The sequence below is a fragment of the Temnothorax americanus genome, unplaced genomic scaffold, assembly GCF_048541705.1.
Source record: "Temnothorax americanus isolate GAGA-0224 unplaced genomic scaffold, ASM4854170v1 Scaffold7, whole genome shotgun sequence".
NCBI lineage: Eukaryota > Metazoa > Arthropoda > Insecta > Hymenoptera > Formicidae > Temnothorax > Temnothorax americanus.
This window is the reverse complement of record NW_027509792.1, coordinates 5,127,113-5,347,949: the sequence shown is the minus strand read 5'-3', so window position 1 is coordinate 5,347,949 and position 220,837 is coordinate 5,127,113. Positions and strand designations below refer to the sequence as shown.

The 220,837-nt window shown below is 40.3% G+C and overlaps 10 protein-coding genes and 8 non-coding genes across 32 annotated transcripts; 10 read left to right on the top strand and 8 right to left on the bottom strand.

The window, feature by feature from the left end:
* The first annotated feature begins 27,770 nt into the window (after window positions 1–27,770).
* Trnal-uaa (transfer RNA leucine (anticodon UAA)) lies at window positions 27,771–27,854 on the top strand. Its single transcript has one exon. It is a non-coding gene; the product is annotated as a tRNA-Leu (tRNA).
* Window positions 27,855–33,729: 5,875 nt separating this feature from the next.
* Window positions 33,730–33,801, bottom strand: Trnaa-ugc (transfer RNA alanine (anticodon UGC)). Its single transcript has one exon. It is a non-coding gene; the product is annotated as a tRNA-Ala (tRNA).
* A 311-nt stretch (window positions 33,802–34,112) lies between these two features.
* Trnaq-cug (transfer RNA glutamine (anticodon CUG)) lies at window positions 34,113–34,184 on the top strand. Its single transcript has one exon. It is a non-coding gene; the product is annotated as a tRNA-Gln (tRNA).
* A 1,479-nt stretch (window positions 34,185–35,663) lies between these two features.
* On the bottom strand, window positions 35,664–35,743 carry Trnal-uag (transfer RNA leucine (anticodon UAG)). Its single transcript has one exon. It is a non-coding gene; the product is annotated as a tRNA-Leu (tRNA).
* An 8,280-nt stretch (window positions 35,744–44,023) lies between these two features.
* On the bottom strand, window positions 44,024–44,095 carry Trnaa-ugc (transfer RNA alanine (anticodon UGC)). Its single transcript has one exon. It is a non-coding gene; the product is annotated as a tRNA-Ala (tRNA).
* Window positions 44,096–82,290: 38,195 nt separating this feature from the next.
* On the top strand, window positions 82,291–84,491 carry LOC143906108 (uncharacterized). Its single transcript, XM_077421909.1, has 6 exons — window positions 82,291–82,302; window positions 82,568–82,688; window positions 82,766–82,839; window positions 82,924–83,007; window positions 83,081–83,424; window positions 83,513–84,491. The coding sequence occupies exons 1-6, from the start codon at window positions 82,291–82,293 to the stop codon at window positions 83,541–83,543; spliced, it is 666 nt and encodes a 221-aa protein (XP_077278035.1). The 3' UTR covers window positions 83,544–84,491.
* A 533-nt stretch (window positions 84,492–85,024) lies between these two features.
* LOC143906135 (uncharacterized) lies at window positions 85,025–99,130 on the top strand. 7 transcript variants are annotated; one of them, XM_077421951.1, is made up of 15 exons: window positions 85,025–85,043; window positions 87,327–88,095; window positions 90,300–90,553; window positions 90,764–90,947; window positions 91,570–91,707; window positions 91,799–92,110; window positions 92,208–92,443; window positions 92,519–92,648; window positions 92,737–93,831; window positions 93,978–94,027; window positions 94,112–94,595; window positions 94,686–94,756; window positions 94,855–95,182; window positions 95,631–96,044; window positions 96,120–99,130. In XM_077421951.1, exons 3-15 carry the CDS (start codon window positions 90,366–90,368, stop codon window positions 96,687–96,689), a joined length of 4,200 nt encoding a protein of 1,399 aa, XP_077278077.1. In that variant the 5' UTR covers window positions 85,025–85,043; window positions 87,327–88,095; window positions 90,300–90,365; the 3' UTR covers window positions 96,690–99,130. The 7 variants fall into 7 exon arrangements, with proteins under 7 accessions (XP_077278077.1, XP_077278079.1, XP_077278078.1 ...); XM_077421952.1 differs by lacking the exon at window positions 85,025–85,043 and adding an exon at window positions 88,911–89,078 and having other exon boundaries at window positions 87,261–88,095; XM_077421953.1 differs by lacking the exon at window positions 85,025–85,043 and having other exon boundaries at window positions 87,260–88,095; window positions 91,579–91,707.
* Trnag-ucc (transfer RNA glycine (anticodon UCC)) lies at window positions 86,267–86,338 on the top strand. The gene has a single exon. It is a non-coding gene; the product is annotated as a tRNA-Gly (tRNA).
* Window positions 86,611–86,682, top strand: Trnag-ucc (transfer RNA glycine (anticodon UCC)). Its single transcript has one exon. It is a non-coding gene; the product is annotated as a tRNA-Gly (tRNA).
* Window positions 86,825–86,896, bottom strand: Trnae-cuc (transfer RNA glutamic acid (anticodon CUC)). Its single transcript has one exon. It is a non-coding gene; the product is annotated as a tRNA-Glu (tRNA).
* A 1,375-nt stretch (window positions 99,131–100,505) lies between the features above and the next one.
* On the top strand, window positions 100,506–104,976 carry LOC143906143 (uncharacterized). Its single transcript, XM_077421973.1, has 4 exons — window positions 100,506–100,783; window positions 102,691–102,731; window positions 103,592–103,788; window positions 104,127–104,976. The coding sequence occupies exons 1-4, from the start codon at window positions 100,699–100,701 to the stop codon at window positions 104,188–104,190; spliced, it is 387 nt and encodes a 128-aa protein (XP_077278099.1). The 5' UTR covers window positions 100,506–100,698; the 3' UTR covers window positions 104,191–104,976.
* Window positions 104,977–106,431: 1,455 nt separating this feature from the next.
* On the top strand, window positions 106,432–183,015 carry Sap47 (Synapse-associated protein 47kD). Of its 4 annotated transcripts, none has more exons than XM_077421966.1 (9): window positions 106,432–106,825; window positions 111,231–111,443; window positions 112,251–112,336; window positions 124,284–124,405; window positions 167,440–167,580; window positions 168,935–169,074; window positions 170,018–170,169; window positions 172,543–172,716; window positions 178,623–183,015. In XM_077421966.1, the coding sequence occupies exons 1-9, from the start codon at window positions 106,683–106,685 to the stop codon at window positions 178,817–178,819; spliced, it is 1,368 nt and encodes a 455-aa protein (XP_077278092.1). In that variant the 5' UTR covers window positions 106,432–106,682; the 3' UTR covers window positions 178,820–183,015. The 4 variants fall into 4 exon arrangements, with proteins under 4 accessions (XP_077278092.1, XP_077278095.1, XP_077278094.1 ...); XM_077421969.1 differs by lacking the exon at window positions 178,623–183,015 and adding an exon at window positions 173,896–176,718; XM_077421967.1 differs by having other exon boundaries at window positions 106,433–106,825; window positions 111,231–111,431.
* A 148-nt stretch (window positions 183,016–183,163) lies between these two features.
* Window positions 183,164–187,616, bottom strand: LOC143906139 (protein DENND6A). Of its 2 annotated transcripts, none has more exons than XM_077421963.1 (10): window positions 187,477–187,616; window positions 187,071–187,373; window positions 186,678–186,999; window positions 186,277–186,549; window positions 185,986–186,171; window positions 185,656–185,903; window positions 185,394–185,584; window positions 185,068–185,336; window positions 184,779–184,991; window positions 183,164–184,698 (listed from the first exon to the last, which is right to left on the bottom strand). In XM_077421963.1, the coding sequence occupies exons 3-10, from the start codon at window positions 186,825–186,827 to the stop codon at window positions 184,498–184,500; spliced, it is 1,731 nt and encodes a 576-aa protein (XP_077278089.1). In that variant the 5' UTR covers window positions 186,828–186,999; window positions 187,071–187,373; window positions 187,477–187,616; the 3' UTR covers window positions 183,164–184,497. The 2 variants fall into 2 exon arrangements, with proteins under 2 accessions (XP_077278089.1, XP_077278090.1); XM_077421964.1 differs by having other exon boundaries at window positions 185,068–185,333.
* Window positions 187,617–187,867: 251 nt separating this feature from the next.
* Window positions 187,868–189,563, top strand: LOC143906141 (uncharacterized). Its single transcript, XM_077421970.1, has 2 exons — window positions 187,868–188,071; window positions 188,274–189,563. The coding sequence occupies exon 2, from the start codon at window positions 188,338–188,340 to the stop codon at window positions 189,475–189,477; it is 1,140 nt and encodes a 379-aa protein (XP_077278096.1). The 5' UTR covers window positions 187,868–188,071; window positions 188,274–188,337; the 3' UTR covers window positions 189,478–189,563.
* Window positions 188,969–195,863, bottom strand: LOC143906138 (oxysterol-binding protein-related protein 9). Its single transcript, XM_077421962.1, has 13 exons — window positions 195,472–195,863; window positions 195,101–195,316; window positions 194,583–194,807; window positions 194,418–194,493; window positions 193,988–194,077; window positions 193,769–193,886; window positions 193,497–193,606; window positions 192,124–192,153; window positions 191,877–192,039; window positions 191,494–191,768; window positions 191,007–191,401; window positions 190,584–190,811; window positions 188,969–190,497 (listed from the first exon to the last, which is right to left on the bottom strand). The coding sequence occupies exons 1-13, from the start codon at window positions 195,577–195,579 to the stop codon at window positions 190,405–190,407; spliced, it is 2,127 nt and encodes a 708-aa protein (XP_077278088.1). The 5' UTR covers window positions 195,580–195,863; the 3' UTR covers window positions 188,969–190,404.
* LOC143906137 (WD repeat-containing protein CG11141) lies at window positions 195,349–200,838 on the top strand. 4 transcript variants are annotated; one of them, XM_077421961.1, is made up of 10 exons: window positions 195,349–195,460; window positions 197,096–197,325; window positions 197,429–197,584; window positions 197,668–197,799; window positions 197,879–198,039; window positions 198,113–198,248; window positions 198,324–198,624; window positions 198,709–198,871; window positions 198,962–199,821; window positions 199,901–200,838. In XM_077421961.1, the coding sequence occupies exons 2-10, from the start codon at window positions 197,101–197,103 to the stop codon at window positions 199,996–199,998; spliced, it is 2,232 nt and encodes a 743-aa protein (XP_077278087.1). In that variant the 5' UTR covers window positions 195,349–195,460; window positions 197,096–197,100; the 3' UTR covers window positions 199,999–200,838. The 4 variants fall into 4 exon arrangements, with proteins under 4 accessions (XP_077278087.1, XP_077278085.1, XP_077278084.1 ...); XM_077421959.1 differs by lacking the exon at window positions 195,349–195,460 and adding an exon at window positions 196,340–196,780; XM_077421958.1 differs by lacking the exon at window positions 195,349–195,460 and adding an exon at window positions 196,341–196,757.
* A 72-nt stretch (window positions 200,839–200,910) lies between these two features.
* Window positions 200,911–202,255, bottom strand: Atpsyno (ATP synthase subunit O, mitochondrial). 2 transcript variants are annotated; one of them, XM_077421972.1, is made up of 4 exons: window positions 202,103–202,255; window positions 201,843–201,887; window positions 201,526–201,636; window positions 200,911–201,443 (listed from the first exon to the last, which is right to left on the bottom strand). In XM_077421972.1, exons 1-4 carry the CDS (start codon window positions 202,121–202,123, stop codon window positions 201,000–201,002), a joined length of 621 nt encoding a protein of 206 aa, XP_077278098.1. In that variant the 5' UTR covers window positions 202,124–202,255; the 3' UTR covers window positions 200,911–200,999. The 2 variants fall into 2 exon arrangements, with proteins under 2 accessions (XP_077278098.1, XP_077278097.1); XM_077421971.1 differs by lacking the exon at window positions 202,103–202,255 and having other exon boundaries at window positions 201,843–201,935.
* Window positions 202,256–203,347: 1,092 nt separating this feature from the next.
* Dcma (decima) lies at window positions 203,348–219,441 on the bottom strand. Its single transcript, XM_077421643.1, has 5 exons — window positions 218,204–219,441; window positions 217,314–217,480; window positions 211,555–211,691; window positions 210,261–210,437; window positions 203,348–206,626 (listed from the first exon to the last, which is right to left on the bottom strand). The coding sequence occupies exons 1-5, from the start codon at window positions 218,288–218,290 to the stop codon at window positions 206,469–206,471; spliced, it is 726 nt and encodes a 241-aa protein (XP_077277769.1). The 5' UTR covers window positions 218,291–219,441; the 3' UTR covers window positions 203,348–206,468.
* Between the last annotated feature and the right edge of the window lie 1,396 nt (window positions 219,442–220,837).

Sequence of the window (220,837 nt, the reverse complement as noted above, 5' to 3'; positions counted from 1 at the left end):
AAAGACTGCTATGCAAGCGGGGGCGAAACGTAATAAAGCGGAGTTTTCAAATGGCCACTAAAGCACGAGCAGCCTGAATCATAAACGGACGTATCTTAAGCAAGGACTTCTTTTATCTCTTCCTATTATTCGACCCCCCGCATTTTTTTTCTTTGCCGACTGCGCGTTTCCTCGTTTTAACGATAACAATTAAAAGGACTGCCACTCCCGACCAGAGGGCTAATTATCACGCGGACACTTTTATTAGCTCTTTTTCGCTTATAGGACGGCACGGGTTCTGCGAGTCTGGCACGGATTTCCTCTACGGATTCTATCCGGAACATCTCCAAGATTTTAAGTTTTAAAACTCTGCAGAAATTAGAACAAGTAAAAACTAACTAAGAAATTACCTTTCTCAAATAAATTAAATTATAAAAAAATATATATATATTTATATTTACAGTAATTAATTTTAATATTTAATTAAAACCAATTACTATTTTTCTCGGACAATTTAATGTTAACAAGAATAAGAATGATTGTATTAAAATGTATAATGTAGATGGACGATTCCTAAAATTTTGGGGAAACCACGTCAACAATCGCATGTTTATAATCTCTTCTTTTTTCCCCTTTCTCTCCTCTTCACCCTCTTTCTCTCGACATGCGTTAGTCACACATCGCGAGAACGTGTGTACAATGAGATTCACACATATCATTAAACGCGCTTACCTCGTTAGCATATTATCTCTGACGATGGTGCAATTACGCGCGGCACACGACTGCATCCGATTAGAACGAGGAGCGTTTATATTGAGAGCCTTTCGTGCTTCGCGCTAGAAAAGTCGCGTTGACGACCGCGGCTACAAATGCTAATACAATTAGCTTATTAGATAATTACATCGCGTCGTGAGTATTCATCTTCTGCCTGATTGCGAAAACGCACTTGCGATCGTGTCACGTGTAGCGATTACGGGAGTCAGCGTTTCGCGAGTCGCGGATACGTGGATAATTGCGACTATGGTTGATGGAGATGCAATTATTTTTGCATTCGATTATTGTACCTTCTGTGAGATGCAAAATTAATTTTAATCCCGTTCACTTTTCCCTCCATTCTAACTGTATTATAGAAATTTACACTAAATTATATTAAGTCTTACAATACATACTAAAATAAATGATGTATAATAAAGCCTTGAAAAGGATTTTAATTATCATGTAATTTTAGATAGCTTATACACGTTAGAATAAAAAGCTTTGTATAATAAAAAACTATATTCCTAATTAAAGAAGTTATTTAATACTCAAAATGCCAAGAGAAAAACTAACACAGTGCAGATGGCTGCATGTTTTCATTATAACGTACCGGATATCGGACTTTAAACGGGGGTTCCACAACTTCTCTCCCGGGGTACGAAGAAACACTTTAAAGAGCAGAATTGTTTTCGCCGGTATATCCACGGCCAAAAGTGCGATAGTCACATGCGAATAGCCGGCGAAGATTAAATTCCTTCCAATAACGTGACGTTCCGTTCTCGGATCCACTCTGGCATCGATATACCGGAGAGCGGCCGTTACGCGAAGTCGAAATGAAACGGCGGGAATGTGGCGGCCGGGTACTTCGGAGCGTTATCGCGAAACGAGTATCGCAACGGCGGTACAAATTCAACGCTTTTTCTCTTTCTCCCGGCGAGGCCGAGAGGGAGAAGGGCGCTTCGCAGCACCCTAATATCCCCCGACACGTAACGGTTTCATTTCTTCTCCTCCCTCCATTCCCACCCACCCTCCCGTGCGTGCCCCGTCCCTCCCGGAGGATAAACGATCAGTCACACCCTGCGACTTTTATTTCTCGCAATCGTCCTCGCGCGTCTCGCAGGCCTAGACTCGCCATCTCTCTCTTTTCCTTTTCCTTTCGCCTCGTCGCGCGTCGCTTCCTTGCGATGCTTCCTCGCCGGGGAGACGAGGCGGTTTATTGCGCGACGTAAACTTCGCTTCGTAAGGATTCGACTGCTGATTGAAAGGAAATTGTATTCTCGGTTGTTTAAGTTAGGCGCGATTCCCTGGCGATTGTTCGCAAACGTCGCTGGCGCGATAGAACGGCGATCAATGATTGATTATACGATACGATTAAGCCAAAAATAGATCGAGTCAATTTCTCTTCAAATTAAGAGTTTCTAAGTCGTATTAACAGTAATAAAAAATACTCTTGTTAATGTCACTCAGTTTTTTTAATTAAGTTTTAGTTAAGCACAGTACAGAAAAAAATTTAAAATCAATTTAAAATAAATCATGAACGAAAATTATAAATTTAAAATAAAAATAAGAAAAAATTATCAGTTTTAAAAACAAAATTTGTGTATCTATAGCTGTTAAAATATTCTTAATCAATTTTTGCCTTAAATACATCATAATTTAGGAAATAACCCGTCTATTGTAATAAAGCAAGTTCGCTTAACCGTGCACTAATACATCATCCGAAATATATTCTTTTGTGCGAAAAGATTCATTCATTTTTTCATTTGATCGATCATTGCAACTTTTTCCCTCTATAGCAAATGTCGTTCGATTTTGTTCGCATCGCTCTTTCTGCATTCCTTGCAGAGAGACCGGAATCGTAGAAAAAAATCGTGAATAAATGTCGCCGGACCTTTCTGCGCGATCGGACGCAAGCCGGATGAAAAAGATTGAGCGATCATCCCCCTGCCCTCACCCGCGCGGGGTGACCCGCAGGAAGAGCGGACAGAAACAATTTTTTAAGCCTTTGTGTGTCTCCATCCACGTAGGAAAATGAAACCGGTAATACATCGGCATTGATAGATTCGCCACCATTTGCAGAATGGTCGGATTATGCGCGGCATAAATACGCAATTTCGCCCCGAATGCCGACGGTTTTCCCCCTTTGCGAATGGGCGCGCTCATCCGCTTCGAATTAACAAATTACTCTGACCATCTATAGCGACAGACACAGGAAACTGCAGCGATCCCGTATACCGCTGTTTCGGCAAAAAATAAATATAAAAAGGATCATGAAAAACATTATACAGCACTCTTATATAGTGACCCTAATATCGCAAAAAAAGAAGTAAAGAGAGAGTTCGCCCGCAGGTCGTACATAACATTGATTCATCATTTTCTGATTTCTTTGTGTTCGCGCATAATCGACGGTTTGGTCAAGTCCGAAGAATACTATTTTTTTTCTCAAACGTGCCTCCATTTTCTAATTATCCCAGTGCGCCCAGTGGAGAGCCATCCTGCTCTTGTGGAACCCCAAGAAATCGCGAGCCGCCGGTGCTCCCTGCGAGCATTGTGCTGCATTATGTTGTTAGCGTTCTTTTATCTGGCCCCATGTACACATCGTACATGTGCAGTCGCGCACCCTCGACACGATGGTAGTACATTCCGGCCATCGCGTGTCCCACCGTGTTACCGGTAACCCTCAAACCAATTCCTCGCTTTCGATTTTCAAACAAGGCCGATGTAATTTTTGTTGTTGATTTATTAAAACTTTGCTTTTTATTTCCTTCTATATAGCTAAACAATGAGAGAGTTTTTTCTCTCAATAAATATTGCTATCTCGCAAGTTTGTTAAATTTTATTAATAACTGCAAACTTGCAGTATATATACATAATTACTAGGAAGGGTGGTGCTATGAGCAATGCTACAACCTAACATCAATTGCTGACACACAATATTTGTTAAAACAGTATAAATACGTTCACGATAACTTATACTATAGAGAATAAATTTTTTTGCAATAATCTCAGTCTCTCTCTTCCTCATTATCTCCCTATATTTTTTCTGAATTTTTTTGTTTCCAAAGGTTCGGACAAATACATATGTGTCTAACGCCATGAAAATATCAGCGTGTATTAGGTATACTCACTGCACCCTGCGCGATGATTCCCCATTATCTCGTCCGCGTTCCGCGCGCCGCACGTTCCTTCCTTTTTTTTCCCCCCCGAGCACACTTTGCTTGTCCCCCTCGTATCTCCCCCTGACATGACATGGACGCAACACTCGGTGGTTTGACCTCATTTCCATAGCGCTTAGTCGGGGACGCTCCTCGAGATATCCGAGTTCCGTTTCCGGCGGCACGACCACCTGGCAACCGATGCTCACCGGACCGTGCTGTTACACGAGGGCGTACTCGTCATCGTGCCACCCTTCGCGCGCGTCCGACCGCCGGCCGCGTGCGAAACTTCCGCGTCGCGCCTGCTTACACGCGCTCATCCGTCTGATCCGTCTGTTTTGATCGCGCGCGCCGCGGAACGCGCGTCGCGCGCTTATTTAATTACTTCGTACTGATAACATCGCGAGTATAACGGGGAATCTTCCATCGCACGTGGCGACTCATTCGTGCACCGTGGAAAACTGAACGTACGTATTTTCATTAAATATTTATGAAATATATATATAACACGCGCGTATATAAAACCGTAACACGCGCTATTGTACAGTTCATTAGTATATGAAGCACGTCAGTCTCGCGAGGTGGAAAAATAAAATCATGTTGCGTTTCAGCTATTACTTATATTATTGGAACAGCCATCGAACTTCATAACTTTATTCCTTGATATAACGGTCGACTTATCGCATCGGATGATTTATGCGGCGAACCGTAAACTCGTAAATTCATAGTCGAATCACGGGTTTCGATTAAACGAGGTGGCATAGCATCCAGCAAATTGGTTAGCGGGGTTGAAGGTAAATGTCTCTATGTCGTGCTCTATTCTTCGGTCGAACTACCGTTTATGGGGAATATCCGCGAGGAGAGATCCGGGTGAAGTAAACGGGATATCTCTCGCCTGGATTTATGTGAGGCGTTATGGTCGCCGGATCTAACCCACTAGAGCTAGTCCCCGGTCATAAAGCCGAGATAATTAAATTATGGGAATAAAAAGTGGGTAGGGAAGCGCAGGGCGCGGCGGAGTTGGGTGGTTAGGTTGGCTGGCGTTTTTCGACGGCACGAAGAAAAATCGTAAAAGCAGCCCGACCGACAAATCTGTATAATGTTTCGCGATTTTTATCGCCTCGCACCCCCTGCGACACTAAAAAATCTCTTTCTGCCCCCCTCCTCCCCCGATAAAGAAACCAGCCGCGTGTCTGCATGCACACGCCCGCTTACGCATGTCGAATTTCAAAATGGAAATGAAAGATTTTATATCCACGCGAAAGATCGGCAGTGGCAACGGCAGCGGCGTCTCTCGACGGCGAGACGGTAGTGTTTCGTATAGGGCCGTCGCGACGACGGGAAAGCTCCTTCCCGATTCATCGATGCTTGCGTAACAGCAGATTGAGCTATACGTTATTTATAGTATGAGCTTTATGGACGTAGAAACAGCGTTTTTATTACTTTTATTACCACTCGGTTATTGCGTGCATACCGTCGCCCTGAATTTATTTCCGTAACCGATTACGTTAGATTCTCCGCCTAGGTCGGTGTCGCGCGAATTATTCGCGTCTGCGTAACTTTTCGTAATATTTGCATCGCAGTCGCGACCAGAGGAATAAATAACGCATACGATAATAATAAAAAACACGAGATGCGTTTCGATTTTTCAATTCGAATTTCAAATGCGACAACTCAATAATTAACACCTGTCTAAATTGTATTTTCGGGAAAAAAATGATTTGTAAAATATGAACGGGGGACGCGCTATATCTGACAACGACGAGCGTGTTTCGTGACGATTCTAACTAATCCCCCGTCACGTAGTGCCATAATCGTCCGGGACGGCGGCGTTAATCAAGTTCCGAAAATACAGGAATGGCCGGAGGTGTAATTTCACCCTTATATATACGGGTGTTAAAGCGCGCCGGAACGGCACCCCATGCATAACGCCCGCCGCGCCGCCTCGGCTGGGACGCACGCGTATATATGCGCCATGCATCCAGTCTACTCGTCTTCTCCCACTCGTAACTTCGGGTGGCGCAGGTACTATACATGTATCTGTATATCGTAAACTACGTAGTGGAAGTGTTAAATCTTCCGCGCTAAATGGGACAGGACAAACTTACGCGGGAACTTGGGAAATCGCGGCGCGCGCTTTATGTACTTACCCAAGTAGGCGAAAAACATATAAGACGCCGACGGCGGCGGCCATAACTCGCGATAGTCTTCCTCGTTTGTTGCAATTTATGGTAAGATTAACAGGCACAAAAACGATAAGACCGACAATCAATTTTTTCTAACAAATGTTAACGGTGTCAGTGCGATATGTTATACATATATATTTCTTTATTATACCTTTCTTTTAATGCCAGAGAATAACAAAATGTTCGGAATGTCTGAAATAAAAATAGTTGCAGCTCGTTCAATAATTGGCTATTGACGGAGTTTACGTTCTAATAGATACGCAGAGTCGATACGCAGCGAGGCCATTAACACTCTTCGTCCCTACCGCGTCGGACGAACCCCTTTCGCCGGAGACTAACAATATCTGTTACGACCGATCGGCTTGTAATAATTGTGACTGCGCGCGCGACGCTGCATCGAGGAAAAAAAAGGGGGAAATGTTTTGTGTCGCCAGAAACCTTTAAATCCCGACTTTAAATTCATTTCGCACCGACGATCGACTCGCCATTGTCCCCGCATCTGTTCGTCGGTCTGTGCGCGGGGTTTGACTTAGGAATTAGAAGTGGCGTGGGGGCCACGATTTCATTATCGGTGTAATTTTAAAGTGGCTGTCGAGGGATGGTCGCAGCGCTTTTGACGCTTCCTTGACTGACAGAAGGGTGTCCGCTCGTCTCTTGCAGTCTCAAGCTGAATCATCGCTTAAAACGCTCCATTCCGTTTGGATGGCTGAGAGAGGACAGGCGTCATCGCGCGGAATACTCTTAATTGCGATCCACCGACAGAAGCTTTCAGATTAATAAGCGCATCGTAATCGTAGCTCGTAAATCTCGCACTGAAATGCACAGGAGGGGAGAGGGGTAAACGAATTGTAATAACGGATGCTTACTATTTGGACTTACGATGTTTTAACAAATTTTATGACAACACAATAAACTGAATAAACCATTCCAGCAGTGACTATAGGTGTAACGCGAATATATATACGTGTGCATTCACGCGTACATTTGCATCGCGTCAAGATAGCGTAGTTGACAGTGATACTCCGTAAGCGTCTAATAATACATCGAGCCAAATACACGAGTAAACAAGCAAACAACAACGGGGCCCTAAATCCGCTCATGAATAAGTCCGTCGTTCGCCGGTACGTGCCGCATAGCTATACATAGCGTTGTGTCTTCGGTACACAATGCGCACGCCGTTCCGCCTCGCGCGTCGTCCATAAATAAATTTGCGGAAGATATTCTCGGATGTTGGGAGCTTGTTACTCTCACACTCGGCAAATCTGGTCGACGCCCGCAGATCGGAAGGAGAAAAAAATCCATTGAACGCGACGCAGGGGGATAAAAGCGCGGGCAACCCCTCGGTGCTGACATAACAAGCGGACTGAGAAGGGGAATCGCCCACTAGCAATCCCCGCCTTTGAGGTTTACGAGGAAAATCAGAGATCCACCGGCGCGACACGTGGGATAGGCACAAAAGTGGCCGTCGTTCTTTGGTAATCGATAGCGAGGCGGAAAAAACGTCCTTTCTCGTTGATAGCGTGGTTTAAGTCATTTCTAGTCGTCGGCGTCGTTTCGATCCGGAAAGCGTCTCGCTTGAGATAACACTCGCTTGAGTGATCCGCACAAAGTCTGTGCGGACGCTATATAGACAATATTTGTCCGGATTCTGACAAGAAAATAATAAGCGGCGAGATAGGGAGAGAGAGAGAGAGTGCAGAAGATATGTATACGTGTCGCGGGTCATAACGGGGTTATGAGCTGTGAGGTACTTAAAGTTTTCTACTACCGTATATATACGTATATAGTACTTTCCTTCCCCCGTCCCTCTTCAGCCCGTTGCCCCGGAACTCGTTCGTTACGTGTTTCGCGCTAAATTTGTTCGATATCCTCGAGGAGCCCCGTAAATCCGGATATTCCTCAGGAAATTGCTGTTCCTCGCCATCGGTTGGTTGGCGTCGGCGGCAGCGTCCGTTGCGAAAAAAAAAACACGTCGCGACTCGACCCGGGGATGAAAATTTTGCAGCGGCAATTCAACGGGGGGTTCCCGTTAACTTTAAATGGACCGAAAGGTAATTACGACGGTCGACGGTTGCCCCGACGTGTAATTGGCATCGTTTACGTGATTGCGGAAACCCGCGGAAACTTTATTTCGATATTCATTAAAATTAAACGTGATATTTTTTGATATTTTGAAGACTGCGCAATCGTTTCACACGTTCCGAATCACGTGGGAAATACAGCGATAACAAATAACAAACGTTTAATTGCGGAATTTATGCCGAAAGCGTCATGGGTTAATAATATTAAGCGACGAATAAATAAAAAAATCTTGCTCGATCACTATTTTGGACAATCGGCGATTAAGAAAACTGATTGTACAAACACTCGCGGATTAAATAATACGAAAAATAATGTATATATACACAAAAATATCCAAAAAGTTTCAAAGGACTTCGCCGAAGTGCGTGGCGAAAGTTTGAAGATTCGAGACTCGGTGAGATCCGTCACGTTGTCGCCCTCCCCGCCCGCCACTAATGACAACACCGGGATGCTTCGAGGCCCCTATCATAATTCGCAGCTTCTGGTTTTCTCTCGAGGGTTGTTGACACAATGCGGGCGCCTTACCGCAGCCCTATTCGTGCCTAAGACCGTCGAATATCAATAACGATAGAGAGGGTCGTAAAGAGAGCGAGAACGAGCGTTCGTGTAGGATCGACGATCCTTGGACACATCGTTTTAAGGATGTTCTTGCGGGACGCGACGATCGTGACGGGATCAAAGGAAACGTTTTGTCCTAATGACCACCCCGTATTGTGTGTACCCGTAGCACCCGCGGGGATCTTGCTCCCGCGGCGACTGCAATCAAATCGAAGATCCCTGATACCCTGTGGCCAGACATTAGGAAATCGTGCTCGAGCACGTCATCGGAAATGTAGAGTGAAATCCTTTCGAATAATTGAGTCAAATCCAGAAATTTCATGTAAACACTTTCTCTAAGCAATAGAATAAAAAACTCGAATATAACGTACATATATTTATTAATTTGTTCGTAATAAATATTTTCCTCTTCTAATTTTTTGTATACTGCACTTCATACACATTTATCGTTTCTCTTTATTTTATATAAATATCCAATTTTTCATTCACAAATCGGAAGTTACTACGTGTTTACCTTCGTCAAATACTGATATATTATTTACATATGTTTCGTAAAAGTGTTCTGCTCGAATATACGACCACAAGGCAGGCACAGGGGATCAGTTGGAATAATGATCGCGATTTCTTACCCTAAAAAGCATACCCCAGGCGACGCGCACGCGGAACAATTAATCTAAATGTCACCAGGAGTTAATTTATACGGCTGCGCGATCGTATATCAAGCGCTATCTTCTTCGGATATTCTCCAGGGAATAGGATATATAAAGCGTTTTCCGTTAACTAGCGCCACGGCTTTTATCAACCCTTCAACGGCTGTTTCCTATCGTTACCTTCTCCTAACTTTACTCCGCGCCACAACCATTTCACGGTTTAATTACTTCCAAACGAAAATGGCACTTCAACGTACAATAAATAAATAATGAGCACAGGTTCGCGTCACGATCAAATAGTAATTCACAGGTGCTTTTATCCACACAAATATTTATCCTTGAAAACGTATTCAAACTTAAAAATCATGAAATTCTAATTGAAATAAAAATTGACTTAACGTGTGTCAAGCTTTCGCTTCTGCTTTTAAAAATAAGGTTAAAGAATCTTAATTCGCAAAAAAATGGAAAATATTTTTGTTTTTTCTTCATTTTCATCATAATATATTTTGTGGATTCTAACTGTGCCACCGATAAGTAAAACGTTCCGCCTCGTTAGTACCTTCCTGTTTCCTTATTGTATCGTCTTGTATCGGCGTCCCCGTAACTGTAAATCGACCTCTACGCTTCCTACATCGCGACTCGCGACACCGCCGCGACTGTTGTCCAATGGTGCACACCGCAGATGTATACCCAAGTATCGCGCAGCTTTCTCTGCGGTCGAAAGCAAAAACCGGCAGAAACGTTTTACCATTAATCACGGACAATGAAAGTAACATCGACGTGATCCTCAATCGTTTAACATCCATCTCCAATCCCGTCGCTGTCGCCGTGTCGCCGTGGCTTGGACCGCGGCGAGCTGTCGTCACCGCAACATTAATATTTATCATAAAATCACATTTCTTGCCACCGCGTATTTTATTACCCATATCGCTGCCATCTTTACGCAAGGCACCCGCATGAATTATTACGTGTACCTCGAACGAGCGCCAATAAAACGCGACAGACCGTCAAGTCGGAGATATTGACCGTATGTGTCGTCAAGTCTCGTTGAAGCGCTTCTGCAATATCTCGAGGTAAACAGGAAATATCTAGTTTTTTTACAAGAGCATTATATATAGTCGGTATACACGCGTATTAGCAAATAAATTATGTTTAAAAAATCAGAATACATTATATATATATATATATATTTTCCCTCATAAAACAGGCATACTTTATGTCAGTTAAAATCTTAAGTAATTGCGACGCGCAGGGGAGAAATAGTGAAAGCAATTAATGCCAAACTTCGCGATAATAATCGGCAATAAACCGGCGAGTTCGTCTTCGATAGCCCACCTTTCCGCGCCAGTGGAAGAGCAGTCCGCCGAGCGGACAGCCAACGACGACGACGACGACGACGAGCGAGCGTTCGCCATTTCGCGTCGCTATTAGCAATAAAGCCCCGCGCCGGCGTAATTGTAAACAGAAGGTACTTCGCGCGACGATAAATCCCATTCGCGAGCCCCGCTACGCGAGTCATTCTCGTTATTTTATTCCGTTTGATTAATTCCACGTAGTAAAACTATCGTAAAAGCGCGGGGGCCCGGACTGACGATCGGCGGTGAAGCGAGCTTCGGACCCGCGGGAACATCCGACATCCGACTGCATTTTCGTGGCGCAGTTTCCTGCGCGATTCCCCTCGAGAATCCCCGGAACAAAAGCGCTTTCCGAGTCGAGGTCACATTTCGACGTACATTGTAACGGCGCGGAAGCACGTCGCGACCCCGTAGCTTCCTTTTCTTCTCGTTCGAAGATAAGATCGTAATTTTAACGAGGTGGCGTGGCTCGCATTCCGAGAGCGGTTGTGCAGTCGAGTTCCGCGACCATCGACTTCCCTATTCGGCCTCTCGGCCTTCCCTCACCTCTCTCGGCGCGCGTTTCTCCTTCTTCCGTCCGCGTCGATAAAATTTTTCTCTCGCTCGTCCAGGTCAAATGAAGATATTAACTTGTCTTCGTGGCGAAATATTTCTAATTGCCAGAACGCCCTCCTGCGCGGCTGCGAAGCTCCTTTCATAAAATGTTTATCACCCTGGTATATTTAGAGTTCGGCTGCCAATGGAACGCTCGCGCGGTCGTAACGCACGGGATTTCATGCTACGGGAGAAGAGCACGTATGTATCTGCGGAGAGGATCATTCGCATTTTGTTTTCTTTTGCGGAGCGAGGATATTGTTAATTGCGACGGGTTCCGCGCGTGTGCCTTATCGCATCTTGCTCCTTTATTAATCCTCGAAGGGTTTATTATACGCGGCGAGGAAGTCGGGTGTAATGAGGTGCGATGCGTTTAACATCGTGCGTGACGTGAGCGGTAAGTGGTAAATGCTATTTTGCAAGTGATTATACGATTATACGACGAAATGTATGTACTCTCTCTTAGATTGCTTTACACTCTGTCACCAATCGCAATCGAATCGTGTAATATAAGGAATCGCATATCGCGAAAATAATTCTGAATATGTTGAATATATTAAAGACAGATTTTTTATTTTTATTTTTTTTTTTTTTTTTTTTTTCAATAAATCGAAAATTAAATCAAGAATTAAATATCTATAAGTATAACATAAAGTTCTTTCGAAAGTCATGCATGCATGAAAATACAAGCCGCACTGTATTGAACACTCGCTCCTTCAAACTCCTGTTTTCTATGTCTGTTTTTTTAAATTCGTCGAGCATCGCGCGACGCTCATACCGAGTGCGCGCAAAACGTTTTGTCGAGAATGCGCCGCTACCGGCTTAATTAAATTACGACCACGGGGAGAGGTGCAGCTCCGAGGATCGCTCGGAACAACGCGCGGAAGGCACAAAGAGCTCTCCGGGCACAAAGCGAACGATTGTTCGGATCGCGCGCGCGAGACTCGTTACCATGTCGCTCGTCACTCATAAATCGCCTCGTTCCGCGTGTGCACCCGCCAAGCCTTCGGAACGCACACGACGACGACGACGACGAAAGGCTGAGAAGGAAGAAGCGTGTCCGCGCATTCGGCATATCGCAGTCGCCGCAGAGAGAAGAGAAGTGTCAGCTGTAACTTTTATTGGTTATAAAAGCTCGCGATATTATGCTGAGCCCGAGTAAATACGTTTATGCTTCCCTCCATCCCTCGCCCCTTTTACCAGTAACGGATTTTTCAATAGGCGCAAAAACGCGCCTTTATGCTCGATACGTAAAATGAACAGGTCTCTCCTATAAGGAATATTTCTTCATAAAAATTATACGGAACATAATTTTTATGCAAATATCGTCTTTACATCATTTTCCGTAATATGTGACTCCGTAGTATTCGTTATTTTGCAAGAATATATTATTCGTTTTCCATCATAATAATTATATTGCAAAAATTATTTTGCCGTATATGCGTGTACATGTGATTACACAAACGATTCTTTCACTTGATAATCGATATTATCTTTACCTCAGAACTTTTATCAATTTTTGCTTGAGACTCTCCATATAATCCGTCACTGTTTTGTGCTCCCTCCCCCCTTTCCCAACTCACACCCTCCGAGGATGATCCCGACGCTTTTTCTCTTCCGCGACCTTATCAATCTAATACATTTCATATTTTATGGTTCCATCCGAGGAGAGAGAAAGCACGCTTGCCGTCTTTACGGACGCGCGCGTTCTACTGCACCTTGTGTCTTGTATTAATCTTGCGGAGGGAAGAAGGGGAACAGAGAGGCGACGGGAGGAAAATTGGATGCCTTTTGACACAGAAGCGGATGAATCATCCGCGAGAGTCTTGGGGATTCGTCCCGCCCGACAGGTCGACGCACTCCGACCCGTGAGCGATAAGCAACACTTTGTAGCGTCCGTGAAATGAGTCCCGCTCGATTCGAGCAGAGAGAACGAAAATCCAACGGCGGCTTTTTCGAGATTGCGATTGCGCGCGTAATCGCGATTGACACGACTCTCGTAACGACAAAGTGAGATATTACAATGCGGTGGATGTCGTTTACATGTCGTTGGGCGATATAGCGCGATTGTGAAAGAAATGCGAAAAACGCCATTATCGCCGTCACTTATCTTTTTCGCGTGGTCTTCCAATCGATAATTGCAAAAACCTAACGATATTCTTACGATCAGCCTGTCTACTTTAAGCGTTCGCATATGTCACAACTTTTTCTCGAATACGCTGCAATTTGCAAAGCAGCCACGAGTGAAATTCGTTATTACTTGATATACTTAAAGAGATATCTTCTTATCTTATATTTGCAAATGCAGCTCGAGTGCACTTGCAATACGCCAAGTTACGGTTCGCGCTTCGATTTCGATATCTTTTGTATTTTTCAGCATAACGCGTTGAACAGAATAACCCTTTTAAATGCTTATTACTCTGTCAACGCACTAAAAGCTTCGATAACGCGATAAAAGATATACGGCACGCGGCGGCATAGAATGCAATTGTGCACTCGCGCAGCGAATAAAAGAGTTATACGTGCACGCACGAATTTCTCGTTGACAAACTTACTCATTCGAGTTCTCGCGTGCAAAATCCTGTCTGTAAGAATTATATTTAAAATAATTTTCAGAATTCTCAATATTTCTCGGTAAATGTCTAATTTCGTCTTCGTTACATTTCCGTATTATTGCCGTATTCATTCAATAAACTAGATACTATACTTGCGTAAATAAATCCACGAAGAGAAAACGATTGCGTGATTGAAATCCTTCGGTATTACGTAACGCGCCATTACGTCCCAGCAATATCGGACATATAGCTCTGGCTACGGTGCCTGATGCATCCACGTCGGGCGATCAACTAAAAGCGGAATCAAATAGGACGCGACGCGACGCGACGCGACGTTGTTTAGTATTCCGGCGTGCCTATGAAACGTCCGAAACACGTGCATTATACCGTCCGAGATACGGCCGACGGACGACCGGTCGCCGGATTGCGCGGATATCCGGTCTAATCCGCGTCTGGCTGGCTAGGTGTACGATCGCAGACGGCGGGTAATAAATAGGACGGCAGGTTTCGTTGTCCGCATCGGCACCACCGGCGATTGCTTCCAGGTGGCCATGCTGTTATGACGTAATAACCCAGAGCAAGCTAACGTTAATTCACAGGCGAGTAGCCCCGGTATCGTGACCGGTGGTATTAGGTATAGGGTCCCGACGTGGCGTGCAGGTCGATGGCATCGCGCGACGTGCATCGGTCGTAGATGCTACCGGAGGATGGTCCATCCCGATCCACCTGACGCCCATTAACGTCACTGAACGCGTGTAGGTATCCGATCCTGCCTGATTCCTGCTTGATTTCTGCCTAATAGGATCGACCCGTTCGTACTCCGAAGGTACGTGTCGCCTAAGAGATCGAGATTAAGTAACGAATCCCATTAGCCACAAAGGCGGAAATTCAGTTAGCGCTGATATCCCAACGACAGATGATAGAGATCAAAATTCTTATTTCATAAATCCTTCAAAAAACTAATGCGACAATAAATAATGCGTTTAATTAACATTTTACCTGCTATTTACACATATCAGATATTATTGCAAAATAATAAGTCTTGCTGTCCGTTATTTATTGGAATTATTAAATTTCTGTAAGAAATATTTGTCGAAAAACCAATAGCCAGCATGCTCGAAAAAATATTGGAATTCAACGTTTCGGAGCAAATAGATACACAGTAATAAATCTCTCGGCGACCTATAGCTGCAGGGGGTACTCTCCGTTACGAGCGAGAAGGAAAGAGAGAAAGAGAGAGGGAGTCGGCAATCATAGTGCATCGGATCGTTTTTCTCGCGTTAGGTACACGCTTTAAAACGCAATCAGCGGCACTCGTGCGCAACTGTGCCGAACGCAATCACGATCAAATCTATCGATTTCCTGGCCGATCATATCAGCGCGGGCGCGCGCAAAAACCCTTGTACGTGGACAATCAATATTGTCATTTAACAGTTCGCGGAGCGCGTACCCACTTTCCATTTTCTTAACGAATAGACTTTGCTAGACACACCTGCGCGCCGATACGTTCATTCGCCTGCCGGCGGCGTTTACAGTTATTCCCTCGCGTTTGTGTTTTACGGCATTTTAGCCGCGTAATATATCTGCCAATAAGAGAAGCTAATAAATCCGGGTGCGCTATGTTTCTTAATAACGCAATAAAAGTCTAATATCTCGTCTAATATCTACGCTGCTCCGATACAACGCAAATGGAAAAGGGTCATCTCAAATTGCTGCGATCGAGAGCTCGTGCGCGTTTTAAAAAAAAAGGAAGATATCCAAAGCGATTCATGAAATATGTTTCAAGAAATAATTCGACTAAATCCAAGCAAGTTTTTTCAGCGTCGTGACTATGCAACTTCCGCGGAACGGAGCCGCGGGCTGCCGTCAGATGAGCCGACGCGATGGTACCCCGCGTCTATCAAGGCCACTGAACTTGCTACTTGAACCTAGAGCGCCGCAACGGTGCGGTTTTTGCGGTCGCGTAGATTTTATAACGTTTCTCCCGGTTTTAGCCCGCCTCCTCCGAGGAGCCCTCCCTGCCGCTTGCCGACCACCGTCCCTTATTTTACAGTGCTCTTATTAGCGCCGGGGTTGTGTACGCACTTCTCCGCCGCGGCAATCTGCCGAGATGGTAATGATAACTCGCTCCTTGATTTCCTGGTGCGGCTTGCTGCACGGCACGAGCCCCGACCTGCTCCGCGCGCGAGCGCGCGGTTAATGGATGATACGAAACAAAGAGACGAAGAAAGACGAGAAGACGACGGCGCGGCCGACACGCCCTGGCCACGGGGCGAAATCTTCCGAGAAGCGGTGATTACCGCGCGCGAAACTCGGAAGCTGCTCCAGAGCCAGGGCACCGTTTTCATAATACGCCAGCTCGATGAGTAAACAGAGAGAGAAAGAGAGAGGGAGGAAAAGAGAGAAAGAGACAGAGAGAAGGAGAGACCAGTTCGCAATAATTATCAATGGCAGTGAGTAATAACTGGAGGGAATTCGAGCAAGAAAATATCGAGCGCAACGTATATACGCAAGAGCGATTAGAGAGTTTTTCGTTATCGCGCCTCGCGAGATCTCCTCGCGCGCTCTCAATCTCACGTGCGATTTCGCGCGCGACGCAGTAACACGCGCGAAAGAAGACGAGCGATCGTGCGTGCCGTGTTTTTGGAAAATTGGTACGGCACGTCTTGTCGCACACAATTGAGCATCTCCTTCTCGCGAAAACTTTCATCGGGATCGCATAACGGAAAGGCTATAATAAAACAGAAACTCTTATACTCGCAGCGGGATTGAGCACTTGGGATTTGCTCGAGCATTCGAATGTTTAGCAGCGGCTTTTCTTCTCGGTCGGGCGATTCGTTTTCAGCCCGCTTCATTTACCGAAACGTTTCGCTCCCTCATAAAGAAAAAAAGAAAGAAAAAAAGAACTTCTCACAGTGAGGGCTCGGGAGAAATTCTCGCGAAATCTTTCGCCGCCTCATTTGAGCCTGCCTACGAAATACGACCTACCCGAAGTCTGTCAAAGCCTGACAGATCCAACGATTTGAATATTGCCGAGGAACTCGGTCGTTGCCTGCAGAATCACCCCCGGCTCTCCTCCCGAGAGATCATTGCTTCCGCTCAATTGTCAGAGATTATCGAGCCGTTACGCACGAGTCTTCTTGTGCCGAGCACCTCTCGAATATTTTTAGCTATATTTTGTTCTTTCGCATTATCTTGCATTCAAAAATAACAGTAAAGTAGCACAATAAAAAATTTTTTTTAACAATTAGTATGAGAGAGAGAGAAGAAAACTGAGATAATAAATTATAAAAACAAACGTGATTAAAATAAATATTAATCTGATGTTACATATTTAATGAAATTTTAGAATTGCTTGTATAAAGTTATAATCAGTGACATTTTATTAAAGCAATGAAAATAATTCCAAGCATGTCGACGATTTCTCTGGGATAGCGAGTACATATTACAGAGAGTATATACTCGGTTTATGAGAAATATTCTGCGATAACCGTCGGTATGAAAAACTTAAGTAATGGATAAGGGCTTGCCCGGCTGTTGCGTTCTATTTTACGCACTTTATATCCTTGTTGTTCACCGAATGTTAAACAAGGATAAGTGATGCATTAGGCGCATCATGCGTCAAACGGAACGCACCCTGTAATGGACCGGAACGAGCGGAGGATTCCACCGCGATCCAAAGTGCGCGTATTTGTACTCTACTTTGTGGCAGAGCCGAACGCAAAAGTCTCCTCCTCTCCTCCGCTCTTTCCCGTCTCCCCCAATGGCGCTTGATCCCATCCTCGAAAAACCGTGGATGCGCCGTAATTAACGATTACAAAGTATTTCGTACAGATGATTATCAGTCTGCGCCGGATGCACCGGCGGTCCCACTCCATAACTTCCGAGACTTTGATGTGCACGCCAGCTCTTGTTTCCTACCCCATTGTGCTGGCTCTTACAATCGCCCGCGACGTCTATATATAGGGTGTTAAGAAAAGAGTTTGAAAATTTAAAAGAGCTTAGCAATCGGTTGAAAAATTAAGGGGATTCGTCGGTATTCCTTTTAATATACATATATTCTCTTATAGATTTTGTATCTCGTAATAATAATTTAAATAATTCTACCAATTGTTTTTTGTTATCTAACACTTTTTAAAGTATGATCAATTGTTTCTTTTTTGTTACATACGCGCATAAATTCTAGAATTCTAATTCTAAAGTTTCAGAATGTATAAATATTTATATTTCTTATCAATAATAAAAACCAAAGAATCTGAATTAGTCAACGTAGGATGATTATTAGAATGTTAGTGCTAAGTAAAAATATCAGTCTTATTGACATATTAAATATATATTCGAAAATACTTTTTCACTTTGCACTAATTTCCTATGTATGTATATGTATACGTTTGATACATTTGTTGATAACATTGACATCTTTTTATTTTCATATTTTGTACTGGTTTTATTTAATTAATTAATTAATCAAGACTTCTTGAATTATTATTTTGAAAATAATATACGATCTTGAATTATAAAATTCTTTTTTCCAACACCCCGTAGATATCGATGTGCGAGCGATCGTAGCTGATGCTTGTGCGCACAGCTGGCATAAAAAAAAACCCGCGATGTCAATGAAGCGCGAAATCGCGTGCGCATCATTCTATGCGCGACTTGTTCGTCGAGGGTACGGTGTTTTAATTGGCGACTCGCCGACGCAGCGCTCTTTTACGCGCGCGCAAAAAAAAAGAGCCGAGTGAGTATCATCTCACGATACGTATATGCAATTCCATCGCGTTCCTGCGCGCCGATGCACTCCGATATCTTCCGTGAAATTACACTCGGCACTCGCGCATTCAGCGAGACGTGATTGCCGAGAATCGGGGTGGACACTGTAAGACCACAGTCATGGACAGTGCTTTTAAGCTACGATAAGAGCGTAACAACGTTTGACAAAGTATCGGTGGCACTTTGGACTCTGTGGAAATGTGAGATGACATACGGCTTGAGAGGTGATTATAAAATAACATCTCAGATAGAGCGCGCCTCTTCGTTCGGATATGGATTCGAACGAAAGCGCCTATCAGCCGGACGCGACTAATTAGGCGAAATTAAGACATGTTTCCGAGTCCGATTCGCGAATCAATTAATGACTGTCCTGGCGCGGCGCGATAGCGCGCAATTTGCGAACGCGCGTTTGTGCGAGCAAACGATGGGATATATATATATTTTACCGTGCGGGCACAGAGAGATAGCGGATGACGAAGAAAGGAAAAAATTTTGATGATTCCGCGTATCGCGACAGGAAGTATCACTGCACGCTTCTCTCCTAGCGGCTCGGTAAAAATCATTTATTTACCGCCGTCCGGTGACTCGCTATTAGCGCCAAATGCATAGATAAAGACTAAAACTATACATTATGTTACATTTCAAGCTGTACCATTTAAAATAGTTCATTAAAATATCATTCGTTCCATTACGCTGATTGTAAAAACATATTCGCACAAATGCAGAACTAAGTGATCCTCTTTAAAACGGAAGATTCGCAATGCAAGAAATTCGTATTTTTACAAGATTTAGATATACGCTTCCATATGTAAAATCAAATGACAAATTGTAAATTTAGTTTTTACTTGTATCGAATTCTTCTAATGTGCCGTAGTGATCGACGAAAATCGAGTTTAACCGTCGCAACGAATTATCGTCAAAGAAAGGGACCCAGCAGCAAGTATTACCGCATACGGGGGACATTTTATCGCAAGCGGATTCTACCGTTTCGATTTAGAGGATCCGTGCGAGAGCTTGATTACGCAGCACGGTAGCGGCCATAAGCACTGACGAAATTAATGACGTGTCAGGATAATAATGGCGCATCATCATTCCGAGGCGAGGTGTATAAAGCATATGTTTTAAAGCTTCGAGTAATCGCGCCATTAAAGTAGGACCAGGGAGATGCACAATGGGCGGCGGCGCGGGGCCGTTAAAGGGGCGCGATTAAATTTAATTATCAAATTTTACGATTATTCGGGGCGCGAGCACGTAGCGCTCACTTGCATGCGCGTAACGGCAAAGGGTTGCGGCGCAAAAAAGCGTACTAGAATTAGCCAGGACCAAGCTTTAAGGACCCAAATAAAACCATAAAAGTGGAAGGACAAAACGTATAACGGGTTCTCACGATTGCTATGCCAGCGACCGCTCGTTCGCCTAAACGTTTCTTATAAACCTCCGTAAACTTCTTTGGCGAAGTGCCCGGCTAATATATCACAACGTGTATTCTATCTCACGAGTGACAGTCAGAGTTACGAGGTAAATGCGCAGTATCGATCGAGAAAAGGTCGTTTTCTTTATTCACTGCGAGAAAAATGTCTATTTTCGCTCGTTGAAAGAAAGAGAACGGCTAAATAAAAACATTGAAGTTAATGAATGTAATCTAAAAGTCTCCGTTAACTGCACCATTCCGCAAACGAACGACGAAGAATCATGATGATGTTACTTTTAATTTAGTTCAGTAAGATATCACACATTAACTATTGTTAATATTTGTTACTTTATTTCGCTTTTTGCATTAAAAAAAAAAAAACAGTATTTTACGTTAATCGCGCATGACGGAAGAAGGGACGAGTCGATTGGAAACAGTTAGAGCGACGTATCTCGTTAAACGGAACGCTATGATTAAATGGCAGTCCGTAACGCTTTTTTACAGCGGCCGATCGCCTTCGCTCTTTTACGCGGCTCATCAAAACGAAGTCAAACTGTCGGATCGGGCCGGATCTTTGTTTCCGATACCACACGCACGGGTCTCGGGCGCTCGAAATGTCTCGCGTAAACCGAGGCGAGGGCTTAATAAAGCCAGGAATCCATACTATTTCGTTCGTTATCCGGCATTTCGTATCGGAGATGGGCGACTGTTTACAGCCTCTCGGTGATCCTGCGCGAGGACAAAGGGACAAGGAAAAGGGAACGAAGAGAAAGCCGACAGGGCGAAATAAAAAAAAAAAGAGAGATGCGCGTTTAACGTACGCGTTTAATGACAGGTTAGAAACAAGCGGGCCCTGGTCGGTCTGTCTATCGGGGGACGAGTCTCTTTTGGCAGTAATGCGAGTTCGACTTTATTGCCCGGAAGACTTCCACGCCGCGCCGGCCGCCGAACGATTTGGACAGTCGGAGTTCGGACGTTTGGCGACCGGTGAATTTCCGGTTTATAAGCGTGTCGTAAGAGGGCCGCGTAATACTGCGCCGTTAACGATTAACGATTCATTTAGGAACGTTTAGTACAGCGAACGGTACTGCTACGGGAGTGCTATTTCGGACGGTTCCTCTCTAACGCGCTGCGATATAACCTGACCTCAACCTCTCTCTGTTAGGCGAGATCGAAAAAATGTTATTTCAGAAATTGCTCTCTACACTGTGTTAGATATTCATAAATCTGAATTAAATAAATGGAATAAATCCAATAATCAATGAGTTGAGAAACTAAGGAAACTTAGAATGACGTTATTTACAAAAAAGTACACAACGCTTATTTTAGGACGATTAAAAATTATTTGCAGAGATGACAAAATTCGAAGTAAACATACGGAAGCATGTTAATGCTATAATTTCGCAAGTTCTTCCGCCTGGCCATTAGTATCGCGTTAAACCTACTAAAATACATCTAGAGAGCAGACGACGATTCGACGACTCGTTAACGTCGTTCATTGCGCTCGTATAACGTGTCCATTTCTATCAGCATGGTAAACAGAAAATCGATCCGAAGAGCTAGTTCCTCTGCTCATTTATAAAATAAAGAAGAAATTCGACATCACGATGAGGCACTTTGACAACGAGAATGGCACCGTTCGCCTGTAATTAATAAATACATATTTAGAACTCAATTATTATCTCATGACCATTAAATCTTTCTAATTTAATTCACTTCGCTCTCCATAATTCCTATCACTCGTCAATTTCCACTCGACTCTCGTCATTTCTCTGTAATTATATACTCGTCAAACAACAAATGAAGATTTCAGATATTTCGCAATTAATTCGATTATTCCCTATTGTACAGTGCCGGCACGGAGATCCAATTAGCGCATCGCCAATTGCGCGCGATACAGCCGCACGCAGTGACATAAAGGCCCGCTGGAAATAAACTACAGGTTGTTCACACCAGTAATAATCGGGTTCTTGTTCGGCTGCGCCGCAATTCTTCACTTACCGAGACAGCGAATGACGAAGCAAGAGATATGGAGATAAATGATGTGCGCACGGTGGACACCGCGTCCGTCGCGGCAGATTACCGTAACCTCGATCGCTCAAGCTCGCAATCACAATAAAGAAAAAAGGAAAAAAAAAGAGAGATGTCTCCGCTCGCAAAGCTTCGTCATTAAAAGCGGCGCACGAGAGCGGCGCGTAGCCGAGTGCCCTTACGCTTAAGTACATATGAGAATATATTCCGGCGTTCTCTCGCTCTCCCGCAATCAATCTTATCGACTGCATTCTCCCGGGTCATTCTACCGGAGTAATCCCGGCGGGACAAAACGACGCGGAGCCGTCAGAGCGTCGATGAAAGAACGCGACTTCTCGGAAGCTGGCCGCCGTCATCGCGGCCGAAGGGAGACGCAGAGAGAGAGGGAGAGCAATCGGCTAAAACCGTTCGCTAGTAGCATAAATCGCGTGCATTTAGCATCCGCGATTTTTCGCATTTACGTGTAAACGCCATTAATGCGTCACGCGGATCATATCTTGTGCCCATAATAACCGCGTGCCCGCGCGGTTCTTTTAAAAGCGCGACCGTACGAGGAACGATGTCGTCGTCGGTCACACAAACCTTTTTCTTTCTCTTTTATCTGTTTCCTTTTTCTTCCCCCTATCGTCTTCCTCGCCGTTAATCCGTGGCCGCGTACGCGCGACGATGACGGTTTTACACGTGAGCTTTATCGCGGCTAGAGCGCTCGCGCAAGCATCTCTTAACGCCTTTCATAGTTGGGACGCTCTCGCTCTTAAAGCGATTGCGAGCAGGTACTTTGTCTAAGTACATTCGCATAAGACGACGTAAGTGCAAGAGATATCGTTACGCTCTCGTCCTCCCTCCTTCCGCTCGTTCGTCGTTGACCCTTTCGCGACAGTCCATTTACCAGTTTTGTACCGACGTACACATGTGTCACGTTCCCACTCCACGCGGCGTTTCTTTTCTCGACGTTCTGGAGCGAGGAAAGACGGATATAATGCCGGATAAGACGGATTTCCCAGAGATCCGCCACTGTTGCCGGGTGGTCTTCGGAGTATTCTCGCGATTTTGATATAGCTAAAATTCCAGCATAATGGATAATGACGCGCGCTATCGTCCCACATATAAGAGAATATAATACTTTGCATATATTCCGAAAGAAACTAAAACTGCGAAGTCATTTAAATTTAAGAGATATATCAAAAGCCTTTGTCTCGATCTTGTATGTATTAGATGTTAGGTACTTATATTTTTTTAATCTCTGAAGGTATTAAAAAAATAATAAAAAATAAAAATAGTTAAAAGACAATGTGATGGCGATATAATGTTGTGGAAAACGCTGAGCCGACTGTTCATCAATTTGAATGTCACTTGTCGATCAAGAGCGGCTCGAAACTTAATTCTCACAATGCTTCGCAAACAGAAAGCCTCTTTTTTTTGCGGGGTATCTCGATGGCGGTACCTCGTCCCCGGTTGATGCTCGTTCTTTATTCGCGTCTGCTCCCTGGCGAGCCAGGAAAGCGCAACGCTCAGCCATAAGCAGTCGGTAGGATAATTAACCCTTTGAGGAGTCTGTTGCTTTGACGATTTTAATAATCTTAAAAGACAGCGGCTTCTTTGATTAATACTTTAGCCCACGCGGATGCAATTGACAATGCTTCTCCTCGTCGTGTGCATCATCGCGACGCGACGCGATAGGTACGCTGTTCGGTATTATCGTTTCACGATCCTTCGTGGTACATTATCATGAGAAACTTATACGCGTTCATCTAGTCGATTGTATCAGTCCTCTGATGGTACGGTTTTTTTTTGTACTACTTCCTTTTTATTTTATAAAAAAATTATACTTATTATTATTATAATTTTATATGCTACATCTTTTCATTCAATCAAGGAGTAATTGTGATAAATTATGTACGTGAAACCATAAAATTATATCAACATTTTTCGTAAGTTCTAAAATAATATAATTTATTATATAATTCTACTTCAAAATATCTCAACAAATAACATAATTCAAAAATACTCTTACGATCAAAATATAAACTGAATTTCTGTCCGTACAGCGACAGAATAAATTTTAAAAATTCCGAATAAGGCTGCAGCGACAGATAATGCGTATAATTATGTTGATAAATCTCAGCGGTGAGGAATGCGATAACAATATTAAGCCGGAAGCGTACGTTCAACTTTTGTAGCGTACGATACCTTTATGTAGGTATACTCATATGCCACTTTGAAGCATTGACATAAAAGCACTCCCATGCGGCATGACGTAAAGGACGAGCCGCGACGTGAAACGACCCTTAGTAGCCGATAACACACGTGAATTATTTTCAAAAGCTAATTTTTGCTACGTCGGGTTGTATATACGTACTCAAAGTCAAAGGACGTTGTTACATCACCTTTCCGGTTCAGCGATATCACATTCAGCTTTTTTAACAAGCAAAAATGTCACTACCTTTTCTACTATATGTCGCATACATATATACATATAAAAGAGAACAATAGAGTGAACAAAAATATTATAAAGAAATTAAAATATATCGAGAAAGAAATACTATATTTTTTTGCAATCTACTAAATAATATTGTTTTATTTGGAATTGAATCCATTTGCGCTCGATCGAGTTCAGAAGATTAATTATGACAAACAAACGCGATAACGTAAATTCTAATTTAAATTTTTCATTCCGCTCTATATCTCGACGGATACTAGAGGAGTAATTTAAAGTGTGTTAAGGATTGCATAATAGCGTTGCGTTCATAAAGCACGCAGTGGTCACATAATGTTTATGTATAGTGATAAGATGAAAACTCCGAGTGAATAAAAATCACACAACGGGAGACTGTTCGGTGAGTGCGATAACCCGCCGAGTCGAAGACGATTACACAAATCACAGTCGTCGATAGACACAATCAACGTTTACAAACAAATTACTTGATTAATCACGCCCGTACAAAGCCCTTCGTTCACTCTTCGAGCGTGCATTCGCAGTTTCTAGCGTTATTTCTCGTCAGTATTATCTATCAATTATACTGAATATTTGTAGCCGAATAAATAGCATTCGTTTCTATGAAGCATAAACTAGCTTGTTGCACGTGCTCTATTTCTGACACAAATAGCTTGTCGAACAAACAAATAAAATATTTTAAATGCCACATTCTTAAACTTATTTCAGACGATTTGTAATTTGCCATATATAGTTCGATTTCAGAATTCTACTTATTATTTTGTGTCCTATAATACATAAAATATAAACTACCGTTTAAAAGTTTGGAAGCACTATTTTTTTAAGAAAAACAAAACAGTGGTGCTAATATTTTTGTACGTACTTTTATAATTTACTTTTTCTCAAAAAAGTAGTGCTTTCAAACTTTTGAAAACTGTAGTATATATATATATATATATATATATTAGAATACATATGTATGTGTATATCAAAATACACACACAACATATAAGATTAATAGAAGAAATAGAATTTTATCCTGAGATCTGGCGCAAATTACAAATCGTTTAAAATCAGTTTTATTTGTTTTAATTTATTGCAAATAATGCGAAAAAAATGAAACATCATGTAGTGTCGGCTAAAAATAGCAGAAATACCTACAATGGTTATTTATAGCTAACTAATTTGGAGATAAATTGCTCTCGTCACTCTTGGCTCCAAGTCTTCAAAAGAAAGATAAAGTTTGGCATATGGCAGCCTAAATAGAGAAAGTCGAAGCGCGGTTAACAGCTGGGGCCTGCATTCTGAGACACACGTGCTCGCTCGAGAAATGTCTGTTTCGTCTAATTATTTTTCTGCTACGGCTCGAACGACGCGGACGTGCTTTTGACAAGTAAACCCTCGCCATGACAAATGTACATATTGAGATATTGCAACGGCTATTTCACGCGAGATAAATCGCCGTGGAAGTAATTGAAATATACATATATGATGTAATGTGTCTCTGAATTAAGACTTTCTTTAATTGCATTCGTTAAGTTCGCATTTTTCTACGCATAAAATCGAACAAGATGTCACGTATATATAATACACAAAAGACGGAAGCGTTTTTATTCCTTTCGAATGCGTAGCTCGCGAGACGAATCGTTATCGGCGATCATTACGATTCCCCGCGGTGCACAATAAGGAAGCCCCCAAAGCGTGCGTCGGAAGTGGAAGCGAACTCGGAGCGATTTAAATATGAAGTGGTTCGGGATCCCGGCGCTCGACGCTCTCGAGGAATCGTCCAAGTGACGGAGAATGATTACGCTAATGACATGACACGGCCGCGGGGCGGTCGACGAGGGCGGGGGTGGCGGAAGGGGATAGGGACGCCTTAACAACGGGATAGGTGCAGACTGGTACGACATTCCGCGCGGCACGCGATCCTAACATCAACAACATCGACTGCGCCTCGCGAGGCCGCGCCGGCAACGGCGGCGGGGTCCGCGATATGCTCCGGCCACTTTTATCGGGGTCTCCCTTTTTTATTACGTCGCCACGGAACGTCGCCACGGACGTACGATTTCGCTTTTATTGCGTATACATGCCTGCCTCCTGGACGTCGTGCCCGTCTCGCGCTGACTTATCGTCCCCGCCACGCCCGCACAGGTGCGCCGCGCAAGACGGAGGGGAAGGGGGGAGTGCCCCGTGTATGCATTGGCGAGAAACGATGAAGAGCGTGGATGATACGCGTGCAAATCCGCGGTGCACGGTGTTAAGTGTTAAACCGACGGGGGTCATTGGACTCTCTCGTGTGTATGCAAAGGGCGAGGAGAAGCGTTTCAGACGGCGACGGGTATACCGCACGATGACACGCAGATATGATCGTTCACGGAATGAGCTATTCCTCTCTTACGAACCGTGAAGATCGTACTTATATTTGGCATTCCTACGTGAGAAATCAACAAGATTTTCATTTCTTATTATCTTCGGATATCATAATATTCCGTTATATTCTACTGTCGTAATGTTGATAAATACCAAAAAAAAAAAAAAAAAAAGAGTAACGATGCCGTTTCGAGAAGAAAGGTCATCTGACACGCGCCAGGAGCCCTTCTTGTGAGGAACGGCAGATTAGTCGATTACGATCAAATTTCACAAGTACCAGCTACTCCCCCTCCCCTCGACTCGTCGTTAGTCACACCGTGGAACAAGCGCAGTGAATAATGACGGTATTATTCAAATAGTCGCGTCGTGCTTCACAACTTCCGTGATTTTTTGCAGAAGCACAAAGACAGAGCGGCGCATTAGCGGTCACGGGCAAATTACCGTGTGCTCGCGTGTGCTCGCGCGGAGAATTCATGCGTGCATTTACCCATGCCACGCGGCTTTCCTATTCCGTCGGACTCGTCGAGACATTAGGCACAATTTGCGGGAGACGACTGAGCAAAGTAGAAAATAATAGTGATAACAGAATTAAATATCCTATTTGATTTTGCTAAAAGTAACAGAAATTAAACAGAATTTAAAAAAATGTATTTGCATTCGTTGTCATATTCTCAAAATATTCGATGCCACGTGACGTCCTAATTACAACGAAACGAAGAAATAAGATCATTCTCAGATGTCAAATTTACATAAAATAGTGCAAACAGTTATAAAATGTTATTTTACCGATTGTGAAATAAGAATCATAATAATTGCACGGCACAAACATTACAAACGTAGTAGGTAGGATTATCTATTGACATTTTCACTCGGAACTCATCGAAGCTAGGTTGGCCGAGCGGTCTAAGGCGCCAGACTTAAGATCTGGTTCCCATCTGGGAGCGTGGGTTCGAACCCCACACTTAGCAAATTTTTTTTCTTTTGAAGTTATCGGTAATTTATAAAACAAGCAACAATGAAAGAATTGCTTGTCTGACTTAATTTTTTTAATGGTATACTCTATTTATATTTTCCCAGACGCATGAGTAAGATTGAAATGCAGTAAATATAGCTGTATAAATAATTTATTCTTGTTTATTTTTTCTCCAAAGCGTCATAAAATATTCGTTACGCTCAAGTTTACAATTTGTCATTAATTAAATCTCGAGCGGGCATAACGCGATTTCAAGACATTTTCGCGAGAAGATTAATGACGGTGGCTTTTGACGTAATCGGATTCGGAATGACTTCGGTCTGAAGACTGATGATGGCGATAATTGCGCCGAGTACAAATGACTCGATGAATAGTCATAGGCAATTAGAAAACGCGAAATAAACCGATGCGATCTCGTGCAGTATCAACTCCAAGTGACTAATCTCACAATAGACCTAATAATAGCAATTTTATACAGATTCAATTATGTACGTATGCCAGCATAAAAATTACCGACAGCATGTATCACATGTACGTATATCGTATGTGTGTGAAATAAAGTTAATTTAAAAAAAATAAAAATGTAAAAAAAAATTAATTAAAATATATACAATCTAAAGAGTTAAACAGAATTTTACAAGCATATGAGAGTTAGACAACAAACGTCTCACTTTAGGGACGCAAAATCCGGCGTTTTTATCGATCATTCTCAAGCGCTATTTTTAGACTGATCGGCGTATCGGAAAGGAAAATCGGCCGATTAAATGGGATTAGCTAAACGACAGACGACGTGGACCCTTTTCCCAAAAGACCCGGACTTGACACCGTAAAAGTATCCACCCTATGCCACAGGGGAGTTTTCGAAAGAAGAGAGAAAAAGAGAGCCGGATGGCGGGAAGAAAGAAAAGGAGCGAGAATCGCGCATTGAGATGACTGTCACAACAATTTCGCTGAAAAAGCACAATACGCTGACATAATGTCGAGACACCTTGTAATTTCATTCCGCCGCATCTGTTGTCATTCTCACGTTACCCCCGCGAACTTCTCGACTTCGTTCGAGAGTGCGACACGAGAGGCATCTCGTAATGTGAAAAAGAGAATGGAGAAAAAAAAACGGAAAAAGATGAAGGCAACCCTTACACGCGGGGTACACAATGGAGCTTGCCAGAGTCCCCTGCAGTTTAGTACTCGCTGCCAATACCGCGGTCGGATTTCGAGATCCAGGTACCACAAAAGAAAAGAAGGCTAAGCTAAAAAAACGGAGTGCGTTGCGTACCTGACATTCAAAAAATGTTGTTTTTCCTTCTTTCCTGTATCTCGCTCAATAATATTTTACTAAATTTATTATTTTCTCAGATATTTGACGATCTTGACAAACGTTACTAAATAAACATTTTTTATCTATTTTTTATCTACGCAGTCATGTGTGTGTGTGTGCAATTGTATAATTCCTAAAGGGATATACCTCGGGATATACATTGAACTTAATACAATGTTGAAAAAAATATAAATAAATGTTTTACTTATATGTAATATTAATATCGTTAATAAAGAGTACGTTTAATCGTGCCTGTTAATCGCAGGCTTGAAAAGAACGATATGTCAAATCTTGCTTGCTACATATGTATCTATTTATCTGTGAATTCGAACATTCTTATTCTTTTTTCTACACTTTTGATCTTATACTGTTACGTGACTTTAAATTCATATCATATAGTGATTCGACTCGAAAGAGAACGAAGCATGCAGATAAAAATTCGGAAAGTTAGGTTCGAGAAAAATGCTTCTCGAACCATCCCTTGCGATCGCGAAAGGAAAATCGTATTTCTAACGCTCGGGCGTCGCGTGCCCGGTACTCCGTGAAATCGCATTACCGGAATAAAGAATATTAAATTATTCTCCGTTCAATCGGACTATCACCCCTTCATCTTAAATCACAGCTTTAAAAATGTAATTTCCATCGTAAGCTGGATGAGCTGGATGTTTAGATTCGATCGTTCTGCCACGTACCCAATAACGGAAAATTATTTCGCGTTAATTACGAAGAATTAGAAAAACTTTTTTTGCGGAGCTTCGAAACCGAGCCAACGATTTTCGGACATTAGGAGGACGGGACAAAAATTAATCAAGCGCCTTCTCGAAACCATAAATAACGATTGGAGGTGGCCGGGGCAGCGAGTGTACCGTGCGCTCAGACAATGGATGACAAATTGTGTGAAAGCAAAACAAACGGTGGACTAGATTGAGCCGGCTAGTCGGTTCGGCGGCTTTGCCATTGTCATCAATATAACTGCGCGGGACATAATCTGGCGATAGCGACGTCGGCCAAGAAAAATGGACTTTTTCGCCAGCGTCCACCGTCCTTTCGCCCGAATTGCCCGTGTTCTACTGCAAATTATATTCCACCCCGAATCGTCCGTTGCAATAATCTCGAGTCCAGATCTATCTCCATCGGTATATTGCCATAGATTTGTCTTCCTGAAGTTTATTCCGACATGTTTAACTGTATTATTTCTATCTCAGGTAAAAACATGTCTCAAAGTATATCTAAGCACGTTAACGCGATACTAAATAAAAAGCGAAAGACCATGTAGCCTATATTAGGGATGGTATAATAATAAATTGTATTTATTGCATAATAATGTACAAATATGTATATGTTCACGCTTAATAAACTTTATCAACTTTCCTGTGTTTACATCTCGTTCATGACGAGCTAAAGCGTATTCCAGACTAGACGCTTGTTCAAAATATCCTGAGGCGAGGTAAGATCATCGTGTAAGGTTATCAGCGACTAGACGTAAACAAGGGACGTAGGAGGGTTACAGCGAAAGTCGCTTTGTACTATAGGGGGAAAGATCGGATCGAGGCCGCGCGAGAAAAGGAGCGCGGCAATCTTAGCGTAGCAGGACACCGCCAGCCGTGGCGATCGTAAATGTTTAATATCGTGATTAAAGGCGCTGGCGCCTCTCATTATTATTTCAGTCTAGAGGACATTTCGCTCGGTCGCCTCTCTCTCCGATCTCGTCGCGCGTCGTCGAGTTTCTTTTCAATTCTCACTTTCCAACCGTCGGCTTAAAAATCCTCGCGAAAATTAGCCGGCTAAATATTTAAAGCGCCCCACCGTCGTCTCCAGGAAGCGCAGGCGACGAAGGAAGAATGAAGAAAGCCGAGGACACAAAAACCGTCTGTGCCAGCAGCATTATTATCTCCGGACTCCGGCACGGAGACGAGCGCGATCTCTGACGGATTTTCGCTCAGCGGATATTTTCATTCATCGCGCCCCGTCACTTCCCGCTGCACTTCGTGTCATCGAACACCCGCCACGACTTATTGTTCTAAATATTCTCTCTATGAGTTCACCCTCGCGTATCTCCGATTCGTCGCGGGATTGAGAGAACCGTGAAATTATTTCGGTATAAATTAAAGTTGCTACTATATTCGGTTGAAGATTGAAATGCGAGATACCGTTTTCGCATAGCATAAGCAAGATAAGCTCTTTAAACACTTCCTGTGTTTGTACGAATCTAAACCTTCTACGCAAGTCTCTGGCGATAATTAATCGACGGTATATGTCCTTGATATGCGTATACGTGTGATTACAACATAGTAAACATCGTAAATTACATTTTACAAACGTGAGTCATGTTTCTGTAAAAGTTTCACGAGAAACAGGTTGATTCAATGCTGCCCTAAATGTAAAATCGCTTCCGTTCGTGAAATAATTCCGCAAATACGTATCGCTCGACCGATCGCAGTAACGCTCGAAGATAGCTCTTATAACGCGGAATCAAAATTCACATCCATGACGTCATAACGCGTTCTATAGCTGGACGGAAAAAGTTGCGGAACAAGTTATTCCTTCGTCGTCGATTGCCCGTAAAACGTTCGTCGAAGGGCTCGGAGCGCGGCGCCGCTGACAATTGGACATTTAAATTCAGCCGGAAGTTTCGTCGCTTGTAACTCGGAAAGAATCCGCGACTGCACCGGCGGGGGTGCCGGCACTTTTATGTCGCGTCACGCATTCGGACAGCGCGAATACTCTGTCTTTCTGTCTCTTTCTCGTGCGCGCGCGCGCGCGCGCGCACGTACACGACGCGAAAGGATATTCGTAAATAAAATTTTTGGCGAGGGTGACAAAATGGTCACACGCTCCAGTGCTGACCCCAGCCCGGGGGGGTCAAAACTCGATATCTATGCGCGGCGAGATTTTTTTTTATGTTGTTTTCACATAGTTACGCTCTTCCTCGGGGACAAAATAGATACCCAGAATTGCCGGACAGGATATTATAACGGTTCAGTGACAGGGGATCCTCTCTCTGACGGACTCTCTCTTATTTTCCCCTTCGGGAGAATACTTCGAATACCGCAGGTTTAAGGCGACTCTATTAGATCTCGCCGAATCGCGACATACATATCCGATTTATACGTTTCGTATGTACAAGGCATCGCTTTCTACGAATTCCGCAATTTAGCGGTATAAACATCACGTAGGGATTCAATTAATTTTCAATTCTCGCAGATAACGCTATAACGAAACCTCGTTATCTTAAATACTTTGAAGATATCTCCCAAATATTTCGTGCTAAATGAATACGTGACTTTTTACATAGTTTAATAAATAAAAAAATAATTTATAACACTAACTTTTAATATACACTTTTTTATTTATTCTAAACTTATATACAATATATAATTTATTAAACGCATATTATATAAAGTACATCTTTAATAATGTAAATCTCAACTTGGCGCGAGACACTACCGTGTCTCTTGATATATAAATTCAGAATAAATGAAAAAATGACAATATATTACTTAATCCATTCCTTGTTGTAAATATGAATACATTTTAAACGGAATAAGCAAAGGAAAATACATCGTATTTAACAAAGCTACATGTATACCGTACCATCGATAGAGCACGGACTACTACGTACGCTTACGATCAATCAAGGCCGTTATCTGGCGTTTCTTGCCGCTCGTACGACTCATCGACGTGCGATTACGTTAGAGAACGAGCGATTCGCGCTAACGTTCTGCCTTATTGCGTCGTTTTTTTCAACGATGATTAATTCCCACGTGCACAGCGCTTGCATTCACCCCACGGAGAAAGAGAGAGAGAGAGAGAGAGGGGGGGGGGAAGAAAGAGAAAAAAAGGAGAGCCTGTCGCAGTATATTTCGCACGATTATTCCCGGGTATATTCGATGGAGATAGGCATAACGTATCTCTACCCGTATGATGACGGCAATTCAAATGATAGCATCTTTCTTTCGCGTCGACAAGCGAGGGGCGGAAGGGGAGCCCCGGCTCCACGCTCGCGGATACACGCGGAACTTTTGCATATGACGAATCGAAGACTATTACCATTCAATCTCTTTGCGCGGCTTCATTTGCATGCCATCGTCTCCCCTGTCACGCTTTACATACGGCCACGGCCGTCAGTTGACGTTCTAAATAAGCGCGATTTTTTCACCGCACGACGGACGAGTCGGCGCGCAAAACCGAGTCGACAAAATGATGATCGATCCAAGTTGACAAGTTTGCGAATGTGGCTTTCAAGAAAAACTGGAAACGATACGCATACCTATGTTGTATGAGTTGATTCCTTCTTAGGATATATGAAAATTCTAACGACAAGAAATAATCACTTTATAATTTCCAGTAATATTGGATTTGAGTCAATACTTAAAAAATAAGCAAAAATTGTACCTCTTTCTATCCAGAAATTTATATTAAAACTCGAATAAAAAATATATAAAAATATATGTAAAGACATTTGTGTGTATATGTGTGCAACAATAAATTATTTTTTCTATGAAAAACAAAAAATAAATAGTTTACATATAAATGACTGGAACAAAAAGATTGGAGATGCCAGGGATCGAACCCGGGGCCTTTCACATGCAAAGCGAACGCTCTACCACTGAGCTACATCCCCGTTTTTTGATAAGCTCCGACTAACGCGAGAGTAGCAGTCTGTCTTATATAGTGTCGTCTATTATTTTAATTAATGTAACAAAAATTTATTCGAAGACAAATTAAGTAGTTAAACGTTAAAAACGAGCATTTTATTGCGCGAATATCGCCGAGTACACTGGTGAATGATATACAAATGTACGCTTCGAACGCGAAAGATTAAATTGTTATCGCCATCTCACGAGATATTTGCCATTATATAGTACCATTATATTACAAAATGACCTAGGATAACGTGCTATTTTAGCTCTTTTGTCAGCGAGGAATTTTGAAGGTCCCATGGTGTAATGGTTAGCACTCTGGACTCTGAATCCAGCGATCCGAGTTCAAATCTCGGTGGGACCTTTAACTTTTGAATTTCCGCTCTTTATTTCACGCGTTGCATTTCGCCAAATAAATTAATCCAAGTTTTTAAACGTTAATTTTAGCATCGCGAAACAAAATTATATAAATTTCATACTGTATATTAATAACTCTATAAACACGTGTCTACGTAATTAACAAGCTTGTGTGTATTTTTATCTGTGGTCATTACATGGAAAAAAAGGATTAACTACTATAGCAAATTTAGTTGCAAAATAGGGATAGCTAACATTTTTTGCAGCAAGAGCTATAATTTAGCAATAGTAGCAAAGCTTAACAAAAGGTTTTGCTATTGCTAAATTGTAGCTCTGTGTGTAGTTACTACATAGCTAGTGACTACATTACTGTAAAGCTAGCTATGTAAATTATTGCATAACTGTCTTTGAAATTCCCTCTTGCTATATCATAGAGTTATAAAAAATCGATAACATTAATATTTAAGATGTTAAAAAGAAACTTAAAATGTTAAAAGATAATTGTCTGGACGTATTTCTGTATCACGATTGTTGATCCCGTTAAACAAATCCCAATATAAATATAGCCTAGCTAGGCTAATTGGATTGATTCATGCGTACTATTTTCATGATCTACATAACTTCGAATCGTCTCTAATAAAGATCATCAAAAGATAGATTTAAGGTAGGCGTCTCGCTACGTGCTAGTCATGTGACTGTTTGTAGGCTTTCACGTTCAGAAATATATTTCAGGCAATTTTTGCTAAGGGAAGAATAATTTTATGACGTATGGTGTAAAATTTCATACGTGACAAAGTATGTTACTTTTTCCAAATTATGTAATTTTTCTCATTTGACTCCGTTTTGATCAGCTGATCATGCGAGTCGTCGAGAAAGGTTACAAGTGAGGTTACATCTACTTTTCGATTGATATTTGACAATTACTGAGAAAGGGTTTCAAAACGCATGACAGGGGTGTCAATCACTATCCACGTCGGCTAAGAAAGACGAGCCTCATAACCTGCAACTACAGTGATTAGCCAGTGGCGTTGCCAAGTCAAAGATTTCTATTAATCTGTGGCCAAGTCTTCCCAACTTCATGTCGACCAAAAAATGTCTGCTCGATTATCGCATTTTCACTAAAATAAACTAAAAAATTAGCAGCGAAATCTCCGGTAAACTATATATTTTATGGTTGCATCGGATTCTTCGAAATCTAATGTACAAAAACAATATGTTTTTTCTCACTTCATCTAATCGAAAAATGCGAAAATATGTGATTGAAACCGTGATAGAGCCTTCTTTTTCGTGCCGTCTGTATGAAGTAATGCGAACGTTGTGATTTTTGAAATCGATTTTCTAGAGTAAATAGTCGGTAAGGAGCCACAGAGAAAAAATCGACTGCAAAGCTGATCATATAATTTGATATAAAATCCAAAATCGAAAACTTTATCTAATACATGCCCTGACGAGACGACTACCTTAAAAAAGATTGAAAAAAAAAATTTGACAGCGGTGGGATTCGAACCCACGCCCTTACGGACTGGTGCCTAAAACCAGCGCCTTAGACCGCTCGGCCACGCTGCCTTCGGTAAACGCCTTCCATAACTGCGTATAAGTATAGGCCTCACCTCACACTACATTGTATTGATTTATAATTGGTCGAAGTATGATTGTAAAAGATTAAAAATCAATATAAAAGCAGCATGCTTATTTAACTATACATAATAAATATGTCTTACCAATAAATATATTCAAATATTAATACATAGCTCAATTCACGCTACTTTTTATTAAAAATATTTAGAAAATTACGTATTCAGTGGAAAAATGTATTTTACATTTTTTTAAATTCAATTTTGGAAGGAAAGATTTTGCACTATATTACAATTATACTCCGATATATTGAACAATCGGTATAATAGTATTAAGCGAAATAACGTGTTTAATACAATCTGCAATCGTACCGTAGATGTAAGAGTCGTGTATCTATAATATATTGTTTCGTATATTCTCTCAGCACGTGCTATCGTTCTGGCCTTGATTACGTCACACGTTACAAGCATATCTCACGTCGTGTTGCTTGGCGGCTTATTCTCATAGTCGATATCGTACGTATAATCGTACATAGCTAAGATATCGTTCCGTTACGTGTATTCTCGCGTGATAACGATGAATCAAGCAGCAATTAATCAACTGTCTTCAGAATTATTACTATAAAGTAAATACTTTGTTGAATAAAACATTTTAAGTTTCGTAACAAGACACGGAAAATCTATAAATTTTTGTAACTATAGAGATAAAACACAGATATTTTATAACTCGCGTTGGCGAATTCTAAAGTCAAATTATTTTCAAATTAGATTAAATAAAATCAGAGAAAGAGAAACAGAGAAGATATTAGAAAGTGCTGAGCGCCTTAAAAAGAAAATCGATTTTGAAAGAGACAAAATGAACAAATAAATTGGCCATCCCGCGCGTTGCAGTAGCGAACATCATTATGGCGCCGCAAATCTCCTCTTTTATTTTCCCTTCCCGGTAGCGCCGGGTACCCTAGGCGATAAGATCTCAATATAAAAATTCATGCTCATAACGTGACTCCGCCGGTGGTTTCTTATTTTTTTTCCCCTTTCCTTATCTCGTCCCCGAGGGACCGCGGCATAAAGCTGACGCTCGAGAGCCAAAACGAAGCGCTTCGGTTATGTCGAAACGGCTGTAGACAGATCGATAAATTTGCGTGAATACTCGTACAGCGTAGATAAGCCGGCATGATAAGCCGAGATCGGTCTTGAAAGTCCCGAGTCTCTCTCCCCCCTCGTTACCGTCGCGAGAGATACGACGTTGCCGGAAAATGGAAGGAAGATAAATTCGTCTCCCGTTGATGTTCCACGCGCCGATACTTCATAACCGACGCGCGGAATCCTCTTTTCTTTCTACTGTAACAGAGCGATTAATTATATCCCGCCAAAATGCCACGTTCTAAAAAAATTTTGATTCCGAAGTATGATATGTCGGATTGATTTAAATATATCGAAACACAATCCGCTCTGCCTGAACAACTTGGAAATATTTCGGAAAAAAAGTACACATTACGCGTAATAAACTCCATTATGAAGGTTCGTCTAATTTTCTGATGTCAATTACTTTCACCGTCACTTTCGCCGCGATATAATGAAAATCAGTATAGATTTATCTCGTGATAAAATGAAGCACACAAACGCATCATTTCCATTTTCTCTTCACATCACTCGACCGATATCCCATTATTGTTTTATGAGAGCCATTCGATAGAGCTCATAATATCCATAAGCGGCACCTGCATTTCCTAATAATCTCCATTACTCTCCCCCACGAGTTGCATGATTCGCCGAAAATAAAATAGATTTATCATCCTCAATTGGCTTCCAGCAGTTTATTCGTAAGGATCGATGGCGCCTACCTTCCCCCTCTCTATATACGGTATACAACGATACATGCTCATGAGGGATTTTCTCTATACGATATGCAACATGCGAGACGTAATTCAGAGGGTGCGAGTCATCGAGATCATCCTCCGTCCCGACTACGCATGGACGGACGATATAATCGATCATTCGCGACGACAGCCACGAGTATTGAACCAAAGTGGCGGCGTGATTCTGCTAAACGCGATGCTAAACAGGTACTCTTCTTCGCCGTCAGATCGTCGACGTATCGCACAACGTACTGTAATATATACCAACGATATTATAAGCAACTCGCTCGATGGGTTTTCATCGTTCAACGTGAAAGTTTTCGTTCTTTGTAAAGCACACACAGTGCACCACCGATATCCGCCGTTAATTGGTTAAATGGCTAGAATTACACGATCAACAGGTAGCTGTTTCGATTTTCTACTTTCCTTTCCCTTTTCTGTGAAAGGGCCAACGTGAAAAGCCACGCTACCGTAACGCTCCTGTATTATGTAAAAATGAAAAGTCTGAACTAACACGTTCAAAAAATATCGTACATAAACACGAACTAGACGTCCGTCGCGTTTAAAACATTTTTTGAAAGTTTAAAAAAGAAATATGTGCAAACAATACTTAAACATCGCAAGTAAACTTCCATTACCAAGTAAGAAGTTTAAAGAGGAAACTTATTTAAGTAATTTGTATGTGACTGTATATAACAAGACGTCGTTGTTTGGCAAGCATTTATAATTTTTTAGAATTTAAAAAAGTTGATAAGTTTTTATTTTCATGGCAGTTGGCTGTAAATTTCGGAATGTAAAATATAAATCCTCGTATTAAAATCTCCATTATTTTAATTCACCGTACATTTTCATTTGCCTATCGTATCTATCATGCCCAATGTTTCGCGTATAAACCGCCGGAGACAACGACACTTCGGTTAACAGCGATTCTCGAAACGCTTCGTTAACGAAACGTCGCAATTTTCGCGAGACCGTGCGCTACTATAGCTGGCACAATGTGCCATTAACGAAATGCCCGATGAATATATATCGACTATCGATCATTATGAGGCCGCGGCTCGCACGGATATTCCAGTAATGGTCTATCGCAGCAATAATCGTCAACATGCGCAATAATCATGTCGTTTAATGACAATTGATGCGAGCCAGGAAATGCGCGCTCGCTTTAATATCCGCGCGCCTATGTTTACCCCGTTATAGCCGCGCGTGTACGGCACTCACGCACGTTAATTTACACGCGCGCACGGAACGAGAGATAGCGGATAGATCCAAGGGGCGGTACTATTGTTAATATCGGATGCGCCATTACGCGCGATCAGTCAATATTTTCTCGTAACTGACCTATTCGGGGTGCGCTTGAGTGCATACAGACCCTCCACCGTAGCGAGCGGCAAGTTGCGCCGCAATTGCGCGCATCCGATCCGGCACGCATGGGAAGCAGGGCCCGTTACTATCAAGAAACGAGGCTACGTGGCTGATACGTTGTGTAATCGCATTGGGATCGAGATAGCTCCGACCCGATATGCTGCGCATTAATAAATAAACGTCCGTACGTTATTTCAGTTATAGTTTATTCTTACTTTGTATAATTTCACGCGAAATCTTCATAAATTCTTTTTCATTACATCTTGATATTTTTTGTTATTTTATTTCATTCATCTTATTTTATCAGTCAGGAAGCATCGTAGCAGTATTGCTAACACACGTCTCGCCTATTGCATATTTTTTTGCTCCAATACTTGGCAATCTTGTTAAATATCAAACTTTTACGTATGTAGTAAAGATATTATTATTATTAACTTTTAGGATGAGAGAATGTATAAAATATATTTAGCTTATAAAATATATTAGCTCTCGATTAAGCTTAAAATGCAAATCAAATACGCAACATACGTTTATAATTCACGTTACCGCCGAAATTTCAATCACTTTACGATTAAATGTTACGGTATATTATACACACTCTATAATCGTTAAGAGTAATTACAACATTTACCACAATTACACATTGCATTGCCTTCGAGCGCAATATTATATAGTGATGTTTTATTTCGGAAACGTTGCATACACGCCGATTTTGCAGCCTTATTATTTTTCCACATGGGATTAATTGTACAATGGGGAAATAACTGACAATTGACGCCATTGCTTCGCCCACGAGTGATGGATTAATTCGTCCCTGCCTGACATAATCCTTCTTGCATAACTGCACAATGCCGTACTTACAGCGAGATCTCGGCCCTATCTGTCGAAACACGATGTATGGCATCGAGCCGCGAAGCCATTTTCACGTAACTGACCCGCAGCGGTTCCGGATACGCTGCGGCTGAGTCAACCCCGCGCCCGCGCGCGCGCGTATACACGCAGGGTTACGCAGTTCCGGTAACGTAACCCGTTGACTCGGGTCGCGTAACAGCGTGGCACGTTACGCGGCCACAAATATTTGTGCCAGGCGAATCGAATTACATCGCCTCTGTTTACGTTCATCGCTTTTGGCGAGGCCGGCTCTCGGTAATTAAAGTGCGCGTACTAAAATATGCGCGACGATAGGTCGCTTCCTCGCTCGCTCAGGGGGATTCATTTTTAATGGGGGATCTCGCGCGAAATATCGCGATGAATAATTCCTCTCCTCGTGCGGCGCGCGCGGAAATACCAAGTTTTCGGTGCGCTTCCCCTCCCGTCGAAGTTTACGCGCGGTTAACGAACGCGTTGCACACAGTCGCTGCAACGTTTCATCGCGGACGGAAGTTTAATTAAAAACGGCTATGACTACGTCCGCCCCCGAAAGCTATTCGTATATACACGGCAACGAGTTTCATTCGCCAAGAAATATTTGTACGCCGTGCAGACATATGATAATAAACTGCTGTGTCTCGGGCCGTGAAAGTTTAATAAAAATGTTCGACATATCATTCAAAAATTGTCGAAAATTATTCTTAAGCAGCGGACATTTCACGTTTCAGCAAACGTTTTCACGCGTAGAAAATATATGTTCAGATTTAGAGCATTTATTTTTCCAATTGAACAAAACGAATATTAGTTCCAAGATATGGAAATGTTAATGAAAACTTTTCGACTCATCATCGTTAAATTATCCTAGGACGATTCCCGACCTAGCGTCGCTCGCGCGTTATGAGTCGCAGGCTTAATTAAAAACAATTTCATTACGAATGGAGCTATTCGCGGAATCCGAGGTTCTCATATATTTCATTCTCGTCCGCCACGAGCGCGCATATTTCCACGCGCGATATTTCGGCGCGCGATGCGGCACGGCGTTCCGAGACAGCGTTCCGGAAAACTACTCGATTATACCGGGTTGGATTATCGATCGATTTTTGCCGAGCAATTTGCGTGTACGCGATACACGCGCGACCCTCGTTCCTGCACGCCCGAAAAGCCCGAGTGCCCACGCGGCGAAATAGGATATTTTCCAGTAGAGTCGCGAGCTCGGGGCCGTACAGAGAGCTCTCGCATTGAGGTAGCCCTCGCGACACGGTAATTGAGGGTAATTTCGCAAGGCCAATTTGCGCGGAAATGCAAAACCGAAAAATTTGTCCACGCAAAGCCGTCGGCTAGCTAGCTAGGCCCACCCGCACGTGCAGATACTTCCTCTGGCTCCGTCTCCCTGCCCCCTCCGTCACCACCCCCGATCTCCGACCATCTCCCCTGAAACTGGCGTTCACCTGCATCATCGGACAAACCTCGTTTTCTCCTGTAATTTCATTTTCGCGCAGGCCCCGGCGATCGCATGACTCGATTTTTCCACAATTTCACAGAGGGGAATTTCAATTAAATTACTCACCCCTCCGCACGTCGCGGTATCTCTCCTCCTCATGCGTACGGTTGTGCCCGAGTGGCGAGAGACGGAAAGAGAGTGGAGAAGCGAACGGAAGAGAGGGAGAAAAAAATAACGCGTTTTCCGAGCACAGCATGGATACACCCGGTGACGGAGTTTTCGTCATTTGCCGCTAATGGCAACGTCCTTTCGCCATTCTCCTCGCGCGAGATTGCCGATGATTAATCAGTCGTGGCAGTCTCATTTTTAGGCACGCGACGGCAATTACCCCCAAAGCGAGATGCGCCACGCGTTCTCGATTGCTTCTTTTTTTTTTTAATTCGCCCGCCGACGAATTTCAACCCCGGCAATGACGCGCGTTGAAATTGCTTTTTTGATTGTCCGCTCCGGAAGTTAAATTCAATCAAATCATTCTCAGTTATATACGGTACTTCCATCGCGCTGATATTATGGAGCGCATATGTGGCGTAAAACAACAGTGCAACAGTGTTAAATCGAACGCGTGCGAGAGTGTTAACATTGTTAGTTTTTTATTATTATTTCATCCTGTATGCCTTACACATATCGCTGATTTGCGTAAATAGAACGAAAATTTAGCAATTCTTTCATTAAATAATAGATCATAAATTGGTGGTTAAATTATTGGTGGATAAATAATAAATCTAATTCGACGCTAGAAAATATGAAGTATTGCTAGTAATCTATATCACCCATTTTTATTTTAAACACACAGCGTTGATTATTATTTTAAACTTTTATTCCTTCCTAAATATAAATTTGAATAATGGAATAAATAAAAAATGGATCAAAGAGTAATGTGTTTCTAAAGATATATGTATGTTTTGCGAAAAACGTACGTGCGCGTTACACGCGCACACACGTAAAATTATGGAATATGCACCAACTACGCAACGTACTGCACTGCGCAGTTACCTGCAGTAGCGCAGTGGCGGTGGATGCTATACGAGCTCCCCAGTGGCGAGTTGACTCCGTGGGAATCCCCGAGAGAATCGATGTATGACGTAATGCTGTAGGAATGGCGCGGCCTCCCTTTGCCTCCCGTCAGTCCCGTCTGAGCCGGTCAATCCCTTGGCTCGGCCACCAGCAGCTCGCGACGTCGTACGGCGACAATGCGGGCGCGCCGCGCCGACGTCAATTTCCTCCCTTGGTGCATCAGCAATAAATGCATCAGCGATAAATGTGTCCTACGGCCAGAAGTGCATAGCTTGCGCTTGCGACGAGTGGTGCGGGGCGGCGCGCGGCGTCGCCCGGATGCAAGTCCCCGGCATATCCCTGCATGAGTGGATTATGAACGCGAGCGCGATCTCGAAACCGCGTTACTTCGCTGCAGTCAATGCAATCCCGCAGTCATGTGCATCTCTTCCCCTTTTTTTTTCTTCCTCGTAATACATCTCCCTCGCCGTCCACCGACTCGGACGCGGCGGCCGGGAAGGCGCGCAGCAGCCCGCTACAAGCCCATCGGGGCGAGTTACGCACGCTCAATCGGCGATCCAAACTCACCCTTTCTCCACGCTCCTTCTTTTATTCTATAGTTACCCTTTTTTACTCTGTCGCGGCCTCGATATTCCGGCTATTTCTCTTCCTCCTCTCTCTCTCTCTCTCTCTCTCATCCTGCTCTTCCTCTTCCTCCTTTCCCTCCTCCACCTCCTTCTATATACTCTTGCTCGTTTGCCTCGTTTTCGAATGTACATGCGAGACAAAAGGCTTTTCATCGCGGTACACCGAACCGCTCGAGTTATTAAATCCGCCGCTCGCGGCATTTAGCTCTTTTCGCGAATAGGTATTCGAGAAAATAAAAGTCCGTTTATTGCCGCTCTCGAAGTCTCGCTCGTTTACTCATTTGCGTTTATCTTACGGTACGGTATACTTGCTACAATACATCGTCCTACGATACTTTTAACGTTTCCTATTTTCGCCCAACGCCACGTGTGCTCTTTTTTAACGTGGAAAACGTAGAAACGCACGTTCCAATTTACTCAAGGCGTGCGTTCTTGCGCTCCGCTACGCACAAAAAAAAAACGGAAAGCCTCCGTTGTGGACGGACTGGCATTGTGGGGAAATTAAACGCCGAAACCTCAACTAACGTTCGTCGCGAACTTGGCGATTTTCCGGCTTCGCGAAACGTAAAACAGCCGGACGGTAGATAGATATTAGATTTAACGGACCTCAATTGTACGGTTTCTTAAAAAAAAGGTTTGATTGACCACAGGCTACGAGAATACTGGAGAGAAATATATTCCGTCTTTCACGCACGGTTATTCGTGACGCAACACAATGATATTTTTTTGTGTCCACGCACACGCACACATGTGTTTGAAGCTCGATTAAATAATTTTTATATTTTGAGTAAAGAGAAGGAAGTTCAGATGCTTATTCTTATATCACATATGTATAATAAAAAAGAGAAACGTAAGATGTATTTATAAATATCCTTTTTATAGTCTTTATAAAGCTGATTATCTAATATTAAAATGCTAAAAATGAAAAAGATGATATATAATAAATCGAAAATGTAATGAGCAAATGCAAAAATGGAGTTTATCTTTTACATATTAAGCACAAAAAAAAAAGAAAAAAGCAAGTAACGACAAAAGAATGGAGATGCCGGGGATCGAACCCGGGACCTTTCACATGCAAAGCGAACGCTCTACCACTGAGCTACATCCCCGATTTACCGATGTCATCTTTCTCAACAGAGATATACGGTCGATGAATAATACCTGTACTTATGTAAATCTGAATTGAAGAAAAAGGTATTTGATTTAAATGTTTGATTAAATAATTAAGCATCTGTCTGAAGGTCAACATTTTTAATACATTTTTATATATATGTATAAACGCTTTTGCAACTGTCTCCACTTTACTCTATAGCAGGTTCAATTTCAAATATTTCATCCGCAATAAATATGAATATTATAAATATTACAAAGAATAATAAATTAGAAATATTTTGTAATACATAACACATAACATAACGAACGATTGGATTGTGCAACGTGTGATGGCGAAATAGTTATCCATGCCGATGCGGTCATTATCATGTACCCGTACGGTAGGCGTGCTTATATACGTGCCGGAGAATTACAAGGGTGGCTAAAAGTCGTGCCCCCCCGTCGCGTGACTTATGCACCGTCGCAGTCTAATGAAGATCTATCGTCCATCGCACTTTTATCCTCGGCGCGCGTCGTCCGCTCGCGCTCATTCCCGCACTCGCGTCTCTTCCGTTCCGTTCAGCGACTTCTGTCGCGCGATAATGTCTCGTCGTGTTTTCCTTGTCCCGTTTAATTTGCATTTCTAAACCTCGCGAATCAGCTCGGCGCGAATTGAATGATGACGCGATAGACGCGCTGATAAATGGAGCGAAGGGAAATAACTCGAGAGAAAGTAATCCTCAATTGAGCGCGCGTATGTTTAATATACGAATGTACAATTATTACGTAATCAGATTTTATGCAACGAGAACGAAAATTGTTGAATTAAGGCAATTCAAAGTTCGATCTTATATATTTAAACACGATTTCGAGATGGCCATTTTTCATTTAGATTCTAGATAGAATTTTAGGATCACCTATAAGATTAAACTTAAGATGATCTTCAATATAAGACTCTGAATACTGTCCTATGACCGGTATTCACAGTCAGATCTTATATTTAAGATCGTCTTAAGTCTGGTCAAAGGCAGTCTTAAAATTCCAGAGCCAGCCAATGAAATGACTATATTAGCATCTTAAGACATTCATACTTAAGACGGTCTTGAAATAAGAATGGACTATATGAATACCGGCCTATGAGACTTTTAATGTTTATTTATAGTCTAATAGAGAGAATGAGTTGATTTAAAAAATGCTATTCCAAGAATAAATAAATTTTAAGATAAATTACGGTAATAAATAATCTGAGGTGACAAGACACATTGATAAAAAAACCGTAATTAATATTTTATCCGCGTGCCTGCATGTCATATTATCGTTTTATTTCAATTCATTTAATTTAATTACCTGCCTGATTTCAATTAGGAGAGAATTACTAATTAGCGTGAGCAGTCGCATATTAAAGTAGCTTTCTGCGTTTTGCTATCATTAAGATAACGGAGAATTATTTTACTACAGATTCTGCGGAAACATCTTGAAAGTATAAATGCTGAAACGCACGAATATAAATTCTGATGTTGCAAACATTATTGCAGTTTCAACGGTTTCTAATTGATGGAGAAACGCGTGTTTTGAAAGCGCTATTGTTCGAGTAATTGCAATGCATGACGTATCGTTTGATATATGAGAGAGTGTGGGTATATGCTTATGCAGAGTGAGGGCGACGAAATCAGTCTATCGTTTGTCGGCTATCGTCCATTCATGCGGCGCATGTTACGATTCATAAACGTGCTGATATATTCTTAATTACTTTGTGGGCATGTTGTGAAAGCAGTCTCGGTAATCCGAGGCTGCGCTCCGAGCGAACTTTACATGTCACAACTTACGTATGTTGCATTACACTCGAACGATCGTATATCATTAATCCGTGTACGAATAACATGTATTATTCTCAAACTCTACAAATATTCTTTGCGAGAAATGAAAAGATAATAATGTGTCTTCTTGTACACTTTTCGTATACACCAATCTTTGCACACCCATAATACATTCATATATATGGCGTAAATTATATAAATATCGCTAATATCAAATAATAATTATACGTTTTGATGGACACATATGTGTAAATGTACAAATAGCTAGGAGGACGTTCGTTGCTGTTTTCGCAAGTATCGCGCGTTACACGTGTCTTATTGAATACGTTATGATCCTATACGTTAAGATTTAATTTTCTTTCCCTATTTGCAGCGTGCAGGTCAATATTTTACGATAACTTAGTAACTTGCAATTTGATACTAGCTTTTAAATATTTTTGTGCGTTTTAAAACTTGATAAACCGTAACTTGATACTAGGCGTAACGTGATATTTTGGAGGCAGATGAATAAGAACGAGTATTCTTATCGTATAAATCCGAGAATCTCCCTCTCTGTAAATCTAAAGGCAAACAGTAATATGAGAATGATAGCGCAGTGTTTTAAAACAATGTTCCAGACGTATCTTAAAAGCACAGTAAATTCAAACTTCAATATTTTCGTCGACAGCGTTCCACAAGAATAATTCATGACTACATGATAAAATAACGTTTCCAATATTTATCTTAGAAAATGAATAACGGGCTCTCTCTTAGTATACCTATTATATCTGAACAAAACTATATGTAAATAAGTCACGCTATTATTAGCTGAGCTTTCACGTAACACGCGTCAAAGATTCAAAAGCAGGCGTCGTCTTTGCGAGCGCGAAATATTCTCCCTTAGAATTTTAAAACACTGGATCACTCCCAAGCGCCTTACGCCGCCAATATTTCACCGCGCCTCTTAAAGGCTAAACCCTTTGTGCACGGGAGTCCTAAGAAGGCATATTTTACAGCAGCGTATTACGCCCATCACGTGGGCATGAAGTAATAACCGCCCCCGAACACCACTCTTTCCCTCTCACTCTCTCTTTCTCTCCAGAACTGACTGCTAATCCTTAATTTTCCGGGACACTGCCCCCTGGAACGGCTTACTGGTGGCTCTTTCGCATCCTTTGAGACTAACAATTAGCGATGTTAATCCTCGAAGCCTAAAAGAGGCGCCTACAGGCATACGTCCTATTATGCTTTAACAGTCGGAGAATACCCGGTACCCGTAAACATTCTTTTGCTACCTTCCAACAGCAGCGACCAGGATTCGGTGTACTCGGCGAATAACAAGCGGCGCGGCGCGGCGGCGTGAGCGAGGCCGTCCTCTGCAATTAACCGACGTAATTACCAGAAAACGGCCGTGGGCCGCCTGAAGAGCGACGTGCCCCTTCTAAAGACGCGGCCTGCATATTTTATTCTTAGAATCCTTAAGTCGCCGAGATGAATGAAAGAAATAATCCCGCGATAACGTCCCTCCCGTGTCCCACCCCCTGCCCCGCCATTACGGAAAAGAGATTGCTGTTTACACGAAAGTAACCCGCGGTGGCCCACCGGGAAGGCCCTTTGTATGTGATTCTTCAGGAAAAGTTCTCGGTAAATACGGTCCGGCGCAGCAAGTTTCCAACCGTATCAGCGGAGCGCTTCTTTACATTCGGGAGATAAAGCGCGGTCCGCAGGCTTTCGGATATCGCGCAGCCCCGGGAGTTCCTCGAATTTTATAGGTTTCTCGTAATATACTTGATCAAAGCGAGAGCGATTTTTGTTAGGATAGCAAATATACGAGCATTTCGACAGGAAAACGTTTACTGCGGTTTATTGCGGTATTATACACTCCCAGTACTTTTTGCTGTTGCGACCACGAATTATTGTAATATTTACATATAAGCTTTTTTGCGCTAATCGCGTATTTTAACTTCTGCCTATCAATTTTGCCTTTTTGTATTCAACATTCAAAATGTCCATGAATTTTTTTTAAGAGCGAAATTTTTCCTTTTTTGCATATAAATTTTTATACGCAAAGTTTTATATATGTATATACGCGAGTTCGATAGCTCTTAGCATAATTTATATCTTCTACTTTCTATTTTCTCTCTTGCAATATTCAAAGTGGCACGTATCTCGTGTTCGATCGTCACGCCTATCGAAGGGCACGAATGGATCGCTGATCGTCACGAAAATAATGCAAGAGAGATTCCTCGTGAAGCGTATGCACATAGCCAAAGCGGGATGGAAATTCAGTAACGATCGGCCAAGAGTGTGCGAACCGGGGATAAGGATCGTCGTCTGGACGCGCAATAAAAGTCGTGACACATCCAATCTCGCGATTCGTCGCGCCGTATGCAAAAGGGCCGTTCTCACATTTTACGATTTGACGTTTGAGAGTCGATATAAACCGCGAGAAGCCGCGCGCGGCCAAAGATAAAGACCGCCTGCCGCGACCGCGACTCTCGTCAGGCTATTTCGTCGCAATTACGTATCGGTTATCGGCTCCTTATCGGCGACACTAAGTCAACTTGACGTTAATCCGTTTGTCAATACGCCGCCCGAGTAATCTAGCGAGACCAAACGGCTCCAGCGTGAATAATCATTCGCTGACAATCGACAGGATGCCGAAGTCTGTTGTATTGTGTGTGTGCCCGCGTACAAACATGTACAAACTATAAAAACATATACACCCATTATTAATTTTTATGCAATCGACTATTCATTACTACTATTCAACCATGTTTCGCAGTCTTTCGTAAATTGATAAAAATAATAACGCGTTGTTTGAATACTTTTAATTTTGTACTTTAAATTTAAAATTATTATAATCCATGTGGTTATTAATCACAGAAAAACTACTTTTTTTCCTGTTTATTTCACATCTTGTAAGATAAATTTGACAATATTGTATTTTATCGATCTTTGTTCGTAAAAGTAGCGGACTTTGAATCATTGGATAGTGAAAATATAGCGACCATTCATTCGCGAAAATACAGGTAATTACAATTACGCGGGTACTAATCACCAAAATACGATAATTGCGCGGTATTCTGCATAGCATCCACGCCGTTAATCGCACGCGATGCGCTCTTCATTACATCGCGACGCGAGAAAAGTATAATACGAACTGCTCGACATTCGTGAATATACCCAGGTGCAAATTGGCGCACACAACGAACGAACCTCAAACAACAGAGGGAATTCGAAAATCGCACAGTACTTCATCCTGATACCGTGTGATACAATGCGATTAATAAAATCGAATTAATGGATAATTAAGACGCGATGGACCGTCCGAAAATATATGATCGGAAATCATTATTGCACACATACATTTCGAACACATTATATAAACACGAGATACGCGGCAATTGGCATTAACTTTTAAAAAGCTATAAAGTTTTTTGAAGGCATGAGGATTTCAAAAGAGAGAAATTCTGGAAATAATAACAATATAATAAATTAATTTCCATTCTCCGATCACACAAAACAAAGGCAATCTTTATTTTTCATATTAGATTTAATTTAATGAATCAATTATTTAAATTTTTTAAAATTAAATAATTTGTTAATAAATTTGTCAAAATTAGTCTATCGGATAACGTATGTAGTATAAAAAAGCACAAAATAAAATAAATTGAAGTCGTATATCCTCGATATTTTCTTAAGATTTGTTATTTTAGTTAAGCTTTAGAATATACTGTTAAGTATTATACGAATAATTGTAGAATACAGTATTTTGTAGCGAGAATAGCTGCTATAGCGAATCTATATAAGAGCAACAAGCTTCCTGCATTAGAGAATTCTAGAATCAACGTACAGAGAGTTATCGCGCGAAAGTAGATAATTCGCTACGCTTGTCAGTAGCGATGTGTACGTAGGCGTATAACTACGTTGAACGTGCACGAAGAGCACTCCCGCGTTACCCTTCCACTCCTTCGTGTGGCTTTTACTCTCACATTCGCTCTCTCTCCCTCTCTGAGTCTCCTCTCTCACCCTTCCTGCCAGTCTATCCTTTTTTTCAACCCTAAATTTCATTCCCAGAATCCGTTTCCGCCGCGTGCCTGCTTGTAAAATCAGTACATCCGGGTGTCAAAGCGATGTCATCCGAACGGGTGCCCGGGCACGCATCAGTTTTAAATTCGATCAATGGGTTACGCCAAGCGTAAAACACTTTTAGGGTTGAAACTTTAAAGGCCGCTACTCACGAGAAAGAGCAAGAGAGAAGGGAACGGGCAAGCAAATCGCAGTTACAACCGTGAAACTGGTAGGGAGGCGGGGAGATGCACATTGTGGGAACGTATTCGAAAATGAAAAAGATACCCGCTCTTTACTCACAGATTCCGAAAATGTGTAATCAATATATAACAGCGTGCGCACATACATATAGAGTGTAATCTCAATGTAAAAGAAACATATAGAATATACATCCCAATTGCTAAAACTTATTATTTCTGCAGTTATTCAAGCATTTCACAAGGCGAAGAGAGAAGCGTTATCAATGCACCGACGGTTATACGAAACCTAACAGATCTACGGATGTTGAATTTGAATTGACTGCTAACTCCGTTAATTACTTTATGACCTCAAGGGAAAATACGCTTCCCTCGTAGATACACAAACGAGTGCTCGATCAGCATATCGATCATACGGTTCTCGGGACGCGTCCCAAAATTTGCGCTTCGACGACGCAGCGGCGCATCCCGAAATTCGCGAGTTCTCCGATCGCTGACAGGGTGATTTCCTAATACAAACAAAAACCGTGGCCTGCAGCGAGTGCATTACGGGTTACAGTGACGAGAGAGACGTTGCCTGGCAACTGATCCACGTTCGCGTAATTCATTTTAGGGAGCCGCACGAGCATTCGTGCGTTGCTATACGTACGGCCTAACCCTCTGCTCCACTGTGTCCGACCCTCCGTCCGAGAGGGTGCACCTTCGCCCCCCAGCCCCCTCGTCATCCTCCTCGACGATGCACTGCACAGACGATAGATGCAACCGCGAGTGACTGACCGACGACGAACGGAGTCGCGATGATCTGATTTTAAACCAATCAACGGCGGTTTCGCGCTCAATTTACAATCAGCCCTGATACGAATCACTCGTTACGCGCCGACGACCAACTGTGCGCTTTAACGAAAATATTTTAATCGATCGCGATGCAACGAGATTGCCGGAGATTGCCCAACTCGCTGAAAATGTGACTAAAACGAGCCGCAATCGTTGAAATCGAATTCCGCTCTTCGTACAAGCATGATCCCTCGACATTGCACAGACTCTAGCAATAACTTTCGAAATTTTAATGAAGGGACGTATTATACTCCTAAAAATACATTATTATCTATTTTAATGATATCAATTCAACGCTTATTTCTAAATCTCTAAAAATCTAAAATATTTCCTTCTAATATTTCAAACAGCTAATGACACGAATGAAAAATTATAATAATGAATACGAGCCATCGCGCATTAAATCGCGTGAGATAACGTATTAGATGGAAAAGTATTATATTCGAGAGAATGAGACCACCCGAATGTATATCCGACAAGTACTTGAGTAGAAAATTATGATAATGCGTTAACTTCGTAAATAAGTACGGCCGATTATTTATTTTTATCGGCGCGTCCCGCGCGACGATCGGCACTAATTCGCAACAGTAGCCTGCGTGAATTACGTCACCTGCGTGCAATAAAGTAAATCTCGCGTTTCATGGCTTTGTCCCGCGTGGCCCTCGCTATGCGCGCGGGGCTTCTCAATTACACGTCGCATTAGCCGACAATAAAAGCGACGATCGATGATACGGTAAAGATACGGCTGTATACATGAATTTCTAATGAGCGGAGCGCGCTTTGTTATCGGAAAATTGCACTCTCCATAGTTACCTTGTGTAATATACACAAATATAAGCGAATATATATTCACACGTCGAGCACGCCGAGCAATGCATTCTGTTGAGCAATAATGTTGACCCTCATGACGAGATTTGCATAAATCGATCGTTGAAGAGTTAAATAGTACAGCCTCGCGTATTTTTACCTATCGAGAGCTTGATAAAATATGACTGTTAACACGAGCTACGCGAAACGCGTTATTACTTAAGCAAAGTTATTTGCATAATCATTCAATATCATCATATTTAAATTTCCACCGTGTCCCTGCAGTTGAACGTCGCATGAATTATTAAACGCAACAGTGATCTAGTTTAATATAATAAAAAAATGAAGAAAATGCGTAGTTTTTAAACTATTTTTCCGTAAAGATTGATTTTTACGAATTATTAAAGGAGCTAATTGACATCGAAATTTTCAATACATATACATTCACTGTTATCTCAGTGGGTCATTTTCGTGCTGCATTAAACGACTGCACGATGCTTACTTGCGTTAGTAACCACACGATCGCGCGAGCCTCCGATTACGAGATAAAGAATGTCGGCGTTAATTCGGCGTAACGAGCGGGGCAAGATAACCGCGGCGAATCTCTCGGCGGGCGAGCTCGCCACGCATGCACACGCGCGTACAACTTACCTTACCTTACCCACCTAAGTACCTACGCGCGTCCGCTGTCGTGTGCACGCGTTCTCGCGCGAGGTCGCGAGTTGCGTGCTGTTCGCGCTTTAATTCAGCAAAGTGCCTTGTTTCGTTCCGGCGCGCGAAGATGCCGAAGGGGCGCGATCAGGAGCGGATTCGCTATATTTCTCGGGATCTGGAGTCGTGGCGACAACAAGGAAACAGCTGATAATGGAATTTAAATAGTTTATCTCTTAAATATATACTTTTTCAGATCATTTTTTGCGCCTATTATATTTATAAAATTTATTTCAGTGACATTTCATAATCAGAAACATTTTTAAAACTTTTTAAATTGAGATACTAATATAAAAATACCGGTTAAACATTTTTTTCAGTTTAACAAACGCATGCTTTTAATTTATTGTTAATTTACGAGTACGCGAGGGATAGCAAATTAATAGAACCCTTGCCAGGAAAACTAATTATGCTTCTATCCGAATATGGGGCACTATATGGAGGCACGTTGCTAGCAGGTGAGAGCTCAAGGATCGGCACGTGGACGATCGTAGGACTAATTAATGAGCGACTGATTCCAACAGAAGTGACGAGCGGACATAGGGAGAATACTAAGAAGGTCCCGGCCGCCTTCTGTCGGTCGACTAACATTATCGCGGCACGATAATTGAGCATTTCACGCGTTCGTGACTTTTCCACTCTGCGGTTACCGGAGTGTCTTGCGACACGTTGGGGATAAACTTCTGAATTCCACAGTCGCCGAGTGCGTATATATTTATTTTATACGCTTAATTGTGCGTCTTTTTTACATGCATCAGATGCGTATTAAGCCAATTTCGAATTCGTCACCTGAGACAACGCAAAGTATAAATATCTTGATGTAAAATCTTCGTAAATTGCAATTAGGCTTGTTGCTATGTAGCCTGAAAAAAATATGCTCTAACGTACGTACACAATACTATAACTATTTGAATAAATATAATCTACGCATAAATATAATTAAATAATTCTCACAAATTGTCTATAATAAATATCTCGAACTTATATTACAAATTCTGCGTTATTTTATATCGCGATGGATTCCGAGAAGTCTGTCTTATTGTTCCGGCATTTTCGTCTCGAATGCCGGAGTAACATAACAATCGGCACGTAACAGGAGTCTTCAGCAATGTCGGATTCATTTCCTAGGGGAACTTGAATTGCTTTCCCAATAGTACATCGAGCGCGATTCCCAAAGCGACGTTGAGTCTCGCGATGCGAGACAAGGCAGCCTTACATAGATCGATACCTCATCAACTATGAATCCACGGCTCAATCGCCTGTCGCCGGATGCATTTCGGCGGTAATAGTTTCTCACAGTCGCAAGCTTTTGCGGCGGCTAACGCAATTTCGCATCCTATCTCTGATATCGATCGAAGATTAGCATCTGGCTGTCCGCAAAGGGAGATTAGCCAGATCGATCACACGTGCTGAACCAATTTCTCTGGCCGGTTGCTCATCAATACCAGTAATGGTGCCGTCCCCCACGATCTTGCCCCTCTTCCTTCCTCCTCCTACATGTCTGTATTGTATATATGTATACGCCCCTGTACTCCTCTAATAGGCATATAATCGTTATGCATATACAGTGACGGACACGTATGCTGGCAGTTCCGTATACGTGCGGCCCTCGGGGTGCGGCCCTACATATACATGCGCGTCTACATGCAAATCTACATGCGTGCATATGTATATACGTAAATATATTACGCGTATATTTACGTATCTATTTACATGTATATATATACGTATATATGTATGAATGTGTATCTACAGCACATATGTATACATGTGTATCTACAGTTGTACATACTATATATATATATATATATGTATATATATGCTCTATATATTGTATGTACATGCATTGTGCCATCTCTATAATGCCCGGAATACTATGTCGCGTATATGTATGTGCGTATACGTTACGTATGCACGCGTGCTGCGTGCGTGTACATACATCTAGGTGCATAGCGCGACATACGGTACGATTGCAAATGCAAACATGTTTGCGCCAGCCGATGCACGATGTCATCTCGTGAATCAACGCGAATGTCCGTGGAACTCACTTCAAGCTTCAAGCTTTGAAGCGGACTCTACCACGGAGTAATGCGGTCTATCGATTTCCCCGGGCTTCTCTAAACTAAACTGACTCACTTTGTTCGGATCTAATGGCAATAACGTGCGAAGCATTCGTATGCAACTATCTGCGTCGCATCTTGCGATGCGTTTCATCGAATATAAACTTAATTAATCCGCTCTACGGATGTAGATGTGTGGACCTCGTGTGTGTGTGTGTGTGTGCAGATATTATAATAAAATCCGATCCTCTAATTATCTATCTCTAATTATAACTATTATAGTTGATATAATTAGAGATAAACAATTAGAGATGCTACAATACAATAGCATCAAATTGTGATAATCACATGTTAATCAGAACAATTAAATGCATTAATATTACATATTAATTTGATATATGATGTTTATTTATTCGATATGTGAAAAAGGGATTTTTATATAATTTCTATGCCACTTTGCTTCTACTTTCCACGATTAGACACAGATCTTAAAGCAGGGTCCACATTATCGAGCAGAACCGCGAGCCGAACTTCGCCGCGAACCGATCATGCGTCCACATTATCGAGCCGAACCTCGAGCCGAACTTCGTCGCGAGCCGATCATGCGTCCACATTGTCGAGCCAACGGGCTCGCGCGAGGCTCGCGAACCTCGAATCGAACATCAGTGCGAACCATCGCGTACTCACCCCACGAATTTACAAGGATTTTGATGATACGCGGTTTGGCTCGCAGTGTCCCACCAAAAGTCGGTATTTCGACGAAACATCAAAAGATGCTATTTATGATCAGATTACACGCTTTGTCGGGTGGTAGACTGGTAGTTAAGCTTCGAGCTAGACAAATAATGACAAAAAAACAAAAAATGAACGATGAAAGAAAACGTGAGTAATTGCCCAGTCGCTGTATTTGATTCTATCCACGTATGTGCAGTCTACACGTCTACTGATAGACAAAATGGAATGGTCTGATAAAAAATGTTTAAAATTAATTAGTGACTATGAGCAGAAAAGATTATTATGTACGGGACGCTAAAAATCCCGAACATTATAACAATTAAAAAAATGCATATTTATATTTACAATCGTATTTTTAACGTTGCAATATATATTATAAATTTATTGCGTATTTATCATAGATTTAGAGTATGTGTTTATGCAATATTAAATATAGTTGTAACCACTCTAAATATATAGTTTTATGGTTTGAAAAGGAATTAAGCTTTGAATACAAGAAAATAATAAAAGCACGCATATGTATACACATATTTAGTCGTCTTTTCCTGTTTTCATACTTTTTTTATAAGAAGAAATAAGTAAAGAACTCGAATGTGATAGTGACATGTGATAGTGACAAAAAGATGACGACATTATATTGGCATCTCTGCAAAAAGAAAAAGCAAAAATAAAAAAGTATGGAAACAGGAAAAGAGGTGAGTGAATATATGTATATGTGCTTTTATTATTTTTCTGTATTCAAAACTTAATTCCTTTTCAAACCATAAAACAAAATTTAGAATTAATATTGCATAAACATACTCTAAACCTGTGATAAATACGCAATAAATTTATAATATATATATTGCAATGTTAAAAAATACGATTGTAAATATAAATATGCATTTTGCATACATGTATTAAGAATTTATATAAATTTTATTATAAATTTCAATACGAGATTTAACTCCAAAAAATTTTAACTCATGTTCGCGGTTCGCGATGGAGTTCGATTTGAGGTTCGTCTGCAAGTTCTGCTCGAGATTCGGTTCGGGGCTCGGTTCGCGGTTTGGCTCGATAATGTGGACCCTCCTTACGTTTAACTAGACTTTGAGGTAAGCCGCGCGAAAGAGATGAGATACCAGCGATTTCGCTAAAAATATACGAGTCTCGGCCTGCGAGTGCGAACGACAGACCGTTACATCTGTCGCACGCATAATGCGTGATATCGCGACTGTTACATCTGTTGTGCGCGCATAATGCATGAGAGACGCGCGTGTGGAAGCGCGATATTGCGGCGGAAATAGACGCCGCGGAAAATGGAAAAGCCGCAGCGTACGTTTCGTAACGCCACGCCGCGCCGGTGCCGCCGATGTTGCATCGTTACCTCACCGATCCCACGTGCGCAAAAGTCGGGGGAGTAGGGGAGGCGGGAGAACAGGAGCCCGTGGGGTATCCTGCAACTGTTGCACTATACTCACGCCGCTATATCGTCCCTCTGCCGGAGCACCAGTTTGCTTTAGGTATTATATATTACAAAGAGCGCCGCATTCCACTATGTCGCGTGCAAAAGTGCGGCGCGCGCGAGACGACGTCGACGCTGCGAAATCGACGCGCCAGACTGTCTACCGTGGTGGAATTGCGCCAGCTCGATAAGACGGTGCGGCGTCGGAGGCGTCAAGTAAGATTCAAGAGAATAAATCCGGACGGTATCGTTGCCCCCTTACGTTCGTGAAACGTTCGGATCCTACGTGTATATATCTACGTTGTTTACGAAATCTTATATACGAGACACCGTGCGCAATTGAGTCGAACAAATGTGCGATAGCAATAAAACGTTTTTTAAAGTCTTTAGCTAGAAAGATCCACACACACAAGAATGATTAATTTATACAATGCATGTTAGGAATGCAACGTGCAAATGATTAGTTATCGAATAACAAACCGAGCGCCCGGAACGGAATAAGAGCTTTCACGACCGTCCATAGAAGCACAGATGCTTTCGAAGCTCCATTCGAATGACACGAGCAACGTCTCACGGTACAATCATGCGTTTCCACTTTCACGAAATTCTCGAGTGGGGCGATATGGGCGCGCGAATAGTATATGGCGAAAGAATATACCCGATCTGATTGGGTTTCACTTCGCGTTCGAGAGCGGAAAGAAGTAGGGAAGAAGTCGGCGGCCAAGAGGGGCTCAACGCCGCCATGCAAATCATTCCCGTGGACCATTCCGTATAAATATTCGACAATTTGCATTTCCCCGCCGCGGCGGAGTGCCGTACGGGCCATTTCCAAGATGGATGCCGCCACTTTGCGAGATATACGCCGAAAGTTTTACTGCCCACTAAATTTCAACTAGCCGCCAGGAGCGACCGGGGTATACACGCGCATTCTTATGCGCGACGCAAAAATAAGAGGAATACGACACTTGTTGCTCCGGTTACAAAAAAAGCCTTTTCTTTCTCTCATCTCATCATCGCGCGCGACCCGACGTCGTCGCGCACCCTAGTATTAATTCACTCTCACGCGTCCTTCTTCCGTTGTAAAGGAAAAACTTATACCGCTACGGATGGTACATCGCCCTTTCGCGCGGACTCCTTAGCTGGCCTTAGCACATTGTGCGACTCGAGAGAAAATTAACAACTCACGATTTCGCGTTTCGAATTTCCAAATCTCCTTAATAATCTTCCTCTATTAACGACATATTAAATGAATAATCACAGTATTCCTGCCTAACATTATAAAACGATCTGAAATACCCGTTTTTACTATTTTTGTTATTAAAAAGCACTTTAAAACTCTTTCATCCAACATCCGGTTGTGCTTTCCTTCCTGGCTGCGTCATCGTCGACTATACTCGTGTTCCATTTAGCCTCTTCTCCCACATCCCACATAGAGCATAACAATTAAAAAATATTTTTATTCACGGCGGCGTGTCTGGTGGTCATTTTATCGCATTTTTTCCTCTCCCAATATATGCATATAACCCCGGGACAAATGGCCGCGATTTTATTGGCTTTCAGCGTTATATAGGAAGGCATAACGACTCGATTAAGCGGGACAGTCGGTGATTGCCGGTATAATTTGCCGAACAAATCGCATCTCCCGGTAATCCTATCCGCGTCTGATTGCTCGTATCGATCATTCTGATTTACCGATCTCGCCGCGTTTCCGCCGCTGTCCGTCACATTATGATGGCGACACACCTGCGCGCCTACGTGTCTCTTTGTGTCCCGAGACGAAATTGATAGCCGGCCGAAATTATAGTTATATATTTTGGACTTCATTAAAATAGAGAGGCAGCCGCGGGGACGGCCGGTAAATACTGTTTTTCCGTTCGTTAGGAATTCGACGCGATTATCGGACCGGCGGTACTCGCACAATCAACGACGATATCGTTTATATCCGCTTTTCATCTGAAAACGAACTCGCATTAATTCCCTCTCTCTCTCTCTCTCTCTCTCTCTCTCTCTCTCTCTTTAATTAAATAGTCCCGCTATGAGTACAGCAACCCGCGCGCAACGAAATAACGGGACCGATTCCCCTATTGGTCCGCCTGCCCACGAACGCGTTTCGATTGTGTTTTCAAATCGTTCTAATTGCCGGAAGTATCGATAACAATACGCCAGGATTTATTCGCGAATCGTGCGCCGGAGCATTATATTCGCGGATCGAGTGGTAGACGATATTTTATTTTCGCGGCTTATCGCGGTCGATCGGCGAAACCAGACCGTTCCACAGACGGCGAGGTAAATGGAAAACTGGGGAAAAAATATGGACGGGGCGGGGTGCTCGAAGGGGGATAACGCGCGTCGCCTCTCGGTGCAAGCCTCGATTACTTGGCGATGTTGCAATCAACGCTGAGTGATCTTTATTTTCGGAATCGCTCGGCGAAAGCGGACCGACCGACCGGGATAAATTCGACCGGTCAGGCACTACAATTTCCTCGCAAACGAGACAATACCGGCCGCGATGCTTCGTTACATAGGGGTGTGATTGTCGTGCCATCAAAGTGGACAGTTTACAGATGGATTGGAAGGCTCCCGCTGAAGCCCCCTCGCGCTATACTCGTGCACGGTATGTGCATATGCACAGGCACTCTTCTCTTTATCTCTCTCTGTCTTTCTCCAACTCGTCGCCATTGACGCTATCTGCATAGCGCGACCGATGAACCAACCCTTAAAGACGATGTACCGCGTTAACCGCGTAAATTGCAATGGCGTAACGTTGTAAAATAAAGTGTCTATCTCTGTTAATATTTTATACAGATTGCGTTAAATTCATCGAAGATAAATTATCTCTATTGTCATATGTCCATAGTTTGAAACCAGCGCAATCAATCTTGCTCTTTTATAGTCTAACATGTATCTTAAAATTGACCATACTTCATCTTTTTCACTTAAAAGATGCAAGTCCGTAATTATATTCCAATTTGTAAGAAATTTACAGCAAGCAGCAGGGAAAAAATCACGCTGTAAATTTGCGTCACAGCAGAGGCGACATATTTCAATCTCATTTCCCGCGCGATGGACGGGAAACCTAAAGTAATCTCGCGCGTTTAATATCTCTCGTAACATTTTTACAACTCACCCCTATGGCATCGCGAAGCGTGTAAATCCGGCGTGTTAAAGTGCGACCCTGTATACAACGCGAGTTACGCGCCGAATCGGGAGCGCGGCGGCCGCGCGGCCGCTGTAACCGCGAGTCTCTCCCCGCAACGCGTTGTCCCTCCGCGCATCTCCCTCGCACGTACGCGCTATTACTCAGGTGTAATTGCGTTCTGGGGTCCCCTTCCGTGCGCCGCGCGTTTGCACACACGCGTCAAAAAAGGAAAAGGGACGCGCGCTGCGAGGCGCGCGTTAGAGTGAGTGACGCGCGCGATTCGATCGCGCGCAGCACGATGCAATACTGCAACCGGCAGGCATTTGGCAGTCTCTCCCCGCGCGACCCCCTTCGCAGCGACGTGTCCACCCTCGATTCAATTCAATGCCACTCAATCAGTCAATGTAACGCGCATGCTGCCGCATACCGGTGCGTTTCGCCGGTGAAACGTCCGCCGTTCCCGGCCGGCGCGGCGCTTCCCGCGTTAAGTGTCCCGCGTGTAACCGGAGCGTCCATCAAGGCACGCGCGCGCGCGCGCGAGGGCGCGCGAATATGGGCACATCGGTGAGCCGCTTTTATACACAGATTTCATTTTTCAGTTACATTTTGTCGTTTATTCATGGACGAGCCCGCGCGGCGCCGATCTCGTTTAGAAAACCGTTGTCCGGCGCGATTGTCGACGCGCGAATGTCCCGACTACAACCGTTATCATTGATCTCTGCGCGCGCGAACGCAGAGATGGGTTCATCGAGTGATTTTTCAAATTTGACTTTTTGTTAAATTTACAAATAGCGACTGTAGTACTAGATATAAAAAAATGGGCTCCATCCCGCTAAAAAAGTATAAAGGAATATACTATATAGATAATGACATGTGCATTATAATATCGTCAGTGCACTTTTTCTAATATGACTCCTGTCAGAATTTGCATTTTATATGGTGTTGTTAAATATACATCACGCTTATATGTACGCACCTACGTTAAAAAGCATTTTTAAAACCGAGAAATCGAGAATCCACGTGTTTATTCAGCGTACTTCGCGATGTAATTCCCGCCGTAATATTCTTGGGCAACACTTCGTGTAATATTTCCGCTTCCCCTTAATTCCTCGTGACGTGTAACCAACACCATGGTTCCACGTTGGAAAAAGCAGCGGGAGTACTTGCAGCTCTTGTAAACGATGAAATTTTAATTTTTAATTTTGCAGTGTCAGAACGCGGGAGACGCGTGTTCCGCGCTGCGCCCAGGTTAAATTACGTGACGAGCGGCACGCTGAAAAAGTCGGAAACACATTCGCGAAAATAATACACGGTCATAAAAGCAAATATCTCGACGGGGAAGTTTATTGTCTGTAGCGTACATGCGCGACGTTAATTACACCGCACTTCTTACACGTGGTGATAAAACGCGTAAATTATGTACAAGTATAATGTACAGAATAATTGTCACGGAGCATTTATACTCGTTGTCACAATAATTTTCACATGGTTCTCATTGATTATATTCTCAAAGTTTTAACTATCAATTTGTATTCATTTGCAAATAACTCGCGGATGATAAAAATAGTCGCGTACGTCCCCGGGGATGAAGATGGCAAACTAGTATGCAAATATCTTTATTCACTACATTTAAACCAAGACCGTGACTAAGAATTGGGGAAGAAGGCGTGGTTGTGATCGCATCACACGCAATTGCGCCGAATGTATTTCCAACGCATTAAATCGACGCTTTAGAAGTTCCCGCCGTAAGATTGCTCCGAGACTTTTAATTATTCGCGGAACTAACTAGGCACGAGGTCTCGTAATGAAATGCCGTTTAAATCACTCGTCAACTCTGGCGATTATCTTCCGTGTCGGTGCGTCTCTCGCGACAACGACGATCGAGATGCATCGACGCCCTTTGTTTTCGTCGCGACAAAAAAAAAACCCCGTGTCGTTACATCGGCAGACCGACGAACGTCGGGATCACGACCCGTGGCGGATTCATAATCCCCGCGAATGACTTAACTAAACGCACCCGCAGACCAGGAATGGGCCGTGTCGAATCACGGTCCCCTCTTTCTCGCGGTCGACTCGTCGTCTCTCTCGCCGTCGCTTTTCCCGGAGAGGAGTTATTCTCCCATCTATATTCCGCGGTGCAATCTACGTTGGCCCCATCGTGCGGTCCGCGCATCTATATACGCCATAAACCACTCGAAACGTCCCTCGACGGCCGCCATCGGGGACACCGCGATCTACCGCGTCAGTGGTGTACAACTTCCTCTCGAAAAACGAAAGAAATTGACGTAATCGTTGGAGAATCGAGTTTAGAAACTATTTTAAAACAAGACTGTACGCAAAAAAATCTATCAAGTAAATTTTTTAATTGAATTGCGCGGAATGGCCAGAGATCTATTTCCAAAATCTGATTAGACTCTCTAATTTAGGATCTCATAAAATTTAATCGTCATTATTAGAATTTTATATCGTGAAAAAATTTTCCAATTTTATCCATTTATACGGGAAATGTGTATTGACCTTATACTCTTTCTTTCAAATCTGCAGCAATATAAAGTTTTCAACTCGGACAGGAGTGAGGAAGCTAAAAGTTCTCGGCAATGTGCACGCTGGCTCCATTAGCTAATCACTGTTACGAAATTCGGCGTGTTTGGCGGTCCGCGAGTTGGTCAACACTGTTGAACACGCGCGCAGGACCATCGACGGGATAGAAGGAGTTCGAGGGACGAGGCGGAACGTCGAAAGTTTACATACGAATGTCTGATTTCGTGCGTACGCCCCCGCCGGAGACGCCGAGTACGCGCACGACTGGATGTGACGTGCTATCGCACCACTTGCCATGCTAATTATTCCTGCCAATTACGCGAATGACGGGAGGGGCGCGAGAGAGAACCCGTCTAATGGCGCCGACCCCAAATCCTCATGACGAGCGTCGATCTTGTTTCTGATTGCGATATACCGCGAAGACATCGCGCCCCGAAGATAGCAATTTACCGCGGTATTCCGAGTATTAGCGATTTGCCGTAAAATACATACGTCGTCACGACAATGTACATTGACTTATGACGTAGACAAATTATACAGAAGTATAAAACAATCGACAGAAACATATGTCATAATAAAAATATTATACATATAATATTGGAAACACTTTAATCTATAAGGAGTAAAAATATTTGACTAGAAGAGCCAATTTGTTATTCGTTTCCTCAAAACGACTATTGTATAGCTAATCTCACCTAAGCTCTTCAACCGCCAAACACTTTTTTCGCATAATGCGCAACCGTACGCGCTCAGACAAAATGATAATTTGACGCAGTGTAACGCGGTGATCGAAAGATCTTTTTAAATAGTTGTACCAGGTGTCAGATTTTTTGCGGCTCGTACATTACCGGCGGCAGCACAAACGGCACTCAACGTTACGTCGCGAAAAACATGTGGCCAACACGGTCGTGTTATCTTCTTTTTTTTTCCTTCCTCTCTGCACGCAACGTATCGTTCTTCGGTACTCGTCATTACTCACGAAGCGACAAAGAGAAAGAGGCGGTAAATAATGGTAGAAAGAGGTGAAAGGGGCCTTTTCGCCGCACAGGACCTAATTGTGGTCGATGTCACGACAAATATCGTTTCTCTCGCCCCTGCTCGTCGCGCGTCACGGCGGCGTCGCGCTAGTTTACCGATACTTCCTATGCTAATTGCGACCAATTAGCATAGCGATGACATAACGCTACGGAGCACACCGTGAGTTTCGGGGTTCCGGCCGTTTCCTCGTAAATTCGTCGATAGCTCGTCGTTTCTCCCTCCCCCTTCCCCCTGGACGCGACATTCACGACGACCCGACGCACACGTTCGCACGACATTGTTACGTTCTCCTCCTCCCGGGGTGTGCGCGTCCGAATGCAAAATGCTCTCCCGCGACACGTCGACCAGAACCATTCGGACACGGGATTAACATAAAAGGAAGAGTCAATATCGTAAACAATCTTCGTTACAATGGACCGAGCGGTGCCGGCGATAAATTCGTCGATATGAGACCAGGAAGGGACGAGAAGCGGAGGAAGAAGAGAGAAAGGGAGATCGAAGAGGAACAACCGCAACGAGAGCGCTGATTGGCCATGTTGCATGTTGCATCGAGAGAGACGAGAGAGAGAGAGAGAGAGAGAGAGAGAGAGGGAAACGGAGAGCTGCGACTTTTCGTCGATATCATAAACCACCGTTCGGGGGTTGGAACTTCCCTCCGGGCGACAGTGACACGACGGGTTCGGCCGGCTCGTAAATTCGTCGATATGCAAAGCAGCTTCTCTCTTCCATCGCTTCCTCTTCTCCGTCTTGTTCTCGACGCTGCTCTGCTGCTGCTGTAACCGGGCTCAGTTCGCCTTCTTTCTTTTTTCTTCTCTTTTCGCCTTAGACCGCGTTCGATGACGAATAACGCTGCTACCCCAATTTTCGGGACTAGTACCAGCGACTCGGGTCGACTCTTTTCTCCGGGTCAGGGGCCACGCGATTACGGTCGTGGATCGTCCGCGTGATTCCTCCAATGTTCCCCGCCAACGTTTTCTTGCAGGTAAAAACACCGAGATGTCGAACCGCAGCGCGCACGATCGTTCATTTGCATGGGAATGGTGAGAATGGCACACAAAGGTAACTGCTATAGAAAGAACTCTCGTCCGGAAGATATGGAACGACTTTTGTGCCTTTTGTTGGACGTATTGCGTCTCTCAATTCGCTGCCGATGGCATCGATTTTTTTTACACCGTGATTTAAATATACTAAATCAATTTTTTTCATTAATGTTATTCCTTTTTTTCGCGTTCGAGCTAATAAGAAGCCCATTTTCGCCCTTTTTAAATCGCTTTCCATGTTTGCGTTTGTAGATATAAATAAAGTACATGGCACTTTTATTTTGGCACCTCTCACAAAGCACCGCTGTTGAGTTGTTAATTAAATTCTAAACTTGGCGCACGGTTATTTACAGCGTGCTAAGCTGAAACCATTTTTTTTTTTTTAGAGTTACCAGAGGTTGACATGCAATATGTGCTACACAGTCTACACACCGCGACTGTAGGAGTGTAAAATTATGCGTTTGACTCGCCGGAGCGCTATCCCATCGGTAATGCGCGAAGTGTACGTGCCGCATTGATAACAAGGTAAGCTAATGGTGGAGAGATAAAATAGTGTTGTATCCTTAAATAAACTCAACTACCTAAAGGAGATCCTGAAACACGTAGCGCATAAACACCTCGGCGAGACCGTCCATTTTATCACGCAGTTTACAACGTCCGTATTTATCATGCACTTCAATATTGTTGTAACAGCGTAACGCGAGATCGCGCGTACATTAACTCGAGTGGATAAATAAATAACGCGGAAGCAAATGGAACGTTCGCGCGCGCATAGACAGCTTGTTCCGTCACTCTGAAGGAAAAAAAAAACAGGAAAAAAACAACTCTGTTCCGCGCGTCGCCGGACAGTAAAACCGCCTTATTACGATCGTCGTTAATATTATCTCCGCGTCACAGTCGAGACGCGTTACTTACTTATTCAGTCGCGGAAATCGCGAGCGACAAGAATTTCCTTGCAAGGCCGGTTTTAAGAGATATTACGATCTCCGTGTTAGCGTGCATTACTCGATTAAAGGGTGAAAAATGTTTCGAGATAGGTGGAAAACATGGAGAAATTATAGATTCATATACAGAAAAAAAGTAAAAATCGTAACAAATGTGAATGTTGGTTACTTTATACATTTAATATTTGCATAAAAAAGAGATAAGTATGATTTAATAAATATACTACGAAGAAGCTTGTTAAAGAAAACTTGTTTGTCTAAATTAAATTAATTTATATTGCAATATATATTCCAGAAATAAAAAGATAAAAAAATTCTTAAATATATACATATTGAAGAATACTTTCGCCTAAAAAATAATTCTGCCTATCATTGTGCGCGATTAAAAATTTCGCAATAATGATGTTTACAATAGAAAGTTAAAGAACGATTATATATATATATATATATATATATGTAGGTCCAGAGGTATGTTCCGGGACTGTTTACGTTTTTTGAAATGTACAGTCCTGGAATATAACGCATATATATGTAATCAGATTCAAAAAACTGTCCCAAAAAATGCCGTAGGACATCAATTTTTTCCAGGACAGTCCTGGAAACTGCCAAATGTCCCGGAATATACCGATATCAAAAATAAAAGTCCCGGAACATACTTCCAGACCTACATATATATATATATATATTACATTTATTTATTGCCGTATTGGCACGTGCCTAATTCTAGGTGTTATTCGACCAGAGTAAAAATTGTTAACAGAAAGCCTGAGGCCCTATTTAGTGTGCACGCGGAGGCTGCCTTCAAGTGTCCTCCTCGTTAACGATTCGCGAGAAGTGCGCCGTATAAAGCATACACTCTTTCTCTCCCTATTTTTCTTTACCTTTCTCTCAGCCCCTGAAGGCGGCATATCGGTTTTCCGACGCGACGAGCAATTGCCCCGAGGAGCGCATTTGTATTTCGCCTTTACGCCGTGATTATGGCCGAGTTAAAGTTTAAACTGGCGTATCGTTCAAGATAATGCGGGATAAAATCGCGCCGAACGATCACCCGGTAGCCACGTAGACGTTCAACGGGAAACGGGGAACTCGGGTAGCCCGGGCGAGGAAGAGGGAAGGGAGAACTAGAAGACAAGGAGGCGGAGATCGCAAAGACCCCGCGATATTGCGCCAACTTTACGATCCAGAACTTAGTTTGCATATCAATGGGATATACATTCGCCTTCCAGAATCCAGGAAGCATCTTTCGAAAAAGCAGCGCGACGACCGGCGTCGCCGCCGCGGAAATTGGGACGCGCTTGCGACTCACGAGAGAGTCCGACTTTCGCGTATGTGTACTTTATTGATAACGCTTATCGCGTCCCATCCCTCGCCTCGACGGGCCGGCGGAATAAAGTTCCGTACGAGTGCTCTCCGAAAAAGGTGGCTGCCGTTTTCTTCGTTCCGGCAGATTTTATCGCGCATAGTGCTCCGCGAAATGGCATACTTGAAATTTCCGTCGGGGAGAGAAATCGATATCGCGTGCAGACGAGAAATATAATGGGATACGAGATTAACTTATTAGATACGAACGTTGAATAGAATTCTAGAAAAATAAATTTCTCCTTTAAACGGCTGTGAGATAATTATGTTAATCTGAACTTTGCAAATCTATCGCTCTCAAATAAAACGTTCTTTAAAGCAAAGACATATCACATGTGGAAACGTATAGGAAATGCTACATAAATCTCAAGTTTAGAAAAACGCAGCGGCTTCAATAGTGGAAAGTTTTCCCCTGCTTCTCCTCGCACGAAAAAGTTGGCCGAAAAAAAAGAGCGACATCGAGTGGCACTCTCATATATATACGATCCCTCTTCGCGTTGATAGAATATTTTATTTAATGAAGATCTAATATAAATATATCGAAGATTAATCGAGGCGTAATGCGCTCGTTCTCGGATGATAAACTACCCGGTCGGACCGATAACAGCGGAGTCACTGTCCATCAATATTACGCGCATACTCCCTCTCGAAGTCGAACTCATTTTGCCCCGACGAGAAAAGTGAGTTACCCACTTTTCCTCGTCTTCGGGCATCCCGTTCCACCCGAGAAGGGAAATCCCTTCCAAATATAATTATGTCGAGTGACCTCGTTACCGTACCGCCTCCCATCCTTCAAAGTCGTTATAAACCCTCATAAATTATAACTAAGTTCCACGCCAACGGAGATCTCTGTCAGATCGTGCTACCGTCGTACATTTCCAATCGCTGCGGTTGGAAATTTCTTATTCGAAATTATGATAACGAGATTCGAGATCGAAGTGACTCACGTCACGTCACGTCCCGTGCCCTGCTTGCATCGATGTGAAATGTTTATCGAGCTAACAGATTATCCATCACGTTCGCGTCGCGCGCGCGCGCGATTCAGTTTTCAACATTTAAATATTTCAATGATTAAATGTGAAATTAAACTTGTGCTGAAGTACTTGAAGTTAACCAAGAAACAAGATTCTCTTACATTGTGAAAGATTTAATTTCATTAAATTTAATTTTCAATTCCATAGTTAAATTTCTCACAATTAACTTCAAATTTGCTAATAGTAAATTAAAATATCTTTTACGCGTAACATTATTGCTTCACTTTTCATAACTAGACGTAACACGTCTATACTGTTGCATGGAAAATGTCTGATATTTAATATAGTTCTCTTTCCACCCAGGCAAGCCGTTCGTCACGCATCAACGGAATTCCGGAAAAGCGACGAAGACGAAGCACTCATGGAGCGTCCAGGAGGATCGGGCAGGAGGAAAATAAAGCTGCATGGTTCATAAACAATTCCATATGGTCCCGAACGTTCGCCGAGCGGCACTTACGACCACCACAATCGCGCTTCTTCCTAGTTTCCTCGATATCGTCTGTACTTTACTTTCACCATTTCCGGGCCTCGCCTCGCAGCGTTTATGCCTCCGTACCTACCATCGGGTTATGCCTTCGAGATTGTTATATACGCCCGCCGACGATTACGCCACCCTCGTCTCGGCTCGGATTCGAAAAACGAAGGGTAGAGATGGTGCAGAAAGAAAGAGAAAGAGAGAGAGTATGTACGTATGCACGTGTGTGTGTGTGTGTGTGTGTGTGTGCTCTATAACCGTAACGCGGCCCAGAAGGTCGAGCTTCAGTTCGGAGTAGTTCGGACGAGCACAAATCTCCCGTAATGACAGATAGATGCCGAAGCGACCCCTCGTATGCTCGTCCAACCGCCATGCCAGCCACCGCGAGAAAATGTCAAGGGGTTGGAGAAGCGTTACGAAAGAATTCCTCCCCGCGCATCGAGGTTTTCGTGTATACGCGGATAGGCGCGTCGAGAGTCGAGAGCCTTTTGTCGTTGCCAACGACGGGGTTTTATGACAATCGATGTACTAGCGGTTCTCGAAAGCTTCCGAAAGCTTAAGTAATATAACCATGTGCTCAATGTATATCTGCGTAATGTACATGCCTCGTTAATCCGAAGGATTGAAATTGGCACAATTTGTGGCATTACGAGATTTAATTGTTGTTAAATTTATTGTCTTTCGTTAAATACCGTGTGTATCGCGGATTGTTTTGGGTGCGTTGTTTAAATTTAATCACTGTCTCTAAAGGACCTCAATCTGCATGCACGTAACAAAATAATGAAATAACAGCGGACAAACATCAACCGCGTCAAAGGATTGCACCGATGTAATACCCCGGCGCAGTTGATAGCCAGTCGCTGTATGGAATATCGACGCGGACTCTCTCGGCTTTTTATAAATCACTAAAAAAACGCGAAGGGCTTGAAATAATAAAACAGCCGCGGGTCCAAAGTGTCGCGAAACTCACACGCTGCTACGTGCCATCAAGTACAAATCGAGTGTCGGGGCCATTTTACAGCTGAGCTTTTTTTCCCTCCGGCCAGATTGACCATTTGACCATTAATTCCAATCACACAGCCCGGTGACTTTTAATTACCAATGAAATTCCCGTAACATCGCCTGATGAGGAAAAAATCACCGCTCCACGCTGGGCGCGGACCTTTCCTTCGGGGATCGATCCCTCTTCTCTCTTTCGCTCTCCTTCCTCTCCTTCTTGCCCGTCTGTTCTGCTTTTTTTCGAACATTTTCGTTCCCCGGGGGTGATGGAGAACTAAATAGCCCGTTATTCTCGTCGTCGTAGACGAGACACTACCGTGCTCATTGCCCGCCCGGAATCGCGCAGGATGCCGAGTATTCGGCCCGGAAATGAGCGAAAGCGAAAAAACATGTTTGAGCCCCGGGCCAAAGTGTCATCGGACCTTGTGTCGGATGAGCAATTGAATAAAGCAGAGGCGTCAATATGTGACGACACTCGGATACGGCGAGGGCGAGAAAGCGGAGTTGGCGACAGCCCTTGCGTGTGTCACCCTACATAGATAATCGCGCCGATCGGTTCGATCATCCCGTTCCCATTTTCCGCGAAAGCTTTCGATTTTTTTTCCAAAGCGTTATAGAAATCCGTATTCTTAACATTGTTAAAATATCTTCAACGTGTATATTACATGTCATAACTTCATTTTTGTATTCTATAACTTATATAATATTGTAATTTTATACATCAAACACATATTGTTCTTATTACGAAATTATTTTCGAGCATGTGATTTTGCATAAAAGATGACTTCGGTTTTCATCATTGTCGTCTCTAAAAATACGATAAATGCGAGTGACAGCTGTATTTCTTGCAATATGGAGGTACACAATAACCGTTGAATTCAAGGTTCATTATAATTAAAGTCGGACTTAATCGGAATACAGTAAAACCCGTCCTCGTCGTCGCGTTCTGCTAAGAATATGCTAAGCAGAAGGTAACATATGGTAATAGACGCTCCTATTTTATAGTCAGCACGAGTTTCATCTGATTACCATGTGTCACTTGATTTTTCTGCAAATATATAATACTCTATTCTCTATTTTACGAATAACTTACGTAAATAATGCACGAAACATTAAAACGGTTTATTGAGCTACATGTAAAAAAAAAAAATATAGCAAGCATTTATAATAATGTCTGCCAATTAGACCTTATTCGTAATATATTGCAAACTAAAAATTTAGAGAAGTCTTTCACTAGCAAAAATAAATATATATTATGTAAGTGTTATACATCATTAAACGGAAACGTGTCTATAAGACCCTCCAAACTCTATTCCCGAACTCAAACAATCGTCGGAAATAAATCTTCGAAAATCATCGCGATAAAATCCGGTCCTCACCGCGGTGGGACGTAGAAGCGGTTTGGGCCCCCGACATTATTTCAATAAAGCAAATGGAATAGGCTACACAGAGGTGGTATATTTTCCCATAGAATGGAAAGGAGCAAAACGGGAGAGAAAGGGGCAGGAGGGGGAGAGGCGAGGTACGCCAGAGACCCGCGGCGAGCTATGATGGAGCCGTCAGTACATCGTGATCCACGCATCATCAACATTGACGACCTCCGTCCGCTTTTTGGACCCGACGACGAAGCCCCTCTTCTCAGGGCCATTGCGCCAGTTTACGAGCCTGCAGGGAGATCTGTCGCCTTCCTCTTTCTCTCCGTTTCCCTTTCCGTGCATGTCGCTGTCGGTATAGCTGTTGCTGCCGATCGGGCGCGGCGACGTCGACGAAATGCGTTTTCGGTAACCCGTGACGTCACCGTCTAATTCCACCCTTCACGCCTTGTTAGGCCGCGGTAACGTACCGTTTTACGATTTCGTCGCGCACCGCCTGGCGAGGTGGCAATTGTTAATTAGCATTCTCGCGGAAGAGAGGGATAAGGGCGCCTGTTCCGTCCCCGGAACGAATGAGAGGAGCGCGCCTCCTCGTCCGAAGATTTACGCGCGAAGCGACGCGACGCGATACATCCGCTTTACTGAGGTCTTGCGATTCATCGACGCGTGTCACGCACGCACCGACGTCTATTGTTTACCTGCGTTCGAATTATTCGCGAGTTAATATTTACACATATACATTTGTATGAACGCGTCGAGAAATCGTCGCGCGACGTTAAATAGCTAGAAATGAAGGTAACGTAGCGAGAATATGCGTTGTGTCGCACGTAATTGTGTGTAACAATGTTAATTGTACGTAAGTAAAAATTATAATAAATACGTTGCTATAGATTATTTATATTCGGAATTCAATGTAAAAGTCATTAACAGCAAAACGTTGCAGCAAGTCAAGAACCAGGCATTAACGTGGTCTGTTCCGGTGAGGGCTAATTGTCGACGTAATAAAAGTACGTTACAGATAGGCACGAGTTAATGCAAACATTACGTGAAAGCGAAGGTTCGCACGCGTTTGAAAAAACCGCGTCGGCATCATTAAAGCGTAAGTACACCATGCGGGTCGTTCGTAAATTAATAATTCATCGACAATTAGCCCTTCGCAGGTGGTCAGAATAAAATTCAAGAGAGCATATGCTTGCCCTGATGAATCATTGAGAAATTAGCATAACTAACGCGCCACGAGATGATTAGCATATTCGTGTCGATAGGCTAGCGCACCGGGATCTCGCATGTTTGCCGCTCGTCCTGAACTTCTGATAGAGCTTCCAAGTTATCGCACGAGAAAACGTCTTTTTCTCGCATCGTCGTATTGCACGTTATCGCACGTTATCGCACATTTACTACGTTTACGCGGAGTAAATTATCGTAAGTTACTACAAAATCCCGTTTACGCGAAGGAATTATCGTAAGTTACTACAGAAGTAACGCTCGCGTAAACGTAGTAATTATCGCTATTTTCAGACAAAAACAAGCTTATCTCGTAATATTTTACCCGATACGTATCAAAATACGCGAAAGGTAATGAAAATGTATCAAAAGAGAACGAAATAAATTTATCATTCTATTCAGCGCAAAAAGAATACTTCAAAATATGTGAACGAGGATCGAATTTGATCAATATATATCTGTACATTTAGGAGAGCACTGTGACGGATTGAATTTTTTTTATTATATTTAAAAAATGTTTCACGAGCTCTCTCTCTCTCTCTCTCTCTCTCTCTCTCTCTCTCTCTCTCTCTTGAATAAAACGCGAGAAAAAAAAGCGTGTCGCTTTAAATACGTTATTGATCCTGATGCTTTTCCTCTTTCATGCTGTTTCATGGCCGGTTATTTGGATCCCGCGAGCTTTTTTAAACAAACTTTCGCAACGCCGTGATTACGAATCAAAACCGTTTCCCGGCCAGTCGCGCCGGTCGCGTCGATATTCCGTCAAAGTATAGTAAATCGACGGCGCCGTTGAATATATATCGGGCCGGAAAATATTTAATTACTAAATCCGGAATAGCGTTGGATTCTCCCCCTCCTTCCGCCCCCCTTTCGCCTCATGTTCGTGGATCCCGCGGGGCATATTCACCGCAGCAACTACGATCACCCTCCGCGTATCCCTATTTCGGTTTAGTATTTATAGAACGTATGCAGATATCGTAATAAAAGGTAAATCGATTGCGATTGTGCGTGAGGGTGCGTATGAGTTATCTCATTACGACATATCACAAAGTGCGTATAGAATAACGCCAGAAACGTTTCCTTTGATCAGACGTTTGTTATATTGTTTATAGCCCGGCTACGTTCTCGGCTAATAGAAACTAATGAAGTTTATTTTAATTAAAATTTTAATTAAAATACCGCACATTAAAATCCATGGTCGCTCATAATTAATGCCGCGCAGTATAGTCTTGTTAAGGAAACCAAAACGTAAAGTTGTCGTCACACAAACAACAGATTTATCGTTCGAGTATAATTAATGGATAATCCCGTGTACAATTCGGCTCTACCAAGTGGGGCTTGTTCGCGTCATCAAACACCAAATCGCCATGGAACTGTATAAAACGGTACAAGCCGGTACGTGATAGAAATGATAGTGGCGATCGCGGGATACGCGCGCCGCCGGTCGGACGTGCCTGCGTTCCGGAGAAGCCGCGCCGCGAGGGCGATGCATGCGTAATTAATGAAACCAATAAAGCCGTTCGCACCCGTGGAAATTCGTTAAATTTAATTGGACGCGAGTAATCCCACGGTCGAGCGAGGAACCACGCGAGAAGAAGGGGGAAGCCGGTCCGCGCCAGCGGCGGGGGGGGAGAGGGGTGCCAGGTGGATTCTAATCGTAACAGGGGAGAGATGTCCGAGTCGCGATACCAGCTCCACGACTGATGGAGAACAAGGGATTCGGGGGATCGTTGGGATCGGCGAGAATCAACGCCACCGACGAGTAAAGCGTCGCGGATTAAAACGTTTTTAGGAATATATTTCTTGTTACTTCAAATCTTAAAAACGCGCAATTCCTAAGAACGCTGGTGCATATATTTTTTTTATGTATATAACGTATCGCACAGATATATCGAATGAATACGAATGACAAATAATAAAACGATAATTTGCGAGATAATTTGCATGTTAGGACCAATGTATCGTTTTTGCTTTTTTTTACACAGTATGAACGAGATATTCGCAAATATTCGACGATGCAAAAAGCACCATCCTACAGCCATCTGTTAGAACGACGGGGAACTCGCAGTTGGGTTCGCCAGGCTTGGAAATTCGCGGCGGTATTTAGGCGAGTCGATGAACGTGCATTTCGCACATTGCGATGCGACAATGACCGCTAACTCGTCGGCGCATGAATATTGATGGACGTTAATGCGCGCGACACGCTCATTGGCGTCGCAAAGACCCGAATGCGCATTTTTGATTTAGCGCGACAGCTGACGGGGTGGATTTTAAGTGCGTCGCGTGCGATTCGATCGAGGACGCGATGTGTCGCCATTTAATCTAGCCGACGAGTAACAGCGTTTCGTTTTGCCAGTTACACAGTCACACAGGGCCCCGCGGATACTCTCCGACCGGCGCATGGCAGTCGTCGGGAATTCGGTCGACACTGAAATATCGCATTTCCAACTAAATCTGGCCGAATCTAATTTTACGGGACCCATGTGCATTAGCGGATTAATGCACTCCATTCCTGGCGGACCAAGTGATGAGCTGTATTTGCATGGCATTATACTTGCGCGTACCCCTCTCCCGCTCTCTCCCCCGTCCCCCTGACGCTCCCGCGAACCTATCCTCTCGCGTTCCGCCCCTTCAATCCTGTCTCTAATTATACGTGTAGCACCACTATCGGCCCTCTTGCACAGGTGATAATCATATTACTATCCTATCAACGTTATTGCCATTCCTGAACGCATACCACGATCGCACTATTTGAAGTGCTTGGACTAACGCGGATCGATCGGGCCGCCAAGAGGGCCCCGGAGTACGCCCTCTCGCAGCTCATTCGAGGGAGGACGAGAGACCAAGGAGGAGATTAGACAATGGCTTTGTATTTGCCAATTGACGATCAGCGCGGGATCTAATGGAATTGTGTTGTACACAATAAATTCCCAACGTTATATTGTACCACACAACCCCGGCACTGCGAAGAAGAGCGGCGCTGCGCCGGGACATCCCTACGATTTATCTAACGTGTTTAGCGTGAAGAATCTATGCCACAAACGAGAATTTTTGCGGAATAGTATTTTTGTAAAAGATTCGATAAAAAAAAGATCGCGATCATCGTTCCAGCGCCGAAATACTATGTTGTCTCGGAACTATTATTTCTTTTATTTCTTTTATTCGTCGAGATATATATACTCCGCTTATTACAGGTCTCCGTCGTTTTCCTCGCACGGGATACGTCTCAGAGCGCAAACAGGACAAGAAAATAAATAACGCTCGAAACGGGGAATGAACTTCCGTGGAAAGTTACCGAAAGTAGAACGTGGAGCTATCGGACGAAGTTTGCGAGCAACGAAGAAAAAAAAAGGCAAGGTACTACGAGCTCGAGTAATCTCGCTCCGGCGGGAAACAAATTTACGCGAGAAAATGAAGAAGTTACCGCAGGTTTGTGGAAGCAACGGTGTTTTGTGCGAAAGAGCGTAACGCCTTCAACTTTATACTCGGAAAAGTATCGAAAGATTAGATCGGAATGAAAATAAGGCCAATTTTTTTTTAATTTAGTCAACACTAAAAAATAAAACTCAGTTTTTTTTAGTCCGAAAAGAGATTCTGAAAAATGCTATTTTCTTCCTGATCGTAAAACTTACACAAGTCATATTTCAGAAAAGAACTCGACAAAGTTCGATTATACAGATTTACGAGAAAATTTGCTATTTAAAGAGGACGTTCCGAGGACACGTTGTTAGATATCGCACGAAGTTATCAGTTATCGAAGCTTACGCAACATTTCAACCCGCAGCGGCAAATCACGTGGAAAGAGCGTAATTTTTGGTGTCGGCAATCAGAGCGGAGGCGCGGAGGAGATCGTCGTACTCTGTAATTCTTTGTACGTACAAACACCCGGCGCGGCGGCCGGCGCCTGCACTCAGGCGTCCCCCGCTGCACACGTGCGTACGTGCACGCGATATGCAAATCCGCAGATAATGCGCATCGCAGGTGATCGCGGGCGGTGCGCGCGTAATACGCGCGTAACCCGCGCATTTTTTCTAATGAGATCCTTTTATAATTAAAGGATAAGGCCGGAGTGAACGGCGTCAGACGTGGATATCTTAACGCTCTTTTATCAGCGCAATTTCTATCGGCGTAATTCGGCGAGGCCATTAATTGACCCCCTGTCCCTGTCATTAGTTCATTATTAACGATGACAGCGTCGCGATATCTGCCGACGCTCCGAGACTCCGCGATTATATTATCGCGATTGTTCCGTTCGCGGACTTTCCCTAATTCGCTTTCGCACCGCGCTCCTTCCTTTCGACGCTTTCGATTTCTTCGGGAGATAAATAGAGTGATTAATCGCAATTATCTTATCATTCATTTATCTGCGCCCGCAGGTAGTTTTCTGTTCCTTTGTGTCGCGTTCTCGCGTGAGATATTTGTGTGTGTATCATCATGAAATATAAATTGATACCGGACTACTGATTGCGAGCGGTACAATCTAATTTATCTGTAATTGAAATCGAGCAATTTTGTAATAAACGAAGTCGAGAGGCGCCAAGAAGTTTCAAGGCATCAATAAAGATAACGTAATGTTTAATTATACTTTAATATCCATCCTTCAAGTAATATCTGTCAGTTTTTAAGCGACAGCTTATTCAATAATCTTTTTACGTTCTCCGATTGCAGAAAAAAATGACGTGGTGCACTTGAGAATATATATATCGTAATAAAAATAATTTCTTTCTAATTGTAAGATTATGTGCTATAATTTTATACACAGACGTATATGTGTGTATACAGAGCGTGTCCAATTTTAATTTACTTTCCCTCAAAAAAACTTGATATAAAAAAAATGCTTCGGGCAAAGTTGTTTGGTTGCCGCAGATGTCGTCGTTTTCAAGAAGAAATCTCGGGATCTGCGACTTTTATCTTAAAGAGAAAAGCAAGCTTTATTCCAGAAATCAGTCACCTTTAAAATGTTTTGAAAACGATATCTACGACGTGACACAAAACAAACAACTTTTGCTTCAAGTCTTTTTTCTATACGATTAAAGATAAACAAGTTTTTGGGAGGTAAATTAAAATATATATATATATACAAATTATTTTTCAAGGGAATGCCAGATACGAGTATACGATTAGAAAATTGAAATAGTCTGTTCACTAAATTGGAAAATAAAAATGTTTAAGAGAGATTTCCAAAAATGCTGATTAAAATTTTCACAGCTTTTAGATTTCATGAAAAAAAAAAAAAATCAAAATTATCGCATATCGTGGTTGAACTATAATTATAGAAATAATTATGCAATATGAAACTAATCATAATTTAAGGTATTATTATGTGTCACTGACAAACTGACCAGATATTACGTGATCAATATACAAATTTTTTATTAGCAACTTGGTTGAATGATAATCGAGTCAATCCACTCGATAACCAATTTCGCCAATAATTAATCCAACCCGGTCTACTCTCGCTTATTTCATTTGCCGTAAATCGCGTCGAGAAATTCTTATATCAAAATAGATATACTTTGCATATCGCGACTCACCGTTCTTCCGCGACGATCAGAAACTGGAAGAGGTCCACTCTCCTCGATCGCCATTAAATTCGGCTCGACACGGCGTCTCCCAGGTCTCCCTCCGTCCTCCGTAGACATCTTGGAAATCCGCGAAGGCGTTACTCGTTGCTCCATGGATGTTACCCTTGTTACTCCGCCATTACATTCGTTACTTATCCGACGCTTTTCACCACACACCTTTCTCACCTTACGCTTTCAACGATATGCGCGCTTTTCACCACGCACCCGTCTCACCTTACGCTTTCAATAATGCTCTTTTCGTCACGCGCACCTCGAGATTACGCATTTCTACGACTTTACACGCACGCACGCGGACACGCAACACTTGCGGCGCGACGTGACGCGATTCCCGAAACTCCGCGGCACGGCACGCGGGTTGCGCCGCCGGCTCCCGGGCCGTTTCGCGAGCACGCGGATTACCGTCCGCGACGATTCCCATGGCGCCGGAAGGATCTCGGGTCGATCCTCGGGCCCGTTCTCGAACCTTCCATCGGCGAACTACTCCGTCGATCCGCGATTAAAAATACAGGACACGCGGCCGCGACTATTCCCGACCCGACCCTACGCGGACCGCGGGAACGACTTCCGATCTACTGTCTACCAACCGTTTAATAGCAAAATCGATAACACACTTGCACCGCCCTGCACCGGTGCACTCCAAGTAGACGAAGTCGCGTAATTACGAAAAGATCTAACTCAAAGGTATCTCGATCGATGGAGCTCCGAATCGATCGGCCTTGAGATACCGTCACCGTTTCTTGGCGGAATAAACGACGGAGTCTGCCAGATTCGGGATGAGAATCACGACGTTTTTCCTCTACCACTTATTACGCACGCAAAGGCGCTCGGTCTATTCGTGTGACAACGAGTTTTTGCGTGTGTGAGCGGAGGGGAGAAAAACGCCGTGACTCTCGTCCCGAATGGCGGAGTTCCGGTCGCTTATCTTACATTACGCTTTTCCGCGATGTTTTATTATATATTCTAATGGCAACCACACATAACTGCGAAAGAATGTCGCGAGCCACAGCCACGTCCTTTTTCAACGGTTATTGCGATTTGCGTTTCGACGCTTCGACGCGTTAAGAAGGTCGTTCTACATGTCGCAATCACACTCTGTTATTATTCTGCTTGCGATCGAAGATTAATAGACTGTGATTGGTCAATTTCTCACGATTACGACTAATATGTAGAATGACCATATAAATTAATTGAAATGCTGGAAAAATCTTAATAATCAACATGTCGAAAGGAACAAGGAACGTTTTGGAAGCGCCTTTCAGATAATTTCACGCGTATCGTCCGGATATTACATGAAAATGCCCAATTTTCGATGGGCTATGGCTATGCTACGAAATGACTGAAAATATGACACGTCCGTTTACTCGAGTCTTATTTTCGACAACGCTGCTTTTACAGCAAGAACCTATACCTGTACGCAATTTCAGACGGTCAATTTTCCTTGTTTTATCGAGACTTGAGACTTCGCTTCTACCTGCGTTTTCGCGATTCTCAATCAGACTTATTGCCATTACACGTGAACGAACTATGTTCCGTGCGTTACTTCGAGAAGATTTTGACAGTACGCGTACGGTTTGAGATAAAAGGAACAGGCCTATTGTCTTTTTATCGTCGTATCTCATGTCAACGTAAAGCTGCTTTCGTTGTTGCGCCGCGCGTTGTTACGCGAGACGCAACGTAATATTATATAATAAAATAAAGGTAGGCCTCATACCACTTGCTCTGTGTCAAGTAAATTCTTCTGAGTGGACAATTGCATTTATTTTATTGCAATATTCTAAGAACTATAGACTATAACTCTTATACGGTACAAGAGGAATGAATAGGTTGAATTTTCGTGGATATGTTAGCCAATAATGCAACGCGTTCTGATATCGGAAGTAGTGATTAGAGCGGCTTCTTTAAAGGGCAAGTAAAGCAGAAAGATTGGCACAAGATGTGTGACACAAAGATCTGTTAGGATAGGACGTCGTTTATCGTTGAACGTGACTAGGTCGTACAGAAAGAGAGTTTTAGATTAAAACAAAATTAGATGGAATATTAAATGGGGCGAGGGATAAGGATCTAGGCAAATAGAGCGGGACTTAGATTTATTAGGGTTTTGTTTTTGGACGAACCATCTTGTAAAAATTTTAGAAATAAAAATAATAAATACGTGAGATATTGAGTACGGCACGTAACAGGACAATATCTGAAACACGCCGTCAGTTTCGCGTACGGCATTATTGAAAATGCGCACTAGAGTCCGACCAAAACAATCTTTTTTACTTAATTTCGGCTGAAACCGAAAACAAAAACCGAAATCTTCATGGGAAGCCTATAGAAGGACCGTATGTAGATTATACACTTTTTCTTTATAAATATCATAATTTAATTATTAAAATAATAATTACACATATTATCATAATCTTATGATCGCCTGTAGTAATGCTACGTACTATCCGTATCATATTATTTCAATCATATTATTTCAAGAATAATATTACTAAGCATAAAATAAAAATATTTTTTAAACATATTTTTGGAAAATTTGTAGAAAATAGACAGTTTCGGCTAACTTTGTGTCTTTTATCACAGTCGGAGATATATTGTCCTTTGTAGGGCTATTTCGATGTGCATGCGGAGGAATTACGAAACACACAGGCATAGATCTCTTCCGCGCGAGCGTGGTTGTTCGCGATAATAAATCCGCGGCAAATTAATCAAGCAAGTAACCGGAGCGTGGCTAATACGGGCCGAGCGCCAAATGCTGTTTCTAACATAATCGAATTTGCGTTGTGCCTCGCGCCGAGAGAATTTCGGATGTATATATCTCCGCATCCGTGTCGGTGCAAATAACTGACCGCGCTAATCACGCATCGTTTTCTAATATCGCTCGGAATTTCCGCCATCGGGACACGTATCGGGGTAAATAAGCACGAAGATAACTTTGCCTAATTGCATTTGTCCGATATCTAATCTAACTTTTCAGCTTCGCGCAACCCTGTTGCGTTCAGAGCTTCGTGTGCGTTCAATATCGTCATTTAACTAAGCGCGTCTACATCATTTCGGGGAAAAACACTTCCGTTCGAGACGATAAGAGCTTTATCGTTGGATTTATTTAACGCTATTCTCGCGAGTGTCAATTTATCACACACAAGGCAAGCTTTAATCACTCTACTTTGTAAACCGTGTGAGAACTCGTAAGTACGTATCCCCAATCGTGCACAATACGTCTGAGAGTTTATTGCGTCTAAAGTTTTTTTAATTTTGGCAGATAAAGGCAGTTTGGCAGGCAGCTTTGGGAGTCGTCTCGTTTCGAGCCGGATAATGCTGCTTAATTGGCGAGCCCATCATTTCGGACTGGTAATGCTGCCTAATTGGTGAGCGGAAAACAATGCGCCGCGTGCGTTCATTATCCGCCGGTATATGCATCCGGCGGTTATATTGCATATGAAAAATCCCGTATCTGTACGACTGGATGTCGATTAAATTGCCGCAGACTGAATGGCGCGATAATTGATATCGACTTTACGGCGAATTATCATCTATATATAAATTTATCCGTCGTCTGAAATTATCAGTATTAAACTCTAACGAGGTGTGTGCAGATCGAATTTTACTTACGATAGACGAACAGGTTATTCAATCAGCGTTACTCGACAAAACAATGTATAAAGATAATTAAATAAAAAAGCGATAAATATCTTCGTTTGTCGTTTGGCAAATAGTATATGTAGTCAATTTATGCCTGCGTTAAAAATTTGTTTATTTATCGGTAGGAACTTGTAGCATCCCGATAATATGAAACCGATATTTGGAGTTTACGTGTTTATAGATAATGCAGATACGATAAGCGACTATTTCTGTCTAACAAGTATAACACGCGAATGAGCGTACGTGCTTACAATAAGTAGATATATAAAATCGATAGTACTCAAATCGTTTCGCGGAATGGAGTTACCCAATTATTGTGTGCGTTAATAACTGTTTCACGTTTGATTCGCGATTTGTTCTCAATGTTTTTTTTAATGAATCTTATATTGTATTCTATTATATGCTTTTGCTTGAAAATGTATTTATATATAAAATGTTAACAATTGCGTTCATAAAAGATTCGACAAAACTGGCGTAGCTTGTAAACATTAGATTTGTGCCTCATAATTGCACTTAAAATAAAACAAGTATAATTGCATATTGGAGAGATACTCTCTAAATTTTTTCGAGTGAAAATTTGACTCTTAGCTTGAGTGAATGCACTATCAACTCTTCACAGAGTGACTTTACACTTATTTTCACTCAATTCGAGTGAAATATGTGACTCGAACTATAGAGTGATAATAATCTTAATTATTCTCTCGAAGTGTCGGAGTGAATTGTGGTACGCTGGTTCCGAGCAACTCGGGTCGAGTGAAAATTTACTCGAACCGAATGGCTCAGTTGCGTAGCCCGCGCAAGAGACGTGACGTGTTACTCTACGTGAGTCATCATCACATTCTGGAAAAATAACAACGATATTTATGAGAGTACATAGACAGAACCATTGTTCATAAAATTGAAGTTTACTTTATAACATTCGTGGGCGAGTTGTATTCCTACATTCAGTATTTAGGACGTGTGCAGAGTGCAGACGTCAGTTTGACTATGTAGGTTATGACGCCACTTTCACTTATGTTGATGTCGTTGATGGTTGATGGCAGTTGATGGTTGCTTTGTTGGAGGGAGAAGTGCCGGGCGCTTACGTGTTTGTCTGCCATATTTCGGATTGTGGATATTAGTGCCTGGATTTTATTTGCTATATTGGATTGAATTGTGCTAAAAGTGAACATGTTTCCTGAAGTAAGTATAACCTCACTACATTGTATCTGTTATTTCAGAGCGTTGATTTGGTTATGTTGCTAAAAGATAATAAAAAAAAAACGTTAGTAATATTAAATACATAATGAGCTATATACTACTACGTTTACGCGAGCGTTATGAGGGTGAAATGGTATAACAAATTCTTTTCAATTGTCTTCAAAGTTCTCAATTATTGTCTTTTATTTTTCATTTCTATATAATTGTCTTGAAAATTATGGTGGTTGCAGATTGATAATGAATTTAGAGACATTTTGAAGGGCACGACGTACTGTTGGCAAGATTTCCCACCCATTTCGCCCCACGTATTATTGCACATTGCAAAAATGTAGCACCTCATTTGCTAGAGAAATTAACTGATTTTGACAGTGAGTAGTGAGTGCAAAGAATTTTCTATCATACACTTTTTTTAAATTTAATTAATGAGAATTTTTTTTGTTTCCAGTTAATTTAAAAGCAATTGTGGTTTTACCTGAGTTGCTGCCTCCTCCGAACCATTCGAATGTTACAAAAGCACAGGTATGTATAATTTTTTTCTTTCTAATTTAAATTTCCTGAAAATTTTTTATACTTTATTATATATTCTTAATTACTTTTTTTCAGAACAAAGCCAAGAGAAAGCAAAGTGGTGGCCAGGTGGCTCGTATCAACTCAGTTCCACATCCAAGTCTCTTGCAGTTCATAGGTGTAAGTAAATCTTAGCAAACAGATTAAAATTGCATGTTTATTGTTTATCTCTGAATATCTCTTGTTTTTGCAGGCAAATGAAGATATAAATTCTAAAATCTCTGAGAGAAGCTCTTTGCACAAGCAGCCATTTCTATTATGTTGCACAAACATGGACCAAAGGAAAGGCCCATTTTTTATCCAAATTGAAAATCATTTGTTTCCTGTAGGAAACAATCCTCTGCGTGCCTTTGACAGGCTCTTTAAATTACATTACATGTTTGACGTACATTATGCAGCCGCTCTTCTAAACTTCTACAACTTTTTTGAATCTATTGTCTACAATGGATTTAATACCCCCAAGAGCTGCTGTGACAGTCTAAATTGTATTTTGAGTGCAGTAGAAATTCAGTCAGAATCAGCACAGACCATGTCTGAGTAAGCTTCCATAATTGCTTTAATTATTCATGTACCTAATTTTTCATTTTAAAAAAATACTAAATCTCTTTTTACTTTGTCTTTTCAGCTCTGATTCAGAATTGGAATCCATGAATTAATACATATTGTCAGTACAAGTAATACGGCGGGTAATATACGACGGATGATAAGGAGAATGTACAAATTGCAATATGACGACGGCATTACTTGGTGACGACTACGTGGCGGGTCTGTCCAGGGCCTGTGAAATGGTACCTGTGCTCGTTCTTAACCTTCTCTGGTGATCTCAGATTTGCGGCGATCGGCACCAACGAACTCGCGGTCTGGCGTCATCACTGTGCGTTGTAGTTGTACTTTAATTGCAAATTAATAAACCCGAAAGTCAAGTGGATGTAATTTGTAACTAGCCTTGTCTGTCCTTTCTCCCAGTAAATAAGAATCATGGTGCGTCTCGCTCCGCGCGTACTTGGCGCAAAACACTACCGTATCTCTTTATTTTAGTTCAAAGTGCTATGTCATTTATCTAAATTTGATTACATTAAAATTTTTTTATAATGCTTTTCTGCTTATTTTTTTAGGAAACAAATTTTTAGATAATTTTTTCTAGCTTTCTTAGCAAATACAATGCATAACGCAACATGTAACGTACAGGTTATAGTTGTAATTTCCTACTCAATGCAATACATGTGTTATATTGCATTTATACTATTGAGTATGAAATTACAATTAACCTGTACGTTACATGTTTGCTGGGTTTGCTTCACTCTAGTGAGGGAGTGAATTACTGTAAAAAATCACTCGATGTTGCACACTCGAATAAGAGCAAAATTTCACTCTAAGAACAAGCGAACACCAAAATTAGACCTGAAGAAGGCACTCTGCAATGGAGTGCAAGTTCACTCAAATACACGAGTCATATTTCGCTCGAGCGCACGAGTGATCTAATTCACTCAACATACCGAGTCAATATTCACTCGATAAGATATGTTCCATTTTCACTCTTTGCTTAAGTGAATTTTCACTCGATTAGAGTGATATTTCACTCGAAAAAATTTAGAGAGTAAAAAGAAGGAACGAAAAGTGCAAGAAGTTTAATTACAAAGAATAAAACTTTTTGTTATATCGTCCGAAAAGAAAGCATACCAGTGGCTAATTATAGCGATTACGTCACTCACAATCACAATGTTGGGCGGAGGATTGGGATGAGAGGGGGAATTGCGGGAGAAATGCTATAGGAGATAGAACAGGGGGTTTGGAGAAGAGAGAGAGGCCTCGCCGTCGGTGAAAAGGTGATGGGGATAGAGGATGCTGCGAGGGGGGGTCGGTTCGACGAATGAGAGCGTTGGAAAATATATCTTCTTTTAAGCTGCTTTGCAATGAAGGGGGGGAAGGAAAGAAATGCACGAGATCGGATCATTGCCATATCCAGTGTTACATCATATCATATTCGATTAAAGTATTAGGACGAGAAGTTAGAAGAAAACAGAATTTCGATAAATTTTTGTTACCACATTCCGTACAAAATATACACATCTTTTGTGAAAGGTGTAATGACAGAGGAAACTTTCAACGAATGGTTAGACGATTACAAGGAATACATCAAGAATTTGCCTGTTAACGTAAGAGATACTTCTACATCGACAATAATATGTTTTCTGAGATAAGGCCCAGATAGCAAGATGACGTCTAAAAACGTCTTAATAACGTTAGAGACGTCATTGAGATACGGAATTAATACGTCATTCGACGTCACTCTGCTACCTGGAGAGAGAACATAAAAGCCTAAACATGCTATTGATATACTTCTATTAAGGTCACTAGAACTTTTATGTTGCCCCCTTATCTTAGAAAATGAATCGTTGACAGCCAGTGTACAATCTCGCTATGCGTTTATGGGCCACTATTTCCAACGTCTGTTAACTTCTAACCGACTGTTCTATCGAAATATAGCCAACTCCATTATTGGCTATTCTGAAAAATTAACGGTCGGTTAGAAGTTAACAGACATTGGAAATAGCGGCCCATAAACGCATAAAGGCAAGCGTCGAATGCGCCAAGCTGCAATCGGTCGAAAGACGTTTCCCGCCATTTTGTTCGGAAACTGCGTCGCAGATCAGCATCGTTGAAGTGCGACCTTGAACACGTTTGCACACGTTTGCACACGTTGCGACACGGGATGTGGCAACGACGCGCTTCTTCCCTCCTCTCTCTATCCCTCTTAATTCCTCGTCTAAATATTTCACTCAAAAACCGCACTTCTTCCCTGAACCTGAACCCCCTCGTTCTAATATTTTGATATGACATGCCGTGGCGGATTATGATAACATACCGGATATGCACGACTCGATCTCATTTCTACCCTCCAACGTTATTAATAGACTCATTATAACCATATCTCATTGTTATAGATTACGTCTACACGTTACCATTAATAAGGTTTAATAACATCAATCGTTATATATGACTATTAACATAAAATGTATAAACGCTTAAATCCGGTTTTATAACATCAGTTGTTATACTTGTTATTACTTTGCAGCCATTGACAAAGGCAATGCAAAATTATAAATCTATAGTTTTAGAGAAACGTGAAAGCGCTAAGTTGTTATGATTGCAATACCAACTTAAAATAAAATTATAAAAATTCTTTGACGAGATCAAGATTTCAAGATTTCTTTGGAGATAAATCAAAATCTCTTCGTGTGTAAATAATGCGTTTTAGCCAGTTTTAGGACGTTAACACTACACCTGTTACTAAACTTGTTTAACGATAACGTGTAAATTACTAATGCCTTTCTTCGACAACGTGTACATACACTCACGCAGAGCTGCATTTCCAGCTGCGATGGTGGTGTAATGGTTAGCATAGTTGCCTTCCAAGCAGTTGATCCGGGTTCGATTCCCGGCCATCGCAGGGGTTTCTTTTTTCATTTTTATTTTGCATAAATTTATATTCAGAGCGCTAAAAGGATATAACGTATTGACTGCCATTGCACTGCCGTATTATTGACAATAGCGTTAACATTTTATTCGCCGTCATGCAACAATGGTCACCGTTCATTTTTTCCGAGTAAGTAGTTAATTTTCATTCTTGATCGTGGCAGAAATTTTTTTTCTTTTACTTCAATTTATTTCTTTGCCACATTGAAGCAAGTAACTCGATACCGAATGCGCTCACTCACATCTGCGATGGTGGTGTAATGGTCAGCATAGTTGCCTTCCAAGCAGTTGATCCGGGTTCGATTCCCGGCCATCGCAGGATATATTTTTGTCAGTCGCGTTATAATTTTTTTATCGCTTTATAAATTTTTATATTACATTTTACGAAAGCGTCAAATTATTTGACGTTCAAAAACTTATTAACAATTATACATATATAAAAATAAAGACAAAAAATAAATTCCGATACCGGGAATCGAACCCGAGCCTCCTGGGTGAGAGCCAGGTATCCTAGCCACTAGACCATATCGGAGTATGCCTTCGAATTTCCTAATATGCCATAATCTGAGTTTAAATTTTGTTACAAAAATATTTATTAGGTCTATTAGGAAATTGATGTAGGATTATTCAGAATAAAATTATCAGTAAAACAATATTAAAGGTTTTCTACCTTTACATAACGCTCATGTTTAATTTTTACAGCATGTCACGTGCACAGCATATTTGTTTTAATAAAAAAAATCATCATATTTGGAAATATGTTATATTTGAACGACTGATCTTCCTGCTATCTTTAGCTACTTTAATTTTCCTTATTTTTGTTAAGATTTGATCAACTCGTTCAATTCTGTAACGGGGCTTATAGTGTAGCGGGGTGCAGCACTGCCTTTCTCCTACCACCGCCCCGCGCCCGCGCCCGTCAGCCGCCATGTTACCATGACTGGCTGATTGTATTGTTGTAGTGGTTCGCAGCTTCTCGAGGATACATGGATACGTCGCGGTTTACGAGTGCGAGGCGCATGAATGTAACCTTGCAAATCAGACGGGCAAGATCGTCCTGCGAATACGTTTTTATCGCCCGTCCCTCGGAAACTTTCTAACAGCAATGTCGCAGTCATTACGCGCCTTTGTGTCGCATCGTTCCCTCCGGAAACGATAGAAACGGCGGCAGGACAGTGACACTAGTGACAGTGGTCACGCGCATCGCGCACCGTGCCATGCGATTCGTGCTAGCCAATGGTCTCGCGGGATTTGACAATAGCGTCGGAACAATGAACAATATCGGCAACGTCGCTTCTAACTCCAGCACGCGAAGCGACTGACGTCACTGACGGCGTGACGGCCGACGGCCGACGGCACTGACGCGAGTGTCGCGAGTCGCGGGTACCTGTTTCCCCGTTTCTCACTCTCAACTCTCAGTCGCTCGTCAGCCGTGCAGTGTGCCGGTCGTGCCGTCGTCACGGCAGAAGATTACTCAGATTCTTCGAACAAAGAGCGTTTTCTCCTACAAAAGATCAGTCATTATATCCGAACGATTAGCGTGTGAAGCGTACACCTCGACGGGGGTGACGAAAACGGAGCGGTAGCGTTGGTTTGCGGAGGGAAGGATGGTCGGGAAGAAAGAGGTCGACACAGATCTGGCTCTCTAAAGAGGATGACGAATACCATCGGCCAAGAATATTAAAATGGCGATACTGGAAGGCAACACGTGAGGAAAAGAAGGAAAAAAAGGTAAGATGAGAGGAGAGTAGTGTTGCGTCGCGATATCCAACGAAAGTATACGAAAATAATTCTTAAGCAAAAGAGAAGAAAAAAAGCGCGTATATTATTTTGAGAATAATGACGCACATGCGTGGAAAATTCGGAGAAGAATTTTTTTTCTTATTGATCGCGATCAAGTCGAAAATCCATCGTGTGTCCTTCGATCGTCGATCGAATCGCTGTGAGATATTCGAGAGCATTGACTCGCTTCCGTCGCGTCCGCGATAACCACAATATTATTCAACATAGTCGCGACTTCGAGGAATTTTTCGAGTTTGTTCGCTAGTATTTTTGTTGCCGCTATTTCCAGTTTTCTCATAGCCGTTTCTACCTTCCGATTTACAGAATATACGTAGGAAATCGTGATATAAACGAAAAGAAAGTGAGAAGCGGGTAATTAATAACATGTTTATATTTTAAGCTTTAAATTACGCTCTCGCAATATACATCGTTGAATTCGCCCCAACGGCGGTAACTAATACATAAATAAAGAACTGGAACGTTTGATATAAAATTAACAATTTTAAAGTAATTTAAGTTTCTCGAGAAAATTTACAAAAAAAATATCCAAGATTCATCTTTTTTAATAGAGGATGTATAACGCAAAATACGTAGAAGCTTAACAAAAATATAAATGCGTTGTTAATTGTCTGTTAATTGTTAGTTTGTTAATTTTCCATTTCTCTCAAAAACGAAGAAGCTAAACGGTAACATTTTTCGATTTATTCTTAAACTTGTTTTTCGATTAATCTTCTTTCCGATCATCTTCTTTTCCGGTTGTACAGCCTCGAGATGCACGTTAATATAGAAAAAAAAAGATATAAAGAGATAAAAATTTTATCAGTGCCATGCCCGAAATGAGGTTAAAGATCGTATCGTGTACGCATGATTCATGAATATTCTGTTCTGTCAAACCTTCACGACTGATGCGAGACAGTGATGCGTATTTTCTCGTAAGTTAAGATAAAATGGGGGCTTTCCAGCGAGCGACACAAGTCGACACAAGTGTCGTTTTGTTTTTGTTGCTTATTGCCAAAAAAGAAAGATTGGGTGCATTCCGTTTCACGCATGATGCGCATAATGCATCATTTATCCTCCTTTAATTAACATTTGGTGAACAACAAGAATAAATGATGCATTATGCAAATTATGTATTACGTGTGAAACAGAATGCACCCATAGAACGACGTTTGTGTCGACTTGTGTCGCTTACTGGAAAGCAGGGAAAGCTCCCAATAACTGGTGTACTATACATCTTTTGTTTGTGACGCAAATGTTTGCCTATTGAACTGTGTGTAAATAGTTTTGATTATAATCTTTCCATTTTAAATGTTATTTAAATAATGTACACGCATACATATTTCTTTCAAACATCTCTTGTTGTAATTGGATGTCAGTAATGTTCTTCTGATTTTTATTTTATTTTATCTTTGTAAAGGAATTATATATTTGTAAAAATCGAAATTAACATTTATGTCTGATTTTGAGATGTACACACACACACACACACACACACACACACACACACACACACACACACACACACACACACACACAATTCAATTATTTTATTAAATTGTATATTTTTTACGAATAGTTTTTATAAATATTTGTTTATATCTCGATGAAGAAACGCGCTCGTTTCCCAACGAATATTCGCTTACATAAAAGAATTGTGTCTAATCTGTGTAGGCAGCATTTGCATATACGATCATAAACATGCTAGAAGAATTAACTGTCAATTTATGTTATTTATCTGTATAATAGAAATAAAAATTTGTATGAGATTTTTTTCTTAATGAAATGAAGAGATCGTAGTGTGTTGAAGATGCAGAAAAAAAGGAATAAAGGGAATAATATGATGGGAGTGACGCAAAAATTTATATGAAAATATCACAATATCGATTATTGTCAAATGTTATATATTATTGTTATTATTGCTAAAACAAATCTTATATAATTTTGTAATATTGAAAAGTAGTAAATTAATTAGCAAAAAAAATATATATAATGTATTATTTTATTCTTAATTTAATGATGTTGACTTTTTTTAGTTCTGAAAGATTAAATTACATTATCGCAATTACAAATAACATTGCATTATTGCAGTTAATTCTTAAGTATTGAAATTATCTGATGCTTATTAAAATAATAGAGATAATTATTTATTTCAGAACTGCACTGAAATTTGTAGTAACTTCCAATCACGGTATTTTGCATTGTGAATTTTGATTATAAAAATGGAAAAATCACATAGAGACATCCTCACTCGTTTGAGGGAGAACATAATTGATGATTTAGATATAGATAACGACATCATACAGCCTTTAAGAAATGAATATATCTTACGACAAGAGGATATAAAACAAATTTATTCTGGAGCCACTAAAGAAGCGAGAGCAGGCTGGTTGTTAGATATACTACCAAGGTATGTATATTTATGTATGTATTTGTTGTTATATTCGCACGTATATTATGCAAAATTTCACATTTTTTTTATTTTAATGTTATCGCACTTACTAATAATAATAGTAATTATATCTCACTAGTTATCATTTTTATAATTTGCATTCTTAGTTAACGATGCATCTTACACGGTAAATCGATTTCATTAAGTGTTTGTGTTAACATTTTTAAGATGTGGCCCACGTGCTTTTGATGTCTTTCATCAATCCTTAAAACATCACTACGAATGGCTTAGCGATGAAATAGATAAATTGTTAGGCAATTATGAGATAGAAACCAATGGAGAGATAGATTATTATGCTGGACCTCCTAACATTCCACCCCTTTCTCCATTGACAGTTACTCGAGAAGAAAAGGTATAATTATCTATATTGTAATATATATACATACGATGTGTTAAGATGTATGAGTCATTCTGACTTTATCTCTCGATTGTGGTCGTACCGTCAATGATAAGATAAAATTATGAACTGTAAACTATTGATTATCTGACATTTCATTTACTTCTGTAATGCATATTGCAATATACTTGTATTGCTATATAAATTTGATATAATCTTTAATAATATTTTTTTAATAGACGATAAAATCAGCTTTTATTCTTAAAAATTTCCAGTAACATATTTAATCCCGTGTATTTAGATATAATTCGTTGTAATAGGCTATTTAATTCTTATTTAATTTAACTGTTCCTCTTTATGTGCATACGTATGGAAACATATATCGCGTAAGTTTGCATTAGACTTTTTCAGTGTTTTTCATTATATGTTTCATTATACATTTTTGTACGTAATGCACTAGTGGCGGATTTTTCATTAGGCGCACTATAGACACGCACTTAGAGCCTCAATATTAGAAATCCTCGAATCATGTTTAAGCGATATTGAAGTGCCAAAATTCGCCATTGTATTGCATCATAATAAATGATCTGATATATAAAATGAAGACTGTTTATTATATAATGCATTGTGTTTGCAGGTTGAGCAGTTAAAGATAGCTTTACAGCAGTTAATTCCCACAGCATACATTGCGTTACATGGCATGAAAGGATTTGGAAAATCATGTCTGGTTGCCAGTGCTCTCAAGGATGCAAAATTAGTGAAAGATTTATTTTCCGTATGATATTTTTTTATTAATATTACTTTAGACATATAGTATATAATATTAATATATTACATTTTGCATAAAACTATTTTTCTTGTTTTAGAATCAAGTCTACTGGATAAAATTTACATGTGATCGTTTAATCGATGAAGAAATATTAATTCAATTAAACTCACTCTATCATAACGTGAGAAATTTAGAAATCCAACCAGAATTATTTACTCCACTGGAGAAAGATTCTTTGATCCATTATTTGAAACATTATTTTAATAAACAAGAAAATTGCAACGCTTTATTGATCTTAGATGATGTTTATGATGAAAAGATTATTATCACTTTTGATTTCAAATGTAAAACTCTAGTTCTCACTGCCGACATTGATGTTCTACAAAAGAAAAGACCTAAGATAATAAAGGTGTGATATTTTTTATTATATTTGTATTTATTATATATTGAAATATATAAATGTATTTATTACATTATTATAATGAAAAATAATGTGTCACTTTCAGATGAACGACGGATTTACAGAAGCAGAGACATTAGGCTTATTTGCCAAAGTGTTGGAAATGGATGTGAACGAATTGCCTATAGAAGCAAAAAAAATACATGAAGAATGTAAAGGAATGCCATTACTCATAGCTATGTTTGCTGCACAATTTGAAGAATTTAAACACCACATGAAAGAACATCCTGATAGATGGAGATATTACTTGAGATCATTAAGGAAAAAAGATGCAACAAACAAGTATGTATATATAATTTCTTAAGATAATGCATTGATTATATTAAAATATTGCTGTTATTGTATCATGTGTTACAGAGTAATGAGAGAATTTTTACAAAAACAAGAAACTATTTTTGATATATGTATTGAGCAATTAAAACCAGATTTGAAAAAACGTTACGAGAGCTTAGCTATTTTTTGCGAAGATGTTAACATAACTCCGAAGGTATATATATTAAAAATTTATTGTTAAATTTTGATGTCTACCTCTCATACATATCTTTGATTTTATATATCAATTTAATTTGTTTTAGACTCTAGAAATTTTTTGGGAACAAGACATATTCCAAGTTGAAGAACTAATGTTGGATTTGTGCCATAAATCACTTGCAGCCAAAAAATGGAATAATGATTTAAAAACTTATATTTATGGCGTGCATGATTTACTGCTATACCATCTCAGAAAGAAACAAACTCCTGACGAATTGACACAGATGCATAAGTCTATTATTGAAAAATACCGCACATATTGCAACAATGATTTTTCAAAATTGCCGAATGATAATTATATTTACTCGTATATTGGCTACCATTTGGAGCAAGCAAAATTGCTTGAAGAATTTCAGCCCCTTTACTTAAATTTTGATTTCATTCAAGCTAAATTAATATGTGCTGGTTTGAATGATCTATTGCTAGATCTGAGAAAGTATAAAAAATACATTACGTCATCCGACAAGCAAGAAGACTATGTAGAAAAGGTCGCTGATATAGAAAGATTTCTTCAAGAGCAAGCAAGTGTTATAGTAGAACATAAACGTAAAAAATGTTTGGATATCATTCAAATCGCGATGGATCATCCATATGAAGGCTACGTCGCTCAAACTGCAAAAAATCTAGCTATGACAAGACAAAATTACTTGTACTTATCTCACAAGAAAAGTCCCCAATATGCTAATATGTCGATGACTGAAGAAATATCAACTGGCATTTGCACATCATCTTTCACAGACGATCCTGAATTAATTTTGACGGGAAATACATCGGGTAAAATAATTCTGTGGAATTCTGAAAGCAAGCAACAAAAAGTTTTTAACGGTCATAGAGAGGGCTATTCTATTAAAAAAGTTATTGTGTCGACGGCTGGTGATTGTTTCTTATCGTTAAGCAGTGCTGGTATAATAAAGTTATTCTCTCTGTCGAATGACAACGATGAAATATTTGATCAGCATTACACGCACGTTGATAGCCCAAGACAAAAACAAAGTTCCTGGTCTGGCTTTTTTACAAATGTGAATGATCAGGATGATAGCTTAACAGAATTCTTGGTGGAAAATGAGATTATACTGGATATGGCATTTGGTCACGAGGACAAATACATCGCTGCATGCACTGACAAAGCAACGATTCAGGTATCTAATTTTAATTTGTTATGATATTTTTATGAAACAAAATGCTTTTTATTTATTGCTATATTATTAGAAAATAAAAATTTTGATATAATGTATAATGTATTTATTATTCAAGTGTGCATAATGTCTTTTTTTCTTTTTTTAAGATATGGGACCGATATGGAAAAGTAGTGTTTACCTTAAGAGATTCAAAATAGTAAGTACAATTATATATGCATAGACAAATTGATACAGAGACAACGCGTGTACAAATAAGTAACATGGCATACGTTTGTTACAGTCAGTACATACCGAAAATAGCTTTTACGGCGCAGGGTTCCTTATTACATATAATGGATGAGCCAAAGGGTGCTTTTGTTCTGTATTCAAGCTACGGGAATGACTATACTACTTATCGATATCTTGCCTGTTATAATCTGCGGTTAAAATCTGCAGCTGAAGAAGTTATCTTCTTTCATCATATACCCAACCGTGACAATTCCTTGATGGTTGTCACCAAAAAAGAAGCTATGTACGTAAAATGGTGGTGGGGTGAGGATTGCGTGCATAGCTTTAACAAACAGACAAGAGGGTTTGTCGATAATGATACAGTAACTTATGTAAGCGCAACTATTACATATGATGGTGAATACATAATACTGGCTGACTCTGCGGGTTTTATCAACGTATGGAATACCTATTCTGGATATCAACCGATCGCGACTTACAAAAGTCGCGTTATATCTTTGGATTCTTACTGGTTAAAAGACGAAGGCTATCATATAGTACGTATCACTCTTATACTAATTCCATTATAATTAATCAAATTCAAAATCTTTGAAATTAAAAAATTTTTTGCTATGTGGTAATTTTAGATATGTGGGAACGGAAATAGAGTGTTATACAAGTGGAAATTCCCGGTACAAGAATCAGATGAATTACCGAGGTGATTTAATATTGAAGATTATTTACAACTACTTTATATATTTATATTTTAAACTTTTAATTAAACCGTATGACAATCTTTCTCTATTATCAAACTAGGAAGTGCTTATTTGATGCAGTTGTCGAATCTTATGACAACATGGACATTGTAGTCAAAGAGAGCCCTTCGAAGAAAATTATAGTGTCACGTGGAGAAGATATAATACAGGAATCTGCATATATAGAAGGCAGAATATCAAGCCTGCAATTGTCTGCCGATGGAAAACAGGCACTGTATGTTACAGACAACTGCATTCAATTATTAAATATAATAACTGGAATAACTATGCTGGTCGCAACGTTAGAAAGGCCAATCCAGTTCGTGAAAATTATTAATCTGCGTTGCTGTAATACGGTATTGTGCAAAGAGGAGGAGTATGCATTGAAGGTGTGTATATTAAATTTTTTGTTTAATTTTTATTATTCCTTTTCTTTCTGCTATTATAAATACAGAATTTCATGTACATATATACCTTTTTTATTTTAATTGTCATTATAAGATGTAGAACACTATTCCAATTATCATGGAATTTGTCTTTGGTTTCTTTATAGAAACAATATTGTTCCACTTAAATTTCTTATACGAGGTGACTTGAACAAGAAAGAATTTCGTACAGATTGTAACCTTTCGTTTCACAAATAACTGTTTTATCACTGAGCTAATTAACCAGCAAGCATCACGCTGCATCTTGCCGCGTTTATATACTTATAAACAATAGAAACTTCAATTTCTGAGAGTATCAAAGAGAATGCACTACAGATCTCTTGTATCGCCAGTATCTATCTAAATTTGTAAATACTAAATACTAAACAAATTCAAATGTTTTTATCAACAGGTATGGCGACATTGTGGACCGATATTTGGAATTGATACTAAAGCAGAACCTATCAATGACATTCACAAAATAAACGACAACTATGTTATAACAGTAACGAAGAAAGGCATAATAACGATATGGTATATTGATATACCTTGGCAATTAAAGAGCCAAATAGATTTGTCTTATCCGTCTTCATGTATTTCATTCAGCTGTTTAAGTTACAATCAAAATTACTTGGCGATTTTGAATGAATCGCGTCATTTAACATTATTATGTATTATCCACGAATACGTGACAGCACGGTTGATGTATGTACACATTAAAGAACAGCCCTGCTTTAAGCATAGTTTCGCACAGAAGGTGACTTGTTGTGATATTTCAAAAAATGAACAATATGTCGCTGTTGGCTTTGAATCAGGACAAATTTCTGTAAGTCTGTTTTACGATCAATTAATTTGTGCATTATACAGTATGAGTTTAATATCGTTTGCTTTTTATTTTCAGATTATCGATATTCAAAAGCCGACGGAGATTTATTGTCATTTATCTTTCCACACTAATCCCATTACACAATTGTATTGGGCTCCAGCTGGCATAAAGGTTCCGATTTTATTATCATTGACAAACGATGAATTAGTATGGTGGAACGTTGATCAAGCAAAGAACAACATGAGAAGAAGCCAAATGAATATGAAAAGAAGTCGGATGGGCATCAGGCACAGTGCAAGCACTCCCTCATTCAATACGAATGCATTTTTGAATTCACAAATATCTAACAGCCAAAGCATAAATACTGGTGTATCTAATCTACAAGACGATGCGACATCGAGTGCAGCTGGTACGAGTACCATTGACGAGTACTATAGTACGAGGAGAATGGAATATTGGATGAGCAAAATAGGCAGAGATCCTAAAATGCCAGAATTACTATCGATTGTCGAATTACCACCAAGCCGAGATGCTAAAGTATGTATCTCTCCAGATTTCAGTAAATTTGTTATGGTTGACATGTACGGATCTGTTAATACATTTAAACTGATTGATCATAATCAGTCTATCTCAGATACAGATTGATTATAAAATGAATTTAAATTGCCATATTGCAATGCAATGTGGCAATTTAGCCTGATCATGTTGTTATAGAAAATTGAAAGAAAAAATTATGTATTGATGCTGTACTGTTTGTCCATAACATAAAAATCTTCGTTTCCATCGACAGACAATTTTATAGGTTTGATATAAAATGGTACGATGAGATACAATTACACGAATTCCATTAAAATACACGTATCAATGTGTCATTTTAATGAAGTGTATATATTAAGAGACATGTTTTATAGTTATTGCCACATGTGCTCTAACTAATGTTGATAAAAAGTATACATCTATTTATAGCAATGTCTTTTACTGCCATTTGCATTTAACAAGAGGTTAACTCCAATGCTTACGTAAAGCTGATTTTTAAATACATTTCTCTGACAATTTTTAAAGTAACATTTTTTACTACATATACATAGACGAACAACAGTATAAAGCTACAATATATTATAAAAAATAGCAAGATCGTATACATATGTAATCTGTCGTGCAAGATTGTACGAGCGACTATTCATATTATAATCTTGAATTTTTTATTGCCTTGAAGCTTCTCTTCTCGTTTGAAAGATCATTAAGTATAGTCTCTCCACACATGCTATTATTTAATATAAAGTTTATTTTACAATAAACTTTATAGTAACACATGACTGTATGTAAAACCGTTACTGTTCCTCTTCTGAAATCACTACTGAAGATACAGAAAAAAACCCGGCAATAATTGTTAACAATGTAGACTGACTTGAAGCGCTCGTGCATTCTTGTATCACAGACTGTATTTGTGCCATTCATAAATCCTACATAAATATTTTAAGCTGCCAAAAATGTACATACGTTACAGATACATTTCTATGCTCTTGTATAATAGAACATTTATAAGCTATAGCATTTTTAGCTTTTCTACTGAACGCGTTTATATCTCGGAAAATGTTAATCAAAAGTTTAATCCAATATTGTGATTACTAATACATTTTTCGAAATTGGAACGATTTTATACATATATTATTTACATATGTTCTTTTAATTATACTTATCGTGGGAGAAAATTATGTAAATATTTTATCGCTGATTTTAACAGAAATTTTAATAATCCTTGCACATATGGATATCGAACAAGTAATAATCGTTTTAAGACGCATGATAACGTGCAATGATATAATATATGATAATATTTAAATAAATTTCCCTCACAAAAAAATTATAAAATGGCAAAAATTAAAAAAAAAAATGTTCTATCTTTATATCTCAGTTCGCTTTATTTTTACGTATATATAATCAAAATTACCGCGATTCTGTTAACGCCTATAACTGCTTGATATATAATTTTAAAAGAAATAAACATAACGTTCATGTCAATTGTGAAAAATGTATTATAAATATGTATAGAAATATTTGAAGTCAATTGTGATCGTATGTACATAATTAAGAATGTAATATGGCCAGGAATATTATTCGAATGAATAATATTCATAAGTTTAGTACTTTTTGTATCAGATGGTTATGCATTAGTAGTATATATTAGATTTTATATCGTTTTTTATACCAATCTTGTATTAAGAATGAAACAAAGACTGTGAGCATGACGGTTCATGAATTATACTGTATCCATCGAGTCGAATAGTTGCCATGTTTCGTATATGTATGTATGTATACATACGATATATCAAAACATGTCTAATAATATTAAGTAAACATATGTAATAATCTTTTATCGCACAGGACATTGTTGAATTATATATAATTCAGGTGCCTTATGAACATGTGAAACATGTGTAGGATTGCATTGGGGCAAAGATACGTTTAAAAAACATCACAAAATTTGATATCTACTTTAAAGACGTACATGTAATATTAAACGACGTCTTTACATCAAAGCTCTATTGTGATCAAGACTTTGCTCCACTTATTCTACTTAATCATATTTATTTTAATGCTCGGAACTCGGAACATAAAGAGTCGAGAAAATAATTTACGCGAACACCAGATCGCGTCCCATAGTTATGTAAGAAATGGTACTCTCTGTTATCGCTAGGATCTTTTTTGTACAGATTCCGTTTTTTTATCACCTTTTTATGTATCCCAATTTTTCGACTCCTTCGACTCTCTGTTGGCATCGTGAAATGAAACATGGTTGATTCTCTGTTGATCTCGTCGAATTATCACGCTAACAGAGAGTTGAACTTTAGTTGATCTCATATATTTTTGTACTTCGTACATAAATATAGAAGATAGCAAGTGAGAATCCTATATGCATATACAGGGCTGTAATGTGCATTTATACATGTACATCTTTTTCTGTAAATTACAATCAGATCGTATCTAATTCGAACGTCCTTTGAATCCGAACTTCGTTATGATAACTGTAATACATCAAATTACTTGAAAAGTTCGTTTTATTCATTTATGGATCTTGATTTGTGTAACGAAAAAAATTAATAAATAAATTATGACACGACACGACATGTCGGCGACAGGTTTCGCTTTTCTTATTCCGATGACAAATCTTATTAGATACGAATCTGTCCTCGATTTGACGAAAAGTATTGCGAGCCCACGCACACGGCAAATTATTTAGAAACAGCATAATTAGAAAATTGGGTGGTGCAATGATGATGTGCATTCTATCATTTATTTATATTCGGATGCCGAGCTCAATTTTTGACTTGCGTTTTATTTGTACATTTATTTAAAATATTCGTATTTTGAGATGAGAAAGTTAAGTCTGTTAGAAAATATGTAGACATAATAAAAATTGTGTACAAACACAACAATGTGGTTCTTATGTACGATATATCCTTTTTTATCACATCGATCTATACGATACATAATTTAGCAATAAGTTATTTCGATTATTGTTTTCTTTTCGGCAGATATGCAGATATAAATATTATGTTCGAAACTATATAATCATCTCTAAAAATGGCACTGCGGAACAAATACACTGTGTTTTATTAATAGAGAATTTAAATGTCGTAAGAGAGAAGTCGACTTGGCGAACATCCGAGCGTCCGATTTGGAACTCTCGGCCAATGGCCAATGTCAGCGGTAACACTTCCGCAAGGTCGCCTACCATACCAGTCTGATACATATATCTATCGTCAGATTATACATATACAATCAGGTTTGATCACTTATAGAAAAAAAATAACGTCATTCATATTCTGCGAGGTCTTCTCTGCATGCTTTTCTCAGTTTACATTTTTCTTATCGTGTAAATAGCGTGATCTTATTTAATATTTATCATCTGTGAGATTTTAGCGTTATGAAATTCTATTCATTTACAATTATAAAACTTGGAAAATTTTATAATTCTTACGATTCAAAATTTGTTAAAATTTGACGAGCTTGTTTATATATGCGTCTTCTTAAAAAGTTTCCAAAATTAAATTGAAAATATTCTTATAATTCCTCTTTAAAGCATAACTGCGTCTGCGTACTACATTTGCATTTCAAAATTTAACAAAAAAAAACTGCGAATACCCGGAAACTTTCCATCGATCCGTCGTCTATATCTACACGTGAGGTCAGCTTTGCAGCCACCCCCGTGTCCCACCCCCATCATTTTCGTAGTAGCATCGCGTTGTGTCGGCCGCGGTAGCTAGGAAATATTTTAAGTCTGGCGCGTACGTGTGTATACGATACACTGTACAGTGTACATACATACACAGTGGCATACCCTGTCCATCTCGCGACTCGCGACTCCGACGAGGTCTCAACGGGCAGCCACTACTCCGCACTCCGCAAGGCTAGCTCGCACGTTGGCGAGCACGAGCAGGCGAGAAAGTCGAGGTGGGTCGAGGGGAGCAACCACGCGAGCGTCGCGACCGACCAATCCGGGCACTTGGCGTTTCTCGGTCGTGGCGCGCGGATGCTGTTGTGATCGCCTGTCCGTCGCTACTTTGCCCCGCATTTCGCGATCGCGATCACGCTCGATTTCCGATTACGCGCCGAGTCATCCGCGGAGAGTCCGACGACCCCGACGCTAGCCATGTCGGTGATCTACAAAAACTCGATGAACGCCATCGGCAAGTTCGTGCCCGAGAAGCTGCAGCCTCTGTGGAAACATCCAGCTGGTTGGTAAAACGGTCGATCGTCGCGTCCGTCGGCGTCGGGCCGAGCAGGTGGCACGTGCCGTCGCCGCGCCGTCGCGTCGGCGCGCGCGTGTGTGCGTGTGTGCGTGTGTGCGTGCGTGACGGACTGATTGCGAATTGCGAGAGCCTAAAGAAACGAGAGATGCACCGGACGTGACGTGTTTTCTAGATAAAAATATCTTCCTCCCCGAGATTGGTGAATCGTTCGCTCCGCACTCCTCTGATTTTCGTTTTGAATCGATTGTGGTATTTCCAAGTTTCGTTTACTGCAGTCACGATAAATCACTATGGAAATGCGTTGTCTCCAGTCTAGTTTTATTTCGTTTATCGGCTAACGACGCAAACACTTTCCGCATATTGATATATCGTTACTCGTAAGATTTGGCGACTTGCCGACGCGACGGGCGCGTGAACACCCTACTCTTTGCAATGCGGTCTCCTCGAGGTCGCATTCTTAAATTAGTCCACATCTACATTCTGGATTAATGAACGTGTTGCTCGCTTCAATTTTCATATTACATTTCCCTTTATTTCTTATTTCCTACAAATCGCGAGACGTAGCTCATTGGCGATATTCTCAACCTTGGCCTTACACGAAAGACGTTAACTTTCGCAATTTTATTATCCTAAGACTAATTTAAGTTTACGTGTATCGCAAACACGCTCCTTGGAATCGAAACAAAAATAAACGAAAATTGCCGATAAATCGTAGTGAAAAGTGAAAGTCCATATTAGTGATTAAAGAAATAGCATCGAAGTTATATCGTTTCAGAAGTGCGCGTGAATTCACAGGCTGATTCTCGAGTTTATAAAAAATTCACTAACATTGATAATACTAGCACTGATAGTATCATTGATTAAATCGCACATTTAATAACGTGAGAGTTCTAGCTTTGGCAAGGCTGCATTTCAAGATTGAATGATCGGCGTGATATAGCGTAAGGCAATATATAGCGAAATTATTATTAGGCGCAAGAGAGTGTCGGTGTTTATTCATTCTGCGATTTTAAGTACTATCGGGTTGTCCTATTTTCCATCAATTCGTGCCATTTCGCGTAGCTGCCAAGCCAGACGGGAGGCGGTCGGTATAGGTCGGTGCCTTCACAGGAATTGTAATGGATGGAAACGAGGCCGCAATGACGTCACGTCTGTGTCAAAGTTGCTCTGACGAATTTACTTAGGTATATAGCTATCGGACTATCAGAGCGGAAGCTCGAATAGATGGAGCGAATAGATTCAAGGGTATGCACGGGAACGCGCATCAATAACCGGGCATTGATTATCGTGTTATACGTTACATTACGGTGGAACTATGTACTTTGAAGCTGACTCTTCTTGCTCCGCGTTTGCCTTTTCCTTTTTTTTTAATCATGTATCGCATTTAACATACATATCGTTCATTTGCTACAACAACGACGTATAACTCCGGAGAACGAAATTTTTCCCCAGAAAATAAGTTTGAATGTTTTGAATCATTATTTGGTAACATTACTTTTAACTTTTAAACACGATTTTGGTGCAATAATTGATTGTAGAGGAACAAAAACATCTAGCTACATATCAGCTCTTCATTCAGTGTATTGAATTTTTATACCTTTCTTTTTGCAAACAGTTCAGAAATGATAATTTTTTAGTTATGTCGTTGTAACAAATGAGCGATATGATGTATTTCGTTATTCATCTCTTCTATGTCTTCTATATTTTCCGTTTCGTGCTAATTGCTGCGAACGTCGAGCGTCTTAAAAGAATTGTATGAAAGATAGTTGAATGAAAAACAAGCTGACTGTGATTTAGCATGAACACGAAGCCTGACGAAGCCTTGCGTCACTACAACGTGCTCCTCCGTAATTCATATCGATTGCATTGCGTGTTAATTTTTTTTTTTTTAGGTCCACAGACCATCTTCTTCTGGGCACCGGCCTTCAAATGGGTTAGTAATGTTTTCATTCTCCTAACATCGATATTGCCGACCCGTGTCGTGATTCTGATAAGTTAATCGAGTAGCGAACGAACGGAAAAGATCCAGAGCACTCGAGCGACGTTACGTAAACGCAGAACGTAAATTTTCCGTAATAAATCTTTAATTCGAAACTTTTCTTTTAGCTTTAAAATTCGCTCTTATTCGCCTAGTTTTCATTTTATTCTTTTCATCATTTTAATAGCGTCGTAAAACGTCACGTGATTCTCTCGCGTGATTGAATAATAGCTTGCATGCAGGTACACAATTTTGTTTCAAGGCAGTTCTGCTAACGTATACGTTGGCAAACAGATATACGTTATACAAAAATACTCCGAATGCTGCGTTCATTCGTGTTCTAATAAATAACACTGCAGTTCAATGGGTATGCGGCAATTTTCAGATACAAATAAATATGTGCATTTTGTCTTTTCCAACAAAAATATTTTCACGCTTGAAACGCGGTTCTATGAAATATTCATTTTAACGTATGACATTTCATGTATCGTACTGTAAAGAACGCAAAAATAACATAAATAAAGAAATGATATAAATATAAATCTCGCAATGTATATTACAAAACACGGAACGATTTATTCGATTGTCATTGCTCTATTTAAATCTGTTTTATAGCGGATATATTTATTTATATATTTGTCTACATATATATATATATATATACATGTCTAAAAAAAAACACACAAAAAAATACAGTCAAACCTGAAGCGAATGGGCTGTGTCATACTGATTCGTCGATTTTTTCGCGCATGCAAAAAAAAGATAAGACTGATAACAAAAGATATCATGTAAATCACTCCTTCTACAATTTGTAGGGCCTCGTAATCGCCGGCCTCGGTGACTTGACGAGGCCAGTGAACAAAATCTCCGTCAGCCAGTCTTGTGCCTTGGGCATCACTGGGTTGATCTGGACCAGATACTCCTTAGCCATCACGCCGAAAAACTGGAATCTTTTTAGCGTGAACCTTTTCGTTGCGTTCACGGCTATATACCAAATAACGAGATCCCTGAGGTAATTATACCTCGACGCAAGTAAAATTCTATATAAGATTCACCCTTTGATATTTTCGTTTCTACACCTTACAAATATCATTGCTATTATCATTGCTATCGTTGTGTTTTATGTTTATCTGACATAGAAACGAGTCTTTGATTATTTTCATGAGATGAAAATTTTATTTCTGGAGAAATTCTTTTAACGCTGTCGCAGGAATTGGTTAAGCGATTCTGTCAGTATTTTCCTGTTTTGCTCACGGCTACCCGCATAATTCATATCGTTTGGTATCGCGCGACTTTGCCTCTAGCCGCTCTCCGAGGACTTTAACTTTACCGAATTAATATTTGTCTCAGGTATCAGCGCCAGCAAGCAGCTTTGGAGGCAACGAAGGCGATCCCATCAAACGCAGCTCACTGACGATAACTACAACTTAGATATAGAAAATAGATATACATTCCTAGGGAAATGGAAAAAAAAGAATATTTAATTCTTCGCTACTTCGCGTTTGAAATGTTTACGTTACCATTCAGCACGTCGGGACGAGTAGTCTAGTCTAGATGACGTGATGTTTAGCGTATCCGACCAATATTAAATAACAAAACGTGAAAGACAAATCAGAGATATATTAAGTCGTACTATAACTGGCTCAAACTTTTAAAAATCATGAAGATATTGTACAATACGTTCGATCTGTCCCCGATCGGGACCGATCGAAAGGAACGTAGCGAGTTTTATGTAAAATTTATTGACTTTCTTGGTGCCAAGCTGTGATATGTATAACGCACGATGTAACATTATTCACTGTTCGGATTATCGCTGTGCGATAAATGAATATTATACACTAGATAAAAAGTTCAACTACATAGGGCACAGGACGAGTGGAGTCTTGGCCGAGAGAGCGATCAGGTGTAACGGATGCCGCGGATGATTCGTAATACCGTATCGCGCGTTATCAATCCATCGAAAACACGATTGTACATTGTACCTATATGTATTGGCCATTACGCGCCACGTGCGCTCTACCTCGAGACGTAACGATGCTCACGGTGCGTTTCTGCATGATATATCGACGTTACGCGGCCCTTCGAAGGCGAGCGGACAAATATATAAAATGTCACGTGTCAATATCGTAACATTTTAATTAATATTGTTGTAACTGCCTCGCTCCGGTCAAAGTTGAAATAAAATTACAAATATTTTTAACATTACTGCGTTGTGAAGTCCCAAGCGATCGACCGCACCCGAGGCATCGAGATTTAGCGCGACGTAGGTAGTTGTCGGAAGGTAAAAGTTGGTATTCAACTGTGCTACAGATAATGGTAAGTTATATCGGGCAGTAAAACGGCGTTTACACGCGCAGGCTTTTAAGATGTGGGATTCGATATCGCACTTTAATAACGGGAATAATGCGCATTAATGTCTCTCGTATCCTCGTTGAACGCTATAAGCACACCGATATTTTACATCGTCGAGCGGATGATCGAAGATATATCTCGTTTGATTAATGGGTTTTATCACGCTTCCGCGATGATGCCGATGTGTTACTGTTCGGTAAGCGTGTCACGAGATTAAGAAGAGATATTACGATAGGAATTCAGATTCGCCGAGCACGCGCCATGTATTAGGCTATATTATAGGCTCACAAATTCATGCGTATTGTCGATAGTTATTAAATTCAATTTTGCTATTAATCTATCTATTAATTTAATTTTTTCCGTAAAATTTTTTTTACCGTAAAAAGCTATCTCGAGCCATTAACAATGCAGACCTATTATTTATTTCGCTAAATGTATTACAGAGGAAATGTTTACACTTTTGCTGATAATTTTTGCTTGCCGCTCAAATCTTATTTTGCATGCATTCTTATAATTGGAAAGATGTTCACAGATGTTGCGAAATCATATGCAAAAAAAACCATCGTTATTTATTTATATCTTATGTAGTTCAATTTCCCAAAGGGGATTACATTTTCAATTTTAACTACTCTATTATAAATTCAATTTAAATTTTCTTAGAATATTAAGCCGAGCCAAGATTACGCTTCCGAAGTTCGTCGTAAATTACAAATACATTCTGATATATTACAGACGCTACGTATTCTCGAGATTATTATTTATAAAGAAAGTACATGACGAATACAAGAAACGCGACCGAGAGAGAGAGAGATCTCTATCAATCTGCTCGGCCGAGCAGATATATTATTCATCAAGAACGAGATAAATTCCGATATATTCTAGTCGCTACATATTCTCGATATTATTTATAAGAAAAATACACAATTACAAGAAAACGCGATAGATATTCTCCGCCCTCGCCCATCGGCAATCAATCAGAATCCTAATGTTCCTCATCGGTGCGCGACGAACTCTCAATTCCGCCGCCTTCCAAGCCACCTAGCTTGAAATCGATCATTTGGAGAACCAGGAACCAGCATCTGTTCGTAATCATTATCTGAAGAATCGTCTGGCGCATTGTCATATTTGTCATCGACCAGAGCGTAACGCGATTTTTGTGTGCGCGACCCGACAATCAGGCGTCGGCGTCGCGTCGCGTGCAATCGATGGTCGGCGATGGTTCGCGCGCTCGTCGCGCAAGGCCGGCGGGCGTTGGGGTCGCGACGGGTGCGCGGCGCGAGTTGCGCGCGTCAACGTGCCCGGTGCCGTGCCGCTTACGCAGTTCGTGGCTGCGCTGTCGCGAGAACGGACGAAGTATTCTCGCATCCGTTGTCACTTCGGTCCCGCGAGGGCTTCGGTAGTTCGGTGACGTTTCCGACAATTTCGACTCGATTCCGGTGAGTACGTAAAGCGAGAGTAAGTAACGTCGTCGTTCGATCGAGGAAGGAAGTGAAAAAGAGAGCGAGAGCGAGAGAGAAGCAGATTCCAGCCGAGCTCGCCGACGCACGTAGCAAGATGTTTTCCGGCCTGACGAATCAGGTGTCCAATTGGATGGGCAAGAAGCCCGAAAACGACAGCGAGGCGACACCCGAGGAGCCCAAACCGCTGTCCCCGGACGTCGAGACCGGTGCGGATCTCGAGAAAAAGAACAACACCAGGTACGTTCCGTTCCGCGTTCCATAACCTGAAACCTGAAACTAGCTGCGAGTCGCCGCGGGTGTTTCTCGCGGATTCGATTTCTCGCCCCCGCCCGCGTCATTACGCGTCGTTTGAATCGCGAACTGCGTCGCGAAGTGCGAACTGTATCAATTACGCGAATCGATCCTCCTCGCGATTTCGCCTCACTTCGCTCTGCGTGGTCGCGGATTCCCCCTCGCGGTTCTTCGACGAGGACGAAAAAATTCGAACGCCGCACGATTCCGATGAACTCGACGTCCGGATGCTGCGCGACGAGGAGGAGCCGATTCTGGATTCCGGAAGTCGTTGATGTGTAAGTGCCGGGCAGCGGGCTCGTTTTCACGCGCACGCAGCCCTCGGTGAAATTAACGAGCTAAGTCGCGATCGCTCGACCCGTACCGCGAAACTTGTTTCCGGAATTAAAGCTCATTTCTGTAATTTTTCTCCTTCGAAGAAAGGAAACTAACGGCATAACCTCCTCGCCTCGGAGAACGCGTTTTCGCGATTAGATCAATAACGCCCGACTTACGTAAACTAGCGAGACGCGGCGATATCCCGCGCGGATATCGCGACGCCGAATTTGCACCATCGCCGAGATTTAAGCCGACGACGCACGTCCGTTTCCTCGGCTCGCTCATCTTCTCGACTGCATTTTTCGCCCCTTTTTCGAGTTTTTTCTCGCTTTTCTTTTTCGAGCCATCGCAGCAGTTTGAATGCATACGATACTTTACTTATTGGGAGCATTGGGAGCTTTCCAGCAAGCGACACAACTCGACACAAGTATCGTTTTATCTTTGTTGCTCGTTACCAAAAAAGAAAGATAGAACGATGCTTGCGTCGACCTGTGTCGCTTGCCGGAAAGCTCCTATTGTGTTTTAAGCACGGATAATACGAAAGCTCGAAAGAAAACGAGCCTAACATCAGAACGATGTACATATTTCTATTTTCATTTTTTTTTCTTTTTATCTGGGCCGATCCTATTTTTGTGGAATTTACCACCGTGCTGAAATCGGGTTTAGATTTTCAGAATTCGCTTAGCGTCATATTTTTCACGCATATCTATCGCAAATATATATAACACACGTGTGAGAGTAATATTTTATAAATAATTTTAAATTGTTCTAATTTTATTATATATTTATTAATAAAATAACAAATATATAAAGCACGCTATATGTAAAGCGCATTTTATTATACTTAATATTTTTTTAAATACTTTTTAATTGACTCAGCGATATCATGATTTTGCACGTCTTTAACTTTCTCTCTCACATTTTTACATTAATTCTTTCTATTATATTATTTTTAATATATAATTTCGTTTCTGAAATACGGTCCTAGAACGAAATAAACTCGGGACTAAATGACTCTATCCGTCTCTGTCTGTGTGTGTGTACAGTCGCAATAAGATTTCGCGGACGATCGATTACGAATATTTATCTGTCATCGACAAAGAAAACGCAATTCGACAAATAGAATGAACAAATTGGAAAATCAATGCTTCCGGTAAGTTTTCCACAACGTCCGTTTGTATCTTCGACTTTGACCATCAGACGAATTATATCTCGTTAAATGAGTCGTTTGATGTTTATTCATCTGTTTGATAACAATTATAACAAAGCAGTTCTGTGTCTCCACAGTCTTCGGTATGATACACGTGACCGATAATAATTATCTGTTATCTGTAGTTTTGACATATTGCAATGGCAGACATCTCTATGAGTGCGTATGCAGTAATTATAATTTGTAATATCGATGGAATATTCGACGACGCGTGCTATCTAATGAGTTTTACACAGTTAACGTGCGATGTGCGTATGTGTTTGTGCAGGCGCTCTTAGGCTCAGTTTCACAAGTGTCGGTTAACTTTTAACCTTATAGATTAACTCACTCTTTGTCTCTTTCTAATGTCCCCCTTATGCCCATTTCTAACCAATGTAGATTAACTTCTAATCTCGGTTTAATTTACTTTCTATCTTTTTCTAACTTTCAGAACTAGGAAAAGATGACAGGTAAGTTAAACCAAGATCAAAATTAACCTGCGTTGATAGAAATGGATATTAGAAAGAGACGAAGAGTGAGTTAATCTAATTGTAAGATTAAAAGTTAACCGACACTTGTGAAACTAGGCCTTAACAAGCTAACGCGTATTGATAGGTTTTTGTTATGGATACGTTTAATTTCGAAACGTGATTAATTGCAACGTACATATTTTTATCACATTTACGCATATGTGGCTCTTCTTCTAAAATTCTTAAGTTTATTATTTAAGTTTTAAAGTAGTATAGCTTAAATTCACGGTCAGGTGTGAGGGTGTGACTCATAACACGTGTCATGTTTGCAGGCGTTTCATCTAGACCCTAAATAACCGAAAGCATACATTTTTGTTTTTATTAAAAAATTGATTGTATTATATATATACATACATATATATCCACACGTATATATGCACGCGCGCGTGCGTTATTTACACTGTCATATGAAAAAATATAATCTCGATTAAACCCTGTAAAAAATTCTTTCTCCTCCGCTTCTATTTTAATACGGATTTTTGCAAAGTGCACTATCAAATTAATCTGCGCGTTCGTGCAATATGCCATTACACGTGTCTTCATAATATGTACTAATGAAATATTCTTAAAATAAAATAAGTCACTTCCGCGATGATAACGCGTATGGACTATGCACTCTCCGACTGTGCACTTCCTGCGAAATCATACGTCCGCAATGACAGGGCGCGCGTCAAATGTCAGCGCGCACAACGAGACCCGTCCACTCTCGCCCGAAATCAATCCTCCACTGTGGTGCTCCACGTTCGATCGACCAGACGGATGTACAGTCATACGGAATTTGCGAAAAATGGAAATCGTAGTACGAGCGCGCTTCATTTGCAATAACGCTGCTCGTTCACGCGCGACAAATTCGCGTTCCCTCCCAATAAAAATAATTAATTGGGATGAAATATTTTCTACGACATATTTATGTGTATACATTACACGTATATATTTTACAAGAACGTCGAGATATTTTTAAGTGGAAACGTAATATTTGCTGTGCGTGATTCAATTCTTCTAGTTATTTTGTACTTGCATACGAAGTATTGAACAATTATCGAGAAATTAATAGAAAGAGAGAGATATATGTGCTTCATTGAGATTTATTTTGAAATAAAATATAAAATATCCTATGAATCCCTCTTTTTTTTTCAATTATTTTATTTTATCACTTTTATGCATAAAATAATGAAATAAGCTGATTGCTAACTAAAGAAAGCACGTAATTGCATTTAAGAAAAAGTATGCCATTTGCAATATGAAATTACTTTTTTGAAATGTAATTAAGTTTTTTCTTTTAAAAACTGTGTTAATTTATTTATTTAATTAATTTGTGTGTAAAAAGCTCATTGAAAAATGAATGTTTTACCAGATAATTTCGTATTTTCTATTAACACAGACGTCAGAATAATATGAAATATTTTAATTAATTTATATAACGATTAGAGAAATTGAATTTTGCATTTAAAGAAAATACTGTAGTTAACCGGATTTCGATATAAATAATTTCCAAATTTCCCGAAATGCATATATATCTTCTGAGAATATACTGATATGAAATATTGTCTTATTGTGTATGCAAATTGGGTTGTACAACTCTTGCGAACTCGTATCTAACGCATTTCGAAATTCTCGTCTTATCTATTAGTCAAAATTCATAACTTGAACGCAATTAGTGCCAATGGGAATTTTGTCTATGCAAATTCTTTGATTGATAATTAATCGCTTTCCCACTGCGCGGCACGTCATATAAATTACAACTTACGTCTCCTGCTCTCAGGCGGGACATAAAATTTTGGCCGAGTATAAAGAAGTTTTTAAACGAGGCGAACTTTTACGCTACGAATTTGAGGAAGTGATTAAAAAGGTCGTGTTTGTAAGCGTGGGCCCAAGCCCACGCTTTTTCGTGTAATCCGATTTCTCCGCACTAATCTAATTATAATTGATCGGTTGTGCGTTGCGGTTTATCGTGCAACGCGGCGTTTATACTCGTTACTCGTTGTGTCTATTAAGTGTGTTTTATAACATCAAATAGAAAATTGCATTGCAATTGAGTTGCGTTGATCATGTTTCTCGTTGCTGCAAAGGACCACGCTGTTAGCGTTGCTTAATTAATCACTTTGGCATTCGCGACCAATACGGACATTTATCTCATATTCCATTATTCTTAATCAGCAATCTTTAAGGTTTCATTTTTCTATTTGAATGTATTGTGCAGAATCCATATTTCAGTGAAGTCGTAGATTAACTTTTTTTATTCAGGATTTTCATTTAAATTCATATTCCTCTGCAATAATCAGATTCAAGATGTACATGGTTCTTTCTCTTGCAGTCCGAAAGGCAATAAATTGGAGATGTTCGCCGGGGTAAAGAATCAAATGTCGGGCTGGTTGAGTGGCAGTATACCCGGGTTAAGCCGTGGCGCCGGGGCTGCCGAAGGTGAGGCCCCGCCGCCAACCGAGACAGAAGAGAGCCAGCCTCAAGAAACCGAATCTCCTGTCGGCGAGCAGATCAAGGATGACGATGCAAGCAGGTTGGCGTTAATGTATTTATTTTTTATTTACACTTTATTATAGGTCGTTGCGTATGAAATGTCGTTTTTAGATCCAGCACAACGATATATCGCGACATATTTTATTTCCGAAGAAATAAAATATATACGTAATTGAAAAGAATTCAATCAATGTTTCTCTTTTATGTCTCTCAGTGTGAGAAATTGCTCTCTTTTCGATTAAGTGTAGGAAATTTAAAAAAGATGGAAAAGATTAAAAATTAATTGTAAGTTTTTAGCTTTATATCTGTATTATTCCGAGTATTATTAAATTATGTTAAATTGTGTTTTAAATGTTTAGCTTGACAGATCATAAACTCAAAAAGAAAAAACTTACTTTTGTAGGAGAGTCATGTCTCTTTAATACGATACGTAAGGTAAATGTACCAATACCTGGACAGTCAGAGGACACGTACCTAATATATCTGGACATTTTTGTCATTTTAGTCTTTAAATAAGTATAAACGCAAATCAACGTTTGGATACTATAACTAAAGTTTTAAAATACAAGAAAAATATTTTTATCTTTGATTTTAATTCGCGTTATATATACTTATTTAAAGACTAAAATGAAAAGTCCAGACATAGGTACGAGTTCACTGACTGTCCAGGCATTGGTAACATTTACCTTAACACCTAATTATCTCGGACATTCACTTTGTAAAAGCCGATAAAACTGAAACTTTTGAAATTTAATATTTCACATGCAACGATCGAACGTTATTACCGTTCGCGAGCATAACGCTCCCGTTCGATCTTATCGGATAAACGGTAGAATGCACGGGGAAAATATTTTTGCAGTGCGACCGGTGGGGCGGACAGCGGTCCCGCGAGTTTAGAGGGCACTCCGACTGACGACAAGAATGGACAACAGGCTTTCGGCGCCGGTAAGTTCTGTGCCATTAATGTGAATATATCGTATGACGTAAAGATCGATGGCCGACATCGTCCAGGAATCACTTGGCCGTTTACATCGTTATTTGGTGGAATTAAAGCGTCTTACGTGGTATTTTTTAAGAGACTACCTCGGCGAATCTCGGGTATATATCATTTTGAACGCGCGTCGACGTCAGCGTCGACCTTATCGCTATAGTCGCGCATAAAACAGCGTTTCGCTTAAATTGTTTTCAGATAGGCAAAATTGAAAGCACGTTTGGACGAATAACTTTGCCCATATTATCTCGAACGTCGAGCTTACTCTTCGCCTTTCGTGAACACCATATATATATGTTCATTTTGGAACAAGTGCTTTAATATTAAAAATATGTATATATACATCCACCATAAAGATATCCAATTTTGGTCGCAGTTTTTGGACGTTTATGCGTACGCATGCTGTGTCAGAGAAAAATTAATCGGTTCTTTAACTCCACGCTCGCTTCGAAAATTACGGTAGAAAGTTTTAATTAAATCCTCGTCCCTCGTAGATACAAGGGGGAGATGCTGAAGAGCTTGTATAGAAGTGGCTTATATTAACACTGATATCCATCACAGATTAGTTTCTTTTTATATGTACAAAGTAAAAAGTTAATATATAATATTATATGTATAATATGTGATATATACATATAAAATGCATAGCTTGGCATTTACCATTGGTTTCAATCAATTTAAAAATGTTAAAAGAACGCGCGATATTGATTGCGACGTAGATAGAATGTGTGCCTCTCGTGCATTTCGATGTCTACTCACATTCAGTCGTTCGTTTCTACTGCGTTCAGTAAAGATTTGATTTCCTAGGACGACTGCGAGGCATACGCGTCTTTAGTAAAATAGCTAACGGCATTTTATGCTTTGCCAGCAGGAGATGAATTCGTAGTTAGAGTAATACGATTACAGCTAGATATTATTGATTAATAATTAATAATTTATTATCAATCGATATTTATAATTTCCCGATATTTAATCTCTCTGATAATTCTTCTAATATATAATTTTATTTCTCGAGAATTCGCTTAAAAATTTTTAAAAATTTTTATCTTAATGTTTTTAATGTCGTTCGAAGCTTGATATTAACTCATTGAAACATTCCAATTCATGGGGCGATATGCTTCTTTGATGTGCCAGCATGACTTGAGAATTTTATTGTTACTCGAAACCCCCGAATATGCGAGTCGACAAATAATGATTTCTTTTGAAGTAGGTCGTGCTTTGTTAAGTATGCTCTATGGTTCACACAAAGAGAATTGGTGCGTTGCACCTCGAAAATTCGCTTTCTCGCTCGTGCGTACGTATAACGGTACGAATTATTTCTTTCTTCAATGAAAACAAATAATTACGTCAGCGTTTTACGGAGAATTACTTGACTCGTTTTACGCATCTTATTACTTTTTCGCCGCTTTCCTTGCACGCTACGAGTTGAGACACTTCGCGTAACGATTGTATTTCATTCCATAAGAGTGGAATTTTTTGTAGGATAACGAAGCTCAATGGCGTGAGAGAAAATGAATTAACGTACGTTACGGTGGCAAGAGAAAAAAAACCGCGCGATAAATTTGCGCGGAAACGAGCAAAATATTTTGAACACGTCGCCGCGATGCACGTAGCTCTTTGCCTTGCTTGTGAGATATACTCTTATTTGTCCGCATCAGAGAAGTACTTTTACATAAGCAGAGTTTTCGACACGGTGCATTTCTGGGAATTTCTCAGAGCGAAACTAAAAATGTGAAAGCAGTGACTCTTGAAGAAAATTTTTTGAGTATTTGCGTCAGTCCGTATATAAATTCGTGACTGAGAATGATTATTTAGACGACAGATTTATTTTGTATTTACCTTTATTTAACTACTTCACTCTCTAAATCTCTCTGACGTGAGGTATCTAGGACAAGTTTTAATCTTCATACTGAAGCATACCGAAATTTAGTTACTGAAACATTAGTTATTTTAATTAAGGAAGATGAAACGTGGGTTGCGAGATTATAATAATTTTAATACGATTCTGGGGTAATATCTACGAAGGATTACTCTTATTATAAATTACATTAATATTTCTACGCTATTCGCGTTTATACGCGATCTACGTGTGCAAACAAAAACTTGTACGAAACAAATTAGTAAATTAAAAATCCTTTACATTAGTTCACGTTCGCACTAGACTGCACAATCGCTGATGGTTAATTTGACTCGGTCGTCAGTCCTTTGATTACGCACGCTGCTAAATCGTCCTATGTGCCCACAGAAAATTCGATTTCTGCCCTCAGCGGTTATTTGCGCTTGCACGCACGTGATACTCTGGTGTATCTCCTCTCCTGGGAATTGCCTTTGTATTATTCATACACCCTTTATCTCGTGAACCTTTTTGCACATGGATCCGACAGAGATATGATATTGCCTCGAAATTATAGCTACCTTTTGCGCGATTTTTCTTTGAGGAAAGTGTTTTCGCCTTCTGGCACGGGACTACCATAGTAATGTATATCAAGTCCTTGCTTGCAAATAATTAAAGGGCCGCATTAATATTTGAATGCGTAAGAAATGTTTTTGAAACCTGGAGTTTGCTCTCTATTTATGATATACCTATACCTTTAATTAAATTCTTATATTAGATAATTTCTTTTCTTCTTTGAAGAGATCTTAAGGTTATTTTGCAATAATATTTGATTTAGAATTATTGAAATTATTTTGCTATTTGTGCAAAAAAAAGACAGTTCTTTTAAAAAATGTCTTTTTTCTTCTCTCTCTTGTATTTCTCGCCAAATAAAAGAATTATATCCATTCTCGTTTTTGAAAATAAAATCGCGCATGCACAGATGTTTTTTGTTAATTTCAACTACAACGCAGATACAGAAGTAGCAGGGAATATTATTTTGAGTGGAGTTATCTCTGTACTTCTCAAATGTTGACTGTAGCGAAGTCTTCTATCGTGGGCTCTGTTATTATATAATTTTTATATTTTCCGCGCGCTCGAGTATCTTTTTCAATTCGTTGCCTGTGATAATGTTTTTCGTTATTGCGCGTTTCTCTTCGGGTAAAACTCAATGAGGTCACTTTGCTCGGTTCAACTCGGCGCGTTCCCGCTTTGCGTACAGCGCGGTGAAGCGTTTACAATAGTATTATCGGAAATCGCGCTTCCATCAGAGCTTTGCCGACCAGTCTTACGAACAAAGAGCAAGTTGCAAAGGCGAATCGTTAAGTGCCATCGTTCAAGAGAAATTTTCTCTCAAATATACCTTCTTTTCTCTATTCTTTTGCCGAGCAAAAATGCATAGGGAATCGGAAATATCGCACATTACAGTAGGATAGACTGGTTTATTTGAGCACTATGAAAATGTGCACGGAGGTCAGCCGAGACGAAATATTTGATGAACTTTGAAGCCGCGAGAAGGTCTATATGAATACCATCATGTTCCAGGATATGTACATATACGTTCTACATAATGCGCAGATGATATTTGGAACACTCACGAATTGTATGTTTAACAATGTACAATACGCAAGTATAATTAGATAGTATATATCTTTGCTTTCATTTTAATCGAAATGAATAGATTCCGTCGTGTGAAATTAGAGGTGCGTTGTTTTGCGCAAACGGGACACATGACACATCGTGCGGTTTCTATTGATCGAATCGAAGCATCGGGCCACGAAATCTGCACTTCTGTGCAGGATTCGAATTCTCTAGCTAGCAAAATAAACAATAACCATGATGTAATTTATTGTGAAATATACGATATTTTGCGCGTGTATATGTAAATTATTGTGCGCGTAACAGCTGTTACATTTACTTTAGATTCAAAGGACACAGTTGATAAAATTCGAAAAGGTATTTTAACAAATTTTTAAATATTTAAATTAAGGTTATTTTATTATTTTCTCTCAGATATTATTTTACGTTACATTTTAACATTTAACTTTCATGCCCGCGGTACAGATTTTTTAATTTAATTTAATGCGCGAGCGTTTCATTGGGACTCACAAGGGAGTTTGTTATATAGACGATTGTTGGTCCATCGCGAAAATTCTTCGCTGTGAATGAACAATCACAGTACAAAAGTGCAATTTCCGCATCGTCGATTTTGCCTAAGAGGCGTAGGAGATACAAATCGAGAAAATTCGATTCTCATAACGCATAATAAACGGATCTATAAACGCTATCCTCGATCTTGCTGGCTTTTTTCTTTCAATCTCGCGACTTTACGAAATGTTTCTTCATCCACTATTCGAGCATGAATCGAGCGAAGATTAACAAAATAGAGGGTGAAAAGAGATGAAAGAAACGGGCTCTCGCTGGACTCGTCCTTGGCCTGGGGTATACACGCGCGTATGTATATATATCTACTCCGGTATTAAATGAGCTATCGAACTATCTATACATTCTATACGTATACTTAAGTAAGATTAAATGCTATTAAAAGCGAGAAATGTTCAGATATTAGTATTCTCCTTTTATGATCTACATTATCAACCCACGTAAATGCGACTTTAATTGCTCTCGTTTGACTGAAAAACCTTTGCCACGGTTTTTAAAACTCTACTATTGGAAGATTTAACAGCCGATTCTCTCGCTAATTTCATCGCTTGTCGGTTACGCATAATTGTCAAAGGGAAAGTTCGCATCGCGTGTATACTCTGATCGAGAGAGCGCTAGTCGTAGTGTGCAGATTAATTCAGCGACGATTAAAGGGAGGTGAAGATGAAAGATTTTGCGAACGAGAGAGAAAGGGAGGGAGAGGGAGAGGGCGGGTGTATATGGGAAACTGGCAGGGGGTAGTTTGCGCAAACGGGTGAAAGAGAGCGGACGCTGCGCGTGTCCTTGGCCCGAGGCGAGCCAGACTTCTAGATCCGACGGCGCTGGCCTCCGTCGGATTTCTCGTGGACAAACTGCCGTTGAAGGAATCGTTAAAAATGCTCCCACCTACGTATCATCCGTTGTTTCACCCGTCGTTCCATCCTAGCGTCGATGATGATGCGTGGGAGTATTGTCGCGAGTGGGTGGGAAAACGATCGCCGAAACGTTCACGCTCCCCGAATCCCGTGTAAAACCAGATCCAGTCAGCGAGTAGCCGTCCTTCGCGTCGTCGACGGGTTGGACCCCATCTTCGTCGATCAATACGCTTCCCCGACCGACTTTTCCTTCCCTCGGAAAATCAGCTACTACAACGTAACCGCAGCTCGATGAGCTCATCTCTACCTGCCATTCCATTTTCTCTTCGTTGATTTGTTGTTTTTCGTTTATTTGCCAAATTTCAGGATAACTTGGTCAAGTTGATGGTAGTTGAGATATCTCTCTGTCAACAGGATTAGATATATTTGTCTGAAATAAAACTGCAACTTAACGTGCAATCGGAAATGAAAGAAGGAAATATTTTACTTGACTTTTTCATAAGCTTTTTATATGCGCGTATAGATTTTTCCTGACGTACTGGCATCTCAATGCACAATTTTGATATATGGAATATTCGGGAATATTTGAAGAATATTTTGAGCGCGCGCACACACACACACATTATCGATCTTCTTCGCCTACGCTCTTTCGTTCAATTGTTAGATGTATTTCTGATACATCTCTCTGCGTGGTTTCGAAGGCTGTTCGACTTCTTTGTATATAAGGCCAAAATTCCTCGTTTTGCTTAGGATCTGAAATATCAACGGAATGTAAGTTGTACACGTTATCATAACAAATCTGGCAGATAATAAAACATTACACACATAGAGAAGCTTCTACTAATTAAAATACAAATATTTTATTGATAGAGAAAAACATTTTGTTTTCTTGTATATTACACGTCTTGTATATTTCTCTTTTATTTACCTACGAAGATTCTAACGTGATCGCATCAGTTAAAGCACAAGAAAAATCCATATCTGACTTTAAGAGTCCTAGGGAAGTAAACGCGAAATATTTTATAGCATTTGAATGTGTACTACAAACGCGTCTTTTATTCCTTTCTCAATCGTATTTTAAATTGAGAGTCGCATATTGCGCAATGAAATAGCTTTTTAATACGGTGTTCTCTTTGGTTGTACTGTTCAATTGCTATTGATATTTTCTACAGAGGGTTTACGTGATTGTTTGTTAACAAGTTTTTTTTGCGTAAACTCTATATTGTCCCAGAATTTTTACTTTCTCTGAGAATATATACGACAGTACATATTTTTGCTACAGCTTGTTAAATGAGATACATAGTAGTACACTTTTATGCTAAAAAAATAGACAGATTAAAAGCTGTGCGTGCTTTATTCAAAGAGATGTAATGCAGTGCAACGTATAAAGCTATGATTAAAAAATAGATTTTATCAATGATTTTACTCGTATTTAGCTTAATATTCATCTTGTTCTCGTAATTGTCTAGTATCGATAATTTTTCGAACGCAATATTACGATTGCAAATTGTCATTTCGCTGAATGGCGCTAAATGGAATACTTGTTCCCGTTTGCGATACCGTCGTCGGAGTACGGTGAATATACGTATTCTTGTATTACTCTCGCGCTTTACTCATTTTTCACAGTGACACCGCAGATAATTTTCCGTCTGACTTATGACGGAGATTTGACCGACGATAAATCGACGAAGAATGCGAACGTGCGGCGATAAAGTTGGAGAAACGGATATGTCCATACATGAAGTCTATTTTTAACGCGGATACGATCTTGCTGATTTATCTATGAAATTGTTTCAATGTGAGAACAAAGATTCACACGCACAACTCTTCATCTCTTATTATTGGTATCGTCATCGCGAATGCAGGCATCTGGCTTGACTTCGAACGGGCTTCTACTTTGCTATCTACGAAAGAAATATTTCGCGCCAGGGTTATGTTTTAAACGTTTTGTTTAAAATGAAAGCTTTAAACTTTAGATATATTTAAACATACGTTTTTTTTTTACATTCAAAATTTACTTCCAAAATTTGTATTAAACACTTTTTTAAAGAACATGTTTTAAACATTTGTTTAAGACAGAAGCAATAAGAACAATATTCAGTGGAATTCGCTTGACACAAAATGCATAACGCATATAAGGACATGAACCAAACAGAATTCTATTCTCAGGATGGAAATTAAGTATTCTGATTGGTTCATTTCCTTATTTGTCATGCATTATATATTATGTATTATGTATTATGTATTATGCAGGGGGCCAATTATATATCTTGAAACGAGATGAAAATTGCAAAAGTGAGGAAATTCACTAGAGTATTTACGATTTCATTAGTCGAAATCTAGTAAATAAGTTTACTTTTGTAATTTTCATTTTTTTCAAGATACATAATCGACCTCCAGAAGCCTATACTCCCCGCTCAAAAATAAGTACTTCGAAGTATCAAATAGATCAATATCATTTGTCTATCTGGTGCTTCAAAGCATTTGTAGCGTTTAATAGATTACACTTATAAATTAGAGCTTATTTGATGCTACAAATTCTTCGAAACGTTAAATATTAATAAAAATTAAGTGTTTAAAAACATGTTTAATACATGTTTTTTTTCGTACTTGTTTAAAACATGTTCAAAACTTAAAAAACACGTTTTTAACAAAAAAAACATGATGTTTTGTTTTTTCTTTTTAAACACGATTTTTAGCAAATCGGTTTCGCGCACGTAGACCGAAACATCAACCGAAACCCTGGTGGAACAAAACGTGTCAGGAAGCCGTCGATAAGAGGAAACAGAGCTTTCAAGCTTGGAAACACGAGCTCACAAGGGATAATTACCTCAGATATCAACAGAGTAATAAAAAGTGCAGGAAGGTGCTTAGAAAAGAGAAGAAAAAAGGTTGGATTTTAATAAATGTAATCAGTTTAATCATAAAACTCCAATGTCGGAAATTTGGAGATTAGTTACGTACGTTTTCTCAGCAAGCGAGTGCGATTATCGCCTCAATGCTCCTGCAATTTCACGGATATTGTTTCAACGAGCGTTGATAGTCTAATGCATGTATACATAATGATATATATATATATATATTTATTTGACAAGTGTCACAACGTGTGCTTTGTCAGGTCAGGTTATTTGTACATCATTATATGTTGTGCAGGTATATTCCGTTGTTAGATAGCAAGAGATATCTACTTGACAGCTGTATGCGTGTGTACATGTGTATAACGTTGTAGGTCACGCATTATATATCGTATAGCAAAACCGTTATCATCGTTAATGGGTCGAAGGAACACTATATCGGTCACGTAGTGCGCTTCCTTTATGATTGTTCTTAGTCACCGCTATCCTTCCGACATATTACACAATTATCGACGTCATCAACCTGGAACATACCGGACATGAGATTATGACATAAGGATTGTGCCATTAATATCACAAAGGTGCTCCCCGTCGCTATAATATATGCGACCTTTCTAACATGAGCTCGAGAATTATATAAAGTGGCTAAATAGGAATTATTTTGATCGACTCGTTGATTAATATAAAGTGTTAATATAAAGTTGTCTCAATATAAAGTGTTGTAGCAGGGCGGGAGGGGGAATGAATAATAAGGATAAAAACGAAAAGTGGATTCCATTAAGATCAATTTTTCTCTCTAGGAATATCAAACGCGGGTGCAATAGAACAGAAAAGCAAGATCAAGTTTTAATTTTTAACGATAACGTTGACAACTCTTTATCAATGTGTTGAAAACAGCGATATCTAATCAAGATATTCCGCGTTCACAAGTCGCGCGAGTTACCGTGAAGTCAGTAAAGTCAAATGGCCGTCAGTATTTTTCGCGCCTGATGGTATCGGTTAAGTGTAATGTGTTCATACCGGTGACAAAAACGCGAGATTTCTCGTCACGTTTATACCAGAGTTCCGTCATATGAAAGTTTGTCAAGTGACGTCGTCGTCGGCCGAGCGAACTTTTTCGTAACTTTTCACTGGACAACGGCGACGCGACGTCGACGAATTTTCTCGTCGCTGCTGAAGTTCTGCTCTGTTTCGTTCGTGGAGATAAAACGGAAATATATCTCGTTAACAAAAGTATCGTATATCATCCGCGTCGCAATTACGGGGTTTTGATCACGACAGGTTTCGTTAGTCGATCGATTTATGAGAGATTTTTCTTTAAGTGCTTATAACTGTCATATATATTTTCGTGGATTGACAAAGATTAGTTATTCGACAACAGTTATTTATTCTCATTATACTTATTTATAGTCTAAAACGTAAGGAGAAATTCTAGAGAGAAACGAGAAGAGCCTTGTGTTATTCGTGGAGATAAGCATAATCCTTTTACTGTCTACAATTTAAAAGTCCATTATTGTTGGCTTTGCACCGAGATTCTCGCGAGATCGAAATTGCCCAATATCTCGAAATCTTTATGTATACTTGTGCAATCCGCAGATTTGGTATACCAACAAATTTATCTCGACGTGACACAAGGGCGGTTATAATACTTGACACTTGTTTGGCGATTTTCGGGTATCTCGGCTGGAGTTAAGCCTGCCGTGTAATCTCAACTCCTGGACTGTGGCACCAATTATCCGATGCGCCTGCATCTTGCGGAGCTGGAAACTGTTATTAAGCGTTATGTAGCGGCACCATATATACGGAGCCACGTGTATTTTACACTGATTCGTGTTTCCTTTAATAGCCGCCTGCTTGCAGCGAATCGGATGGAGATAGGCAAGGGTGAAGGATGAAGCTGCGCGAATTGAAGTGCTTCAATCCGGTTGATTAAATCGCCTTTAGTTTATAGGGGCAACCGAGTTACAGAGGCAATCTCCGCATATCCTTGCCTATGCATGCTAAAGACGCGCCTTCGTAAATTTTCTCGAGGGGGATACGTGCGAATGTTCAAATATCCTTCACAAATGACCTGGCGTCGGTTTATCGCAACGTTGCAGCATTGTTGTGGTACGCAGCTGCCACGTGATACGTAAAAGAAAAATACGTGTCTTTCATTTTAAAGCTGTGTGTTTTAACTAGCTATTCCAGTTTCATTTCTATGGCTCGTATAAAGCGACCCGCTGCACTCGTTCATGATTCCTGTGAGAGTTGTCTCGTCAAAAACCTTTAAACCTTTATTGCCAATTATTCCTTTCCTTTAAATTTCAGGGAAATATCGCGTTTTCGTGACATCTAAAAAAAATTGACTTTTATCTTTATGGACTTACGTTTATATGGATTATTTATCGCTTCGAGGAAATAAATACTTGAGTCTGTTTCGTTAGGAATTTTTATATAACCTAGATTATATAATTATACAAAAATTGGGGTTTGAGATTAAAGCTGACCTGCAATGAGACCGTTTCGTATAAAATTCCTGCGAATCAAATTAGCGGAAAAACGCGCTCGCGGCATTACGGCTTTCCACGAAACTACCTCCAAAGTGCTCTAGGTTACGACGGAATCACGTTGATATGTTGGTTTATACGATGAGGTACACTATGGCGTGGCAGTTTGAAACGCTGCGACCGAAGACCAAGACCGGCCGACCTTTTCCACGAGTCGTTAAAGCTATAAGAAGAGGTGAATCGTTTTTTATTTTACTGAAAGTGTTAAATGTCAATGTAACTTGCCGTCGATGCGTTACGCGAGCAAACGGCAATCTATTTATGACGCGCGGTTTAGACGGCAAAGTGTAATGCGCCGTATATGCCTCAGTATGTCGTGTGTAATGTAACGTTTTTCTCGCGAACGTTATTACATTTTTTTATTTTTTGAATAGTGAAATATACGTCTCGCTTAATTAATAATTCTACCGTTATCCGCGGATGTTAGCTGCGATGAAGCATAAAATGGAATAAATGTACAAAAAAAGGGATTACCACTCTTTTTTTTAACTCGATATATTTCATGCGGGTTCTAAAGTATGGATTTGAAAGAAAAAAAGTTATTTCGTTAAGATTGTACATGAAAAGTATGCATATACACAGATGTATAATTTTGCGATTTGTATTTAATTGCGTTATAGCCACACACATTGAAGACGATATGTGACACAATATTCAACAACAACTAAGGATATGTACGGGTTTTGCGTACCAGTCCACGTCGCACTGAAATTTATATCGTACACCGGGAACATCTGGCGATGGAATACAGCTGAATACAGCGAAAGTTATACATAGCTCGTATTATATTTAACGTCCGAGATCTCGTAACGTTGTGCTTCGGAAAAGCGATTCGCGTCAGTCGCTTCTATCACTATCGCCGCACCATTTCCTTTTCTCATCGGGTTGTGATGAATGGCGAAGTCAGAATTCTTGGCAAAGGAGTCTCGTGAGAAATCTATCTGACGTATCCGGGTTAGAACAAGCCAGTGATACTTCTGAATAGCCATTTACACGTTGATCCGATATCGCGTGATTTTTGGCTACTCAACGTAACAGTGTAGACTTTTTTGTAATATATATGTATAATATTTTTTGCTAAATTCTGACACTTAATATTAAGTCTTAAATGACATGCAAGCGTCATTCATATCTATTTCTTAAACTTTTTAAATTTCTAGACAATTCTTTTAGTGATGTTTAAGTGTCTCGAGTCTTTACTCTAAACTTATGTGTATAACAAAAAAATTGTATGGAATTTAAAAGATTAAAGAAAACGACATGAGAATGATGCATGCTATTTAATAGTTAATATTATAAGTAGTAATCTCTGATTTTTGTTCTGAATAAGTATTTCTGAATAAGCTAGGGAAAAAGCTTAATAAAATTAAATTAAATGGCACTAAGTGTTTTTATTTAATTAGTAATTTTCTAACAGATGAAAATAACATCTCATTTTTGAAAGAAAAATAGTTATAGAACTTTACGCTTGCCTATTTTTATGTAATAGCTATGACCTACTTCAACGGTGTTTTTTACTTTAACACCGTTGAGTTAACTGCGAAGAAAGGTCCTCTTTCACGAACATTGCGTTTATTCTCATTTTACTTTTCCTGTTCTGCCATCAGTTTCCACGAAGGCACTGGCTGGTGCGAAGAGTCTCGGCGGATTCTTGTACAGCGCCGTGAACAAGGCTGGGAAGACCGTGGTGGAGGCCAGCGTGAAGATCAAGAAGACCGTCGAAGAGAACGTGAGTTTTTTCCATTGTTACTATAATCCTGTAAATGTACCGATCGATCCGGCTTTAATGATCTGCGTCACCGCCGTCGTCGGGACAATTTAAATCGGATAGCGAGATATTTTCGAGATTTATTTTGAGTGTGTGAAGTTGGCCCCCCCAAATGATCCAAATATAGTTCTGTTTAGAGTTCTGAATTCTTTTGGACAATAGGAAGAGTTCCTGATAAGTTTTAAAAAGAGTTCTGGCGATTAAAATAACGAAAACACCTTTTGAAAAAAAGGGGGCCAACTTCACGATTTTTTAAATCAAATTTTGAAATCGAATAGTTCTGAATGGTCTAAACGCTTCATTTTGCGATTATCTAGAGTTAATAATACACAAAAAATTTTTTTGGTTAATTAAAAAACAAAAAAAAATTTTGAAAATTTGATTTTAAAATCGAGTAGTTCTGAATGCCTTAAACGTTTTATTTTGCAATTACCTAGAGTTCCTGATACATAAAAAAATTTTTAGTTTAATTAATAACAATTTTTTGGCAAAAGAAAATTTTCAATCATCTCTCGTTCAAATATCGATTATCTTGCAAACCGTTGGCCTAATCGCTCTGAGCCATAAGACTTTTCGTCACAACTCGTCGAGAAATGTCCAAAAGTCCCATCAGAACTATTCGGAACTCTAAAAAAATTTTCGACCTCGGGACTTGAAAAACTTTCAATGTCTGTAAAGTTGGTCCGTTTTTTTCAAAATTCGGAAAAATTTGTTGGAGTTCTGGATTCTCCAGCAAGAGTTCTAGAGTTCTCTATGAATTTTAGAAAGAGTTCCGTTAATTAAAATGACGAAAACACCATTTTAAAAATGGGGGGTTAACTTTACGGCGCCCTCATTTTTGAAAAAATAAATTTTTTTATAGTAGTTCCGGATAGATTTCGATGAGTTCTAAAGTTCCCAATAGATTTTATAGCGCTACGACCAATAATTCAAAAGTTACAGCCCTTTAAAGTGCCCCATTTCGAAAAATTTTTAAGTCCTTAAGGGTAAATTTTTTTTCGGAAATTGGCAGTTCCCGCGGGAGTTCTGGTCGCTCCCCGAAGAGTTCTATTAAAAACTATCAGGATCCGAAGCGCTCCGACCAATATTTCAAAAGTTACAGCCCCTCAAAGTACCGCAACTCGAAAATATTCTAAGTCCCGAGGGGTAATTTTGGGGGGGAAGAAATTCGCAGTTCTCGCTAGAGTTCTGGTGGCCCCCCGAGAAGTTCTATCGAAAACTATAAGGGTCTGAAACGCTCCGACCAATATTTCAAAAGTTACAGCCCTTCAAAGTACCGCAACTAAAATTAAAAAATTATTTTACCGGAGTTCTCGCTGGAGTTCTGGTGGCTCCCCGAAGAGTTCTATCGAAAACTATAAGGGTCCGAAACGCTCCGACCAATATTTCAAAAGTTACAGCCCCTCAAAGTACCGCAACTCGAAAATATTCTAAGTCCGGAGGGGTAATTTTTTTGTTGGAAATTCGCAGTTCTTGCTGAAGTTCTGGTGGCCCCCCGAAGAGTTCTATCGAAAACTGTTACGGCCCGAAGCGCTCCGACCAATATTTCAAAAGTTACAGTCCTTCAAAAAGTGCAACCACCAAAATTAAAAACTTTCAATCATTATTCAAAAGAAATCGCCATATACGGGTCGAGCAATAGATTTAAGACAGCTCAATATTATATTATCTATATGTATATTAAATACGCGTATTTTTCAACATGTTATTTAGAATATTGATTTTATATCTTATCGGTTTTAACATACAAGTATTAACTTTCAATTATCTCTCGATCAAATATCAGTTATCTTGCAAAGACTTTTCTTATATTATGGCTTCTGCACACAGGACGCGGAAACGCTTGCCGCGCGACAAGATGCGCCGCGGTAGCCAATAAACTTTTAGTTCTTATGGAAAAGCAACACGTTGATTGACTACCGCGTCGCTTCTTGCCGCGCGGCAAGCGTTTCCGCGTCCTGTGTGCAGAAACCATAATATAAGAAAAGTCTTTGCAAGATAACTGATATTTGATCGAGAGATAATTGAAAGTTAATACTTGTATGTTAAAACCAATAAGATATAAAATCAATATTCTAAAAAACTTGTTGAAAAATAGGCGTATTTAATATACATATAGATAAAATAATATTGAGCTGTTTTAGATCTATTGCTCGACCCGTATATGGCGATTTCTTTTGAATAATGATTGAAAGTTTTTAATTTTGGTGGTTGCACTTTTGAAGGACTGTAACTTTTGAAATATTGGTCGGAGCGCTTCGGGCCGTAACAATTTTCGATAGAACTCTTCGGGGGGTGACCAGAACTCCCGCGAGAACTGCCGATTTCCGAAAAAAAAATATTTACTCTTAAAAACTTAAAAAAATTTTTTAGGTGTGGCACTTTGGGTGGCTGTAACTTTTGAAATATTAATTGTAGCGCTTCGGGCCATAATAGTTTTCGATAGAATTCTTCGGGGGGCGACCAGAACTCCCGTCAGAACTACCGAAAAATTTTTTTTAATTTTAGAGGTGACACTTTGGGTGGCTGTAACTTTTGAAATATTGGTCGGAGCGTTTCAGACCCTTATAGTTTTCGATAGAACTCTTCGGGGAGCCACCAGAACTCACGCGGAAACTGCCAATTTCCGAAAAAAAATTTACCCTTAGGGACTTAAAATTTTTTAAATGGGGCACTTTGAAGGGCTGTAACTTTTAAAATACTGGTCGGAGCGCTTCGGGTTATAATAATTTTCGATAGAACTCTTCGGGGGGCGACCAGAACTGTCGCGAGAACTGCCGATTTCCGAAAGAAAAATTTACCCCTCGGGACTTAGAATAGTTTCGAGGTGTGGCACTTTGAGGGGCTGTAACTTTTGAAATATTGGTCAGAGCGTTTCAGACCCTTATAGTTTTCGATAGAACTCCTCAGGGGGCCACCAGAACTCCAGCAAGAACTCCGGTAAAATAATTTTTTAATTTTAGTTGCGGTACTTTGAAGGGCTGTAACTTTTGAAATATTGGTCGAATCGTTTTGAAACCTAATAGTTTTCGATAGAACGTCTCGGGGGGCCACCAGAACTCCAGCGAGAACTGCGAATTCCCCCCCCCCCAAAAAAAATTACAATGTTTTCCAGTTGCGGTACTTAGAGGGGCTGTAACTTTTGAAATATTGGTCGGAGCGTTTCGGACCCTTATAGTTTTCGATATAACTTTTCGGGGGGCCACCAGAACTCCAGCGAGAACTCCGGTAAAATGATTTTTTAATTTTAGTTGCGGTACTTTGAAGGGCTGTAACTTTTGAAATATTGGTCGAATCGTTTCAAAACCTAATAGTTTTCGATAGAACTTCTCGCGGGGCCACCAGAACTCCAGCGAGAACTGCGAAGTTCCTCCCCCAAAAATTACAATATTTTTCAGTTGCGGTACTTTGAGGGGCTGTAACTTTTGAAATATTGGTCGGAGCGTTTGGGACCCTTATAGTTTTCGATAGAACTCTTCGGGGGGCCACCAGAACTCCAGCGAGAACTCCGGTAAAATGATTTTTTAATTTTAGTTGCGGTACTTTGAAGGGCTGTAACTTTTGAAATATTGGTCGAATCGTTTCAAAACCTAATAGTTTTCGATAGAACTTCTTGGGGGGCCACCAGAACTCCAGCGAGAATTGCCGATTTCCGAAAAAAAAATTACCCTTCGGGACTTAGAATATTTTCGAGTTGCGGTACTTTGAGGGGCTGTAACTTTTGAAATATTGGTCAGAGCGTTTCAGACCCTTATAGTTTTCGATAGAACTCCTCAGGGGGCCACCAGAACTCCAGCAAGAACTCCGGTAAAATAATTTTTTAATTTTAGTTGCGGTACTTTGAAGGGCTGTAACTTTTGAAATATTGGTCGAATCGTTTTGAAACCTAATAGTTTTCGATAGAACGTCTCGGGGGGCCACCAGAACTCCAGCGAGAACTGCGAATTTCCCCCCCCCAAAATTACAATATTTTCCAGTTGCGGTACTTTGAGGGGCTGTAACTTTTGAAATATTGGTCAGAGCGTTTCAGACCCTTATAGTTTTCGATAGAACTCCTCAGGGGGCCACCAGAACTCCAGCAAGAACTCCGGTAAAATAATCTTTTAATTTTAGTTGCGGTATTTTGAAGGGCTGTAACTTTTGAAATATTGGTCGAATCGTTTTGAAACCTAATAGTTTTCGATAGAACGTCTCGGGGGGCCACCAGAACTCCAGCGAGAACTGCGAATTCCCCCCCCCAAAATTACAATATTTTCCAGTTGCGGTACTTTGAGGGGCTGTAACTTTTGAAATATTGGTCGGAGCGTTTCGGACCCTTATAGTTTTCGATAGAACTCTTCGGGGGGCCACCAGAACTCCAGCGAGAACTCCGGTAAAATGATTTTTTAATTTTAGTTGCGGTACTTTGAAGGGCTGTAACTTTTGAAATATTGGTCGAATCGTTTTAAAACCTAATAGTTTTCGATAGAACGTCTCGGGGGGCCACCAGAACTCCAGCGAGAACTGCGAATTCCCCCCCCCCCAAAAAAAATTACAATGTTTTCCAGTTGCGGTACTTAGAGGGGCTGTAACTTTTGAAATATTGGTCGGAGCGTTTCGGACCCTTATAGTTTTCGATATAACTTTTCGGGGGGCCACCAGAACTCCAGCGGGAACTCCGGTAAAATGATTTTTTAATTTTAGTTGCGGTACTTTGAAGGGCTGTAACTTTTGAAATATTGGTCGAATCGTTTCAAAACCTAATAGTTTTCGATAGAACTTCTCGCGGGGCCACCAGAACTCCAGCGAGAACTGCGAAGTTCCCCCCCCAAAAATTACAATATTTTTCAGTTGCGGTACTTTGAGGGGCTGTAACTTTTGAAATATTGGTCGGAGCGTTTGGGACCCTTATAGTTTTCGATAGAACTCTTCGGGGGGCCACCAGAACTCCAGCGAGAACTCCGGTAAAAAGATTTATTAATTTTTGTTATGGCGTTCAGCGCATCTCCAAGATTTTTTTTGTATTTTGATTCAAAATCACCGCGATTAGATGGCGTGTGCGCCACTAGTGTCGTTGCGGCGATAGTTAATGCAAGGTTCCGCCGTCAGGCGAAGCAGCAGCGAGAGTCAGTTGCGATCTGGCGATACCTTTGTACGGACGAACGTTAAGTAAAAATTATACAGTCCACTTTAATCCCAGGATTTATTTATTCACGACGAATACGTGCATACGCACAAGCCCCCAAGTTGGGAGCATTAACAATTTTAGTTGCGGTACTTTGAAGGGCTGTAACTTTTGAAATATTGGTCGAATCGTTTCAAAACCTAATAGTTTTTGATAGAACTTCTTGGGGGGCCACCAGAACTCCAGCGAGAATTGTTGATTTCCGAAAAAAAAATTACCCTTCGGGACTTAGAATATTTTCGAGTTGCGGTACTTTGAGGGGCTGTAACTTTTGAAATATTGGTCAGAGCGTTTCAGACCCTTATAGTTTTCGATAGAACTCCTCAGGGGGCCACCAGAACTCCAGCAAGAACTCCGGTAAAATAATTTTTTAATTTTAGTTGCGGTACTTTGAAGGGCTGTAACTTTTGAAATATTGGTCGAATCGTTTTGAAACCTAATAGTTTTCGATAGAACGTCTCGGGGGGCCACCAGAACTCCAGCGAGAACTGCGAATTTCCCCCCCCCAAAATTACAATATTTTCCAGTTGCGGTACTTTGAGCGGCTGTAACTTTTGAAACATTGGTCGGAGCGTTTCGGACCCTTATAGTTTTCGATAGAACTCTTCGGGGGGCCACCAGAACTCCAGCGAGAACTCCGGTAAAATGATTTTTTAATTTTAGTTGCGGTACTTTGAAGGGCTGTAACTTTTGAAATATTGGTCGAATCGTTTCAAAACCTAATAGTTTTCGATAGAACTTCTCGGGGGGCCACCAGAACTCCAGCGAGAACTGCGAATTTCCCCCCCCAAAAAATTACAATATTTTTCAGTTGCGGTACTTTGAGGGGCTGTAACTTTTGAAATATTGGTCGGAGCGTTTCGGACCTTTATAGTTTTCGATAGAACTCTTCGGGGAGCCACCAGAACTTCAGCGAGAACTCCGGTAAAATAATTTTTTAATTTTAGTTGCGGTACTTTGAAGGGCTGTAACTTTTGAAATATTGGTCGAATCGTTTCGAAACCTAATAGTTTTCGATAGAACTTCTCGGAGGGCCACCAGAACTTTAGCAAGAACTGCGAATTTCCCCCCCCAAAAATTACCCCTCGGGACTTAGAATATTTTCGAGTTGCGGTACTTTGAAGGGCTGTAACTTTTGAAATATTGGTCGAATCGTTTTGAAACCTAATAGTTTTCGATAGAACGTCTCGGGGGGCCACCAGAACTCCAGCGAGAACTGCGAATTCCCCCCCCCCCAAAATTACAATATTTTCCAGTTGCGGTACTTTGAGCGGCTGTAACTTTTGAAACATTGGTCGGAGCGTTTCGGACCCTTATAGTTTTCGATAGAACTCTTCGGGGGGCCACCAGAACTCCAGCGAGAACTCCGGTAAAATGATTTTTTAATTTTAGTTGCGGTACTTTGAAGGGCTGTAACTTTTGAAATATTGGTCGAATCGTTTCAAAACCTAATAGTTTTCGATAGAACTTCTCGGGGAGCCACCAGAACTTCAGCGAGAACTGCGAATTTCCCCCCCAAAAAATTACAATATTTTTCAGTTGCGGTACTTTGAGGGGCTGTAACTTTTGAAATATTGGTCGGAGCGTTTGGGACCCTTATAGTTTTCGATAGAACTCTTCGGGGAGCCACCAGAACTTCAGCGAGAACTCCGGTAAAATAATTTTTTAATTTTAGTTGCGGTACTTTGAAGGGCTGTAACTTTTGAAATATTGGTCGAATCGTTTCGAAACCTAATAGTTTTCGATAGAACTTCTCGGAGGGCCACCAGAACTTTAGCAAGAACTGCGAATTTCCCCCCCAAAAAATTACCCCTCGGGACTTAGAATATTTTCGAGTTGCGGTACTTTGAGGGGCTGTAACTTTTGAAATATTGGTCGCAGCGCTTCGGATCCTGATAGTTTTTGATAGAACTCTTCGGGGGGCGACCAGAACTCCCGCGGGAACTGCCAATTTCCGAAAAAAAAATTTACCCTTAGGGACTTAGAAATTTTTCGAAATGGGGCACTTTAAAGGGCTGTAACTTTTGAATTATTGGTCGTAGCGCTATAAAATCTATTGGGAACTTTAGAACTCATCGAAATCTATCCGGAACTACTATAAAAAATTTATTTTTTTAAAAATGAGGGCGCCGTGAAGTTAACCCCCCATTTTTTAAATAGTGTTTTCGTCATTTTAATTAACGGAACTCTTTCTAAAATTCATAGAGAACTCTAGAACTCTTGCTGGAGAATCCAGAACTCCAACAAATTTTTCCGAATTTTGAAAAAAGCGGACCAACTTTACAGACATTGAAAGTTTTCAAGTCCCGAGGTCGAAAATTTTTTTAGAGTTCCGAATAGTTCTGATGGGACTTTTGGACATTTCTCGACGAGTTGTGACGAAAAGTCTTATGGCTCAGAGCGATTAGGCCAACGGTTTGCAAGATAACCGAAATTTGATCGAGAGATAATTGAAAGTTTTCTAAGTCCCGGGGTTGAAAATTTTTTTGGAGTACCGAATAGTTCTGATAGGACTTTTGGACATTTTTCGACGAGTTGTGACGAAATGCCTTATGGTTCAAAGCGATTAAGCTAACGATTTGCAAGATAATCGATATTTAAACGAGAGATGATTGAAAATTTTCTTTTGCCAAAAAATTGTTATTAATTAAACTAAAAATTTTTTTATATATCAGGAACTCTAGGTAATTGCAAAATAAAACGTTTAAGGCATTCAGAACTACTCGGTTTTAAAATCAAATTTTCAAAATTTTTTTTTGTTTTTTAATTAACCAAAAAAATTTTTTGTGTATCAGGAACTCTAGATAATCGCAAAATAAAGCGTTTAGACCATTCAGAACTATTCGATCTCAAAATTTGATTTAAAAAATCGTGAAGTTGGCCCCCCTTTTTTCAAAAGGTGTTTTCGTTATTTTAATCGCCAGAACTCTTTTTAAAATTTATTAGGAACTCTTCCTATTGTCCGAAAGAATTCAGAACTCTAAACAGAACTATATTTGGATCATTTGGGGGGGCCAACTTCACACACTCTTTATTTCAATCTAGTGTACCACTTTTAATAGGGATTAATTTACAAATAATTTATATACAAATTTTATTAAAAAGATTATGACGTACGATGCAGTGACTATAGGCATTTCATGTCTATTTACGTTAAACCTACGTTCAATTGGAAACGATTGTAAATTAGTGCGTTATATCAACGTTTTCTGGGAATTGATCGATAAACGTTTCGCTATAGTTTTGCTTCGAACTACTTTTTTTTTAGACGCAAACTGCAGAGCTATTTATCCGCGCTCGTTTCGTACCGTTACGTGCACAAGCAAATTGATAACACAGTTTTAATATTCCTCCCGCGTATATTCGCGATGTTTTCACGTTTCGTGTATCGAAGCAAGCACCTGAAATTTTTGCATTGTGCATTTACCACTCGTGCCACCGTCCGTATTACGTGAGTGTGGGTGAATGTCGAATATAGAATAAGCAAAGAATACTATATGTAGAAGCAAACTTATTTTGCAAACGTTTTTCCACGGATGAAAGAAACGTATGCAAATATTTTATTTTTGCTCTTTCGCCCTTTGGAAAAATTCGGTATAGTTTTTTTCTTTCTTTTATCGGCATTGCGCTCTGTCGCTGTCGATATCGGCTCGTAGGATTTATTCTTTCGTATAATGGTACGGGCTGATACATGTGCGCGTACACGTATCCAATGCACGACAGAATATGATGTCCCGTGAGAATTCGCTAAATACGTAAACCGCGACAGGCACTTCCGCAGATTATACACACGCGTATAATCGCGCATCGCGATATATGTTTTGAATATTAAAAGGAATCCTCTTAGTGTGCTTACAGTCAGCTAACTTTGTCTCATAAACGTTAACTCACAATATCGAGAATTTAATGCTCAATTCGCGATAAAGTGAAAAAATTCAGGTTGACATCTTAAAATAATTCGATGACATTTTCATAGAATTGACTGATGCAATTTTTCCTGAAAGAAAAGCGACGCGTGTAACAGCTAATATACATATCGCTATTTCTGCAGTCACTTAAAAAATTGGCGTGTCAAGTTCTCGTAGAGCATTGTGTTCTATATACTTACTGAACGACCGTGGAACTCGCATCAATCAAACAGCCCGATCGCGCATCCGTGCATACCTGCATACATTTCGTACATATGTGCCGAGCAGCAAATGCCGTTAACATCGACGAGCTCTCATACACGACGTGTGATTAGAAGTGCGATTATTGAGAATACGCGAATAGCCGAAATTTATTCCGCGTCCGTTCTTTTTCGAGTGGTGCAGGCCGCTGACATCAGCCTGGCGGTGCGTCCAGCCGAAGAAAAACCACTTTCGCGTTTATACTCTGGTTACTGTGAATAGATATTGGGGGTTTTTGTTCACTCGCCTTTTCATCTTGTTTTTTTTATGGACGTGTGAATGGATGGACGATATGTACATTTGTGATAGCCCAAAACCCGGCATTCGAAATATAGGTCATTAAAGTGCGCCGCTGTGCGATTCGCCTCGCGATTTCCGCGCGACAGATTTATCACGGCCTCATTGCCTCGAAAATTAACGGATTCTCGCGCTAAGCTGTCAAGCAGCTCTATATACTCTTTTGACATGTCAATTCGCGTGTGACAATTATTACTTCTATACAGAGAACTACAATGAACTAATTAATAAGCGACCTATTACAAATTAATAGATAGTATTAATTAGGTGTAAAATAACAATACAGTTCGCGTAATTTGATGCGAGTATAGGATCTCTTACAATCATCATACAATACTTTAATAGCGTATTTTGGAAATTAATGAAAGATAAAAAATCTTGATACAAAAATGTTGTAGTCGGAATAGTTTCCGAATTATATGTGACTAAGGCTACGGTCAACGTGACGCTACAAATGCTTTGGAGCGTTCTTCTTCTCCTTCTTTCTTCATTGAAAGAAAAGAAGAGGAATGCTTCGAAGCATTTGTAGCGTCACGTTGACCGTAGCCTAAGTGGATTGATCACATAGAGTTTACTAAATTGAGTTTATTGCATTTCTATTATTTTTTTATTTCTAATTTAAATGATATTTATTTTATCTTTGATATTATCTTTTGGTTTCTTGCAGGTAAATGTGCAATTACAATTATAATAATCAATTTATATTGTGATAAATAACACGTCAGACTTATTTTAAAATATGCGAGAAGAGAAGGAAGAAGAAAGATTTTTTCTTTGTGCCATAAATTGAATAATTTCCATGTAACAGTTAAAATTTCTCATTATTAATCTGTCAGAATATCAGCAATGGTCAATTGAATGGTAGAACTCAATATTATCCGAGCTATAAAAGTTAACAAAAAATAGTGGATTGATATGTAGTGAACTCTATGCGATATCATTGGTCCTTTTCCACTTTGATTGCTCATTTCGAAAATAATTTTTTGGCGACCTCGCGGACTTCGACATTTTCGTAATTGCGAATTTTGAACTTCAACCAATTATCTCCAGAATTAAAGTATTGTATTCCACGCTTGCATAATTAATATGCTTGAAACATTTAACGAAGTTAGTGGCCTTCGTCAAGTTAACGTCTTTATATCTTTATACCCGATAAATAAACAGTTTTAACAAGTAATACATGGGACGGTGATTGTCGAACGGGGTCGCAATTTTCTCGACTTTCTGCCAGATACATTTTCCAGCGGTCGCGGCAGTGATTTACCACTGTTGCGACCAGTCGCACGTTCTCTGACACTCACATGCACGTGACGTGTAATTTCTCAAGAGACCGATGCACCGTGCGTACGTAGCATCCGCTTGTCCCGAGGTGATCTTCGACAGGTTTACACGTCGGGAAGACATAACGTCGTTCGATCAAGTTGATGCTTGTCACCGTTGATGCATCATTAATGTAACAAAGTTACAATAATCTGAATACGAAGGAATTGAAATAGACTGTTTTAAAAATACAAATTTTAGAAGTGGGATTCATCATTTGACATCATGCAATAATCGATTTTTCATTTTTTTCCTTTATATTATTTTTAAATGTAAAGCGTAATTATCTATCAAAATAATGAAATTAATTTAATTATAGATAACGTTTGTTAACAGTTACTGCAGCAGTTACAAATAGCAGCACCGCGATAGCGATATAGTTCCGTCAGTAGCTTTAACGATGCATCACACCAGGTTTACAATTTTGGCCCTTAAACTTCGGCTTTAATTTCAACCATATAAATTTATATTACGCGCAGGTATATGAAGGGGGCATAAATTCTTGCGCATATAATAAATTCACTCGACGCTGTTACCAGGTACCGTCGAGCATGTATTATCGTTGTAACCAGCGTTACAGGTTGGGATGTACCGATGAATAAGTACTATCACATAACAAACATCGGCAAACAAAACGACACGGAAATTCATCGAATGTTCAAGCATCACGTTCGCGTTTGGGAGTGTGGAATTACGAGAATGCCGGGCGTGTACACCGAAATCGGGCGCATGCATATACGTTTTTTACGTCGCTCGCGCGCGTGTCGTTGATTACGACCGACAATATTGATGGGAAATTTCGAAATGACGTTTTATCACCAACGTCGTTATCGTTTAATCGGTTTGTTTGTAGATATTATTTGGTTAAATTATATTGAATTGACAATTTATTTACATAAAATCGTTTTGTTTATTTATAATTAAGTTTAAACTTTGCTAAACTAAACTTATCCATATGAGTTCGCGTTTGCTTTATTTAAGTCAAGAGTCCAGAAATTTGTCTTTCGGATCATCTTGAAAATGAATATCTTACATAGATCTTGTAGACATATAGTCTAAAGTTAATGCTGTAATATATCTTCCGGAAAAGGCGGTAGTATAGATTTATTTTATATGTTAAAACAGGACAATTTCCGTTGCTCCCTTATTCGTGCGAATGTTTCGTTGCGTTTTTTTAAATCGCGCGTGACTGCACTCAAGTTCAATTTGTTACTCTTTAGATTTACCGATATTATACGGCAGACAATGACAATGACGTTTCGGAACACATGTTGCTGAAGATACGATCGCGTCGACACGTGACAAGATTCTATGCACTCGTTCATTATCTGATCGCATGTTTCATTATTGAATTATGTAGGAACGGAGCGAGCGATGGCACAGCTCTCACGGGCTGTTGTTTTAGCGACGTGTTGCAATTTTATCCCTTAGCTCAACAGCATGAGACAATCTATCTACAACTTGACGTTATCAGTTTAGTTTCAAATCAAATCAGCCAGGTTTATTTGTCAGCAGTTTACAGTACGCGCACAATTCGTATGTGCTTTATATTTATTTCTTGGTTTTTTATTTCGATTTTACTTTTTATCGTTATCGTATACTTTATCGTGCACTTTATACGAAATAGAAATCTTTCATTGCTTGTTTTATTATTTTCTTATTTCACTTTATTCTTTCTCGGATTAATTTTTTCGTATCTCGTATGAGATGCTTTCTTATTGTATATCCAGGAAACAATTTTTGTTGGAAATCTGGAAAAATTTATTAAATTTTGTAGATTCCATCGCAGTTATATAACCGATGATGTATTTTATCACAAAAATTCTATTTTTCAACCGCGATCACGAAAATGAAAAGTTGTGGAATATTGGTGTTCACATATGATATATACTTTGTGCCGCGATCTCGTATCGCCGCGAGCGTTATCTCGTGCCAAATAAACGATAAAATATTTCATCACTCACTATACCGTTCGTAGACGCTGTCTGTTCACATCTTTATTTTTACTGGCAGGGATCTTGAAAATGAGATTTATGCATATCACGTAAATTATGGACTACGCACCAATATTTCCCCGTGACAGCTGTTTTATATCGTGAGCAATATGTCAGAACAGTGTTCCTTTGTGAAATAGTCTGGCACTTATTATGCCATTTCGTAAAATTTTGATACGTATCGCCCGGTATCGCAGATACTTAATAAATTTAGATATGGCCTAAATTTTTTGATTAACGTGGAACTGTGTTTTTATTGTATATGGATTGAGTAGACATCTAGATCAGACATTATTTATAATACATGGGAATTAATTGTTGTGCGTGTATTACATAATACATACATATCTGAAATTATAGAGGAATAAATCTTTAACAATTGCAAATATATATATTAAGATGTAACATTTTACATTATGATATAACTAATTTTTTAAATAACTTGTTTCTATTTTATATTACATGTGTATTGTATTTGGGACAAAATTTATAATTTTTCCTTTTATTTGCTATCTATTATATTTAAAAATGTTTATTTAAATTAATTTATGTATTTAATGAAATTATATGTTAATTTATGTAGATTTTATCATATAAATTATGGTCATATGATGAGCAATAATATACGGAAAAGCTCGCGTGCTTATTTGTCCGTGCGAGGATATGAAATTATGCAGTTGTGTTATATTCTACAATTGCAAAATTTATTTATGTACGAGCTTTTGAATTTTGATGGTTGATAGTTATAGTTCCAAAGTTTGAATCTCTCGTAATGAGACAAGTTTGATGATATCGTAAAGTTCACTTTGCCCTCTTTCCCATATATCCGATCATGTAAAACACGTCTATTAATAATCCTCTTCCGTGAACTTAGTGGATATTTATAGAGTGTGGCGTAAACCTTACTCTGGTCTACATAATAATGCATCTCGGGGTAAGAATCTTAGGAAACTTCTTAAAAACAATGCAAGAGACTTCGCCAGCAATTAATATTTTTCTTATTTTTTGTGAGTTTTATAGGGATAAAAACAATTTCTAAAACTAATCTAAAAATCTATAAAATTGAAGTTTACGTATGAAAATTTTTGTAATTATCTCGAAATTGTGAAGGAGTAATAATGTAAAATGTCGTGAGACGTTATCTTACCTACAAGAATAAATTTTTTTTATAAGCACTAAAAATATATATAATTTTGTGGAAAACGCTTATGTAACTTTTATCTTTTACTTACAGAACTCGGGAATTAAATTAAAAGTTTTCCGCGATCGCACAACTATCTTAGACAAACGCAACGACTTGTTCCGCCGTGCACGAACGAATAACATTTTTCTTTATGAACTTTAAGACATATATTTTCTCATAATTAAAGAGATTACAGCAGACAATAACCCCAGTAAGGTATATCGCTCATTTATTTCACATTTATGCGTATAATTTGTCCACTATTATATCGCCCACAATAGAGTATCAAAGATCAGAAAGTTAGCTACGGGATTTAGTTACGTTTTGGTTGTCTGGCGCGACCGTAATCACTAGCCAACAAGTGGATAAAGCTAGCGGAACCAGACGGCACGAGAGCGTCAGTAGTGGTCTACCGCGTCTAGTCAGCCCTCCAACGGAGAGCATCTCGTTTTTTACGGTTCATGATTACTAACCATGTACACGCGCGCGCATAAACACAATTTATATATACATATATGGAATTGTGTAGTGAATACACATCGAATTTTTCACATATACTCACACAAATGATCATCGTATACTTATTGATACGTTGGAGAAAGCACGAGCGTGCACGCGCGTATCAGGTCTGTCTCGGCCGTGCGAGACTACGCGCGGCGTGCATACGCCAGCTGAAGAATAGGGGCAGTTGGTATTGATCCGCAACGCCACCCTCTCGGTTTGAGGGATCCGACTGTACGGTAACGGGAGCTAACTCACACCACCGCCGTTACCGCAAGCATCTCTCGCGGTTTGTGCGACTTCCGCGAAAAGCTGGCGATAACAGCAAGGCCACTCGCGGCCTTCAACGACCTTTTCTTGCCTTCTTTTCCGCGCGAATAACCGTTTAATCATCAGATTTAGCGACTTCTTTTCGCGCTGTTTGATTATTTGTAACTGATGGTGGCATTTGATTGCTGTTGAAAATGATTCCAATAGCTTCGGCTTAGCATTACTTTACCGCAGTTTTTTTTTATTATATTATATTATTTTTTAATCACTGATTTGTTATACTAAAAATAGATTCACTTTCTCCTTCTTGCTGCATATACAAAAGTTTTAGAATAATTTTTTTAAGTAATTTTCAACGAAATCACGCGTCTCAATAAATAAAATATTTATCTCGCTGTAACGTTATCTATAAATTATTCTTTTTGTTCTTTTTCAAATATTGGCTGCATATTCCTTTATGTTGTTGAATCTGATTGTTTACAATGACGTATATACCATTGACAACACGCACCTCTGTTTTCCTCGTCCTAAAACGACAATGACCCTTTTTTTCTTTTTCTTTCTTTCTTGCTATATCTTGGTCGCGAACAGCAGCTTGCACCGCTGTGCGGCTGATGAGAATCGATGACCCGAGAACCTTGAACTTTCTTCGCTCTGTCGCTCACCGGTCTACGCATACGATATCCCACTTCTTCTCTCATGCACTTCCCTATGTCGCATGTATCGAATGTCAATTCCAGATGCTAACCAGGATTTCGCAAGTGTGTGTCAATTCAAGGTTGCGTAATGGCTGATGCATATATAGGTTGGTTCATTTTAATAAATGCACCACGCGGACCAGTATGACCTCAATACACATCATAACGGCTAATGCATAATTCGGATAATGTGTTTTAAAATACAATGGGTATATATCTTGAGACATGTATTTCGAAAATTACTAACTTTCTCTATCTCTCTTTCTCACTTTCTGGTTCTTTCAAACGTGCTATTACGTTATTAGCGACAAAAAGCTTATGTGGATTTTTTCTATTTTTAAAAATCTTAGAAAGAAAGAGAGCTGTTCATTATTTTTGAATATTTTTAGTAAGAGATTTTGTGTAGAAACCGGATTTGTGTAATTTTGTTTTTGTGTGCTTTGTTTTTTTTATTTATTTATTTATTTTGACGGAAGAGTAACGAGAGTAGAAAATCAAGGCAAAATGTGTCCATCAAAATTTGCATAACTTTGTTAGTGATCATAGTACTACATTGCCGAACGCTTTGACACGGATGAGATACCTCTATTTGCAATTCCAATTATTTGCGTAACGGAAAAAGCTACAACTTTGAAGGCGGCAACGACAACATTAATCACATGCATGGAACAAATTGCTTCGTTTGAGTTAGAATTTGTCCTTCTACTCGCAGATTTTAATTTTTTAAGGAGGCACTTAAGATGAATCAAGAGAAAAGTAAATTTGTTTTTTTTATATTTTTGAAAAGTATGATACTTGTTCTTGATTGATTTCATACGTGTACAATGGAAAATCTAAATGACCAAGTTTTAGAAGAACACAATCGCGATAATAAAAGTCAGCCGTTAAATTATTTTGTTTCCACTTTTACTTTATAACGCCAAAAGTAGGAAACTTTTGTCTCATCTGTCAGATCCGACGACGTGCTAAATAATAAAAAATACCGTTAAAAACTTTGTGTGAGCTGTGAACTGCAAGATACGCTTACCATGTATCGACTAAACGTCACAGTGGTTTAGACGTGCTCGAATATGCTTTTTCTAAGTTCAAAAGGAGTTTGTGTCAAATTTTCAGGTGCCGTGCGTAATTTACTCGATGACGAATGTCAGAGTGTCAGGTATGGTTTATAAATATTAATAAATACACAGGAAAAATATTATATTTTTTTCTAATATTTGAAGATAATCGCAAAATGTTTTTATTATATAATTTTGCTGTGGATACATTGTACATGGATTACGCAAATAATTATACTTTTAGCATTTGCCACGGCATCATTCATTACGTATTATCGAGCACAGCGAGGCTTCCGATAATTAAATGTTTCATTATCGTGACAAATGATGCACACGGACAACATGGCACTTGCGTTAAATACGAAAGCGTTGAAGTTCAAAGACTAATTAATTTGACTTGAAAATATGCGAATCGCGACTGCTGTTTCTAATCAATTTGATTGATAGCAACTCGACCTAATTACCGTAACAACAATTAAAATATGGAGGTTTAATATGCAGCTGCCTATACGCAGCATTTTACATCATTATGTATATTATACCTAATCATAGCAAATTAATTGCCATTTAATCGTCTATTGAGTTATTCGATTCGATAATCGAAGAAGCTATAGTATACGTCATAGAAATCTACATTGTTCGATGACTACCAGGAACAGGAGAACGTAATTATATTTTCACGTTATTCAGTTTTCTCACTTTCTGTTTAATTCGTATAATGCAGCACGCAAAAGAATAGTCCGGTCGATCCGAGTTATTATACATTGCAAAATCTACAAAGCCATATCGAATTCAAGGCAGATCCTATTGTGCTGTATTGACGAGACATCAAACTTTTACGGAACACGAAAGAATTTTTATTCGACGTGCCGCGATCTTGAATGGACATTGAAAGTGCGTAGGGTGATATTTCTTGTCGAGATCCGCGAGGAAACTGCTCGCGGATTTGCAACTTGGTTGGTGAAATATCATCGTGAAAGTCGAAGTGCCAGGTGATCTGTAGAAGGTGCGCGTGGGAATACGTAAGCTCGATTATGACCTTCGTAACCTAGACTGCAGTCGATCCCCCGTTAATCGATCGAAATCGAAAGTTTTCTCATTTTCCTGCATCAAATATAGGCGACTCGAGATCGTGCTCGCTCTAAATCGAGTTCAATTATCACATTCCTGTTCCTGCCGCGTCGAGAAGATGTACTATCTCGTAGATTTAACGGCGGAATCCTTACATTATAAGCTAGGCAAATCGTAGGATCAGTGGATGCGCCGATAAACTTTTTTGAAAAATTTCTTTGTCAGACATTTAACTGCAGAAGAAATCAAGTCGGAATTTTTTCTGTTTATAAAGTTTCATCTCTTTTCATTATAAAGGCTATTTATTTAAAAATATGATTATTGATTTAAAGTTTAAAGAAACAAATTAGTCGTGGTGATGAAATTTCGAACTTTGCGAAAAAATGACGTGCGCATCGGAAGAGACTTCGTTTGCTGGAAATAGCCAGTTTTATAACATTTCAGTGATTTCTTAGCGCTAAAATGAAAGCAAAAGTAAATTACCTGGCCGTAATAATGTTACAAAATTATGCCGCGACGCAAATTTCTTGTCAACCCCTTTAACGTCGGGTACCGTCAGGACGGCTACTTTCCTTTTATTATTATTTTCTCATTTTCCAGCTCGTTTCTCAGTTTGTTGGATTTTTCTGGTCGAAATATAATTCACGAGCAATCTATACTGTTTGCTGGAGGATTGAGGATTGGTGCCAATGTTTAATCATTCATGTAGCTTCTGCGCATTTTGTATTAACAGTAATCTCAAGCAGAATTGTTAAATACAGAATTGTATTTGTATAAGCAGCTACATGTACGATTATGCAATTTCAGAGAACGAAAAATTGCGAATCTTTCTCAATTTTAAAAATATCGTAAAAAATTGTGTGAAAATTTTCTGTTAATTTTTGCGACATCCGACGAAGTCTCTATTTTAATCTGTGCAACGAACTGTATGAAGATGATTTCCATGATATGACTAAGCAAATTCCGTTAATTCGATCATTAGTTCGTCATTCGTGGATCGAGGCAAAAGTACGTAAATGTAATCCAATTTACATATCGAGCTTTCGCATTAAATAAAATCGATAATCTGCAAGCTGCAAGTGACCAGTCTGACAGGGAGGTTTTTTTTTTTCGGAAGGTCAACTCGTCAACAATTTGCATCTGCAAATAACTCGTTTTACTTTTCGCCACTATGTCTCTTCTCGTCTCCACACGTGCGGAATAATGTCACTTTAAACGTGGAACCGCGCGCGACAGTCGAGGAATTCGATTGCGTCTACGAATATTTCATGAATAATTTATAAAGCTGCGTACTTCAGAGGTGCTCGCCGGGCAGTACGTAACGCGGAACTCGACACGCGAGATGTCTTTTCCGAAAATATTTGCGTTGAATGGAAAATTTCTCAGCATAACCGAAATGTGATTACGTCAACTCGATACACTGCGTCCGCCGCATTTATTGCTCGGCTCGATTTCTTGGTTGAATTACCGTGAATTGTCGTGAATTGTATTATAAAACGTTTATCAGATTTTTCTCCAGTTTACAGCAGAATTATACAGCAGAATCGCTCGTCTTTTTTCGAACGTGTATTAAATTGCCGATATCTTTCGACGTAAATCGTGATCAACGGAACCTTTTTCGTTGATTGGCTTTTTCGCTCGTCAAATCTATGTATTGATTCATCGCGCGGTACAAAGTCAAAACTGTTGCTGCCCATTACATCCGCGTTCCGATAAACGCCGTCGTTCTTTTTTTTCCTTCCATTATTACCGTCCTGGATGTGCACCGAGTCATCCTCGTGTCGAGGCAAATGTAACCGCGTTCCAGTTTCAGTTTGCTGTCGCCTGTATAACACTGTTTTACGGGCTGTGTAAAGGTCTCTCCGCGCCGTGTGTGAGCTTCTCTCTGTATGTCCATCAGCGGGGCGTGCCATGCTGTGACGGGTGTCTCGTAAGGGGAACGGAACCCCGGTTGCAGTCGGCAACTGCGCCGCTGCTGGCTTTTCGAGCGCAGCCTTGAACTTGAAAACGCGAGACGCTTCTCCACGAGCGAAAGCGCCTTTGGCCGCTCGCTTTTATTGCGTCGTGCTTGACATTAATTAAACTGCGATGAAATCGCACTCGTTCGGGGTGTTTCGCAGGCTCGAATCAAATTAGTTGAGGTCACGCGGATTTTGTCAGCGCGACTGGAATCCGCGGTATGCAGGGCGAGCTAATGTGTCGGAAGTCATGATATATTTTCTTGATGAATTATCGCGGGGAATGGTTTGGAATGGATATTCGCGGCACACACACACACAGCGGGTGCTTGATATTAAATAATTGATTATGAAACTTCTAGGGCTCTTTATACATTATTAATGTAGAGAAACTCTAAATGTGTGTTATAACTATGATATTTGATGTGACAGGTAAATTATAATTAATAATTCTCATTATTTATATGTCACTTCTCCAGGAATTGAATGCGAATATTACCTACAGAAATTCACGGGAGTGACAGTGAAATTTATGTGTCATACATATATATATGTAGGTCCAGAGGTATGTTCCGGAACTGTTTACGTTTTTTGAAATGTACAGTCCTGGAATATAACGCATATATATGTAATCAGATTCAAAAAACTGTCCCGAAAATTGCCGTAGGACATCAGTTTTTTCCAGGACAGTCCTGGAAACTGCCAAATGTCCCGGAATATACCGATATCAAAAATAAAAGTCCCGGAACATACTTCCGGACCTACACATATATATATATATATATATATATATATATATATATATATAATATGTATCACGAGTTTTAAATTTTGACGACACATTTTCAGTTTACATGTGCACGTAATATAAACTGGATATGTATTATTAATCAACACATAGTTTATATTGATCTACCGGACCAACAGGATACGATAACTGAGAATATATGGTACCGTATTGGTTTGCGGCGATGATGCTTTGACCGCAACTGATTATTGCAGCCTACATAGGCATTGTGGAAGATGAATAACTCGAAGCGATCTTAGTTGCACATATATCCAATCGCTCATTTTATTACCATCCGATGTTCATCCATTCTATTTATTTAAAAAAATAACGATAAATTAGAATTTATTAATCAATATCTCTCTCTCTCTCTCTCTCTCTCTCTCTCTTTCTCATTATATAAGGCAAGAAAGCAACACACCGTTTTTAATGCGAGATATATGAAGTAATAACAGCGTGTTGCTCTTATTTGCCTTTTGTAATGATATTGATTGTATAATTGTATATCTTGATAGCGTTTTTCTAATTATAGAATTTATTATTTTTTGTGATTTCTTCCATTTTCTTCAATATATATTTTTAAATGCATTTTTTAATTTTTATATCATGTATATTTTTATCAAGAAAAAGAAAGGGTATTTAAAAATTGTGTGTCAAGAGTGTGTGTTCCTAGTTCCTATATATATACGAGGCGAATCGCGTTATGCATTTGCACTGTAAATTTGAACAGGATGGACAGCCTAAACAAGGACTAATTAACAACGGATGCACATGCCTCGTCGTCAAGAATATCCAAATTTAACTTTGACCGCAAATAGTAACGACCATTAGAGTTACCGTACGCTGCACGCTGTCGGGAATTTGCTTGAGCACAGAGACCAAGCGTGTAGTTTTAATGACATTAAGGCGAGATCGTGTTTGTCCCACGAGAGATAATAGAGTAATGCTGCACGCGTTATATTCGCGTTATGCATTTTCGTCCCTTTTCATCATACACGTGAAACAGACAATCAGGTGAAAGGTTAAACTGCGTTAAAATTTGAAATCTAATCAAGACAGAATTGCATAATTATAATATATGTTTTTTTAATACAATTTATAGTCTCTCTCTCTCTCATACATTTTAATTTGCCCAATTGATTTTTGTCTAAAATTTAGTCTTTAAGACGATTATCAATTTTTTTATCAAGCGTAAACAATTATTATCATTAGAAATTAAATGTTAAATTTACCCTAATTTCCACTAGAGAGAGAAAGAGAGTCAATTTCATACTCGTTAAAACACGTCAATGAGGGACTATCAGGGATCCTTTCAAGGGTCGAATGATAATTATCACCCTCTGTCACGAGTATGAAATTAATTGCTCGACATCTATATAACTGTGGTTATAAATATCTTTATGCTATATCGATATAAAACTTCGAATAGTTCGCAAGCATATATAAAACGCAGGATATCGCATTATCGTCTTATCTATACAAATCGAAAAACTTAAGTCATGTCCGTGTAAAAGAATGGCAGAGCTGAAGCTTGTGGGAACAATGAGGAATCAGAAACGAGGCCGTGCAAACATAGCGAGTATCGACCGCGTAGAATATACCCCTTCGACCTACGCGAGGCGCCAACAAGGTAGATCGATCGGAGGTGGAGATACTGAGAGTGTGCTTAATATATTTTTTTACGAACGTTCGAAATTATCCGATTACTTGTCGCTAGCATGATTTGTGGGAGTTATATATATCGCTATTAATATTTGTGTGTAGAGCAATAAATGTTATTAGCAACTCGCAAGGAGAGTATCGACCATTATCGGTATTCGAACGTATCGATCATTATCGATACTTATACAAAGAGTATCAGTCGTTCTCATTAATTATACGAACAATATTGATTGCTATTAACACTTGTTATAAAAAATATATGCTCATTATTATCAGTGTAAATAATACTGACCATCGTCAGTATTTGTTTAAAAAATACCGGCATTAATTTTCGCGCACCTTCGCAATCAGCCGATGCGAATGAGACGTAAGCGACGTATGCGCATTATTGGCGCATACTATATAGGTACGTTCCGTTTCACGCATGATGCGCATAATATGCATCACTTATCTTTGTATAATATTTTGTGAACAACACACAAGGATAAATTATGCATTACGCGCATCATGCATGAAACGGAACGCACTCTTAGTAATTTGTTCGGTGCATCACGAAATGTCGTCGTATGCAAGCTCTTCACTGGTGGCGCTCGTATATTCGATTGATGTATTATGCAAATACACAAGGACCGTGTCGAACATCCTGGCGTTCGGTATACGGCCTCTGCCATATGTGTCCAGTAATACAGGACTCGATAATCGTTTGTTTCATCTCATTTCACGTAAGTTATCATCATACGTGATCGACCAACCGAGATAGGCAGATCGATACAGCCGCGGTAATAGCCGCGTATATGCGTAAACTATTGAAATTGAACGTTACGAAAACGTGAAATTTACACGAGTACGCATCTGCTCCCCACGTTGATGGTATTTTTGATTAATGAAACCATTGTAGTCTCCACCGAAGGGAATGATTCAAACGGGACGACATTGAAAAATGGTCAGTTCCAAGCGCGTAACAAAGTGATCTCCGCGGAATGATTTCTACAAGTGGAAGATGTCTTATCTTACGAGTGAGAATACACGAGGAGATACGAGAAGAAGGGTGTTGAATCTTCTTGTCGATGTTCACTTCCAAGTTAATGACTACTCCTTACGATTACTTCAACAGCGCGATTACCAGATGCGTACCAGCGATTACCAGCTGCTAACGTTCTCTTTATGAAAGAACGTACATTTTTTTTCGACATTCCGATACAGAATCTTCCGCGCGGCATAAAAAATTGCATCCGTGTCTCGTATTCATATTACGTCACTTTTAATAAGGTAACACCGTAGAAACTTGATCGAGAATATAAATCAGCCACTTAATACCGCGTTGATGAATTCCATTCCACGGGATATGCAGGTGTCCGCTTTCCGCATGCTCCGCGCGCAACGGATAGGTAATAAACATCCGGCGTTGACGCTTCGGGCATATGACGGATGTAACGGCAAGGGGAGAACATCTTAAATTTTGCGGAAATGTAGTTCGTGTCTCGTGCTGTACTAAAAGCCGAGCCTTGTGCTCGGGCGTTTCGCAGCCGGAGACAGATACGCTTGAATTAATTGCACGATCCCGGCCTAGTTCGGTGACGAAAATCGTTTATGGTTTGCGCGGCGTTGGAAACCAGGATACCCGCTTGCTTGTCGAATCGTAAGTTTACTTCGTGCAGATGTAACTCTGGACTCTGCAAACATCTTTGCGATATACGCATGCATGTTCAGAAGGTTACAACTCTATCGCCTTGGATGTTACGGGTAGTTTGATGAAGTTGGGGTTGAATTACAGTAACTATATAGGTAACGAAATATGAGTATGCCGAACCTGCATGAATATATTAATTTATCGATAAATATACATTTTCTCAATTAAAATTGGTAAACAAATTACTACGCTTTAATAAGTAAATTATGTGTATAATCACCTTTTTATGTTCAATAATATTTTTATTTATAACAAAATACAATTTTATAGGAATAAACAGAAAATAAAAATTGACTAAGTTTTTAAAAACTTTAAATTTAGTTTTTCTGTTTTAACTGAAGAAAACTTGAGTAAAATTTTGCTGTCAATATTATTAATATTTGTGGGTAATATTAGGGGAAAAATATCTCTTCAATATTTGTGTTTAACTTAAAATGTTTAATTATTATTAGATAAATGTACATATTAGCACAGTCAGTTACAGAAAGAATATCTAATATCTGACAAGTAATAATCTACGGCCATTCTATTATACGCTGTTTATAGCCGTTTGCTTAACGATCGATCGCCACGAATTTTACGATTGCGTACGTGGCGCAATTTCGAGTGTGTTCGTCGTTTCGGTGTAACGTCAACGAAATAGCGGACGCATGCGTTGAAAATAACTGCGTGATTTACGGTTGACTCGCTCGCAATGCGCCGTTACGGTGTACTCGCGTAGGGCACGTATATCCTAATCTGCCGTCCTGGAGCTTTCGTTGAGATGATCCGATCCCGAAGGGCTTCCGGAAGACGAGACGCGAAAGAGACGACGAGTAGCCACCTTGGCCAAGGTGCTTAACGCGGCCCCGCACTTTGACGAGGGCGGGCGAGAGGGAGATTAAGGGAGGTTGGTTATGACGTCACGCAGTTGCAATCATCTGGGTCAGGACAGAGTCTGACCTACTTGGGTGCCGCCCACGTGCATATACGGACGCAATCTTTGCATGCCACGCGGATGTTTTTTCGTTGCGATCGTCTATCGGTGCGCCCGAAATTTCCTGGTCTTGCTTGCACAACCGCAAAATTTCTTCGATAATTCCATAACAGACATATTGTAGACATAATCGTATAAGAAATGAAAAATAATGGAGTAACTACTCCGAAAACTCTCGAAATTTTGTTATACTATTTGAAGTGTCTTTTCTATCTCAATTATTAAAAAGGAGAAGTCAGATCAGTATAAGACGATTTTCACTTTGATCTACAAGAAGTAGAAGCGATTCTCTGGAGTGCTTGCAAAAAATTCAAGTGCACGTGTTACGTCGCGCCAGATATATAAATTAATCTTCTTGTTAGAGAAAGAAATTGGAAATTATATTTCTGAATACGTGCCAAAATTTTAAACGGCTCACACACTAGCTCCTTTGCTATCGCGTCGCGCTGCGGGATCATTGAGAACCAAAAAAGACCGCGTCATGTCGTCGATTCATCGATTTCGTGCTATAATACGACAGCGTAATCTCAACTCTCAACGTGGCAGCGCCGCCAACAATTCAGCCGAGTTTCATAATAGCATCGATTTGCCCTCACGCTGCGCCACGCTTTGATGTTATCCCGCGAGAGACACAAATAATTTTTCCGTCTCGCGCGCCATGTTTTTTCTCCCTCTTTTTCCGCTTTCTCTTTGATCGAACGCCGTCTATATGCGCGTCCTTTTACGATGGCGCAATCATTTGTTAGAAAAATCCACGTTCGACAATTCGATCTCGATGTGACGTGAAATACTTTTCGTAATGAGTAACGGTATATAATTGCTATAATACAAAATGTTATCCTTTTGATAATGAATTGATATCGATATAAATTTATACATTAATTCTCGTAATAAATTATAAAAATTTGTAAATTCAGTATATATTTTAAGAAATCTAATTAGACACTCTTTGCATGATAACGTTTGAGAAATGTCCGTTGCAAAATATTTGATTTCGCCACACCCCGCGGCATTAATGTATTAAAACACGATGAACACTTTGGAGTATCTAACTCTTCCCTAGTCATATATTAAAGTGCAGTTGAAGAGCGGAATCGATCGCTGTTGAGAAAACGTTAACACACCAGTCTTTTTTTTTTCCTTCTTTATACAGATTATAAAATAACATCAGTCTTTTCCTCGTCTTTCGCGTAAAACTCACGAACTCAAGTGTTATCAGTATTCAAAGTGTTACCCCATCGCCGGAAAAACTGTCTCTCTTTCATCTCTTGCTCGCGATAAAGTCACTCTATCGCGCTTCGTTTTTGCACTCTGCTTACGCTCGGAATAATCCGACCTTTACACAAAGAGAGTTGCTTGCGCGAATCCCTGACGACTCGGGGAAACACCTTGAAGTTCCTCTCGCTCCGCGGCGAAACGCCTCGCAAAGGGTCACGGTTATTGCGACTGTCCGAGAGACGGTATGAAGACTGAAGGTGTTTCAGGAAGTTTCTCACTGCTGGCTGCCGCGTTAAGAATTTAACGAGCCGCATCGGCTCTGCGTGATTACTATCGGGCTAATTAAAAGCGCGGAAGGAACTCGGAAAACTTCCGCGGATTTTACCTTCGTAATAATTTTCCGCCCACGGTTTTACCGCCGGCGCTACCAAGTCTTCGATCAGCCGTACTGTATTAATCGTATTAATAGTACTTAATGGAAATGTGGCGTGGTAATGAAAAACATGTATAGTTGCTAGCATCTCTCGCGAGGAATAACACATCTCGCCGAGTGTTCGCTGCAATCGTACATCTTTTAGAATTATCGCGATTTATTAAACGCTCTCGTGTTACGTTAAATTAGTGCCTGTATGAGCATGAGAGTATGACAAATTTTTCGTGAGAGTTTTGCCTCTGGATTTCTTTCGCCCCTCTTGTTCCGTTTTGCTATTTTTCTTTCAATAGAGAAGTTCCGTTTCGTTTGCGCAGTTGTTAAAATTTATTATGCGGATGAGGACTATGCCAGTGGCATGTAATAAAGGAGTTGAACGGCTTCTTTTTCAACGAAAATAAATCATCTTTCTCTCTACTAGTTTGTATTAATTCAAGGATGCGCCGAGACTCTCTCTTTATTCTTCTGACTTTATTTGCATCGGAAATTCTCGTGAATAAAAAGTAGAAGAAAATTTGATAACATTTCTCAAATTATTTTATACAAATATTATTTCCGCAATAAACTAAATCTAAATTTTTTAACTCGAAATTTTGATCTGTAAAATGTCTGCATTTTCTACGTGAATTTAACGTTAAAAATTTAACAGGTCACTTTTGTATGTATTGCATTCTATTTCTATAACAACATTGAATAGTTGATGAAAATCTAATTTTGAAAATTATTGTGGTAAATGGAACGTTAACGAACACGTATAGGTCTGCGTAAAACCCTTATAGAAGATTAAGCACTTTGAGGGCATTCTACTCAAACAGATATAGACTCGGAATTGGCAAGCACAAAGTAGCGGATGAAACTTTACTCTTATTGACTTCGAGAATCCAGTTATTTGATAAGAATCACATTATTCCAACACAGATATCGACAAATCTTTATTATTACATTTAAGTTCAGACGTCATTTATATTCTAGTAATTATATATACGGGCTACACATGGTGCATGTTAATATGCAATTGGATGGGAACGTTTGGCATTGCAAACAGTTCGAAACTGCTTATAAAAGCTATCAGAGACCTTGTGGTATATTTATTAGAAACAAACAGAATTTTGTTGTAAAATTCTGATTACTAATTTTGACAGAACAAATCTTGTAAATGAAATAAAATTTGTTTTATTTGAAAGTTTTCGTCTGTAAATATTCGGAAACTATAACCTGAAAAAATTAATAAATGGGAAATTATTTTATTACATTATGATTGTATGCACTTAAAACTTATCAATTTTCACAGAATTTATGATCCTCGTTAAATAGCCAAAAATTATTTTTTAATGTGTTTTTTTTTCCAAATATACATGCATAGCGAATAGTAGCAATCTTCATCTGAAATCACTTTTGCAGCTGATGAAAACTGTTCGATGATAACACGAGTAAAAAAAACTATTAATCCATATTATGTATGATGAAATATACGTTGTTTGAAGCTTATAGGATAATCGTCATGCGAAGGTGTCCACATGTCATATTCGTGGCACAACACGTGGCTGGTGGATCCGCTTATCCATGGAGTATCCCTCTAGTTAGTGTTGTGCTATATACAAATGTGGAATATGTGGAAACCTTTGCGTGACGGCAAACGTCCCTATATACCATTAGTGGGCCGAAAAAGAGTATACAGTTGCAGTGTTAAAAACGTAATGGTTCATAGAAAAAGTCAGTCCTTGTCAGTAGAAATTGCATTTTTATAAATTTTTCTGGTTATGATTTCACTTCGTAGTTCTTTTTTCAACCACTCACTCCACAACATACCTGCGTTTTTGCAAATCCGGGATTAACTTCTAGCATTGTAAGTCTTCAAATAAAGCTGTTTAATGTACAATGTACCAACGATTTATGTTTCCACGAGCGATGAGCATACGCGAGAAACATCCAACGGTTGATTATCAAACATATAAGTTATCACATATGTTTTATCATGGCAAGCGCATAAATAAAACTTTTATAATATTTCTTGTTTGCGTCCAAAGAAAACATGTCCAAGAAAGCTCAGAGCTCGAGTCGACGCGGTCAACTTCACAGAGAAATAAAATTGGAGAGAGCAGAAACAAGATACTAGTCATATATAACGAGTCTGGACGAAACTTTCACTGCAAATTGCGACGAGATATGATTTTCTCATAAACTAGCCTTTACGCAACATGCTTATAAAGCTTGTGAAACACTGAACATATTTCGTTGCCGATGTGTACTTATTAGGGGAGTTTGGGGTCACACAGTTGTAATTGGAGACAAACGTAATATCCGTGATAATTTGTGCTTAATTGGAGCGTACATTGAGATATTACACAGAAAATCTGCAAAATGTCAAAAATTTACCCTGAACTTTATAAAATATTTGAAATACTATCGTAACTTATTGCTTTCCTTAATCAGAGATTATTTGATTTAAACTTTTTAATTGTTTATATTCCTTATCTTTATGATATTAATACAATATTAAATGCTTGGTAATTAATGGCAATTACTTAAAATTTATATCTCTTTAAAATGAACTGAATCATAAGATTTGTCTATTTTATCGCAATTATTTTCTAATTTCCAAGTCTATGGATAGAGAAAACGTTAATTTGTGATCTCTATAAATTATATTTTGTTAACCATTTTTTTTTAAATTAGAGTGAATTAACAAAACGCTCTATATCATTATTCACTTGCAATTTGAGTTTGTCATAAATGTCATAATTAATGTACAAATGTAACAAATAATCAAATTTATTATAATGATATAACAAGTTCCGCAAACTTGTGCGAATTTGTATAGGCAGATGCGAATAAATGCGGAAAATGTAAGATATTAGTAATTAAATGAATCGCGGTCGTCAAAAGACGATCTCGAGACATGTTAATAATCGCACCAGTATAGGCGTCCTTGCATTTCTAATTACACAATGCAACAAGTTACAGTTTGTAATATTACAAAACTTTCTCGCCATCTGTATTGTCGATAATGGCAGCACGAAATTATAATTACGCACTTGGCCTTGTCACTCGGATAGGTAGACATATCGACTCTCTCTTCCACATTACAGCGTTTTGCTTAATAAAGCACTTTTAACTAAAGAAGTCACGAAAACTATTTTTTGTTAAATATAAAAGCACATTTTATCGAACGAATATTAGCGTAACGCACCCTGAGTTCTTCTTTTTCCCTCCAGTTAAATTTGTCGCCCGCACATCGCTCGTGCGACACGAAAGGAGAATTCGCGCACTTTCTTACGAGACCCTTCGTGTTTTCATCGTCGACCCGGTGATTGTGTTTTTGATCCCCTATCATGGAACGAAACAAATTGTCCTGTCGTCACGACGCACGAAGGACAATCATTATTTTCCGTAGGTCGTGCCACGTGGAGAATGACCAGTGCTGGTAATACGGTCAATATACGGGGATATAACTGTATAGTTACGGTCTTCCACGAAACTGTGACATAGTGGGAACATAATGACCCAATAGCGCTTCGGTATATACAATATCGTTATCTACAACCCTGTGAACCGTTTCTGGAAGTTGAATGAACAATCATGTACGGAGTCGAAGTTGCGCTGGATCGAACGAATAACAAAGTTCTGTCCCGTGTGACTAACGAGTCGCCAATAGTGTCGCTGTTTTTATTCCGAAAACTCATTTAGAGCTGCAGACATTATCTGCAGTATGTCATACGAATCGCGTTTGTTTTAGAAGTATCGCTATAATTTGGTCTTTGAAAATTTCTTATTAATTATTTGTATTCGCCTCTTATTTAGAGTCACCAGCATTTTTTATACAAATAGTTTATCTATTTTATATGTACATACATTTATATATATAACAATATAAATTTGTTTCTCACATTTTGTACTTTTAAATTTTTTATGTCTGTTTATATTTCCGTGTTTAAATTTCCTTGTAAATTTAACAACGTATATCAACGTTTACTTTATACGAGGTGTTTTGCTGAATGGGCAGCGTAAGCTATGGTGGCAGTATGTTATTTTACTGGCGTTTGTTATTTGAATTTTACATACACGGCGCTCTCTGTGTTATATCATTATTCTTTCAACCGTGATATACGAGAAAGTATTGAGAAAAAGATAAGGTGCGCGCAGCAATTCGCTCGTGTGTAACAGGCAACAGCGTAATACAAGGGAACAAACTAAGGGAGCAAACAAGTGAGAAAGCTTGCGCAACTCGCCGGGCCGTGTGTATGGAAGTTTCGTCTGGTTCGTAGAAGAGCTAATCGAGTTTTGGTCGTACTTAATGGATCGTCGATATACCATTAATTAGCGTTGCAATTTTTCCTTCGAGAGGTCTATTCAGTCGCGCGGACAATGAGTTCACCACGCCGGGGCGAGCTGGTGAAACGAACTCGAGGAGACACATTTGCCGCACGTAAGAAATTTACTAAACGCCGAGTAGGAATGATGCAGCAAATATTTTGTGGGCGGCAGAGACGACATTTAATGAAGTACTAATTTATTACTACTTACAAACTCGATTAGCCATACATCTTGGATGGCGCGAATTCCTGCTGATTAATAATTCGTGTTACCCGTTAATTATTGCTCTTGATATTAGTTGATACCGGAAGCTCCTTTTGTTCTGATACAATTTGTAATTTCTAATAGTTATATATTATATATCATTGGAACGATTTTTTACCAGAAAGATAAGAATGGCGACACTGTAATTTTAGTTCAGTGAGAAATGGGCCATATTTTTAGGAACAAAGAAAATGGATTTTCCTGCATGCCGGATTTCGAGTTCCATTGCCGGGTTGTAATTTAACTGGCGTTGGTATTGATTGGATCACCGCGTACAAGAGTTTATTCTCGCCTATCACGATGCTCGTGCATATTTCCGTCGCCGGGATCCGAAATTGAGCGGCGACGCCGAAATGCTTAACGGGAATCGTTGGCGCGATAAGCATTTACTTCGTTTTAATTGATTGGATGTAATTGAATTTCGTAATATGTGTGACGGCATATTCGCATGCGTGGTCCTCGGTGTTTCCCTGTGTTGTTCACGATATCTTTGCAGGATGTATTACGAAATTCAGTTACACCTAATCAGCGTAATCTCTGTCGAAAAGTTAATCGTCGGAGTAATCGATGCGTCGATGCCGCACATTGATAAATTAACTGATTAATTAACTGGTAAGTTTTGTCCGCATCGATTTGGCACGAACAATAAATTTCAGCGCGCATCATGTGTCAGTTTACGTAGAACGAGCACGTATCGGGTGATCTCAGAGTGTTTGTATCACCTGAGGAGAAACTTCTTTTCAGCGTCATTTATGTACCGGTACTTTTGCAGGTATTCGATTGAAGCTCGCTGTCAAAAGGCATTTCCGTGGAAATGCGCGGTTTCCTGTAACGGAATCTCTCGCGTCTCAAGGTTGCGAAAGCGTTTTATCGTGTCACGGAATAGTCGCAACGTACACTATGGGGTGTCCTTTTATTCATCGCAGTTACTTCCTTCCCGAGTCGGTCTTCCGGTTTATAGACCACCATTGTGTCTCCTTTCTTCTCCTTTCTCGTAAGCGGTAAGTCGTTGGAGGAAAAGAAACGCGTCATGAGATCTTACTCGGTATCTTAATGAATTTTTTAATAGCAGCACAATCGACGATGTAGTCCGGCAAAAATGCTGCTCGAAGGTTTCGTGACTATAAACTATTACTTTTATTAACGACGTTAAGTTTTTATTTACTGATGTATATCGTGATGTTGTGATTTAGAACGATCGCAAAGTGCGAATCGCGCCGTTCAGTTAATTAAGAAAATTCAACCTCTTTTATTCAACCTTCTGCATAATATTTGTCGGTCATCTGATCGTGAATTTTTCGGTCCTTTTTGCCTTTGCTTTCGCAAAATTAATTAAACTTCAAATTTGCTTTCGACGTATAATTTGCTGCTCGCTACTAAAATTATAGTTATTTGATATTTAACATAATACTTGATCTTTTATGATTTTATTTATTTTTCATGTCACTTTTATATTTATTTTTGTCAGAGAAAGAAAAACGCACATGACATATTTTCTTTTACATTTTTTATGTAAAGAAAACAGATTGAACTGACTAGCTCTGACTTTCGTCCAACTTTCCGAGAAACTTTGGGAAAATCGCAAGAAAATTGAACACGTCAGATTTTATATCGGGACGCGATGATACACAAGACGTTATAAATGAGGTTTTATATATCAGAGATTCTGGAAAAAAACTGCATCAGAGTTTCTTAATATTTTTCTCTAAGTTGCTCAGAGGATTACGTCGACATGGCGCGGATTGAAGAGTTTTGTGAGCAGAAGAGAAGTTATGGTGAAACATGTCAAGTGGGAATATACTTTCCAATGCCCCCCCACCCCCCATTAAAGTTACTGGAAGGTACGTTTCTGTATAAATGTAATGCAATACGTTAAGAGGGAAATATTTCAATAGATGACGCTCGCATACGACCTTAATCCCAGAAGTTACACAATTTATTTCTCTTTATGACTTCGTGCGAATACGCATAAGCGCCGCGTGTATTACTATGTAAGTGTGTACTGCTATCTTTTTCACAAATATTTTTTAGACCGCGTTGCTGTTGAATTAAAAAGATAACATTGTAATCTATCTACTGTTTACGCGAGCGCGGCGAATGTTGTCTGACCTACTTTATACTTATACTACTTGCTAGACCGTAGTCATTTAGCACTTACTTCTGGGAGAAGCAATTTCTCTGCCACCGTACTGCCGACCCACATTTGTCTCTTAACTTTTAGATAATCCTCTCGTAGTGTAACCGTATATATACGGTTGTGCGTGAAGACATTGGAGACTTGAGCTACTGTCGCTCTATCAAATCCTATTGTCCGAGTTACAGTTATCGTGAAGTTACTGTAACCAAATTATATATCTTGTGTATAAATGATGTCACGTCGTGACGTTCTCGAAATGAGATATCTCGCATCATTTCTCAGATAAATTTATGGCTTGTATTGCGAAAAAAAAGACGCATCTTATCGAAAGATACATGATACATGATAGACAAATAGATTTAGATAGACAAGTGGACATGCTCGTAGCACTTTACTGCTTCATAATTTTCTGCGTCATGTTTTTCGTTTCGATAGGCTTTTTAATAGCGATATTGTTACCTCGTCTTGTGTTGTGGATTTATGTGTTTACTGTTGTTAAACGTACTTATTTTGGTAGTCCTTCTTTTTCTCTCTAATCCTATTTAAATACTTTCTGCCTATTTTTACTTAATGCTGGTCTTTAAAGGCACGGCACATAAAAAACAGTATAGCAAGGTTGACGTAACAGTAAGCCGAGGGTTTTAAAATAACACTCTTACATTTTTAATGATGCACAGTTAGTCGTTTACTGCTAAAGTCTTACTACACTTACGCTTTTCCTACGTCCTATGGCCCCTACTCATTGGTGTTACAAATTATGTATAATACGCTTATGTTCACGATATTGTTGCATCGTGACTATCTATTTCTGGGCACGGGTTGATAATTGAATTAATGCACTATGGACTCGGCTGAATTAATGATCGCCAAGTTTTCCACGAAGTGAAATTTTCCGGTAGGCGTTCGCGACTATATACCGCACTAGCCTTGGTTCCCGGTAATGAACGACGAACTAACGAAGTTTCGCACGCGCGAGTCTACGCCCCAAGGGTAGACTTTTATCTCTTTACCGCTCGCAGCGAGTGAACATCCGACGAGCAGTGTTACGTCGTTGAACAGCCGCCGTATCATGTTGTAGCGCGTGTTTAGAGTTTTAACTTGTACGCGAGTTATCTCGACGGTAGATAAACATCCGCCGCGGTAAGCTTCGTTGGTGGCAAGTAGATCCGCACAATCTCCTGAATCGCAATTAATCCCGAGCTTTTACGTGAATAACGAGCGGGTACAATCTCTCAATGCCGCGGATTTCGCCGAAGAGCGAACTTTGGAGCAACATTTAGTTAGTGTCGTCCGTGGTGCCTTGCTACCAGCACTACTTGACCGTAATTCGTCAGCGTATCGCCTCAACTAAATTAACTGCGAAAGGAGCAAAATTGCGCAAAAGATGGGAAATACATTATATGTCGCATGATTCAATTCTGTCTTGTGTGTGTGGCAAAAGAAATCTTATAAATATATTTTTAACGGAATTATTTTTATATTGCCACATGTTCTATTCTATTCTTGATAATGAATTTGATTCGCCTGTCTATTGAACGCAATTTAAGTACCTTTTTAGATATTCAAATTTTTATTTAAATTTCTTCCGTAACATTTTCGAGCGATATTCTTTATATGGCATATGAGCTATAAGTAATCTTTCAATCTTCGAACAATTTATTACCAAAAGCTACGCCTCGAGCAATTCATTCCGTCGATGTAATATCACGAGATGGAACGCTTATTGCTCGCTTCTGAACATGCAAATCGCTGAGTTCGTATATTCAATTAATAGCAAAAAAAAAGAATAAGTCTGCAATAGCAGTAGCCACGTGCGTCAAATGCGTATATACGGCTTTCATTGTCGCAATCGATGCTCGTTAAGTAACTTTCTGTGTTTCTCGCGGGAAGCAATCGAGTTGAAATAATCCCACAGCGGTGATTTATTACGTGATCTAATCAAAATAGAATCGCTGCAGTTGTATCGTCAGCCATCAGGAGTGTCAGCGCCATTTATTCTCGTCCAATTATTCAAAATCAGATAGTTAGTTCGAGTAAGCGAGATTATTATTGCCAGAATGATAAGAAAATTATTCGTAAATGAGAGATTCTTTGTGAATCGTATACAGGTCACAGCCGCTTGATGAAACAGGAGGGAAGAAAAAGAGAAAATGCGTGGCAGAGGCTGGAAAAGAGAAATGGTACTCGAGCGAAGGGACGCTAACCGGCGTGTTCTTTGGCAGGAAATAGCAAATGGAATCTTTCTGGCAGAATATTACATTGGGGACGAGATACTGTCGTTTCTTTGGCACTCAGTACGCGATCAATATAGCTCCCTTTTTCTCATGCGCCTTTATTCGAAGCCTATATAGGGCTCTATTCAGGACTACCCGAAATGTCGAGTCTACCCTCGCATATCCTCAGTTCAACCTTCGCTATTTCATTTTTGTTTAACTTTTCATAACCGAAATATCCCCAACGAATATTTGACCGTCTGATTATTGTAGTCATTGCAACCAAAACGTGTGTAACGTAAATTTTGCCTAACTTTTGGGGCTTACATATTTTTTGCGGTAGATTTTCTCGGCGTTATGGCATGGTCTGAAATTGTGTTTAGTAAATCTCAAATTATTATTTAAGAGAATCGTATAATAATATATAAATAATGAAAAATAATAATATATATACAACATAAAATAACGATAAATTAAAATAATAACGTGTGATTATTTATATTTTAATAATAATCACATATTATATAGGTACAATTATAGATGTTATTCATTTTATTTCAGTAATGTCTAGACACACTATTTTTGTATTTTATAAATAACAGAAAAACAAATCTCTGAAGATTAAGAACTTTTCGATAATTGTCGCTTTAAGTTATCAGTAACTTCATTGATTTCTTTTAAATCAACTTATCGCAGTTTTACGTTAAAGCGATCGGCATTTATCGTAAACCGTATCGAATTTCCGTCTCACCTCGAATAATCTAATATTGATAAAATTAGTCGACATTTAAATTAGTTAAGTATGACATGAGTCAAAATATTATAGCTTGACTTTATTTTCTCATGTGAAAAGACAAACGTTATCCTCGCTATTCCTCGCTCAATTATTTACATTTGACATTTTTATAGTTGAACGTGCTTCGTAACGCAAAAATAGAAAGAGTCGAGAAAAGGTGTGTAATTTTTTTGCTGCTAAAACCAATGATATTAGTGAACGAGTTATATTCACGGAGTTCCAGTCGAGATCTTGAAAGACCATTGACATTACAAAGTCAAATCTTTTTGACGATGAAGGGTTATTGATGAACGTTTCCTTAAATCAACGAAGATCACATTCATGGATCGATAAAGTCGCTTCCTATCTAATTTTTTATTGGCGGATTTTGCGGTACTTCAACTTCCTCTATATTCGAGAGATATTCTTCTAGCAAACGCCATTTCTTCTCAGGCAAAAATGCTTGGGGGAAAATCCGGTAACCTAAAGAGATTTTCACGAAGCTGTAAATCAACAAATTGCCATACTTTTCCATAGTTTGCGCAGCTTTTAAAACTCGTTTCAAAATATTGATTAAGAGAGCCTGCCAGCCCTTGAAGAAAATTGAAATTTTCTAATGAACAATGTGACTTTATTTTCACTTGAAAGACGCTCTCGGAACATCGTTTCAATCTTTCTTTGCCTTTATTTTACGACGAGTATTTTTCATTAATGCTGTACTATCTATCGTGATTACGCACTGTTTGAGGCACCTTATTTTCTTCTAAAATAATTTTCAATTATTTTCATGACAGCGACAATATATTGCACATATAACGGATACTTAACAAATATTTTGTGAAGTAATTTTTAGTAAAAATAATTTTTATACAAATCTAAATTAAATTTCATATTTCCAGGAGATAAAAGTAAAAATATTTTTTATGCGAAACGTGGTCGTTATTTCCTATATTGGAATTCGGGGCATGTCAGAATGATGATTCTGAATTATCGCCCATCAGATTCTTGAATGATGAGCAATCCCAACGATATCCTTGGACTTTTATGCTATCTTATATACGCTGGGTCGCAATTACAATTAACAATAATCACCTCCATCCCAGATCTTTCCGTGTTTGGTTTGCGATAATCCCGTTATGACGTGCACTTTACCAAGAGTTGCCATCAAGTTGGTACCCTACCTCGAACTATTGTGCCCCGATCCTTCCAAGTGCTTTCGACATCTTGCATCGTGCGGATAATTCTTTGCCTCGAGCACCAACGTTTCACAGGATTAAAATAGAAAATAAAAACAATGGGGTTTTGATACATTAGAGTGTTTTTCCGCGTGATTATTTTGGCTACAAAAAAGATATTGCTGTCGACATATATATATATATATATATATATATATATATATATATATATATTACTCGCAAAATATTTAAATATATATTTTTATATTCTAATGATAGCGCGCTTATTAGAGTGCAAAATTTTTGTAAGATTATTACTTTAGTGAAATACAGTTCTTACGTTCGGATCCCTGCACTCTATGCTTTATAGAATTAACTTCGAATATCGCTTCTTTGTTGATTTTATCAGCTCCGTCGTGCTGAATCATGTTGTGCAGCATATTTTCCCGGACATCACCACGTCGTTAATACGTAAGCAACACCAAAGAAAAGTCGTTTATTTCCATAAACACTCTCAGGTTTCTCCTACTTTGACCTTCTTTCTTCTACGAATTTATTAAAATTTCATACGATAGCGTTCCTGAGACGCTGAACCTCATCTCGACCTGAGAAAAAAAGACGAGAAAAAACTAACTTGATGAAAGTATTTCGTCCTTTTTTTTGTCAGGTCAAGTCGTTCTTTTTACGAGTAGCTTTTCCGCCTCGTAATCGTGTACGTTTGTCAACTATCGACGTTTTGATCGATACTCGGAGACAAACGAGTACGTCGAGAAGACGAGATGTCCGAGAGCGTCGACGAGTCCAGACAAAACTTTTCGATGGCCCATTGCGCGAGTGCATCGTTTCGTTGATATTGCGACGACCTAATTAGCAATGAGTACGCAATAACGCAATCGACTTTTTATGGCCGATGGGAAAAGAATTGCGGCGAAAGCTCTTCGTGGTTGAAATATGCCCTCTTGTATTCCGTTCCCTTGGTAAACGGTGCTCGACAACGTGCGTAATCAATTTTTGTGTGACGTAATATTCTTCCCGATGCAATAAATAATGTAAATACTTATTACGGTACATGTAATATAATTAAATTACGAACCTTATGGCACATAATAGGCACGTTGTAATGCATATTGGATATTTGATTAAAACCTTGCAGTGTATAGTATTTGGATAGCTCGGAAAGACTTCATATATGATATTAAATTCAACATTTACCTCGTTAAATATCCAGTTTTTATCATTCTTTTATAATACGTAATACTTATAAATTCATGATTCATTATAAAATTTAATAAATTTAAATATATGTTATGTTGTAATAAACATTGAAATTACAATAATAAATAAATTAATAAATTAATTAAGGAACATTTCTCTTTTACGTTTCGCCAATATTGAATATCATTGAATCCGAAATTGACTTCTATACTTGCTTCTATATCAACTGCATCACGCAGTTTTTACTTTGCTCTCGGCCTCTGCAGATTAGGATCGTTTGACGCTCGATGCTCTTTTTGTCTATCTCTTTGGCATCTTGCTTCCTTGACATCCTCGGCTGCTTCATCTCTTCGCAAAGTAGTTCTTCCTTGGCGCAGAAATTTGTCAACGCTCGCGACCCATTATTCGAGCCACGTTTTCTGTAACGCGTGATCGACTGCAATACCATTTTTTTTTGCTCTACACAGTATTTTTTGCGTATGTCTATCCGGTCGATCGCGGCCATATCACGATTAAAATTATCTTAAGACTGTCCTTTTGCTCAATGGATGCGGTAATGGATTTCTATAAGCGTCAGGCGTCAGATCATCAAAGAAAAATTCGAGCGTCACGGACGAGGACTTTTCATATAGCGACGCTGGAGATAATCAGTTATTTCTGCTTCCGTCGCGGATCGATCGGAAAGCGAATGGAAATTTCTGCTGCATTTGATGGAAAAAACTTGAAATTAAAATAAGATTGCAGGCCCTAATATTATACATAATAAAAAAGTTAACTACTCCTTTATGAAAATAAAACTCGCAATATTGTAGGCGTCTTTTCTCTCTCGAGAGAGAACAATAATAACCGAAATATTATTTAAAAAATATAGTCGAGTAATTAATAGAAAGAAACTGGATGATTTAAGATTGCAATTACGCAACTTTCTCAAAAAGAGCGTTTGAAAGACCGCAACATAATTATCGACAACGGTATTGTATTAGTTATTTTAAGCCGAATTAATTATTTCTTGAAAGCTGCATAATCTCGAGGAAAAGAGAGTCTCGGTGTTGAAGCAATCTGATTTAATATTTATTCTGATTCAAGCACACCCGCGCGCAAATTTTCAGCACCGTTCCGAACGGCAGATTGAATATCGGTGCGTATTGTGTTGTAAATTATTCTTCTCTCAAGGTTCTTGCGAGATCGATTTATGGGATTGGTTAAAGACGAATAGTTCTTGTTAGTTTCAATACAATAGCTGATACATTTTCGGTGATCTTCCGTGTACGTCAACGTGACGCCATAAATGGCATAAATCAAATTTGCGACGGCACATTAAGGCGCGAAAATACCTACAATATCTAGTAGGCGGTAAAATAGATCCTATAGAAAAGAATCGGTCGGGAAGCGATTAATCGTCGTGCTCGTTTGTAATCGCTAAGAAATCGATTCGACGTGGTGTATCCTTTTACCCTTCGCTCGGCTCTTTTAATGTTCCGCTTATCGCGGATAAATTCAATCTACCGTGAGTGAAGCGATATATCGACTCACTTTGATTGAGAGATGCTATTACCTTTGTACAAATATATTTGCGGAGATGCGCGAAAATAATTTCATAAGCAGTACAGCATCGATGTTTAATACAAATAACATTTGGTGTAACAAATTAGCGCATTAAATTTTGTTTCTGAAATAAGCAGAGACATGAGATTTGATTCCAGATCTTGATATATCGATCATGATCTTTTAAAATCGACTTATTAAACGCCCGCGAACGATGTTCATATATCTTGCATTGTAATAATTTATTTTTCAACATTAAATATGTTTTTAAAAGGCAATTTCAATCTTGAATTAAATTAGCTAAAAATTTTACAGCTTTTACTGTTCTCTAGCTCTTAAACATTTTATATATTTTTATTTTATTTTAATGTTTTCTTTTTACCATTAACTTTTCCAAAACGTTTCATATTTTGTCGGTGTATCGATATTACCAAGATTACTACATCAATACTCCGAATAAAATTATATCGAGTCGACAGACTCGACTTATTTTCCGATTTTCCGGCGTCGAGACCGCCACTATTTCATTTATAATTTATGCTCACCTGCGTCCAGTTTTTGCAATGAATAGTCCACGCGATATTCCGGATATACATAGTCGAGTGTCTGTATATCCTGAGAGAGCGTATGACATTTCCTTCCTTTCCCCGTTCTCACACACAACGACATTTCTTGTTCAGGTCCCAAGATTGTGCTGATATTTTGTTACTGTCATGCGCCGATTGCACGAGTCGATTTATCGACGACAAAGTCAATATCTCGCTTACGACAAGTGGGAACACGCATCGGCAGTCATTTCGTCGAGAATCGCTCAGCTGCTGGGGATCGCGCAGCCATTCTATGTATAATGTAGCGACGTTTATAAATTTATTCGGCGATTGCCATCGCAATGGTACGCGGTCGGAATCCGCGTATCGACTAAACGGCGTATGGCTGTCACGAGGAAAAATAATATTCGGGAACATTAGTGTGACACTTTAGCAAACCGAAAATTCGCGTGGACTATTCATTGCAAAAACTGGACGCAGGTGAGCATAAATTATAAATGAAATAGTGGCGGTCTCGACGCCGGAAAATCGGAAAATAAATCGAGTCTGTCGACTCGATATAAATTTATTCTGCTCCCTATATCTATTACCTCCGTATTTGTGTGTTACCCTGAATAATTTATAAATATTTCATTTTTAAAACAGTCATCAGAAATTATGTTAAATTGACGGACTTAATTTTCTCGAGCGCACAAACATGTCGGAAATGAGAAATCGATAGCCCGATTCGCGCTACCGCGGATTGCGAGGTAAACGAGCATTTTAATCGTTAAGAAGCTAACTGGGTAATTTAGTATTCGGTAATTCCGCTTAAAGATAAGTTAAGTCTACTCCAAGTGTGCAATTATTTACTTGGAACAAAAATCCGCAAATCGCTTCGTAAAACGAAAGCTTAATTTTTATATGAAGTATTATAGAAAACTTTTATATATCTGCAATTTTATACGATTTATGTGAAAAACGTATTTTATTACGAGATTTTTTCCAAATAATGGTATTTTCTTCGATCCGCACGAGTGCGTGAGAAAAGATTTATAGATACTTGCAACCGTATAAATACCGACCCTCATTAATCACACCTCTCGATTACTGCAAACGGAAAATAATCGGAATTGGATAGTTTAAGAAAAAGCTCGCTCTCGTAAAAGCGAGTTTAATTGGATTCTCGAAATACTCATCGAAATGCTGATCTATGGAATGCTCATTTTTCATCATTTATGCCTCGTCAACCCGTTTGCAACATTTATCAATAAGGCTTTATCTTCGTGACGACAGAAATTTCTGCTCCACGTCGATGTATGTGTCCTTAAGGATCAATAAAACATAGTCAGCAGCATATAAGAGGGCGTCTATATCCGCGACGGAAAGTTGCCGTCTCGAGAAGAAAGTTTTGTCACGTTTAATGATAGGAACACGGTCAAAGGATAAAATTGAGCTATCGATTTTCATCCGGGATTTCCATACAGCGCGAAACGTCGTGGCTGTATGGTAAGCGTCACGCTCCGAGAAATTGTACGATCTCATTGATCCTCGCTCGATCGCAGTGGCAAAAAACTGACGAGATTTGTGCTGCATTAAGCAGTACGCTTTGTCCTTTGTACTTCTGCTGACTACGCCTCTCTGTATGTACCCTTTATTCAATCGACTCGTAAGTATGTTTCAATTTTTGCTCGCTCCAAGTTCAGAAACGTAGCAGTTCCATACATGGTTTTTGAATGTAAATAATTATTTTTGCGTAGAAGATAGAATTCTGAATTTTGTACTTTCTTATAAATTCTAAATAAAAAAGTGTAAAATAATCAAGTTTATATAATATGCATATTTTTTATATAATTATGTATGTATCATTATTATATAAAGCACGTATAATTATTTGGATATAATACAAAATTCTAAATTTTACTCTATAGCGACTATATATAGCATTATAAAAGGTGCTATAAATCAAAACACTTCATGAATTGCAAGTGAAGTACTCTCGCAAATCCACCTTTTTTTAAAAAAAGAGGAAATGACATATATGATCATCGCGCCAGCCGCATGTGAATTCATATATCCCTGCAATTCGTTGTAGGAACACACGTTAAATGTCCACGTATTCCCGGCGCTAATACCCTGCAAACGAGAACGAATTGACGGCGGCAAATCGTGGAGTGTCATCCGTGCGGTAACGAGCTCCCGTGAAATTAAATGAGATGAAACCTATCGCAAACCCGACGTCATTTCCGCCGTCGGTTAGCATAAGCTCTCTCGCGTTGATAATCCAGAATCGGTTTTGAGACGCGCGTTCGCGTTTTTGTCCGAAGGCAGTTCCCCTTCTGCGATACGCAACTGTTACTGACATGAAAATTAATTCTGTATTTCAGAGGCTGATCGCTGAACTCAACAAGGAACAGGAGGCTTTCATCGCCGGCAAGCAGGCAGGCGAGAAGGGCGAGGCTGTTGCACCGTGGGTCGGCGCGCCGAATGAGGACGCGTTGCGTGAAGAGTGCCTGTCCCTCTCGACCGTAATTATTTTTCTTTTTTACTTTCTCTTTTCGTATAGACTTTCCTAGAAACATTTTGAGATTTTCAACAAATTTTCCATGGCTCGACATCGTCTATTCGCCGATCATACCTTTGTCACACGTAATCAAAACAGACGTCAGTATTTGTCTCTTCCTCCGCTGTGAGACAAATCACAAGAAAGAGGTTTATTTTTCAAAAGACTTGAAACCTTTTAAGATTTCTATATAAATATTCTTTTTTTTTTTATTTCGGAAAAAGACGGAACGTGAACGTTTGTTATCTTATTCGTCAATTAGTGTTTTACAAGAGAATGTAAAAACTTTTTTATTTTATTGTTGGAGTTCAAATTTTATTGCGGTTGACAAATGCACGCGCGCTTTCGCTAATATAAATTTTCCAAGTTTTATATGTACGGTATTTATATGATTGGTCCTAATGAAACAAATTTACTCGCTATTTATGTGTTATTTATGTCCATATTAAATTTAAGCATCTCTATTTGAAATACCGTGTGACGTATGATGAATGCATTTCATGTCGTTATTAAATTTTGTCGCACAGAGGATTTTCGCTGTAAGACGAATTTACTAACTGTATGTCACAAAGGTACTGCTCTGTGATAGAATCTGCATATATTAACTATTATACCACACAAAAGCCACGTATGTCACCGGACTTTTTCTCGTATTTTCGTTTTTTATTTTCATTTTATTTATCGCATCTTTATTTTAGTTTCGTCACGTTTCCTGATATAAAATCTCTAAAACTGCCGCTCGAATACCGTTAGCAAAAATAGTCTTATGCGCCGCGTGCAATGAAAATTTTATACGATACTATATCCTTGGTTGTTTCTATTAATTTTTAAGCTTCTAGAATTGAGACGTATAAAAATGAATATAGATCTAAGCCACAAAAAAGTCTTAAATAAAAAGTTTCAGAAGTTTTATAATTTAAAGAAATAACTTTTCGGAAAATTATTTCTTTAACACGTTCACAGTGTTGCGTGATTAATGTATGAAAGTGACATATGTAAAATTATTAACTTATCCTATGATTACAACATAAACACGTAAATACTTTCTTTTCTAACAGGAAGTATGTTATATTTTTTTAAATGTTTTAAATCAGTTCTCCATAACTCAAAACTGCTCATGACAATTAATTATAGAGAACATATTTCCAACTTTAGAAAAAGAACGGTTTCTGCCGTTTATTCATGCTTATAAGGGCCCTTTCGAGCCCTTTGCTATTTATTTACGCATCATTACAAAAGATTAGCGTCACGAATTTGGCGTATGGCTTTAGTCGATCCGGCCGGATTAAACGAAGATCCTACCTCCTCATGAATTTCAGGATCGACGTAATTTCGTGAGAGCACCACCACCAGGCGTAGAATTCGCTTGGGATTTCGAAGCCGTTCAGCCAATGGCACAGGCCACCCTTGCCCTGGATCCGAATCTTGAAGCTATGAGGTTCGAGCTTGTCCCGAAAGTGTAAGTAGATTAAAATATCCTTTATCATAACGATCCATAACGTCGCTCCTTCTGTTCCATTTATTTGATATCACGAAAATAATAATTCTACGCTTTCCGATTAAATTTTGCTATTTTATTATTTCAAATAATTTTATTAATTAAAGCTAAAATGATCATAAAGCATTTATGTTATAATCTTGGATATAAAATATGACATATAAAATTAATTTTTTTGATGTACTTATTATAAAAATAATCGCGCTCACAAAATCGCATTATAATCGCACAATGATGTGTAGTAAAAAATTAAATAACGTTTATATTGGTTATTAAATTGTCGACAAATGAAAGTTATAAGATTTAAATTATGAAAATACGATTTAATTGGATTGACTTGCTATTGTTTGCTCAAAGTATACCGAATAATTTTCAGTTAATTTTATACTCTTATATACACACACACACACACATATATATATATATATATATATATATGAAGTATGAAAAGGTTGATTAAATAACATTCGATGAAAATAATGCATTTTATTGTTCTCGTAATTTCGTTCAATTCGGTAAAACGAAGTAAAGAGAAATCAGAAAAAGAATTTTACAGTAAGTTGATAACGAGCAGCCAATAAAAAGATCGATAAAAAGTTAATGCACAGCTTGCTCCCTCATTATTGCTCGATTTAAACAGTTAGTCGATCCCGTCGCTTCAAAATCGACCTTTGTACATAAATGTCAAGGGTCATAAGCGAGAGCGATTACCGTGCGAAAGTGTCGTGCAGCAATATGAGTATAGATTGTACAGATTTAATCGCCTCGGCGATTAATCGGTTCACGACTTCGAATGAAATATCGCCGCGAAGCGCAACGTTAATTAGCGTGACTGCGAATCCTGATCCCTTCGTCAAATCCCCTTCATCGATTTTGAGAAACTCACCCGATCTATCTGCGGCAGTATATCCGAGGAGAACTTCTGGCGCAACTACTTCTACCGGGTGTCCTTGCTGCGCCAGGGCTACGAGCTGAACGCGATGGCCAGCCAACAGGAAGAGGAAAGCAACCCCAATCAAACGCTCGCCAGTACCGATAGCATCGATCATACTCAAGGTAATTCGTTTTCTCTGTTTCCATTTTTCTTCTCTGTTACGTAGAACGGTTTGCGTAGTACGCCGACGTTGGCATTGCGACGTGATTAGGTTCTCCAGTTTTGCTCGAGAGCGTCGTCGTTCGACGCGCTTCCTGATCTGTTAATATCGATTACGAAGCACGCAGCTTTCTGTAATACTACTGAAGGGGACGCCCTACACGCCGCCAGAATATGTGAATATTAATGAGTCGATGTCTGATCGAATGATTGCCATATTTAATCGAGCAACGTATAGTCAAAGTGGGGCATCTCGCACCCACAGTTACTTTTGAGCGAAATTAGAAATAACGCCTTTATCATTGTGATTTTAATATCAAAGTATTGATAAAGCGTTCGAGAGATGTCCCATTAGACAATAACGACATTGATTGTTATATGTTAATTGTAATCTTCAGTGTAACGTACGATTTTGTACTGGCTAAATTTTTCATCTGAGATATCGTCCGCCGAGACGATTGAGCGGTCGAGGGCTTCCCCTTTGACGTTTCGCGGCATGACGTCTCGCCGAGATAAGCCCCACCGGGTTGGATGATGCAAGCTGCAAGAGATGCAGCTTGCGGACGGGGGTAGAGAGATCGGCGGCGCGGGCGTCGCGCTGCGTTTACGCCTGATTTGCAATTCCGAGCAAGCGTCCCACGGTGGACCTTTTTGCATGGTGTGGAGTTTTTGAGACGGTGTGTCTGTAGTGGCGTGCGTTTTCTGTGCAAATGTCATGCCGGATGCTGGGAACGTATTGATCCGAGGGAATCCCGAAGTCGTAACTTGAACTTCAGTCGGACGGAAGGCGCCGCCTAACGTCTGTAATATTTTATGAGATTATATCGAATTTGAGATTGAGTCTGTGATTACGGCACTACGATTCAGACGCGTGTAGCTTGTATTGCATTTACGTAATCCACGCGCGAAAGTTCACGCGGAAATCGATATTATGCTAATATTTTGATACTTTGATCTACAATGTTGTTACTACGTGACGTATCACGGTATTATGATTCATTAATAATCATTTCTTCATATATAATACGTAATGTCGTTTATAAATCAGTGTAAGGATAATACGTATCGTGAAATACCACGTTGTTATTAATTATTGATAACTTCCACGTTCTTTCATGAAACACTATAAATAATGCTTAAATTAATTTCATTTTAACAAAACCGTTTATAAACTAGATAGTAAAAGAAGGGGCGCGAAGAAAGAATTTTATTCGAATTAAATTTCCTGGTGAAGCGGTTTATTTAATGGAAAATATGCTTGATCGTCGACGATCCGTACCAATACGTTCCGTCGTGTATATGGGCTTTTGCACGAAACGTGCTGTCACATCGGGATTACGGCATCGGAGAATGAGAGAGACAGAGAGAGAGAGAGAGACAGAGAAAGAAAAAAGAGTAGGAGTCATCAACCCCTCGAGATCAACCCTTTAGTCGTGCAAACAATGGAATTGCGAATGAATTAATGGATTAAGGAAAATACTCGATGAGTCGGGAAATCGATCATGGGGAAACGAGCGCGAATGCGTTGAAATATCCCTGAAGGCAAAAATTATTCCGCGAATAGGGATTGCTGTTACTCTTTCTCTCTCTCTCTCTCTCTTTTTCTCTCTCGCGTTCCATCTCTCCACCGCACCGTCTCCGACCGTCGAACCGATAACTCTGAAAAAACCTGATTTCGCTCCAGTTCCAGTGTATCGCGAGAAATTGAATCTATCCGAAAGAAAACGCTGGGAGATTCGGTAGTATAATCGGTCGAAGAATACGGATATTTCCGTAATATTTCCCAGTTTTGATGAACGAATATCTTCGCACCCCAGAATTTAGGGCAAAACCTCGCGGTAGCTTTAAGCGTCGAGAAACGTCCCCGAATCTCTCTCCGATATTTAGATCGTGGATAAAGATAACTTTTTCGTCGCTAATATAAATATAATATTCCGATTCCATCGGCTATATTTCGTCGTACATGTATCGGTCCTGAAATCACTCGCAGTTTCATTTTCGTGAAAATTCGGCACGTGCGTGCATTTAATTTAGCGATTCGATATCTCGCGCTTAAATTGATTAACTGCCATTCGCGTTTTCGATTGATTAAAGTGCCTTCCGCGTTCCTGGAACTGGGTGCGATCGGCTTCGGCAAACAACCGCGGCACCCCCGTTCACGATCGCTGATCGTTTGCGTGCGAAATCAGATTCCAGTAGACTTAGCGTTATAGCATTAGATACATAAACACACGCGCTAATGTACATAACGACACGCATCTTCTCATGTGCGCGAACACGTACATACGCGCACCCCAACCCGTCTAGTTTAGCCGTCAGTGTTGTCTTGCGAACAGTTCAAATGACCACTGGCCAGACTACCACCACCGGCGTCACGACGGCGAGCAGTAACAGCGCGCTGGCCGATTCGCCAGGTCACGAGTTCGTATCCGATACCATGAGGGTCTCGGACACAGACCTCGAGGAGGTCCGAGAGGGGATGAAAAAGCTGGGGATGCAGCCGCCGAAAGGTCAGTCGTTGATCGTTGGTCGTCGTTAACTCTCTCTCTCTCTTTCTCCCGCGCGCACACGTGTCAGATGTGACGCTTGTCGATCTCGCCGTCTCGATCGCTAATTCTCGCAGCTTTTCCCCGCGATAATCTTCGTCGACTCAGACGCAAGAAACGAGAGTAATTCTAGAACTGGAGGAGTTGGCCTCTGGATAGATTGCGGTACTCGCAGAATTTGCCTTTTAAATGAGAATTTCCGAACTTCTATGACGGCAGATCGGACGTTACGTTGTCCAACTAGAATGATTTACTTCCAGAGAATTCCTTAGATTTTCCGTTCCCTTAGTCTTCGTTAGTTACGACCACCAACGATATTTTGCATAATTACGTGATAAGGACCCTGTTCCTTATTTGCTGGCGATTAACGAACGGTACCAAACAAGATTGAATTAGTAATCGTGCGAAGTTTATGACAGATGAAAGTTGACAAGCAATATTACCGCGGTTGCATTCTCTTTGTTATTGTATATATTTGCAAATCTTGTATTAATTGGGCCAACCATGCAAAATTTGATAAAGATATCTACATCGAATATGATTTGATAGACAAGCGAAACGTCTGGGGACACCCGTTACACTGCAGCTCTCGCAAATGTAGTCTTGGAGAAACGCGGAATCGTTCCGGGTAATTGCGTCTTGTTAAGCGTTATAGCGAAATTTGTCGTCGGCCGAGAGATGGTTCTTGAAAACTATTTCTTGCCGCGGCGGATTACGTACCATTCATTGATCTCACCAGCAAAACGGAAACGGGTCACCGAGTTGATCGATGCGAGAGCTCGATCTGTGCCACGACACGGTCCAAGAGTATTCCCCTCGTGAGTATGAAATTAATGCCACCGCGCGAAAAGCCTGACCTTAATTTCTCAGTGTGTTACACCACCACCAAGCTAGTGTCGTTTCTCACGTAGCTTCTCTCTGTACATCCCTTCGATCTTCCTGTCTGTGCTTTCTTTAGGAATTGCTTGTTTTCGAATTCTAAGTGTTTTGGCAACGACGTGTGTGCCTTCCGATGTCACGTCGTTGTCGATGTTGAACGTTTGTTGCGTTTGAACATCTCTTTTTTTCTGTTTTTTTTTTCTCTTTCTTTTACATGGGCGCTCTGAAACTAAACGACCGCTTTTCATTCTATTTTGTCAACAGCCTAAAAGAAGAGGAGAGTGCCCCCCAAATGCCATTATCCAAAGCACACCCCTCAGAGATATACATGCTTCCCACTCTCGAAAACTGACAATTTCAGTTCTTGCAATACCGGACCCCTTCTCGCCGTCTCTTTCCTTTTCCAACTTTTATTTTCGTCCCTCGTCTTTCGTTCTCTTTCTTTTTCTCTTTGTTATTTTCTATTCCCGTTACGTTCGATCGTGAAGCCATCCTCTCCCGGCAACGTTTCCGCGGGACGAACATGTTCCTTCCTCGCGGATATTTGTTCCGTTTCCGATCGTCGGCAGCCCACGCGATCCCGTGCCAGTCGCAAGGATCAGCTCGATTAAACGCGACGTCGAGTTACGAATCGACGAAGAAGTCAGCGTGAAAAATACGGAGCGCATCCTCCTCACCCTCCACGGCTCCGGAACGAAGTGAACATACGTAAGAAACTGCAAGGTCCGATTTAAGAACATTTAGGCGATTAGATCCGTCATTGAGACATATAAGTTTAATTATAGTGTTAGTGGAGACAAATTTTCACGTGAAGTAGCGTTACAAAGCTTGCTGATGATTTTCGTACTGTGTCGTTAGTGACTTTAGAGAATACTCGGACGATTTATATAAAAATCTCGTATGTGTTACTTTCACGTGGAAGAGGGCTGAAGAAATGTCTTGAACGGGCACCGCCTTGCGGGCATTTTTATATTTCAATTAGAGGCATATCTTTTGACGAATGCTCGACGTACGAGGAGAGACAAGCTGTTGTTGGCTCGTCGGGACAAGCGCGATCCTTGCGATCCTTTTAGATCCACGTGTCACTGTGCATCCAAGGATGATCAGTTTCGGTATTTGGCGAGACAAGCTTTCAATCAGCGCACGTTCACTGTAACGCGTGTTTCGCAGCGGGATTAAGCAAACCGAGAGAGAAACGTATATCGCGTGGTAATGCCGCGTGATTGTGCTGCGAATATCATCGTTGTTATTACTGTCACATTGCGAGGTCGTCGCACTGATCGCCATTAAACGCTAATACCTGAATCGATAATGAGTTCGGAGACAATTCATCGGCTGACGAGGAATTGAGAATCGATTTGCGTAACGTGAAATGCTGGTGGCGAACAGCGTCGGGGCCGGGCAAAAATTCGAAAAAGAGAGAAAAGTATTGTAAATGCGGAACTTTTTAATTTTCGAAAGTATTAAATGTAGTATTCTTTTATTTTGAATATTTATGTCGAGTAGAGACGTATTTCTGGAATTTTTTCCCAGCCCCAAGTCAGAAGCACGCCGGGCTCGTCGAATCGCGAAAATCGAAGATGAAACGCGGCGGAAAGAGAAACGGAAACATGGACAAGCAAAAGGTCGTCACGTCGAAAACGTTCCGCGAGAGAACGAAGAACGAGAAAGAAAATAACGAACATATACGAGCGGAACAGTGGCGAAAAGATATTCGGCTACGTGTCTCTGTATGTTTGACCGTTTTGCTGTTACCTCTCTCTCTCTTTCTCTTCTCTCTGTATCAATTCCAATTAATCTAGCGTGTTCTCGATTCTCTCCGTGTCTTTGTAAAGCGTATAACTAAACGCAGAAACGATCGAATAAAAATAAACAAATCGGGAAGTATAATCGCAGTTATTGATGAAACGCGAGAGGGATTACGTTGCGCAAACTGCGAACTTAATTATAGGTATATCTTCATAAGAGATTAATTAAATGCAGACCTAAGGAAAAAAATAAAAGAGAAATATATATATATGTATAAATATATATACTATAGCTAAAGATAAAATATAAAGACGGTGGCGCGATACTTTTTAATCCGAAATTTTTCCCCGCGATCCTCGCGATATCACGCAATGTCCTCTACGAATAATCAGATTTTGTGCAAAAAAAAAAAATAACGGCAGATTCTCAAAAGATATATCGAAGATGAAAATCCGAAATTGTGGGACGAGAGACACTTTCGCGAGAGCTGATGGGTTATCGGTGAAGGACGTTCGGATTTTTTTTATCGCGCCGCTGTAAAATTCGTTGAATGACAATACGTGTTTTACCGGGAAACGAGCTATAATACCGCTGGTGCCCGGCACTCTCGTGGGTGGTGTAGCTATTGTAGCAATTTTCTTTCGGGGAAAAAAAGCGGCTGGCTGCGATGCGTTTTGCGCGGCACCCCGATCGTCCATCGGGGAAAGGCAGAACGGGATAAATTAATTACACGCGCGGCGAGTTTTTCCACGCGGACGACAAACGATTGATTGGGTAGAAACGTAAACCGTGCCCCGACGAGCGATTTGTATGCGTCTATCGCGAGGATTTACGCGAGAGACGCGTCTTTAAGTGCCCGTCGGAAACAGAAACGACAAAGCGAACGTACCTTTGTGATCGGTAAAAGGCCCGCCCGCGGCGATGCGAAGTCGCGCGTCCCGTTGAATTATCGAAGTAGCGTTAAGAATTTCGTTCTTCTGTTAATTCTTAAGTGCGCAGCTTTGTATGTATGCAAACCAACCTTTCAATGTTCTGTGTACTCTTACGAAGTTCTGAATATATTGGTTGTTCGTTAGAACACAAAAAGGGTAAAAAAAAGTTCAGAGTTAAAAAAGGATTCAAATTAGTAAAGAACTTAGAAATTTTTTTTAGAATTCGTTAAGCAGTGTTATTTATTTTAAATAATACTCCGAATGCTACGAAAATTTGCGCATTTAAGGGTTAAGAGTTAGTATCGCGAAAAACGTCGATGTTTAGTACGTTTTATAGTATTTTATCGCGTAGTGAAAGCAAACTTGATTTTTATTTTTTTATTTTATTTTATTTTACTTTACTTTTTTTTAGTCGGAAAAATCGTGCACATTCCATACGTATTGTTTAGTTCACGATCCTCCACTATATGCTGCATCGCTTTTTTATCTTTACATTTATATTAATTGATTGGAAAATATAGAAATAAAGAACTCGTAGTATAGGCGCAGCATAGATTATCGTGAAGTAAACTAATAGGCGAGATACGGTAAAATAAAACAATAGTATTTTTTTCGCGCGCACTCTTTATGGCATTTATATTTCATCGTATCTTTTTTTTAATATAGCATATTTACTTACGTGCAGTTTTATGGATGAAGATTTTTACGTAGATTCTCGTAAAAACGCGCGCGAAAATATCGGATTATCCGCTTTCGTTTCGCGCATCCGATAAAAGTCGGTGACAACTGAATTATGGCTTTCGGTGTTCTCGGTGCACATTTTTTCCCCCGCACGACTTTTCCGCGTCGACGATATCGAGATTGTCATGGTTGAACGCCGGGCGCATGTAAGGACGAATCGATAGACGGGGAATGGTCTCGCGCAAAAACATGTTGCGAAGCGTTTTCAGTATTTCGTGTTATTTCGAAGAGAAGGTCTTGCGAGGTGACCGTCGCCCCTTATTACTTTCTTTTATTTACTTTCCTCAGAGACGGCTGCACACGGGAACGTTTAAGCTGCGTCTTGGGATTAACCCATGAGCTCATTTTAGTTGGATCACGGGGGATAAAACGAGCGATGTGACTTGAAATGCGCCGCAAGAGAATATTATTTAAGAATTTTATTATTTAAGATATTTCTTAGAGGGGTCGCCAATATTTATTGATGCCTACTATCACTAGTTTATTCCCGTACGATTTTTAAACGTACGCACGAGGATATTAGATAATTTCGCGCTGGAACGACGGATTATTTTAGCGCGGCGGTGTCCAAAAGCTGCGTTGAAACTAGCGCGACTGTAATAAATAAAAAAGAGAGAATCGTACGTGCTATAATTTTATTCGGGCGAGCTACAGGTCGTCGAAAATTAAATCCACTTTTTTGATATTTTTTTATTCTGGTTGTTTTCACAGCGATCCTCCGGGACTAATATTACTTGTTCTTACATTCGACACGCTATTCTGTACTGTACGTGGGTACATGAAATATTGATTTTGCCGTTTTATAGCTTCAGGTCTATCTACAGCACAACTTTGGGCACCGTTGGCTTAGAGCGAAACGGGGATTATTCTCACGACAGCGCATCTAACGGATAATTGCATTCCCGAAGGCATTTAAGTCCCTCGATATCCCGATTAATTACTTTTGTAATTGTGAGTCCACTTTTGTAACGAGTACGTGTTAAGCGAAACGTGATTAACTCTAGCTACTCCTCCCGGCAATTCGCGGTAATTTCCAGAGAGTTATATAGTCGGTGATCGTGTGACAGACGTCGTCATTGTCGTCGTCGTCGTTGTCCGTGAAACGCAGAAAGGAAATCGTAATCGCGTAATATCTCGATAATCGTTTAATATCTCCTCCGTCTCTCTCTCTCTCTCTCTCTTTCCCTTTCCCAGGCTACTAACATATCATTGTCTTTAACGTGCTTAACGAACCAAGCTCAGAGCGAAAGCTTTCGAAACGTGAACGTCGAAGCCTTTCCCTCTCGCTTCTCGTTGCTCTCGTGTTCTCTTTCTCCAAGCCCTTTTGATTTCTCCAGTTCTGTTATTTGAGTTTTGTCCCTCTAATCCTGATACTTTCACACACAACGCGCACACACATACACATACACATACAGGTACACACTTTATACACGTAAAATGATTTCCGTGCGCAAGAAACTCTCAGATATTCAGCGCGGAAACACAAACAGACGAAACAGACAGACAAATAAGACCAGAGTGTGGCCCTCTCTGCAAAATAGCTACAACGCTGCTTGTGCCTCTCCGCAGAAGAAGATTGGGAACGTGAATTGGAGGCCGAGCTAAAGGATTACGAGGTTGTAACGGGCAGCAATAGCGGCGGCAGCGGCAGCGGCCAGGAGAGGAGCGTCGCGACGGCCACAAAAGACATCGCGGTCAACGATAATGACTGGGAGAAGCAGATCGACGAGCTGCTCGCCAACGAGGACGACGAGGACCTCAAGTGAGCCCGGGAGATCCTCTTCGTGACCGGATAAGAGGGTCGGTCGCTCCACGTTGAGATCCCGCGCGAACAGCGAGATCGGCGTGTGCTGGTTTTCGCATTTGGAACTTTCTCTCTGATACGGAGAAGCTCGCGAATCTTTCTTTTGTACATTGTTAGTCTCTCGTTGATCTCCCGATCGGGGGACATCGTGCAAGAAGGAGAGAAACGAAGGACGAAGCGATACTCGACGAAGATCGAGTCGTCGATCGACTCATTTCATTTGCTACTGGGAGATCGACTTGGCCGATGGATTGAGGCGCGCACATTGTGCAGGCGTTAATTTTCACGATATCGTAACGCGTTTTTTTTTTTTTAAGGAGAACCTACCTAGTTATACCCTATCTGATCCAAAGACAGCTCGTTCTACTCGTGATTTACATGTAAGGAGAAGGCGGGCTCTCGAGTTTGGCGAGAGCGATAAATTTCTCTCGCCGATTTCGATTCTATTCTCTTTTATTCGTTACACCGAGAATTCGCGCTATTCAAGGATGGCAATCTCATCTCGAAAACGTAGAAATCTGACTATCGATAAGATTCTTTTCGCATTCGTACTGGCTTCTCCTTTACATGGAAAAGCGAGAATAGTCCCCGTGTTTTGTTATTTTTTATTTTGATTCGTTTCCGCGACTGTCTCCGCATGAAATGGATAAAATGGAATACCGCCCTTTCGTAGGGAGACTGTAGTTGCGGGGGACTATCTCAAAAGGACTCCTCTTATTTCGATCCATCACCGATCTCCTAAGGGAAAGAAACGCGCGAGTATAAAGACGACGCGAGATTCTTTGAGGCTCGGCTCGTCCTCGAGAAGCGTAACGGGATAAAACGGAGGAGCCGGGATACAAAGCCGGAAACCGCACGAAATATTCTCGACACACGGAAAATCACCGTCGTAACGGCAAAAGTGGGGATCACGACTGTATAAAGCAAGAGAGATAGAAACGAGAGGTCTCCCCGTCGTGTTTCTTTCGTTTCTTTTTTAATTTCTCGAAAAGGAAAGCACACCTTCTTTACGATCCTCGAGCACGATGAACACATGATGGCGAAGAAAGAAAGACTCTCACCGTATTCGTACGATTGTACTTTTCGTCAAATATATAGGGTGTAACGGTACCCATGGGTACTTTAGAGGGTGGTAGGTAAGGAACGTGTAAACTAGTCTCGTCAGGCGTCAGACGCGCAATGTTGTCGTGCGACCGATTGCCTGTCTCATAAGTGACCCGAACAAAGACACGTAGCTCTTCAAGAACGCGTCCGAGGACACGGGTTCCTTAACAAAAATTGATTCTTTTGGTGAGACCCCCATCACCCCCTAAAGTTTGTCCCATGAATCCTGTTACACCCTGTATATTCGTATGAATCTTCGTGCTTCCATCTCCGAATTTGCGGAATAACATCCAGAGAGTTGTAGCTCCGGAGAGAGAAAAATGGATGCTGGAAAACATATGAATTAATTAACACCACAAGCTTACGTCAATTATCGGGCGCTCTTGTCCGAGAATATAATATTGATTATAATGACAAATATCTTCAAAGTTGTGTGATATTAAAGTAAAATTAATTTGAGGCATGGTCGATGGAGGTGCACGGGAATTCGGTTGTTCGTACACGAATGTTCCTCATCGTGGTCGAAGGATCGACGATTTTTCGAGATAAATTACACTGCCGTGTGCCGAAGGACACCGTTTCGAGCGCGGGTCGACGATTGCGACGATCGGTGACGCATTTTCTGCGAACCTGCGCTACAAAATTAAAAATCCCCGAATTATCGTGGCAAAAACTGTTTCGTAATTTTTAAATATATTATAAAGTTTCCAGATCGCGCAAGTAAAATGTTCCAAAGCGTCAGAAACGCAAATGCGTCATTGATCGCCGTTCCTTCTTCGCAAACTGACGTTTTATCGCAACGGCGCTTTTCATTCTTAATTGCCAGCAATTATTGCCGATCGCGAATCGATATAGTCTACGAAAACATGTTAAAGATGAAGAACCGGGTTAATAATATCTGCAATTTAACGCACTCGTTGTGACTCTGCGCGAAATAATCCTATGACTGGGAAAGCGGGAAGGCACTAGATTTTAGCGATGTCTTTTGTTCAGTTCTATGTACATTTCTGGCGAAACCTGTAGGTAAGATGCGAGGATTGTCGTCGACGGCGACGACGACGACGATAGGCGATGATGAAGGGAGAATGTGTCGTTTTTAAGTTTGTTCTTGTTATGGAAGTGTTCCGTTATGCGTTGTTTGTATTGTGTCAAAGTGAATTATTCGCTGTAAGTATGACATGTTCGCGTTGTCTGTACGGATGAAATATCGTAATAATAAATCATTGCATTGACAAAACTCCATATGGAGCATATACTGCGCTGTTTCATTTGTAACTTTGTAAAACACGCCTGCGGGAATAAAGGTTTTTCAGTTTCGATCGCGCACGTTCCCGGAGGTCGCGCGGCGCAACATTTTGTTGGTGCAACCATTGTTCTCCGTGCGACATACCGTCCAATCGTCCCCTGCCAACGGAAGAGACAGGAAGAAACAGTTGAGCTTTCGCAAACGGGGAGATATTCTTGCGACAATAAGATCTCGCGTTAACGCGAAACTGCGATTTATACCGAATATTGAGTATTGATAAATCGTACGGAATAGCACGCATTCTCGTACGCTTCTAAAGAAGAATACGACAGGGATATCTTCTCCGTGCAGACAAACGGATTTAGTTCAGGCCGTAAGAAAGATCTTGTCGCGTTCGAGTGCTGACGTAGCATCGAATAACGACATGACGAGAGATCATTATCGTAATGCCAATGGCACGAATGATAAAGCGCAGAAGAACGCGAGACACGCGCGAAAAGGTGAACAAACGTCGGATCGAAGCGAACGACTGAAGACAACTGGATTTATAGTGGGGAGAAGAGAGCGTGGACCCACAAATTTAATTACTATTCTTATACGGTTCTCTCTATTATTTGCATCTAATTGCCTGTAATAACTCTTAGCGGATGAAATGTGAAATAAGATACCGTCGCGCGTATTTTTATCGTACACTTAAATGCTAAATGCGGATCGTCTGACTGACGATTTCTGTTACGAAAGTGGCATTAAATGTATGAAAATATAAGAGCATTTGCGTTCGCGGAAAGTACCAGAGTAATAATGCATCGGCGCAGAGGCGGATTTTTGCGCATTAGATTCTTATTTTGTAGATCTCGAAAGGTTCCCGTCACCCACTATAAATCCTGCTTCGGGGAATAATAAACCGTCGAGCGAAGAGCAATTTGCGTTTCCCGTCGAGACATTCGTTTTGCATCATGCGCCGAGAGTCCGGGTTTTCGGTCAATTTATAACGCCACGACTTTTTCTACCCCTCTTTTTGAGTAGCCACCCCCCTCCCCCTCCCCGAGGTGAAAGGAGCATCGCGGTAATGCGACGAGATCGTTTCTCCAGAAACCGCACGGCGAGCGGCTATATATGTATTATTATATCAATACTTCTCTCACGCAATCCGAGAAAAAGTCCGCTCGCGTCCGGCTGTGACCCCGCGGGCGCGCGACCCCTACGAAGAGAGAAGAAAAAACGCTGCTTCACATCCACGTTCATCTTTTCCCAAAAGAAGAAGAGCTCGTTGTAAAGTTTCCATTCGTGTTTTAGTCGATATAGGCGAAGTCTTGTAAGATTTACTTAAGGAGGCGCAATTCACCCAGGCCTAAGTCTGTCGAAGTAATGCAAAGGCGATAATCGCATTTATCCGTTCTCTTTATTATTACGCACGGGTTCTCGAGCCCGTTCGTTCTTTCCCGATTCCTTCGACTGTACAAATACAAAAATCGCGAGAAAGAGAATGCCCTGTCTTTCTCTCCTTCCCTCCCTCCCTCTCTCTCTCTCTCTCTCTCTCTCTCCTGGCATACCGGCCGAAGTGAGATAATAAAAAGAAAACACGCGAGATTTATATATGACGTTAAATTTTCCGCGCGCAGAAATTTTCTGTCGTCCTATCTTCCGCGAAAGCGACAGGAGATAAACGCGATGGCCAGAAATCGAGGTGTACTTCGGCAGAATAATAAAAAGTGAACTCTGTGAATTAATTGTGTAATAAAGCTATCTTACGGTACTGTGCATTCACACTCAAAAAAAAAAAAAAAAAAAAAAAAAAAGAAAGAAAATGAACATAAGTACACCCGCGATACCTATATATACATATATGTATATGTATACATGTATACATATGGATGAATACATATATGTATATATTTGTCGCAAGTATGACAAATATATACATATATGTATGTGTTGTTGAGACTCTATTGAAAGTATGATAATATATTATGGATATTATAATGAGAATATAATGACGCATTAAGATAAAACTATTGAAAAAAAAATTATTAATGTAATTGGGAGAATGTAACGATAAAAAAGTAAGAAATAAAATAAAATAAAATATTACCTCTTATAAGCTAATGTTTCTTCTACCCTACGCACGTCGTTCGCAGCTACGATACCTAATTACGAAATACTGTTCTAGTAAAATATAGTAAATAAAAGGCTTTAACGGTTTCATTTTATAACGCTTGTACCAAGTGTTTTACATGTAAAAATTGTAGAATAATAATTCATCTTATATATATGTATTAAAATAAATTTTTATTATATATACGCATCGTTTGTACCAATATTTGCAGATCTCAAAAATGTATATACATCGCTTAACATATCTCAATCTCCACATATCCCATTTGAAATTCATGCTTATTTTCAGGAGATTACAATTAATTATTGTTAACGCTCACTACCCCCAAGTAGAGTATTTATCGGTACTTGATAACAAAAAAGATTGCTGCATATATAAAATCATTAATCAGAATGACTTGGTCGAGTAGAGGATGGAAGCTATTGAATTGACATTATGAAAATAAAATCAAGAAAGTCTATTAATCAGTCAAGCTTAACGTAGCAAAGTAAGATCACATAAATTTACGAAATATCATGTTTCTCGAGTATAAAAGCGTTAAATACGTAGCCCTTTGAATACCGTGGATGCCATCAACGCATTTCCTTTTTAATTTATCTATGAGATAATTTATGTACAAATAAACTCATGTATATGAAAATATGTATAAATAAATAATATCAGAAGTACAATTACAGAAAAGGCAAGTATTTTTAGTAAATTCAGTTATATGTCACGCAATCTCTCGATATTCAAGCTCGATGTGAAAAAGAACGTTGTTTTTTTTTATCGCCAGCTGAGTTCCGACCATTCGCAGAACATTCAGTATTGTTACGTACTCAAAGGGTTAAGTGATATGATTAAACACTTAAGAAAATGTTTTCACGATTAATTTCTGTTATATATACAGTAGATTTACTTCATCAACCCGTTCTGTGGCGAGTATTTCGAGTTGCAGATTAAAGTACGTATAATCCTCTTGTAGCACAATATAATTCATCGTATATTCAAACTATAACTGTGTAACATGCTTTCTCGCTCATTCGTTTACGTTATAAATAGGAAGGAGACAGAGCATTAAAATTCTCTTAACATATTACGTCTTTTTGAGTTGACTTAAAAATACGACCCCGGTTCTTAAAAATATATAAATATAACGCTAGCGAGTTTTGTAATTAACAACATACTCGTACTGTCAAGATTCGTGTCTTAAAATTACCTTTAAATCATCCGGCAATACATGCGTAATGTCATTTATTCTCTCTCGCAGTCTCTTTCTTACCGAATTATCGATTGGTACGTCATCGATGCAACTTCTCTCCAACTTCTGGCGAATTCTAAGAATCATATCGACTATTTCCACCTCTTGTTTCCCTTGCACCCACGTTTTCAAATCCTATCCATGATTAATACATTGATAAGAACTTGTAGAAGCGTGAACAAATGTAAAAGGGGGAAAAAAATCTATATTCGTACCGCCTGCGACAATTTCTCCAATTGTTTAACTTGCAACTGCTGACTCAGCTCCGTATATCTTGTGTGGAACCATCCGGAGAAGTTCGGCGATCGAAAGAATCGTTTGTACAGTCCTACCCAATCCCCTTTTATGCCTGTAGTTAATTGGGGGCCGGAGCTACTTAAGCTAGTTAGGAAGTCATCTGGATTGAACATTTGTGGTGTAGGAGTTGCCTGGAAAAAAAAATCAACATCATCGTTATATATAAATTGATTCTATAATTATTTATTGCTGGCAACTGATTTGCACCTTAAAGGGTGATATGTTCTTTTGCAGTGGCATAAGGGTCGCGATGTATCTCTCGAGCGGAATCATGAAGCTTTCCGTTAGCTCTATCAAGTGACGTTTCAAAAGCGCGGTCTGCACTTCGCCCGGCCGTTTCGTTTGAATGCCTCTGAACAGTTTCTTCAATATAGTCTTGTCTTTTTGCAGGAAGGGCTTGTACTGTGTGTAAACGCCAGGCTTCGAGTCCAGCACCTTCAGATTTTCAGATCTCTTGATTTTATATTTCTGATCTTCTGAAACATCAAGTCGTGAACACATACCACTAACCCGTTAAACCCCATAGAACTTACCGCTGTTATTGCCGTTACTTATCCGGATGATATGCGGCCAGTGTTGCAGAGTCTTTGCGAAGAATGGATTCGTCACGCCCAGGATCACAGCAGGCGGCGACGGAGAATCTGTGGTATACTCTTTGAATTCCGAGTCGTGAATAGTGAAATACGGGCGATGATCGGCACAGTACTTCAACGGCGCGATCATACTGGAAAACGTTTACCGGTTATATATCGTCGTTGTCGATATATAACGAGTCTCAGACGTCTTGGCACTTACGCTATAAGCGCTTGAACCATCTCGGAACATGTGGTCGGCGAGCCTGCCATTACAACGATTGGCTCGCTAAGAAGCACTAGTTCCCACAGTAAGTGCACGTAACTAACAACACTGGCTAAGTTCCGGAACATGTCGCCCTCGTATGCCGATGTCAGCATCAGTCTTCGCGTTGCGTGCACGTTCGGTGCATGCTCCATGGCGGCAATCGATGGAACAGCGGCTTTGTAATTTGAGTTTGGAATATATGTCTGAAATAATCATGTTCTTTAACGCACAGAGAACATACCTCATATGTACGCGTTAACTCGCGTAACTTTTATATCTGTTTACCTGGAATAACACTCCAATGAGAGGTAAGTGAACTATCTGGCCCGGAACTGGAGGAGGCCAGTGATCAATCTCGCGCACCACAGCCTCCATAAGCGCTGTTCCAGCCTCGAAAAATTCCGGCGCGATCAGAGCGCATAATTCACCGAACAAATTGACAAGCGGCAGTTTTGTAATTATGACAACGCTCTGAAAGCACGATATTATACAATTAATTACGTATTAAATAAATTGCAGTTTCAATTTATTGAAACAACCGTTTCAATTATTTCAATTTATAGAATTGACACATACCTTTTGAAAATATCCTCTTGGCAACGACTTATCCTTCACTTGCCGGAAATATACGTATCCCCAGTAATAATCTCTGTCAGTTTGTAGAAAAGAAGGTGATTTCCTGTCGTATTCTTTGATAGCGTTAGTTTCTTGCATCATTTTGCCATTTTGTCTTATTCTTACGTGATATTGAGTATCTCCCATACATCCAGAATTGGAGTCGGGAAAGGCTAAGTAACAGACATTGGATCTCTCTTGCTCCGACAATGCAACATGATTCGGATAAATTGCCTGTCACGTAGAAAAAGAAGAAATATTTGCAATATTTGCACGATAAGATTAGCGAAAATGTTTTGTTGTATTTCGTTAATTAAATATTAAAGACAAGAAGATAATAAAGTTTCTGCCTCGTCTCGCACCTCTATAGCTTGACCCAACTCAAGATCGAAGGTAACGATGCACATACAATGCACCCAGTTACTAAAACGTTCCCATTTTTTATAAGCTACCTCCTCCTCGATAACCTCATTATCCAGTCCTTTACTCGTTGAGCAGGAAGGAACTGACATTGTTCTATTTTCTACTTATCCCGCTAATCTAGTCACTTGTCTCATATATTATTACGTGTGTCATTCATCGTTGTACAACATGATTATCCTTAACTGCATTGACACTTGCACTGGCACTTGACTAACAATTATGTCATGTTACAATAGATCGCATGAAGATTCTGAATATGAGCTGAAATAGAAAAACCACCTCAATATCGTAAACGTAGATCTTGAAATAAATCCGTGACAAGACTGACTTACCACTATACATATATATTTGCATACTATATATGCATCGACTCTATATATATGCATAAATCTCGAAATTCTGTACCCTGTTTGGCGATACTTAAAGAAAGTTAAATCCACACACATATATATACGTCCCGCTCTCCAGGAGCTGAATAGAGCCTTCCCGCTTGGAAGGCCGAGTCAGAGGCTGGTCCAGCCAGGAGTAGACACGCTTAACGCCACGCGGTGGGTGCGTTTACTCATGTCGTTGCACTTGGTTGTGCACGCACAACCGTTGAAACCTCCATATGTTTCCCGACACCGGATAACAATCTGTCGAACAATACAGAAGTCCAGCTCGCGGTATGATCGACGCCGAGGGTGATTAAATCGTTCAAGCGAGATAGCTGTGCACCTTGACATTCGCGACACTCACCCTCGCCCTGTAGAAGAGATTCTTCATAGCGTTCGGATACCAGCGACCAGATGTTTATAACCTCCGTGTGACGGTCCGCGGTGCCCAAGAATCAGCCTCGTACTCGTCTCGCACGGTACTTAATGGTACTTAACATGAATCCTGCTTAACGAGCTACTTCATTCCTCTGTGATCAATTACTACCATCACGTCCAAGCCTGTCCTGGGTCTCACGGTACATTTCTTATTTCTCGACAAACGCATCAACGGGCTACTTTCGAGAGCCTCTCGACTAATAGGGAATTCACTTATTCAGTTTTCAGTACACGCAATGTACGCATTGATCAAACGAGAAATGCGGAAGCGGGTTGGTGTCCATTGGTGTCTCTCGCAGGTTCTAGCAGCGTTACCTGAGAAAGTGGTCCAGAACAATATAATTTGCGGATGTGATACGGAAGTCATTGAATCTATAGATTTCTCTCCGCTAAGCCCGCAAGGAAAGAAGATGCTTATATAAATTTTTATTTTATATTGGCATTGGTGCATTCATAACCTCACATTTGAATGACAAGCACGTGTCACATGGCAAGATGTGCATCTGTGAGGTGTATCGTTAGTAAGTATTTTTTTTATACAACTGTAAATAGCTTGCGTTATTGAACAGTGTATATTTATTGCGTATTATTTATCATATTTTGTATACTCAGTACATTAATTATACTATAATATGTTATTTAATACATTGACTAAATAGTATTTGATGTATTAAATGTATAAATAATAACAAAGGGGAATCATATTTTATATTGTATTTCCAGGACTGTGGAACGATGCATTACTGCTCCACAATAATGCGATTTTATTGCTGAACGATATGAAGTTATGGAGCTTATAACGTTAGAGTTAAGACCACTCTTGCAATCCTGCAACGTATTTATTTCCGTACGGAAAGATCTCTGCTTAAGAAATGTTCAAATTAAGCTCCTGGAAAGTAACGTAGTATTAATAGCAGAAGATTGTAGGATGAACTTTTCACTGCCATCTGTAAAAATTCTACCTAATTCCTTGTCCATGTTGAGCATAATTGACAATTGGATCTGCTTCCGTCTACAAACGGCTCCGTCGGAATCTGCATTCGGGTCTTTTAGCACAGAAGTGATAACCAACTTGAGCAAATCAATTCGGTCGAGCAATTGTTCGCAGCCTATTTTAGATAATATCAAATTATTATTTGAAACATCAAAATGCGTTATGCTATGCGCCTGTTGCAAAAGTGTTATCTCAAAATCGATTGGCTTCCGGAGGTTTCTGCCTTTACCCGACACGGAGTACGATTTCGACGAGTGGTTTTGTTGTAAACATAATTGCAACACCGTCCCAAATAGCGTGCAGCCACAGGAATCCGATTACTTATATGGCTCTTACTTTGCCGCGTTGCATAAAAGTATTTTCGAAAACGATGTATGTACAGATAATAAAACGTTGACTTGTAATAAATGTTTGTTGCACATAGGAATGTTTCATGCATATGGTTTATTCAAGATATGGAACTGTTGCGTAGATTATAAACCACAGAATGACGCGTTGTCTACTGTAAGTGCTACCGATCCGCTCAGTGATTTTCTGATACTTGTAACAGATTCGCTGAGCGAGATCTTAGGAGAGGAAATTGTTCTGAAAACGTCCGTTGGTAAACAGGCTCATTGTCTTTCGATAAAGCCAATGGACTGCAAGTTAAATTTAATTACGGAGCCTGATCACGCAACCCTCTGTGATACTGACTCTATATCCTTACAACAGAAATGCGCTGCCAAAGTTTTATACAAATATGAGACAAATAACAATTCAGTTAGTACAATTTCTAATTGTTTGAACGTTAGATATCACGAGGTAAATTTGCCTATAATAGAAGCTGGATTAAACTACTTGTTATCATCGACAAAACGACTGCCTCATATTTATAGAACTGCTGTTACAGGCTATTTTCTTGGTTATATCGTCTTACGAGAAATCGCGAACTAAATCAATTTATTGTCCAACAATGTTAATTTTTATTATATATTTTGTACACCTATTTTTATACGCAATAAAAAGAATTGTCTAACACACATATTCCTCATAAATAAGCATAATCCACTTCCAAAATGTAATAAAATAACCCATTAAATAAACATTTGAATTTATGATTTATTAATTTATTTGAAGGAAATTAATTTGGAAAATAAGTATTATTATATCGTTTTGTGTGCATAAGAAATGCATAAGTTTATTTAAAAAATCCATAATTACGGAATTCGAGCCATTCCTTACATATTGGAAATTTATTCTTGCCAAATGACAATTCCGAGATTGCGCAAAAATAATAAATTCTATAATTAGAATATCGTGTTATTTACGTCCATTAGTGACATCGTAAAACAACTTTTTTATACAATATGGCATGCAATCTATACAATATGATGTATACAGGTTTGCGTAAATTGTACATATAATAATTTCTTTCCTGATAAGAAATTACACAGCGTCAATAAATGTTACATATATAAAAGACTTCACGTACGTACACATACTTGAAATGTGGATATAATAGAAGCTTACGATATCTGTGTGAAATTATTTCAAGGATAAAAAAAAAAGAAGATACAATTTATATCATAAAAATTCATATTCTATTATTCATATTGTTATTGACAAAATGATTTTATTAAATGAAACTTAAAACTTGATACGCGAAAAGTAAAATAGTGGATAATATTGCTTTACCTCTTTCCTAATTAAACTAAGAGTGAATATTACGCATAAAAATATTTACCGAAATTGTTCGAACATGAAAATGTGTATCTTCTGAATTAAGCCTGATATTACAATTCTTACAGGCAGTAGGCCACGATTTCTCTTCTAGTATTGTGCTGCATCTAAAATTGTCGCGTAATACACATGTATACATAGTTAGGTAACATTCGTTTGATCGCTAGAACCGTGTATTCTGTCTACAAGAGGTGTTATGTACATCCAGCCACCGTCTTTGGTTTCCTTAAAAAGCTGTTCAACAAGAAAAAAAAATAATTGGTGACAATAATGCAACCGGCAAATGAAGAGCATCAAAAGCATAAAAATCGTACGCTTACTTTTGTTTGCCACGCTAGATTATTCTCCTTTCGAAGCCGCGCTTCTTCTCGTTGTTTTTGCTCGATTGCACACTTGGCCGCGGTAGCTTTATCCATATCGTTGATACGTAGGCCAACTGTCACGTCACGCCAAACTTTTCGTGACTCACATTCATCTTGCTCGCATACTGTTTTAACCAGTTTTCTTTCCGTGTTGAGGTCTCTAACGTCAGCGAACATTTCACTCTTCTGTAAGAAAAAAAAGGACATAAAATATTTTTTTAATGATAATCAGATTTTGCATCCACGAATGATTATACAATATACATTAATATCCGTTATTCACAGTAGCTTGCTACATAGGACACACGAATATCCTAATTGACATTGCAGCGTTTAATCTAATTAACGTTACGTTAATACCATTCCAATGTTTCCACTTACACCATCCGACGTCTTCGCTTCCATCGCTCCGCTCCATTCTCCGTTTATAACAAGAAACGGCTTTTTATCTCCCGCTTGAAAGGCTTGGCATGTAATTCGATTCCGTTTACCGCCGTAAAAAGGTTTCGTTAAAAAATCTACTGTCGCATGGTAGCCAGTCTGTACGCAATTTATCGTTACGGTTCCTCCTAGCTCTATCCACGGTATTGTGAGGATAGATCTGCCGTAACCGTTAGGGAAAGTTAAAACGTATTCCTCCCCATGTTGCAGCACGTTTACCCAACCTTTTCCCACGTTGTGTACCCCTATACTTAAACCCAAGAACTTGCTCTTCGTCCAAACGTGAGCCCCGAAACTGATCTTTTTTCCAACATGCTCGGCATAAAATGCACTAACTGCAATCAAACACGGTATGATAATTAGATAAGTTATTTCGTAAAATATATATGGTTAGATAAAATGCTGGAATAAAAACATATTTCCATACCTGGTGGATGGTGAGAGACTTGTTCAGCGACAAAAGAAAGTTGATTCTCTTTGCACCACGGTACAGGACCGTCCGATACAAGCTTGCCAGCAGAATCTACAGCGTTATCAGAGGGACTAACATTGGGTATGTTCCAATGGCACCGAAAAATTTCACCTAGTATCGGATTATACGGCTTCTTAGCCACGCCAGATTTACGTCCGGCATGAAAACTGCACAAGTACCAGCGAATTACTTGCACCATCCTTTCTCGAGGTGTAGGCATATCTGCAATGCTAATTCAGGAAAATGGATCAGGAATATTATTTTCAAAAACTTATTACAAAGCGTTGAGATGCGATTATGTTATCGAACAGTCTTATTAACTGGATAATTGGAAGTACCTTACAAATTGATCGGGATGAGCAAAGTAATCTGCGTACATCTCAAGGAGTGACCTGCGCTCTAGGATAAACGTTGGCAGGGCAACCCTCGTCAAGTCCATGCCGATCTTCACTTGGGACAGAAGATGAGCCACGACTGAGCCATGACTTTCCATGGAATCCACTGTAGATGATAAGAGTAAAGAAAGAAATATCAATATTACGTTACTTCCTACGATATCTCATCCTTGAAAAATGTATTACGTACTTTCGGTTTCGCTTTCTTCTTCGTAAAGAGCTGCAACAGATACAAAGTCACGGTTTAAAGTAAATATTTATAAGAAATGCGTTCTGGATATTGCCGAGATTTCAGCTTATAAGTCTCCATAACGATAATATACAAACAGTATACAAAGGGAGCATTCAGGAACCTTAACCTGAATTTTCTATCGCATTTATACCCATGGCACGCAAAAACTTACGACTTGAAGTTATGTCCAACATATTGTCTGGCTAAGATAGACCAACTAGTATCCATTCCTAAGCCCCTTAGTCCCAGGATCGAATTGTTTTCTATTAACGCAAAGTACTCCGTTGGACACGTAAAGGTAAACAGCGGTACGTAAAGTTCCACCGAAATTCTCCTTTCTCACTCGTCATTGTGTCAATGAAACATGATCTCTTTCGTTCTATTTATTCAGCACTTTGAAAGAGACACGGGAACATTCGCGATTGTGTGTGTCTCGTCTGCGAAACGTCAACTTATACGTCAAAAAAGCGGAGTATGTTCCACGATCGGACAGAGATCAATAACGGTTCACGGTAGATAAAACAGACGAGTATGCTAAACACAGCCTGCATTATCAACGACGGAATGCGTGTCTTTCGCAAAACCCGCGATGCCTCCGGACGATTTCGACTAAATTTTCCCGTTATTTACTTTACAAATAGATGCGCAAAAAATATTCCTTACAAATCCCACAATCACAGAGAGATATCCCCACCTTATCTTGCCACTCGAGCTTTATATAACGTGCTCAAATGTAAAAATCCACAAATTCCGGATTGATTAAAAATCACGCATATATTTGAAAGAGATGAAAGTAAACTTTGTGCTCCTAGAATAAACGTACTTACCTTCCATTTCCTGCCAACGACATAAGGAAAAGAAATTGCACAGGCTTGTATCTTACACGAATTATTTTGTAATATGAAATTTGTCCATGCCCGTAAATGGAGATTTTGATCTTTAACTAGACACGTGAATATTTCATACCTAAGTAATTTAAAACCTTTTCCGAAAAAAAAAAATCTATTGTGCCTAGAACACTCCTCAAAAAAGGCTATTAGCGAAGGCAGTTTAAGGAAGCAAAACTATAGAGCCGCGGGACTAAAACGTCAGCTCGCTACTAGTTGACACAGAACATGAAATACCTACCTGTCTAGTTTTAGATAACTAAATTTACAAGTATATGCAATTTTTATTGAAAAATATTTATTTCTGAATTCATTTGTAATATATTATTTTGATAAACGTGACGATTGCTGGGAATAATTTTGACTAAAACAATAGGCAGCAAATGGAAAAATAAAACTAACAGATATAGCAAAATGCATATCAAAATGAAAGTATTGACTCACCATCGTAATCTACTGATCCGTCGCCTTTGATAGGCGGCAGCGGCGGTTCTTTGCGTTTATCTCCCGTGGCACTGTCCATAGATGAATGTAATCGCTCATTATCTGAATATCTAAAAAAAAAAAAAAACATTTATATATTACTGAGCTTTATCGGAAGAAGGTATAAATATAAGCTCTCTAATAAAAAAATTTACCAATTAATATACGGTAAAGACCGCACGCGTGAAAAAGGTAACGATTCTATTTTCACATAGACATTAACTTATACTTGCAGCGTAATATGATTCTGGACTGCCGGAGTTGGTATCTCGTCCGCGGCATCGAAGTAATCGTCGTCCTCGTCGGAAGACGAGTACGAGAACTGTGGTACTGGTAAATCTCTATCTACAACTAAAGATGCAAAATGACACTTCAGTCTTGTTTCAGGATTAAGATCGAGACAACTCATTTAATTAATATGCAGAATGCAGAATAAACGTTGCGACATTTACCATTTGACAATGTAGATATTCTCGGTTCCACACATTCGGAGCCTAACTCGATGCCGGTTTGCACTGTCGCTTCTGGCGTACTAGCTGCAACTAAAATTGAGTTTTTAGAGATGTAGTTTCTCACAGGCATAAGTCCATTTATTTAAAAAAAAAAAAGAAGATAAACACAAATGTTTCTCGATTAGAAAAGATCACGAATAATTCTTCCTCTTTCCTCTTAATATTTTCGAAGAGAGCAAATCTCGAGCCTTATCTATCACCGAGTTCGTAAAACGCCGCTCTATCTTGTTTGCTCTCATTTTTATCATTGTTATTTGCGGCGAGCCACCTGGACAGTTTTTTGGGAGATAAACAGTTCTTTGTGTGGGGTAATAAGACCAGTCTTGAACAATGATCTTGTAACCGAGGAACACTATATTGGAAATCTTACCGTGAGAAAGCGAAGGTGAGACGTGCATAGAATTTGACGGTCCTCTATATATTCCATTAACAGGTATCGCCGTATTCTGGAAACATCATTCAACACATGTAAAATCACGCAATATATTACAATAGAATATATTGGATATATAATAAAGCGATGTGCAATAAATACCTTTGCAATTTGCAACTGGACAATAGTATGTTTAACAGAATTAAGCATGGCGTTAGCTTGCGACAGAATGGCAGAATACGTCTTCTGCTTTTCTTCATCTTCAGCCACATCCCTTTTACCTTCAATCAGTTTGATCTGATCGATCAACAGTTGAAGATAAACGTCAGCTTCGGCTACCTTACGATCAAAATCTTGCTTGGGCGGAGACTTTTTAGGATCCCATCTCTGCGACAATCGATTCTTACGCTGTATATCGAGCTTTATGAAATTATGACATTATTTTATTATTCACTGTATACTAAGGGCGGTATATCGCAGTCGGATCTTATATTTAAGACTGTCACAAGTTTATCTGTAGATGCTGTACGACTCGTTCCCTTGGCTACGAAGTATCCAAAGCTAAACTTAAGATAATCTTATATATAATATCTGACTATACACCGACCTAAGGATATAACAATTATCTTTGTTTCATGCGTATAACATACGAGCGTGTCTGCATTCACGTGCGTACGTACCGTATGAGAGTGGCGCAGTATCGTGTCTTCCAAAGCACGAACCCAGCGTTCTCTCTCCTCGCCGTTGCGCGTTTGAAAATGAAACGTCTTCGGATCATCCTTGCAGGAGTTGGTCGTTATAGTGAACGTACTGTCGTCCTCGTCGTCGATGCCAATAATAGCGCCTCTCAACCGCACACAACCGCGACGCGCGCCGCGCATCATCTTCTCCTTGCTCTGAAGGGGAAAAAACAAAAGAAGAGGAAATCAGAGATAGAGATGTAACCTATAAAGGGTCACCCGCTCGGGACGAACAATGGAGCGCTAGACGCGCGATATCGCGGGTGGAAACGGGAACGCGATGCGCTCGACGTGTCCCAGGTATTTCTTACCGTGTAGTATGACAGAAGGCCCGCATTGTCGTCCAAAACAAACCATCGATACTGCCATCCATTGACAACGTTCGTCCACTTGCTGAGCGAACCCTCCATCGTCGACATACCTGGGGCCCCAGTTTATTGCCTCGCCGATCGGCTGGACCGCGCGGACTCCTACCGATTTTCGCGTGTCTCACAGCGCATATCTCAAGAGAATCGCGCGTAGGCTCCGGTGTATTATCGTCGCGGAGTAACGGTAATATTATCGCGTCATCCTAATCTCGGCGTTCTCGGCTACGAATCGCCGCATCCCTCGCGATTTGCTTGCCTCGGTAACCTCGGTTGAGTCGGTTGGGTTCACGTGCCAACTGCCAACAAATCTGTACTCTGTACGACGCGTTCCAACGCGCTTTCATGAAGAGAACCGTATAGTCCGTCGAGTCCTAAAGGCGACGTTCATAGGCGGATATTTATAGGTCGTTTCGAAATCCCGAAAGATTAATTTAATATTTAATTGATGATTGTTAACTGTATGTGCCAAGCGATATCTGTGGTATTTTATCAACGCGCGGATAAAATTACGAAGACAAAAGTCTGTATGCGAAATTCAATATGCGCGTTATACGTAAAATAAATTAAGTGAAAGTAAAAAGAACATTATACGATAAGCTACTGTATTATTCTTTCCTCAACAGCTTATAATATTTAATTGTCATTATGCAAGTTGAAATATTACGATGCTAAAGTTAATTTTTTTTAATAGAAGAAATTCTTTCTAAATAAAAAAGCGTGAATTTTTATACATTACGTTTACAAATTTCAATTTTTATGTAATTTATATAAATATATACATATAGCGTTTTACCATCTCGAGAAATGAATGTGCATGTAGTTTCTACGTTCATGAATGGATACGATGGCGCTACGAAGCAGCACGATTTCGGTTTTCAGTCTTCTCTCTCTGCCTCGTAAAATTGACATAATTACTGTCATAACAGAAGAAAGAGAGAGAGAGGGAGAGAAAGATAGAATCATAGAATTTGGATGTATTTTCCACATTCGCGTTAGAGATATCGGTATCGATAGACACATATGCGGCACTGTGCAGTGTGCACCGCCACTGTGCACACGTAACCGCGAACGCTTATCCGTATAATACGGTATAATGAGACTCTCACACCGCGTCAGAAAGGAGGAAACGCAGCGTTTTTAAAGGGAAACGGAGAGAAAAGAGGAGCCGAGAAAGAGGAACGCCGGTTGTGCTCCGCTCTTCCATCCCTTGTCCTGACTGTAGAGCGGAGGTACTTTCTGCATTTAAGCTGCGGTAACGTCGTTCAACGTAAAAATGCTCCGTCTTCGCTATCGTCGTCGGCGTGGCAATTAATTATCGTACGCTTAGAAATCGTCAATTAAAAATCCACCGCTTTCTCTTTACAATGAGGGTTATAGCGCATCACGTATAGCTTTTTCACGTTGGTGCTCGAAACACTTTGGAGAAATTCGCTCTCAAGATTGCGGCGGCAGAGCTTCGAGTCATTTATGTCTGCAAAATATAATAATGTTATTATCTAAGTAATATACATAGTTATCGTCTAAGTATGGTATAGTAACGATGTTATAATACGTGAAATGTTCGTAGCGATAATGACAACACCTATGTGCGAGGATGGTGGACCGTTGAGAGAGTGGGCGCCGCTCGCCGTCCTTTTGCAACAGATACCTGCCAAGATACAGAATGGCATTTTCACGCAGGACATCAGTTTCACCTGCATCGACGCACTGACCGAGTTTATCGCCATTGGAACTAATCACGGGCTCGTTTACTGGTACAACAGGGAGAAGCAGGATCTGCAGAGACTACGTTGCGAGGTTACTTGAATAATTTTTTTCAACTGTTTAAGTCTACCTTGTAGAAAAATTGTGAGCCTTAATCGATTTGATTGGGATAAACATCTTTTTCCTCTTGTCGCAGAGCGTCAACTCCAAAATCACGAGTGTGCAAGTGATCTCCACGGTCGATTACATGGTTGCAGCAGGCAATGAACACGGAGTCGTTACAGTTTTCCAAATTCCTAAGAATCCGCCGGACTCATTGCCAAACAGTTTAAAGTCGAAACAAAAGAAACAGGTATATTATAAAAATGGAACTTGTACGTGTAACATATATATGATGTAGAAACAATCTATGAATATCTGTTATTTTTTTATAAGGTGGAAAGGTACAGTATAAGTGGCTTACATAATACCGCGGTGACAGCGGTGGAGTGGTCTAAGAACGGTATGAAATTATTCAGTGGAGATAAAGACGGTTTGGTAGTTTTAACGGAGATTGATTTTTATATGGTAAGTAGAAAACATCTTCCCGACACCTTTCTCACTTTCTCATAAATATATCTTGACATTTTATACTATTCCTTTGCAGCATTTATCCAAATCATCGAAATTGTTGAACGAGAAATATTCTGTGGTACAATTGAGTTACCAACAGGGCTTGCTAATAGTCTCAACGACGTTACGTACAATTTTAGTGAACAGAAATGAAAATGGGAAAGTGACGCAAGTCGGCCAAAAAGAACGTAAAATGTTAGTATCTTCGTACTTGTTATAGCATAAATTAAAGAAATATAATGTTATGCTGTTTTTTTTTTTTTTTTAGATTAGGTAAGCTAGGAGCGGTGTTCGGTTCTCGGCAAAATTATGTACAAGAACCGGTAATCTATGCAAGTAGGCCAGGGTTACGTTTGTGGCAAGCTGATAAGGCTGGGACTGTATTAAAAACGCTCATATTTAAGGTATTAAGCTAATACATGTGCATTCATACTGAATCTCATCGTTGTATTTTATCAAATCATGAATATTCTGAAAAGGATGCAGTTAGATCGGGTCATACAGAAGTGACGTTATTAAATCCCGCACCCGAAGGATCGAGAAAGAATCGTGGCGAGCCTTCATTCGGCATCGTATTACCGTTTTGTGATGACTTGTTAGTAACGTACTGTGATGACGTAGTCTATGTAGTAAATCCAAATACTATTGCAATAACATCGATCATAAATTATTTACGGCGCGTTACCGATGTGGCTTGCACTAAAGACGAAATATTTATATTGGAAGGAGAGAGAAATATTTTGCGAGTTGCTTATTATCCGGAAAATGATATTTTTACAGGTGAGCGTAACTACTGTTTTCAGTTAAACGTAATTGGATGAAAAATTATTACGCTGAAATTATCTTTGAATTATTTTCTTACAGAAAAAACAAGAAATACATTGGATCCTTTGTCGTCATTTGCTGAATACGGTAAACCTGTTGCTAATGGTATACTAGAATTGACATCGAAATTAAAGGAGAGTAGTATAGTGCCAGCTATTCCTTTTCCAAAAATCAATTCAACCAACATTATTCAATCTGTAGGGTAAGTAAAAGATTATTTGCAGAATCACATCACATAGAATTAAAAGAATAAAATTTTTTCAATATGATTGACCAACTAATCAAATTGTAGCATTGTGCCAATTGTTACTATTGGTACTGACGACAATGCGATTATAAACGCGGAAGAAGCTGTGGAAGTGCCGCCAATAGTTCCAATAGATTTAAATACACAACTCGTAACCGATATCAACGCAATACCGGAATACAATAATAGTAATAGAATAAGAAACGCGGAAGACGTGAAGAGCAACGATCGCCGAGAGATATTTCAAAGAATTGGCCAACAGGAATTTGAGGATGTCGTTTTCACGCCTGAAAGGAAGCAAAGAAAATCTCGGAACAAAATAACGAACGGAAGCGAGAGTGTCACAATGCCAGACGGTAACACCGATCATTTGTCGAGCAGTCTGAGCACTGATCGCGTGAACGCCAAGACGATGACGACCCATTCCTCTTTAATGCAATTGAGCTTCGACGATGATTTTATATTGAAGTCAGATCGAGATTTAGAAACGATTCAACGGGATGTGGAGAACAAGGAGAAATTGTTAGCAGACGTTCTGGATTTTGATTTGTCCAAGTATATGACGAGCAGTCGAATAGACAGGGATGATTCGAGTATGTCAAATCGTATAGATACTATAACGTGCATCAATTGTAATGTACACTCCAACAATGTGGTGAACGGAGAGGAACCGATCGCGAACGAAGAAAATGAAAATGTCGAACAGAGCGATTACACGGGTACTGAATCAGGGGAGGAAGATGTTAGTTATCGCACCGAATTGAAGCTATTAGAAGATCTCGAGGAATGCAGAAAGACTCTTTTACAAAGTAAACTGAATGACGCTCCATTAGTCGGTAATAGTTTCGTCGATATTCGACAAAAGGCGCCCACGAATCGAGACGAGTTAGAATACCAATTTAACGGTAAGTAATTAACGGATTATTGAGAACGTGGTATATATGTGCCACACGAATCGTGAATATTGAAACTATTTTTTTGCAGCTTTGGCAAAGGAATGCGCCACAAAGGAATCCGCTGTTCTCGAGGAGGAAGAAGATTGGGTTTTAGTCAAGGATGATATACCATCGGTTATGTTTTAAGCAGAAGTCGTACGTAGTAGTTGCCTCGCGCGTCTTGTACATATGTCAATATATTATTAAAATAATTAGACAATTACGTGATATACACAAAAGCGGCTTTGAAATAACGAGTAAATTCTTTCATTACGAATATTTATTCTGTAGGGCATGTTCTATTGATCGTGAAAAGGTTAAACTTTATTCCGTTAGTTATCAAGTATCGATACTGTATAAATTTATTAGACGATAGAAAAGTATTGTTTAAAATATTTTATAATTTTGAATGTGTGTGTGTGTGTGTCAGGCAATGAAATGAATTATTGTTATAAAATAATATGCATCGAAGTCCTAAGATATGCAATTATGATCATTCTCACTAACAAGTAAAAATGCATTTCGCAATTATTATCGAAATTGGAAGATAATACTAGAAGATAATGAATTGTTACAATTTTTGTTTGACAAGAGTTTTATATAAGTCTACATTCCAGTCTACACCCCACCATTGATACATTTTGGTATTATAATTTTGTAAGTTTGCATCAGACAAATAGTGATCTTTGAGACACTAGGCTCAAAAGTGTTTACACTAACATTTACTTATTGCTCTGTCTCTAGTTTGTATGGTATATCTCTGTTTGAGTGTAAGAAAAACAGAAAGTTTATATAACATGTGAGAACCTTATATTATGTGGCTTCAAAATATATCATTTTGCCACGCATCATTGATACACTGCAAGATACGAAAAGTTAAATACAAATTATTGTTAACGAATAATTAATCATTTACGTAACTGTATTAAGTGATTAATGCTTTATCAACTATAAAAAAAAAAATAAAATCGCAGTTTTAAAGTTGAACTACATATGCTCATATATTTTTCTATTAACATATCCGTACAGTATAAAGAATAATTATTGGAGACTTAGGAATTGATTGTACAGTTTTTATTTCTGTCCGATAATTTACATGATACTCGAATATATGAGTTTACTTCATTAATTCATATAACTATGCTTTATTACACTGCGGTTTGGATGAGGTCAGTGTACATTTTAATTTTACTAGCGACGCTCATGTCTACGTATTTGTCATCTACCGATACGATCATACCGCCGATGATGGAGGGATCTACCTTGGCAGTGAGCAAAATGGTTTGACCCTTCTTCACTAAACGTTTCAGGGTTGACTCCAGTTTCGCCTTCAGATCGGCATCAAGCGGATTTGCGGTGATCACCTCGCATACCACTTCCCCTCTGTTAGCGGCCATAAGCATCTTGTACAAATTGATGACCACATTGAGTTTCGGCAATCGGCCGTTCTCCGCGAGTAACGTCAGCAGATTTCCGGTGGCTGGATTCACGCCCTTGCTTCCGATGGCTTTAAAAATATCCACCTTAGCTCTTCGCCTTATCGTGGGATTATTTATAAAATCCACCAGCGTAGCATTCGTCTTTAAAAGACCCTGATTCAAGCACAGTTACAGATTAATATCTGAAATGAACTGATATGCGTACACAACTTTTCGTTTACACAGACTATCGTACCTGGAGACTGATCAAGTCCTTCTCCACCTCGTTCAAAGACTTCTGTTTAGACGCGGCTGAGAAAAGAGCTGTGGCATACCTGCCTTCTAATCCAAATACTTGAATTGGAGGCTGTAATAATACAGGAAACAGGATAAAGATCAATCGACACACGTATACACAGTAAACAGACAATTGTTTACAGAACTTATATCATGACATAGTGCAATAAAATGGAGGAATTAAAGTAACTCTCTGGAAATTCATATGACCGAGCTTGTCATCTATCATCATGCAGAGGTATGCAGTGGTCGCTTGTCGAAAAACAATTTAAATACCTTCACCAGCTTCTGCGCGGCGGTCGACGTGGAGAAGGTACGTGCCTGAAACGAGAGAATCATCCGCATTACTGACATTTAATCAAAACGAAGTGGCGAGATATCCATACGAACGAGTGTCGTATGTACAAGCAACAAATACATTTCAATTTATGTGAAGATATACGTATCGTAATTATTTTTTTAATCGCGAAGGCTAAAGTAGTTTTAATGTCGGGGCAATCCAGGAATGTTTAAGCGTCATAACGCAATCTACTCACAATTATTCTACCAACAGACATCTTCACGGGTCTCGACGACGATCGGAGGAGCGAGGTACGGCTCTTCACGTCTTCACTCGGCCTGCTCGGCCACCATTATTATATAATACGAGAGTGTGTAGGTGTAGCTGGTGTAGGAATCGTACGAACCGTTTGCGAGTATTGCAGGCGGCACGCGCCGGAGGCCGGAGCAACGATCTTCCCTGCGAAGAACCGAGGATCCGGTTCGCCGCGCGCGCGCCAGATGTCGCGAGGGGTCCGCTCGCCGAGTTACCGTCCAGGTATTCGCGGCGCGTCTCGGGTTCGAAATGCAATTTCGCGCTTCTCGCGTTATTACATTCTAATGCGTTTTGCGCTCTCGTTAATCACGAATTCGCGCGCGGCGCGCGTGTTAATCGAACGAGGTCGCGGAAGGGAGGAGACGAAGGAGGGTGACGAGAACGTGGCGTTTTTTCGGTGAGTTTTCTCTTTCCGATTTTCCCGAACTTTTTTTAAAATTTGTCGAGGGTGTTAAGCGCCCTGCCTCCTCGCGACCTCGATTCTGGCGAACCGTATTTGAAAGTTGTATATCCGTAACATCGTGCGTCTTGTCTCAGCCGAAATAAAGCGACGTAGAGGGTTTATTTTTCACTCCCTTTATCAGCCTTCCAGCAGCCTCCGATTCAGGAACCAACCACACGGAAAATGAAGAAGCATCGAATCATAAAGCTTGTGTATACTCAAATCAGGACTTATATATTTGTGTATACGCAACAGTCAATCTTCTTGTAAGAATTTCAACTTTTTTTTCTTCACTGTTAAATTTGCAGTGTCAAATTAAACTCATTTTGGGTTATTATTTTTAATTATTTTTGTAGATCGCCACTGCACCTACTCAATATATCATTAATTTATTAACTAAAACAATGCCAATATTCAAAATAATACTGTTTTGCGTTGAAATAATATAAACTTCGACATATACGCAGTTAAAAATAGCAAAATGTTATTTAACACAAGGTATTGATTTCAAATTCATCCTTTAATATTTAACAGTGTTTATTTGAACCATACAAAATATTTCGTTCAAGCAAGTTTCCTTTGACGCAAGTAAAATCTCATTTCGAGATTTCCATGTTGAAACTAAAAATACTTTCAAATCAAGAATACTCATCTTTTTTTCCGTGCAAGAAATGTGTTTACACCGAGAGAACATATACAGAGCTAAGGCTGGACGTAAAGGAATAAGGACAAAAAGACGATCGATTCGTTTCGAACGAGTCAAATTTATTTCGTCAACGTGATACATTATATTTCATCTTAATTTGATTTCGCTATTCGCGTCAATTTACGAGCCCAATTATCGGGCTCCTATAACCCTCACACACTTTTCTCTTTCTCTATATCGCCTAAAAATACGACACGTCAGCTAATATATATTCTCTGCTTTTTTTTCCTTTGTCTTCGTTAAGTGTTCCCTCAACGTAAAATTCGACGAAGTGAAATATTCGAGTAGAGTTTCGGTCCCCTTTTTTTTTCTACACCGCGACAGGACCGAAGGAACGCAGAGATAATATCGAATCGCCGATTCGCGAGATGTGGACGATCGTCCGAATGGATCTGGCGATTCGGGCGACGATCACCTCTCGAGATTCGATCGTTATTCCGCATCCGACATCCCGAGGCTAGGCGATTATTAAGCAAACGATTCGACCAGGGTAGCGATCACGTAGCTTTGTCCCTATTAGGGCGAAAAGGTGAAAAGTGAAAATTTTCGCCATTGAAGTTAATGGCCCTACACGAAGAGAATTTTTCGTTATATTTTATCCTTAAATTCACTTGATGGGACAACTTGGGCAACCAAGGAATTTCTAAAATATACAAAAGACATTTTACAAACGTGATAAATTTTGAAAAATTATTGAAATTTCCTGGATATACTTTAGTAAAATTAATCAAACATATTTTATATTTCAATGTAATAGATATTAATATTTTTTTATTGTGGTAGATATATTAATCAGAATAGCTCGCATAAAATTCTTGGTGGTACATATGTTGTCCCACAACTACCATCATGATTTCGGGGTAAATTTTAAGAGAAAATTCTCTCCGTGTATAAGGGATAAAGTTACATGATCGCCGGATCGTTTCCTTTCTTCTCTCTCCTTTTTTTTCTTTTTCGATCCCGATCACGATTGATATGTGTAATTTAATCGAACGTGCAATCTCGCGACGCTTAGGAATCAGGAGCAGAACAGGATATGGTCATTTTCCACCCGCGAGTGCTTATTTCCGCCTTTTTTTCCGCGCGCGCGCAACGCTCATATAAAATAGTCACTCTCTCCCGTTGCGCCGAGAGTACGCTCTTAGTCTAATTTACATACGTAACAACTCAAATCGAGTCACCGTGGAACGTTCGAGATATCACGTATGATCCCCTTCGTAGCGATTAAACGTAACGATTAAACGAGAGAGAGACTCAAAAGGGTGCGGAAATCGTTTCTTTTTAAAAAAGTATGTCAGAACGCGCTCGGATAAAAAGAGAAAGTAACAAAATATCTCGTATCTTTTACGATTATTGATTATATTATTGCGGTCGTAAAAGTATGTACGGCTGTTTGACGCTCTCGCGTGAGTATATCGATCTCTTCTTTCTTCTTCGTTTTCTCTTTCTTTCTTCACAGACGCCCGCGCCGCGCCGGCTGGTCGCACGCAGCGTCGATTATTAACCCGAAACAGTAACGCTCTGTTTGCGTTTGTGGAAATACAAAAATATCCCTTTTGCACCGCGGTATCGCGTCATGGATTTATCATTACGAATCGAAGCACGAAAAGCAACCTTCCGAAACAAAACTAATCGGCTGATCTTCCTCTTTTCTTTTTTTTTCTCTTCTATTTTTCTTCAATGACGTGTTTAACGATACTGTTTAGGGTTAAAGTCACGAGATAACGATAGTGCTTCCGGCTGTGTACTTCCATACATGCGAGAGAAATGTATGAACGGGCGTGCGCGGCTAACAATAAGTCTATATTCGTTCATACACATACACAATGCATATAAATATATATAAATATATATATATATATATATATATATATATATGCATATATCTTGGCGCAACGCTTCTCTGCGTGTGTAACTCCTACGTATTGCTTTGTAGACGATCTCTATATATACACATATATATGTATATATGCGAGATGCGAAACGCGCGTACGCCTAGGGCTACAATGCGTGCGCGCCGGTCGCGCATTATAAATAGATCGAGGTTGGTCCACTCACTTGTAAATACGCTAGGATATTATAATTGCTCCACAACGTTACAATCTACTCGCTTTGACACGACACAGACGCGATTAAATCTGACGATATATTCGAAACGCGCTCGTCTTCTAGATGTCCGCGGGATCTTTTGGGACCCCGTATATAAACCGGAGATTACAAGCTAGTTTTGATTAACGATTCTCGATTAAATTTGACACGAACGATAGATCTAAAACGCGAGACGAGAAAATTGAAGATACGAATTTGGGGCAAAATTCGGAATTAGGATATCCGAGCAATCGGTAGAGCGCGCGGGATTGATGAGACGAGATTTGTGGAGTGGACTTGAATAAAGGGGCTCCTCGACACCGGCGCGCCGGCGGCGGCGGCGGCGGCCCTTTTGTCCGCGAGTTGGAAATTTAATGGGGAAGTTCTTAGGAGAGAGGCTAGAAGGACGTCCAAAAAAATGGGAGCAGTATCGAGTGCCACTAGAATTCTTGCTGAGAGACGTGAAAGGTGCTGAAATTCTCCCCCCCCCTCTTTTTTCTTTACCCGTATCCGTCGCGGCGCGATTTGTTTAATATCGACGTCTCGAGCTGCTACTTTGATTGTCACCGGCTGTACACGTGCGTTAAAAATTTGTTCCAAGGGTATTATCATCGAGCGGGACAGGTCTTTAGGCCTTTCGATTATAGGCCTCGAAGTGTATCTCCCGACGTCCCGACGTTATCGTTGCGACGTTCTTTATCCGTTGTCTTTCACAAAAAGTGATCCCAAGAGAGACGTGTATTAATGGCGCGGAAACTATAGTTAAGAAATTACGGTGGGCGAAGGCGCGCGCGATATATTAAAGTTTCGTCGAAAGCGACTCCTGAGTTCCTACGAAAATAAATCGCCAAACTGTTACACGCCTCTTTCAGGACACTTCATATAAACGGGACTTTCCGCCGCGATTCGTTTTACGAGCCCAAGCGCCGTAATCGATTCCTGTTAACTTTATTTTAGGGGATTTTTAGCGGTTTGAAATCACTGCAAAAATATATCGGTGCGCATTAATTATTCACATAATCGCAACTATATTACGTTTTAATGAGTCGAGATGAATTTATTATATGTACGTTAAACGTAATTAGTGCTCGCAGCGCAGCAGAGAAATCTGAAACCGTTGCGGAAGTAGGACGATTGTCGGTCTCTGTTGCTGCTCCATCGGTGCATCCTCCGTGTTCCGTTGTTCCGATTGATTTTGTTCCCAGGATTGTGAAGGGCCACGGGCTTCTCTAGGGAGAGAATTAGAGAGAGAGAAAATTTTATGACTTAGGTCGTTATCTCGTGGTGGCCTATGTGCCCGAAGAAAGTGAGGGGGGTACTAAAATTTCGAAATTGTCGCGCAGATTTACAGAGATATCGTAATGGTGTAGCAAAATTTCATGATGCCATATACAAGTGTCTCGTGTTCAAGCTCTCTCTATTTTTTTTAATTATTAGAAGTAGACACGGCTAATATGTTCCGAGCCTTACACGAAAAGGCGACGAGGACGAAGGGGAAAAAGGATCGCGCATTCTTCCCGCTGAAAAGACGACTTAATTCCGTCAACGTGACGATCGCTATAAATTGCAATGCCATCGGGGGTCTTCTCGGATAACGTCGGTATAGGCGACAGGAATATGAAATTCCGCGAGAGATTGAGAGCGTACAAGGATAATCTCGCGGGGTTTGACGTAACGCGCGGGAAGGATGTCGGCGCTCGTGTTATAATCCCAAACAACGGATGTAACACATATATTCCGGATAGATAAGCTCTATATCCATTATAATCGGGTGTATTTATCTGTTCGACGAAACGAAATTAATTTCGAGCAATTCCGATTATTCGCAATACGCGGAATATGCATTCGAGATCATTATATCGTCGAAATGAAGTGACCGCGTACTCGCGGAATTTTAATAAATCGCAAATTATCATCGAACCGATTATTTTATTGAAAAAAAAATATCAGAAAAATTTGCTATAGGACACGGAAAAAAAAACCGATAGCGATAACTGTTTCGGTTATCAGTTCGCGTCTCGTAGAAAAATGTAATTACGTGCCTCAACAAAGAATATTGCGTTAGCCGGCATTGGATGAATTTGTATTGACTGTGTTGGTGTGCGAAACGAGCGAGGGGGTTGCGCGAAGTCGGGGACGGGAGGGGTGCGGGAGAGGCGGTAATTCCGCTTCGCGGCGTCGCGTTTCCGCTCGGCGGAAGTACTCGTCGAGCTCTCTCCTTCCTAAACTGGACGCGGCCGGATTGTTTTGCAAATATACCACGAGATTGTTTGCAAATCCGCCGCGCAAGCGTATATACCGTCTAGCGATTCCGCGTCAGTCGTCCCACGTCCCCCCCTCCCCCCGCGGTTTTTCATCGCGCTCAGAACGCGCGGTCGCGGGCGCGTTCCGTGGCGACGACGGACGTTCCGTCCGCCCACCCTTTCCCAAAATTCTCGTTTCGTCTCGCGTGTCTCGCGAGCGAATCTCGCCAGCGAAAATCATCTCGATTCCGCGACCTTGACCCGCTCTGCGTGTCAAAAGCTGCCGCTTTTCCTCTCGATAACCGCGCGCGGATTCGCTTGCCGGCGCCGCTGTCGCCCGTCGTATACCTCGGAGTCGGAAGCTGCGGATCCGCGGCTCCGACCTTGCTCCCGAAACCGCGCGCGCGTTTGGAGCCCCCTTCCCGCCGCTCCCCTGATGCCCACCCCTCTTCTGTCTGTTAATTACTAATTTAGTTGCGAATACATTTGCAAAACAAGCTCGCACCCCCGACGGCGGAGCGCATTAAAATCGATTAAAATTTAGCTGTCGAGCAAAAACCATTACGGGAACCAGAATGAGGCACGACAAGTTCGTTTTGTGTGCGTTTGATTATGACATTCAGCAAATTGAGATTTCTCGTACGGAAAAAGCGGACGTTCTCTTTATATATGCATATATGCATATATGTATACATATATATACATATACGCGCATACTTGTATATCACGTTGTCTTCGCATTGACGAGTTCGCAACGCAGATGAATGCAGATGAGCACGATGAAAACGTTCATCGATATTGTTTCCATAAATCCTGGATTGCATCGCATGCGTCGTTTTCCCCTCCCTCCCCCTATTCGTTAGCCCTTCTCGTCACATCTCGTCGGTTTTTTTTTTCCCCCCGATTTGCCTGAAATTTTTCGCCTTCGTAGCAGCGTAAGGCACTCGCGCTGATTGCTACGCTTGTGCCGGAAAGAGGATTTTCAGCGGTCGCGTCTCACCCGTTCCGGCGAATATCTCACATTTATTTGTCATTATTACTCGAACATTTGGAACCCAGAGCGCTTACCATGGATATCCCGGATCTGCCGGATGTTACGCATTCATTAATAATACGACCGTCTGAAATGTAACTCCGCGCTATTATTCCATCGTTACATTGATTTATGATGCAGGGGAACATAGTTTAATTCGCGCTTAAACCACCTCTTTTCGTCTTCTCTGTCTTCGGCTTCTCTTCTCTTTTTTCTTTTCCTTCTCCTCTCTCTCTCCCTTTTCAACCTCCTGTTCCACGCTTAAGTCAACTCCTGGCAGCACAATGGAAGGCAATATTTATCGAACAAACAGGCTAGATTGTTTTACGAACGGCAGCCTAGATTTGTTGGCCGCCGAGTATATTTTTCCCCTCCCCGTTCTTCACTTTTTTTTCCGCCCCCGCTCTCCTCGCTCTTTTGCCCTCTGGCATTTGCCACTTTCGCTCGTTCGCGCTTCCTTCACGGACCGGAGGAATGCAGTTCGGACAAACGGATTTTGCAGAATGGATCGTCCTTGACCTGTATTGTCAGGGTCTAAGGGTCGGACGGCGTTCTCCCGCGTTCACCATGTATCGACACGAGCTCACGTTTGTGGTGCACGCACTAACGACATGCCCGACAAGCCCACAATGCTTTCCCGTTCCGCATATTATATCGATCAAGCCTATTCCGTATCTCTTCCGCCTCGTTTCAGAGAGGATCGAGTCTACAAACTTTTCGACCTATTTATCCCACCCCCTCCATCTCTCGCTTTTTAATCTCGCTCCGCACAGCCGGAAAAATTTCGGTTTTTATGTTACGGCGTTGGGAAAAATATTCTAGTGAAAAAATGTGTGTGTGTGTGTGTGTGTGTATTTTTGTATACATATGTAATAAAACCTCTATTATCCGAACACCGTTCAAGCTCGGTTATTCAAACCGGTATTGCACAAGAGAATGAACATCCCTCGTGCACATACTGCACATTACGTTTACGCAAACACATGTAGGCGGATGTTACACATGATATAACATACGTCTTCATCCTAGTACTATAATAATCGACTGAAATAACCGTGTACATATACCAGCAAGACGTAAACGCCGGAGAACCAACATTCCCAGTCATTCTGAAGTATATTCTCTGCTTTAGAAACAAGTCTCAGATGTTACGAGGTACGGAAAGAAAGCGCGGTCTCGCTGCAACAAACGTACTAAGAAAAATATGTAAATTGAACAGCTCAGAAGGACTGGAAAGATGGAACGAAGGATGAAGAAAACTGTTAAATTACTGTGATAATTTCTATTTCGTTACAATTCACAGAATGTTGTGCGATAAGTAAACTTCCTTTGCTTTAAAATGTTATTTGTTATTTGACTGATCGTAAAATTATAGATCATTCGAACATCTTGTTGTCTAGATCGGATAATAGAAGTTCTAATCATCTTTGTAACATTTAATTTTAGATTACTTTTCTTTTCCGTTACTTTCTATCGCTCGACAAATCCGCTTTCTGAAAACCGCGACTGATAAACTCGGCGGGACAACCGCTGAATAGGACAAGGATCTCGGGCTGAATATGAACGAAGGTACTAGTGAAATTGTACCCGTGTCAGCTTCGGATTGGGGCATAAATTCTTGTAGCTCCGCTATCAGCTGGCCGATCTCTTCCGAGTCCTTTCGGATGCTGCACAGCTCCTCCTCGTTGAAGTCCGGTCTAATCTGTTTGCACAGGAGGATCTGCGAGACCACATTGCCGATATACGAGGGACCGGCGCGGCTCTCTGTAACGCGATAACGAAAACTGTGTCGTTAGATTTCGACGGCGCCAATTCAATTTCAGTAATGTCTTCTTTTCATCTCCCGGTATATATACTCCCGCGGGCATATCTCTCTCTCTCTCTCGCGGGAAAAATATTTTTAAGCGAAGGGTGGCGGAAATAATATAATCACGATTTTTTTATTTAATAATACGAATAATATGTTAATACGCGTAACGCTCTGTTTAGCGTGGGTTTAATATAAAAATGCATAGGGCGTTCCTTATCCATTTTTTTCTACTATTTTTTCGAGGTTTAAAAAACTTTCCATAAACTTTATAATACGTGCAACGGAGGGAGAAATAAGCGAGCGCCCGGAACAAGCTATAGTATTAATGTCAAGGAAATAGTTATAAATTATTCGGAGCGAAGTTTGACGTATGAAAGAGGGAGATATCTTGTATTGTGGCTTACTTGTTACTTCGCAAACGTTGCAAAAAGTTAGAAAAAAAACACACATATTAACGCTACTCTTGCAACGGTATGGTTCGTCACTCTCTCTCTCTCTCTCTCTCTCTCTCTCTCTCTCTCTCTCTCTCTCTCTCTGACACATGTACGTCGTGTGCAACAGAATGCGACTCGATTGCAGGAAGCGACGTGTAGTTGGAAATTGGGATTTGCCGAATGCGTGGCAGCCTATAACTATACGGTAGTTTTGAGAATTATGGTCCGTTGGGATATACACGCCGTAAATCAGTCTATCCGGCCTGACTCAAAGCGACCGCAGAAACCGATTTAACGTTGCAATAACGCCGATAACGCATCGTGACTCGATTCCGACGACACCTTTGCGCTCGTCCTTTACGATCTTTCACGCAAATCTCTCTCGCGGGTTTTGCATAATTAAGTGTATTACATTATCGAAAACGACGTGAATTAAATTTTGTCTCATTGTCGACGAGCGTTCATTTATCTCTCGAGATTAAAATCGCGCGGACGACCGAGTCGCGGTACTCGATAAAAAAAGCTATCGGTCAAGTGCCCCGTGGATTCCTCTCACTTTCCTGCATCCGCAGATTCTTTGAACAATTTAGAGATAATTATTGTATCGCCACCAAACGTTTTAACATGCATGACTTACCGTAATAACCGGACATATCCATGGGTATGATTTGTATGAGGTTTTTACTCTTGTGCAGTTCGCGTAAGAAGAGTTGAGCCACGTAAAACAGCAGCACCAGATTTGGACTGTCGACTGGTATTCCAACGTCAATGGCGCTGAAAACAAGGTATTTCCAAAAGATTTTCAATCGTCTATAAGATTAATCCTCAATAAGAGCATGTATATACTATATATGTACAAAATATATATGTTAAGTGTATAATCTCGCTTCGGTTCCCAGATCTTACGAAGTTTCGGAAGTAACATGAAAGGAAAGCGTGAATAAAACCGCGAAAGATCACGTTATCGTTACTGAATGTATAATACGGCTAAGTGAATCGCATTATCGCGAGAGATATACGAATTGCTTTAACGACTTTCTTGTCGGGTCCTCTCTCGGATGCGCCCGATTTTAGTTGAAAGTCCATAAATCTGATTTCCCCTGCGCTCCGCCTTCGCGCTCCGTAGCACGCCGAGTTAATTACATTAAAAACATTAATACTACCGCTTACGCGAAGGGGTCACCCGCGAGTCACAACTGGCACAAGTATACTGGTCTCATTAACGCGCGCACCTTTCGCAGACGTGTCCAAGTGTCGGTGTGTTGCATCCCGTAGGCAAACCTGTTCCTCGTCTCTTTTTCCCTGGCATGACATTTGCGGCGGTAAATAAAAACGTCACGACATTAATGACGTGCTCGGGTACATGTAAGAATTTTCAAGGACGACGGAGAGGGAGGACTGCTTTAGGATGATCTCGTTGGATACGCAATCTTTTAGCGCGGGAAAACGTTTCCGAGCGCGATATCACATTTCCGCGCAGCGGATTTTATATAACAAATACGTTGCCTTGAATTTCTGAAGAGAGTCACCGGCGATATTTTATGAAATATGCCGTGAAGCGTAATCCGATAACGTAAAATCGTGGAAGGGGGATAGGCAGCACGGTAGAAGGCCGCAGGAAAACCAAGTTCTCTGATTAACCCGTTTTACGTCAATTACCGCATTGGTCGAGCATTGAGCGAAGTCCTTGCAGAGAAACCATTTCGGTTGGCTTCCGTTTAATGAGATTCCAATTAACGTGCGCGAAATAGACTGGCACGACCGAAGGCAACCGATCTCGATCTGTAAGCATATTCGTGACAGCTTCTCGCCGCGGGTAAGACGACTGGATTACCAAAGCTGTTAATTTCTTCTTTTTATATATATATTTCCTGATTACCTTATCCCGTGCGATAAGGTAATGGGTATAGCTGTACACTTGACTGTCATTCAAGGTTGAACATTCGGAAAATAAAGTTCGGATCGCGGAAGTACGCTATAATGAAAGAGATACAGAGTCGACGGGGATTGAAATGAGTTAACTTTCGTTTGCCGTAACTCGTGGCGGCCTTGTACGAACGGGCTCCGGATTTCAATATGTTGAAATTTAAATCCTTTTGCGAGAAAACCCGTCTGGCACACCGTACAGCCGTTCGCAGCGCTGAAGGAAAGAAAAGCTATCGATTTCACAGATTGGTTCCTCGCAAAAAGTTAAGCCAGGAATGTTGAACCAAAGGTAGAAGTGAGTTTCGTAAAAAGGTTAGCGCCACTCCCAATTACTGATCCTTTTCCCTTCATCTACCTTTTCTCTCTCCTCCTCCCTCCCTCCTTCCCCCCTCTCTCTTTCTGCTCTCTCTCACTCATTTTCACTCGGTCGTCTTTGAATAATACCTTCCAGGGCTTTGCACACCTTAATGAAAACCTAAATGTTTCACGAATTCGTTTCTTCGAAATTCCTTTCATGTAACTCTCCTCTGTCCGAAGTGAAAGGACAAACGTGTGTAATATGCACGTCGATATTATATACGCAACTATATAGCTCAGCACTTTAGGCATTATTATTACGTTACGTCCACTCTACTGATTAATTTCAACTTTAATCGCGAAACAGTTTAAGCCACGAAAGAGTAAAAACTCGCTTTCGGCGAAGCCGAGGGGAGGATGATAGGTAGACAACGGAATTTCATTTTCCCGCATTAATTTACAGCGAGTTTCCCCTCGGCCGAAACTTGACTCGGGAGTTGACCGGGTAATACTCGTGTCGGAAGGAAAAAAAAAGTATGATGAAGATTTAAAGCGAGGCCGTCCATCTCGCCGTCCGTTCATAATTATAACCGAATATCTGGAGCGCGCTTCTGCAACGCGAGAATAATTATTTGGGCGAACGCGAAATTAGATTGTTATATTACGGTTGAATATGAGGCCCACGCGCAATGTGGGATTTTCAATGAGCGGCGTTTAATTAGATACCGACGTCGAATATAACTATCGGCATCGTAAATATGCCCGTCGTATAAGTACACGCACCGTTTTACCTGCTTCGCTTAAGCCGGCTCATCCCGGCCGTTACGAAACGTTAATTATTGCACCTCCGTCCGCCACCGCCCCGGTCCGTTATAATGGCGTTTGCTTTATTCTCTCCCTGAGCTGGCAGGCACGGGAACAATATCGCTATACGGGACAAGCGCTCGCGTTTCCAGCTCCGTTTGATTACGTCGACATCAGCACCTGCCGCGGCGCACAACAGTTCAATTACTCGCAAATTGTTATACTCGCATCGGTCATCAACTATTGAGCCTCAAGAAGTTATAGATAACCCCGGGGGTATAATTTCTTTGTCCGTCTCTCTGCGTGTCTATATATCTACCGCGTTACGGTCTTCCACCGGGGGGGGGGGGAGCGGCACGATCTACAATCAATCGATCATCTCTACACGCGCGTTCGATTGCGCCGCATGTGCAGCCGGCCGTTCGCTCGATTTATGTTCCAGCTCGCGCGCGGACGTATACGCGAGCATTTCGTGCGCCGTATCGCCGCGAAACACGCAACCGCTTTTGCATCGATTATGCAAAGCACGCACCGACATTTTATTCGCGCGCCTTTTTTTTTCTTCAGAGATCAACAGCGGCCGCCCACCGCACCGTGGTACGCCTACGTTAATCTAGGAATTACGAGAAACCCCGGCATAGCTTTCCGAATTGCAAAAGCGACCGCCAGCGCGGTTGCCTCTCGCTAGCTCCGCTACTCCTACATATGTGAAACGAGGGCGTTCAAAATTGTACAGTGTATGTACATACATCCAGTTCGCGGAGATTAAATTATTGACAGGAAATTGTTCCGTAAAGAGTTCCGACCCCGCCCCTCGTGCATGTCGCGCGTTATCTCAACGTTTTCGATATGAGACGCGCACGACTCTCTTCTTGTTTTATTTCAAATTCCTGCTTTGTATCCCCTCTTCCGTGCAATTTTCACTATTTTTCATTTCACCCGTGGAAAACGCTCGAGAATTATTGCGCTTTCAACTTTCAAGCACACTGTTTTCATTTTATCGGCCATTCGTCATTCAATGTTATTCGGTGGCTTGGCAAGAGCCGGTATCTGTCTAGTTGTCACCTCGAGGGGTCTCGAGAGCGAAAATCGTTCACGAAGCTCGGGCGATCTCGAGTCGACGATGGACGGTGCGGTGCAATTTCTCGCGATAATTGGATGGCGATGCGCCGCGCGAAACGACGCCAACTTTTACCGCGTTCTCTAGCGCGAGCAACTACAAAAACAAACGCAACGGGAGGCAATAATCTTCCCGGCATTAATATTTGATCGGTGTCGGGTAAGTCGGCGGCTCTCGGGAGTGCAAAACTTTCCAACGAGCGAGCGCTACCGCGACCTGGATCGAGCGAGATCGACGAAGCGCAGTCCTACGCGTTGTACATATGTACACGCGTTATATGTTATATATGGTGCATATGTGACGTTGTATATTTGACTTTACGTGTAAATATAATCTCCGCGTTATGTACGTTATCACGGCGCTGTCAACGTTTCTGTCAGGTCCCTTCTTTCGCAGCCACGCCATCGCGGTAATGCCTGTGAAAATTAAGATGGACGGGTAGTTTGAAAACATGTTTTCTAATTTTCAGCGCGCTTGAGTAACGGGGATAAAGGATTTTCCGCTATTGCGGCATAACGGCAAATCTGCTATCGCATATTCGATGCGGAAGCAATCAAACTTCTCTACCATGACCAATTATTCGATATTGCAGCGGAACTTGTTTCGTGTGATGGAAGATCTCGCATGAATATGCCATTAAAGCGAAACGGTCCATCTCTAGAATACATTTCGTAATGAAATATATATAATTCGTTATTAATAATAAATAAACGAAATAATTTGTAGATTTAGCAAAATTATTTTCAGCAAACAAACGTATACTCGTGATAAATCTTTTTGCTGCTTGTGCGGTAACTAAATAACCTTTCCCGCGCTGCAGCATAAAAATATGTACCGACGCGTTGCGTGTATCGAGAAATCTTTTTTTTTTATCTCCGCGTATATATACACTCCAGAACTCCAGAATACATTTTATTATTACATAATTTCGCGATGTGTCATTAATGTGAAATGATGAGCACGCGATTGAATTGGAATTACCAAATATATACGTAATAAAGCCGTCCGCGTCAGATAAACAAGATGATTAAATCAGTTGATTAAAATTGCGTTGCAGAAATATTAGATTTTTGTCGAGAACTTTGCAATTCACCGCGAGGTGAATTGGAAAGTCAATCGCGAGTCACAGACGGCGGAAATCCTACGTAAATCGGTGATAAATGTGCGCCGCCTGGCGCGCCCAGCAAACTTAAGGAATAAAAGTTATTGGAAGTGCTCGGCGGCGGCGACGGCACATGACGTTTTTCTCACGACCATGATTCTTCGAACGTTCGGTCGTTCGTCGTCTCTCTGTGACCTGCATTGTGCGAAACGTGCGATGGACTTGGCAGAAGCAATGTTAGAAATCGAGAAAAACTTCTTCTCTCTCTCCCTCTTGCTCCCTATATCCCCAAGCAACTTGAATCCTGAGTTTAGGGCGGCGGAACCTTGTCCTATATGCGACGTCCTCGTTAATTCCGCGGTTTACATACGCGCTCCTTCAACTTCGCGCAAAGAAACGTCGGCTGCAGCGACTCCGTTCTCGTTATCGTTGCCGGAAAATTGCCGCAGTATAGCCTCAGCCCTTGCGAAAGCACACGGCTGGAATCGCGGCGGAAACGAGTTCGCTTTCTCGTTGCGGCGTGTGATAGATGAGTATATCCGTCTGCCGAACGGATTAACGTAACTGATCGAGCGCGAATAGTTTGAAGGGACTTCGGTGTAAGTGTACTCTAGCTCTGCGCCTGGATATATCAGTATCGAACAGATACCCAACTCAAACGTTCGTTCCCTGACGTGCCGTATATACACTGTCCTCGAAGAGAAATTTGAATAAAACGTAGGATGTAAGTTTTTAACTGTTATGCATTTAGATTCTTAACCCTGGCTAACCGCACTTATTTTCGAGTCCTTAATTCGCCACGCTCCGGTCCGTGAAACCGTTCAATTTTGTGCATGGACATTTTCATTCTAATTAATATTTTTAAGCTTGTATAAACTGTAGAAATTGGAAATACCATGAAGTAAGATATGTTTATGATAATACCATCAGGTCAAGAAAATGATTTGAAGTTAAGCTAAACTTATTATAAAGAAATTAGAAAATTATGTTATTATATATGTGAAAACTAGAAAACCAAAAAACGGTTGAACGGTCCACTGGACCGGATCGTGGCGAGCTGGGGTTAAATTTTCACGGATCTCTCCTTGGAGATCTCATTGGGGAGATCTCTGTGGGATTCAAGAATTGTCTCGAGATCTAGGCTCACCTTTTCACGTGCGGCAGTACCAGTTGAGATGTGCTCTTGCAGGCCTCCACGCAGCTGCGGCGCAGCTTCCGTATTTTTTCGCGCAGCTCCGGACAGTCGCGCGGCTGTCCGATGTTAATGAGCAAATCTCGGAACTGCGCTACCTGGCTGTTTATGTCCTGGATTTGCTGAAACGCACGAAAAGTGAAACTCGCGATCGCGCTCCATCGATTATCCCATTTGGAGTGGCGGAAACGCCGGATACACGCGCGCTTCAACGTGGCAATAATGTTCTCCCCCCCCATGTCACTCTCGCTATTATTATATTTCTCTTGTCGAGCAATTTCTCGTCCACGCTCGTCCAAATACCGAATAATGATATGTTTGCATAACGTTGGAACTATCTTGCCACATAATTTGACATTCCGAAGAGCCATTGTTATAAATAATTGAGAGCGACAGATAATGGCCTGTGTCATCGATAATTTACGAATCGATTGCGTCACGAATAACTACTAACGGACGCGATCGTCCACGGGGAGAGATCCGCGGTTCTCGAAAAATTAAAAAATAACGTCGCGCTAATCGCTCCGCGAGTCCCGTCCCGCAATTATCCGCCCAAAATATCACGTATTATTCCCGGCTGACTTAATTCATTCGATTCCCCCAGCATCAATTATCCACGCGGGTACCCTGTAAAAAGTGAAATGGAAAGGTAACGGCGGCGAGGGGCTCTTAAAAAATGAATTAAGGAGACTGCATATCGGATTAAAAATCTCGCCACGATGACGTGAAAAATGGTCGCGAGTCGGGTTGCAGCGAAAGCTCGTTAAAGTTACATCGACTCGGGAAAGGTAATTTTCGTTGTGCCGCGATTCGCGCGATTCGCGCGATTTCAGATTCGCGCTTACCAGCAACACCGTCTTATCGGATTTCTCGGGCTTGTCGGATTTGTCGTCGTGATGTCTACTGGTCGATGGTGTCGGGGAATCCGTCATCGTCCAGTCTTGTTATACGGACAATTCGCTCGCCAATCGTCATCACCCGGCACAACGGCGATCATTTCCCGCGAGCATTTCCGGCGCGGCGAGCGAGGCACGCGGCTCCCGCGAAACCCCTCCCGGACCGGAAGTCACCCACGGGGGGGCTTTTCACACACGGTCTCGACGATCGCGTATACCGCGCACCGATATATAGTCGCCGTCGCAAAGTGCACCTCGTGCGCGCATTCCCGCCACGCGATCCTCTTTTTTTTTGTACCGCGCGCCGGTTATTTTTACGCGATCAATCCCGCTTCACTTAAAGCTGGCTGATAATAGGCTTATCGTTTCTCTCTCTCTCTCTCTCTCGCCAGTGGCATAGTCGTCTCTCGGCCGCCACCGTAGCGGTGTAGTCGCTGCAGCGTGCTCGACCTTTTCCCCTCGTTTGCTTATTTTTAAAGACTTACGCGACATATTCTAATCGGATGTAGCGTTAAATAGGATCGCGTGCATCCTTCGATTCCGCGCGCGGGTCGAGTCTACGGCGAGATCTTTCTCTCGCTCTCGTAAGAATTTAAATTCCAATCTCGGGACCGGATATCGACACGCGGGGAAGAGATTTCTCCCCGCGGAAGCTGTCTCGCGGAACGAGTTTCAGCCACGTATTTACAAACTGCAGTTTCCGCGAGCCTGAACTCCGATCGTATCGCGTATCTCGTCGTTTCGACGGAAACGTACCGGGACGCGCGGGACGAGATCTCGGACGAGATCCGATATATCGACGTCGCGGGGCGGTCGGGTGGGAATTTCACGAGCGGAATTTGGGTTTACGCGCGAGGAGCGGCGATCCGCGACGAGCGACGAGGTCGCGCGGCGCTCCGTCGAGACGTCATCTCGCCCCCTCGGCGAGACGATCGCGTGGGACTCGCGCACCACCGCCCCTCCGGTCCTCCTCGGTCACGTATGTACGCGTGGCTCCTCGCGTGGCTCTTCTCTCTCTCTCTCTCTCACGACGTCACGGCATCTCACGGTTACCCTTCCCCCGTCCGAGATCCGAGATCACCGAGAGAGCACTGCGACGGCGGCAGGAGAGCGGAGTGCCGCTATACGAGCCGTAGCAACACACGCGACGGACTGAAACGTGGGTTTCGCCCTCGAGCTCTTTCACTGCCGCGCGCCACCCTGCGCCGAGCGCGCATGTCTGACTCGCGCTACGGCGCCTCCACTGCGACCGTTTTTCTGGCGTTTCGCAACCCTTGTAAAAATAGCCAATTTGTCCCCTCTATTTAATAACGTCGCTGTGAAACAACGTGATTTTCTTATTTGCCCTCGTGTGCCACCTTGGCCGTCGCGTCGCGTCGCGATCGCGGTCTGAGCGAAATCGCTGCCAAAGCCGCGCGAGATAGTTATTGGCGGTATATAGCCGGACGCTGATTCTAAAACACAATGGGAAAGTAGGGCAAAACTTTTTAAACGAAGCTTTGTTTTCGTGAAAATTCAATTTGAAAATCAGACAATTAGAGGAACGTGTCTATTCTCTGTTTTGAACTCGCGCAATTTTCAATAATATTCCAAGTTGATGAATTTGTTTTAACAATGACTTTTCTCTCTCTCTCTCTCTCTCTTGGCTCTTTTTTTTGGAAATACGAGGAAAAATATATTTCTAATTAAAAAAATTTATTCAAAACAATATTTTACAAATATCTCTGCAACGCAACAAGAAGTATTATTTATTATATTTTAAATGAATTTTTTTGTTATTGAATTATTTTATTTTTTGATAGAATTTGATAGTTTGCGTTAATGTCAATTATGCATACTTGAACGGTAGAAAAAATGTTATTAAAATTATCCGATTGATATAATATAGAAAATAAAGTCTTATATAGAAATTTTATTCTACAGTTTTGACTTTTTTTCTTTTTATGTAAAATCACCATTAATAACGAATCGTCCTGTTTCGTAGCAATCAATTTTGAGCTACACATTTCAAAATTCTAGAAAAAGTAATATTTTTTTAATACATTTAATCATTTTAAAAATTATGTACAATTATAGCATGCCAAGCACACAATCTTTTTGTAATTTCGTCTCGACGTGTTCTATTTTCGTCAAACGAAGACGCAAACACAGGGTGCATCTACGGAGGAAAAGATTTTGTAATAAATCGTTCTAGACCGAACATTGTCTCACCGAGAAATAATTACGTTAAAGTAATATAAAGTAGTACAGATGTTATATAGAGTTGCATCATGCATGAGGAAAGTTGCCTCGGTTTCAACACACTCCATCGTATGCATTACGGCCGCAATGCACTTTTAGCCGAGAAACATATACAATTCCGTTGCAACGGTACCTATATATATACGCCCGCGGTGCCGCGTTTCGTCGAGCCACTTTACGCGGAGACGTTCGAGTACTTCGAACGCCGTAAAAGCTATACCGGTATAACGCAATTTCGATGCATTAATTGACGTTGCATCCCAACGACGTTGCACGTCGACGATACTTTCGCCATTCGGTGCCGCACGTGCCGCCGTCATCCTACGGACTCGCCCTTCCGAC

Excerpts from the sequence above, each read along its gene's own strand:
- LOC143906138 (XM_077421962.1), bottom strand. The coding sequence starts at position 195,579 with ATGTCGACGATGGAGGGTTCGCTCAGCAAGTGGACGAACGTTGTCAAT. Across the intron at positions 194,494-194,582 it reads TCCAGTTGCAAATTGCAAAG|AATACGGCGATACCTGTTAA; the intron begins GTATTTATTGCA and ends TGATGTTTCCAG. Across the intron at positions 190,812-191,006 it reads AAGCGAAGACGTCGGATGGT|AAGAGTGAAATGTTCGCTGA; the intron begins GTAAGTGGAAAC and ends TTTTTCTTACAG.
- Atpsyno (XM_077421971.1), bottom strand. The coding sequence starts at position 201,920 with ATGTCAGTAATGCGGATGATTCTCTCGTTTCAGGCACGTACCTTCTCC. Across the intron at positions 201,637-201,842 it reads CCGCGCAGAAGCTGGTGAAG|CCTCCAATTCAAGTATTTGG; the intron begins GTATTTAAATTG and ends GTATTATTACAG. Across the intron at positions 201,444-201,525 it reads AGGACTTGATCAGTCTCCAG|GGTCTTTTAAAGACGAATGC; the intron begins GTACGATAGTCT and ends TGCTTGAATCAG.
- LOC143906143 (XM_077421973.1), top strand. The coding sequence starts at position 100,699 with ATGTCGGTGATCTACAAAAACTCGATGAACGCCATCGGCAAGTTCGTG. Across the intron at positions 100,784-102,690 it reads TCTGTGGAAACATCCAGCTG|GTCCACAGACCATCTTCTTC; the intron begins GTTGGTAAAACG and ends TTTTTTTTTTAG. Across the intron at positions 103,789-104,126 it reads CAAATAACGAGATCCCTGAG|GTATCAGCGCCAGCAAGCAG; the intron begins GTAATTATACCT and ends TATTTGTCTCAG.
- LOC143906137 (XM_077421961.1), top strand. The coding sequence starts at position 197,101 with ATGACAACACCTATGTGCGAGGATGGTGGACCGTTGAGAGAGTGGGCG. Across the intron at positions 197,326-197,428 it reads TGCAGAGACTACGTTGCGAG|AGCGTCAACTCCAAAATCAC; the intron begins GTTACTTGAATA and ends CTCTTGTCGCAG. Across the intron at positions 198,625-198,708 it reads GGAAAATGATATTTTTACAG|AAAAAACAAGAAATACATTG; the intron begins GTGAGCGTAACT and ends ATTTTCTTACAG.
- LOC143906141 (XM_077421970.1), top strand. The coding sequence starts at position 188,338 with ATGGAGCTTATAACGTTAGAGTTAAGACCACTCTTGCAATCCTGCAAC.
- LOC143906139 (XM_077421963.1), bottom strand. The coding sequence starts at position 186,827 with ATGTCAGTTCCTTCCTGCTCAACGAGTAAAGGACTGGATAATGAGGTT. Across the intron at positions 186,172-186,276 it reads CAAGAGGATATTTTCAAAAG|AGCGTTGTCATAATTACAAA; the intron begins GTATGTGTCAAT and ends TCGTGCTTTCAG. Across the intron at positions 185,904-185,985 it reads TCATTGGAGTGTTATTCCAG|ACATATATTCCAAACTCAAA; the intron begins GTAAACAGATAT and ends TGATTATTTCAG.
- Dcma (XM_077421643.1), bottom strand. The coding sequence starts at position 218,290 with ATGACGGATTCCCCGACACCATCGACCAGTAGACATCACGACGACAAA. Across the intron at positions 211,692-217,313 it reads GTACTGCCGCACGTGAAAAG|CGCCATTGACGTTGGAATAC; the intron begins GTGAGCCTAGAT and ends CCTTGTTTTCAG. Across the intron at positions 210,438-211,554 it reads GGATATGTCCGGTTATTACG|AGAGCCGCGCCGGTCCCTCG; the intron begins GTAAGTCATGCA and ends ATCGCGTTACAG.
- LOC143906135 (XM_077421951.1), top strand. The coding sequence starts at position 90,366 with ATGGAAAAATCACATAGAGACATCCTCACTCGTTTGAGGGAGAACATA. Across the intron at positions 92,649-92,736 it reads ATGTTAACATAACTCCGAAG|ACTCTAGAAATTTTTTGGGA; the intron begins GTATATATATTA and ends AATTTGTTTTAG. Across the intron at positions 94,596-94,685 it reads AAGACGAAGGCTATCATATA|ATATGTGGGAACGGAAATAG; the intron begins GTACGTATCACT and ends TGGTAATTTTAG.
- LOC143906108 (XM_077421909.1), top strand. Across the intron at positions 82,689-82,765 it reads GAAATTAACTGATTTTGACA|TTAATTTAAAAGCAATTGTG; the intron begins GTGAGTAGTGAG and ends TTTTGTTTCCAG. Across the intron at positions 83,425-83,512 it reads TCAGCACAGACCATGTCTGA|CTCTGATTCAGAATTGGAAT; the intron begins GTAAGCTTCCAT and ends TTGTCTTTTCAG.
- Sap47 (XM_077421966.1), top strand. The coding sequence starts at position 106,683 with ATGTTTTCCGGCCTGACGAATCAGGTGTCCAATTGGATGGGCAAGAAG. Across the intron at positions 106,826-111,230 it reads GAGAAAAAGAACAACACCAG|TCCGAAAGGCAATAAATTGG; the intron begins GTACGTTCCGTT and ends TTTCTCTTGCAG. Across the intron at positions 124,406-167,439 it reads AGAAGACCGTCGAAGAGAAC|AGGCTGATCGCTGAACTCAA; the intron begins GTGAGTTTTTTC and ends TCTGTATTTCAG.